Source organism: Chrysemys picta, chromosome 8, assembly GCF_011386835.1.
Source record: "Chrysemys picta bellii isolate R12L10 chromosome 8, ASM1138683v2, whole genome shotgun sequence".
In the NCBI taxonomy this organism is placed as follows: Eukaryota; Metazoa; Chordata; order Testudines; family Emydidae; genus Chrysemys; species Chrysemys picta.
The window spans coordinates 3,182,772-3,390,089 of NC_088798.1; the positions used below are offsets into that span (position 1 = coordinate 3,182,772).

At 51.8% G+C, this 207,318-nt stretch overlaps 3 protein-coding genes across 7 annotated transcripts; 1 reads left to right on the plus strand and 2 right to left on the minus strand.

Moving 5' to 3' along the window:
• Positions 1 to 15,399: 15,399 nt before the first annotated feature.
• HECTD3 (HECT domain E3 ubiquitin protein ligase 3) lies at positions 15,400 to 32,750 on the minus strand. 3 transcript variants are annotated; one of them, XM_065553712.1, is made up of 21 exons: positions 32,700 to 32,750; positions 26,548 to 26,708; positions 25,471 to 25,563; positions 25,076 to 25,211; positions 24,517 to 24,632; positions 23,926 to 24,039; positions 22,720 to 22,802; positions 22,008 to 22,176; positions 21,325 to 21,406; positions 20,833 to 21,015; positions 20,097 to 20,149; positions 19,731 to 19,795; positions 19,257 to 19,360; positions 18,615 to 18,734; positions 17,941 to 18,030; positions 17,246 to 17,452; positions 16,769 to 16,898; positions 16,457 to 16,531; positions 16,110 to 16,191; positions 15,926 to 15,997; positions 15,400 to 15,628 (listed from the first exon to the last, which is right to left on the minus strand). In XM_065553712.1, the coding sequence occupies exons 1-21, from the start codon at positions 32,733 to 32,735 to the stop codon at positions 15,544 to 15,546; spliced, it is 2,256 nt and encodes a 751-aa protein (XP_065409784.1). In that variant the 5' UTR covers positions 32,736 to 32,750; the 3' UTR covers positions 15,400 to 15,543. The 3 variants fall into 3 exon arrangements, with proteins under 3 accessions (XP_065409784.1, XP_065409782.1, XP_065409783.1); XM_065553710.1 differs by lacking the exon at positions 32,700 to 32,750 and adding an exon at positions 30,705 to 31,174; XM_065553711.1 differs by lacking the exon at positions 32,700 to 32,750 and adding an exon at positions 30,705 to 31,144 and having other exon boundaries at positions 22,008 to 22,173.
• On the plus strand, positions 31,956 to 43,459 carry UROD (uroporphyrinogen decarboxylase). 2 transcript variants are annotated; one of them, XM_065553713.1, is made up of 10 exons: positions 31,956 to 32,130; positions 36,493 to 36,605; positions 36,878 to 36,957; positions 38,850 to 38,912; positions 39,019 to 39,216; positions 39,644 to 39,805; positions 40,201 to 40,338; positions 41,916 to 42,016; positions 42,663 to 42,729; positions 43,148 to 43,459. In XM_065553713.1, exons 1-10 carry the CDS (start codon positions 32,108 to 32,110, stop codon positions 43,310 to 43,312), a joined length of 1,110 nt encoding a protein of 369 aa, XP_065409785.1. In that variant the 5' UTR covers positions 31,956 to 32,107; the 3' UTR covers positions 43,313 to 43,459. The 2 variants fall into 2 exon arrangements, with proteins under 2 accessions (XP_065409785.1, XP_065409786.1); XM_065553714.1 differs by having other exon boundaries at positions 32,082 to 32,518.
• Positions 43,460 to 50,552: 7,093 nt separating this feature from the next.
• Positions 50,553 to 205,626, minus strand: ZSWIM5 (zinc finger SWIM-type containing 5). Of its 2 annotated transcripts, XM_065553715.1 has the most exons (14): positions 205,037 to 205,625; positions 95,673 to 96,029; positions 83,662 to 83,810; positions 82,373 to 82,523; positions 72,332 to 72,511; positions 68,088 to 68,264; positions 65,128 to 65,274; positions 64,201 to 64,338; positions 62,821 to 63,081; positions 61,486 to 61,621; positions 59,865 to 60,022; positions 53,980 to 54,143; positions 52,903 to 52,984; positions 50,553 to 51,988 (listed from the first exon to the last, which is right to left on the minus strand). In XM_065553715.1, the coding sequence occupies exons 1-14, from the start codon at positions 205,605 to 205,607 to the stop codon at positions 51,126 to 51,128; spliced, it is 3,534 nt and encodes a 1,177-aa protein (XP_065409787.1). In that variant the 5' UTR covers positions 205,608 to 205,625; the 3' UTR covers positions 50,553 to 51,125. The 2 variants fall into 2 exon arrangements, with proteins under 2 accessions (XP_065409787.1, XP_065409788.1); XM_065553716.1 differs by lacking the exons at positions 59,865 to 60,022; positions 61,486 to 61,621 and having other exon boundaries at positions 205,037 to 205,626.
• Positions 205,627 to 207,318: the final 1,692 nt, after the last annotated feature.

Sequence of the window (207,318 nt, forward strand, 5' to 3'; positions counted from 1 at the left end):
AATAAAGGGGGGCTTTAAGGCAGCTGTGGCTCGTGGCGTGGGATCCCCCATGCAGAGAAACTCGGCTCGCTGACAGCGCCCGGATACTGCAGGGAGGGGCCCACACCTGGGTGAAGGGGACCCCATTTCCAGTCAAGGCGGGGGCTTCCTGGGCGGCTCCGTTTTCTAGGGTGTCAGAAGCAGCATGGGCAGCCCACACGTTCAAACCTCAGGCGTCAGGCCGCAAGTGATCCTGAGATCGGCCAAGCCCCCAGGAGATTTTGATATGCATTGATATGCATCCGAAGAAGTGGGCAGTAGCCCACGAAAGCGTATGCTCTAATAAATTTGTTAGTCTCTAAGGTGCCATAAGTACTCCTGTTCTTTTTACATTTTAAATGGGAGTTGAGATTCTCACACAATTCCAGACGCTGGGGCTTTAAGAAACCACCAAATACCATACTAGACAAAAGCATGTGGTCAAAACATGCTGGCGGCGTTGTTACCTCAACAGCACTATGCGTGTATTTCTCGGAGTGGAGAATATTCCTCCCCCCTCCCCCGTAAATGTTATGATTGAGTTTGTCAGGAAATACTGAATAAGTGTTGTTAACATCCTCATTCCCTGGACTTTAGTCTTTGCTCCAAGCACCATTCATCACACTCAGCACTTGTTCCACGGGGCACCTGTTGTCTGGTAAACACCTGATTTTATAGGGACAGTTCTGACATTTGGGGCTATTAGGACCCACCCGCCTCCCAATTATTCACATTTGCAATCTGGTCACCCTACTCCCCAACTGCTGTTATTTTTGTTATTTCCAAATTCCTATTTGACAAGTTGCATGTGGGATTGGAAATGTTTCGTGATCAGACAGGGCTCTGTTTCCAATTTGAGCTAAACCGCTGAATATGGACCCCAGATCTCTTTCCTGGCATTTGAACCCCCCTTTCCTTCCAAGGCACTCCATTTAAGACGCATCTGCACTGCTGGATCAATAGAAACTATTTGCACAGATGAATGATATTTTCAAATCCAATCCAGTAGGGTTCTGGGAAAGCGCCAGAGCTTCCCAACAACAGCTAAAATTATTATAACTGTCTTAATTTCTCCCAGAAGAGGCATTGTTGCAGCCAGTCAGAGACCTCGCTGATACTTGGAAGGATATCTCAGGACCACCAACCAAGCCCACGGGTTACCTTCTGAACTTAGCAAAGCAGACAACCACTGCTTGCTGTAGCAGCCAGAAACCCCTGCTGACTCCAAATTCAAATCCAAGGAACAGGTTTATTTCAGCATAGGTACAGAATGCCACTTAGGGGAAATCCGGGGCAAATTCAGTACTTGGTCCTGCTAGTGAAGGCAGGGGGCTGGACTCGATGACCTTTCAAGGTCCCTTCCAGTTCTATGAGATAGGTATATCTCCACTCCCCAGGGATCAATTGGGAGTAACAGGCCAATGAGTTGGGTGTACACAAACAAAGGCATAAAGGCAAAGGCTTCATCTCAGCACACTCTTTTTATACCCAAGAGGACACCCTACTTTTATCAACACCCCCTCCTCTGATTCGTTGCCTAATAGTTATGGCCATAAAATTCCACACTACACACTGATTATATAACATGTTATCTACTTGTGACACCCTGTACCTCGGGGGAACATCGTACACCCCCATGTTCATCCTTATAAAACGATTGTGTGGTATCCAATGCAAAGTTTGTCATGTTGGGTGTCTTCGGAAGGCTCATGATGCACTGAGCATTGTTGTTATAGTGATGTTATAGTAATTGTTGTTACAGTGTTATAGTCATGTTATAGGTTATAATTTAATGTATATAGTTATGAGGCTGAAAATGTGTCTTCATGGCTTAAAATAAGCCCAGGCAAAAACTCTCCAAGAGCAGAGAGGCAGTTCACACCTCATCGGAGCATGTATGGGACAAACCCAGCCCAGCCTCACAGGAACAAAGGACGCTGGCCTAGGCAGCAACAAAAGGATCAATTGGACTCTTGAGTGAGTCACCCCCCTTCCTTTGGTCAGTTTGGGACTGCGATGAGATAATGCTCACCTGACTCTGAGGTGGGCAAAGCTGAGAGGGAAAGAAAGGACATGATAAAAGGGAGAGACATTTGCCATGCTCTTCCCCTCTCTCTTCCAACTACATCTACAGACACCACACTAAGCAACTGAAGCGCTGATCAAAGGGGAGAGCCTGGCTGAAGAGCAACCAGCCAGCCTGTGGTGAGAAGCATCTAAGTTTGTAAGGGCATTGAAATTGTTAAGATCAGCTTAGAATGCGTTTTGCTTTTATTTCATTTTCCCCTTTCGATGACCCAAATGGCAGCACTTTGGCCTCCGGCACTGCTCAGAGAAGGGAGCTGCTTATACAACCAAACCCAAGTTAAATTCTAAAGAGCAAAATGCAAGCTGGTGCACGGGGGTCGGCATGAAAATACGGCAGCACGTCCCAGAGCAGAGCAGCCCCAGGGCTGCAGGCATGAGCAGCTGCTCCGCTCTGAGCAGGGTCTGGCCAGCAGCAGAACCCCCCAACTCTGAGTCATGGCATTTCCCACATGAGCGGAGAATGGGTCCGTCTCTCCCAGCCAGGGAGGCAAGACGCTAGAATTGGATCCCAGGTCTCCCATGCACTGCCTGGTGCCCGCGCATTGCCTCTGAGCAGACACGAGATCCCTGGATCCTCCATAGGGAGTGACAGCCCTCTGGACTCTGGGAAAGCAGGTCACCGGCAGGGCCAGGCCTGGAACCCAGGTCTCCTAAGTCCCGGACCTGTGCCTGAGCCTGGACTGCCCTGCTTCCCAAAGGGCAGCACGACTAGACCCAGTTCCAGGGGCAGGACTTGTACCGCTTGATGGGAGTGCACAGCCGCCTGGCCCAGAGCAAAGCAGAATGATCACACCGCTGCTGTGCAATACCAATGCATAAAGCGCCGTGGGCTGAGCCAGCAGCGGTAGGAGCGGGGAGCCGGTGGGGGAGCTACGCTCAGCCGCTTTGAGGGCGCTCTCCTGCCGGGCAGCTGGGAGCAGTTTCCCATTAAGACAAAGTCACCATGGGGTGCTGCATTCCCATCCCGAAGCAAGCGAGCACCCAGCAGGATCAGGCTGGATTCTTCACCCATGCAAGCTCACAAGAGCTCCTTGCCCTCTGCCGTCCTCCCTGCTCCCTGACTCAGTCACTCAGCGCCCTCTAGTGCTCAGGTAGGTATTGCATGCACAGGACTCACTCCATGCTAGTCAGACAGCAGTGGCTAGCACAGAGGGCTCTTGGCAAACAAAAGATAGGGGTAAAACGAACCCGGATGGGGAATCAGACAAGCCACAAAACTGGTTTTCAGTATCAAATTGGTTATTTGACAAAATGAAATGTTTCCTGCAAGCGCCTGATTTCTGCAGGAAATTTCAATTGATTAAAGCCCAAACGTTTGACAATAGTGTGGCCCAAAGCCTGCAATACTTCCGTTTGGCTAGGCTGCTATGGAGCCTCGTGGAATTAATCATAGTCCAGTTTCCCCTTGTCCCCTTTCTCCTCTCTGGGCCAGGCTCCCCAGCCAAACTACATCTCCCAGGATGCATACTGGCCGTGGACTCCCAGGATGCAACTGCCATTCTTTACCATGAGGGAAGTCCATGGTGCATCATGGGAGATTGAGTCCAACCAAGGAGACCAACCTATGGAGGAGAACAGGAGAATGAGGCACTCAAACTATAGCTCCCATGATGCACTGCAGCAGCATTTCCAAATACAGATATTTGCAGCCTTTTTAGTTTTCACTAGAAAGTCAAACTTAGGTAGAAATTTCCAACAAAACCTTTTTTAAATCAGAACTTTCCATGGGGGGGAAAAAGCCCAACACCATTTTCTAACCAGCTGTACTAGCCAAAGTATCTGTATCAGTGCTGCCCCCTAGGGGATGGGACGACAACTGCTCACCTGTGCGCCTTAGCCTCTATAGTGCTAACCCTGATTCCACCCTGTGGTGGGAAGGGGCTGGTCCCTGTAAGTGGGATGCTAAGGTTCAATCCCTGTGTCTCCACAGAGCTCTGAGTGGCAGCTGCCAGCAACCCTAGGGGAGCAATGATTTGTTAGAAGAGTCGTTTTTTCCATCCGTCTTTGGCGGCCCAGCCCCTATGGCGCCGTTCAGTGCAGGAGAAAGTAGATGCTGTGTTACCTCTGGGGGTCCATGGCATTAGCTGGGGTTTCCTGGCCTCCCACGTCAGTAAACAGCTCAGTGCCGGTTGAAAGCCCTGGCTGGAGGCTTGAAAAGCCAGTGCTTGTTAGCACTGGAGCCCGCCCCACATTTGTGTGCAATTTCAACGTCTTTTTTAGCAAGCAGGGGCCGGCTGTGCTGACTCCCCGATTCCATTTCATTGCCAGTCAGAGATCGCCTGTCAGTTTTGTTTCACTCAAGGAGCTGACCTAGGCATTTCTCCGCACACCCATCTCCAAAGCAGCATTGGGCCCCCGAGCCCATCCCTGCCCCCAGGGCAGCACCCCTCATCAGGAGGCCAGGGGCACCTCAGCCATGCCAGAGGAGAGGGCAGTCCCAGCCCGTGCTGCCGTTCTCCCAACCCGGAGAGTCCTTTGTGCCCATTAACTCACCAGCTGAGTGTATGGGAGAGCGAGAGGCCTCTCAACAATGGTCTAATCTCCCGGCCAGCCCCCTTCCAACTCATTAGGGGCTGCGGTGGGATCAATGGGGGTTTCTCCTCTCACCAACACGCCTTTTTTTTCTGAGGGGAAACAACTTCCAATGTAGCCAGGAAAACACCCCCTCCACCTCCGCTATTAGCTGCTGGTTTGTTTGGGTGCCATTAATTACCAGCCCTGCCGCTCAGACATCCCGTTTGTGTCGTTCGATGGAAAAGGGGGCTGCTAATGAGCAAAGGAGAATGAGCGGCTGGAGAAGGGAGCCCAGCCTTCTGAGTGGCTGGCAGGGGCCCCAGGCCTGCCCTCTGCCCTGGGCTCCAGCCCAGGGACCCTGTCACCAGCAGCCAAGTCTACACAGTCGCCACAATGCCTCTGGGATTGACCCTTCCTCTAGGGCTAGGACCCGGGAGCTCATTCCCCGTCCTGGGCTCTCCCCTCGGCTCTGCTCCCAGAGGTGGCCGCAGCCCCTCTGCCCGCAGCCTCAGGTAGGCATCGCTGCGTTGGTTACACTGAGGTCAAAGTTGGGAGGATAACTGCCCACCCAACAGGGCTAGACACGCAGTGTGGGTGTTTTTCAATGGAGGGGGACAGGGGGGTGGACGTACACTGCTGTGTGTGATTCATTCCCAAGGTTTTGTTAATCACCGTCTCGCTCCTCCCCAACCTCCCCCAGGATGGCTGTGGGGGAAAGGCAGCTCGGCGCGGATGAGTCACCTGGCTGGTTGGAGCCTGCCCTCAGACACGCGTGGTTCTCAGCTGCCATAAATCATCCCCTCAGCAGCGAGGGGAGGGGGGCTGTTGTTGTTTGTGTGAAATCCGAAGAATGGCAGCTCTCTCGCCGATTACCGGGGGGCCTGAAACCCATGCCTGGCGCGTGGAACCCGCTGCCCCATCTACCAGCCATCCCTGAACCGGGGCGAGGCTCTGACATGCCACGACGGGCACTGGGGCGCAGAACCATGGTCACGCCTTCCATCAATCTTGCTAGGGCCTGTCTCCGGCCACCAATTGCTTTATGAATCTCCCACTTGGGGAGTAGCGCAGGTTCTTGTTGGAGTCAGATGAACAACGTAATTAGCATCAAACCGGGCTTGGCAATCAGACGGGCCTTATGCAGCTTGCCCTGGGGCGGGGCACGGCCGCTCTGACGCAACACACGGCAACAAGGCTACAAAACCAGAATTGAAAGTGCGGGGACGGGAGTAGTTCGGGAGGTCACATCCAGAGTTGGGAGGAGAGAGGAATTCCCAGATCACCACGTCTGCGACCGTTGGCCATCACGTCTCGTGACCATTCCTGCTGTCTGAGGAAATCACACACCTTGTCACGGGGGCGGGGGGACACTACACGGTACCTGCAACTCAGCCAAAGAGGTGGCCTTGGCAGACAGTCGGTGGGTGTGTTTGAGATAAATAGCCCCAGGTGAAGCAAATCACCACACCAGCAAGATGAAGAGGACACACGGACGTTGCTTTTTCCTTTGAAGAAGATGAGGCTAAGAAAGGAAAGAAATGCCACACAGGGAAGCCCAGGCGTTTGTGCAGTACTGGGGCTAGGACCCCACTTCGGCAATGGGAATGGCAAAAAGTAAAGGATAGTTTCACCTTCACTGTGCCCCCTTGTGCATACGCCTTCAAACTGGGCAGCTCTGTAGAGAGTGAGATTGTGTTAAATCAAGCAATGCAAACTGGTAGGCAGGGCAGTAGACTTGGGTCACCTGGGGCAAGTCCCTTCCCCCTCTCTCCAGGCCTCAGTTTCCTTCCCACCCTCTCCCTGCCTTGTCAGAGCTTTTTGGGCAGGGACTCTCTCGCGCTCTGGGTTTGTCCAGCGCCTGGCACAGAGGGGGAGCTGATATTGGCTGGGGGTTCAGCTGTACTGCGATAGCTGATGTAGAGTGGGACCGTGGCAGGGGAAAGCCCCGTGTGCTGGGACCGTGTGTGTAGCAGCTAGATTGACTGAGCTGGAAGTGCCCGTAGTCTGAGGACACAAAGGCTGTGAGGTTCAAAGGAGATTGACCATACACATACATGCACACACGCTAACGAGAAGGCACATGCAATGCGCCTGTGTGTAGGAAACCCCAGCTGGGGAAGGATTTAGGACCAGCAAAGGACTGGGGCCCCCAGCCCATGTCCCTCAGGTCTCTGACATGCTGCTGAACAGTTCCAGCTCCTTCCAGTAGAGGGCACTGGTACCAGGTACACACTCGGCAGCTCATCGCTGTGCTGTGGAAGTGGATTCGGCCCTCGTCCTGAAGGGGGTGCCAGAGAGCACAGCAGCGTGGCTCTGGACTATGCTTCCAACAGCCCTGGTTAGTGACCGGTCCAGACCAGGCATAGAGCCCCTGGCTGTGCCTTCAAGGCAGCGTCTCCTCCAGCCCCCCACAAGCAGCTGCTGGCTCTGGATGGCCCAGGTCGCAACTCACTACTGAGCACATGGGGCTGCGTGTGAGCGGGGTGGGGGTCCAGGTCGGGTTGTTGGTGAGTGGGGGTGGGAGAATGGGTTGTTACTGTAGGGCTGCTGGTGAGTGCAGAGGCTGGGTGTCGTCAGGTTGTTGTCAAGTATCAGGGGGTAGCCGTGTTAGTCTGTATCTACAAAAACAACAAGGAGTCTGGTGGCACCTTATATATCTGTTAGTCCAGACTCCTTGTTGTCAGGATGTTGGTGAGCATGGGGGATGGGTTGTTACTGTCAGGTTGTTGGTGAGCATGGGGAGGGTGTTACGGCTGGTTTGTTGGTGAGCCCGCTGGGTCTGGTTGTTGTCAGGCTGTTGGTGAGCGTGCAGTGGGCTGCGTATTGGTGAGTGCTGGGGCAGGTGTTCAGTTGTTGGTGAACACGGGGGCGGGTGTTGTTGTCGGGCTGTTGGTGAGCCCGGGGGCGGGTGTTGTTGGTGAGCCCAGGGGCGGGTGGTGTAGTCAGGCTGTTGGTGAGTGCGGGGGCAGATGTTGTCAGGCTGTTGGTGAGTGCGGGGCGGGTGCTGTCGTCGGGCTGTTGGTGATCGTAGGGAGCGGGTGTTATTGGTGAGCACAGGGGCAGAGGTTGTTGGGTGTTGATAAGCTCAGGCGCGGGTGCTGTTGTCTGGCTGCTGGTGACTGTAGGGGCCAGGGGTTGTGGATGAACACAGGGGCAGAGGTGTTGTTGGGCTGCTGGTGAGCGCGGGGGTGGTTGTTGAGTTGTTGGTGAGCACAGGGCTGGCTCTAGTGTGTTTAAAAAGAAGAACAGGAGTACTTGTGGCACCTTAGAGACTAACAAATTTATTAGAGCATAAGCTTTCGTGGACTACAGCCCACTTCTTCGGATGCATATAGAATGGAACATATATTGAGGAGATATATATACACACATACAGAGAGCATAAACAGGTGGGAGTTGTCTTACCAACTCTGAGAGGCCAATTAATTAAGAGAAAACAAACTTTTGAAGTGATAATCAAGCTAGCCCAGTACAGACAAGATACAGACTAACACGGCTGTTACTCTGAAACCTGTCATCTAGTGTGTTTAGGATTCTGACCCATCCAGTGTTGCTGGGGGAAGCCGTGGCCTTTTGTAGATCAGAAAAACCCACAGGCCTGACCCCCCTCAGCACCAGGGCTGTCCCCCAGAACCCCCCAGCCGCGCTGCCTGCAGTGCTGGCGCTCTGGCCACACCACGTGGGGCTGGTTGGGACTGGCAGGGACCATCCCCCCTCCCGATCCCACGGCTGTGTTTCTGCCACTCGCAGGGGCTGGCTGCGGCGCCGGTTCCCCTCACGCTCTGCCTCCCTCCCCGCCTCCATCAGCTGCAGGCTAGGCCTGGCCTGGCCCGGCCGGACTTTGATCTCCCTGGGGGAGCGGAGCAGCCGGGACTGTGTGTGGTCCGAGCAGGGCCACTGCCCCTGGGAGCGAACAGTGCTGGGGAGCGGGGACAGGCACGCACCCACCCTCCCAGCATCCTCCCCCGTCCCCCAGAGGCTGGGGGATCGGCTAGGGCAGCCTGGCCTCCAGACCCTCCCTTTGACCCTCCTTGTGCTGCACCATAAGCCCGACCAACCTCTGCTGGCAGTTCTCCACTCCCACCCCCTCCAGCCCTCCACCCGACCCCCCAGCTACCCCACTGATGCCAAGCCAGCCTGGCCCAGCCATGCCCACAGAGCGGCGTCAAACCGGGAGACCCTGAAGCAAACATCCCCTCCCTGCCACCCCCCTGCCTACCCATCCTGCCTTCTCCTGCCCCAGCTGGGCTCACTGCCCCTAGGGGGAGGGCTAATAACTCAGTCACAGTCAGGGCTATAGTAGGGGGCTCCCCCCAGCTGAGGCGATTCCTGGCAGAAGCTATGGGGCAGGGCCCTGCAGCGTGGCGCTGGGGAGCTGTGCACATGCTGTGGGCAGTGCCAGTGACGGATTCACTGTCCAGGGCGCCCCCTCATGGCAAGAGCTGGCGCTGCGGCACGTCTGCCTCGTTCTGCACTCAGGGCCCCCATGGCCCAAAGCCTTGGCCCCCTGGACAGGTCACAGCATAATCCACCCCTTCCAGGGAATCAATGCCCGGCCCAGCTGCGACCCACCCACTGCTGGTCACCCCCAGTTTCCCTAGGGTGACCAGACAGCAAATGTGAAAAATCGGGATGGGGGTGGGGGTAATAGGAGCCTATATAGGATAAAGACCCAAAAAGCGGGACTGTCCCTATAAAATCGGGGCATCTGGTCACCCTACGTCTCCCGCCCCGGCGAGGCTCCTCAGCAACCCCACTCTCCCTTCAGTGGAGCGGGTTCCTGCTTCCTCCCCGGTGTCCCCCAAACACTTCACCTGCTCAGGGAGCTTTGCGTCTCTCTTGCTTCTCCTCGGCTTGCTGTTCCTCTGCCAGGATGCCAGCCCCCGAGGGCAGTGCCCCTTTGCCAAGGCCCATCACAGCAGCTGGCTCTGCTCCTGGGGCTTTGCAGGGTCTCCCCGGCCCCGGCCCTGTGCCAGAGCTGGGTTGTTAGGGTGGATCCCGCAGCCTCCTCGCGCTGCCCTGTAGGAACATGGCCCAGCTCCTCCCCAGCTGGGTCCGCTAACGAGCAGTACCCAGTCGGCTAATCGAGCCCTCTTCCACTGCTGGTGCAGGTGGACACGCCCCCATGCCCCTTTCCGTTTCTCAGGCAGGCTCCCCAGCCGGGGCGGAGGGCAGCCCGTTCACGCCGCATGGTGCCATGGAGACGCACACGCCCTGCTCTCTCGGGGAGACTTCACCTTTGTTCCTTCTTGGTGCCGTTTTCCCTTCATCAGACCCAAAAGTCGCCTGGCCTGAGAGCCCGCGGTTGCTGCGGAAATGTAACCAAAGCCCCTCAGCGCTGGCCACAGTCCGAAGGGTTAAGTACCAGGGTCCCTGGCGCATGGCCCCCAGACTCCCGTTTCAGGCCCAGGACCTGTCCCCAGGGGGAGCACAGGGTGGCAGGCTGCACCGGCTCCCGCAGGGCCCCTCCCAGGAAGCTCTTGGGCAGCGCCGCGTTTGCCGCCCGGCCCACACACGTCCCGTTCAGCTCGAGATGAATTACTGCCAGTGCTGCCAAAGCAGGAGACGGGCCCTGCGGTAGGGCCGATCCACCCGCGACCGGACTACTCACCCTTAGGCCTGCTGAGCCGCAGAGCCCATTCCTGGCCATGGCACGGTGCCACCCCTCCCTATGCCCCGGGCCGGGCGCAGCGTCACCCCATCGCGTTCTGAGAGGCCCGCTAGGCCGAGGGCATCCCTTGTTCTCCCTCAGCTATGGGCCATGGGAGCACACGCCGCTGGGGGAGGGGTGCCAGGATTGGGCCCTGCACCCGGCCCCTGTGGCACCCCATCCACTGACTGGCCCAGCAGATGCTGCCCCCTAACCTAGCTGCCCAGGCCTGCTCCTGTAGGGTGCTTTGGGTGCCAGCGTTTCCCCCCCCATAGACATGCTATGGAGCCAGGGTTCGTACCAGCTGGCCTAGGGCCCACCCAGAGCTCCACAGGCGACGGGCTCCCAGGGCAGCCCAATCTCAGGCACAGCTTGTCACCAGCGCACCCCCATCGCTGGCCTCGCCCCTGCTGCGGCCGAGCCAGGCAGCCCCAGAACCCCGTGGCTGGGAGCGCCCACAGGCGACCCCATGGAAAGCGGCTCACGGCATTAGCCGGGTTAGTGGACGTGCTTAGGGGCCGTCTACAGCACCCCCTGTAACAATGTTCTGACTGGGTGCCCACCGCCAGCTCTCCCTGTCCCCGGAGAGGAACCAGCTGCTCCCAGTCGCCTCCTCAGAAGAGCTGGAATGTTGTCACTGATCTGCTCCAGGCGGGTTCCCAGCACAGGGCACTGCAGCATTCCTGGGCCGTGATGCCCCCCAGCGCCACTCAGGTACTATGCCCAACGGTGCCTTAAAAGCAGAGAGCCAAGGCCCTGCCCCAGGGAGCTCCCTGGTGAATCAGACGACACAGCAAGGGAGCATAAGAGGGGGTGAGTACGAGGGTAATACCGGGGAAAGTCAGGCGCTGCGGGTATTGTTAGGACGTCTTGGATGATTGATGGTTTATTGCTACAACATGCAATAAGGAAGTGACATTAACTGGGGTGCCCAAATTGGTCCATTCTTCTAAGGATTCGTCATTGTTAAATACAGTCCTGGTGGTACTGTTATGCAGGACGGTGTTAGCGGCTGCTGTCAAGCATGGCTTTAAGCTGTAGATCAGTCACAGACCTGGTTCAAGTCAATGGGTGTATGAGCCACCTTTCAATGAGGCTAAATGCAAGGAGCAATTAAATGCCCCTTTGTGTAGTGATAGCTGAAATAGCAGTAAGTCACCGCCCATGGCAACAGGCCATCTGACTGGGCTGATCAGCTGCAAAGCCATATGGGCCAAGATGTTTCCTCAGGATTCATTGCAAATGCAGGGGCTTCGGGTCTGACTGGTTGCAGCTGTGCACGAGAGGCAACAATCCACCAGGATTGCATCAAAGAAATACAGGACCCAGCATCACTTTTTCCTGCTAATGGAAACAATGCAAGAGCACAAAGACTGGCTAACTGCTTGGGCCAAAAAAGGGCAACAGTACACAGCAGCATGGGACGTTGCACACCGGGGGGCGGGTGAGAGGGGAAATAGGAGGGCCCGATTGTGCTATTCTTATTCATGTGACTGCTGAAGTATGGGAGGGGCACATGCGGGATCAAGGGCTGCAGGCTCGTGCTTTAGCCCGGACAATACTACTTTGCCCTTCGCTACAGCCTTTCACCCAGCGATCTCTGTCAACTAAGCCTCACGGCAGCCCCCAAGCCCCACTGCAGCCACCTCTGGGGCGGAACGCAGCCGCTGGTTCCCAGCCAGCCTGTAAACACTGCAGGAGAGTTTAGCAGAGAACGTTAAAGCTCATGAAAAGCAGAGGTGATGCTCAGCCCTGCTCCCAGAAGGAGCCCTGTGTGGGCCAAAGCCCTGCACCCTTGCAGTGCGCTCTGGGCCCGTGTTGTGCCAATGCAGCCTGGGGCAGCGACCTGCGCCCAGCCAGGAATGGCACCGGGCTGACGGGGTACAGCCGCTCCTGCTTAGCCATGCTAGAGGCCCAGCAGGGGCAGTGCGCCGGTCCAAGCCACCTGGTTCTATTTTGGGACTAAGGACCTGACCCACCCTGCACCCCACACCCTGCTGGAGACAGTGCCAGGAACAGGGGAAGCTTTGCACTCCCGTGGGCATGAGGGGCCCAACGCTGATGGGGGGGGGCATCGGGGTACCAGCTTCACAGCGTGCTCCTCTTCCCTGTGCCATGCTCTGGCCCTCAGCCCCTTCCCCTCCCTACGCACGGTGCCCGGTCCAGCTCTGACTGGTCATGCTTCCCCTCGGCCCGAGCCAGGAACGGGGGAGCCAACAGGCCAGCACCCCCCACTGGGTGCATTGCCCCCTGCTGACGACAAGGGCTAGGTACAGCTCAGTAGCACAACATGCCACCCCAGGGCAGGGCGGGGGGATCTCAGGGCTAACAGACGGGTGCTGGGTCCAACCCCAACGCCCCAGGGAGGAAGGAATCACGGTCCTTCTGGGTGCGTGCTCAGGCCCTGGTTGCAGGGAGTGGGCGGGTGGAAGGGGAACCTCAGCGGTGGCTGCCAGGGAGCTGCAGCGGGCTGGGAACTCTCTGGGCGTGACAGGCCACAGCACAGGCAGCCCGGTTCTCACCACCAACCCCGCCCCTCCCCTCAGCTCCTGTGCCAGCAGTTACCTTCCTGGACTCCAGCAACGACTTGGGTGGGCCAGCGGGTTTGGCAAGAGGGCTGGTGTCCTGGGGAGAGCAGGCCAGGCCTCCCCGCTGCTGGCAGGGAGCGGGGCTCCTAGCTGGGGAGAGGCGCCCAGGCCGGACTCTGGCACAGGGGTGGTTTCTGCACCGGGATTCCAGCTAGAAGGGGTTGTTGGTGGGGGAGCCGGCTGGGCCTAACCTGACTGCAGCCGATGATTCGACGCCCGTTCCTGCTCACGGACGCTCTGGGGGATGTGCCATGCCCCCGGGTGGCGCTCGGGCAGGAGCAGAAAGGAGAGGCGGGGGCAGGGCACCAGCTTGGCCCCGATCTAACGGCAAGTGGGGCAGAGCCCTGGGCACTTCGCCCCCTCGATGATTCGACGAGGCCCAGTGGCAGGAACTCACAGAGCAGCTGCGACCCATCCTCGGTCACTGCCCCACCGGGGGCTCGAACCGTCCCCCCGCAGTAGGCAGAGGTGGGGGAAGCAGCCGAGAGCCCAACCTGCTGGGCACAGAACGACCCTGGCCAGGCCCTCACCTGCCCGGCTGACTCGAGTAGGCAGCTGCCAGGATGAAGCAGCGAATCTCCTGCCTTCTGGGGAGGGGTCTAGCCCTGGTCTGCCACAATTAGTGAACATTGAACTCAAGCACACACCACACAGGTAGGAGGAAAGATTTCCTTGTTAAAGATCCAGCAGCACGTGCCCCTTCCTCCCCCCCCAAACCAGGGAGAGGAGCCCCCCTATGCCCAGGTGATGCCCCACCCAAGCCCCTCTTTTTAACCCTTCCAGGCCTGTTGGCACCACCCCAGGGCACCAGAAAGGGCCCCCCTTTGCCTGTCATTGATAGCCCTGAGCCCAGGCACCCCTGAGCACCTGCAACTCCCGCTGGGCTCGGGGCACAGACATGGGTGAGCCGGGGGCAGGAGCTGGGGGTGGCACTGATCCGTCCAGAGAAGTCTGCTGCCTTCCTAGCTCTTACCTGCTGGCCTTGGCACGTGGCCCAGGGGAGAAGGGAGCAGGTTGGCCTGGGCAGAGTCTAATCACACAGCGCCAGTGGGTGGGGGGACAGCTCCCTTTCACTTCCCCATCTTCTGCAGCTGCTTCCGGGCCCCTTGAATTCACTTGGGGAGAGCTAGCACATTCCGGGGCGCAGGTTCGAAGCCAGCCCTGGCAGGTGGCGGAGAGTTGTTGGCTGCCAGGGGGTGAGGGCAGCTCCCCAGCCAGCGGCCCCACGGGCCCCTTCTGGGCACAGCGAGGGTCTGACGGGCCACGGGATGCCACTGGCAGGGCAGGACTGCGAGGGGGCTGTGCCCTGGGGCGTGCGAGGGGCACCTGGGATGTGCCATGCTCCTCCAGGCCAGAGCTGGCAGCACATGGGCAATGCCCACAGAGTGAGGGCCAGCCATGCCCAGTGCTGGGGGCATGGAGACAGCACCCCTGAGGTGGCCTGGCAGTGGGGGTACCCTGTGCCACCCCAGCTTTCAAGAGCTCTGAGTGCCCCACGCAGGCCTGGACACAGCTCCCTGGCACCAGCCCCATTAGAACAGGAAACCAGGGCAGAGAGCCAAGGAAAGACACACCAGAGCACGAGGGACGGGGGCCCCTGGGCAGTGCTGGCTCAAGGGGCTCCAGGACTTGCACCCCCCTGGAGGAGGGGGGAGCAGCCAATGGCACCGTGGCCCCCCAGGCAGAGGGGGGAGGACACCCTCCGAGACAGTGCCACAGGGGCCTCCCCTGCAGGTCAGCCTTGGTCGCTGCTGCCCCGTGAGATCATGGGGGACCCGGGGCAGGGAGTGGATCTGACACCCCCCTCCCGCCGCCCAGGGCTGCAGGGTCTTCGGCACGTGCCTAAAGTGACACCTGGTGGCCAGAGGGTGCACTGCAGGGGCTGGCAGGCTGTTAAACTGGGGAGGGGGTAGGACGGGGGGGTGTTAGGAGGCCTAGGGGCCCCATGGAGGAGGAGGGTGAGGAGAGAGCCGCCCTCCATGGGAACTGCACCCCATGACTCCGTGCTGTGGGGTACATAAGATAACATGCCCCAGCTGAGCTGGGGTGTGGGGCCAGTGACCCTCGGGGGCGATCTTCACCCCACCAGGAGCTGCAGCAGGACGCGGCCTGGGAAACAAACGGGCCGCGCAGACTCCAGGGCAGCCCATCCGCTGGGTCCGATCACCCGCTGTTCTCGCTGAGCCGGGGGGGGCTGGGTGGGGGGAAATGACTGGATCTTGGCACTTTGACCCTGCCTGGATCCTCCTGTCATTTCGGTTCCGCAGCAGACACTCCTTCACTTCCTGTCCTAAAGCGGGCAGCGGCGGTGCTGGGTAGCTGCGAGAGAGCAGCCGGGCTCCACCCCAGAGGTGGCTGCATTGCAGGGGTAGGTGGAGCGACTGGTCCTGCTTGCGAGCGAAAGGGCTAAGCTAGCAGCACATCTCCAGGGGCTCCCAGCTAGCCGCCGTTAGCCGGGCCAGGCTCCATTCTTGCATTCCCTCGGGCTCCTGCTCAGGTCTGTCTCTGCCGCTTTGAAAGCCAAGGACCCGGAGACCCACGCTGGTTCTGGCCCGCGCCCTGGGGAGCCAGGCCTAGACCTGGGTGTTTATTGAATACACGTTTCTCGGGGGCGAGGGAAGGGGGCCAGTCGTGACTGGGGCAGGGGGAGGGGTAAGGGGACAGCTCGGCCCCACGGCGGCGGTGTCACTCCTCCCATGGGCTCATGTCCGTGTCAATGGCCACGCAGTTGTAGGCCGCGTAGCGTAGCTTCTCCTCACACACCTTGGCGCTGGAAAAGAAGAGCCGCTGTCACTGCCCTGCGCGCCGGGGCCAGCCAGGCACTGCCCAAGCCATGGCTTAAGGCTCAGGATCTCCCCACAGGAGGGTAGCCTCCTCAGCCTCACGGGACTCATGGGGAAACTGAGGCACGGAGCAAGCGGCAGAGCCGGGAATGGAACCCGGCTTGCGTGACGCCCGGGCTCACGCGTCAGCCCCGAGACCAGCTGACACGACACCTCCCCCCCGGGATCAGGGCTCCGAAACACGGGGGCGGCTGGCCAAAGCGGCTGTTCACGGTGCGACTCACGTGGCGTAGTTGGGGAGGTAGAGGGAGCTGGAGCAGGTGGAGGATTCGGGCAGCGCGTCCGTCGTCTCAGAGCTGGAGGAGAGAGGACAATCAGGTCAGACCCGACCAGGGGAGAGAGCCCCTGGGACAGCGATGCCAGCACCCCGGCAGGTCCCTCCCTGGCATTCCAGTGCGGGACACTCACCCCAGCTTGTCCGGGTAGATGTAGATCCGAGCCGGGAGGCGGCTCCGGCCAGTGACAAACCTCAGGAAGCGGCTGCGATCCTCTGTGGGAAGAGAACAGATGTCAGCCACTCCCGGGCTGGGAGGGAGCCTGCTGGGCTAGCCACGGTGCCCGAGCCCTGTGCCCCGCTAGTCTGTCAGCAGTTCTGGGGGACTCAGCCTCGCGCCTCCGAAGGGGAGCTGGGAATTGCTGCCGACGGCTGAGGGAAAGGCCCCAGACTGAGGCCGAGTGAATCATACGGGCGGGTGAGAGACCCAGAGCCTCTGGGATCCGGTAGGAGTCAGGGCTGGGCCGCGCCGGCCGCTCACCGTTGGTGAAGTTGCCGAGTGCCTCCCAGAAGTACTGGACCCTGGTGTCCGACGGCTCAAAATCCTCAAACCGAGCTGAGGGGAGGCACAGACAGAACTGGTTAGAAACACAGCGGCCAGCTCAGGGCTGCTCCCCTCGGGGGCGAGACCCCCTCTCCGTGCCCCCACCACATGAGCGCGCAGATCCGGGGCGCACGGCGCTGTGCATTTACAAACCGCGCCGGGGCTCAGACACCAGGGCACGTGGCGGGTGCCAGGTCGCAGCCAGCACCTGGGTCCCGCAGACGGTTTCCCAGCAGCCCCTGCACTTACTGAGCTTCTTCAGGGCGTCCACCGTCACCTCGGGGTCCCCGCATACCTTCTTCTCCAGCTCCTGCCAGGTGAGCAGGTCGAGGACGGCCTGGGGCACCACCTTGAGCAGCCCGGCCTGCATGGCAGCGATCTGCAGGGGAGGCAGAGCGGACGGGTTTAGAGCCGGGGCGGGTAGCGCTAGGTCCCATCGACGAGACGGTGCAGCGAGCGCTCCGGCCGCGAGGTTAGAGGGGAATGGAGCCCTGGGAGACGAAGGGACTCACCTGTCACAGACACAGGAGGGCCAGGCGCTCAGCAGGACTCCACAAAGGGCTGGCTCTTAGCACAGCCAACGAGACCAGCCCGCGATGCTCGCTGGGATACACATTAACGGACAGAACCCCCATGCTTCAGGGCACAAGTCGCCCCTTGGTGGCGGGGGACAGGAAGGAATGTGCTCTTGGGGCTGGGTCCCCCTGCGACCCCAGCCAGCCTTACCTGCTCCTTGCTCTCCTCCAGCCTGGCCTTCTGCACCAGGCGGATGAATTCCTTGCGGTCCTCGTAGCGCACCACGGTGCTGCCGCCGTTGGGGATCAGCTCCACCATGCGCTGGTCGCTGAGCACCGTGGTGTAGGTCAGCTCCTGCCCGAACTTGAACTCGAAGGTCTCCTTGTCCATCACCTCCATCACCTCCAGGAGCTTCACCTGGGCAGCCGGGCAAGAGCACTTGCTGGAGAGCAACACCACGGACCTCCTGGGCCGCCCCCAGCCCCAGCCCCACCCTGCCCCGGAGAGCATCGGGGCTATACCAGGGGGGCCAAAGCAGGGCCCAACTGCCTGCAGCACGGGAGAGCTAAGCATGCTGGCACTGGTCATCTCCATGGGCTGCACCGTCCCCTTGGCCCAAGCTGGAGCATTGCATGCTGGGACCGGCAGCGTCCACAGGCTGTACCGGCCACTTGTGCCAAGCCGGAGCATTGCATGCTGGGAGCTGTAGTCTCCAAGGCTGCACCTGTGTATTGAGATGAGGGGGCTGGAGCTGCACTACAGAGCCTGGGGGGGATCTGAGCTCCTGTTTCTTTAGCTCCACCACAGGACGGTCAAACACAACCGGCCCCCAGTCACCGAGTGCCGCCTGCACCGTGCCTGAGTTGCCCGCCTCCCCCCCACCACCCTCACCCGCTTCTGCTCACCAGCACGGAGTCCACGGCGGGGAAGTCCTTGCTCCAGCTGACCTCCTCCCCGGTCAGCTGTTTCCACACGAAGCCAGGCAGAGCCAGGACCTGCAGCGGGGAGGAGACGCGTGGCTGGGATCCCGGGCACAGGGACGCCTCACCAGCTGCACCCTGGCGCCCCAGAAAGGCAGACGTGGCAGCAGCGCTGCCCAACCATCAGCAACGCCTCCCAGCTAGTCCCACCCCCCACGACACTTGCCCAAGGAGGGAGATTTAGGGCCCCCCTTGGACGGAGGAACACACGGACCTACCGAGGGTTCGGGGCTGCTGCTCCCAGGCTCTGACCTGTAGCCCCACGATCGCCAGGGCACAGCCGAGCAGGGGAGGAGCCGGCGGACGCTGCCCCAGTTTCTATTTACTGCCGAATTAGCACTGCAATGCCTCGGTTCGCCCAAGCTCCCGGCTGTCTCTAGCAGCGTCCCCCCGCCCCGGGTGTCCTGGGGACGCAGACCGCACGGGGGTGATCAGGGATTTACCAGGGCCCCTCTACGGTGCTGGGGACCCCCGGGCTCTGCTCGGCTAAGGCCAAGGGACAGGGGGTTGGGGGAGCAGGGCTGGGGCAGGTCCCGAGCACCATGCTGAGAGGGGGAAAGGCCGGGCCTGCAGCGAGGGCCCCGCCCCACAGGACTCACCAGGAACTCCTTGCCCCTCAGAGCCGCGCCCATGATCTGCCCGATCCACTCGTACTTGGCAAACTCCTTGCAGGACGGGTTCGGGACGTACATGTCCCTGGCCTCCCCGGTGCCGTTACCCTGCAATGGAGACATGTTCAGGCGCCAGGAACTGGGGACGGCCCAGCGCCCCGACCAGGGCACGACAGGGGCAGGCCACGCTCCCCAGCGCCCCCCGCTGGCTGCCGGAAGGACCAGGGCTGACAGGCTGCAGAGGAGGCCCCTCCCTGCTGTGTGACACGCCCCCCCCCAGTGGACTCCATGGACCCTGGTGACTCCGGTGTAGGCTGGGAAGCCAGGCAGTGGCACCCACATGGGAAGGGCAGTTTGGGGGCTCAGCCATGGCCAGCCCAGGAAGGAAGAGGGCACAGTGCCCAGGCCGGTGGGGGAGATATCTCGTAACACTGTTAAGGCCCCCAGCAAAATTGAGCGTCCCAGCCACACGCGCCAAAGGAAGGGCGCTTCTCCCAACCGCCAGAGCCTGCCTGCTCCTGCTCCCCCCAGCCAGGGAGCAAAGCTGCCCCTCCCCCCGGCGACAGGACTAGGGGGGACTCCCGCTGCCAGTCCGGGGCAGGACCAGCCCGGCCCCCAGCCCCTCGGTACCTGGTTGGACGTGCGGACGAAGAAAGGCAGCGGCACGGGGCTCTCTGCCGAGCTGGGACACAGCTCCTCAGACATGTCCGCCAGGCTGTCCCGGAACCCGCCTCCTGCAGCCCGGAGACACCGTCCCCCACTTAGCACCACGAGCCCTGAGCCCCAGCTGCAGGCTGTGCTCCCCCGCACCGAACGGCCCCAGCAGCTCTGCCCGCTGCCTTTAAAGCGCCCTACGAGAAGCGACCCCCAACCCCGGCCCCTTGCCCTGCCCCATCCTGATCCTGGGGGAGCACCGAGTGGGGGCAGCTTGTGACCCCGCCCCCCCACTGCACACAGGACAGGTGCCCTGGTCCTGACGAGAGCCCGGCTGAGCTGCAGCAAGGCTGCGGCCGGGGCCGAAGGCTGCAGGGTAACTGGACAGCGCCACCCTCCCCAGCTGCCCCGGAGCGCCTGGCGGGGAGGGGCCCGGGCCCGGGGACGTACCTTGATCGATGATGCCCTCGGCGATGAACTTACACTCCCACCACTGGTCGTAGCGCAGCGGCCACCTGCGGGGAGCCAAGGCGGCAGCTCAGACAGCAGGTCGCTCCTGGGAATTCGGAGCCCACAAGAGGGGCCAGCCGGGCCCCCCAGGGCCAGGGCAGCCCCCAGGACGGGTGCCCCATGCCCCGCCTCGGGGGGCAGGATCTCAGCCCCGGGGGGCCATTGGCTCCTCGCCTCTCCGCTGAGATGGGGCCCAGTGGCTTTGGGACACTGGCCCTTCCCCCAGGAATGGGGCTCACATCCCCTCCCCCCGGGAGCACGCAGCCATGGCCCCTCAGCCCCACCAGCCGGCAAGGCCCCCCATACCTGTAATCCAGGGGCTTCTCGTACTTGTCGGAAGGTTTAAGGCCCTCATGCACCTAGAGCAGGCAGACACGAACGAGACTCAGCCGCCGGTCAGCCGCAGGGCCCCGGCACTGGTACCCGGGAGGCAGAGCAGCGCTGCTATCCCCAGGGCAGACAGGGATGGAGACACGGGAAGGCTAAGTGACTTGCCCGTGGTCATGCAGGAAGTCAGTGGCAGAGCAGGGAACCGATCCCAGATCTCCCATGTTCCAGGCAAGCGCCTCACCGAGCGGATCCCTTCTTCCCTCCAGCATCCCCAGCAGCAGGGCGGGCCGAGGGGGAGGCAGGAAGCTCCGAGGGGCATGTTGTGCCATGGGCGTGAGAGGTGACAGTGCCGAGAAAGCCAAGCAGATGCAGCAAAGGGAACCGCAGCCAGCCAGACAGATCCCGCTCGCGCCAGAGGGACAGACAGACAGCAGCGTCTCTCTGCCTCCATGGGCTGCCTGCCCCTCAGCTCTCCAAGGCCAAGCCCCACCCCGTACCCCATGTGCCTTTAGCCCCTCCTACTCCCATGGTTCCTCCCACTCCCGTCCTTTCTGTGTCTCTCCGCCCCTCACCCCGGCTTCATGCCCTCCACCCGCCACGCTGCCCCTACGCCGGGTCCCTCTCCCCAGTAATCCCGACTTCGCCGGGCGCGGGCGCAGGGCCAGCGTCACGGACTCTCCCAGCCCTGGAAGGAGGCCGGCGGGCGCGGTACCTGGGTGAAGACGGCGTTCTTGCAGCCGGGGTCCAGGGCGGGGTTGTCGCGATGCTCCATGGCCAGGCGCCGGTTGATGTAGAGCCGGGGCATGAAGTTGGGCTTGCTGGTCTCCGAGTCCTTGAGACACTGGGCGATCAGCGCCGTGCGCCGCTTGGACAGCAGCAGGAACTGCTTGATGTGCTAGCGCGGGCAAGGCGGGGCCTGGGTTAGACAGACCGCCGCCCTGTGCCCTCCCAGTGCCCCCCCCATCCGTCTATATGCTCCCCCCCGAACGCATACCTGGCCCCTGGCCTGCCCGGCTCACCCTGCATGGGCCTTCTCCCCCCCCCGGGCCCCGGATCCCTGCAGCGCTTCCGACATTCCCACCTCTCCTCCCCCCTCCACCTTGCAGCTCCCTCTCTCGGGCCCAGGGGCAGTCTGGAGTCCTCGCAGAGGGGGTGTCAGCCCCCCAGAGGCCAGGGAGAGAGGGGAGCCCCGGCTGCCACTCACCTTGAGCCAGCTGAAGGTGCCGACCGTGTGGTCCCAGGCCGGCACGAGGTGGTGCAGGACGCTGTCCAGGAGCTTGATAAACCTAGGAGAGCAACGGGGGCTGCTCGAGACACAGGGCAAGACCTGGGCCACGCGAATCGGCCCCAGCCAGGGGCTGCTGCTGGCACAACGCCCCAGGACCCTGCACCAAGGGGGGTCGGCAGCGCTCCAGGGTCTGTTCCCCTGGTTGCTGGGCTGACCCCGACGCCCCAGTGTGGCACTAGGGGGCGCTGTGCTGTAGGCAGCAGGGAGAGGGCTCAGTAGGGGGCGCTCTCCCCTCGCAGGCAGTGCTGACCCCGACGCCCCAGTGTGGCACTAGGGGGCGCGGTGCTACTGGAAGCAGCACCCTTTGGATGAAGAGCATCAGGTTAGGGCCCTGACCACATGTGAGGAGAAAGGAAGCTGTGAGATCTCACAGGAGATGGGGAGTGAACCCTGGCGTCCGGGCCAGACCCCATTCTGCCTCCCCAAATGCCCCTGGATACGGGATCCCTGCCCGGGCCTGCTGCGAGCGTTGCTAGGGCAGATCAGTGCGTCACCCTGCGTTCTGCCCCCGGGCTCGGGCTGCGTTCTCAGTGGCGAAGGAAGCAAACCCTGCAGGTGCGTCCTGCTCAGCACCCCCTGCTGGTGTCCCCGGGCAGTACCTCTGAATGACCACGGCCCGCCGGTACAGCAGGTCGGGGTCAGTCCCTTCCAGGCGGGGGTAGCGCACCAGGCTGGCCTGCTGGAACATGTCCGCGCTCAGCCCCAGCTCCCGCTGCCGGGACGACTTGATCTTGATCCCTCGGAGGCGGACGTCGATTCCGTCATCTGCTGAGAAAGAGCGCGGCTAATCCGGTGGGTCCAGGAGCGCCCAGGCCGCAGCGTGGGGGCGATGGAGCCGCAGCCACCAGAGACAGACAGACCCCAGGGCGCCCACCCGCCATCTCCTGGGAAGCTATTTCCACATCAATGGGACTCAGGGGACTGCAGCTGGCATGGGGCAGGTTTAGAACCAGAGACGAGACCAAGCCACCAAACTCTAGAGCTGTCGAGACCCGGGCTCGTCTCTATGAACAGGCACCTCAGCAGCCCCAGGGCTGCGGCTTCCAGGGACATCATGCAGCAGGAGCGGGCTGGGGGCGTGGGGCCAACGCCCCCCTGAGGCGGTCCATGGCCTGGGGATCTCAGCCCACTTCCCAGCGGCCAGGTGGCCACCAGCACAGCAACAAGGCCAAGGAGAGTGAGCCCTGGAGACCAGCGTCCTCCAGAGACCACATCCGGAGCGCCTGACAGGAGAGGGCGGGGCCCTCAATGGGGAGCAGGGCGGGGCCCTCAATGGGGAGCAGGGCGATCTCGGAGGGGGAGGCAGCCCACCTCTGCACTCCACGATGCGGATCTCGATGATGGGCAGGTGCGTGGTCATGTCTTCGAGCACACACACATCCCCGATGTAGCTCCTGGAATGACAGTGCAGAGGGGGATTCAGAGCCGCCCACCCCCCCAGCCAGCGTCCATTCACCCAGGGCCAGGGAGGAGGGGCTGCCTAGTGAGAAGAGGTGAGGGGAGCTAGAACCTGGGTTGTCTCCCAGCCCCGCAACCGACTGACCATGCGACCCTGGTCACGTCACTCAGCCTCCCCGTGCCTTGGTTCCATGGGGCCGAGCCGTTAGCACCACTGGTCTGCAAAGTGCCTGGAGAGCACAGCGCTACTGTCCGAACTCTCAGGGATAGGTGGGGAGTCCACACGGGCCCTGACGGGCAGCGCGGTGGGCCCTGGAGGCAAGGCTGGGTGTGTCCGAGAGGCAGGCCGGGGGCAGCAGCCAGCCCAGCCTTAGAGAGCTCCTGGCAACGGCTGATTTCCCCAGGCCGGAGCCCTCGGCCGGTCCCTCGCCGGGGGAGTAGCCGGATTGCTGAGGTGATGCTCAGGCTGCGGCTCCGGGCTCAGCGTTATGGCCCTGTGGTTTGCCCCACTCCAGGCCGTCCCCCCGTCCTGCCGGAGAACACGCCCTCCACGCACCACAGCCGCTAACCGGGACCGCTCCGCTCCGGGCGAGGGAACCCGGGGCTCGCGTGCAGACCTTCTAGGAGGAATGGCAGCTCGACCACATGTGGGGTGGCAGGGGTGGGGGACTTGTTATTTGAAACATGATCAGCCCCCATCCCCCACTTCGAACCCCTTGGGCTGGAGTCACTGGTTGCTGGGCTGAGCGGCCAGGCTAAGCCGGAGGGCGCTGTGTCCCCCAGCGTTCAGTCCTGCAGCCGGCCAGGAGAGCCCCAAGGCAGGACACGGCTATCGGGCTGGGGATTTCATTAGCCACCCGCCAATGTCTAATCCACTCCCGGAACCAATGCGTGCGGAGACAGCAGAGCCCTCGCCAGGGTCTGTGCCACGCGTCTCAATGCCACTCGGGCATTAATGCTCACCACGGACACAGCCCAGAGGGGGAAACTGAGGCACAGAGCAACAAGCTCCTTTCCCCAGGCACCAGCTGGAGTCTCTGTCAGTAGAACTCCGGGGCCCCGGGCCTGTGCTCAGCCCACTAGCCCCCCCTGCCCATCCCATCTCCCCACCCCACTCACTCATCGATGCCCACGTCGCTCAGCTTCTTCAGACTGTCCCCCTCCCCGCCGTACACCGCGATCCTCTTGGGCATGAAGTTCTCGTCCGTCGTGTCCACCGTCAGCAGGAGCTTCCTGGAGGGGAGGGGACAGAGCGACAGCTGGGCCCCCCGGCACTGAGCCCCGAGCCCAGCGGCCCCCCAGCACCGAGCCCCCAAGCCCAGCGGCTCCCCGGCACCAAGCTCCCGAGCCCAGCGGCTCCCCGGCACCGAGCCCCCAAGCCCAGCGGCTGCCCCCGAGCCCCGCGGCCGCCCACGAGCCCCGCGGCCCGGCCAGAGCCGGGGAGCCCAGGACTCACACAGACCGGGGGTCCCCTCGAAGCCCAGTGGGATGCAGCCTGGGGTGGCCGTGGGACCTCCCTGCCCACCAGCTCCCGCCCTGGTGAGAGTGGAGGGGTGCGGGTACGGGCCCGTTGGCTCCCACCTGGGTGATGTTGATCATGGGGGTGAGCCGCCTGCCTGACCGTGGCCAGCCCATGAACCGGGCCCCCGGGGCTGACATGCCCCCCCCACGGGCTCCCCAAGGGCAGAGAGGGAAGCGGCTGGCTCTCACTTGACGATGGTGCCTTTCTTCATGGTGAGCCGCACCCAGTGCAGGCCCTGGGAGCCGTCGCTCTCCCAGTAGGTGTCCGCGTTGCCGTCCGTCAGACACGACACGTTGAAGTCTTCCTGGAAGGGGGCAGGGGGGTGAGGAAGGGGTCAGATGGAGGGAGCCCAGATCCTGCTCCTCACACGCACTCATTTGGCACCACAGGGGCGAGGGGGTCTGGTGCAGGGTGGGGGTCGACCAGGGCACTGGGCGGGAGCGGGCACGGTGCCCGAGGGCTAATGCTAAACTCTCAGACCGGGTCAGCAGCCGAGCCCAGAGCAGAGTCCTCCTTCGGTCTTGGGGTCCCATCTGGGCCCCCCGCAGCTGGAGGAGGCCCGAACGCTTCCCCACCCCCCACTCAGGGACTCAGCCGCCCCCCTCCCCGCTCCGGGAGCTCCCTTTGGAGCCAGATCCTCACCCCTCTAGAGGGGGCAGGTCTCCCGCCCGGCTGGCAGCCCTGGAGAGACAGGACCCCCGTGTCCCTGCGCAGCGCAGCGTGGCTGGGCCTTGCCCCACCCCGTACCGTGTAGGAGGAGACATCGATGCTCTCCACATACTGCTTGACACTGCCCAGGTTCTCGTCCTCCTTCCCCAGGTGATCGTACAAGAAATGCACCAGGTCCTCATCACACTCGTAACTCCACGTCGGGGGCACGAACCTGCCGGTACACGCGGGGTTAACAGCCCAGGGGCGGGTCGGACTGATCAGAGCCCCCGCGTCCCAGTGAGCTGGATGGGGCGCTCCACAGAGCCCACGCCGCTGTCCCTGCACCCCTCCCCCAGCTCTGCTGCGCACTCAGTCCGAGGGACCCAGCCCCGAGGCAGCACAGACCCCAATCCCAGGGGGGCCCCCCCAGCCAGGACAGACTGGGCGAGCCGGGAACGCAGCAGAACCCGCGCCCCGGGACATCTCGCTACCGGAGCTTCTGCACCGCCGCCTCGTCCTGCTCCATGGTTTTGGGTTTCACGCCGAGCCGCAGGGAGTACGTCAGATCCACCACTTGCTCCCACCTGAAACAAGGCAAAGGATGGCGGGGTAAAGGGAGAGGAAAGACGACCAGTTATTGGGGCACCAGCCCGGGACGGGGACGGGGCAAATTCCTGCTGTGCCACATGCCTTCTGTGCACAAATCTCTGTGCGTCTGTCCCCATCTGCAGAACAGGGGGCCGGGAAGGGCTCGGATACTGCTGGACGGGGGGGCCCGGAAGGAGCTCGGATACTGCCGGATGGGGCGCCGGGAGGGGAGCTCGGATACTGCCGGACGGGGCGCCGGGAGGGGGGCTCGGATAGTGCTGGATGAGGGGTCCGGGAGGAGCTCGGATACTGCCAGAGGGGTGCTGGGTAAGTCCCAGAGAAGCCAGCCAGCTCCCCTCCCCACCAAGAGCAAAGATCAGCCTCTGGTTAAACCCACTGCTGACCCCAGTGGGAACTGATTGATGTTTTAAAGCCAACATTATTTCTCCTGGGGCTGGGTCAGCAGGTCAGAGCTGGGCCCAGGCCTGGGCCCCAAGAGACCGGAGCTCTGGCAAGGGCTCGGAGGGCTCTGTTAGCGCCTCTGGGCAGGGCACAGCCCACACCAGGCCCGGGGCAGGCGGGCAGCAAACACCCTGCCGTGGGGCCTGTTCCAATGCCGGTGCCCCAGAGAGGAGCGATGCGGCTGGCCTGGCCTGGCCTGGCCTGGCCAGCAAAGGAGATTCCTGCCTCTGGCAGTGCTGCCCACACACAGGGCTCCGGGGCAGGGGGTGGTGGGGTGGCAGGCTCGGGCGGTCACTGCATCAGACACACGCGACCCCGGGGAGCCGGGATCAGAACCCCGGTCCCCGAGCCTCCTGCACACAGCTCTGGTCTCCCGGCAATAACAAGCCCCTTATTTCCCCGGAGAGTCGGGTGCTAGAGGATGGCACTGCCCAGCCCTCCGCAAGCAGCCCCACGGAGACCCCACAAGCTGGCGGCGCCCGGCCCAAGCCCACTCCCCCAGAGCCTCGTCCCCAGACCTGATCACGGGTTTATAATCGACGCCGAAGAGCTGCTGCTGCCTCTGGATTCTGTCGGTGGACTCGACCGGGACCAGCCGGTCCCCTCCCTCGGCATGTTTGCACACCAGGATCCAGCCTTCCTCCAGCTCACAGCTGCCCTTGTACTCCTCCAGCTGCTCCTGCAAAGCGAAGCGCGGCCTGTCAAGGAGCCCTTCGCCCCTGGGGAGCCGGCGCTTGGTTTTACCACGACGGGCTGGCCACCGAGTCAGAGATCTCCAGGCCAACCAGGACGTGCGATCACCTCGTCTGCCCGCCTGCATCACCCAGAGAACCCCCCCTGCTCCCTGCACCCAGCCCATCGCTTCTGGGGCAGCCAGAGCCAGTCTGTTCGCGAATCCACCGCGCCCCTTGGTCTGCCATCCCACTAGACCGTTCACCCGCCCGGTAACACGAGCCCTTTCCTGGTCTGAATTCACCTGGCTTCAGCTTCCAGCTACCGGATCTGGGTCTGAGCCAAGAGCCCTCGGCTAGCAGAGCCCTTCTCCCACGGAGGCACTTAGAGCAGCCATGTGGCTGGCAAACTGCGCCCCCACCCCACAGATCCCCCCCGTTCTGCCCCCGTGAAATAACCCCCCGGCCCCCTGCTGCTCACAGGCCTTAGACGGTTCGGGGACTCCCCTCCACCACAACCCCCAAGCCTGCGGATACCCACCAACCTCCCCACCCCACCTGCCAGCCACCGGATGAGCCCAACCAGGCTCAGAGGGTGGTTGGGGGGGCCCTCCTTAGTGGAGAGACAGTTGCCCTGTGATCGTCTCCTCTGCCCCTTGGCAGGGGGATACTGGATGCACACACTACTGAGAACCCCAGCAAGCCAGGTGCCCTTCGGGCTTTTTTGCTAGCCAGGAAATAAAAATAAAAAGCCGGAAGCCTGGTGGAGCCGTGTCTGACAGCTGTATGTCCTCACGCCCGAACCCCTGGTCTGGTTCCCGTCAACTCCCGCACAAACGCTCCACTTCAGCCCCAGAGCTACCTGCCAACGCCAAGGCTGGTGCATTGTTGCTAAAGAATGGGGCAAATTTGGGATATAATGGAAACTAACTGTGGAGCAACTCCGTGCCAGCAACCCCGAGACCATCTCCTGGACCTGGAATTCACCAAAGCCGTTAGGAGAAACACTCACAAATATCCTCCCTCCCAAGGGATGGTGAGCAGCGATCACCCCCCCGGGCCCAGACCCCACTCTCCCAGAGGTCTCATCTGCTCTAGCATGGCAAAGGCCGCGGGTACCATGGGGCGCGGTCTGCGGCAGAGATGGCCCCAGAGCGTTACACTGGGAGGTAGCCCACGGCCCCCGGGCGTTCCAGGGGGAGATTCGCAAGTGATGGCAGACGTTAGAGGGGTCTACAGAGACAGGCAGACAGCGAGGAGGGGAAACCCTTCCTTGCATCTGCTCCCTGACCATTTAGGGCCCAGCTGAGGCCCAAGAAAATCAACCCCAGCCAAACAGCATCATGACCTGGTGGCCGAAGGCTGCGTGATCGGGGTCTGCCCTGGATTCAAGCTGTTTGCACACAGGACACGGCGTGAACATGGCCTAGACAAAGGGTAGCTAGGAGCCAGTGAGCGCTGCCGCCCGATTGGCAGACGTTCTCGTGTCCCGTTGCTGGGTCAAGGGGGCCCGGATGGCAGGAAAGCACCATCTACGGGAAAACACAGGTGCAAGGAGGAGCCGTGTCCCTCGGGCGTAACGCTCGGGGTTATTCCGGAAGAGCCAGCTGGTGCCACTCAGGCTCAGGGCCAGCGTGCCCGTAGGCCAGGGCCAAGGAGAAAGGGCTGTTTGGAGCCGTAAAGCAGCGCACGGCCGGCGCTGTCCAGGGGTACCAAAAAGCACAGCTGTCCCCGAAAACCAGCCCGGCCAGCGCCGTGACTCGGGAGCACAGGCCTGTGGGAGAACAGCTCGGCCCAGTGAGCGAGGGAAAGCAAGGCCACGCCTATCTCCGACGCTTTAAACACACAGCCAACGCCGCAGGGCGCGGCGGGCAGGGCCGTTACCAAGGAGATGGGGCCAAACCCACCCGGCTGGCAGACAGGCCTGGGATAGGGGTTCCAAGCTTGGGGGTGTCCAGATCAGGGCTGGGGCTGTGCCCCCAAGGCACGGCCAGGAAATCCGGATCCAGGGGATCACCCCGTCAGCCCCGGGGTCTGGCTCTGGGCCCAGCTCTGAGGCAGTTGCTGCCCACGGGAAGGGAGCTCTCAGGGCAGCGTTCCCCGACCTTTAACCTTTTAATTAGCTCCAAAGCCAGGTGACTTTGCCCCACATATCAAACCAGGAAGTGGCTGTTGGACTGAAGTCCCACAGCTGGTGCCAGGGGAGGCCGGTAGCACAGCAGGGCGAGAACAATAACAAAGCCCAAATCCAAACACCCCCGATCTGAGGGGCACAGACCCCAGCTTTGTCATCTGCCCTCTGCCTGCCCCACAATGGAAACACTGCAGAGCCCCTCTCCCTCAACACTCCTTACAACCAATGGCCTGAAACCTCAGCCCTCTGCGCCCACCCTGCTGCCAAACCATCCACGCAGGAGCCAGGCACCAGCGTCCAGTCCCTACACATGGTAACCGTAGAGATTCAGAGCCCTGGACACAGCCTCGGCCTGCCCCGAAAGCGCCGTGCCTGGGGGGCTGGCGGTGGCTTAGACACCATGGGGTGGGCAGTGTAAACGCACAGAATGGATACCGCACGGACCAGTGGGAGTCCTTGTGTCTGTCCATCTCTCCCCGGGTTCATCTATATCCGCTCGTCTCTCCCATCTGCCTCCCTGTTTGTCCGCCTGTCTCTCACGGTGTCCATCCATCTCCCATCTATGTGTGTCTGTCCGCCTGTCGCTCCCATCTCTGTGTCTGTCCACCTGTCTCTCTCTATGTCCATCTGTGTCCGCCTGTCTCTCCCATCTACCTGTGTGTTTGTCCACCTGTCTCTTACTGTGTCCGTCCATCTCCCATCTGTGTGTCTGTCCACTCGTTGCTCTCATCTCTGTGCCCGCCTGTCTCTCCGCGTGTCTGTCCATCTGTGTCCGCCTGTCTCTCTCCGTGTCTGTCCATCTCTGTGTCCACCTGTCTCTCTCCATCTCTGTACCTGCCCGCCTCTGTGCCTGCCTGTCTCTCCCCGTGTCTGTCCGCCTGTTTCTCCCCGTGTCTGTCCATCTCTGTGCCCGCCTGTCTCTCCCCGTGTCTGTCCGCCTGTCTCTCCCCGTGTCTGTCCAGCTCTGTACCCGCCCGTCTCTCCCCGTGTCTGTCCATCTCTGTGCCCGCCTGTCTCTCCCGTGTCTGTCCGCCCGTCTCTCCCCGTGTCTGTCCATCTCTGTGCCCGCCCGTCTCTCCCCGTGTCTGTCCATCTCTGTGCCCGCTCGTCTCTCCCCGTGTCTGTCCATCTCTGTGTCCGCCCGTCTCTCCCCGTGTCTGTCCGCCTGTCTCTCCCCATGTCTGTCCAGCTCTGTACCCGCCCGTCTCTCCCCGTGTCTGTCCAGCTCTGTGTCCGCCCGTCTCTCCCCGTGTCTGTCCGCCTGTCTCTCCCCGTGTCTGTCCATCTCTGTGTCTGCCCGTCTCTCCCCGTGTCTGTCCATCTCTGTGTCCGCCCGTCTCTCCCCGTGTCTGTCCATCTCTGTGTCCGCCCGTCTCTCCCCGTGTCTGTCTGTCTCTGTGCCCGCCTGTCTCTCCCCGTGTCTGTCCGCCTGTCTCTCCCCGTGTCGGTCCATCTGTCGCTCCCTGTGTCGGTCCATCTGTGCCCGCCCGTCTCTCCCCGTGTCTGTCCGCCCGTCTCTCCCCGTGTCTGTCCGCCCGTCTCTCCCCGTGTCTGTCCGTCTCTGTACCCGCCTGTCTCTCCCCGTGTCTGTCCATCTCTGTACCCGCCCGTCTCTCCCCGTGTCTGTCCATCTCTGTACCCGCCCGTCTCTCCCCGTGTCTGTCCATCTCTGTACCCGCCTGTCTCTCACCGTGTCTGTCCGTGTCTGTGCCCGCCTGTCTCTCCCCGTGTCTGTGCCCGCCTGTCTCTCCCCGTGTCTGTGCCCGCCCGTCTCTCCCCGTGTCTGTGCCCGCCCGTCTCTCCCCGTGTCTGTCCATCTGTCTCTCCCGGTGCGGGCCCGTCGCTCCCCCTGTCCCCGCCCGGCCGGTACCTGGCACAGCTTCACCCACAGCCCCTGGCTGTTGCAATACTCCTCGCCGGTGGCCCGCACGCACGTGCCCTTGCGCAGCTCGATGGCGACCTTGGCGAGCTTCTTGCAGCCCCGGGCGCGGGCCGGGCTCTCGCTGACGCTGAGCAGGGAGCGGCCCGAGCCGGCGGCGGCGGGGTCCCGGCACAGCTTGTAGCGCACCCGGCGGGGCACGTAGCACAGCGCGGCGGGCAGGGGCCGGGCGCGGCCGAAGCAGCCCACGCACTCGGCCAGGCAGCGGATCCGGCCCAGCAGCTGGTGCGGGGTCTCGGCGGGGGAGCTCATCCTGCCCGGCCCGGCCCGGCTCGGCTCGGCTCGGCCCCTCCTGCCGCAGCCCGGCCCGGCCCCGCCCCGCGCGTCACCGCTGCGCTGGGGGCGGCCACATGCGCCCTGCGGGGAGCGCAGCCTGCGCCGGCCGGGTTGGGGGAGCGCAGCCTGCGCGGGGAGCATGTGTGTCTGGGGCCCCCAGCTCGGGGGTTCCCCCAAATCGTCTGTGCCAGTCACGGTCCATAGGGGCGGATTACGCGCAACGGGCCGGGGAGTTGGGGGGCGCTGGGGGCCGGGCTAGGGGGTTGGAGGGGCGCTGGGGGCGGAGTTGGAGGGGTGGGGGGCCGCTGGCGTTGCCGAGTTGGGATTGAACTCCCAGCTCAGGGGGTCTCAGGCTGGAATTGGGGCGAACCAGGGAGAGTTTCAGCGAACCAGCCCGAGCCTTCCCCCAAGTAGGGGGCGAGCCCCTCGGCTGCCTTCCCGGGGATCCCCTGGCGGGGGGGGGGCAGATTTGGTTTAGAAAAGGAAAAGCTCAGATGTTTGGCTAAACAGATCGAGTTTCTTCCCCCCACGAGGAGCTCCCTGGACTGGGTGATTTATCTATACGGGGGGGGGGGTCTTCCCTGGGGGGCGCGGAGAGGGATGGGAATGCCCCCTCCCCAACCTGGTGGAGGGAAATCCTAAAGCAGTCAGACCCACTATGGGCTCAGTGCCCCCTCCCTGGCTGAGACCCCACACACTCACTGCTCCCCCAGCCCTTCTCTCCGCCCCGCACTGGGAGGGGAAGTTATCACCCCTGCCAGGGCTGTTTCCCTTTTCTGAATGCGCCTCTACACCTGGCTTTACGGTAGATGGCCTTGCGCGCAGGCAGAGCCAGGGGCACCCCTCGTCCCATCAGCCCGCGGCGGGGTCATTCAGGCACCTAGTGGGGCAGCTACAGCGCAGCCCGGAAGTGGAGGGCAAGGAGCCCGCCCCCAATGTGGGCGTGGCCTGAGCAAGATGGCGGCGCCCGTGGGCCCCTCGGGGGGGCGTGACTCCGCGCTGGTGGGAGGGGGCAGCGGAGCCGCCCGCAGCAGAGCCCGGGCGGCGGGCGCAGGAGGATGGAGGGGAACAGCCCGCTGCGGTGAGTAGCGGGGCCGGGGTCAGAGGGCAGGGGTCAGAGGTCAGAGGGCAAGGAGCCCGCGGGCAGGCCCCGTTGACGGGCTCCCCCGGCCACTGGGTCCCCCAGGCTGGGGGGGGGCAGCGCATGGTTCCGTCACCCCCGGCTCGGCCCCTCCCCCGGGGGTAACGTCTCCTTCGCTGAGTGCGGGAGCGAGTCACAGCGGGCGGGTCCCCGCGGGGTCTCCCGCCGCACGGGACACGGGCTCTGCGCCCATCGCCGCCTCCCGCTGGGCTACGCGGCGGCAGCACCTCTGCGCCCCCCCCCCCGGAGCGTAACAACCCCGCAGGGGGCGAGAGACCTGGGCACGGACATGGAGGTTACGTCCGTTACTGGCTATTAGCCAGGCCGGGTAAGGAAGGGTGTCCCTAGCCTCTGTTTGTCAGAGGATGGAGATGGATGGCAGGAGAGAGATCACTTGATCATTACCCGTTAGGTTCACTCCCTCTGGGGCACCTGGCATTGGCTACTGTCGGCAGACAGGAGACTGGGCTGGATGGACCTTTGGTCTGACCCGCTACGGCCGTTCTTACGTTCTGCGTGGTCGGATGAAGCTCTCCCACTGCCATAGCATTGTGCACAAGCATTGGTGTCGCTCGGGGGGTGGTTTAGTCACAGCCCTGAGTGACATAAGTTATGTTCGCATGGGCTGCAGCGTAGACAGCCTTCCCCTTCCTCTCCGTTGTCACTTCTCCTTCATCAACAGGGCGTTAATTTAACTAACACACTCCACTACAGTGAGACGATCAACGTTGTGCTTTTTCTGTCTCGTCTACATTAATGTCCTATAACCGTATAACTAAAAATCCACCCCCGAGTGAGAGTTATACTGGTGTAATTCCCCGCTATATACACACGAGATCAGCGGGAGAACTTCTCCCACCAATATAGCTACTGCCTCTCCTGGAGGTGGATTAACTACACCAACAGGCGAGCTCTCTCCTGTCGGCTTAGAGCGTCTTCATTAAAGCACTACAGCAGTGCTGATGCAGTGGTTTAGGTGTAGACTTGCCCTCATTTAGGACAATATTGACACTTTAAAGGGCCACACATTTAAAGTTACATGGGTCTTTTTGTTAAGCATGTGGTTGCAACGAACATTTGATCAGTATTAATGAAAGACTGGAGAACAGAGCTGGCTGAAGAATGGAAGTTCGGTTTTGGGAAGAATTGGGAAATTTGGTCAGAATGAAAATAAATTCCAGAAAAAAAGAATTGTTTTGGTTGATAAACATTTAATGTAAATTTCAACTTTGTTACATGTTGTAATACATAATACACGATCAATGTTTCTATATGCCGTTGCCAACATTGGGGGAATTGCCTTCAGTTTTCGCCTGAAGTAAAATTCTGGTAAAATTGCCAGATTTTTGCAACGTGTTTTGATTTTGACAGAACTGTATCTTCCAATGGAATATGGTTCCAGTGAAGTTCCTTTGGCTCGACTAGAGAATCTCTCTTGGTTTTGCATTTGCCAGCACTTTATGTATAGCTAATTGCCCCGAGTTTCCCCTGCCTGTGTAGACCTTTCACACAGCAGTAGAGAGGAGAAAACTCACTTAGACTGAAGAAAGTTATTGGCAGTGGGAACTCGGGGACAGGTGCAATAGCTGAAGTTACAGGACTCTGTTAACCAGGTTGTAAATTGGCAGTTACGCTTGCAAAGTTACTCTGCGTACTACGGTCACACTTAGCGGCTGCAGTCAGGAACAGGACCCAGTTGTGTTAGCTGGTCCCAAACCCATGGGAGACTCTGCCCGGATGAGCTGGGGCTTCCACCGTCAGTTGTAGATTTAGGGAGTCAAGTTTCTCCGTCTAGATTTTGCCCAGCCTGCTCACTGTGCCCTATAAGTGTCTGATGTAGTTTTTCAAAAATATACTGTATAAAACTGAAGCCAACACAGAAACCCCATTCCCAAGCAGCACGGACTGTACTTTAAGTACAAGGTTGTGATGGCAGGTCTGTCCCCACATGCTGCTGCGTGGACCGGGTTTGCGAGATCCTATCTTCACTCCATGTGCAACCTAGTCAGGGGGGCCTAGTTTCCACATGGCCGGCCCCTGCCTTGCTTCCCGCCTAGTTCGTACGGAGTGTGGTTGGGTCCGGTAGCTGTAGCATATAGGGGCCTTCAGCCCATGTGATGAGACGCCGAGCTAAGGTCTGCCCCTTCTGCCAGTCTTTGGAAGCTGGCCAGGTGGCAATAGAAAATGCTTCCCTTCCCTTCCCTTCCGTTCCCCAGACTGTAGGGGATGACAGCCCTACTGTCCTAGGCCGAACCACCTCCCAGGCCTGCACAGCGGAGATACGGACTTACCGCCAGCTGAGTGGGAGTTAAGTCCACATCAGAGACGCCCCCGAGCCCACCATCCCCAGAATCTCCCCAGAGCAGCTGCTGCCTCTGCTGTCTGCCACTGATTAAACTTAATCAGCGCTGTCTCTTTGTGGTGCTCCCCGACCGCACATTGTCTGTGCAAGTGATGGATGGGCAGGCGGAGCCGGGAGAACAGGAAGGTGCCCTCAGCAGCCCCGCTCCCACCTCCTGCTGGCTTTGTCCTGCACAATGTACAGCTAAAACAGAACCGTGCTCTGTCAGTTCAAACGTTTCATCCGGGATTATCTGTAACCACCCCCTAAGAGCAGCTTAATGCCTCCAGAGACGGCAGTAGATTCCCACCGCAGCCACCAGCCCTTGGGGCTCTTTAATGGATCAGAGGGAAGCCACACACAGTTCTCCTTCTGGCCTGGGAGGAAAACCAGCGACAGCAGCCTGTGGGGAGGGAGCTGTGCTGTGGCCAACACCTTAAACCTGAGTCCTGCCAGGCTCTTATAGGCCATGTGTAGGGCAGTGACCCTGGTGTTTTGGGCAGTAAGATGTGGGGAGTATCAGGACCCGGGCGAGCTAGTGCAGAGCGTACTTGCCTGCTTCTGCAGTCACTGTGTGCCTGGGACTTCATGGCTTTGCAGCAGGTATCGCAGTGAGCCAGGGAATCGTGAGGGACTGGAACCCAGGAGATCCAGGCAGGTCTCCATCACTCTGCCCTCACTTCCTCCTCGTCCCGTAACACCATTCCTGGCATGCTCCTGGCTGGCTACTGTAGAGCAGGTGGGGAGCTGGGAATTGAGGGGATGAGATGCAGGGACTGCTAAATCCTCGCCCGCTGTCGTGCCTGAGTAGACACAAGCCAGATACTACGTCACTGACCTTCCCGGCCTGGGGAACGCCCAGTTCCCTTCCCTGCCACGCCCCGGCCAGGACTGCTCCCCTTAACATGTTAGCTGTCTCTCTGCTGCCATCCCAGCCATCAGCCAGCGGGGAGGGACCTGCCCGAACCCTGGAGCGCAGAGGGCTCCCCTCCCTCGAGGAAGCCGTTGTCCCAGCGAGGTGCTGCTGCCAAGCCCCTAGCAGCCCGGAGAAGCAGGGCCAGCAGCCAGGGCTCGGACTCTCCTGTGGGTCAGGGACTCAGTCTCTCCCCTGGAGCTTGGGCTGGTGTGAGCAGGGAGCAGATGGCAAACCTGCCCTGGGTGCAGAGTGGGCTGTGTCAGCCTGCTCCTGGCTGTGGGCTGACAGCCCCCTGGAAAGGGAGAGCCAGGCTGGGGGCTGCACACAACCCCCCCAGGGGAGTAATTCAGTGTGAGGAGGGGCCTGCAGGGGCTGGCAGCAGAATGAGGAGGTGCAGGGACCCTGCCCTGGGCTGCTGGCACGTTACACTTGGCGGCTGCGTGTTCCCAAAGCGCTGAGTAAATCTCTGCTGCCCCCGGCAGAAGGCACGTGCTGGCCTCAGCCTCTCTTTAATCTCCACCCAGAAAGAGGAACCGTGGGACAAGGACAAGGCACTAGGCCTGTTCCTCACCTAGACTGCAGAGCCGCTAGCAGTTCCTTTCTCTGCCGGGGGGGCACAGGCCTGGCTCATCCCCTCCCAACCGCCCGCTGCAGCTCCAGGGGCCGGATCCCTCCTTTATAAGCCCCAGCTGGGACTGGGCCCTCATCACAGCGGCTGGTCAGCTAGGGCTGCTGATTCCCAGCACCTGCCTGCTGGGCTGCTCCCTGGGCCTTGTTACAGCAAATAGTCCCATTTTACTGGTGGGGAAACCGAGGCACGGAGGCAGAGATGGGCAAACGCACCAGTTCACAGCCCCGATGCAGAGCATGGTCCCGTGCAGCTAATGCCTCAGACTCCAGCGTGTCGGAGGGCCAACTCCTGTGATCTCCCTTTGCCCCTGGGGTGGGAGTAGCTGGGCTCTGCAGCTCTCTGGGGGCAGTGATCTTTGCTCTCAGTGATGCTGGGTCTGCTCACTGCCTGCCCCCACTTCCCCCCTTGCTTTAGGCCCCAAGACTTCCCTGCCTTGAAGAATGACACGTTCCTTCGAGCGGCGAGAGGGGAAGAGACGGAGTACACCCCGGTCTGGTGCATGAGGCAGGCCGGCCGATACCTCCCAGGTGAGTGGCCAAGGCCCAGGGTCCAGGCAGGGCTCGTCTCCTAGTTGGAGTGGGGGTGCCTGCCCCCCACTCTCCTGGCTGGCTCTAGCGGGACATCGCTCCAGGAGCAGGGAGGCAGATGGAGGAAGAGACTCGGCTTAGAGCGATGGGCGGAGGCCAGGGTAGCTGAGGGTGCTGCTGGGACATCTTTGCCAGGTCCCCCTTTGCCCTCCTGGCATGGTGGGGCTCAGGGATGCCCTCCCCAGGGCCTCACCCAGCTGATCTGTTTGCAGAGTTCCGGGAGACCCGAGCTGCCCAGGACTTCTTCGCCACCTGCCGAAGCCCGAAGATGTGCTGCGAACTGACCCTGCAGGTGAGCGGCCGCCCAGCGCCTGGGCTGATGTTCTCCCTAGGAAGGGCTTTCCTTCACTGCCGCAGAAGCCCTGAGAGCTCCCCCTGGGGGCTGTCGCAGTACTGATTGGGTGCCCGCCCCCAGCCCACCAGAGAGAGGCGCTGTCGTCCTGCCCAGGCTCCTTCCACTCACCCCAGGCTGAGACCCATGGGTGACAGCTTGGGGGGCTAAGCACCAGACCCCCACCCTCCTGCCAGGCTGCAGACCCAGCCCTGATGGAGAGCCCACGTGTGCCCTTCCTTAGCCTGTGAGCTCATCTGGGCCAGGCCCAGGCCGACAGCAACCCGGGGCCTGCTGGACCGGGCAAGATCTGGACGACCTTGTAAACTGGAGTCATAGGAACAGGATGCAATTTAATAGTGCGAAGTGCAAGGTCCGGCACCTAGGGACTGACCAGAAGAATTTTTGCTATAAGCTGGGGATGTATCGGTTGGAAATGACAGGAGGAGAAAGACCTGGGTGCATTGGTCTATGAGCGGGGTCCTAGTGGGGGCCAGCTGTGGTCACTCATTAGGGTGAACAGAAGGTGATCAGGATGACTTTGGAGGAGGTGCATCACCAGTACTTAGAATTAACATAAGGCCATTTGCTTGTTCCTCCCCCATTCACGGTACATTTCAAAGAGAGATGAATACCGAGATACCCTGGGTTTACAACTCATTTACACGATATCAGAATACAGCAGAGACTGGGACTGCTGATTACATCCTGGACCCTACTCAGACATATGTAAACACACAAACATTATCTCCCCACAAGTCTTTTGAGGGTTATTTCTTTTGCAGGATGTTTAACCCTTTCTAGCCATGCATCACATGGTCATTCACACTTGAAAAGCCTAATGCAGTCCTGGGTGCGTGGGAGGAGGTGTTTTCAGTAGAGACAGGGCAGTGTTAGTACCATTATACAAGGCACAGGTGAGACCTCACCTGGAATGCTGGGTGCTGTTCTGGTCTCCCACATGGAAGAAGGATGAATTCAAACTGGAACAGGTGCAGAGCAGGGCTACTGGGATGATCCGAGGAATGGAAAAACCTACCTTGAGAGGAGACTCAGTGAGCTTGGCTTGTTTAACCTGACCAAACGCAGGCTGAGGGGAGACCTGATCGCTCTCTCTGAACACATCAGATAAATACCAGCGAGGGAGAGGAGTTATTTAAGTTAGTACCAATGTGGACACAAGAACCAATGGCTGTAAACTGGCAATCAACAAGTTTAGCCTTGAAATGAGACGAAGTTTTTTTAACTATCAAAGGAGTGAAGTTCTGGGACAGCCTTTCAAGGGGAGCAGTGGTGGTGTGGGGGGAGGGGGGAAACCTAACTGGCTTCAAGACTGAGCTTGATAAGTTTATGGAGGGGATGGTATGATGACACTTCCTACAATGGCATGTCACCGATCTGCGACTGCTAGCAGCAAATATCTCCAATGGCTGGTGATGGGACACTAGATGGGGAGGGCTCTGTGTTACTACAGAGAATTCTTTCCCAAGTGTCTGGCTGCTGGGTCTTGCCCATATGCTCAGGGTCTAACTGATCACCATATTTGGGGTCGGGAAGAAATTTTCCCCCAGGTCAGATTGGCAGAGACCCTGGCGGGTTTTCGCCTTCCTCTGCAGCATGGGGTCACTTGCAGGTTTAAACCAGTGTAACTGGTGGATTCTCTGTAACTTGAAGTCTTTAAATCATGATTTGAGGACGTCCATAGCTCAGGCAGAGATTGGGGTGGGCAGGTGAGGTTCTGTGGCCTGCAATGTGCAGCAGGTCAGACTAGACGATCACGATGGTCCCGTCTGGCCGAAAAGCCCGTGAGCTCCGTGTGCGTCCAGCGCTGACGCTGACTCTGTTCCCTGCAGCCGCTGAGGCGATTTCCCCTGGATGCTGCCATCATCTTCTCTGACATCTTGGTGGTGCCCCAGGTAAGGGAGGCGAAGATCTGCATTGCTGCCCCCGGGCTGGGGGGCCGGATCCCCTTGGGGGCTGGTGGGCGCCCGCTCCTTCACCCGTCCCGTGTTCTCCCCCAAGGCGCTGGGCATGGAGGTGGTGATGGTGCCCGGCAAAGGGCCCACTTTCCCAGAGCCCCTCAAGGAGGTGGAGGACCTGCTGAAGCTGCGGCAGAAGGTGGACGTGTCGGAGGAGCTGGGCTACGTCTTCCAGGCCATCACGCTGACCCGGCACAGCCTGGAGGGCAAAGTGCCCCTGATCGGCTTCTCCGGGGCGCCGGTAAGAACCACTCCAGCCCTCCCCTCTGGTGCATGAGAAGCCAGGCGCGCACCCCACTGGGCTCCAGCTGCCTCCCCCCCTCGGGGGTCGTGCTGGAGGAAACCCTGGGCAGGCGGGGAGCACAAGGGGCTGACTGGTCCCGTGCCGCAGCTCCTGAGGGACTGGAAATGACCCTGCCTTTAGCGCGGGGGGCGTTGGCTCAGAGGCAGATCCAGCCGGTGCCGTCCCCCGGGTGCGTTCCAGCCCAGACGGTGCTTCCTCCGTCTCGGGCCAGCCCTCGTGCGAGGGGCGACTGGCTGTGGCGGGGAGGGAGAGCCCCAGCTAGGCCCCCGGCGGGTCCGTGAGCCCCTCGGGTGTTGGGGGGGCCGGGCGGGACCCGCTCTCTTACTCACTCTTCATGCCCGGCCGACTCGCCTTCCTCGCCCAGTGGACCCTCATGTCCTACATGATTGAAGGCGGCGGCTCCAACACCATGGCCAAGGCCAAGCGCTGGCTGTACCGGCACCCCGAGGCCAGCCACCGCCTGCTGCAGCTGCTGCGGGACGTCATCGTGGAGTACCTGGTGGGCCAGGTGGCAGCCGGCGCTCAGGTGTGCCTTGTCCGGGGGGGGGAGGGAGAGCTGGGGGACCCTCGGGCAGCCTCGTGGAAAGAGACCTGCCAACGGGGCGTGGCAGTGGGTTACTGAGGTTCACGGTACCTTGTGGCACTCCTCACCTGGAAATGCACAGCCTGGGGGGGGGCAGGGCTTACTGCTATGTATCCACTAGGGGTTTAGACCGGTGGGACTGGGGGATGGGGCCCCATTCTGGACTGGGAGAAGGGGGGCCCATTCTGGGCTGGGGCGCTGGGGAGTGGGGGCCCCATTCTGGACTGGGAGAAGGGGGGCCCATTCTGGGCTGGGGGCGCTGGGGACTGGGGGTCCCATTCTGGACTGGGGCGCTGGGAGCCGGGGGCTCTAACCCGCTGTCCCGTTGGCTCCGGAAGGCTCTCCAGCTGTTTGAGTCCCACGCCGGGCACCTGGGCCCCGAGCAGTTCCGGGAGTTTGCCCTGCCCTACATCCGGGCCATTGCCAAGCACGTGAAGAACAAGCTGCAGGCAGAAGCGCTGCCCCTGGTGCCAATGGTAAGGAGGGTGCTGGGCCTGCCGGGGCACTGCCATCGAGGGGGTTTCAGGGCCTCGCCTCCAGCTGCCCCAGCCTGCAGCTCGCCACTGAATGCGACTGAGGCAAGTGGGAGGGGCTTCCCTTTGGCCCCACCCCTTAATGGGGCGAGCCAGCCAGAGCTCTGTCCCTTAGCGCCCTCTGCCAGGTGGGTCCCTGGAGCAGGTTCCCCAGCGTCGGGCAGCTGGTCTACGCTCAGCAAGCGCTCCCAACCCGGGAGGCTCCTCAGTGGTGGTGGGGGCTGGGCGTGGGGGCTGCTGCTTCCCCCCCCCGGAGAGGAGGGCCAGGACTGCCCGGCCCCGGAGCACTGCGTCTTGGCTGGTGCTGCAGGCTACACAGGAAGGGGTTAAACCCAGACCCCCCCCCCCGCCCCATGCACCTAGTGGGGCAGCAGCGTGTGGGTGAGGGGCCAGAGCCCACCTAGGTCTCCTCCCTGGCCCACTGCAGACGGGGCCCTCCCTCCGCAGGGCAGCCTCACGGCAAAGCACCGGGCCAAGGCAGCGACTGCCCAGCCCACTACTGCCGGAGGAGCTGCCCCAGGGCTCCAGGGCCCCCAGGCCACAGCCCGGCCCCTCGGCACAGCAAGCCCCTGGCCTCCTGAGCCCCCCAGGCACCCCACTGCGGCGCTGGGCACGGGCAGGAGCCGAGTCCGTCCCAGCCCATCTGGCTGAGATCCAGCAACCCGTGTGCCCGCCAGCACGTCCCTGGCCCCAAGGGGAAGGCTGACCGACTCCCAGCCCCACCAGGGCCAGCATGCTGGGGAGACACCTCACGACCCGACAGCTTCCCGCAGCCGCCCCCTGCTGCTGAGAGTGCCCAGGGGGGGCAGGGGGCGGCCCCACTGGCTGAGGGCAGGTGTCTACGAGGAGCCCGGGCCCCGGTAGGCTCAGGGAGCGGGAGGGGGAAAGGCCAAAGGGCTCCGCTCCTGCCCCTAAAGTCCGGCCAGGAGGCAGCAGGGCTGTGGCTGGGAGAAGCCGGCTGGGTTGGAGAGCAGGGACCTAGACCAGGGACAGCAGCCGTCTGCCCCGGCCTGCGGGAGCTTTTACATCCCAGCAGGGCGCCCCTCTGAGCAGGGCAGCAGGACACTGCGTGTGCCGTAACCCAGGGCTCCGGGACACGTACCCCATTCACTAGCCCCAGCGGCCCCACAGCCACCCTGCCCCTGGAAAGGTGCCCCAGGCCGTCAGCACCAGCCTGACGACACGTGCCGGAGGAAGCAGCCGCCGCGGCCAAAGGCAGAGTGCTGAGCTGGCATGGTCCGGGCCAGCCAGAGGGGAAGGACCTGGAGACAGCGCTGGCTGTTTCCCTGGTGTGCCTCAGTTTCCCCAGGGGAATGACAGCCCCCCCACGAGGGCTGTGGTGAATGTGCAGAGGGACTCCGGGTCACAGGCCCCAGGATGGCGTAGGGAGGGGGAGTTCTCGCTCTGCCACCGCCGCTCATGGGCAGAGGCTGGAGCCGCGTCCCATTCCACGCGGCTCAGGGCAGAGGCTGGCGCCGCCCGGTGGCTGAGCCCCTCGCCCGCATCTCTCCCCCTCGCAGATCGTCTTCGCCAAGGACGCGCACTACGCGCTGGAGGAGCTGGCCCAGGCTGGCTACGAGGTGATCGGCCTGGATTGGACCATCCAGCCCCAGGCGGCGCGGTAAGACAGCCAGGGGGTGCAGACTCAGCCCCGGAGCCGGCATTGGGCTGGGAGCTGGACGGCAGGGCCAGGCTGCCAGCTGGGGAGCATCTGGTGCCCTCAATCCTGCAGCCCCATTGTCCTGGGCGTGATGCCGAGGCCCTAGAGTCACCCCTCCTCCGCCCCACCCGGCCCGGGGGCTGGGACACCGTCCCGCCCGCCATCCACTCCGAGGGGACCCTGGCTCTGCCACCGCCTGGTGACTCCATGGGCCTGCCCGCCCCAGGAGCCTCGGCCCCTCCCTTTGCTGGCACACACAGGGCCCAGCGGTGCCCGTCGCCCCAGCTCAGGGGAGCTGGGCTGGAGCAGGGAGAGGAGAGGCATTCCCCCCCCAGGGGCTGCGTCCCAGCCGCCCCCGAGCTCCCTGAGAAGGGCCCGTGCCAGGCACGTCAGCTAGCTGGAGGGGCGTGTTGTGCCAGCCCTGGGCGCTAGGACCCGATCTATGAGCCCTGCCACCGGGGAAGGAGGTAGAGCTTTGGAAGGCCTGTGGCCCACCAGGGACCGGACTGGGGCACAGACAGGCCTGGGCTGGGGCGTGGGGTGGGCCGGGAAGTGGCGCTATCTCTGAGCCAGGCGCAGAGACTTACCTGCTTCCTTTCCGTTCCAGAGAGCGGACGGGCCACCGCGTTACCCTCCAAGGGAACCTGGATCCCTGCGCCCTGTATGCACCCAAGGTAAGGGGGCGGCCGGCCAGGAGCTGGCAACCCTGGGTGTGAATCCCAGGACCGTCACCATCTCCCTTTGTGGCAAAGCATGTCCGCTGCCTCAGTTTCCCCAGATGCACAATGGAGCCAGTGCCCAACTCCCAGGCGCTTGGGGAAGGGGAGTGAGAGTCACCCGGGCTTCTGGGGCTGAGTCCAAGAGAAGGGTGAGTCTCTGCCCACGTGTCTCTGCCCACATGTCTGGCGCCACCCGCCATGGCCGTAGCCATGGATTCTCTCTCCCCACCCCAGGGCCCCAGCTCCCAGGCTGCACCGTGAGCATGCCTGCAGGTGGCACACACAGAGCCTTGGCGAGGGGACCAGGGCCCTGGGCTGCCAGTGGGTGAGCACCCTGGGCACCGGGCTCACGGCGGGTGTCCTGGGTTGGCAGGAGAAGATCGGGGAGCTGGTGAAGAGGATGCTCGAGGGGTTCGGGACCCAGCGCCACATCGCCAACCTGGGCCACGGGCTGTACCCCGACATGAGCCCTGAGCACGTGGGCGCTTTCGTGGAAGCTGTGCACACGCACTCCCGCCACCTCCGCACGCCTGACTGAGCCCGCCCGGGACCCCGCCGGCGAGAGGACTGCGCGGTGCCAGCCCAGGGAGCGGCAGCAGGGGCACAGGCCGGCGGCTCTGCTGTCTGGGCGTGGGGGTCTCGGCCTGGCTGGCTGGGGACTGAATTAAAGCTCTTTGTTTCCTGACGCAGAGTCTGATGTGGGGCAGGGGGGCCTGGCTGGGGGCTGCCAGCCTCAGCCAGGAGCGGTGCCACCTCGTGATCAGGCAGAGGCGGAAGCTGGCGCACTGGGCTGGCATTACCATGCCCAATTCTCATGGCAGGGAATCCAGCGGGCCCTGGCAACACGCCTGCCCTGCTCCCTCGGGGAGGCTGCCCCAGCGGGTAGGGCACTGCCTGGGCTGGGGGAGACCCGTGGCCATGTTACCCCTGCCCGACACGGGAGCCCAGCCCCCTGGCAGAGATGATCCAAGTGGCAGCTCTGCAGAGCCTGGTACAGCAGCCGGTTCCATCACCCCCTGCCTCGGGCTGGATGTGGGAGCTGGGGGGCTGCTAGGTGGCCCTGCAAGGGGGCCACACAGCCCCTTCTGCCCCAGCTGCCCCACCCCTGGGCTGGCCAGGCCTCCCCCTGCTCAGCGCAAAGGGCTGAGGGGATTGCATGGCCCACAGCAGCCTGGGAAGCTGCCCCCCCCCGGGGTTTCCAGTCTGGGCCCCTGACCAATGGGGCTGCCCCCCCCTTCCAACATGCTCAGCCTGGCCTCCTGGGGCACCTTTCCTGAGGTCTGCCCGCCTGCCACAGCTCCCCCTTGTCCCAGGAGCCCTGCGCTCGTTCCCCGAGCCCCTTCGCCCACCCAGCATAACCCCCTCCTCGAGGTGCCCGTCTCCCGCCAGCGACGCCCAGCCAGTTCTACGCTCGCTCCCCGAGGTGCCTGGACTATCTCCCCTTCGGCCCCAAGGGGGGCACCACGCCCCCCCAGCTTTAGGGTCGTGCCCTGGGACTGCAATGGAGACTGAGAACGGGGGCATCGTACCCAAGGAGATGCCAGCCTAGCCCTCATTGCTCCAGCCAGGCAGGGGCGCCGGGCGCAGTCGTTCCAGCTGGAATAAGAAAGAGCCTTCACCGCACACAAACACTCGCTGGGATACCGCCCTGCCCCGCTATGTGCCTCAGTTTCCCCGGCCATAGGGGAATAACAGCGCTGACCTCTCTCCCCCCACCCGTGGAAGGATTAATTGGGTGCTGAGCTAACTGGGTGCCTGGAGGTGCCAGACAGCTGGCCAGATAATTCCTTTAGCGGTGGGGGATTCTTGAATGGAAGCTGCTAGAGGGGGACAAAGGTGAGTGAATTTATTTAGCCACCGTAGTCCCTTGGAGGCAGCATGACCTGTTTGACAGACGGGGAAACTGAGGCAGGAAGAGGGGCAGGGAGGTGTGGCCGTGGACAGGGCTTTCGGCTCGTTGGCAGACGCTCTCCAGACCGGGTGCTCTGCCCACGGCCTAGCCAGGCCCAGCGCTGCAGGCGGGGCAGAAGGGAGTTACTCCCTGGGTCCCTTTGCCCGGGCTGGTTCTGGGACTCACCAGGTGGCCAGCCTGGACTCTCACCAGGAGACAGCCCCAGGGCCGCTGCCCACAGGGAGACCCGCAGCCAGGGGGCGAATGGATTGACCTGGAAAGTCGCCTGGCCCCAGGGCCGGCCTGGGAGCGAATCCAGCCCCAGCAGTCGGAGCACGTGCCTGGCTGAACGGCCGAGCCCCACAGCTCCTCGCCACCGTCTCCACAAGCCAACAACTCCCCACCCACCCCCGTTTGGGGCCCTGGTCTGTTCGCAAGGATGGGGATCTCCTGCCCCCCCCCAGTGCCCCACGCCACAGAGCCCGCCCCGTCCAGAGGGACCCACGCTCTGGCTGGCGGCCGTTCAGAGCCAGGGCGGCCCGGCCCAGTGACCCACCCCCAGCAGAGATGCCGCATGGCTCCAGGGTGCTGGCAGGGCCCCAGTTAGCGCTCACCAGGGACCCCCCTGCAGGGACCATGCTCAACAGTGGAGCCACTTGTGGTTCTGGCTGCCGCTGGCCTCGGGAACCCCCAGCCCTGGCCCAGAGAGCGGGAATCCAGGGGGCTACGGAGCGGGGCCGACATGGCGTGCAGTCACGGTGCTCTCCTACCCCCAGTTCTCTGCCTCATCGCCCCCGGCTCGCCCAGCCCTCTGCCAACGTCCCTCGAGCCCAGCCCGCCCCCCCGGGCGCCGCCGGCACTCCTCGCTGCCCCCATCCCCAGCTCCGCTGGCACCCCTCACTCCCGACCCACAGCCCCTGCTAGCCCAGCCCTGGCCTCCCCCAGCAGCTCTCACTCCCGACCCACAGCCCTGGTTCCCCCAGCTCTGCTGGGACCCCTCATTCCCGATTTACAGCCCCTGCTAGCCCAGCCCCGGCCTCCCCCAGCTCTGCTGGTGCCCCTCAAGCCTGACCCGCAGCCCCCTGCTAGCCCAGTCCTGCCCCCCCTCAGTCCCAGCCTTCCTCACCCCATTCCAGGGCAGCAGCAGGAATATTCTCACTGGATTCCTTCCTGGCCGGCGAGGTTCCCCTTGTGCCGCAGGGCGCGGTGGCCGCTCAGAGCCCCTCCTGCAGGATCCCTGCTCTGGACGCAGGGAGGTGGCCCGAAGGCCGGCTTGGTTCGAGAGCCGCCCTCTCCCAGCGGACGGCTCCCGTCTCCCAGGCTCTCCTTGCCAGGGCCGACACGCCGGCCCCTCCAGCTCCAGAGCGGGGAGCGTCGCCACAGCTGGGCCTCTCAGCGGCTGAAACCCCGTGGAGATGCCAGGATGGGCGGGATCCTGGTGCCTCCCCCAGCAGCCCTGGGCTCCCCCCTGCTGCGCTGGTTGAGGTCCTGGCAGGCGGGCGGGGGCGGGGCCCAGCTTGCCCTGGTCTAGGATTAACAGCCTCGGCCCCCATGAGCAGGTGGGCGGTTGGTGTCAGGGTGGGGCTGCTGCTGGATGGGAGAACTCGCCAGGAGGAGAGAGGAGAGGGAGGGTGCCCCAGAGCTGCAGCGCAGACAGGGCATGTTCCTTCCGTGTCCCCCCCACCCCGGCCAGGAGTAGGACCTGCTCCTCCGGCTCCCTGGCAGCCCTTCCCCGCTCCTCATGCTGGGGCGCCCAGCAGAGCAGGGTCCGAGCTGCTGGCCAGGAGGGGAGGAGAGGCCAGGGCATCTCCCCGCAGTGGTCAGGGCGGCGATTACGGTGGTGCTGGCTCGGACCAGGCTCCCCCCAGCCTGCCCTGAGGGAGGCTGTTCCGCGCTGCTGAGCTCCAGGGGCCAACGGGCAGGAAATCGTTGGGAAGCTCGTGAAGAAAACTGCCCGAATGACCAACAGGGCTGGACCTAGCACAGCTTCCTGCGCAGGGACCTGCAGCCTGCACCGGCTCCCCTGGCTCCAGGGGGAACCGAGGATATCCGGACTTGAGCCTAGCCCGGCCCTGCACCCAGCTCCGCCGCAGACGGCGCCTGAGCGTGGGCACGTGGCTTTGGCCCCGATGCAGCAAAACCCGGAGCACGTCCCTCCGTCTCACTGACATTAACGGGCCCAAAGCAAGTGCTTTGCTGAATCAGGGCCGTGATCTCGGTGGGCCTCAGCGCCCCAGCTGTGAAGTGGGAATATTGGCACGTCACTGCACCCCAAAGGGTGGGGGGAGAAATTAACGGTTATTGGGGGGGGGCCGCAAACTTTTTATCCCGAGGGCCACATCAAGGTTCTGAAACAGCCTGGCCCCCACCCCCATCCAACCCCCCTGTTCCCAATCCCCTGACTGCCCCCCTGAACCCCTGCCCTCCCCAACCCTCCTGTTCTCCATCCCCTGACCACCCCCCAGAACCTCCAATCTATCCAACCCCCTTACCCCATCTCCTGATCGCCCCCCAGAACATCTGCCCCATCCAACCCCCCCACTCCCCATCCAGACTGCTCCCCCAAACCCTCCTGTCCGCCCCCCCAGAATGTCTGCCCCATCCAACCCCCCCGCTCCCCATCCCGACCGCCCCCCCTGAACCGCCGCCCCATCCAACCACCCCGTCCCCTGATTGCCCCCTAGGACTCCCTGTCCCTTATCCAACCCCCCCACTCCCTGCCCCCTTATCATGCCGCTCAGAGCAGTGTGTCTGCCAACTGCGCCGCCCGGCCGGAGCTCACAGAGCGCTGGCAGCACGGCGAGCTGAGGCTGCGGGGGAGGGGGGACAGCAGGAGAGGGGCCGGGTTTTAGCTTCCCGGGCCGGGCAGGACGGTCCCGCGGGCCGTAGTTTGCCCACCTCTGTGCTAGACACTCCAGTGCGGGGGCCAGACATGGACCTGGCGGGCTGGAGAGCAAGAGTCCAGAACGCTGCTCGGGGCCTCGACCCTGCAGCCCTGAGCCGCAGGTACTGACACGTTAGCGCTTGGGGGTTCAGGGGTGCTCTGAGCCCCAGGCCGGAAACATCTGCCCCCCCCAGAAGCAATAGGACTCCCGGTAACTCTGCTATGGGGTTAGTGACGGTTCAGAGATGGCTCCATAGTAACGTAGGCCAGAGCCTGAGTCAGGCACAGGCAGGAGAGACCCAGGCCGTGGGCCCCAGCCTCAGGCAACGACCACAGAATCGGCCTCTATTTGTTTAAAACCAAAAGCGAAGGCGCCAATTGTTCTGGGTCTGACCAAACCCTCCAAAATGTGATGCAGGGACGGGCCTGAGTCTGGGACCTGGCTCTGGGAGGGGGGACGGATACCTCGAGTGTAACTGACGCAGGGACGTGCCTGAGTTTGCAGGGAGCCTGAGACCTGGCTGGGGGGGGGGGGCACCTATGCACCTTACAGTGATGTTAACCTTGAAACTCACTGTCCTGGGAGCCATCGCCAACAACAGCCTCGCAGGGGTCTTGGAGCCGCCCATCATGGCTCGGCTGGGGCGGCGCCAGGAGGGCCCCCGGCACACAGGAGGAGGGGGGGAGACGGGCCCAGCACACGGCTTGTGAGCAGCTGGCCCCTGCCACCTCGCAAAGAGGCCTGGCCAGAGCGATGGGCCCTGGCCAGGGGGGATCCCCCACGTGGGGTGTGGCTGGGACGCTGGATCAGACCTTTCCAGAGCCTATTTCAGGGTTTCCATCTGGCCATTCTGCTCCCTGGCAAAGCCACGGGGCAAACAACAGCCAACGCCCCCCCACGCGTGGTACCAGTGCCGCCGAGGGCGTCCTCCAGGGAACCAGACCAGCTGTCACCCTGCGGTGCAGGACCCCCACTGCACCCACTCAGCGCATGCCGGCCTGGGCCCGTGTTACCCAGCGAGCACTTTCCTGAGACTCCCTTGGGAACCCCCAACAGCCGCATCGCGTCCCCCCAGGATCAACGAGCCATTGCAAAGCCCCAGGCAGCCGGGGATTTGGGGGAAGCAAACGGATGTTTCCGAGAGGCAGCGTGAAGGCAGTCCCCTCTCCGGGCGCGCGGGACGCAGCACTGCCTGGGCTGTGCCGTTCGGGGCTGGAGCAGCCAGCCAGGGCTCCCCAGAGCAGGTTCCGCTGGGCATGGCTCTGCGCTGAGGCGGGGGGGGGGGGAGTTCCCCCGGAGCTGCCCGGCGCTCTTCCCGCTCGTGAGCAAGGTGGTGGACGCTGGGCCCCGTCCTGCGAGGGGCTCTGCACAGCTCGGGGCTGGGCAGCCAGGCCTGCAAGAGATAGAGCCAAATGCCGGTTCTCAGCAAAGCCAGGAGACAATAGCTGAGCCCGTGGGCCTAGACACTCCAAGTGACGGACACGCCGGAGACCCTGGTAGCCCACCTTAGGGCCCCAGCGAGTCTGTGCCCGAGCAAGGACAGGCTCCCATCCTGCAGCTGGCTCTGTGCACGCAGAGCCCTGAGCATCTCCAAAGCCAGTTGCAGGATCAGGCCCTGGGGGGAGGGTCTCCAAAGCACCCCCATTGGCCTGACTCTGCTCCCACTGACCGCCATGTCCGTGGGCGCACGGCTAGGCCAACGCTGGGCCACCTGGAGACCCCGCCCTGGAGGGCTCGCTAGCCTCTGCCTCTCACTCCACGCCGCTCGGAGGTAGATCCTGTAGGCGCCACCCGCAGAGCGCAGCAACTCAGACCGCTTTCCCGGGCTGGGCATTCTCACGCAGCGCCATCTGGGGGCGCCGATGCCCCACCAATTCCTGCCTTTTTCGCCCAAATACCAACTGACCTCAATTTGGGGTCCCCCCGCTCCCAATTTATTCATGATGAAAATAAAGAACAGCACCGAAATTCCAACAGTTTATAGAAAAGGGTAGTAGTGATACATAAATAGTATTCGCTTTTTAAAAATTTTATTATTAAACATTAGGTCAAGAGGTTGCGCACACACAAAAAGAGAGAAACAGGTTGAAGAATGATACTTTTGTGGCAACAAATACTGAGTACAGCTGGTTTTCCGGTCCACAGCGCAGACACAAATCTCTTTCCAAAAGAAAATTAAACAGTTGATCATCAGTCCACATTGTCTAGCTACAAGTCACCTTCCCCACTGGCCCCAGCCCTCCCAACCCTTTGAAAACTAAGACACACTGGACCAGGGGAACACAAAGACACCTGGAATGAGGAAGACCATCCCTGCCCCACGACGGGTTTGAATCTAGCCCGGATCGCTAAGCAGCGGCAGGAGACGGAGTGACACAAATCGGGAAACGTGACGAGACGCCTTCGTCCATCGGGTGTCCGTGTTAGCCGGAGTGACAAAGGCTTGGAAATGGAGAGGAAATTAAAGGACAAAAGTAACCAAAGTCATCGTGTTCGTGTTCCTGCCCCCCCCGTGCAGAAAAGGCCATCAGCCCCCCGACCACACACACCTCCACGCACCCAGACATTCACTCCTCACACGCCCACACACAGAGAAGGCCAAAAATAGAGATATGTACACACTGGGCCCAACGGCTCCGTTCTTTGTGTTGCGTTCAATCCTCCACCAACCACTTGCGGAACTTACAAGGGGCAGGGCTCCCGGAACGTCCGTCCACGTCCGACCAAGTCCATCCTTTGAATCTCCAGATACCCTGCCGTTAATCCAGCCTGCCTAGGGCCGTCTCCCCCAGGGCCGCAACCTCGCTGTGGTTCTGCAGAGATTCTGGATTCATTTCGATTTGCCCATTGCCTCACTCCCACCCCTCTTTTCATGTACCAAGGATGCCGGGGAAACCTGAGAAATGGTCACGTGTCTCCTCCTCCTTTTTTTTAATTAAAAAAAAAAATCCCAGCCCATGACAATTTCAAGTATCCCCCAAATAAAAGACAGAATAATTATAAATAATTATAACTTTACAATTTAATAATTGACACATATACTATAGTATTTACAGTATCATAAATGCTTTTTTTGTTTTTGTTACTTTTAGTAAGCAATCCCTGAGAACAGTTACTCTAGTTTTTCTTTACGTATCTTCACGAATGGAGAAGAGGAGTTTCACGTCTCCGCAGGGTGCGTACGGCGCTGCAAAGCCATCGCTTTTGGTGACGCATGAGGTTTAGTGTTGCGTTTCTCGTTTGCTTTCGATTTTTATTCTTTCCTTTTTCCTTTTAGCTTGGCAACCTTGGGACCAGCCGGCGAACGCTTCCTTTAGGAAAGAGGTATTAGATTTCCAGGTTAGCTTTTGGTATTAAACGGTTATACACTCAGGAGAGTAGGATGCTGAGTAAATTGTTCTTCCCATGCTTGTCTTTTGGTTTGATGTGCCCGAAGAACGTTGGAATCCTCGCAGGATGTGAAACGGTTAAATCCAACAAAAGAACAAAAACCCTCTGTTTTGCCAATTGCAGTTAGATTTTCCTTTCTTCTGCGTGTAGTGCCCCTGCCGAACCCTGCCAGCGCCGGCGGGAGCTCACCCAAACCGCTCCCGCACCAGCATCATCAGTTTTTTCTTGCCTTTGTAGATCTGTTTGAGATTGTCTATGAACTGCGCGAACTGGAGGTGGCCGTCCTGGGCCAGGAGGAAGGTCTCCCTGGCTTTGCTGAGGAACTCGATGAACTCGCCGTAGTGCCGAGGGCTGATGTGGGTGAGCCGGGAGTGGGTGGTGTTGATGTAAGCGCTTATCGTGGCGTCCAGCAGCTGGCGCAAGGGAGCCTTGTCGGTGGACATCAGTTTGCCAGAGTTCCTGCGGCCGGGAATGCCGGCCAGGCCCGGGGCCGTCATGGTGCAGCGCCGCAGGATGTCCGACAGCACCGTGGCGCAGTGCACGCTCTTCACCACCAGGGGGATGATGGCCGCCAGCTCGTTCTTGCCCAAGGAGTGGCTCAGCGCGCAGGCCCACAGGACGTCGTTGATGGCCGGGTGGGTGTCCTGGTTGTAGGCGAGGTTGAGGTGCGTCATGGCCAGCGAGGCCAGTTTGAAGGCCCGCAGCGGGTAGCCCCGGTGCTCCATGTAGCGAGCGATGGTGAAGAGCTGCGCGTAGGTCATGCCCGTGGCGGCGGCGTCGATGACGATCTGGTAGGCCGTCTCGAAGGCGATGTGGTCTTTCTCGCACAGCGTGAGGGCGGAGAGGGCGCAGTTCTGGGGGTCCTTCATGGCGCACTGCAGGGCCAAGGTGCGGGCGCAGCCGGCCAGCTCCTCGCGCTGCGGGTAGTCCAGGCTCAGCCGCAGGATGGTGTTGTGGGACATCACCGTCGCCGCCACGATGCTGGTGGCTTCCGTGGGGGTGAAGAGCGTGTACCAGTTCTGCAGGATGCTGAGCAGCGCCCGCACACCTGCCGGACAGGAACACGCCGTCAGCGCGGGCTGGGGCCCGGCGCCTAAATCCTCCAGGGGCTCTGCTGGGCCCGGAACGCCAAGCGATCCCAGCTCCCTCCGCGCTCCTTGGGACCTGGGGTCGCTTGGCACGGCTGACAAGTGGGACACTTCTCATCCGGAGCCCGGGGGGAGGACCTGGGAGCCTGGGGGAGGACCTGGGAGCAGACCTGGGAGCCCAGGTTGAGAGCACTGGCTTGGATATACAGGGACAAGCAGAGGCCAGTGCACTGCAGACAGAGATATAGCTCCAGAGCTTCAGGCCAATGCTCTGAAGCGAAGCTACGAATCCCCCGCGGTGCAATAGCGCAACCGTGTCCCCACGAACGGGAGCCGGAGCCAGCAAACGCCAGCGCACTGCGGGTCACAAGCTCCCCTCCAGGAGTCCTACAGATCCTATCACGGCCCTCCACTCAAGGGCTGGGCGCTGACAGCTCAGGCGCCAACTGAGGGCTAGATCTGAGGTTGCATTCCTATGCTGCATGGGGCATGGGTCACCTGCCAGGGTCATCTGGGCACGTATCAGCTACTCAATGCCTGGGTACTGCAGGGGCAGCGGGCACTGGTGCCCCCCGGTCTCTGCCTGCGGCACAGTTTGGTCTCACCCGACCGGCTGGGCTCAGCACAGGGGCAACTGGGGGAGGTTCTCCAGCCTGGGCCATGATCCAATGGTCTCGTCTGGCCTGAAACGCCATGAAATCTACGGGATGTCTCATCCCGTCGCTCAGGGACTTGGCCGCGGGCTGGACCGAGCGAGCCCCTCCCCGGCCCTTTGCCAGCGGGGAAGGGCAGGCACCGGTTAAAGGGACGGGGAGTGGAGCAGAGACCCAGCCCCTCCTGGGGGGCCAGGACAGCAGTGACGAGCGGCACCCACCCACTTCCGTCGCACAGGTGACCAGCCACCGCACCATCTCCCTTCGCCTCCAGTTCAGGGTGGACAGAGTCATCCGCATGACCTAGAAGAGAGAAAACAGTGACCAGCCCTCCTCTTCCTCCCTGCTTTGCCCTCCCCCATGGGGCGCCGCTAAGGCCAGCCTCGCTCCCGGCCCCCCCGGCGCAGTTTGCTGAGGGCGCCCCGGCCCAGGCCTGCAGGCGGAACGGCTCCAATGCATCTCCAGACACGTCTGGGAGCGGAGCCAGGACAGCCCCATGCCCTGGGCCACGGAAAGGCGGCGTCAGAGGGGCTGCTAATCGCCCCAAACCAAACTGCCAATATTTGCCAAGCTTGTCCCGGTTTGACACTATAGAGTTACTGTCACACGGGGACTGGCCCCTTAGTGAGGGGAGCTGGGGCCAGCCCCACCTTGGTCAAGCTTAAATAGCTGCGTCCCTGTCTGAGGCAGGAGGGTCTGACTGGACAGCTGGGCCTGGGACGGGGAGTTACAGGGAGCCGGCAGACTCTGGTGGAAGGCCTTGAACCAGGGTGTGCAAGAAGCCCAGGGCGCCGTACCGGAGCAGGGAAGGCTGCAAGGGGCTGAGAGCAGCCCTCCAAGGGAACCCGCCTGGGGGCTGCAGGGGACAGACTCTCAAAGGCAGCCCAGGAAGGGGCCAGGAACAGGGCCCAGCAGGCAAGCTGAGGAGAAGCCCCCAAAGGGCTGAAGAACTTGGTTTGTTGGGACTTTTCAGTCGGACTGCTGCTGCCCTGGAAGGGGCTGCATTTGTGACTTGGCCAGAGGGCTAAGCCACGTCTCCAGCAGGAGGAGATCCACCTCAGGGAAGGAAACTGAGGCAAGGGGCCTGAAGTGCCACACTCGGCCAGCAGGGGACACTGCAGGGCAGGCACCCCTCCGACAGTTCCGTTCAACACACTCCAAACAAGGCCTTCCCCCAGCCCTCAGCACTGCTGCCCACTTGTCCGGGGAAGGACCCAGCCAGACTGCCTCGGAACTGGGCCGCCCAAAGCAGCGGCTGGGTTAGCCTCCGAAGACGACACTGCGGCCCCCTCCTCTACCTGCAGCCCCAGCTCCAGCGCCACGTTGAGCAGGGTGGTGTCGGGGTTGCTGTCCGCGGGCGTGGCGATCTTAAAGGCGTCCTGGGCCAGCTTGAAGATCAAGGACGAGGAGTGGATGTTCTTCTGGATTGCTTCCAGGACGGTGCGTAACCGCAGCATGTCACCTGCACGCACAGGAGGGACAGGTCGGAAAGTCAGTCCCCGCCCCGCCAGGGCCCTGCCCCTCCAGACTCCTTCCAGCCACCCCAGGTTTTCACTTGGGTTCGCATCTTCCCAAGTCTGGAGGCACCTAATTCCCAGTGATTTCCCAGGGGTGAGGATCTGGGCCTGGCTGGGCCACACACAGCGCAGACTGCCTCTGCGTTTGCAGCCGCGCTGGGGTCAGCGCTCTGTGCAGCTCCCGGGCTCTGCGGGGGGCTCAGCGAGTCCTGTCTGACCTGGTCTCTCGCTCAGCCTGCTCGAAGCGGGGCTCAGAGAGCGCACGCAAAACCCAGTGCATCATGGACTCTCCTGATGGGGCTTCTCCGAACAGAGCTGGCAAGTGGGATTTCTCCGTGAAAGGCGGCTGGTGAAAACGGTGTCTGCTCGCTCCGCAGGCTGGGGGCAGGGCTTCCTGACACGAGCGCCCAGCCAGCTGGGGTGTGACTCTGCCACGCACTAATTGTCTGCATGGACCCCGCCAACGCGCACTAACAGTTTTAATGCACTTGGCTCTACTCCTGCTTCAAAAAGGACGAGATCAAAGCACACTAGCGAACTAGGGATGAGCCTCAGAAGCCGCCCCCTGTCCCCGCCCAGCCTGCTGCCAGTTCAACGTTTGTGCAGACAGGCCCTCGGAGGCCTCACCGCTGACCGGAGCAAGGGCAAGTTGTTACTTTTGGCTCCTGTTAGCCCTGTGGGAGTCAGCCCAGCCTAGAGCAATGGACCCCAACCAGTGTGGCGTACCCCCTAGGCACGGCAGGGGCTGGGCTGGAGCGGCACCCAGCCCTGCTCCGACCCCAGCCCCAGCCCCGGCTCTGGTTCCGTTCCTGGTTGCAGCCCCAGCTGGCCCAGGGCTCAACCCCCCTGCTCCCAGGCCCGATTGTGGCCCCACTCCCAGCTGGAGCTCTGGCCCCCGCCCCCAGCTCTGGCTCTGCTCCCAGCCCCGGCTCCGGGGGACTGGAGGGGAGGTGCGGACAGATTCTATTACTGGTAAGTGTGTGTGTGTGTGTGTGGGGGGGAATTGAAAAAGTTTGGGGACCACTGGCCTAGAGACTGGAGTCTGTTCCGGCTCTTGCCTCCTCAGCAGAATTGTTCACTACACTCCAATTACTGTCATGGGGAAAGATTCGAATCTAAAAGATCCAGTCTGTGTATTGCAGCGTGTCCACCGATAACTACCGACCTGATACAAAAGAAACGTACTCTGCACCCCGAAAGGATCCCCGAGGGCCGGACCCTTCCAGCCAGTCCCAGGGCGTCACGGTGTGTCCGATTCCATCCCACGTATGATCAGTCATGTCATGTCACTTCCTAACGCCACGTCACTTACATTTCATCCCACATTTCTACTCAAAACCTTCCCCAGCCCTTGGCACACTACTGCTATTTGGTGGCCACTACCTAATTACAACCTAGCCGACGCGTTCACAGACAGGGCAAGTGCATTCGTATTCTGCTTGCCCCGGAAAGCACAGACAGCTCTGGAGTAACCTCCACACATTGATACCACAACTCCAGGTGCACGACACACACACACACACACACACACACACACTCTCTCTCTCTCTCTCTCCTGGTAGGAGACCATTCGGGTGAGTTCCCCGCTCACGTGCCATACAGCCCCCACTCCTCTGCGACACGGTACCCCCCACTCCAGGATGTTCAGTGAACTCCCTAAGAGCGGAAACGTGCTGAGTTTTATCTTCACTGTTCTTGTAGCACATGCTACGTTCCTAGCTATGGTTCCATCCACCCCCACTCAGCTCCAAACCCGGTTCTTCACTCCACGTTCTGGGAGCAGAGCTCTCCAACCTGGACATTTCGACATAAGGAATAAGGTCTCTTCAGCTGCCTTTCCTAACCACACTCGGCCGAATCTACCCAGCTCACTCCATGTGGTGGGATTTGCCTTCGGTGGTAAACGGATACATTCAGGTGACCAAATCTCATCATCGCTCCTGAACTGTTCCTAGGACCGGATGATACTGATGATACTGTTCCTAGGACCGGAGAGTAGTCAACCCCTCCCTCTGTGCTTTGATCTCAGGCGCGAGCTAGCCACGCTCGTCCATCCACGGCCTGACCATCAGCCATGAATTTTTTCCATCAAAGGGTCTGCCCAGATAAAAGCCCTGATACAATTAACCGATGTGGTTAATTCTGAATTCTAGATACACTGAAAAAGAAAGTGACTTGCCACAGGGATACCTCCGTCTTCTGTTAGGAGCTGTGGGGTTAAGCCTTGTCGTGGGTTGAGTGTGCCCGTTACTTAAGACGGCCGTGCGACAGTGAAGGGGCCACACCTAAACTAGAGTCTGTCCAGGGGGGAGAGGGCTTGGCACGCCCAGGTGTAAAAAGACCAGCTGGGGCAGACTCAGAGAGACGAGGCAAAAGGCAAGAAAGCCAAGCAGGAGCTGGGCGCACGATGGGCCTGTGGACAAAGCTGGCTCTGGTAAGCGAAGAAACTCTCCCTCTTGTTTCTGCTCCTCTTACGTTTGGAGAAGCAGGACTTGGCACGTTCCTTGTAAGTAAACCCAGTTGCATCAGACAGTGCCAGCCGCCATCGTCAATTTCTACCCTCAGCTGGAACACGCCCCCCCCCGCCCCGCTCGGGTCAAACCCCTTCTTTGGTCCCATAAGCCCTTTCCAAGTGCGAGCGCCCAGGAAGACCTCCGCACTCGGAAGTAAATGGAAAGCCACCTGTTGGCTTCAATGGGCTTTGGATCCGGCTCAGGCCGAGGATTGGACATTTGCAGCAAGGGAACGTTTTTTAACGTCTGGAACTTTCCACCCACACCTGCCCGGGGGGAGGAAAACTCAGTGTCAATTGCAGGGTCGGATTCTGCCTTTGGTAACAGCTGTGGGACCCCATCAGCCTTCCCCGGGGATGCACATGGACAACAGAGGGCAGAATGAGAAGACAATGGGATTGCAGAGGTCACCACGTAGGAATTTCACTGCAAAACCTGGCATGCTAGTGATGACGACAACCCAGAAGGGCCCGTTTGCATCCTAGGTCACTGGTCGAGTTTATGGCAGTTAAAGAAACAGCTCCTCTCTGCAAACAGCCCATTAGCCCTGGCGGCTCGGAGATGCAATCGACCAGGAACGATGAAAAGTGACTAAAGATGTGCAGAGCAGAGCTGGACTTGAAAACAAAAAGAAATTTCAAATGCCAAATGATTAAAACGATCTTCTGCCCCCTCGGCAGCAGTCACCACAGTGCCAGGGACTCATGAGCCAAGGCTCCTCGTACGACCAGATGTAAAAATGGAAGGCGTGTGTCGGAAAGATGGCAACGAGACTGGATCGAATACGGACACGCTCCAGCATTTGAACCTTTGGGGGGGAAATGTGAGAGCTGGAAGAAAACCAAAAACCAAACTCAAGCGGTCTTTTCATCCCCAGCTCCTGGCCCCTCCCCGCTCGGCCCCCCCACCGTGCCCTTCCTCATCCCTCAGCCTGCCACTGGCTTCCTGCGTTCCTCCTCAGTCCCCCACCCATCGCTCGCCCCCCTGCCCGCCATTCACCCCTACGGCGCCGACTTCCCCTCTGCTGGGTGGGGACTCGCCCACCTCTTCCCCGCCCTCGCCCTGCCCCCATTCCACCCCCTTCCCCCAAGTCCCCGCCCCTTCTCCACCTCCTCCCCTGAGCGCACTGCATCCCCGCTCCTCCCCCCTCCCTCCTGGAAAGCGCTAAGTTCCGCCAAACAGCTGTTAGGCGGCGGGAAGTGGGGGGGGGAGGAGGAGCAGCGATGCGGTGCACTGGGGGGAGGGGGAGAGAAGGAGGTGAGGAGGGAGGAGCTTGGCTACAATTTTTCTCCGTGGGTGCTCCAGCCCCAGAGCACCCACGGGGTCAGCGCCTCCCACCCGCTGGCCTCCTTACCCGAATATCGGGACAAATGGTGTGCTGATCGTACATTGATCGGAACAAAGGGTTAAATATCATAGAATATCAGGGTTGGAAGGGACCTCAGGAGATCATCTAGTCCCACCCCCTGCTCAAAACAGGACCAATCCCCAGACAGATTTTTACCCCAGATCCTAAATGGCCCCTTCAAGGATTGAACTCCCAACCCTGGGTTTAGCAGGCCAATGCTCAAACCACTGAGCTATCCCTCCCCCCCAAGATGAAGTGCCCAACATGGGGCATGAACCCACGACCCTGACATCTGGTCGCCCTAGCTCAGCTTCCTACGAGATCACAGGGAGGTGAGAGCAAACCAGAGCCCTGAGAATGGACAAACTGGAAAAAGCAAGAAGGGGCTGGGAAAAGTTCTCATGTTGGCTTGTGACGGAACGGGAGAACGTTCCGGTTCCGAACGGCTGCGAGGGGCTGGGATTTTACGGCTCTGAGTGACACGGGTATCGACACACAGCGGAAGCCTGTCACTGGCTCTGATTTCAAGCCCTCAAAGCACATCATGGCCTGTCACCCATCTGCCTGACGTCACCATTTATTTGCTTCCCTGTCCCGCCTGACCTCGGGGGTTGGTCTGGTTTCCTGTCAAACGGCACTTTCATAAATACAAAGTAAAAAACCCATTTGCCTTCCTGTCTCGTCCGCGCGCCCCAGCTCAATAGATCCCCGGCCAGCGGTTTTACAATTTCTGCAGCTGGGACCCCAGCGACGGGGCGGCAGCACACGCCAGCCCTCGGTGGCTTAGGTACCGGACTAACCTTGTTGAGACCCACACCCTGCTTCCACCTTCCAAAACCTCATGGTGAAAAATCACCCCGACGCTCGCTGTCTGCTTGCGGGAAGCAACGCAAAGAGAACGTACTGAATCCAGAGAGACGGACGCCCTCACCCCCGCCCCCTTCGCTCCCTTCGCGGGGGCCTCAGCATCCCTGAGGGTCTTGCTTTATATGTTCTGCCTTCCTGGGCTTCCCACTGCAGCCCCCAGCCGCCTTAGAATGGACAGGACACGCAAGCAGAGGCGGTCAGCTGGGAGAGCCACGCCCCAGCACGCTCAGCCCCGAGAACAGGAGACAAGAGGCTTGGGTCAAGTCCCGCTGAAGTCAACAAGGATCTTTTGATCCATTTCAGTGGGCACTGGGTCAGGCCCCAGGAGAAACTGGACCCGTCTGCCCCCTGGCACTGAGCAACGCCAACCCCGCCCGGCCGCCCCGGCTGTGCACGGCAAGCGCTGACGCTACCTTGGCCGCGACGGCCAGTGCAGGACGGACTGCCAAATCCAGACAACGCTACCGCTGGGATGCAAACAGCCAGGGCGTCCGGCTGATCGGGAAAAGGATTTGGGACCACAGCCCCAAGCAACGCAGGATTTCTAAGATTTTCAGCATCTGAACAGGAGTTCTCCCTCACCTGCCTGCGTTCCTGGGGTGAGCTGGGGGGGGCAGAGGGGGGTGTCTCTCACCTTCGAGAGGGTCACACGCCCCATTCCCCTCTCCCTGCCGCACTGGAGGCTACATGGGTGATTCTCTTCCCAGTACTGTGCCCACCGATCCCTACCAGCTCACGGTCCCTCCCACCTGCCTTCCACGGGGGAATTCGCCACATTCCTGGAGTCTGTTCATCTGACAGAGCCCCCCACTTCCCACATTCCCCTTCCAGCAGGTTCTGCAGTGGAAAACCGCGGGGAACCTGCTGGGGGCGCCGGCTCCGCTGCCCAATTTGACATGAAACTGTCCTCTCAGGTGCAAGATGGGCCCCGCACCCACCTTTAGCTGCCGTCAGCATGGTGGAGGCCAGTTCACACTGCTGCGATTCCAAGTGGCCCAGGGTAAACCACCGGGGGTACCTGCTGGGCACGACCGACACCAGGTGGTGAGGGTGCGTGACGTCTCCGGAGGGAGCGGTCGTCTCCAGCACGGGCAGCCTAGGAGAGACAGGAGAATGCCAGTCAGAGGGGCCCTGCCAACTCAAAGCCCCGCTAGCGACGAGGGGGGCTGATCGCAGGCGGCCTGGTGCACCAGCGGGTTCAGCGAGCTCTTTGAACGCACCAAGCTGAATTCCAGGCGCGTGACGAGTCCCGAGGCTGCACGCGGAACACATGGGCGCAAGGATCAATTTCAAACAGACTTGAAAGGGAGCCGAAAGCAGCCAAGTGATTTATAAACTTGGAAAAGCTCGCTCGGGCTCCTTTCATCTTCGGGTAAGTGGAGCTTTCAGGCAAATCATCTGGTTCCTCTTAGAGCGGAGGGCTGGGATCAGAAGTAGCAGCACATTGCCCCAAGGCCCCTGCTGCGGGTTTGGGTTACCTGCTCGCATGGGAATAGTCCAAAGCCGCAGAGATTCTGGGTGACAGGAAACCACAGGTTCCCCCTCCTGCCCCGGTGCTACTGGGAGCGACTGAGCAGGCAAAGGACGGGACCCCCCGGCGGCTCAGCTCGCGTCTGCAAGCTGCCATTCGGACCAGACAGTGCAGTGCCAGTAACTCCGTCTCCTGGAGGGCGAAGTTACACATCAGCAGTTCAGCGGGCTGGAGTCCCGGGGTGGATTCCAGACCAGCCGGGTTACGGAGGCAGGGAGACCAAGCAGAGCGAAAGGCAGAGGATGCGTAAGCAGCGCCCGCCCCTCTTCCGCCAGTGAAAGCTAGGACGGTCGCAGCCCAGATCGGAGACCCCAGCACGAGGGCGGGGTGTCGGCTGCCAGAAGACAGAGCCCCCCAAACTCAATCACAGGGGAGCCCATTGTCGTTCATCCCTCTCGTCCCCCGTCTGCTGCGAAATTCCAGGGGCGTGTCTAGCAATTCCAAGGGCCAAACCCACGACTCGAACGGATCCCAGCGCAGCCCTGGGCCAGGGGAGGCCGGGGGCTGACAGGCAGAGCAGGGGGCTGGCCCCTGGAGGATCCGTTCTGCCAGTTGTCCTGCCACCGTCAGTGCAGGGTCAGCTGGGTGCCCAGCCCAGCCGTGCTCTCCCCCCGCTGGGCTTTTCCTGTTCTTGTCTCTCCTCTCAATCGCGCTTCAAAGGAGGAGCTGGATGCAGAGAACAGGGTCTCTGCTCCCAGGCGAGGGGAGATCTCCTCTGCCTTTCGCTCTCCTTGCGCCGTGGGAGATGGGGGGAAGGACCCGGCGCCGATGGATGCAGCCAGTGCCTGGGTCATTTGCCCAGCTCAGCAGACGGGGCGGTTTATACGGGAGGAAATCGTCTGGTGCGGCGTAGGCATTTTCTCGGACGAGCAGAACCTAAGCTTGGCCGTCACAAGCTCCCCCAGCGGCTCCCAAGCAAACCGACACCGACTAGACTCTGGGATGGGGGGGGGGGAATATCGGGCGCGACGTCGCTGCTCTTGAGATCAGATCGAAACCAACCCCAGGCGGAAGAAACGCCCACAAACCTCATGGCCCGGAGTGCCAGCTTATAGGCCAGGTCTGCGTCGTGAGGCAGCAAGGCGGAGAACAGGTACTTGGCAAAGGTGTGCATGGGAACGCTCTCCCGATGGATCACTTCTCCCAGGCCACTGAAGGGACCACCTGCACGACAGCAAAGCCGCGTCAGCCACTGCGCCGCTCGGCCAGACAGCTCCCCACCAGCCACGCTGGGGCCAGGGACCAGAGCCGGCTACGGAGAGCCTCTCGGGTCTAAATTCCTCCAGGGCTCGGGGAACGTGCTCAGCACCGATCTCCACAGTCCCTTGGAGGTGAGCACTCCGGGGTTATCTGAGCAGCACGAACAAGCCAGCCCCTAGCCCGTTCTCCTAGACTGCGGGGCGCTGCGGTGGCCAGAGGCCCTTGTGCCTGGCAGGAGGAAGTTACCAGTCACGCATCCAGCTAATGGTGCAATCCTGTACAGCCTGGTCCCCAAACTTCTCGGAGTCGTGGCCCCCTTACCCGTCTGCCACCACGCCGGGAGCCAGGGCCGGGAGCGACACAGGCAGGGGTAAGGGGCCCAAGGCTGGGGCTGCAGCTGGGGATGGGGCCGGGAATGGAGTCACAGCCAGGGCCCGAGGCGGGGGTGGGGCTGGGAGTGGGGCCAGGAATGGAGGTGGAGCTGGGAGCGAAGCTGGGGCATGGGGGGGCTGGGAGGGAAGTCACGGCTGGGAATAGAGGCGGAGCCAGGGCTGGAAGCGGAGCTGGGGTTGGGGCTGGGAATGGAGGTGGAGCTGGGAACGAAGCGGGGGGGAGGGGGAGAGGGGAGGAGGGTGTCAGGGTCCATTCCTGAAGGTAGCACCAGGGCTGGGAGTGGAGCCGGGGGGTCGTGGCCGGGAATGGAGGCGGAGCCGGGGCTGGGAGTGGGGCTGGGAGCCAGGGCTGGGAGTGGAGCCAGGGGGCCGGGGCTGGAAGCCAGGAGCAGGGCTGGGTTGCACACACTCCCTCCCCTCCGTGGGGGCTGTCCCGGGCTCCACCCTGCCCCCCCAAACGTTCCTCTGTGTCCCTCGGGGGCGTGCCCCACACCACCGCTGCGTAGGGACTGGAGTGACGGACTGCTCAGGCACCGGGCTGGCAGCCTCAGGGTTATGACCCTGGTAACACGGGCATGGCAGCAAGTGACTGGTGCTTTGCCAGAGCCCTGGCCCAGCAAGCGCCTGCGGGGGGCCCTCCCTGTAACCAGCCTCCCCCAGCTCCTCGGTCCCCTGGGCTCCTGCACCGTGAGCGAGGGGTAATCTCCAAGGCCGGCCTCTCAATGCCACCAGCAGCTGTTCAGTGCAGCCCGGTTCCCCGCCCCCCCTCACCTTCCAGCAGCAAGATACACTGCTTCCGAAGGGCCTGCACCAGCACCGCGTCCAGCTCCAGCTCCTGCAGCCGGGCGCTGATCTGCTCTTCGTTGCGGCACACTTTATCCTGCGCGTACAGCCCCTCGGGCATCACCCGCTGCTGCCCCATCCCCATCAGAGCCACCTCTAAGGCCAGGGACAGGTAGGACTCGCCGCTGTCCTGGCAACCAGTCCCCACAGGCACATGCTGGTACACCGGGGGCTTGGCGTCGCCGGCATCTAGAGGAGAAGGCAGTCGCTAGGGTGAGAAAGGAGAATGACCTGGGAACGAACCCAGCATGAAACCCAAGCCCAGCGCCACCCTTCCCCGCCCCCAAACCACGGCCAATGGAAGCCAGGGCCACGGTGCTCATTGCTTACGCTGGTTCCGCGGAAATCGAGCAGAACCGAGCGAGCCCGCGTGGGAGGACACTGCCCTGCATTTCTGACCCGGCTGGAGGGAGTGGCTTGGCGGAAACCCAACCCGACCCTCCCAGTTCTGACTCCAAGTGCCAACGCAACGGGCCGGGCTATGAGCGTCCGCCTCACTTTTACCAGCCATGGGGAAACAAGCCAAGTTCAACGTGCCATGGGGCAAAGCCACTCAACAGGCAGAACATCCATGTGTCCTGGGACGACCTCGCACAACTCTGGGCGTGGCTGTTCGGCTGTCGTCCGACCGCCTCAGTCTGCAGCCACCCTGCACCTGGGAGGTGCCACGTCCCCCCTCGCTGCGTTATAGGTTCCCAGATTCCAAGGGCAGGATGGTTGTGCCCATCTCGTCTGACCTCCTGTACAGCACAGGCCCCCGAATAACTCCTAGGGCAGAGCTTCTAGAGAAACATCCCGTCGGGCTTTAAAAACAGCCAAGAATCCACCGCAACCCTTGGGGAACTGTTCCGGTGGTTAATGACGCTCACTGTTAAAAATCGAGGCCTTATTTCCAGGCTGAGTTTGTCTCGCTTCAGCTCCCAGCGACTGGATCCTATCAGACCTTCCTCTGCTAGACTGCAGAGCCCATCATTAGACATTTGTTCCCCATGTAGCTACTTACAGACTGTGATCAACCCACCCCTTAACCTTGTGTTAGGCTAAATAGAGCCTATCGCGATCCCTCCCGGCCCCTTCTCTTCCTCTGCAAGTGGAGAGAGCAGAGCTGGGCGCGAGCGAGACGGAGCGGTGGGGTGAGACGCGGCTGGAGAAGCAGGAGAAGTTTGAGGAGGAGACACAGAGAGAGACACTATACGAACGGAAGCGTAAGGGGCAGGGGAGCCGTTAGTTGTGTCTTGGGGTCAACAGCTCACAGGCTGGAGCTCTGGAAGTTAACTCACTGGTCTGGACAGGGAATGACTCAGATACCTGAAATTTCAAGGCAATTTTCCTCTTCTAATCTACAAGCCTCCGTCAAGGTGAGGAACAAGCAGCCAACGGGGTTCAGAGGGTGCCCGACCCAGCCCTCCAGGTTTGTGATGGTGGTGGCTCCCCTCTGCAGTAATTCTGGGGACGGGACAGAAGCAGAGCGTTAGATACACAAACGCTGAGTCGAAGGCCTGAAGCCGCGGCGGCAGGTCACTCAGGTCCCGCTCAGGTTGGGAAGAACGCCCGGCGGGAAGGCCCGGGAGAAACGGCGCGAGCGTGCTCCAGCCGCGGTTCTCAACGCCCGGGTCCCCAGATCTCCCTGACACGGCTCAGGAAGGCAGCCAGCTAGAGAAACACGGAAGGGTCACTGCTATAACCAGCTCGTTCAGTTATTTTCCAAGCCCTGGGGGCTGCTCTCCTGAGCAGTGACCCACCGTTACTAGTCACCGGCAGGACTCGGCTCAGCGTGAGGGGAAGCGGATCACTGTGCTGCTCCCATCGGTGCAGCACGTGACTCGGGAACGGCAGCAGGAATGTCTCTGGGAGGCACAGGCCTGTCTACAAACGCTTTCAGGTCGGTCTTTCACCCCCTCCCGGACATGCCGCTCAAGGCCAGGCCACGGCAATCCAAGCGATCCAATATCAAAGGCTATTTGGGCATTTTTCAGATCTGAAAACCTGGCGTCAAATGCTGCTGGGATCAGACAGACACACCGGGCGAGCGTTCTGCTGGGCAGTGGGCTGCATCCAACGCCCTGCAGCACTGGCAGTGCCCAGCGGAAAACAGATCGGCTCCGGGGCACCCATGCGCTCGGCATTCAGCAGCATTGGAGTGAGGCTGGGCCGCCGTCATTTGCCCCCAGGATACTGGCCAAGCAAAGTGGTTGATTCCAGGGTTGGGTCTACAAGTCTGGGAACAGCCCATACCTTTCTTCTGGTGTTTGTAAATTTCCAGTTGCCTTTGCTGCTGCAGTCTCAGTGTATTGATTATGGCAACCGTCAGTCGGAGCGCTTCTTTGGGGTACCCATGGGAACGCAGGGCATCAACCCGCGCACACGCTGTAGGGACGTGCTCTGCAAAACAAGGTTAAATGCAGCGTGCCCGTGAGCCTGAAGGGCACCGAGATTCACGGCTCTGCGGCGGGAAGGAAAAGCACCCGGCACGGTCAGCTTTCTCCCTGGAAGTCCAGCCCCTGTTCTCTGCCTTAGCGTCATCCGCCCCTCTACCGCTCCGTACGGGGATGCTTGCCAAGAATATTAATGGAGTTCCTGCCACATTCTAGGAACAGCAGCTATAAATAACCAGACCCTGCCCTGGATGGTACCCCAGGAAACGAACTCTGCTTTATCTAATCTAGGAGGCACCGTTGAATCTCAGTGCCAAGCCAACAGTGAGGGTTTGCATTACATTTATCCACAAAGGGATTCTGCTTTTCACCATTCCTAGGTGCAGTCCTCCCCGCTGAGATCGCTCTTCTCCTCCCCTCCCACAGTTCTTCAGCTTTCCTAACTTCTGCACACAGGCACATGCTTTGCATCGTGACTTTCGATCCGGGCGTCTAAACTGCCTCCCGGATGCCTCGCTGGAACCAGTGGTAACGATTGTGTATTTTCTTGTTCTCTTTCCTGGTGGTTTATTATTAGGAACAGTTGCATGAAAAACAGAATCATGGTTGCTTAGAAATTCATCTGCTCCCACTGCTTATTCCCCACCTGAAGTCAGGAGCTACTGCGGAGAGGATTATGACTCTGAGTGAGAAATTAGCAGCAGCAGATGATGTGCCATACTGTACGGTGCGGGACTAAGATCTTGTCTTCCTGCAAATGTCCCTAGCAAGAAAATAAATGGGAAATGAAGAAGATCTAAAATTGTGGACGCAGGATCGTCCGGTCCCATGAAACATCAGAGGATCTTTGCACAAAAATCTCTCTCTAAATCCCAATCTGGTTTCTATGTTACATCGAGCACACCCCTCCCCGCCCCCACTGTGGAAATAGGTGAAAAACAGCAGGGTTTGCAGAAGAATTTCTTACTGGCTTCCTCTACTGTTTATTTGCTAAATGGGTGAAATATTTGCCTTCTCTCTGAATTCATCATTAAAATGTTGCTGACAAATCAGATGCTTTCCATGGCATTGTGAAACCCTCCAGAAAGAGGCTGTGAGAATATAAAATGGACAATCAAGGCAACAGAGCTATTAAAAAAATAATCGGGACAAGAATGTGCTTCGTTAAGTCTTTTTACTAGACTAGGGTGAAGCAAGAGGGATCCATTATCAAATCTCTGATAGTCAAGGTCTCGAGGAACTGTGGTCCTCTTAGTCCAGCGCTCTGTCTCTAACAATAGTGGGGCTCCCCTGCTTCCGAGCAGGGTGCAAAGAGCCCTGCTGTGAGACAGTTATGGAAAAAACTCCCCACTCTGGCAGTTCATGGCTAGTTTATACTCCAAAGCATACAAGGCTGTAGAGCCTTTTTACCCTCTCTAACCGGGAATGTTCTGATGATCTTTATAAACACCGATGTACATATTTATTAATTATGGAGCTCTTGGCCTCGCTGGTAGCCTTGCGGCAGTGAGTTCCACAGGTTAACTATGTGGGTTGTCTTTAAACGTTTTCACTTATGTCTTGGGCCTGTTTCATTTCCTTGTTCTTGTGATATGGGATAGGACAAACAGGGAGCCCGATTTACCTTCTCTATCCCAGCCATGGTTTTATATAGCGCTGCCTTTTCCCCCTTACTCATCTCTCTACACTACACAGTCCTCAGTTTTTCAATCTCTCACTGCACACAAAAGTCTTTTCAGGGCTCTGATAATTTCTGTCACCCATCTCTGCCCCCCCCTCCCCCTTCCTGCACTGTTTTGAGATTGACTGACCCGAACCAGACACAATATTCAAGGTGATGAGCTGGTTTCAGATCTGCTGTAGGTCACAAGCACCCGCATTTAACAAAACCACCTGGTTGCTATGGTCACAGAGCCCCACATGCCTGCGAGGGAGAACAACAATTGACACCCAAAGTAGAGGTGATGAAAAACTGTCCTAAGCTCGGTGATGGGGTCGACTCTGCCCCGGGGGAGCCCTGCTGACGGAGGATCTCACCACCACAACTCTGCCCTGGACGTTCCCTGGAGACCAGGGCATGGACGGACACACAGAATTTGGGCTGCAGGAGCTGGGAGGAATGTCGGGAAGTTCAACGGGGGGGAGGGACCCAGGGCAGCCGGGCTCACAGTCTGGGGTCATCTGTCCAGTAACAAACTAAAACAAACGCACGCCACCGAAAGCGTATGCCGTTTGCTGCCACATGCCAGAGGCATGGCCCGTCCTGGCGGTATTCTCTACGCTATCCTCGCTGCTTAGCCAACGTCGAGACCCTTTCAATGCCCTGCGGTGGAATCCGGGCTCCAAGGAAGTCAATGGGAGTTTTGACATTAACATTAATGTGGCCGTGTCCAAGCTACAAGCATGCTAGCTAGCAGGACAGCTCCTCCCCACACCCGCCTGATGGCAGCTGTGCTGGCCAGAGATGCTGAGGCTAACGGAGCTCACCCAGGCCAGAACCGGTGAGGTTTGGGAAAAGGACGTTTCTAGCTAAGTGGCAGAGATCAGATCTGGTCAGTGTCTCACCGCGTTGGGGGCCAGCCAAGTCCGGTCTCTCTCCAGAAGCCTTGCTGTGCCCGAGGGAACGAACCAGCCTGGCTTCCCTGGCAGGGCCTTTCAGGGAGTGGTGGAAGTCCAGGTGCCCAGATGCCAGGGGATGGGCCCCGCACAGAGAGCACCTGCCCCCAGCCCTTGGAGCAGGGCCCTTGGGGTCCCCATGCTCGGGGCGAGTGCAGAGGCATTACACTCAGGGCACGGGAGCCTCGAAGGGGGGGGGGTTACCTAGCCACAGCGGCTGTCCTTGCGCATTGAAGAGGAGGCTCTCGCCGTCCCGCTGGTACGAAGGGGACACGTAGAAATCGCTGCTGATTATCCGCTGCAAGTGGCTGTCCTGCCAGTGCAGGTCGCAGCCCTCGATGGCGCGGGTGAACACCGTCCGTCTCGGCCGTGCCAGGGAGTCTGCAAAGAAAAGAGCTCTCAGTGTCTCTGCTCAGCGGCTGGGTCAACGCCCATCCCGGCTAACGAACCTTCGCCGCCCCGGCGCTCAGCTCCGCTCGGCGCAGAAACGGCCCCCGCCGGACGGGCCTAATCTCCTCTCAGCAAGAGCTTGGCCGCACTTTGGCCACAGAGCAGACGACAGGCTCCACAGGGAATGGGAGCAGACCCGCTTCCTGAGCCACATGCCACGTCACTTCAGCCAAGCTGAAGGCTGCTTGGATCAAACCAGCACCTCCTATTCATAGGATATCAGGGTTGGAAGGGACCTCAGCAGGTCATCTAGTCCAACCCCCTGCTCAAAGCAGGACCAATCCCCAGATGGATTTTTTACCCCAGATCCCTAAATGGCCCCCTCAAGGATTGAACTCACAACCCTGGGTTTAGCAGGCCAATGCTCAAACCACTGAACTATCCCTCCCCCCCGAATGTCTGAGTCTGAATCCCAGTCCTGACACCAAGAACATAAGAACGGCCAGACTGGGTCAGATCAAAGGTCCATCCAGCCCAGTGTCCTGTCTTCTGACAGTGGCCAAGGCCAGGTGCCCCAGAGGGAATGAACAGAACAGGGAATCATCAAGTGGTACATTCCCTGTCGCCCATTCCCAGCTTCTGGCAAACAGAGGCTAGAGACACCATCCCTGCCCAGCCTAGCTAATAGCCACTGATGGGCCGATCCTCCATCAATTGATCTAGTTCTTTTTTAAACCCTGTTATAGTCTTATATAGTCTCAGTTATAGACACTGACCTTCCATGGACTTGGGCAGGTCCCTCCCTGCCTCAACTTCCACCTCTGTGAAATGGGGAGTATGCGACTTACCCAGCTCACAGGCTGGCTGCCAGCAGTCGTGTTTTGAAACCGCACCAAAGATGAAAATCACCCGGTAAAAGCTGCTCTTGTGCAGATCCGGGGGAGCCCTCGGGCTCCAGAGAAGCTGCCAGCGCAGCCTGTATGCTGCACGTCTGGAGCGCGCCTGCGCTAGGTCATTCTGTCATTAAAGTTCCAGGCCAATACCCCTTACCACGTTAATCAAGTGCCATACCAGTGTCAGCTGACCCAGACCGAGGGGTCAGTGTTTATCGCCTGTAGAACAGAAAGGAACGGTCCATGTTCTAAGCTCATGTTCCAGTGTCAAGTCAAAAGACTGACAAGCCCTGTCTATTTCGGTGATCACCGTAACCCGGAACGGAGATCTGTTTCGCCACAGGACAGGAGTGACGCTGGGGACCAATCCAAGCACAGGTAGGCAGCTGTTCCCTGATGAAAGGGGTATTCTGGCAGGCCTGGCTGTTCCATGCTTAAATTTCTGTCATGCTACGTCCCTTCTTGGCCAGGGCTGCTAGGGGTCAGAGGAGGAATGCCTGGGAACTACCGGCCACGGGGAGAAACGGCAGGGTCGGCTCAGCACTGCGCGGCACTGCTCCAACGCTGGGCAGCTTACGGCAGGCTAGAGAAACAGACCGAACGTGCTTCAATCAGAAAACAAAGGCAACTTGCGCTCAGATTGACTTCTGACATGGAATGGGCAGAGCAGAAAGTAAACACATGCTCGTTCCCAGAGAGCCAGAGCGAGTCTAGGCTGCAGAATTGCTTTCAGGCATCAAACACAGTATCTTACGGAAATAAAAACACTAAAGCCTCATGGAATTTCCATCTTCCAGGTGTTTTACATGCATGCGCCTCCGAACCCTGCTGGGAGGTAGGTCAGTGCTAGGCAGCCTGCGATCGACAGGACCTCAGACAAAGAGATCCCAACGGTCCCTCCCTGCTGGCCCTGGAATCTATCAGCCCTATTTTAATGTTGGGGAAACCGCGGGCCACATTTTGGAAGGTATTTGGGTGCCTAAAGATGCAGACACTTCGCTGCTTTCGACACCCCACTGGGTACCCATCTGCAGCTTGTGATACCTTTCAAAATCTGTTCCAGCGAGCTCGCAGGACTCGCCCAGGTCACCCGGAGACACCAGCAGAGCTGGGAACCACCCGCAGGAGTCCCGACTCCCAGGCCTGTGCTCAACTCAGGAGGCCAGGCTGCTCCCCAGCGTAACGCCAAGTCTCACTAAGCCCGTTTTAGATTCAGATGGTCCTTGACAAAGCGCATTTAAGACGCGAAGGTCTAGCAAGTTGAGAGCGCATCTGGTTCTGAGCTTAGCTGCACCACAGCTGGTGTGTCTGCTGGGGGACTGCACGATTAGTGGGGGAGGCTTAAAACTCTAATTACACCCAGAAGAGTGAAGCTTACTTCGCAATATCGCTGCTTCCCTCCCCCCTTTCCATACTGGCTGCATCAAATACACGGAGACCAACTCTAGTGCGGCAGATGCAGACATCGCTAGAGCAGCATGTTTCAATTAAGGTCTATCTTGAGCAAAGAAAAAAAAAAGGTGCTTACAATTAAAGGGATCGAGAAAATCTTTTAGTGCTAATGAACATTCCACAAAGAAGTTGCTTGATTCGTGCTCTGCACTTGCGCTGCACTCAGTAGCCCCGGTTAACAACTTATCCACTGAAACACACAAGCTAAAATCTAAATGTAAGAGCATTAAGGGAGATTAAACAACCGGTTAAAAAAAATGGTGACTGGCAAGGTCTCTACGACATCAGCTAATTCCTCTCACTTGTGGAAATATTACATCAAGGATTTCACAGCTCAACTTCACTGCAATTCACACAGGACTGGATTTCTGTCTTGCTTTTTCAACTGCCCACTTGGATCGGAATTCACAGAGCGCTGGCGGCATTAAAGGGACGCTGTCAAGGAGTTTAGGTCCAATCGTTAGGCTGTTTCACAACCAGGTAGAACAGAACAGAACCCTTTCATGAACATTTCAAATTAATGCCAGTGAAGACAATGTTTTCTATTGAAAATTCCCACAGCAGCGTCCTACTTGGGCATGGGAACCGGCTGTGAAACTGACCAGAAACACGTGAACCTGAGCAGCCTAGTTTCGGGGTCTGAGCGCAGAGCAGGAAGCAAAATGACCCTCTTCCGAGTTGAATTCAAGGTTTATGTTGCAGTCTGCATCCAACTGAGTGCGTATCCGGGGCAGCCTCCAGACCAGGCACTGGCCTAACTCCACTCCTAATGCAGTCAATGGTAAAACGCCCACTGACTTCAATGGAAGTGGAGTTGAGCTAACGATGAGTTCTCAAAAATCCCACCACTCGTACTTTAAAGCAGGGGTCTCAAAGCAGGGGTCTCAGGGCAGGGAGTTGGGGTGTGGGGTGCAGGAGGGGTGAGGGGTGTGGCAGGGGTTCAGGGTGCAGCAGGGGGCTCAGGGCAGGGGGTTGGGGGTTCAGGGCAGGGGTTCAGGGTGCAGTAGGGGGCTCAGGGCAGGTGGTTGGGGTGCAGGGTGCAGCGGGGGGCTCAAGGGCAGGGGGTCGGGGTGCAGCAGGAGGGTCAGAGTGCAGGGGGTTGGGGTGCAGGAGGGGTGCAGCAGGGGGCTCAGGGCAGGGGGTCAGGGTGTGGGGTGCAGCAGGGGGCTCAGGGCAGGGGGTCGGGGTGCAGCAGGGGTGCGGGGTGCAGCAGGGGGGTGGGCTCCGGCCCGACGCACACTGGGGGCAGGGCAGGCTCCCTGCCTGCCTGCCCGCCCTGCCCCTGTGCCGCTCCGGGAAGCGGACGGAACGTGGGGGAAGAGGGGCGCAGGGATGCGTGTGGCTGTTGCTTCAGGCACCGCCCCCAGCAGCTCCCATTGGCTGGGAACAGGGAACCACAGAAAATCCCCCGCGGGCCGCGTGTTTGAGACCCCTGCTTTAAAGCACGTTTGACTTTTTCCATTCCCATTCTAGCGCAGCGATCACGCTGTACTCAGCCTGTCCGGCTGTTTTTGGTACAGTGCCTGGATACAGGCGAAAAACAATTTAACACAGGACATGGGATTTTCTGTAGTGAGATTTTTATCTTGCCTGTATCTGTTACATTGACACCCAGCTGCTGCCAACTACAGGTGAATCAAGGGAAACACATCTGGTGAGATCCTGCTGGAGACGGCTCCGTGAAGCCCTCCCAGCCAGGCAGTCCCGACTCACCTTGGCTGTGATTTGAGCTCTGCGTCAGTGCGTCGGTGATGTTGGGAAGCTCGTTGCCGTAACTGCCGTCCTCCAGCGGGCACACGTCCATGTCGCCCCACTTCCGGAGCTGCCGGAGCCAGCAGGATTTCTCTTCGAGCTTGCAGTGCGGATTTAACACGACACACACCCACAGGGCCCCTACGGGGGAAGAGAAAACGACACACAAACCCACACGCGCATGGAAAAACGATTCAGCGTGATCTGGCTTCAGCGAGCCGGCTTAGCTAACACCTCCTGCCTGCAGTGAAAACTGGGAACATTTCTAAACCATCAACAGCCCATTGCAGGGAAATCTACAGAGCCCAGGAGGCAGATTTAGAAGCTTAAAAAAAATACAAGTAAAATTCCTCCATAATGAAGCTAAATTATAACCTCAAGAGGTGGGGGAGCCTGTCTGTTCGTTCGACAGGACTTCCGTCGGCCAGGACAAATCTACTGTTTGAACTACACATCAAAGCAAGCTCCAAACCACCCTGGCAAGCTGGCGAGGCTGCCTCTCCACAGAGCCACTGGATTCTGATCCTGCCCACGTTCCCACTGGTTTAAAGCTAGAGCAGGATTTCAGCTGCCACCGTTCCTGGGGCCATTTGCACTCGACTCTTCAAAAAGAAGATTTGATTTATTTTTGTATTAATCCTCCAGCGTCCCCAGGCCTCGGCAGAGACACGTGGAGTTTGTGTCCTGGAGGCAAAGTGCTCCAGGGCTGCGACACCCGGAGAGCTCACAGGCCGGCCAGGAGCCCACTCGCCCCGGCCCGAGGGTGGGGATGGTAGCGATACAGGCCGGTGGCGCTCTTCCCGGGGTCACTATCGAACCGATGCCCCAGCCCGGCACTAGGAGGCGCTGCGCTGCTGCAGATGCTGTCTTTTAAAGGAGATGCAAAACCAAAGTTGCGAGCGTTTGTGACCGTTACGATCCAGTGACATTTTTCATTAGACCAGGGCTGTTAGCCCTGGCTCCTAGCAGAGCCAAGCGTTGCTCTCTGTACACACTTGCACCCCCCCACTGACTGGAATGGTATCACGGGTATAAATGAGGGCAACCCCCTGCTGTCTACCCCACCTGGGGTAATTACACTCCTACACACATCTCCCCTGCAGACTCAACCAGATACAGTATTTTTCATCCCTTCCCGGCCTACCCGGTGGTGCAGCGTTGTTGTGCACTGCAGAACAGCGGCTATGTTCTACCCCAGAGGAGACTGCATCACACAGATGCTTCTACTGACGCGCCAGGCCGAGGAGGCCAAAGTGCCGCACGTGGTCTGTATGGCAGTTCTGGGTGGAAAATGTTCGTATTAATGCAAGGAGTTAGCACTGATCTCAGCATAATTCAGCAGGCCCGGAGCTACCCCAGCCGTGGGCGCTCCCAGCTGCCTCAGATACTCCAAGGTGTGGAACGCATGCGTTAGTCACGTGGTTCCCGGCTGCAGCCTCACCACGGCCCCTCAGGTCACATCGTGATCTGATTTTAAGCACTGGATGTCGGCAGGGGACACAGGCTCTCTGGAGCATCTTCTCCTGGGTCCTATCTGACTTCGGTGTCGGTATCACATTGGCAGCCCACCAGCCAGCAGTCAGCATCCGAGAGCTGTGCCGCTCGCAGATCACAGCCCCTCTGCTGCATGCCGGACAGATCCCCTTTCTTCAGCCGCACTCCTCCCCCAAGTATTAATTAGAGACTCACAGCCCAGCTGCTGTCTCGAGGGGACTGAGCTTGGGCAAGACACGAACTGGAGTGGAGAGAGATGAATGCAGATGTTGACATTTTGCCCTCTCGGCCATGCTCGAGTGCAGAATCGTTTTAACATCTGTGGCCCGGGTTGAGGGGGCTGTGTCCTGCCTGGCCCTGGGGGAAGGACTCAGAGAGAGGTCTCTCCAGTCTCTTAACCAGCACGACGCTCCTACAAACAGTGCCCGGTTCGGACAGTACGGTAACATAAGGCAGCACCATCACTCTGGTTTGGCTAGGTGGCTTGCTGCGGGAGAACCAATCTGCCCTTCCTCCGTGCCCAGCACGCCTCCTGCTACCATGCGCACCTCCTGGTTTGTGAGTGCTCAGGCCATCAGAGGGCCCTTCTGAAGCAACAGCTGGGCCCTCTAGACAACCACTGACCAGGCTTCAGGACCGGCTCTCACTCAGCCTCTGCAACACGTGCAGAAACCACCTCAACAGGCACCGGACTCAACAGGGCCACTGGTGTCTCAGCTGAGACGGCGAACGCCGACGCTGAGCAATGCCGATTGCGAGGGGGTGGGGGGTGCTGCTGCTGCTGGTTACGCGGACGCTGGCCTGCCAGGTCCGGCCTGTGAGAACTGATTCAAGAACAGCTCGACACCATGGCTCGGGATGGACTCGACAGCTGTCCTAAGGGGAAGGAACCGTGTCTCCAAGCTACACATCTCATGAAGAATAAACTGGAACTAGGTCTCGGGCTGGAAACATTGGTAACTCAGCTGGCTGCAAACGGGCCAGGACACAACGTACCTTTCACTTCCCCCGCAAGTGGCTGTAGTATACAGACCCTGGAGCCTCAAGCAGTCCCCTTTCCAGCTCCAGGGAGACTCAGAACTAGGTCAAGGCTCAAGGGCCAATCCTCGTTTTTCTCTCAGTTCTGACTCTCACCAGCCGCCGATTCATTTCGGTAGCAGTTTAGCCGGATTATGGACTGCAGGATTGGGCCCATCGGCAAGGTCCCAGCTCTCCCTCCTGAGACGTTCACAGCCCATAAATACTGCACAAACCTTCCAGATCTACTGGACAGTCCCTTTTACTACCATTCCCTCATTCCCAGCCCATGGCCAGGGCTGGCTTCCGACTCGCAGAAGCGCGCAAACAGGGGCTGGACCCTGGGCAGCAAAGAGCGTGCTGCTTCCCTCCCTCCTAGCCAAGAACTGTTCTCAGCCTCACGCCCACAACTGGCCACCGGCTCACCCCCCAAAGCGACCGTCAGCGGCAGGGCACAAACCAAGAGTCCATAAAGAACGAGGAGAGTCAAAGGGAGGTTTCTGCAGGCCACAGCCCATTCGATTGAGCTCAGAATACCTGGACAAAGCCGATCATCACGATAATGCACAGCTGATGCAAAACGCATGCACAGAAACCTTAACGTGCTGGCTTCCTAAAACACCAGACAGGCGGGTGGCGCACGAGAAGTCAGTTCTCGGCTCACGAAAAGGTTTCATTGCATTTTCAATCACTGCCCTGTATTTCCATGTTTTCCATGGCTGGTTCCCGATCCTCCTTTCCTCTGCCAGCGGGTACGGCACACCTGCTCAGGCTCTCCACTCGCGTCGAGCAGCACAGCTCCAATGAAGCCCACGGGCTACGTCAGTTTATGCCAGCTGAGAATCCGGCCTGTTATTCACTAGAAGTGATGTTATGATTGAAAGGGAACCAACGTGCACGGCGGGGTCCCAGATTCAGAGTTAGCGCACGGCAAGCCAGGGGCTGAAACTACAGCGGACTAGCTTGCCAGGCAGCAACGTCCCTTGTGCGCTACAGCACACGCCAAATTCTGCAGCACGCGTCGATGTGCTCCCGGGTCAAAGCGCACACGACAGAGCCTTTCCCCACCATCAGCCAGGGCCTTTCACCGCCGCCTGCCCCCAGCCAGAGCCTTTCGCCGCCGCCTGCCCCCAGCCGGGGCCCTTCCCCGCCGCCTGCCCCCAGCAATCAGAGCACAGCGATTCGGCTGACAACGCTTAAGGCAGCACAGATGCCATCTTGCCCAACTACGGACACCCTGGTCCTGCAGGGCTAACGGGAGCAAACAACTGTGTTTCGTCAGTGAAGTCAACAGCTCCACGCTGCACCGCTCAGCGCTGTGCAAATGTACGGAGAGATGTCCCTCGCCCCAAGGAGCTCCAGCCTTGTATGCACCGACTGATTGGGCCGCTCCGGGCGTCTGGCTGAAAGGCGTGGTGGGCCACGTCACCGGGGGGACTTGGCACCGGGCTGCTTGGCCCACAAGGAGACAGTTCCAAGCCCAAGGGACCAGGAGAAAGGCCAGAGGTGGGGATCAGGCAGAAGGCTCGGGAACCGCACAGATGGCCAGACGGTTGAAGTGAGAGCGAGGCAGGCAGCGCAGTTACGCCGGGCGGTGCCAGGGGCACGAAGCTGACGTGGAAGGCGGGAGGAAACCAATGGCAGGATCGGAGTGGAGATTCTGCCGAGGAAGAAGGTGACATTTTTACAATCTTTCTTTGGGATTTCACACCATTTTCAAGGCAGCAGGGCAAGTGATCTGCAGTCGCTGTTCCCAGCGGAGATGCTGCTGTTACCGGGGCATTATTTACATAGTGCTGGAGGTGTGCAGGGGGCTTCACGCATGCAAAACCCGGCGGTGCCCCTGCTCCAAAGAGCTGGCCGTGGAAGACACAGTCAAACTGCCGCTGGGGAAGAGGTGCAGGAGAGACAGGAGGGGCGGCTGCTGCCGCTGGGTGCAAACGGAGATGGGGGTCCCCTTCCTGCACAGAACACACAGCCCACGTATTTGGTGCCTCACACTCTTCTTGTTCCCATTAGTGGTCATGGCGTCTCCGCTGCAGGAGTGCCTGCACGTTCAGAAAGGCACTGCCGCAGCCCAATTGGGAAAAGCCGTTCCTGGGGGGTTCCGATCTTTGTTTTGTTTTTTGGCTCCCTTCAAGAGGAAAAAGCGCAAGCTCCGTTCTTCCTTTGAAGTGTCCCTGCTGGGTCGCCGTCCCGTTCAGCTGCATGGCCCAGAGCAGGGCTGGGTTTCCAAAGCTGCCCGTTTAAGGAGTCTGGTCTTTTCGAGAGGGTGGGAAGAGCGGCGTGATGCAGAGCACAGCTGCAGACTTTGACCCCCTCCCCTGGCTTACAGAAAGCAGCTGAACTGCACCTTGATCACGGAGGATTCAGGCGAACGGGGATTCAAGAAGAGTCTTAAAGACCTACGTGGGGTGACCCAGCCCAGGAAGACGACACGGAGGACGATTTTAGTCCTGTACATTGAACAGAAAGGGCTGGGTTCAGAGGCGAAGTGCAAGGGCTCGTAAGTTACACACTGGTAACAAGGTACAGGGAATCTCTGCTGATGTAAGTGACACACCATGTGACCTGAAGGGGGGTGTAGCAGATGATATGCCAGGTAAGCCAGTTCCCACCTGCTTTCACATACCTTCTCCCAGGCCCTGGGCACGTCGCTGACCTAGATTCCCTTGTGCTCTCGACACCTTTGACTTTCACCCCATTAATACACCCGAGGAAAACTCCAAAGGGAAGCTCTCAGCATCTCCGGGTTTAATGCCGAATATGAACTGTTCTCCTGGCTGAGCCGGGGAACGGCCATTCTCACATACCAGCAATAGGGAAATGTTGAGTGCATCTCGCACCAATGTAAACCGAACGCTAAGGAAACAGGCCGCACGTATCGCTGCCCCCTCCTGAACAACCCAAGTGCAGCCTGAACGCTGAGCAGGCGTATCGGTTCTACGTGGACGGGTTTGGATGATGATGATACGGTTGCTATGGCTTTCGTACATTCCACTGTCCAGAATTCTCTCCCTCGTTTTGTATTGGCATGAGAATCAGTCATCCGATGGCAAATGGGGCTACAAAGTAACAGTCAGGGAAAGATGCAGGAAATCTCCATGAATGGATGATACTGGAGGTTGGAATTGTTCTAAATATAGAGGGCTGGGTTTTGGTCTACTTTCTCCTACAGACACGTTGATTTGCATTTAGTTGCACTGTCCGCTCTGTTGCTACATAACCCTCCATCTGAACTTTTCAGGAAACGGCACGGTAAGGAAATCTGCCCAGCACGATTCCACTGAGCCCCTAGACAATGATTTCAGCTGGGTGATGGGAGGAAGGGGGCTAGGAGAGCTTCCTCCAGCCCAAAATCTCTCTGGTCACCTCCCTGAAGAAGACACACACGGACGTTCTACACCTGAGTTTGCAAAGAATCGAAGAACTTCTCCGATTTCCTACAGTGCCCGTCCCCTCCCGGACTGTTGTAAACAAACAGGGGAGCTGAATAAACCCGTCTCCAGGCAGATTAAGGTCAGGCTGCAGTTCAGCTGTTTTCTATTTCTCATGATGGGGATTTAATCTTAAATCCTAATGCAATGTTGCAAACCCTCCAAAGCGACTCAGCTCTCAGACTAACCCCAGACCGGGTCTTTCCTTTGGCTTGGAGCCCACCACTTTAAATCAGGCTCAGTTTGCAGGCTAGATAGAAGCAAATTATGCCTTTGAGAGGTTTTTAAACGACGGAATCCAGCCAAGCCCTTCACTTTTCACCCAGTATAAATCCACAGTCTATTTTGAGGCCGGTCTTTTTCCAGTCGTAAATGAGGTTTGTACAAATAATTATTCGTTATTAAGTGTGTCCAAAAACATTATTTTTAAAGGGCCCACTTTCTCTTTCATACCACAAAGCAGGTTATGGGTAGTCCAGTTTATTTAATCAGACAGGTACAGGGCTGCTACCTTATTATATCTTATGGCTTTCTGTTGAAGGTGTGTCATTCTCTACCACAGGTAGAACTGCACTGGTGCGAACACTGGTGTAAACACAAGTGTAGGCAGGGCCCAAGTGTTTTCACCACTGTCATGTATGGCAAACCCTAATCTTAATCTCACTAAACTGGGTCTCAATAAGACCTTGCAGCAGTGGGTTCCACAGATTAACTGCACTGCATAAAAACACATTTCCTTTTATCAGCTTACAATTTCTTATCTTTCAAATTTCCCTGCATCTCCCCCGGCTCTTGTATGAGGAGAATGAGTAAAGAGCAGCGCCCGATTTACAAACCATCTGCTATTAAGTACACTTCCATCACGTCTCCTCTCATTCCTCCCTTCACTAAGCCAGACGGAAGTCTCTCCACATCATTAATAATTTTCATCACCAATCTCTGAACGTCCACTATTTCCATTGTCTCCTTTTGAAAGGTGACTTGGTCTGAAGACAGTATTCCAGGGGAGGCTATACCATGGATTTACAGACTACCATTATAATATTTGCTGTACACAGTTGGATTCCAATGTTTCTTCTTCCTGTCCGGTTGTTTGCCTTTTCGATCGCTGCTGCACGCTGATCCCAGATTTCCACCGAGCCGTCCCCAAAGATCCCTGGATTTTTCCAAGTGAGAATCCAGCAATGTGAAGGAGTCGTTCAAATGTTTCTTTGCAATGTGCATTCCCTTGCATTTGCTGGCTTTGTATTTCAGCTGCTATCGCACTGACCTAGCCTTGGTGGGTCTCTCTGATGTTCCTCAGATGCTTCTCTCGTTTTGGCTAGCCCCAACCATTGTGTCATCTGCAAACGTGCTCACGGCACTGCTCAGCTCCTTCCCAGATCACTAATAAATATCACAGTGCCAGGCCCCACGTGCCACGGCGGGGCATCCCCCCGCTAGCCCTCTGCCATGCTGAAAACGGACCGTTTAGTTCTACTCTGTTTTCTGACTCTTCACTAGTCTACAAAGCTGTAGTCCGGTGGCTCGGACACTCGACTAAGACTCAGGAGACCTGGCTGGGTGACTCTGGGCAAGACCCTTCCCCTCCCTGTGCGTATGTCTACATTGCAAAGAAAAACCTCGATTGACCCGCGCTGGGGCTGCGGGGCTAAAAATAGCAGTGTAGACATTCCCGCTCGGGCTGGAGCCTCTCCCTCCTTGCCAGGGTTCAGAGCCCGGGTGGGGATGTCTACCCTGCGAGTTTTAGCCCAGCAGCCCCAGCCCCTGAACCCTGGTCTTCGGGACCGCTGCAGAGTGCACCGCTCCGTGCAAACAGAGCACCCCTCAGTTCAGCACTCTCCTTAGCACCAGGCACTTAGACGGGTCCATACGAAAACCAAATCCCAGTTTGTTTCACAAGCTCGAGAAGTCAGGTGTGTAAACGTGCTGTGGGGAAGGGCGGGGGCTTGCGACAGCCCCCAGAGCGGAGCGCCTGCGTCACCCGCAGCTTGGGGAAAATCCCTCCCACCCCCACAAACATAGACGAGGCTCCCTCCTGCAGCGAGTCACCCTGGTTAACCCTGAACAGCGTCACTCCCTCCCCCACACACTGGTGACCTGCCCCCACTGCCTGTCATGGGGAAAGCGTCACTCCCTCTCCCACACACCGGTGACCTGCCCCCACTGCCTGTCATGGGGAAAGCGTCACTCCCTCCCCCACACACCGGTGACCTTCCCCCACTGCCTGTCACGGGGAAAAGCGTCACTCCCTCCCCCACACACCAGTGACCTGCCCCCACGGCCTGTCATGGGGAAAAGCGTCACTCCCTCTCCCACACACCGGTGACCTGCCCCCACTGCCTGTCATGGGGAAAGCGTCACTCCCTCTCTCACACACCGGTGACCTGCCCCCACTGCCTGTCATGGGGAAAGCGTCACTCCCTCCCCCACACACCGGTGACCTTCCCCCACTGCCTGTCACGGGGAAAAGCGTCACTCCCTCCCCCACACACCGGTGACCTGCCCCCACTGCCTGACATGGGGAAAAGCGTCACTCCCTCCCCCACACATTGGTGACCTGCCCCCACGGCCTGTCATGGGAAAAGCGTCACTCCCTCCCCCACACACCGGTGACCTGCCCCCACTGCCTGTCATGGGGAAAAGCGTCACTCCCTCCCCCACACACTGGTGATCTGCCCCCACGGCCTGTCACGGGGAAAAGCGTCACTCCCTCCCCCACACACCAGTGACCTGCCCCCACTGCCTGACATGGGGAAAAGCATCACTCCCTCCCCCACACACCGGTGACCTGCCCCCATGGCCTGTCACAGGGAAAAGCGTCACTCCCTCCCCCACACACCAGTGACCTGCCCCCACTGCCTGACATGGGGAAAAGCGTCACTTCCTCCCCCACACACAGGTGACCTGCCCCCACTGCCTGTCACAGGGAAAAGCATCACTCCCTCCCCCACACACCGGTGACCTGCCCCCACTGCCTGTCACGGGGAAAAGCGTCACTCCCTCCCCCACACACCGGTGACCTGCCCCCACTGCCTGTCACGGGGAAAAGCGTCACTCCCTCCCCCCACACACCGGTGACCTGCCCCCACTGCCTGTCACGGGGAAAAGCGTCACTCCCTCCCTCACACATTGGTGACCTGCCCCCACGGCCTGTCATGGGAAAAGCATCACTCCCTCCCCCACACACCGGTGACCTGCCCTCACGGCCTGTCATGGGAAAAGCGTCACTCCCTCCCCCACACACCGGTGACCTGCCCCCACGGCCTGTCATGGGAAAAGCGTCACTCCCTCCCCCACACACCGGTGACCTGCCCCCACTGCCTGTCATGGGGAAAAGTTTTGCTCCCCTGGACAAAGCTGAAGAAGCCGCCTCTCTCCTTGCAGATTAGGGCTCGCTAGTAACACTAATTCCGGCCCATGGCAACAAATGGTGTGGACCCCCGCAAAGCTCCTCTGACCTCGGCCACCGCCCAAACCTTTGAACGGGTTTCTCTGCCAAAGGCTGAGCAGGGAGCTCCAACTGGCAGACGGCTAAAGGGAGCGGGGCATGACGCCCCCTGCCAGAGCTGCCAGCCCCAAACCAAAGTCTACTCAGAGATTTCTAGCCAGCCAGACGAACTTCCTTCCCTACCCCCATGGCTAAGCCACAAGCCAAGTTGTTCCCACAGCAGCCTCTAGGACTTGCCGCTCACTGACTTCCCTGGGCAGACATTTAGCCGAGCAGCTGTCAACATAGTCACCTACACCCTAACACCGGTTCCTCTCCTGGGCAGAACAGGGGTGGGTTGGTTGGTTATTTCTAAAGCGGAGAAGCTAAATCAGGGGGGAAAAGAAATTAATTTCTGTCTGATCGATTGCTATGAAACTCACCCTTCCCCTTACTGCCTAGCACCTGTCTAGCCTTCTGCAGCCCGGCTGTGCGGAGTCAGACAGTGCTGGGTACTTACGGTCTTTCAGGTCGCTCTGCTGAGACGAACTTTCCCGCCCTTCCCAGCCCAACTGATCTGACAAACCGACAGCCCTGCTGTTCTTTGCAAGATGGGAAACTTACCCAGCTCATCCCAGAGCTGCCTGCATTTGTCCGTCATGCCCGTTCCCTGCTGTCTCCAGAGGGAGAGCCGGGGATCCGCCATGAACTGCTCCGTTATTAACGTCAGCATCCTGGCGCCGTTGGAATCTCTCATGCGCAGCATCTCCCGGACCTGAAGCAGGGAGGGAGGAAGAGGTCAGGAGAAGTCCTTAGGTTAGAGACGGGAGGGGTCAGCTGGAGAAGAGACGGTTTTTAAAGACACGCTCAGGCTCTCCGTAGACACGCTCCGTCTCACCAGGATCACATTAGCCGGCAGGACAGTAGGATTCCGTGCTACCTCTAGGCCGGTGGCTCAACTTTTCCAGACTCCGTCCCCCTTTCAGGAGCCTGGTGTGTCTTGTGGACCCCAAGTTTCACCTCGCTTAAAACCGAGATGCTACAAAATCAGACATAAAAATACAGAAGTGTCCCAGCCAAACTGTTACTGAAAAACTGCTGCCTTCCTCATTTACCATCGAATTATACTATAAATCCATTGGAATAGAAATAGTGTGCTTACGTTTCCATGTATCGTATATAGAGCAGTATAAACAAGTCAGTGTCTGTATGAAATTTTAGTTTGTACTGACTTTGCTAGTGTTTTTATGTGGCCCTTGTAAAATTAGGCAAGTATCTAGATGAGTTGATGTATCCCCTGGAAGACCTCTGGGTACCCCCACGGGTCCACGTACCCCTGGTTGAGAACCACTGCTCTAGCCAACCCGTGGTCTCCCATCCAGGCTACTAGAGGGACAGTAACTTACCCAAAATTCTTTCAACAGGGCTCTGATGAGCCCAGCCCAGCCCTCAGAACCGTTTGAGGCGGCATGTCCATCCCAGGCTACAGAACTGCTGTTTTATTGGGCTCAGACTCGTGAAAGATCTGGAGCTGACACTTAACGACGGGAGCAGAACTAACGGTGCGACCCGCCTTTGCAAGCACACGCAACCAGCCACAAGCGTTCACTTGGATTGCTCCTGGATGCACAGTTTGGCCGCCCTCCCCCATCCCGCGCTGGCAGGGGACCCGGGGGTGAGGAGGAAGCCACTTCCTGGAGCACTCTGGGCAGCCTAGTGGGGAGAGCATGGCGTGGAACGGACAGTGTATGGACGACAACATGCTATGTCAATAGAGGGCCAAGCTGTGCCTTTGAAAGCCCAACCCCCACACAACGATTCCCAGCCGAGTGCAGGGTGATGGTGGTGGAGAAGCCTCACATGGGGACGAGCACCAGAGAACTCCACGAGGAAAAGAGTAACCAACGGCTCACCTTGGCAAACATGGAGTTGAGCTGCTTCCCGGAGCCGTAGTACCCTCCCTGAGACAGGAACAGCTTCACTTGTTCTCTCACTTGCTCCTCGTCCAAATGCCAGCAGTTTTCATCGTCGATGCTGGCCCCAGCGGTGGGGTCTGGCGCACCTGTGGAAAGGGAGGCGATCACGTTTATAGCTGCAGACGCCAGACCCGGGCGCTCTCCCCTCGCACGCTTCCCCAGTGGAAGAAGCCCAACGACTTGCAGGAGATGCTGCCTGCCGGTGTGAGGCCTGAAATGTGGTGCTTGTTAACAAAGAGAGAGAAATGAGCATCAAGTCCTCTACAGGTTCTACCACCACCAAAAACTTTTCATGATTCATTTTGTAATGGTCAGTGAATGCTTGTGTTTCTCCTTGTCTGTCACCAACCTAGGCCAGGGGACGCGAACAGGTCACTGACTAGGAGTGGAAGGGAACTCCCCCGCGAAGTGAGTGAAAGGGGAGAACAGACCCCAGGGGAGAAGTCAAAGGCTTTGGGAATGTTCAGGGTTAGCCATCTAAGGGCTCAGGTCACACTCCAACGCCCTGATCCTGCAATTATATCCAGGTGAGTCCTGTGCCAGGAAGCGTTCTGTGTCCGTGTGGATCCACTGGCAGGATCAGGGCCCAAGATGACAAACCAAACTGGTGGTGGAGAGGGATAAAATGAACCCAACTCCCCCCCACGCTCCTCTGCCAAGCAAAGTTAAAGAAAAGATAAGGAGTGAATCTGGTTTCTTTTAAATACGAAGAGGATAGGGACAATGTCACTACAGCAGACGGCTGAGGTTTTCCTCTGGCTCTTCCTAGTGGTTGGAGATTTCTGTTTGCCCCAATTGTTGCAAACCTTCCTCAGACAAGCAGGCCTCACTCTCACGAATGGCCCCATCGACTTCAGCAGATCTGCTTGTGTGAGCGAGGTTTGCAGGGGACGAGCCATATTTTCTAACAGCTGAATCAGGATATTTCAAAGGGAAAAATAGTAGTGTCTTGGAGAAAGAAAGAGGAGGATCTGATTTTCCCTTCCCTCTCTCGTTCTCCTTTTCGTATTTCAAATTCTTCTATCTGTTTTGCTACGTTCATACCCACCGTCAATGACCGTCCCTTGCGTTGCAGGCTCACACTAACTAGGTTACAGTTACGGAGCTGGTGGAGCACAGCTGATATGCCCAGCCCAGTTTACCATTTGCATGGAAGATACCCGAATACGGCAGCTTCCAAGACATTCCTTGCAAAGTCAAAAGGAGCTAAGCTTAGAGATGAAAGACCCAGTTGACAGGATTTTTCTTCTCAGAAGCCACTAGATAAAATGCAGTGTGTCTCTCGCGCACAAAGCAATATTTATTCTGCAGTACTCAGCCGTGCAGCCCTCCTGTTAAATTAAAAAACATTTTGCATCTCGGCGCCGCTGTCGATTTGCGCTAACCACAAATATACGGTATTTTAAAACCTTTCACATTCTTCAAAGGCAGCTTTGTGAGCAGCCGAACAATGCTGCTACTTTGTAAAAATTATCAGCATCTCTGCATCTGGATGCTTGACATTAGATAACAAAACCCTCCGACTCCCCGTGCGCGACTGTTTCAGTTCCATAGAGCAAAAGGGCTCAACAGAAATTCCTCAGTGAAAAATGGTGACAATGAAAAATCCGGGAGCCTGGAGCATGCGCCGCTGAACTTTAACCTACTTCTCTCATGCTTATTTTCACTCCTGAGTGAGTAAGGGGGTCAGCGCTGGAACAGCAGGACACCGCACGGACAGCAATCGCTAACACGTTTCCAAGTAAAGCTGGATGACGTATTCTCTGCTCTGCAGGAATGCGACCAGGAAAGCACATCTCTACTGTCACGACCGGCTGGCTAGGAAAGGCAGCTCTGATCTTCCTGATCATGGCTGGGCCACGGAGAGTTTCCTGCAGGTTCTCCACCTCTAGGAACTAGCCCGGCGCGCCATCCAGTCAGCTCCTGCACTGGGCAAAGGGCCAGATCCCGAGAGCACTCAACTCCCAGAAAGGGCCTCTTTGAAAAAGACGCGAGACAGTCGCTGTTGCTACATCAACGGATCGAAAACAACCCCTCTAAAGTCCAATTCTGATATTTCTGGTGGAGCCAGATAACTGCTTCTGAGGAGAGGGCAACAAAACGAAGCCACTTGGCGACCTGTCGGGTGCGATACTGAACACATTTGACCCGATAAGATGTAATTACTTGTCTTTTATACGCCCCCTTTAAAAACCTCCTTTAATTCTTGCTAGCAATCAATGCGTGCGGGACTTCCCAGCCAAGCCCTAGACATACACTGTACCCTACCCAAGGAAAATACTGATTGCTATTTCCTCAGCAGCATAATTTATAATCAACGGGACACTATCATTGGGGCAGAATTTAAAACAGTAGCAAGACATGAACAGACACTGGCTAAGTCCAAAGGCATCCGTGTGGCGCTCCTGACGTTCAACTGGAGACAACGGGCTGATCCTGATTCCACTGACACCAATGGCCAAACCCTACGACTTCGGCTGAAGGAACAGGCCCAAGGGACTGAGACCCTTTTGGCTCAACCCCGGGCTGGAGTTTAAACATCTTTCGTCTGTATTCCTGGTTAGCTCCTCTCCCCGCCCACTAATGAATGAGAGAGAGAGAGAGAGATTGGTCTGATTACCCAGAGCCAGGGACCTCTGACCTATCTCAGGCACTTATCTGGACACCATCACCAATGTCCCTGAGCCCCTCCCGCCTGCAATGTATTTAGCCAAACACCACCCCTGGACAGAGGTAGAGAAGTGCTGCTATCCCACTGCACAGAGACACCGAGAGACCAAGTGGATGGCTCAAGGTCATACAGGGAGTCTGAGGCAGAGCACGGACCCGAACCTGGGTCTCCCATGTCTAACCACTGGGCCAGACCTTCCTCTCATGCCCTGGTTTGTAACGTTCTGAGCACCCATTGCTCTCAACGGGTATGTCTACACGGGGATAAAAACCCCACAGCTGGCCTCAGTCAGCTGGCTTGGTCTCACAGGGCTCAGGACCAGGGCTGAATAATTGCTGTTTAGATGTTTGGGCTCAGGCTGAAGCCCAGGCTCTAGGACCCTGCAAGGGTGGAGGGTCCCGCCCTGAGCCTGAATGTCTACTTACTTGGCCATTTTTAGCCCCGTGAGCCCAAGTCAGCTGACCCAGGCCAGCCATGGGGCTTTTATCCCCGTGTAGACAGACCCAATGTCTCCTAACACAAAAACAAAGGGGCGGTCAATGACATTGAAAGGCGACAGATTTAAAACTGATAAAAGGAAATACTTTTTCATACGATGTGCAATTAAACTGTGGAACTCATTGCCACAGGAAGTCAACGAGGCCAAGTATTTAGCAAGCTCAAAGAAAGACTGGATGTTCACATGGATAACAAGAATACCCAGAGTTGTACTAGATATTGCTAACCAAAAAAAGTGCTGAAGGATATAAAAACTCGTACTTCAGGACCCAAACCAAGGGATTAGGAAGAGAGCTACATAGGGGGCAGAGTACCCACATCGGCCTACTGTGGGGTTCCCAGACCTTCCTCTGAAGCATTTGGCACTGGCCACTGTTGGAGACAGTATCCTGGGTAGATGGACTTCAGGTCCGATCTAGTCTGACAATTCCCATGTTCCTAGGGAAACAGTGCAGACTAACAGACCGGACATTGGATTGGGACTCAGGAGACCTGGGTTCCGTTCCCGGCTCTGCCACTGGCTTGCTGGCTGACCTTGGGCAAGTCACTTCCCCTTCCATGCCTCAGTTTCCCCACCTGCAAAATGGGGGTGATACTGATCTCCTTTGTAAATGTAAATAATAATAGTACATAGCTCTGCTATGGCTCTTTACATCAAAGGGCTGTATAGACGAGCTAGGTATGGTGATGAGTGGTAAGTGACATCGCTGGGAACGGTGCACACTCAGCGCCTCTGAAAAATGCGGCCACTGGGTTTAAAGTTTAAACCCAAGAGTAATGAACAAGAGGATCGTTTAAAAATATGCAAAACTGGACTGATCCAGGGGTCGTGATTTCCATCCGGCAATCGGTTATAATGGTCACTGCTCTAAACAAAAACATAATGGCAAGAAAGAAGAAGCGTGTGAGTGGATTTTGTATGTAACATTGTCCCCCTCCACCATAACAAGTCACCCAGGTTTCACATCCAATTTTTAGATTTCAGTTGAATAGTAACATACTTCTTGCACTTCAAAATAAATATCTAGTTATTACTTGTGAATTTATTTTGCATTAATATAAAAGATTCATAGAGGGTGTTTGTAATATCAGACTCCTACACAGTCGACCGGGAAGAGCAGATAATGTATTACCAGTTACACTGGGGAAATAGACAAACATTTAAGAGTAAATAATGGGATTTGTGAAATGTTTAAATATTAATGATAGGAACACTCAATTGTATATTGCCAATTTTAACATTGCGGTAACCTAGCCAGTAGAATGTGGTGACGTAAGTAAAACCGAAGGGTGGTTCTTTGTCCGGCCTCCAAGTTAGCAGGGAACAGCATGGAAAGCAGGTCTCGAGTCTGCTTAAAATGCTGCTTAGATTACTATAGCAACATTCCTGTTCTAAAAACCCTGTTTTCAGATACGCTTGACAGATTTCCTACAAGATCAAGATTTAAGGAAGCACCACCACACATCTCCCCTGAAAAGGGTGCAAACCCATCACACAGACTTCGGAAGTACAGTTACACATGAAATTGGTCCAACTAGCGCCAGCCAAACAGTCCCATCCATTACTCCAGCCTCAACGCTTAAGAATTTCCAATCCACGTAAGAAAGATAATATATGGAGATATATCTAACTCCTAGAACTGGAAGGGACCTTGAAAGGTCATTGAGTCCAGCCCCCTGCCTTCACTAGCAGGACCAAGTAATGATTTTGTCCCAGATCCCTAAATGGCCCCCTCCAAGATTGAACTCACAACCCTGGGTTTAGCAGACCAATGCTCAAACCACTGAGCTATCCCTCCCCCAGAGGTCACCTTCTGGGAAACAAAGCTAGACTAGAGAATCAAAGCTATCAACCTGGTTAAAGAGAAGATGAAACAAATGGCTAAGAAATCAGTTGCTAGATCTGGAGAAAACCCAATTCCGTCTCGGAACGTAAGTGGCCAAATTTCCACAGCATTTGGCTGTGGAGTGCAGTTGGAACCTAGCTCTGTTCACATGATTACAAGGAAGAGAGTCATTCACACGGCAGGTGGACGGGAGAAAAGCAGACCACCAATGAATATTCAGATATTTCCTGGCTAGCCTCCAAAGGCCACAGGACCCTCGTGTCGATACCCCAAGTGCTTGAGCACAGCCAAGTTCTCCGACAAGTGCTTCCTAATGTGATTCTTCTGGCGTTCCTCTGAGGTTGTGCCTGCCACCTGCAATGCCCTCTGACTGGCTGCAGGTGGCAGGGAGTCCTTCACCCAAAGAGGGTCAGAGGTGTGAAAGAAAGGCCGACAACCCCTGCCTAGCTCCACAGCCATGTGCCTGCCCAGGAAGCGCGTAACCAAATTCAGAAGCGGTCACAAAAAGAGACCGAGAGAGGGGTTGCTTGGGCCAGGAGAGGGACGGGTAGGGGAGGAATAAAGGGGAGAAAGCAGAAGGCCTGGCCTCATGGCGGTTCAGACGATAGGTCTATGTATGGATCAGAGATTGTGCTGTCCTGGGGCTCACTGGTGTTGCTCTGGGACATCTGATGATCCACTGTGTTTCCACGCTGGTTTCCTCTCCCAGCCCCCTGCTTTCAAATGTATTTGTCTAGGGATTTAAACATCCCTCATCACTGTAGTAGCTCAAAGCCACATGCTGCAGCCTCTGTTGCTCCAGCTGCCTGGACAGAGCGTTCTGCAGAATGTAAAGGACTGCAGCAGCCCTCAGCCCCTCCCCTCCTTCCTTCTCTTTGCAAAAAGTCACAAGCTTGCAACTACACAGTCACGGCACACGAGGAGGAGACTGAATGAGACTGGCGTCTGGCTGTGCCTGTGTGAGAGAGACGCCCTCGGCCACATCGGTACTTGGGATGGGAGAGATTTAATAGGCAAGTGCTAAAAAAAAAAAAAAAAAGGGAGGGGGGGCAAATAAAAAAATCTGGGTAAAAAGAGAAGAAAAAGATTTTTTTTTAAATCCGGAAATGGAGCAAAACCGCTCTGAATACAGGCTAGGAAGGCAGCGCCTTCTCCAGCCATGAGGCGCCAAACAGAACCACAAGGCTGCTGCTGGTAGATCTGCACTGAAGGACGGTCTGAGTCTCAGCTCCTACCTAGGGTGCTCAGGACTTCTGCTAAGGGGCTTCCCAGCCAACCTCGCGTGGACCGATTGGAAGCTTTGAGGGAGGTCAAAAGTGTCTTGAGGCACTTGCCCTAGGACCTGACAGCTCAGGAAGAAAACCTGAAGCCGATCTCAAAGCCGGCTAAGGCATGGCCTGCCCCAAAGCCCAGGAGGAATGTCTTATGATTGCACACGGGGCCTCACGGAGAGCCCGCTGGGCTGCTTCTCTGACGTTTGGAGAGAAAACAGAAGTGAATGAAAGCCCCCCAGACAAACACTCAAGGGGAAAAACAGGCACCAGGAAAGCAAATGACCTATAACAAGAGATAAAAATAGCAGAGAAGTGGAGGCGTGGAGAGTCATGTCTTTTGATGGGTCTCTCAAACCGCCTCTCTTTTTTTAAACTAAACGAGCTCAGATGAGGGTTTCTAAGGAAGCCTGAGGATTTAGACAAGTGACCCAAGTTACAAAGCGAAGACAGTAACTGAAACTGAGTCAGGTCAGAGCAGTAGTCCTGGAAGCTCCCCTCCTACCAGCAATGGCAGAAGACTTGATGGTGCAGCTGCTCTAGCTGCTCTAGCTGGAACCATGTTTAAACAGGATGGGAAACCACACATCTCACGCACGCAGTTACATGCCACCGTGTGCATCATCTCTGGCACCCTGCATCCGACTCCACTCCCATGACTCCCAGTTCTGAGCAATATCGCTCCTCCTCCTATCAGCCGAGAGACAAGTTACTGGAGAACATATGCGCCAGCCCAAGCCTGCTGCTGCACAATGACCTTTTTAAACCACCAGCCGCACGTCTGCCGTCACATCGCCCATTATGGGCTCATCCGCCACGCTGGGATGTTAGGGTGGAAACACTCTGACGAGAGGAATGGATCCGTTATAATCCCCAGCCAGTCCCTCGTCGCCGGCCTCACGATCTGCCCGCCTGGTTCTGACCTGTCCCGTCGCCAGTGGTCCCTGTTGAACAGGTTCCGGACCGGGCAAGGTCTCTGTGCAGCCGACCAGTAGAGCTGGAGCCTCCGGGACAGCCCTTTGTGCAGCCACGGCGCCACACGGACGATGCCACACGTTGTCGAGGAATGCCTGCTGACTAGGTTCACTGGTGGCCTAGAAGAACTGCATCACGCCACTGCAGACACCATCACTTGGCTAGACAACTAGACACATGCTAAATAAATCAAGGGAAGGAAGAGGGAGGGTTTCACCGCCGCACGGGCTGACCAAGAGCCGAACTGACAGACACCTCGATGGACAGATACGTGTAAATGCAATGCTCCAAGGAGAGGCGTGCCCCGTATCACCCACCTCCTAGCGCATGCCTCTGCAGGGGTGATGTTGCCAGCGAGACTAACACCATGTGAGGCTTGAAATGTTGACACTTCACTGCTTCATAGCCTTCTCCTGCAATACCCTTTCACTTGGAACACACTTCCCCAGTCCAGTGTAAAGATTCTCCTAATCTTTCCCCCTCCGTCACCTCCTCAAAGACACACTTCTCTCGTGTGGCATCAGCTAATCCCCCCATTTGAGGAACCACTGCTAGAGAACCCCCGCTCCCCCCCCCAAACAAAACGGCTCTCCCTCCTGCATCTGCACCATGTGCTTTCTTGTTACCTAACTCTGTCGCCGTAGACTGCCTTGGGGCAGAACCATGATCTCGTGTTCTGTATAGCGCCAACCAAAATCATCGTCCCCTCTGTGAAAAGCACAACTTCGAGTTCCGTGAGCCCTCAGGGGCTGGGAATGGGTCCATCAGCTCACCCAGAGGGAGAGGAAGAGGCCAGGCCGCTAGCCGGAGTGATAAGAAACCCTCCCAACAGGGAGAGCAGTGGGCGCGGGGGCTGAAGGAGAGAGAAAGACTTCCAGTAGCTTTAGTTTCTACCACAGTAGAAACGGCCACAACCAGTTCGGTCTGCCCCTTTAGCAGCTCTCCCTTGCTGCCGCCGGCTGCGTGAGGGCTGTTACCACCCGAGGCAGACAGCCGAGGAAAAAGGACAAGAAACGGAGTTTGAGCTGCAGCGTTAATGACAGCAAGCCCACCATTTTGTGCCACCTCTGGGGGTCACGTTGACTTTTACTGTAAGCCCATGAGACTCCCCCTGGGGGACAATGCTCATAATGAAAGTCTCTGTGGTCACCTTATTAAAACTGCCAGAGAAGCCTCAGAACACGGACGGGTTTAAGAGAGTGAGACACTTTCATTATGAGTCTTTGCAAGGTTCCATTCGAGCCCACGCCTGACGCAGCGAAACAGACCGACGGTCACTGACAGGGACGATGAGGGGCACCTTCAGCAGCCCCGGTTCGATCGAACCCTCCCGATGCCATGGTTCGTCACTGTTAAGCTACATCCCTGGAATGCTGGAGATCCCCTATGTCCCGCTAGGGAGGGGATTTGAGCAGATCTAAGCCCAATATGGAAATTAACCGCCCCGGCTCCCTGACAGTAACAGGAACAAGCCCTAATACTAAACACACCCACATGGGCTGCCGGACACAGCTGGCTGTACACGACGTTCCATGCTGACTGCTCCGAATGCACTGAGGAACTCTGGCAGGAATGTGAACATTATCATCCCTATTTTATAAATGGGGCAACAGAGTCACACTTCACCGAGGTCACGTGACGGGCCTACGCTCACCCAGCAACTCAGAACACACCCAATTCCCAGCTGCTTGCACTAATCACTAGACGATGCTGCCCCCGCATGACTCAGAGCGCTGAAGGTTGACAGCTCAGAACGAGGCTGGTTAGTGAGGGTGAATCACAGGGGCTGGACACCCAGGGCGAGCTGATCGGTACATACACCTCTAGAAAAAGCAGCTTCTTCTGGGAGCAGAGCCAGGCAGGGAAGATTTAACACTGATCTGATATGTGAACGCTCTCTCTTCACAGAAAGGTGGGATTTCAGGGCAGACAGCTCCTTCTCCAAGACGAAGTAACCTCAGGCTGTAGAGGCTGACATGCTGAAAGCCTCCCCTGACTTTAACACCATGAAAGGGACTAAATCTTGGCACCCGGAGGGTTTCAGTCAGACAAGACCAGGAACGACGGGGGAGGGAGGGGAATTGGGGAATATGTCTTAAAAGTACCATTTCAAGTATAGCCACATGATAGAACTTTCAGGGGAATGGAATCAACTTCTCAAAGAGGTGGGTGAATAAAAAAAAAAAAAAAAGCTACAAATTTTTTAATCACCCAGCTTCAAGAATACAGAGAGATTGCCCTAGGCTGGCACGTGTTTGGGCAAGGAAGGGCAGGGCAAGGGAAAAATAGACTAGGCCTACTTCAGATTGCTGTCAGCTTCAGCCATTGGAGAACTCTGGTGTACTCGCAATCTGGTACACACAACCCCTTCAGATGGAGGCTGCAGAACTTCCTGGGTTCCTTGCCTTAGGCCTTGTTGCTCAAGATGCCCGTTCCGTATAACTGCATTACTGCTGTGCGTTATTGGTGGCATCCAGAGTGCATTGCGTACTAATAAAAGTCTGCAATACTGATCCGGTTCCCAAGCTAAAACCTGGGCAACAGGCACCTTAGACCACTAAAATTTTCTACTGGGCCCTTTAGACTCCAAGTCATCTGAGGGAACTGATGATTTATCTTAAGTTCTTTGAGCCTTGTTTTGAATCCTGGTGCAGTGGGAGAGATCGACTGATTTAGGGTTTGTCAAAGCATTATGGATCTCTCTCTCTATTCCAGGAACCGTGTCTGTGTCATCTCCAAGGATGAAGACATGTGATATTTAAGTTTTGGCATCAGAGCTTTCTCATTCATGAATCTTTGGATAGCTAATCACACACCTACATTAAGGGTAGGTCTATACTTACCTCCGGGTCCGGCGGTAAGCAATCGATCTTCTGGGATCGATTTATCGCGTCTTGTCTAGACACGATAAATCAATCCCGGATCAATCCCGGAAGTGCTTGCCGTCGACACCAGTACTTCTGCTCGGCGAGAGGAGTACGCGGCATCGACGGGGGAGCCTGCCTGCCACGTCTGGACCCGCGGTAAGTTCGAACTAAGGTACTTCGACTTCAGCTACGTTATTCACGTAGCTGAAGTTGCGTATCTTAGTTCGAAGTGGGGGGTTAGTGTGGACCAGGCCCTAGTAAGCATGTGTTGCTTTGTCAGAACAAGGTAATTTGTTAGTGTGAATGTATATTTTATATATATTTATATATTTTATATATATTTTATATATATATATATATATACACACACACACACACATACTGAGAGAGAGAGAGAGAGAGAGAGAGAGAGAGAATGGATTTTTTAAAAGAATATTTCACCACTCCAAACTTTAAAATATAGACACTAACTAAAAAACAGCATCTGATTTTTACAAGACTTGGAATCAACATGATTTGGCTGCTATCTGCTGACTACAGCAACAAACGAATTCCCTTCGTACAGGGTCTTCAGGCTCTTCCTACTCTGGAGAAAGAAGTGCTATGAAATGGCTCTCTCACCAGCTACACCCCAACGGTGAGGTTCAGAGCGAGAAGAGAGTTGCCACCATTTTTTGCTTAAACGTGAGCAACTTTGCTCTACACAGGGATTCAGACCAGTTTTGATCCTACTTACCCTTATATTGGACTTTCCATCTTCACAGCATTTTACACACGTTCATCCCCACAATACCCTTACGCAGCAGAGAAGTATTATCAACTCCTCTTTACAGCTGGAGGAATAGACACAGTAACTCCCGGTCTGATAGTCAGAGGTGCGGAGCATCCCGAGACCCCACTAAAGTCAAAGGGAGCTGAAGATGCTCTGCATCTCTGAAAAACCTGGTCGTGTCTGGCTCAAGGCCACGTCAGAAGCTGGATTAGAACGAATGAGATCCTGGCACTAAACCTTGCGCTCAGATCGCTGGACCAAAAACGTCATTACTAATACTCACCTATACAGTACCTTCCAGAGGAGGATCTCGAAGCACATTATAAATGTGAACTGAGCCTCACAAACTCCCCCCACCCCTGCTGAAGTAGGGTGGGATTGCTATTCTCATTTTACACTTGGCAAATAGATGCATGGAGAGATTAATGCCTCATCAACACTTGGCTACCACAGGGTTAGCCCCAGAGGAGATGGCAATGTTTGAAACATCTTCTAACACAGCTCTGGGCTGGCACAGCTCCCATGGTGCTGCACCGGGGCTCCGCGCACTGCTGACGCTGCTGGAGCACAGCCGGGGATGGGAAGAGTGAGCATTTGCCAAGATTTCCCAGGGTTAGGTGAGCTGGCCAGAGCGATGTCGGGAATCAAATTGTTCTCCTGACTCCCTGTCCTGTGCTTTAATCCACCAAGGACTCCTTAGAGGAGACAAACACATGCAGCCCTCCCCCTGCCTTTGACTCTCCCCTCCCCCTCTAGTCTGTGCTATTTATCGCACATCATCTGTGACCCTTGGTTGTATCTGTCTGTGTGATCCACTGGCCAATGAATAAACATGCAGCCAACAACAGAGACCAAAGCAGATACAAAAGGCGAATGCCGATGTGATACTAACGCAGGCGCTTGGCTGTCAATTTAATTTGTTCCTTTTCATCTCTCTCTGGGCAGAAGCAGACAGGCAAGGCCGCGTCCACTACTGTGCAATCTCTATCGCCAGCCCCTGAGCCCAAAGATATTACTGCAAGTCATCAAACAAGCCATAAGAATTACCATGCGTTTGGTTGATCTCGGAGTTGGAGGACAGGATGTCATCCGCCAGTTTCTGGGCAGTTGGCAGTACCTCGGTGTGGTGTTCTGTGATTAAATACTGAACAAACTTTTGTAGCTGGTCCCTGTTCATCTGGAAAAGGGTCTCTGAGATGGGAAGACGGAGTTTGACCTGCTCTGGCTTGCGGATCCTGTACAGCGAGAGCGCCACCACGTGTGCGCAGTAAAAAATGTCCTTGTTCCCGCAGCCGCACGTCACGGAAGTGATCTTGCAGCGATCGAAGCTGATGGCGACTTTATAGGTCATCTCTGGTTCTGTCGCCGTTGCCGGCTCCGTTACTGTCCCGCTCAGGTGGAATCCTGGGAGAGAGGGGGAAAAAAAAATCAAGAAAGGCAATTTTAGCTTTGCAAATGGCCACCAACACATATTCACAATGGTGTGAATTTCTGCAAGCATCTGTGCATTCCAAAAACCATCACCCAAAATGTAACGATTTGGAGAGGACTGAGTCCATGGACTGCGTAATTATTTGTATTATTGTAGCTCTGAGGAGCCGTAGTCAAGGACCAGTGCCCCACCCTGCCAGGTGCTGTACAAACAGAACAGACAGACAGTTCCTGCCCCAAGGCGCGTATAATCTAAACATAGGGCAAGGGAGGACAGATGGATACGCGCAGATGGACGGGGCAGCACAGGAGACAAATGAGACGATATTGGTCAGCACGATGGGCAGTTGTCTCTGCACACCAGCAGCTTAACTGTGGCCAGGTTTTGGTAGGAGCCAAGGTAAAGGAGATTTGAAGGTGGATACTGAGATGGCTTTGTGGGTGTCTGGGAAGCGCCTGCCAAACACGTGGCCCAGCCTAGGAGAAACCACAAAGGTGTCTGAGAACTGAACGAGTTGGCAGCGGGCCGATCGGAGGGGAGCAGGGATAGCTTGATAGGTAGGATGCTGCCTCATTCCAGGACAACGACACGCTAATCAGTTACACCTTGGGTCCAAGAAACTGCCAGCTCTGTAGAACTGATGCCCCTCTCCGCCCCGGCACACCGCTCTATAATCACCAGGCCCTGTCTCCGCAGTGTTCAGCTTAAATCATCCAAAACGAAATACACAGACGCTGCTCCAGAATGCATCTTCCTCGGTATGTGCCTGTTGCTATTGTCCCCGCCGGCTGGGGAAGACCTGTAACATACACGTCCCATTGGAAAGCTACAAACAGAGCTCTGCTCGAACAGACGCCAATGAGGTGGCTCTACTTTGAAATGACTATCTGCGCAGACACACTTTAAACCATCCACACACAAACAGCCCTTCAGCCGCTTTATTTAACAGCCGAGTCTAGGATTACCATACATCCGGTTTTTCCCGGACATGTCCGGCTTTTCGGCAATCAAACCCCCGTCCGGGGGGAATTCCCAAAAAGCCGAACATGTCCGGGAAAATGCCGGCCAGGCACTTCCCCTCCCGCGGCAGCTCTGCTCCTCCCCTGACTCTTCGGCTCCGTTTAAGAGCCAAGCGCTACGGGCTTTGGGCAGCCCCCATGCCTCCGGACCCTGCGCCGCCGGAGCCTGGGAGGGGAAGTGCCCGGCTGGGGGCGCAGGGTCCGGAGGCATAGGGGCTCCCCGAAGCCCGAGCGCTACCGGCTTCATGGTTTGCCGGGCAGCCTCCAGACCCTGCGCCCCCGGCTGGGCACTTCCCCTCCCGGGCTCCAGCTGTGCTGGGGAACCGCCGGCCGGGGGCGCAGGGTCTGGGGGCTGCCCGGCAAACCCTGAAGCCGGTAGCGCTCAGGCAGCCCTTTTCGCGTGGCTGGGAGTGGGAGGGAGGAGGGGGCGGAGTTGGGGCGGGGCTGGGGTGGGGCTGGGGTGGGGAAATGGGCGGGGCCAGGGCGCGTGGAGGGTCCTCTTTTTTTATTTGTTAGATATGGTAACCCTAGCCGAGTCTAAAGAAAAAAGTAGAGCTATTCTGTGCAGTATCTGTTCTTCCAACCATCATCTCTGAATTCCCCCAAGGGCCCAATCTTGCCAACACTTACTCACCCAAGCAAGCCCTGCATGCCTGCTGTTATTTAGGTGATCGGTACACACACACACGTGTTGGGATTAAGAGGAACCAGCCGATACGTTCCGTTTCCCTGACAAGGATATATTTTAACACCATGCAGGTTCCTGTTCAGTCTCTCAACCAGCCAGGTTGCTTTCAGATATCACAGGAAAAACACGCTTTTCTAAAGGGCTGGAACAAACAATGCAGGGGACTGACCCTCCGTCAAGAAAAGGTGGCTTATGCTTCCAGCTCTCCAGCATTGTCTGCTTCTCCGTGAACTTTAAACCCACGTTTGTTTGTTCAATGAATTACATCCCTCTCAGAGCTGGGGAACCGAGCTTCAATGGAATTTCTGTTCCACGGCTACACAATGTTCTGCCTGTCAAACACACTGCGGTGAACCCTTCAGATCCACAGACACAGGCAGGCTTGAATTTTACTGAGCTGCACTGCCTAACCAAACCGCTCATTTGTTAACAAGAGAACACACACACACACACACATCTCCCGGGTCAACTGGGAAAAGGCCTGGTGGCTCTTAAAACCAAGAGCATCACCAATTCTAAGGAGCCAGACGCAGAGGAATAAATATTCCCTGTTATTTGTGATCAAGGTACGGCAGGTCTACATGGCATGTTGCAAATGCCTCTCACAACAGGGCCTCTCATGCCAAGAATAGCCACCCCGATTTAGAAAGAACCAGGACAAATAATTGAGCCTCAGACATGAAAATGAAAGACAAGATCAGCCAGAGAAAATGGAGGGTGAGAAATGGGGGTTTCGGGGAAGGAAGGTCTTTCGGTGCATGGCACGGAGGGTGCATCGAACAAAGGGGTGTGCGGTTGTGGAGAGACGATTGTACATTCATCCATCTGCTTTTGAAATTAAGACGGTAGCTAAGAAACCCCAGCGTCTGTCAGGGAGCTCTTTGCACAAGGAAGCTACCAAAGGAAATGAACCACCATCCTTGGCAGTGCTAGAGCCTCCCAGCAGAGTAACTCACAAACAAGGCATTTGGCCTTTCGCCTCACAGTGCCCCACACACCCGGGGAGGCACGTAAGGATTTCGGGCCCACATTCGCAGAAGAGACTTGTGATTCTGCGGGCCCAACTGGAACAAAGTGCTGAGCACCCATCGTCCAAAAACCAGACACCGTTTCAGTCTCAGAGGGGTAGCCATGCTAGTCTGGATCTGTAAAGAGCAACAGAGAGTCCTGTGGTACCTGATAGACTAACACATGTATTGGAGCATGAGCTTTCGTGGGTGAATCCCCACTTCGTCTGACGTCTCTGTTAGTCTTAAAGGTGCCACAGGACTCTCTGTGGCTCTTTACACCGTTTAAGGTGTCTCATGCCGGGCACCCAAAATCACTAGTCACCTTCGGAAGTCCTGGCCAACAAGCCTGACCTACCTCGGCGGGGGAGCAGCAGGGAGGGGAGCTGGGAGGCAAAATGAATGATCTGCGAAGTGTAGTTAGTTCCTCTCCTCCCCCCCCAAAAACAAAGGCACAGGAAGGCTAATGGACTTGCCCGGGGTGACCCCGTATGCCTATGCTGGAGCCCGGTGTGGTACTCCAGAACCCAACCCGCGGTCCTGTGCGCCTCGACCATGGTCCTGGCTCCTTCCCCAGGGACGATGCTCACTTCGCCTGTGTCGCCGGAGCCCCGTTAAGAACCTGTTTCAATGGAAGCCTCCCGGGGCCTCCCATCCCCCTGCAGCAGGCGGCAGACGGCTGAAAGGGTTACAATTAACGACGAGAGAGAGAGAGATTAAAATACATTAACTGCATAAAACCCTTGTGCGCTTGCCAACCCTCACAAAGGCTTTCCGAGACAAATTCTACCAGAGGTTTTTAATAAATGGCATCAAAACCGGCTATTCACTGCCAGTCTCTTTAAAGCAAGGCCAAAACCCACATTCGAATCTGATTAAGTGTCAAGGAGGCCTGCTTTCACTTTAGAACCAGGGGGAGAGAAAAAATAGACCTGTTGAGCAGACCTCTGCCATTCGGATCGACTAAAACCCAGTTCATGCGGTCGATAAAAGCAGCTAATTTGGTAACATTCAACTTCAGAAATAGGGAGGAGAGAGCAGGCTCCCTCTGTCTCTCATTTGCACTCCGGACTGAGTGTGGTGTTGAGATCTATGCAGAGAGCCAGAGGGGGCAGTGTATTAACTAGCCCCTAACTCCTCACGAATCCATCTGGCACAGCCGGGCCACATAAATCCCCAGGATAAACTCCAAAGTGTTTATGTTTTACCACATCTTCGGTCTGCGGTACTTGGCCAGCTCCTCAGTTTCACTGCCAGCTCCTTCCAGTTTATTTTTTGAATGAGTTAAAAGGATGTGAAACGAAGTTCTTTCTAATTAAAAAAAACCCCAAACTTTGAGACCAATTATTAGCTATAAATGCTGCCTTAAAACGCTTGCTTTACAGGGACTTTGGGGCAGGGCATCATCAGTTAACTGGTGTAAACCCAGAGGAACTCCAGTAACTTAAGAGAGCTACTTACTTTACACCGGTATAACCGTGGTTTGAATCTGGGTAATTTGAGTGTGAGTTTAACACGTGTGAAAGCAAGGGTGTGACCGCACTGGCTGCAAGCTTCTCGCACGCACCACTCTCAAAGCTGCCTCCATCTTGAGCGGTGGCATTTCTGGCCCTGGCCAGCCACTACTGACCAGCGTTGGTGGTTTTGTGATGAGCGAGAATGGGGTGACTCACATTCACTTGGGAACCAAGTCATAACTTGACCCCCACGGTTGTGTCTGCACCGCGACATGGCACTACGATTGCTGCCGGACTGCTCTCAGCGAGGCTTGGTCATGGTCTGGCCAGTAGTGGACAGAAAGCCAGTACGTTCCACACCCTTGGTGGAAAGCCAGGCTGAGGGCTTGGTCTCCAGCCTCTGCATAGAGACACTGGACCGGGCAATCTATGCTGAGAATCTCTGTAGCTGTTCCATGCGTACGAGGTGCCAATCCAAACCAGAGACCCTGAGGAGCATTGGACCCTGCCATCTCCTGTCTGCTACTGAAGTGATGCTAAGGAAAAGAGTGAGCTCAATTCAGGTCCTATATTTTTATAGCAAATAAGACCATTTAATATGCCAGCATCTGCCAAGTTAATCTGGCGTTAGAGCCTGAAGTGTCAGTTTAGAGTCTAGCTGTCAAGGCAGCAGGTCTATATAAAATAAACGAGAAACGCTATACAAAATATTTATCATAAGCTTAGCTGGAAATTAAACACGGCTAGAGAGAAGAATTGGCCACGGCGGCAGAGTTATTTGGGAATATTTACATTAGCGCTAGGAAAACCTGCAGCTACCCACAGTTCCTGCGTGTTCTGTAAGCCAGTGGGAGAACCATCCGAGCCTAATGCCAGGGGCAGCCCCTCCTGATCCAGACAGCGCAGCAGCAGGGCTGGGGACCCACCCGGCTGTCATGGCTCCGGCTCCCACTGCCCCCACTCCTAGGGGCGGGAATTTGAAGAGAGGGTGGTTGCTATAGGGATGAGGAGCTCTGGAATTCGGGAGCACTGGTTAAAGGATACAGCTTTTGTTTGGGCTATTTATTTAATTCTCTAGTTAAGCACCTATCCCTGGCTCCCAACACATAATGTTGCTGCCTGCCCAATAATGCAACACATACCTGCTACAGGTACAAACCCCTAGTAACCCCACAGTCAACACCCTACGGCCCATATCCCACTCCTCTCCGCAAACGCCGCCTATTCAAAGTAGGCCATCATCTCATCTTCTACTATTTGGCGAATGTCTTTTTAAGGGCTGCTGGGTAGTCGGCTAACTTACGTGGCCGAGTTCTATGCATTCCACTTTGACCACAACATAGCAGCATTCTCTTGCTGCAAATGGAGGGTCTCGATCATGCTGACAAATGGACACACTACAAAAGAGGTCATTTTCTGTTTCCCTTTGTTGCTCGAATCTGGAGCAGGTAACGCCGAAGAGACCTATATTTGGCTCTGTGTTCTTCCCCCGCAGTTCAGTTTAAGACGTTCCTACAGTTGAATGCTTATCTAGGACTTTATCTTCTGTTCCAAGCATGCATTTAACACAAACTAACTTAGTGTTTGATTTGCTGCCAGCACAGCGCCTGTGCCAGGATTGGAAAATCACGAAAAAATTAAGTCTCTCAGTCGTAATTAAGGTCTTGTCAAATTTCATCTGAGCTTGACTTGCCTAAGAAACAGCTACAGTTTCTCATAACCTGCTTCCTCCCTGCCCCCATCACAACACCCCAAATATTTATACTAAGGCTCAAAATACTATGGATACTTCCCAATTTATAACACACAAAATTCATGCTCCGTACATACACAATTCATCAAACCTGCTTCAGCAGGTCACGGCTAGGTCACAGCATGGTTAAGGGTGTTTAAACAAGGCTTGTATAAAGTTTGTACTCAGCAGAGCTACAAATGTTTAAATCACACAGTGCAGGCTTAGTAGGTCTCCTTCCTAAATAAACTCTAGTTACCTACCAAATGGATTGGGGATAGTGGGCCACATAAAGCCGAACTACTTAAACTTCCTGCACCGGGGCGCTAACCTGTATACAGCATCCAGGAGAGATGCTATGACATCCGCAGAATAAAACAAATTCAGTATAGGGTAGAGTGGAGTTCCATCTCTGTATGTTTCTAGTAAGCTCTCACTACATGTGTGTATAGTCCCTACCACAATGGGATCTAGCAGAAGATGCATATTCACTTGGGGTTTGATTTCCTGGCCTGGAGGACCCAGGAATATCATGATCTGGACATCAGGCTAGGATGAGGTTCTCTTTCTGTTCCAAACAGCAGCCCTTCCATCCTGTTAAGGTGCAGCTCTGTCATGGCTGCTCTATACAACGAAACTTGACTGTGTTCTGACACAGTCGTGACGAATCGAGCTAGCTGACTTTCACCGTGCATTCAAACATAGGAAAGCTTGAAAGTGAGACAAGACCACTGAGGTGTCAACACAAGTGCCCTTAAAGGCCAGGCTAAATCCCTTGATCTGTAGATCTATCCAACCAAAGGTGCTTACAAACTCCTCTAGTTTCACCACCATCAGTGGAGTCCTTCACCAGAGTTCTGCAAACCCAGCCGTCTGCAACCGAACTCATTCGTGCTACAAACTCAAAGACCGCTGCAGTCAGAAACTGCCAAATTCTCTTATTTTGTAGATCTCAAAAATGAAGAAAATCTGGAAGTTCTGAAAGTTAAATTTGGCAAGATCTTTACAAAAGAATCTCTAATGGTGGGATCCTTAACAAATTCATTTAAAAACACAAAGTATAAAGCTACAGAGGGTCCTGTGGCACCTTTGAGACTAACAGAAGTATTGGGAGCATAAGCTTTCGTGGGTAAGAACCTCACTTCTTCAGATGCAAGTAATGGAAATCTCCAGAGGCAGGTATAAATCAGTGTGGAGATAACGAGGTTAGTTCAATCAGGGAGGGTGATGTGCTCTGCTAGCAGTTGAGGTGTGAACACCAAGGGAGGAGAAACTGCTTCTGTAGTTGGATAGCCATTCACAATCTTTGTTTAATCCTGATCTGATGGTGTCAAATTTGCAAATGAACTGGAGCTCAGCAGTTTCTCTTTGGGAATATTTACATTAGCGCTGAAGTTTTTTTGCTGTAAGATGGCTACCTTTACATCTGCTATTGTGTGGCCAGGGAGGCTGAAGTGTTCTCCTACAGGTTTTTGTATATTGCCGTTCCTGATATCTGACTTGTGTCCATTTATCCTCTTGCGCAGTGACTGTTCAGTTTGGCCAATGTACATAGCAGAGGGGCATTGCTGGCATATGATGGCATATATAACATTGGTGGACGTGTATAAAGCTGACGCACATAGATCACGTTTATCAAACTTAGACCGTGTGTTACTTTAAAACCACTGAGCCGATTGTCTTCAAGTTTGGATTATATTTCAACCCCCAGAAGAGCTACAAAAGTAAGCGAATATATAAAAATCTGAAGTTTCTACCTTAAGAGGATTGGGAATTACCCAAGTGCAAAATGTCTGAGCAGATCATACGGAGAACGTATGTTTTGATGCCTGTACAACTCCAATACAGCTCAACTGATTTTGCTCAAACTTTCCAAACCGAATTCACCTGAGACAAAGCATAGGACGCTGCAGTCCAAGAACAAGTGTAACCCATGCTTACTCTCCACGCCCTCTAGTGTCTGTGCCGCATACAGAGCTTGGAAAAACGTGAGGAGAAGCTGTTAAAGCACCAGACTTGGACTCTGGAGACCTGGGTTCAGCTCCAAGCTCTACCATAGACTCTGCGTCACTCCCTGATTAAACAGATTTAAACTGTTATCCCACTTTGGAACATTTGTTCTTTGATTTGCTAGATCTTGCAGGACGGCGTGTTCGGTTGTCTCCCACAAAGCAGTAGCACAATCCCTTTAGTCAGGATTTATCAAGGCCCAACCATTCCCAGAATTTGGCATAGGACCCACATGCACTGCCTGACAGAAACCAAGCTCCAGAAAATGGGCTGTCTTGTTACAGCTCCGTTCTAGCCACTCTGGGATTCAGATTCATGACACCTGGGTAGCAAAGGGTCAAGTCGCTTTGCTGCTTCACTGCCATGGCTGGGACGGAACGAGAGCCAACTGACGGGGAAATGCTGACCCAGATCCCTCTCAGCGGCACTTCAGCGTCTGTAGAAAGTCCCTCCATCACAGAGCTTAAAGTGCTCTTCTCGGAAGCGTCGCTCCTGCGTAAAAGCAGGGAAATTAGCATCTCTCCGGTGTCAAGCACGTAACCCCCTTTGTTCCATTCAATGAGACGGTCATGTTGGACACTAGCTTGAAATGACAAGATGAGATTGATTTACTCACACTCACACACACACACACACAGTGTGTGTGTGTGTGTATATATATTATATTTATTTATTTATTTATTTATTTTGCTATTAGGCTGGTACGTTAAAATGTCAAGTAACTGCATAGCTACCAGGCCAATATTCTGGGAAAGCACCTTTAAGATCAATATTCGTAACTGAAGAGAAAGCCAATATATGCTGCTTCCAGAAACCCTCAGTAATTTCTGTTTGCGCGCTGGCCAACAAAGAGCGGCTGTTGGGGCGGGCAGCTTCACGGCCTCTCTCCTTCGCTCTTACAAAGCATATCATCTTACTCCATGCGCCCAGCTCCCAAGGACCCACATCTAATCAGACTAACCCAATTTCAGATCTGCGTTTGCAGCACAACAGGCCGCTGTCCAATTACCAAGCTGACTGGAAAGCAGGCATGTAATAGTGATAAATGGACAAGAAGGCATGCATCATATGGCTTTTCCTGGATGAGGTTGATTTGGCATCTGCTGGACTTTACCCTATCCTTTGTCATCAACCTTACAGAAGAGGGATGCTTAAACTACCTTTACTGTCCTGCCCCTCCTTCCTCCAGAGATGCTGCTCTTCTAAGTCGGAGTTAAGGTCAATTATGGGGCAGTGTGCCGCTATCTACAGAAGGACTTGCCTCTGAATAAGCAGATGTTTTGCAGTATGCAAGACTGTCAAGACTCCCAACCTTCAGACAGACAAATACTTGGAAAAACAAATGGGAAAGAAGACATGGATATTTATGGGACTCAGCAGATGTGTCCAGGCTTAGTGGCAACCCTCAACACGAGTCATATAAACAAGGTTAACGTGACCCAAAATATTTCAGAATTTCCAGGCTGTCGCGGGAAGGTATTTTAAACTAAACTGAATCCAGGCTCCTTAGTGATTTTAATAAACACACACTGACTGCAGCTCAAGCTCATAGTGGAAAAACCATTTGTTTTTCCATGGGGTGAAACCAATAACTAGCAATGAATAATAATTGCAGCATTGAGTGTTATTTATAACCCACTCTTGGTCACATTTCCAAGACAGAAAACACAACAGCAACGGTCCCAGGGTTAACCTAAACCAGTCAATATTTGTAATGGATACACATGCTTTGTAGAAAGATCTCTGTGTGCGCGCGTGCAGTGAGAAAGGGAGGTTAGCAAACTCTCAGAAAGCTTTCTAGCTAATAGATCAATTGCTCCAGCCAGCTGAAATTGACAATTGCTCTGTCCCTGACCTTGCAGTTGGGAAGAAGATGGGCTCCTGAACTCATTTGCACATGACAATGCTCCAGCAAAGTGGATCGTCTGCCTCCGACAGTAATGGAGAGTACTTCTCTGTACAGCCCTCCCAGGCTCTATTCAAACAGCACAGGGATGGCCTTTTGTTCGTCGAGTGCGAGAAAGACTCCGCTGAAGATGTCTGCAATTAAACCCACTTTTCTTGTTGCTCTTTTGATTCCCCAGGATTCACAGAGGCGCCCTAGGCAGGTGTTGCCACACAGAGAGAAAATGTGTCTTTTCAGCAAAAAACGGAAAGAGAAAAAGCTGAATCAATTGTAATTTCTCTCTGGCAAAACACAGACTCAGTGGTTAGAGATCCAATTAGAGAAGAGATGGCTCATATGAATTTCAGCCTTTTCCCTTGGAAAGCAATTTCCTCCTGTGACAAATGGATGGCGTAGGCAAAGGGGCTGCGATCTGGTGAGACCTTATCGTGCAGGTCCCTTGCATGGTGTGGGAGGCCGGCCCTTTCCTCGGCTGCAAGAACCCACTTTATTTATTTTACATTTCTTTCTTTCACCCTCCCTTAACACCCAACAAAGCAAGCTCAAGATTCTCAGAGCAAATAAGCCATTAAGATAATACCTTGAGGAATTGTGTTTGTCAGCAAAACCTCAGGAGAGTAACAAAGGGATGAGGCTGAATTAGAAGGGTTCTGTTAGAATGTTATCCAACGGGCAGCGGAACAGGCAGCACCTACCAACTTTACACGGGTGTACACACACACGCACACGGGCCCAATAAACAGGAAGCACAAACGATTGCAGACCTAAGAGAGAGACTGCAATCCGGGGGGAGGGCCGCATAGGTAAGAAATTTACACTGCAGCTTTAAACGGAGAAGATGTAAGTAGACTTGTTTGTGCTAGAGGTCATGGTAAGCTTCTCTGAGCAGCTGAGTAAGCTGGAGGGACGCTTTCCTGGCCATCTGCTCCTATCCCAGAACACCTCCTGCAAATCAAGAGTCAATCCGCTGGTTTCTCTTCCTGTTAACCTCTAATCAGCCACAAGGGCCCTTCTCTGCTTTGCTCTTTATCTGCGCCAGCTAATGCGTGAAGTGGCCTTCGCTTCCCATCTGTTCCAGCATTAGTAGAGTTAAAGAACAATGAAGCTTTCCTGTCCCGAGCATTCACATACACAGATGCCCTTGTATTAACTCAATTTTCCAGTGTTTCCCACTATTATCCATACAAGATTTTTGGTGTTTGTTTATTTAGAAGCCTGAAACCGAGCTTTTCTTTTCTCTCCAGGCCTTAGAAGCTTTTCAATGAAGTCTGTACGCCAGGACAATGTTACACGTCAATGACATTTTCCCAGAAAATTCAAAGTGAAGATCGAATTCAGATTGTTCCCTTATCTTGCCCAACCCCCAGGTTCTTGGTTGTCTGTTAAAAATCTGGGATGTCTCTCCTTCCCCCACCCCCCCAAAATCTCCTGCATCACCCAGAACATCCATCAGTCGTCCTGTAGACAAATGGATTTTTAATCTGCCCAGACGTGCAAATCAGATGGTCTCCTGCTAAGATGACATAGATTTGTAAGAGTGTTTGGAAGGAAAAAAATTCAACAAAAACCTAACAAAACCTTGGCTGCACAATGGATTTCCTTTCCTAATTTCAAGCCTGATGAACTGCATCAGAATATCTGCTTTGCAGTAGTACAGACAATACAGAGAATTTGGACAAAGGAAAAATATAGCAAGTCTTCACTAAGGTGTATTATACGCCTGTGTAATACCTAAAAGGTGACATGCAGTCAAGCCTGCGTTCCATATTGCAGGACTAACATTTCTAACTCATGGTGATGTCTAATCTAAAGAACAGCAAGCCTTAATACCTAGAGAAAATAAAAACTAACGCTGGTTTGTGTAGTAAGTTTCTACAAAGAGCAGGGGAACATGGCTGCTTTGTATCAAGGCAATATAGAGGAGTGTTTGTGCTTGCAGATCACCACAGCTCAGCCTTCTCTTGGCTTTCATTAATGGATGTATCGGAAGGCTGAATGCCTAATCCAGTCTCGTAAATTCACACAAATACCTTATTCTGACATTTTTCTCAAAAGATGCAGTTGGTGCTACCCTGGTTCGCTATAAGCATTGAGAAGTCATCAATGACATTTTTTTTACCTCAGGTACGAGTTCAAGTAACCAGGTTCTGTTTTACACTGATCAAGATTGCAAAAGGGAGCAGGCCAAGTTCCAAATTTTTACTGTATGCAAGAACCCAACCCAAGAGTCACACAAAATGCCAACACACATATAGAGGGCCAACTCCTGAGGTGGTGTAAAATAGCATAGCTCTACTGACTTCAATGGAGCTCCCCAGATTTACACCAGTTGAGGAATCTGGCTCACAATACAGAAAAGGTTTTTAATTAGAAACGGCTCGTTATCAATCCATAAAATCGTTACCACTACAGCATACCTGATCTTCAGTGGGTTTGAAACCTAATGCCATTCTCCATGTGGCCTTTTTAATGTGGTGATTCATGCATATGCCACAGAACGCTTCAGTACTACAAAAAATCATCCCAAACGCTAAAGCAAAGCGCCTACCCATGTCTGATTCCTTTTCAAAAACAATGAAGTTGTTTTTACTGACGAGTCACATCAAGCAAAAACTAGACCCTTTTGTTAACCCAGCAAACCTGAACTGTCTGGGGTGGCAGGAATTTCAAACCCCGATCCAATTAGCACAGGGCTTTCAATTTTATTATAAAACAATTGAATCAAAGCCAGCCGCCCTGGCTGTCACTGTAACTGAGTCACACCTGCAGTATGCAAATACGGCTCAGTAGTCCATGTTCAGATTTGCTTAGGGAATCATAGAGGGCTAAAAGCATTCAGATCTCATACAGCAGCTCAGAGGAGCTGGGGGAAAACCCCTACTGTCAGCAACTCTGTCTGAATAAAAATTGAGTTACGTCTGCATAATCCTGTTAATCGGTCATAGTCTCCTTGTACCCATTGTCCCAGTCTCCCGGTTTAAGCTCTTGTCACTATGTACCCTCTGGTAGGGAAAGAAGTTACTTCAGAGCATGGTAATGTCCTTTTCATTCCATACACTCATTCTCATTGGTGACCTGCTTTTCGGAGACACAGCCTCCCTGCTGTGTGTGCAACTTTACCAGGCCTTTTGTTCTCTTTACAGGCTTAGATTTTGCCTCTAACCAGAGCAGTGCCTTGGTGACAGCTTGTAAGCATGGCTGAAAATGAGAGGGTTGGTCCAGAGCTGCATATGGGGATGTACAAATGGAAAACAATTTAGAATTAAAAACACTATTAAATAAGATGTTGTCATCTTCAAATTGCAGCTGCCATTGCCAAGCTCACAAGAGTTCGGGATACGATCGTCTCTGCTGCTAGGAAAGGGAAATAACATCAACCACTGTTGCAATTCCAAATGCACTGGAAAATGCCAGCTCCACGGAACAGGATGCTGGAAAGCACTGAAGGGTCTGATATTGCTAGACAAGAGTACAGTGTTAAATGCGCACACACAAACACACTCAAAGGAACTAGTATATGACGCAAGAGTGTGAAAGCGATGAGAAGCAGAATTATGGGATAAATGGCACTTCTTACACACTTTGCAGGTCAACTGCACTCTGCCCACTAACGCACCTTAAGACTAATTCTGCTATTCGGAGCAACTTCCAAAGAGCTGCCTTTTAAAAAAACTAATACATACTAACCAAGCCTCCACGAAAGCCTCCTCTTCTCTCCACACACAACAAAATAAAGGGCTCAGAGGTGTACGCCCAGTAGCAGGGGAAGGGTCCAACGTATTGTGACCCGTTGGGATCAGGAAGGGGTATTGTATACCAATGAAGAGGAATGGATACCACCCTGCAGTTCCCATATCAGACCTTAAAACAGCAGCACTTCAATGTATGGGAAAGCTCTCTGGTATAGTTTTCCTGGCCTTCCAGAAGCCTACACAGTTAGACAAGAGGCAGTTAGGCAGTCTAGATTTACAGGAAGAGCTGGTCAAAATTTCTCAAAAGGAGACACTTTTTCATTTTAAAAACGCCCTTTTACAAATATGAAGAATTTTGAAAGAAAGGACTTCTTAAATATTTTGGCAACATTTTATCAAAAAATAGCAGTTACCAAAAATCCAGGTTTTGGCAAAGGAAAAATGTCACTAAGCACATGGATAACTGTTTTCATAACATTTTGAGTAAAAATTTCAGTTCCTATTTTTCACAAATTAAGAAAAAACAAACCCCAAAATGGACATGGATCTGTTTTGAGGCCCACAAGATGGAAACGACTGCAAAAATTTCAACATTTCTATAGATTTTTTCCCAGCCAGCTCTGTCACAGACAGAGCATAGTATCAAACACCTTTTTATTATTTAAGACTCTGTGAAGTCTTTTTTCTACAATATCCATGTCACATAAAGAACAGCATGAGGTGGCCTGATTGGCCTATGTTTCAAATACACTACACTTCACACTCATGCTCAAGCAACCTTTATACCACTTGCCTCACCTCAGGGTGGATTAAAAATCGATGACTTTAAAAATAAATCAAAATATTAATTTTTAAAATTTAAATTAAATATTTTTAAAAAAACATTTAAAATCAAATTTGAAATGACGACAACCTATGGCAAGGCCTAAATTTATTTTATTTAATTAAAATTATGTTAATAGATTATAAACAATAACAACACTGGCTAAGCCCCTGGAACCAGAGTTAGGGCTGGTCTTCACTACGGAGGTAAGTCGACCTAAGTTACGCTACTCCAGCTATGTGAATAATGTAGCTGGAGTCGACGTAGCTTAGGTCGACTGACCCCGGTGTCTTCACAGCGCTGAGTCGGCAGGAGATGCTCTCCAGTCAACTTCCCTTACTCTTCTCGGAGAGCTGGAGTACCAGGGTCGACAGGAGAGCACTCTGCCATCGATTTAACGGGGCTTCACTAGACCCGCTAAATCGATCCCTGCTGCATCGATTGCAGCAGCATCCATCTCCCCGGTAGTGGAGACAAGCCCTTAGTTGAAGTGCTAAACCAGCTTTTGACAGCAGAATCCTCTTCCTCAGGTGAAGAGAGAATATTTCTTCATTTCAATTTATTCTACTAGTTCAGGTCAATGACCAATTCGTTCAATGGGAGCTAAGAAAGCAGAAAAGCTTGTTTTCCTCTTCCAGTCTATGAATAAAAACTACATATGAGAGGATGAGATCTACTAGCTCTAAAATCTTGAAGGACATGGTGACCAGAAACAACCAGTTCAATTCACTAACTACAGGTGGCACTTCCTTAGTTTAATACATCAGTTAGTTTTAAATGCAAGGCATGTTTTGAAAAACTTTTTGATAATCTTTCTTATGTATCCAACACATTTAATTAATTATGGGGCATTTTTAATTGAATTTGAATTTCCATCAAAATAGAGCTTGAAACCAATCACAAGTAAAAAATTAATCAAGTAAATTAGACATGTATCATTCACCATTTTCTAACATAGTAAATATGCAAAAATTAAGAATCTGAATAAATGTAAATTAAACTATATAACTGCTTAAACAAATATGCATAGATATGGTGTATCACCCTGGTCCTCCAAAAGAGACAACAAATATAGCGTAAAGGCTGTATTTAGTTGCAAATCAACATGTGTTAATGGTTACCAACCAACGAGAATTCATCTTTCTTTAGGAAAATACCTAAAAAGTATAAATGCAAAACACAATTAAAATCAATTATTTAAATCAAGTTACATGCTTGATTATTTAAATAAATCATTGATTTAAATTAATCCACCCTACCTCACCTACACTATTTTTCAATTTATATTTAGAAGATTTTGCTTTTCCTAGCTGTTAGTTTGATTTCTGCACCTTCAGTTCTCCAAAATCAGAATGAGAAAAGTGGCTCTGATGTGGTTAAAGGAATTATATAGGGGTCCTGTGCATGATTGTACCAGTCTGGATCTGGGGAAGAGGAAAGTGTGGGAGAGTGGAGAGAGAGTCATCCAAAATCTACCTTAGTCATGTGGCTAGTGAAGTCTCTGTACAACAGAGGCCTAAAAGGGAAACTATATGTCTGCTGCATGCGCACTGACCAAGGTATCCTGGTATCCCACTATACTCAAGATGAAGAAATACACCAACAGAGACCATGCGCACAACAGTTCTGAGCTGCTCAACTGAAAGGGGTACAACCAATGTTTTCTATATCCACCAGTTAATTATCAGAGCTCTTCTAGAAGGAAATAATTTGCAATTCCACCTTCCTCACAAGCATGTGGCGCTGGCCCCTACTGGAGTCAGGATATCAGACTAGATGGAACCTAATGTGACTCAGAACAGCTAATGCAACGTTCCTCCATTCCAATGAAAGAGGGGAGTTATCAGATTTGTATACGGTGGAGATAGATTTGAACGGTCCCTTGCAATGAGAGCGAGTTGGGAAGCAGGACCATTAAAGGGAAGGCTTCATTAACATTTCTTTTATAAAGCCCATTGATAATCAAACTATAAATATTCTCTTTGCAAGAGAACTTGGCCTAGCAGATCTCAACCAAACACTTATTTATACTTGTAAAACCAGAAGAACTTTGAAAAAATTAGTTTGACTCACTCTGATTATGGGAGTCCCCTCCCGCCCCCCCCCCCCAAAATAAATAAAAACAAAAATGAGTGGATTGCAAAAAAAATGAAATTCATTTCTTTATTTGAATCTGAAGGTCTGCAGCCTATTAGGGCTGGTCTACATGGGACACAAAGTGACTTTTATCCCAGGGCACAGTGTCAACTCGGAGAGCTATTCTGGAATAATTTATCCTGCAATTTCCCTGTGTAGACAATCGCTTAGTCCGTAACATGAGTGCAACTGGCTGGCAGAGTTTGTCTGGCAAATCTCCCTCTGTTAGCAGGCACTGATACTGCTGGGTGACCGCAGGCTCTGACAACTCATCAAGGCGGGTGGTGTGTTACCCCATCAGGATAAGGAAGGTGGGAGTAGCTCTGGAGAGAAAATCTAGCTTGAGTACTTTAGAGGAAGGGCCCTAGAAGCAGCAGAGCTTGGAGAGAAGGTTTAAGCTGAACTTTATCTTATTGTTAATTTTGGTGTTCGGAAACCCCAAACCAAAGAAGGTGGGTGAGTTTGGACTCTACATTGTGTGTGGTTCGTGTGGAGGAGGTGCTTTTCCCAACCTTCTTTCAACCAGTGAGGCAGTGCTGGAGGAGTTCTCCACGGGAAAGAGTACAGGACTGTGTCAAGAGTTTTAGATGCTCCATTCTCTAGGCTTTGAATGCCACTTCAAGGTCTGCATCCTGGTATTCCAAAACTTCCATGGAACTAGTCCAAACCACCCAAGAGACCCCGTCCTACTGTGACTTCCCATGACAATTGCATTCTACTGGTACTATCTGCCTCAAGAGGCGGTCTTCTCAGTGCAGGAGACCACACTTTCAAACAGCTGGACCAAGTCTGTGGAATCCACCGGAGATAAGGCCCCCAAATTTTGCCACGGTTAGAACTAACTGCAGATACACTTCTTCAGATGTGCCTTCCCGCAACAACTACTTTAAGAAAATTGCAACGAAAATCAACAATTGCAGCTAGAGAAAGGATTTAGGCACTAGACAGGGAAAGACAATGCACCATGCGTGGTGCTAGGAGGGGCACTTGCAGTCAGCGGTGGCCGCTTTAAAGGGAGGTCTCCCAGGCTAGGATCCGAGTGCGCTCAGGGCCTCATTGCCTCCTCCATGAGGTATTTGCAGAGGCGGAGCTCCCAGGCCTCTCTGGTTGTGGATGGGAAAGACTTACAGAAAGCACAATTCACCCAGATGTGTACCTTGCCCAGACAGTCGGAGAAGGAACGAGGACAGGAGAGACAGTTCTCGAAACCCGGGATTCTGGGCTAGTGAAGGGCTGAGTCTCCCAGACCAGAGAAGTTACACACCATACTAATCGATACTACACAAACTTATTTAACTAACTCTATAAAGTACCATAAGCTATCTACAAAGCACGGAATAGCTCTCTTGGCATGCTAAGCACGAAGAAGGAACGGGGGTTCCGACTCAGGCCATGTAGCGTTAAGAGGGAACTGGAGTGGCGTCAGCCCACTCTGCCCCTTATATCCTCAGCAGGGAGATGAGGAGACGCACTACACAAATGCAGTCAACGGAGACTGCTCGGAAACACGTCCGGACACAGGGGCATGGCGCACATGTGCACCCACGTGTGGCATACACATAGGGGATCCCTCGAAGAACAACGCCTACATCACAGAAGTATGTGCAGGGAGAACGGGGCTGACTGTGGCTGGGAAAACTGTTGCAGCACCAGCAAAATGAGACCATGAATCAGACTGGGGAGGAGTCAGCCATTTACCAAGCAAAGGACTGATTTTCACAGCAGGAAAACACACACACACAATTCGAGTGTGATGCTCTGACACAGCAGTTATGAATGAGAAATAATTCCCAAGAAGAAAGCTTCCTTCACACACATCAGGCCCCAGCCTGCAGCCGGGTGCCCTCAATTCCCATTGAAGTTAAAAGGAGTTGAGGATGCTTAGCAACGCGCAGGATCAAGCGCAAAATTAATAAGACAAACAGGCAATGGGCAGGATTCTGCAAACTACGCCGTGGCAGTCTGATCCCGCGCAATATCAAGGAGACACAAAATTCCAATGTCAGCCAACCCCATTAGAATAAAGAGCTTGGGAATCTTACCCTGCAAGATCAATGAAATTCATCACAGCAGTCACACCTAACATTCCTCCACAGAGTAAAAACCCAAACTTCAGGAGTGCACGACTAACACGGGTACTACAGAAACATCAAAAAGAAATTAGAGAGTCCCAAGCAAGGCAGTGGTTGAAGAGTTCAGCCAGTAGAGTTTGGATCACGTTTGGTTAGCAGGAAATCATCTATTTCTGCCCCCAATACACAATAACAGTGCAGGCAAACTTGACTCTCATTGCTCCAGTGTGACCCTTCTGGCTAGCCAGGTGTGGTACTGAGGGGCTTTAAAAGTTGGAATCTTTGCCAGCCATCCCTGGTGGAAAAGAAGGCTATTGTGACAAAGCCTCAAGGAAGAAACCAGCTTCTTCTAGAGAGGAAACTTGAATTGGAGAAGTATGCGGGGGGGCTGAAACCTACTGGAATGCATCGGCTCTATTTTCTATTGAAAGGTCAATCTTACTCCATTGTGTAGCAGTCTTCAGAATAATAAAAGGCTATAAACAGATAACCAGTGAAATCTGATCCATCACTTCTTTGTGTTGGAGGCAGTTTACCGGCTGCCTCCCTAAAACTCATGTTTCTGATTAAAAACATCTGATTAACAGATTTTTGCTGGAAAACATTGTTATTCAATACACAGACTATAGTGCAGTCGCCTTCCTTTGCTTTTGGTGCAGTGCAAACATCTAAAATGACACCGCATAATGACCAGATCGATCGCTGGGCGAATATGGCTACAACACAAAAAATAAAACAAAACATTTTTAAAAAAGTGTCGCAGACAACTAAGGAAAGAGGTTTGTCCTCGCTAGAGCCGATAAAAAAATACGCAGAAAAAGAAGAAGTGAGTTACACAGCTAAAGCAGAAACCATAAAACTGAAGGGAAGGGGGGGAAATTGTGAAGAGAGGCATTTTGCAATGTTCCCCCCCCCCCATCATTAAAATATCCACAGTATGGCATGAAATACTTTTGGCAAGAGAAGTAGATTCTCCAACTTCCAAGCCCACAGATGTCTCTTAGTCATTAAGTCTTTTTATATATTAAAATATATATATAAATAAAAACCAAAAGTAAAAGAGAAAACCTTGCAAAAAACTCAGCCAAATATCCGCTGCTTGACTGAAATATAATTTCAAAGTCCCACAAATTCATTTAATCTTCCTACGCTATCCCCAAACCCTTCAGAGCTCTAATCTCTTGCCGATTTGGCCCTTTCTTTAATAACTCAAATTAGTCACAGCTCCACAGCAGAAGACACTACACACACGCACAAACACACGCACACGAGACGTTTATTTTGACTTGGCATTTGAGCAACCAAACTCAGTGACACTCTGCATAATAAAACAGAAACAAAGCAAAGAGCAAAAACAGATGGGCAACCATTTCTCCATTTGCCTGGGGTAGACAATGCTGTATAGGGGCTTCATCCAAGATCACAGAGAAGGGTTTTTGGAGACGGGGCTAATCATCAGCATATTATCTCAATATCAATTGGAAGCTTCCATTTGGAGAGAGATTATTTTAAATTAACAAGAGACATTTTCCAGGAAGGGTATAGGAAAAAAACAGGAGAAGGTAAGGAGGGTTTGGTGGGATACACAATCTCTTTGGGCTTTGAGAAGAGAATCTTACTGTTGAATTTAAAGTATTCTACAAAAATTCAAGCTATGTCTACACTAGGAGAACTCTACCGGTTTAGGACTAGCAGTCTATCATACTGGCAAAGCACCCCTAGTGTGGTCCCAGCTATGTTATTCAGGGATCACACCTCTGACCCACATGGCGGTGACTGGCAGAATTCTAGAGTGCAGACATTGCCCAAGGCTTCGAACATCCTCTCTCAAACAGTGGCGCACGCAATATACATTCCCGAATGGCCATGTCAAGTGCCTAGGGTGATATGTGTTGTGTTTGCCATGCGGTAGCAAGGCAATAGAACCGTAGACGTATCTAAAACGGGTAGATATTTGTTCAGAACCATTTGCTCGCTGCACAGTGCTTTATCCTAAATAATCGTCAGGCGTTTACACATTTTCCCATTAAAGTGTTGTAAGGAGAAAAACAACTTTTTTGCACCCTGGCCCATCAAGTGCTCAATCACTTTGTTTCTAAAATATAACACCCCTCCCCACCCCCCCACAACTCTGCTCCTTAGAGAAGTGCTATGTTCCAGGCCTAAAACAGAGAATCCCCTTTTGCCATTTCATGGCTGAGTCTGCGCACCTCAGCAAAAACAATTCAAGCCGAAAGGAGCGAGTCTGGTTCACAAGTCCAAAAATAAATGTCCAGACAACTCAGTTTGTTGGGGGAGGGACGGGAAGAACTGAAAACTGCTTTCTAAATAAAGTCTGGAGCCCTGAGCGAACCTCCGAGCCCTGCACAAAGACTGAACAATGCTGCAATTCAGAGCTCAGCTCAACCCAGAATGCGCCAGAGGAACCCAGTATACAGCGACAATGAGCCAAATGCTAAATATGGAGTAACCCCAATGAACTCAGTGTGATTATTCCGGATTACACCCGTGTAACTGAGAGCAAAATCTGGCCCAGCGTCTTGCAAGATCCAGAACTCATCCTCCTTGCAAACTAATCACATTTTTAAGGCTAAAAGGCACATAGCTACAATGAAAACAATACACTGTTACTTCGCCAACGGGATCAGCATGTATAGAACATTTAAGATGCTGCCAAGGCTTTCTGAATAAGCACCACTTTTCCACTGGCCCTTTTCTGCCTGCAAACACCAGAACAAAACAGACAAGCGCTGTGTCTTTGTAGTAACCTCTCCAATGGAACAAGCTGTGTGTGGCAGTGGACATTCAAAGAGGAATTGGGGGGCAGAGGGCCATCGTGTGAGGTATGTTTGCATTCGCGAATGTGAGGAGTGTCGGAGAACCTAGTAGATTAAAAAGTAAGGGCACGAGGGCCTGGCAAGATGCAGAGAAACGCTCAGCCTGAAGAGAAAGATTGTCTCAAGGGACAGCAAATGACCCCAGAGGATGACAAAGGAGTCAGCCCACTAGAAAAGTGACCTGATGCCAACAACAGTTTTAGATGGAGTGAAACCAATCCTCAATCACACCTTTCTGTAAGGCTGCCGGAAGCAGGATCCCCTATCTGCCCTAGGAGTTCGACCATCTCAATACCACTTCGGTGGAAACATGTTAACAACTGTTGTCAGCGACAGGCTGATTCCTCTGATAGATGGGGCATCAGGCGGCTGATTTCCAGAACACCTCTGAGCTGGTCAGTTTCTGCTGCACAGAGAAATGGATCTTGCAACACCAGGTGGCCCTCGCTGATTTCACTGTTCACAATTTTCCTCTCCAAAGATTTGCTGGTGAAGTTCACCCCAGAGTAGACTAGGACCCCACACCCTACTTACACCATTAGCAATGGGCTTTAAGTGGTGTTTACAGGGGGCCTTGCACTAGGATGCATTTCACCCTAATGCAGCAACAAAGCTTATTGGATAAAGAATTCCTATTAGAGCCGTGCGTGCCACCAACTCAGAGCCATGCAGAAAAGCAAAAACTGGCAGAAGACGCCAGGTTTGTGTTGCTTTAGATACAAGTCCCATATGATCCTAAACAAACTTTATGGGTGAGGGGATTAGTGCCATCTGTGTATGAAATCTGTCAAATCTATTCCATAATTTGAGTATATTTACCGTGGATGTCTACTAGACCCTACAACAACATGCCAAACCTGCAGAGAATTTATATTCTTGTTCTAGGAATGGTTTAAAGAGTTTTCCATAGTATTAACAATTAGGGTGACCAGATGTCCCGATTTTATAGGGACAGTCCTGATTTTTGGATCTTTTTCTTATATAGGCTCCTATTACCCCCCCCCCCACCCCACCCCCTGTCCTGATTTTTCACACTTGCTGTCTGGTCACCCTAATTAACAATGCTTAGTACTACTTTAGCAGTTTGCATAATCACAGTGCTTTACAAACCAGCATACTGAGCAAGTATTAGCCCAATTTACAGATGGGAAAACTGAGGCAGAGTGATTAAGTGACTATGGAGTCAGTAGCCGAGATGAGGATTAGAACTCACCAATTGACCACACCTCAGCAATTTTACATGGTTGTTTGCAGTGTTGTTGTAGCTGCAATATGAGAGAGACCAGGTAGGTGAGGTAATATCTTTTATTGCACCAACTTCTGTGGGTGGAAGGGAAAAGCTTTTGAGCTACACAGAGCTCTAAGACGTGACAACAAGATCGGTGAAACTCAAACGCTTGTCCCATTCACCAACAGATGTTGGTCCAATAGAAGATATTTCCTCACCTACCTTGTCTCTCTCAAATTTGCATGGTGTCAGACAAGAACAAAAGGGAGAAAGAACCTTATTGCCACATCTCTGGAAAGAAAATTCCCTTCTAGAGGAGCAAAGCCTCCCACACAAGCTACATTCTTGGTTTCAACCTTGAATATCTGCAAGGTTTCAGTAAACTCAGAGGTCAGTTTCTCCAGGAAGTACCTCATTTCAATGGAAACCCAATCGGCTACGGTGCATAATTTACAGACTAAATTGCTCTAATCAAGGGGGTCAAGGCAAATGCTGGGAAAGTCACCCTAGCTGAGAACACACCTGAAAATTGATCTATCGGTTGATTCAATCTTGCCCCAATGTTATTAACTAGGTTTCCTGCTGTTGCCAAGCAACCATAACAGTTTGCTGCACTGATGCACATTAGGCATTAAATACCCTCACACTTTGTTTTTGCACACGAGGAACAGCCAGGAGAGAAAAGAAAGAGGCCACGTCCCCCTCTGAGATGTACTGTCTGAGCATTTGTTTGACTACAAAGTGCACCTGTCAGGAGAAAAACGACACACAACATATGTTGGAGAAGAATGCCTTGTCAAGCCAGTTTTTGGTTCAGATGTTCCCCCAAGAAAGGGTCAGATCCCCACGCGAGCCGAGTGGACTGAGATGCTATAAATCCACTGCATTCTGGGTATCCAGAGGTGAAGCTCTTGGTAGGTTCAACTGTTCCAGACCAGTTCACCAGACCAGCTCTTCCAGACTCTGACTGCACAATGCAAACAGGGGAAACTTAAAAGCACAAGGAAAAGGTGCAGGGTTGGGAAAAGGCATGTCCGGACCAGACTATACGCCTCTCGGAAAGCTTGGCCTTGGGATTCACAGGCAAGTAAGATACAGTTAAGGGTGTAGCTATTTACACGCCAAGGGCCCAATCCTGGCATCCGGCTTTATGTCTGAATGGGACCCTAATTGGTCAGGGTCAGATTAATCTTTCGTGGGCCCCACCCCCTGCTGTACCCCCACTTGGCCTCTTCCCCCGGACCCTGCCTGCTGCTTGCCTGGGGGGAAAGGGGGCAGAGAGGGGAGAGCGGCAGGTGGGGCCTCAGGGGAAGAGGCCGAGCAGGGGCATGGCCTCAGGGAAGAGTGTGGGCGGAGCATGGGGAGGGGCCACAATCTGAGTGTGGGCCCAGCGCCAAGGCGCCACTGTAAACCCAATACTGGTACTGGCATACTGCAGTGAGCAGACGCACACACATTTTAAATGAGAAAATTCAGTTGATGTTGCTACACCACCTTCATTCTGCCCCTTAATTCCCAGCCCTTTTTCCCTTATGCACATAGGAATTACATTGCTTTATTGTCATACCCACCCTTGCTTTGTATGTCAGCTGCCAGATCTCAGGCCGTATGCACGGGTCTGGAGAGCATCCGGCCCGACCAGTGCTTAGGTAGCTGTCAGGAGAACAAAGTTATATGTCGGGCCTGGCAGAATTCAGTATTTCTTATTTCATAACTTTGACGGGTAACATGGATGTTGATTTTTAAGCACTTCACCTCCCCCAACTTTTTAATCAATTTAAATTTTCATTGTTGCACATAATTATGGGTTTAGGCCTCTCCTTCCCCCTCCCCATTTTTATCATTTTAAATGGTCAGATGTGGGAAACTCTGGGGAGAGGTCTCAGGCAATAATAATTTGACAGCAAATGTTGAGATTCAGAAAGTTAAAGCAGGGCTAGACAACCTATGGCACGTGTGCCGAACGCGGCACGTGAGCTGATTTTCAGTGGCACTCACACTGCCCGGGTCCTGGCCACTGGTCCGGGGGGCTCTGCATTTTAATTTAATTTTAAATGAAGCTTCTTAAACATTTTAAAAACCTTATTTACTTTAAGTAACAATAGTTTAGTTCTATATTACAGACTTATAGAAAGAGACCTTCTAAAAACATTAAAATGTATTACTGGCATGCGAAACCTTAAACTAGAGTGAATATATGAAGACTCGGCACAGCACTTCTGAAAGGTAGCCGACCCCCGAGTTAAAGCTTTATAACTGTTAAAACCCAAATTGTCAACATCCCATGCAAAATATACAGAGTCAATATTCTTCAGCCAAACTCTAAGAAGTTATCAAGCAGCATTTGCCTTACTTTGCCTAGCTGTACCATCTGATTATTGATGGAACTATTTGTGCATCGGTGTGTATGTGTGCGGTGAAATCGATATTTACTGACATTTACCGACAAAAATCTAATCCCGCCAAGCCTTGTTACCCGTTATCTACCCTGTAACTAGAGGGCAGGAATCCAACCAATAGTACCTGGGCCATCTCCCAGGTAATAGACTTGGATGCTTTCCCTCCCTTCCATGGAGCCGACAGGCGAACGTGAGCAATGGGGTACAAGAGGGATTGTGGCGCTCTAATACAGCCTTTCATCGTTCCAGGGCATTAAAAATGGAAGCACATAGATGGAAATTTGCTAATGTCTAACTCAGCCACTGCCTAATCATTTGCTTTCCAGGATAACAAATCTGGAGAGGTTTCTCTCGCTCTTCTGGCTCAGGTAACAGTAACCAGGAAAACCAAGAGGAAGGACGGTCCAGTGCTTATCACATTAGCCCCAGGTTCAGTTCCCTAATTTGCACAGACTCTCTGTGTGACCTGGGGCAAGTCATTTAGTCTCTCTGTGCGTCAATTCCCCCTCGGTACAAGGGAGGCAACAGCCCTGCTCCAGGCACCAGCTTCTCAAGCAGGTGCTTGGGGCGGCCGCTCCGGAGAGGGGCGGCACGTCCAGGTATTCGGCGGCAATTCAGTGGAGGGTCCCTCACTCCGCCTGGGAGCGAAGGACCTCCTGCCGAATTGCCGCCACAAATCGCGATCGCGGCTTTGTTTTGTTTTGTTTTGGCTGCTTGGGGCGGCCAAAACCCTGGACCCGGCCCTGCCTGGGGGTGCTGTGCAGATGAAGGCACTAGAGATTGTAAGGCCAGTAATGGGGGGGCCACGTAAATGCCTGAGATAGAGGATGGAGCTGAGAGAGGGAGAGAGAGAGAGATCTTAATGAGCAAACATCAGTGAGGATTGCTACAAAGGCTAATTTCATCAGTCCACAGACAACGACTCACAAAGTAGACTCTCCTGCTCTGGACATGCCAACGTCTCGTACTTGTCAACCTAACAACATTTTGGCATCACAGGAACGGATGATCTAGTTCACAGTTCCTCAAATGCGGCCACTGGGCCACAGCAGTTTCCTGAGCCGGGGAGGGCGAAGGGGGGGCATCAGCCCCTCCAAGTTCCCTGTAAGCTGCATGGCCGCACAGCAGCCTATTTAGCGCCACGCAGGCACTCAGGGAACCTGCCCGGGGACCAGCCGGGGGGAGGGGTGCCCCTCCCCCGACCCCAACTTAGCCCAGCCCCCAACCTGCTGCGGATGAGATGCCCCTCCCCCAACCCAGCCCAGCCCCCAACCTGCTGCAGCCGGGATGCCCCTCCACTGGCCCCAACTCTGCTGCAGCCCAGCCCTGCGGCAGCTGGAACAGTGCGGCCTGGGCCGGCCCCAGGTGCAACCTGGGTGCCCCTCCCCAGGGCCAAACCCAGCCCAGACCTGCTGGGGCAAAGGAGCACCTCTCCTGCAGCCCCAGCCCCTGAGTTGCCACAACAGGGAGAGGCACCTTTCCCCCCAGTCCAGGTGCTGCTGCAGGGAAAGAGAGCTTGGGGGGGGGGGTCCTCTCTCCCTGCCATTGCCCTGGAGCACCCTCCTGCACCCCAAGCCCCTCATTCCCGGCCCCACCCCAGAGCCTGCACCCCCAGCTGGAGCCCTCATCCCCTGCACCCCAATCCTCTGCCCCGGCCCAGAGTCCCCACCCCCAGCCAGAGGAGCTCGAGACAGGCCAAGGCCCCGAGGAGCCCCTGGCCAGCTGCAGGCACAGCCATGTCTCCCCTCCTCTCCCCTCCCCAGACCCAAGCCGCTCAGAGATGTTTTTCATTATTATTTGGACTTCTACTACGTCAAAGCATTTTTAAATGTACTTCAGAATTGTTGTACAAACACTTTTACCAAAAAAGCAAAAGAAACAATAATAAAAGAAGACAAGACCACGCAAAGCCCTTTATTTGTGTTTCTATTCGGTTACGTCCAGTGCAGAATAGAGACATGTGCATTCTTTTTACTATTGAGTCTGCAAAAACCCCAAAGCCTTACCTAAATAAAGGACAATGATTTGGATGTATAGATGTGCATATTACTTTATTAATTTAGGAAAAATAAATAATATTCAGAAAAAGCGTCAGTGCGGCCACCAGCAAGAGTTGGTGGCCACACTCTGAGGCCACCAAAAAATGTGTTGCGAGAACCCCTGACTAGCTACTAAGGGGTGGGCAGAGAGCTGAAGCCAAATCCAAGAGGAGATCTGTCAGCAGAGACACCCAGAGGCTTAAGCCTCAGCCTCTGAATAATCCAGTGTAATTCTTTCATCTCACACAGTCCTGGACATCCTTGCTCCAAGACCTACTTTCAAGATTTTAAAATGATTTTTATTTTGTGCAAGGAACCGCTACTTCTTAAAAGCTTTTATCAGAACGGCCCTATTGGGTCAGACCAAAGGTCCATCCAGCCCAGTCTCCTGTCTTCTGACAGTGGCCAATGCCAGGTGCCCAGAGGGAATGAACAGAACAGGGAATCATCAAGTGATCCATTCCCTGTCACCCATTCCCAGTTTCTGGCAAACAGAGGCTAGGGACACCATCCCTGCCCATCCTGGCTAATAGCCATTGATGGACCTATCCTCCATCAATTTATCTAGTTCTTTTTTGAACCCTGTCTTGTCTTTCACAACATCCTCTGGTAAAGAGTTCCACAGGTTGACTGTGCGATGTGTGAAAAAATACTTCCTTTTGTTTGTTTTAAACCTGATGCCCATTAATTTCATTTGGTGACCCCTAGTTCTTGTGTTATGTGAAGGCGTAAATAACACTTCCTGGTTTACTTTCTCCACACCCGTCATGATTTTATAGACCTCTGTCATATACCCACCAACCTCTCTCATGTGGCAAAAGAGACCATGTACAAACACTTCTGCACCACCGATTTTCCTGCCTTTAAAGAGCAGATCGCTCCCTTGCCGTTAAGTGACCTGCCTCAACACCAGAAGAATAAACAAATAAAGCAGAGACCGGATGGGCCACCCTAGTATAACCGTTCATCCCTACTGATCAACTGTAATGCAGACAGCCCTGCACTCCCCAGAGCTTCAGAGGGGATGCAGGGGTTCCCCCCAGCAAGGAATGTTGATTCACAGATGAGAGAAAACCTCATTGTTGTGGGAGGATTGGTATGGTTTAATATTGTTCCACACTCCCCCTCACATCACCATTCCCCTCTGAAAGCCAGATGAACAAAATATCCAAACAGCCATGGGAACCGCCACAAGCCTCTTTGGCCCCACCCTCCACTGCCAGGGCTGTGTTTTGAGCCCTGTGTATGAAAGAAACCAGGATGCAGATTTTCGTTAGCAAATGTCACGACCCAAGACCTGATTTCTGGTCTCCTCCCACACAACTCTCAACCTTCAGTCACTCATCCGCTGTCCAGTCCCGAACGGGGAGGTGAGTACGAACTGTGTGAAGCGGAGGCGAGAGATGCTGAGGTCAGGAACAGCACAAAAAATAAATTTGGCCCCATTTTCCACGAGTTTTAGGCAACTCTGCTAATTTTCCTAGCGGGGTTTTAGCAGTAAATTGAGATTCTAATGCAGACAGATCTTTCATACACTCCATGAAAGCCATGTGGAGCGTTATGGAAGGAGGAACCTGACTGGTCAGCGAAGGACCTGGCTACCTACCAAAGCCATACAGGTCAGGACTCATTAGAGCTTATTTACTTTTCCGCCTGGCATTATGCCCCAGAACAGATATAAAAATTCAAGGCTGTTAGAACGCTGTAAAGTGTCCACTGTAAAATAGATCCAGGTCACTATGCACGCACAGACGAATAGTTAAAATTATCCTGGTCTTATGATCTATCTATACCAGCCTCTCTCAAAAGAAAAAAAATTATTACTATCATTATTTATTTTGCAATACTACCATATAAATAAGACGCCACATAAAAACAAAACCCCAATAAAAATCTTAAATTCTTAATACACTGAGTAGGGAGGGAATACCTACAAATAAATTGAAAGAAAAAAAATGTATAAACAAAACAGCACAAAACAACACTTTTGTTGACTTGCCAGGACCCACCACATTCTGCACGTGTTGAAAACATCAATACCTGAAGCGGTTGGGCAAATAGTTTAGTTATTTGGGAAGTCAGCCACTCTTTCAGGGGGGAAAAAAAGAAAACTTCAAACTCAGGCCCTCACTGGTAAAAAATTAGAGCTTTTAAAATGTGCTTATCTGCAATTCTGGTTACGGATCTGTCCTATATTAATGACTTCAAGATCTAAAGAGAGAAGCTTTTTTTGTTTTTTTAAAGCAATTCAGTTCACCGTTGAAGAGAACAGAACAGCTGATTCGTACTGTCTGGAATGGAATTTTTCCATCGGCTGCGTATCGAAGCTGGAGCAGGCCAATAGAGTAGAACCTGAGAGTTACGAACACCTTGGGGACGGAGGTAACTGAACAAAATGTTCTGGTTCTTTCAAAAGTTTACAACGGAACATTGACTTAATACAGCTTTGAAACTTTATTATGCAGAAGAAAAATGCTGCTTTCCCTTAATATTTTTAGTACTTTCCCTTTAACACAGCACTGTTCTGTATTTGCTTTTTTTGTCTCTTCTGCTGCGTGATTGTGTACTTCCGGTTCCAAACGAGGTGTGTGATCGACTGGTCAGTTCATAACTCTGGTGTGCTGAACTCTGAGGCTCTACTACAACTGTAAACATGCAATGTAGAAAATAAAACCTCTACCCCTGAAAAGAACAAGCCATTGCTCATCACTCACTCCAGACAATCAGACGTCGAACTCTTCAAACAGTTTTCCACATTTTGTTGTGCCGTTAACAGCAAAGAGAAATTGTTCATTAGCAGATTTAACGCTGCCCCACTCACTCATTCGCTCCCGTGACAGCAGGCGCAAGGTGCAAGAGGGGAAGCTGCGGGCGCTGAAGGGGCTGAGCATAGACCCCGGCCCAGGACTCTGTTCTGCCAGGGCAGGACCGGAGCCGTCCCTGCACCTGGCGCCTGCAGCGATCAGGTGTCACCGGGCCTGTGGCCGCACAGGGAGCCCCCTGCAGTCCCGCTGTTATGCAAGGGAGTGAGCAGGGCAGAGCAGAGACCCCCAGCCAGGATGGGGAGGAAACGAACCATGATGAGCCCCCACAGCTGCTGAATGGCTCCTGCCCTCTTGATTATCCAAACTCCCAATTACCTGAATAAAATCCCCCCGCACTATTCAGCTTAGCAGGAGTATAAGACAAGAGACAACAGACGGATACAGACAGATGGGGAGTGCAAGGAGACGATAGCGGTCAGCACAATAGGCTATGGTCTCAACACACCTGTAACCAGCCATTATGCCCACTCAGTGCCAGCTCCATAGGCGTGCTACAGAACTGACACGGGTCCCTAAACTGTGGGGTGCACCCCCCACGGGGAGGCGCAGAGAAATGTTTGTGGGGGGGGCAGGGAGGGAGCATCACCCAGCCTCACTCCACTCCCAGCCCTGCCCCCAGACTCGGCCCCCGACCGCAGCCTGGCCACGGCTCCACACCCAGCCTTGGCCCCTGTCCTGCTCTCGGCCCGGCTCAGGGGCGGGGGGCACACAGGAGGCACGGACGGGGGCAGGCAACCCTGACAAGTCTGGGGACCACTGGTATATGGGCTCAGTCACAGATTGTAAGAAACTTGATTTGATTGGTCATAACTAATGTAACATACGAATGACTGTTTAACATTTTTACAGGGGCGCCCGAAGGGAAGCAAATTAATTTAACAGCACAGGGGGACTTCTTAAAACCATGAGTGGTTGGCAGAAGCCTGTCATTCTTTTATATGTAAGTACGTGTGTGAGACAGGGAGAGAGCACAGGTGCAAACAAAATAACCAGCCCACCTAAACACACGACCAAGGTTAATAATGCAAGGAGCATTCAATTCTTTCAGTGCATTACAAGCCAGGTTGCTTTTTACAAATAAAAGCAGAGATGCTTCCATACAACCCAACACAATACTGATGCTTCAACCGGCCCAGCACTATTTAATGATGAGCTCCAGCCCCCCACCTTTACCCACATTCAGCCGTTACTTGCAACACAAACACTGTCCAAGCTAGCAAACGGGGAAGGGAACGCTGAGATCCAGTTAATTCAACTGCTCATTTCAAGCAACGCTGTAGGAGCCTGCCCAAGAAGTTGCACGTTTTGCCGTTTTTCCATATTTTATCACAGACGTTCTCTAGCCATTTAGATTTTCGTAAGCCTCTGTTTCTAACCGGCTAAGAGCTGGACCTGGTCAGCATGGTCCCTTTAGCCAGTGCTTAACACAGATGTCAAGTTCAAATTCATGAGGTTTTTTTTTGTTTGAATGTGAGCTAACCAGTGTGGCACCTCTCCCCGCCCCCTACCCCCTCAAATCTCTGCCACGTGCCAAACACAATGACCCTGCGGACTTGCATTCCAGAGGCACTCTCCAGCCATCCCCATGGCTGCAGCAGGGAAAAGCAAAGCGCCAGGCGACCAGCCAAATCCTGGAATTACAATGCAATATTTGGGAGGGCCAGGGTAGCTGGCTTCGCAGCCTATGATCAGGAGTCAGAAAAATGCAAGTTATGGTACAAGGGCAGCTGTGGATATTTCTCTTTCAAGAGGACACGATCTCCTAGCTGTTCTTAGCCAGACTTTCTGGCTTTGTTCTACATATAAAGTCAGAATGGCCCAACAGTCAAAACAGTGCTCATTAGCCAGGCGCACTGAACTCTAAGCAACCCAAATTCCTGCACGCTATCCACCTTAAACACGGGAATGCAAACAGACCCATTTTCCTGTTCTGTTTTGCGTTTACAACAGGTCACAAACCTTTGATGTTCTTCGGAAGGGTTTTCAATTCAACGGACCTTTTGGGGGCTGGTTCGGTTTCAGATGACAATTAAACCATCTACATTAATCTCCAATGCTACGCAGCCCTGCAGATCAGTTATTTAACCCAGCCGCCAACCTACACGCATTCCCTTAATCTGACACTGACTGATCAATCTGCCTCAAACATGGGGGAGTCAAAAGCTAATGAAAAAAATCCCCCTGGGGCAAAGACACCACCAGATCGGAATCGTTTTATTAGACCTAAACCATGCGAAATTGGAAGCTCTTTAGCTGTTTAATTCTAATACTTTTGACTCTGTGAAACATTAACTGTATAAATAATCAAATCCCTCACGTGACTGAGCCGTATGAACAATCTGGGGCCAATAACTCCGAGGTTAATGAAGGGAGTCGTCTTTGGGCTCAAGGATTTTCACAGCTCTGAAGCCCCGCAAACATCAGAACAAAGGCATTCGTTTCCCCTCCAAGGGCTTCAAAGGAAAAGCTTTGACTCTCTCCGGGTAGACCACATCAAGACATCTCACAGACATTCTAATGCTACATTTCTCACAGTGCAATCTGCTTTAGAGCCGCATGAAGACACCAGCTAGAGTACGGTAGGATCTCTGGCAAACCAGCTGGGTTTCAGTGCAGACTACAGGAAAGAACCCAACAATCAGCCACCACCATTGTCCCCGAGTTGGCTGGCTTTGGTGATTGATCCACGGAGATTGAGCTTCCCTCCCATCCACATCCATCTATGTCACGGGGAAGCACATTAGATGGAGTGACGCAGCAGAAGCTTACCCAGCCCCGTTTCTTGTGCGGTACCAGTCTCGTGGAGAAGGGCTTCCACCATGACGGCTCCCAGCCTGTACCTTCCACCAACTTACACAGTTACACAACCAGGACATGGTGCGTGCGCACACACACCCTGTCCTGAAACTGCGACTATTCTGGTGCATCACGCTGAAAACACAGCACACGCCCTGTTCTGTTAACACCTACAGCGTGTCGCACAAACGCCAGCCAGCCACGACGGATTTCACTGCTTCCAAAAGGCAGCCTGGTCTAGGGAACCGAGCTCGGGTGACAAAACCAAGAATGCCTGTGTTCTAATCTCGGCTCTGTCACTCACTGACTCGTTCTGCAGCCATACGTTGAGAGCCCTGATTTCCAGGGGTGCTGAGCATGGCAGCATCCCATGACTTCAGATGGAATTGTGAGGACTCGGCACCTCTGAAATTAGGCCTGTTCCCTCTGTGCCTCAGTCTCCCAGGCTGCAAAATGGGGATAACACCACTGACCTAGCTCACAAGGCTGCTTAAAGATCAGGTCTGTGACGTGCCTTGAAGATTCATAGATTCCCAGGCCAGAAGGGACCACTGTGATTATCTAGTCTGACCTCCCATATAACACAGGCCAGGGAACTGCCCCACAATAATTCCTAGAGCAGAGCTTTCAGAAAAACATCCCATCTTGATGTAAAAATCATCAGTGATGGAGAATCCACCTTGAGCCTGAGTAAACTGTTCCCATGGTTAATTACACTTACTGTCAAAAATGTACGCCTTATTTCCAGTCTGAGTTTGTCTAACTTCAGCTCCCAGCCACTGAATCCTGTTAGACCTTCCTCTGCTAGACTGAAGAGCCCATGATTAGATATTTGTTCCCCCTGGAGACACTTATAGACTGGGATCAAGTCACCCCTCAACCTTCTCTTTGTTAAGCCAAATAGACTGAGCTCTTTGAGTCTATCACTAGAAGGGATGCTTTCTAATTCTTTGATCATTCTCAAGGCCCTTCTCTGAACCCTCTCCAATTGATCAACATCCTTCTTGAACTGTGGGCACCAGAACTGTGTACACAATTCCAGCAGCCGTCACACCAGGGCCAAATACAATAACCTCTCTCCTCCTACTCAAGATTCCCCTGTTTATGCATCCCAGGATGGCATTAGCGCTTTTGCTCACAGCATCACACTGGCAGCTCACATTCAGATAATTACCCACAACCCTCAAATCTTTTTCCGAGTCGCTACTTCCCAGGACAGAGTCCCGAACCTGGCAGCATGGCTTCCATTCTTTGTTCCCGGACATTCACAATTACATTTAGCTGTATTAAAACACATGCTGTTTGCTTGTACCTACTTTACCTAGCGATGATACTGAGCTCCTTTGCCAACGCCTTGAGAGCCACTGATGAGAAGAGCTAGGATTCATTATTAGAGCCGGTCAAAACATTTTCATCGACAAGAATTTTGACCAAAATGGCTTTTTGTTGCAAACAAAATATTTCACTTTTCTTTTTTTTTTTTCTTCTTTTTTTTTTTTAATTTTTGATGATTTTTTCCTGGTTTTGGACAACAAACCAGAAACTGAAAGTTGGGGGGGAAAAAATTGGTTCTAAAATATATCCAGTTTTGGTTTAAAAAAAACCAAAATCAGGTTTTTGGAAATTGCAAATTTTTCCTGAAAACAGTTTTAGAAACCAAAACTGTTTCGTCGTTTGGTTTCATTTTTTGGTTGAAAAACCAAAACGTTTTCAACGGAAAATTTCTGCAAAAATGCAAAAAACCCAAATGGTTTGACATTTCCCTTGAAAAAACAATTGGTATTTTTCAACTGGCTCTGGTATCAACTTACTTCCTAATGGACGTCTACTATTGTCATCACAAAATGGCCAGAAAACCTGACACAATGAGATCAGGCCTGAGGTGCATTAGCACAGCTGTCCACTCTGGGGTCTGTGAGTGCAGGCGGGTGGCGGAGGCTGACTATGTTTTGTCCAACACCCGTCTACATTACGTTGGGCTCAAGAACAAGCCTTGGCCCTATCCTGGCAATTTAGTGGTCCATGAATGTGGCAGTGTCACTTGCGATCACTGCATGGATCTAGGAGAACGTGCAGAGAAGGAAGTAGGCCAGAGAGACATGGCGACTCAAAAAGGAGACACTGCCTCTGGTTTTATCCATTACGTTGTTGATTTAATAGTTAAACCAAAGCATTTCTAAAGCCCAAGACTCGCTGCATCATCAAGAATACAACACTCCGTCCCAATCATGCTCTCACTAGGAAAGGGGAGCAGGATACAAACCAGGACTTGCAGGAGAGGGGGGGAGAAAACACAATTTCTCCATGGCTGTGTCTGAAACGTCTCTAGATTGCAGCATAGTCAGTCTCAGATCTTTGCTGCTCTGCTCTAATTAATAAAGTACAGGTGGCGCGCTGGAGCAGTACAAAATATTGCTCGAAAACAGTAGCGAAAGTGGCTTTTTCTCACAGGCCCAGGTGACTTGGGAGGACCTGGCTGGTTTTTATGTGACTGAAGGCGTTTGTACTGCCCTTCTTAGGAGACACGCTTGGATTGCACAACAGAAGAAAGCTGGCTTTGTGATACTGAAGCACATCTGCCTTCGTGCCTACAGTCTGACCTGGAACATCCCATCAATTCATTCCCTATACTAAGAGTACGAGAGACTGTGAAAAACAGCTGCAGCTGTCTTCATATTTTTCATATTGACGTCTTCCAGGAACATCTAATTCAACAGTGGGACTTGTGAGGTAATGACCACACTAGTCCTTGAATGCTTTAAATCCCTCAGCCCTCAAATGGCAGCAAATGCTGGGGCGGTGATTTTGCAGTCAGCTCCACATGGGTGGACCCTTATATGCACATGTGGAGAGAGCCCAACTGACCTCCAGCAGATCTGACTGCAGGTCTGGAGCCGGTGCGCGGCATGGCTGGATGCGGTTTCCTTTATATTCCAACTGCCTCTCTTTCTATTTCGTAACGTATCAAGAACACGGAATCCGATCTCTGAGCGAGCACTTAACCCGGCAGGCAAGGAAAGACAGATGAGTTGCCACAACTGGACTCTCTGATCATTTGCTACAGGTGGCTGCTGCAGCACGCTAGATGGGAGAGGGGACGGGGGAGAGACGCCTGCATTAGCTGCTACCTAAACTGGGCCCGTTCTGTGGCTGTGGAGCAGCCATCAGCCTCCAGGGCTGTTTGCTCAGCACCGTTCACCAGCTTCAAATTCCCTGAAAGAGCCCGCAGAAAGGAAAAAGGCACCTCCCGGCCTGCCGGGCCCAGGATCTCATCCTGACCAATTGTGGGGCTGTCTCGATGTTGCCTTTTGCGTGTGTCTGACTGTAGAGACGCAATGTGCATTATTCAGCAGTGGGGAAAGTCTGCCACCATTCCTCCGCGCCTGAGCAGATCATTAATGCAGGTCACTCTGCCGTGTCCCAGCAAAGCCAATACTGTGCTAGATTTCCAAAGTTGGCTCAGAACGATCGAGAACACAATTTTCAGCAGAGCTGTGGGTCGAACGCTTTTCCATTTGGCTCCAGCAACTTGAATTCTCAAAAATCCCTTTCAGCTTTTAGGTCAGCATTATAGTGACAGGCATCAATTTAAAAATGTGGAAGGCCAGAGTATTAGATGGTTACATGTACCAAAACCAGACCTCAGCTTGACCTTGGAAGGGGGATGCAGGCAACAGAGTTTTCAAATACTTTTAATTTTTAACTCCTTATTTATAACACCTTCATAGAAGGTAGTGAAGAGATATTTTTTTTTGGCCCACGTTATGCAGGGGTTTTGCTGTATTACTGATATTCGATCGTCTTGCTCATTGTGGTGGATGAATAATTTGGGACTGGTGTGACTGTTGCTGGAATTGTGTCTGGCTCTAGTGCCCACCCTTCAAGAAGGAGAGGGTTCAGAAAAGAGCCCCGAGAATGATTAAGAATTAGAAGCCTGCCTGCTAGTGACAGACCCTAATGGTACGTCTACACTGCAATATAAGCCCAGGCTTGAGCCCAACCCTCCCTTCCATTCACACACAAATCTCAGGCTCAGACCCAGGGTCCTAGAGCCCCGCGGGGGTGGAGGGTTCGAGACCGAGTCAAGCCAAGAACCAGGGTTCAAGCCCTACTGCTTTTCAGTGTGGACGCAGCCCCGCCACCTCCCCACTGACTCGGATCCTGGGAATCAGCCGAAAAGTATCCCACAAGCCCATGGGCCAACTTCCTTTGTTCTCTCCATGCCAGGAATTTCCAATCGACTCCAGGGAAATGGAAGTAGCCCCCAAGGTGTAGCGCAGCAGCTTGGTGAGTCAGTGTTGACCCCTTCCCATAGCCGCCTGACCGCCGAGCTGCAGACGTGCCAGCGGTGAGCCTTCTGTGTTTGCAACGAAGACTGACCAGAAGCAACGTTTTGCAAAGCGCGCTGTGTCGTGGCCACGGCAGCCCAGCCAGACTTTGGTAAATCTCTGGTGCGAGGCCAGCCACACAGTGGGAGTACAAGGAACGACCATGCACACCAGCATACAGTGAAGAAGCTGGCAGCATTGAACGTTTACCGGACCAGTGCAGGACGCAGATGAAGTGGCTCAAGACTGAGTAGAGCGGCTGTGGAGTTCTCTGTGCTTCCATGTGACCAAACGGGTCTGCAGACATCTCCCATGGGATTTCAAGCTGCCGAAAGCACATTCAACCACCATTCTACACCTGCCGAGAGCATAATTCAACTGTCCTTTGGCAGGGCCTCCGAAATCAGGGTATGATTCCATAAGCCACGGATTCTCTAACCGGGGTCAGCTGACTCGAGTCCCACTAACCCTGGGCTTTCCTTGCCATGCAGACGTACCCAAAGAGCTCAATTGATTTAGCTTAACAAAGAGAAAGTAAATGGGTGACTTGATCATAGTCTAAATAAGGATCTACATGGCAAACAAATATCGAATAATGGGCTCTTTGGTTTAGCAGAGAAAGGTCTAACACCGATCCAATGCCTGGAAGCCGAAGCTAAACAAACTTAGACTGGAAATAAGGTGAAAATTTTTGCCAGGGTAATTAACCGTCGGGACAATTTACTCCTGATCCGGGTGGGTTTTTCATCACTGGCAACTTTTACATCAAGACTGGATGTTTTTCTGAAAGATCGGCCCTAGGAATTATTGTGGGGCAGTTCCCTGGCCTGTGTTCTACAGGAGGTCAGACCACAATGTTCCCTTCTGGCCTGGGAATCTATGAATCTTCAAGGCACGTCACAGACCTGATCTTTAAGCAGCCTTGTGAGCTAGGTCAGTGGTGTTATCCCCACTTTGCAGTCTGGGAAACTGAGGCAAAGCAAGGAGAAGGGCCAAATTTCAGAGGTGCTGAGTAGTCAAGTCCAATTGAAATCACTGGAAGTTGAGGTGCCCCAAGAATAATTTTAACCAAGTGCTTTGGCCTTTGTCCAGTGCCTTCTCTCCTCCTTGCATTCATGGCCACTGCCTAAATCCTGCCCCAGGGTCCGAGAGAGAGCAGAGCATGGAGAGACGAGAAATGCACAATCACCTCCGAGATGCCTTGGCCAGGTATCATTGGATTGTGCAGCACCTGGAAAGGGACTGATCCCAATTTTACAGGACAGGCAGAAACCAGTAAGGGCACAAAACACCCGAAAATAAGAATAGATGCAGAAAAAGACATGCCATTTTTGGTTTGTTTGTTTGTTTGTTTGGGGTGCCAGAGCTATGTAATTAAAGAATAGGTTTTTCCCTTGCTAAGACTCTCCTATTTGGGTTATTTCTTCACAAACGCAATGGGGCCCCTAAACCCCGATCCCATTCAAGTCAGTCACAAAACTCAATAGGGCAGGATTAGACCTGATATTACTAATGTGTGTGGGTGTTTGTCCGTTACCGCATTCTAGCTGATTCTCTAATCTCTCCCAAATGCTGATCCACGTCAGTGAAAAAACACCATTGCCACCAAAAGCAAACAAAGCCCTGGGTTAGGCTTCCAGTGCACTTGTTGACACGTCTCTATAAAAAACACAAAGGGAGCATGTCTACTTTTTAATGTTGTACAGCACCAAGCGCCCTGTGCATAATAAATGTAAGAAAGTCCATTTCCTCCTGAAATGGCTTTTAAAACAAAGCCGGGGGACACAGACTCAGTCTGCCAAGAAAATGTTAAGAAATCTTAGAAGATGAATAAATCATGGGCCTGGATTTTGTTTTTCTTACTGGATCGACAAGAGTCCTGCAGTTCCACTGACAACCTCCTTTTCTCCTGCCTCCTTAAGAGACGTGGAGAGAGCTTCAAAGCCCTATTCCAGCTTTGCAGCAGAGGGCCACCATATGCAAAAGCACAGACCCACCAGGAACATTTCGAAGGAGAGGAGTGGTCAGTCCTTAGTAAAACCAAGTGTTAGGCAAATATCTTACAAGGAAGACAAAATCTAAGTTTAAAAATAGTTAAGAATTGCTCCTCTTCACAAGGGACACGACTCTCTTCCATTGGGTCAAGCTTTCAGGGAGACAGTTCTTATATGCTAAAAATGAAATAAGTAATTATCTGATCTCTACATATGGAGGTTTTAACCCTCACTGGCGCTGCCGGGAGAACAGAATTGCAGTAAAAGCTGTGTTATCCGGCACTTTACCAACCGGAAAGCTCTATAAACCAGCATTTCTGATCTTCATTGAAAATCCGGTATATAGTCTGGTTGGCGTGGGGCCGGCAGGCTCCCTACCTGGCTCCCCAGAAGCAGCAACACGTCCCTGGTGCAGCTAGGCGGCTCTGCGCGCTGCCCCAGCCCTTCCCTTCCCTGAGTGCTGGCTCCGCAGCTCCCACTGGCCAATGGAACCACGGCCAATGGAAGCTGCAGGGGCAGCGCCTGCTGCAGGGGCAGCGCGCAGAGGCGCTTGGCCGAGCCTCCGCCTAGGAGCAGCACGGACATGTCGCAGCTTGTGGGGAACCACCTGGATCCAGCACCCCAAAACCCTTCCCGTGCCCCAACCCCCTCCCAGAGCCCACTTCCCACACCCCCTCCTGCACCCCAACCCTCAGCCCTGAGCCCCCTCCCACACCCAAACTCCCTCCCTCTTAACCGGAATTTTTTTTACTTACCGGCACTCTCCATTCCCCCAACATGCAGGATAACAAAGCTTTTACTGTAACAACAAACCATTTCGTTTGATTTCTCTGTGGCTTGCGAACACTCATTCCCAGCTGTACAAAACATACAGAGCCCATCACGAGGAGGCGTGCGCGCCGGTACTTCTCCAAACAAAGTGCATGCAGTGCGAAGCCAGAAGGGCCCAGAAGTCGGGCTCTCACAAGAGAATGAACTTTAGAAATAATAAGAAAGTTCAGCTCAGGCACTCTCCCCCAAGCTAGGCGGCTCCTAGGGTTCCTACCTCAGGACAGCACAGCCGCCCCCAGATGCTGTGTCTCTTGCCCCATATAATGCCAGATATAATTCCAATTTCCTAGCAGCAGCAAAAGAGTGCCCATCACCTGGGGTTTGGGGAGTACAGCTAAAAGTTCCTGCACTGGGAGGGCAGATATTTAGACAAAAAGGACTAGTGCTGTTTCCATTTCCACTGCATAACAAGTCAACAAAATCAAAAGGAAGTATGCACTTATTCCCTTTTCTCCAATCTGATCCCCACACTCAAATTCTCTCACTCTCTAACAGAAAACTCAACGCTGATTTTATTCCTGGCTTGTGCATCCTGACAAGAAGAAGCCCAGACCATCTGCTGTAGATCCTTCACAATGGAGGCGAAAGATTGTACACTGAGACTTCCAGGCAGAATCTAAAGAGGGTAACACGTGAGACTCATCTTGGCTTGGCTGTTCAGTTCTTTAATACAGCTTTGGACCCAGCTGTTTTAAATACAGTAACCCAGCTTGTATTTGTTGAAAAACTTACTCTGATTTAAATATCCCTTAGAGCACATCTCTCCCACTAAACACACTCTGCGAGCTATTGCTCTGTGCTGTAAAAGTCATTCTTGTCGAGTAGAAAACTTGCCTGTATAAAATAAACATTGCTTGTAACCAGGGAGAATGCAGAGATTACTCGGAGGCTGACTCAATTCTCAGTGGCAACATTTTGTACGACGGTAGAAAGGGTTCAGCAATTCCCAAAATCCTTACAACGACCCCTCTCTCAAAATTCTTACAGGACGCAAGTGGTCGGGGATTGAGAGAGGAGGGTGCCCAGAATGGATCCCTCTCTTACAAAGGACTCTGGGGAAGGAAAGAACAAAAGAACTACCGTCCATCACGTCTCATACAGGCATTATACTACTGGGCTCCCTTCCATACGGACCTCTCTGTAGATCTCACCCTTGTCGCTTTAAGAGATGGATTGTGCCCAGAGCCTACAAGCTCATCTCTCCTAAGCACACCAGAAGGAGGCTCTGTACCCCGGCGCAAAAACCAACTGGAAGATGGACTGACGCGTGCTGGATGCAGTGTTTTATAACGATTGCCCTCAGCTGCTGTACCAAAGGGAAAATCAATACATAACATTTCAAATAAACCTTACCGCATTCTTACGCCTAAATCCGTATTTCCAGGGGCACTCTTTGCTCCTATGTACAATGGGAGCATCATTTGAAAAACAAAAAGCAACTTTCTACTTGATTTCCATAGGCGCAGTGTGACAGTGCCGTCTATATGGTTTTATAAAAATATGCTAATGAGTAAATATAATGTAACTGGAATATGCTTCATGCAAAAGGTCTCTTGTAAGGTATCATTACAAAGCTTATAATCTACTGAGTGTGATCATCCTATTTGTATAAATGTATCACTCTTGTATCTGAAACTAGAAATATAAAATATAACTCTTGTAATTATATTGTAATTATGCAAAGTGTGGGCCCATTAATGGTGGTTTGGAATCTTGATGACACCCATTAACCAGGACAATTGACTGTAGATGGCTCTGTTTTACCTGTAAGTCTTCCTGTATATGTGTGTGCTGGCAAGTGGGTAATGAAGGCCTTGGCTACACTGGCAATTCACAGCGCTGCACTTGCTGCGCTCAGGGGTGTGAAAAAACACCCCCCCGAGCGCAGTGAGTGCAGCGCTGTAAAGCGCCAGTGTAATCCACGCCTACAGCGCTGCATGTTCGCTCGCAGCACTGCAAACTATTCCCCGCGGAGAGGTGGAGTACTTGCAGCGCTGCGAGAGAGCTCTCACAGTGCTGGCGGCGCAACTACACTCGCGCTTCACAGCGCTGCAGCGGCATCCATCTTTAACCTGGTGCTTTTCCAGTGAGAAGGAGGGGGTGGGAACCCAAAGAGGGACAAAGGATTCCCGCCTTATGCAAAAGATATATAAATTGGTGGAACAGAACAAAAGGAGAGAGGAGCCATCATGAAGAATCCCCTAGCTACCACCTGAGCTGGAACAAGAGCTGTACCAGGGGAAAGAATTGTGCCCAGGCCTGGAAGGTGTCCAGTCTGAGAAAAAACATACTGAAGCATCTCTGAGGGTGAGATTATCTGTACTCAGTTTGATTAGACATAGATTCGCACATTTTATTTTATTTTGCTTGGTGACTTACTTTGTTCTGTCTGTTACTACTTGGAACCACTTAAATCCTACTTTCTGTATTTAATAAAAATCACTTTTTACTTATTCATTAACTCAGAGTATGTGTTAATACCTGGGGGAGCAAACAGCTGTGCTTATCTCTCTATCAGTGTTATAGAGGGCGAACAATTTATGAGTTTTACCCTGTATAAGCTTTATACAGGGTAAAACGGATTTATTTGGGTTTAGACCCCATTGGGAGTTGGGCATCTGAGTGTTAAAGACAGGAACACTTCTGTTAGCTGCTTTCAGGTAAACCTGCAGCTTTGGGGCAAGTGATTCAGACCCTGGGTCTGTGTTGGCGCAGACGGGAGTGTCTGGCTCAGCAAGACAGAGCGCTGGGGTCCTGAGCTGACAGGAAAAGCAGGGGTAGAAGTAGTCTGGGCACATCCGGAGGCAGCTCCCAGGAGGTTTCTGTGATCTAACCCGTCACAGGCGCAGCAATTAAGCTTGGCCTCCATCATGCTCCTGGAGTGTCTTTTCTCATCTCTGGGGGGCTGGGAACCAAAGTCTGAGCTGCAGTTTTCCCAAGTCCCAAGCAACAGGAATGTTTCCCAATGCATCAAGACACAAGGTGGGGGAGGTGATATCTTTTATTGGACCAACTTCTGTTGGGGAGAGAGACAAGACAGTCCTAATGCACCTGTCAGAGTGAGATACCACACAAAGACTTGCTCCCAAGAATAGTCTAGCTTCAATGGGACGATTCATGTTAATAAGCACTACACCCATAGTAAATGTTGCTAGAATTGGGCTAAGGAAGCAAATTTCCTTACCCATGTTACCAACCTCTTATATTATTAAAACTGGGAAAAATTTCAAACCTGAATTAACATTTCATCTCTGTGCCTGCATGTTTTCTGTTTGCGTTTCTTTCAGCTTGGACAAAGAAATTCAATGGCGTCAGTTTTTGCTTTTTTACAGTCAGTTTCACTTTCAAATTCTCAGGGTGCCACAGAATCCTAGAAAGGTAGGGCTGGAAGGGACCTCGCAAAGTCATCAATAATAAATAATAAACTTAGACCATCCCTGACTGCTGTTTGTCCAACCTGTTCTTAAAAACATCCCGTGACGGGGATTCCACAACCTCCCTGGGAAGCCTGTTCCAGAGCGTAACTACCCGGAGAGTTCGAAAGTTTTCCTAACATCTAATCTACATCTCCCTTGCTGCAGATTAAGCCCACTGCCTCTTGTCCCGCCTTCTGTGAGCATGGAGAACAACTGATCACAGTCCTCTTTATAACAGCCCTCAACATATTTGAAGACTTCTCAGTCAGGTCCCCCCTAGTCTTCTTTTCTCAAGACTAAACATGCCCAGTTGCTGTTGTTTTTTAACCTTTCCTCAGAGGTTAGGTTTTCTAAACCTTTGATCATTTTGGTTGCTTTCCTCTGGACCCTTGCCAATTTTTGTGCATCTTTCCCAAAGGGTGGTGCCCAGACCAGGACAGAGTTCTCCAGCTGAGACCTCACCAGTGCTGAGCCGCGCAGGACAGTTACCTCCGGTGTCTTACACACCACACTCCTGTTAATAAACCCCAGAATGATATTAGCCTTTTTTTTTCAGCTCCATCTCATTGTCGCCTCATATTCAATCTCCATTTTGTCGTTCTGTATTTGATTTTTATTTCCTAAGTGAAGTACTTGCCTTCGTTGAATTTTATCTTGTTGAATTCAAACCAATTTTCCAATTTATCAAGGTCCTTTTGAATTCTACTCCTGTCCTCCAAAGTGCTTGCAACCCCACCCAGATTGGTGTCATCTACAGATTTTATAAGCATACTATCCACTCCAGTCTACAAGTCAATATTTTCATGAATGACTAGAACCAAACCCAGGGCTGACCCCTGTGGGGCCCCACCAGATACGCCCTCCCAGTCTGACAGCGAGCAATTGATGATGACTATTTGAATGTGGTCTTTCAACCAGTAGCACATCCAGCTTATACTAAATTCATCTACACATCATTTCCCTAGTTTGTTTACGAGAATGTCATGGGGGGCAGTGTCAAAAGCCTTACTAAAATCAAGAGATAGGATATATCATGTCTACTGCTTCCCTCCTATCCACTAGGCCAGTAACCCTGTCAAAGAAGGAAATTAGGTTGGTTTGGCATTGGATACCTTGTAACCTGGTATCCTCAAGATGCTTACAAACTGATTGTTTAATAATTCGTTCCAGTATTAGAATTTAGACTGACTGGTCTATAATTCTCTAGGTCCTTTTCGTTCCCATGTTTAAAGACAGGTGCTGTGTTTGCCCTTCTCCAGGCCTCTGGGACCTGTCCTTCAGAAGTTCTCAGGGATAATGGCTAATGGTTCCGCGGTTGCTTCAACTAGTTCCTTAAGTATCATAAGATGAATTTCATCAGACCCTGCCAACTTGAATACATGTAACTTGTGTAAATGCTCTTTAACCTGTTCTTTCCCCATTTTGGGTTGCGGTCCTTTCCCCTTGTTCATATTAATTCTGTGTTGCTGGCTATGAAACTGATGTACCCTAACTGCATCAGCCTGATGAGCTCTTGGCTCAGGGAAACTTTAACTTTGACCTTTTTGGTGAAGACAAACAAAATTGTCATTAAACACCTCAGTCTTCTTCATGTTACCAGGTATTAGCTCTCCTTCCCTACTAAGTAGAGGACCTCCACTTTCCTTTGTCTTTCCCTGGCTCCTAATGTATTTAAAGAACCTTTTATTCCTATTTTACCTCCCTTGCTAGGTGTAAGTCATTTTGTGCCTTGGCCCTTCTGATCTGGTCCCTACAAGCTTGCCCTATTCTTTTGTACTCCTCCTCAGCAATTAATCCGTGTTTCCAGTTTTAGTAGGATTCCTTTTTTATTTTCAGGTCATTAAAGAGTGCCTGATGGAGCCATATTGGCTTCTGACTGTTTTTCCTATATTTCCTTCGCATCGGGACAGTGTGCTGTTGTGCCTTCAATACTCTCTCCTTAAGAAATCGCCGGCTCTCCTCTCTCCTTTATCCCTTAGATTTTCTTCCCATGGGAACCTTAGCTACCAGCTCATGAGTTTGGTAAAGTTGGCTTTTTTAAGTCCATTGTCCATATTCTGCTGCTCTTGCTCCTTCCTTTCCTTAGGCTCATGAAAACTCTCATTTTATGGTCCCTTTCACCCATATTCCCTTCCACCTTCAGACTCGCTACCAATTCTTCCGTCGGTCAGAGTCAAGTCTAAAATGACTGTGCGTAGGGTTCGTTCCTCCACCTTCTGAAACACAAAGTTGTCCCCAACACATTCCAAGAACTTATAGGAATTGATCCCACCAAGTCTCTGTGATGCCAACTATGTCATACTTGAGCTTATGGCTAATACTTGCAGTCCTTCCTGTTTATTCCACATACTCCTTGCATTTGTGTACAGACATCTAAGATACTGAGCAATTTCCTCCACTGATTTCCCTCTCGTTGCTCCTAGGATCCTATTGTAATTTTCCATGGCCTCACCTTACTCTCTTAAGGTCACCTCTTTTTATGCTTACCCGTGGGCTTTGTCAACTGCCCCCACTGAACCTAGTTTAAAGCCCTCCTCCCTAGGTTAGCGACTTAGTGCAGGAAGATGCTCTTCCCCTTCTCGGGCAGGTGGACCTCATCTCTTGTCAGCAGACACTCTTTGCAGAACATCCTCTCATGGTCGAGGAAGCCAAAGCCCTCCCATTGACACCATGTGCACAGCCACGTATTCATCTCCAGGATGCATGTGTCCCTACCTGGGCTCTTACCCTCAGCTGGGAGGACAGACAAGAAACAACCTGCGCTCCAGACCCCTTCACCCTTGCTCCCAGAGCTCCTCTGCTCTGGGTCACACCTGACAGTATCATTAGTGCCCATGTGGATGAGCCTCGGCAATCTTTCCATGACTCGGACACGGGCTACAGGCAGGCAGCACATCTCCTGGGACACCACAGCACGTCAGCAAACAGATGCCTCCATCCCCCCTCAGAAGGAAGTCCCTGACCACTAGCACCCTATGCCTCCTCCTCTTGGTAGCGGTGGCTGTGAGCCAGTAGAACATACCAGTTCTTCACCTCGATGGATGGTGGACCTGGATGGGGGACCCAAAGTGGCCAACAGCCAATCTCCTGCCCACAGAGCAGCCAGTTCTCCTGCCTTCTCTGGTGCCACTGTAGTCATCTGCCCCCATGTTCAGGTTGCAAGCAAGGCTGGGGAATGTTTATTTAAAAAACCAACTGTTTGCATTGAAACATTAAAAAAATATTCCAACAATTTTTCAAAAGTGGTTGTGGTCGTTAGAAATGCCCGGTTTAACAACATACAAATATAGCCGCAAACGTGTATGTCCCATTAACTTACTGCTAATCTATAAAATGCTGCGCACTCCGACAGTGTTACAGAAATAATTATACCCAAAACCACTATGTTCAGAGAGCATTAAAGGTTGTAAAGTCAAGTACACCAAAGTTAGGAAATGCCGTAATTAAGGTGGCCTGTGCAGCCCTAACTCAGCCCCCTCGGACATATGCCTCCGATAGTGTCTTTAATGACATGATCACATACTATTTTTCCACAGGACACCTGCCTCCCCAACCCTCTCGGCTCCCAATCCCAGTCTCCTGGGACAACGCCCCACCCCTCCTGATTCCCAGTCCCAGTCTCCTTGCCTAGCCAGTCCCAGATTCTCTCCTATTTCCCTCCTTATCTCAATCTACTCCTTTCCCTTCCCTCCTTTGTCCCCTCACCATTCATATCAGATGGCACCCTCCTCCTGGGTGCACAGGTGAGACAGATTTCCCTGGTCTTCATGTCAGTACCAGGCCCCACCCTGGCCTGGAGCAGCGGGAACGGCCTTTGCAAGGAAAGTCGAACTTTGGCCTGCTGCTCTGGGCTGCAGCATGCACAGTGGCTCTGTGGGGATGGCACATGCACAGGCCGGTCACCAGCAGGAGCCGAGGGAGGCTCGAGCATGCTCAGTGAGGATGGAATCTTTGGCGACTTAGCGGCTGAAATCAAAGAAGTCTCTACTGAGCATGTGTGAACTGCGATTTTTCAAAGGCTTATCCCTTGGCCAAATTTGAGCAAAATTTTACTGGGACGGCAAAAGGCGCATCCCAGACACAAAGGCCAACTGTCTGCCAAATGTCAGATTTCTGCTCCAAAGCCTGAGGACACTCGGGCTGTTCAAAATAAAAGGAGACCAGGTTTTTTTATTCTTTTTATTTTTATTATTACTGGAAATGGCTGAACCATTTTGTGTGAAATTTTCAAAAATCAGCAGGAAGTAGACACCCAGCCTGGTCAATTTCAGCCCAAATGGTTAAAGTTTGGCCAAGTTATAAACAATTAAAAACTAGGTCTTACACTGGGAGTGTCATGCAACCTTAATAATAGGTGGTGCTACAGTCCCGCATGTAATACACCTCTACCCCGATATAACGTGACCTGATAGAACACAAATTCAGCTATAATGCGGTGAAGCAGTGCTCGGGGGCGGGGGGGGGGGGGCTGTGCACTCCGGCAGATCAAAGCAAGTTCGATATAACACAGTTTCACCTGTAACGCGGTAAGATTTTTTGGCTCCCGAGGATAGCGTTCTATCGGGGTAGAGGTGTATTTTAAATCCCTTGAGCAAACTGCTTCCAGACGTCAGTCTACCTCAAACAGACAGTAACAGATCACTCATTTCAAATCAACCTTCCCCAGTACAGACACCAAAATTGGAAGAGAATGACAAGATGATAATTTAGGAGGAAATTACATTTTCCAGATAACTTACATCCACAACTATATTTAGCAATGAGTAACAAAATATCAGCACATATTCTGTAAATATGTATGTTCCTCCAGAATCTCAAGACAGACATTTTAAAGATACTCTTCACATATGGACTGTTAAAAATCTACCTTACTCAGCTGGTATTTGATCGTGTTATTAATTGCTGTCTTAAATAAGGAAACCGAATACAACCTCCCAATACTGAAACTTCTAAACTACAGCATGCCTAGAGATAAACTTGCTGTCCTCTGATCTCCATACCGCGGGTCGTTTCATGGGAAAACTGCTTTCTTATGTGAGCTACAGCACTTCAGCATCATTTCGCCTGCAAACTTAATTTAGTGCACCAGTGAAACTCTATCATGTAAGTAAGCATCCATTTTTTGTGGCCTACATATAATCTATTGGATCAATGTCTGAAACTAATTCCTCTCCTTCAAAACTGCCAGCTTTGCAAGAAGACTGAAGCCAGCGTCTTTCCACCTTTCACATCCAAGAGGTATTAATCACAACTGCATCACTCAACCTATTGGAATTTCTGATCTAAACGGATGAATTTTCTCTATTTCAGGTATTTAGAGAGGTCGGTATCTAAAGGCTGAACCTGGGGAAGGGATACCGTACTACTTCCCCTGCCTCCATTATGGGTCAAAGCCAGGAAACAGTGCAACTTTTTCGTTCTCATTTCCTCAGATTTCTACCCAAGAGAGTTCAGGAGGTTTAAATCAGCACCTGGCACTCGATCTATCAGATATGTTAATAAGGTATCTTACCTTAACAAACACCCTCAAGAGCAGACTCATCTATCTTAATTGGTAAACGCTTCATTAATAATGCAGCTAAGGAGTCTCAAGTTCGAAGTATAAATAGCAAGTTCTGATGCAAGGGCTTTTTGTGTTCTGTCAGCTTGGATTCAGAAGAAAGGTCTCCACATCTTTGACTCACTGTTCAGCATTGCAGAATGAAGAGAGAAGATCCCTTTTCAGCAACCAGAGGATCTAGAAAAAGCCCCATTCTGTTTCAGCCAAGATGAACCTTCAGATCATCCAAGGCATCAACTCAAGGGGGGAGGGGAGGAAAAGAGGCACATTGGATAATATTCCTGAATTGGAAAGAACTGAGGCTCAGGGAATGCAGTCAAGTGACATAGCTGGGGTCAATAAAACATCACCACTGAGGCAGTGTCTTGTACGCTGCTGATCGATTACAGGAAAAGCATTAAAATGTCTATTCAGTTAAGTCAGAAATTCCAGCCTCGTGATTAACACTGCTTTTAGCCAAAGGACAAAGCAGGATCGGACAGAACTCCACCAGAAGGGACGCCATTCAGAACAACATCTAGCATATGTAAGATTCTATGCTCTGCGATGAAATGACCTGACAGCTACCGTATTAGTCTCTAATTTTCCACTTTAAAAAGTTAGCCAAAACAAGAGGAAAGTTTCTGAAATCCTGCACTGTTCACACATTCCATGGGTGTTGAAATAACAGACTTGGAGTCTCTTTCTCCTATAAATTCATCCTGTATATAAAGTCGGGCAATTAGATATTTAAACATATGGTATCATGAGTCAGTCCAGCTGGAGACTACATTCTGCTAATCTAATCAAGTTTTATCGGCATCGTTCCCATTATTTGTACGCAGATCCTTTTTACCTACACGAACAACCCTTGCTGCTGTAAAATATATGCAGTGGTCATCATTACGGTCTATATGTGCCAACAGTGACAACAGCTTTTCCCTAGACTCAGAAGAAGAAATAACTGTGGCTTCTCAGTACTATGATGTGGCGACTGTTGGCAGATGCTGACTTTTTTAACGGTGATCACTAGAAGCCCAAACCAACTCCCAGTGAAGTACATGGAAGACTCCCATTCATTTCAGTGGTGGGTCTTCATGATCCTTTGAAATATTGCAAATAATGGGTTTTCAACCACTTTCCTTTAGACAATTTTCCAGCCACCACTTTTCCCTGATATTCAGTCATCATGTTCCCCATCTGAATTTTAATCAAGTGTCCCTACTTATCCCCCTACAAAATTCCTCTCTAACCCTGATGTTTATATCCACACCTTTTCTTGGGTTTCTTTTCTAACTAGCTATTTAAAATTGCTTGATGTCTTTCTTCAGCAAGTAATTTTAAAGTAGTTAAAACTTGTGCCTAAAAACCTAGAATCTTTTCAAAAGCGTCCAAGTTACTCTGCAGCATTTCAGTGAGACGTAGGCTACTACCTACCTATCTTTTAAAAACTGGATTTAGGCCCTTTTGAAAACCATCTGCCTAGTCACTGTCACTAACACTTAACACTCACTCAAAACCTGGCTGCCTGCCGAGGGGTTATTTTCATGGGCTAAAAACAATCCATCCTGGTAACTCTGTATTTTCCAAAACCTTCCCCAGCATGGACATATGGATAAACTTTTTACAGGATGATTTTAAGAGTTAGATACATATGAAATGGAGTATACAATTTTGTACATGCTGCAAACAGCTGACCAATTAATGGTATTAACATGTGTTTTTGCAAAGCAGCTGGGTTACTATCTAAGGCCTTTCAATGGCACTGATCACCTCAATAGCTAACATTGATTAGCAGCTTAAGAGAGCCCAGTTTCAAACACTGACCTCATGCCTCAGAACAGAATCAATCCATAACAAATCCCTACAAGCGAAATGCATCACAACCCAGGAAGCTACAGAGACAGCCAGCCCTGCAGAATGTCAAGGCAATTGGAAGCGAGCGTCTTTGGCTGCTCTGAATTCCCAAGATGCATTGATTAAAGTTTTACCAAAACAGGTGGTTAATGGGATCTCCTCCGAAATGCAAAACGCCGGCGTTCGAGACCCCTCCAGACCTGTCTGCTGTCCGTACAAATTCCCCATTTACAATTCACTGCACTGTGTACAGCATCTTTCATACAAAAACTGTCCCCAATTTCAAGGGCTTTCCCCCCCCCCCCCCACCTCTGTGCTGCTATTCTGCCAATTGCTAAAGCCTGCTGCTCTAATACTGTCACACTAATACCTCCAAGCACCAGGGTGCAGACAACACAACAGAAAACAAATCTGTTATCTTCCTCCCTGCCCTACCCCATCTGCACTTTCCCCTCCTGCAGACAATCTGGATTAGGCTAAACTGGAAGGGTTCAGACTCCAGGAGCAGTGGGAGCAGCTCTGACTCTACACAGTCCCTGCAGGAAACCAGACTAATGCACTTAACTTCACTAACTCAGGGGCCGAGGAGCTCGTATCAAACATTTTTACGTGAGTGGGAAACGGCAACGTGGATTGTCCCACAGCTGGCTTCCAACTGCCATCAAAGAGTTAAAACGCTACACGCCTGTCCATTGCTCAGAAAGGCCCTTTTGTAAGAGGCTAACATCAGGACAACCGGCTCTGCCGACAAAAATTTCCCGCTTCCAATTTTTTTTTTTTTAAATCCATAACTACCGGCTTTTAAAGCTTTAAATCAATATCTCCCCACCCCTTGTGATCTGCATTCAGAGAGGAACTATTCACACTGGTTTCAGAGTAGCAGCCGTGTAAGGTGCCACAAGTCCTCCTGTTCTTCTATTCACACTGGGAAAATCAAAATTAAGCTAACCCCGCAGATCCATGAGAAACTTAAATCACAGCCACCTTTAAAACTGGATCACCAGCACAGCCTGCATCTTAGATTTGAATGCAGACTGAGTGGGGAAAAATACAGCTGACGACATTACTATGCTAAAAAATAGGGACCCCAGAGTCTGGATTTTCCCAGAGGCACATGCTAATGAGCCTTGCTTCGTAAGCAGAATTCAGCTGATTGGTCTGTGCTAATTTCACCCCCTCAAATGGAACAGCCTAACCATCATTATGTGGGGGCGGGGGGTATTCACCTGGCCAGGCCCACCCCGGAGGAAGTTCTAGCAGAGGCAAGTCTGTTGTGTGGCAAGGAGGTGGCAGAAAGCTCCAGGGTTGGGCAGTGCTGTCTTTTCAGAGGGGCCCATTGCCCCCAGCGCTCACTAGAGAACCAGGCCCTCAAATGCACCCCCCTGACCCCGCACCAGGCAGAAACCCCAAGGGAAAGGGAAGAGAGCAACCAATCAGCAATGCTCCTGGAGCTGCCAAGGCCCAACTGAAAAAGGGAAAACCCTCAGGCAACTGCTGTTTGTGGGGAAGGAGGAACCTCGGGGGAATCTGATTCTGAGGTTGTCCAGGGGAAGCACACAGCTAACGCTCTCACAACCATGTAGATCACCTAGGTCTCCTGGCACACCTATTCTCCACCCACACCCTGCCCTCATACACGTGAGGAGCTGAGAGTTATTACTCCTCAGTGCAGAGGATACACCAGCATTTAACCTTACCCATGGCCCACACGGAGCCTTCTTTCACGCCCTTTTATCGGCGCACAAGAACCCGACGCACCCTGCTGTGCACCACACAAGCACTTGAGAGATCAAGGCCTTACTGTTTGCAAAGTCCTTAACAGATCCATGGTGGGGGGCAAGAGAGAAGGTTGACGTATTATTATTTAATAATAGCATTTTATTCCATTCCATCTGCAGGATCAGTTTCTTTGTCTGGACCTTCACTGCACAAGCCAAGGGTTCAAACTTACCTCCTGTGGGATCTAAGATGGACATCCTGGGCAAAAAGACGTGTTTGGACTCAAATAAGCAGCTTTAGATCTAACAATAGGGTGTTGAAAACAAAAATACTCCAAATGCTAGAGAAAATCAAAACTGTTTAAGCATCCGAACCTGACATTTCTACCACCACCTGAAATGGGTATTTTCCTTTCCGTTTCAAAGCCTTATTTTCCAATCAGATTACATGCAGGATAAATACCATTATACACTGACAGCAGGCATTGCACAAGAAAATTGAGGATAAAGGTAAATGCAAAGATTTACAGATACTTATCTCTGCATCTGTGCAAAGTGTTAGCTTTGAATTTGGTGTTCAAACACAGTGTCAATCACTCAAACCCAGAGAAACTGCAAATTTGCTTAGCTGGGTTGAGCCCGAGAGGGGCAAAATGGAGCCAGGTTTTTAGGGAATGGAAAAGAGCAACTGGCTATGAAGAGAGGGCAACAGCTTGCGTGAAATGCTGACCTGATCCAAGCTAGCAAAACACAAACACAGTCGAGCGATCATCAACCAGGACCGTATGGCTCCCAGAGAACATACTGCACCCCAGAAGATCGGATTCTAGCCACAGCTGCAGTGAGCCACTACCTTCTGCAAAGAAAGCGTTCTAATGGGGAGGTAAGACAATTGCAGGTGCTAGGAACAAGGAGGACACATTTACAGCTTTCTAAAGATTCACAAGTAATTCCTAGAGGGCCTGATCCTACCCCTAGTCACACAAGTAATCCTTCCATTCAGGACTTGGTGTAATTTCCCACGTGCACTCACTCGTATTGTCCCTGAGCATGGGGCGCAGGATCGAGTCCACGGTGAATAAACGACCTTTGAAAGAAAAGGCTCTGCTATAAATATAAGGAATTTGGGGCCCAACCTTGCTCTCATTAAAATCAGTGAGTGGTGAGTTAAGCAAGCGCAAGGCCAAGCTCTTTGTGAATATCAGTTTGGAGCAATTTTGACCTCAAGCTCCTCATCACAAAAATAGACCAGCATGCTTGCTTGTTTGTTTTCAAATCGTGATGCCTGGGCTAAACCTCTATTTGACTGACTCAGTCTTCCTACCTCTTAGCCACCGGACCCACTGTGTCCAACACTGCACGTCGCTCACAACAACCAACTGCTGTAACAGTTCATCAGACTGAAGCAGCTCCGTAAAAGATTCAAAACGTGGATCTTGGTGAAACTGCTCCAGATGCTCCTTCGCATCAGGATTTTCCTGCGCTGCATACACTCCCCACCAGCTCCCTACACGGACATCTTCAGTCAATGCTGGTACCAAGGTTTGGGACCCAAAACTGATCCTAATGACAAGCCATGCGGTACAATCTCTAACTGCAAGCCTCAGACGGCAACCAGAGATCAACCAAAGAAAAAGGCAACGAACGCCATGACCTGCAATCTTATCTGTTCACTGCAGAAACCCAGTGAAGAAGATCAAGTTTCCCTCATTCCATCAAATAAAGAAACACTCAGAAATATCACTGGCATGTTAAAACTACTTCAGGTTTCTGCTCTGCAGCCAAATATCACTCCCCGGCTGTTAAACAGATTTTTTAGCCATTAGTGGAACATTAGAAGTTCAGTGAATCTGAAGTTTATTATTTCCATGATTCAGTGGATATTCTTTTCCGAATTTATACTGCTTGGCTGAGCTACGTCAGCTATAAATCAAACCATTTACTAAGTTGGTTAATACGCCGCGGCACAGGACTGGCACATTTGTGCAAGTTGGCTGCAGAACGAGAGGGTTTAAGGAATTGCCAGAAACACTAAACCCAGTTATTTAAAATCCATTAAAAAAAAAATGGAATAAGCCTGTGGTGATCATTGGATGTACAGAACAGGCTAAACTCAAGTAGTTGTGCTGCTGTTCAATATTACATACATTTGTGGGAGTGGTTTTTAGATAGAGAGAGATAATGCTTTGAGCAGGGGGTTGGACTAGATGACCTCCTGAGGTCCCTTCCAACCCTCAGATTCCATGATTCTATGATAATGTGAGGTCTAGCAGGTTGGGGCATATTCTCCTGAAGGAAGTAGCATTACTTGGCACATCTAATACCAGAAGGGACAAAGCAATAGAGAGTAAGTTCTAGGCAGGCATCCTGTCCTGGCAGTGGAACAGGGTAGATATGATCCAGGACTTTTCCGCCTCTAACTTCTACTTGTGGGCTTCATAATGGTGAGTTTATGCCATTGTCTTGTCTGATATCTTGCCATTTCTCACCAGGCTGTTACCCTTTCTTCCATTTAAGAAGTGACCCAGAGAGCAGGCTGTGGGGATTGCCATGTGGGAGCCGAGGTTGAAAGCAGTTTGATATAGAACGGCACAGAAGAGAGGTTCGTTCTCCTACCTGAAAACTGGATTTCTGCTAAGATCTCCTCCCAGCGTGGGGCGAAAAGGTTCCTGCTTCTCCCCTGAGCTAGTGACATAATGAAGGTGTCCAGTTTTTGACACCATTTGAACAGCCCATTCCTCACAGCCATGGGCTGGCATTTCCCTGATCACAGAACTATTAATTTTGTGCTACTTTGTACCACAATTCAGGTGCAATTATCCAGCTCCGTACTTCTGTTCCCCCCCACTCCCTCTTCAGGGCCCTGTAAGTACTACACATGGGCTTTCAGGTGGGCTGGTTTAATAACCGAAACAGTTCAAACAATCCTGAGGGTCCCAAAACAAAGGTTCATCACCACACAACAGTCCATACTTAGCGCTGGTGTCTTCTCCCACAGCTGGAGCTCTTCTTCTGCCCCAGTCTGTTCTCACAGCCCATCCTCCCAGCTGGAGCTCAGCCTTCTGGCTCTGGCCTCTAGCTCCCAAACTCCATCCAGGTTTTTCCACAGAAGCCTCCTGGGCTCATTTCTCACAGCTCCCTTGAGACAAGAACTTCCCTGCAGGACCCTTCACGCTCCCTGCTGACTCTCTACAGTTTTCTATGCTTCCCCTCTCATTGCGGTCTCCAGCTGCTCTTTGTAGGGCGATCACCCTGATCTCCCAGGCGTGACTCATTTGGTAATTAGGGGTGGCTAGCCTCAGCCCTCACAGGGTGGGCCACCCTGTTCTAGGTGCTGTATGTACCCAAAATGAAAGACAATCCCCTACCCCCAAGGAGTTTCCAATCTACGTCGACCACCACCAGCATGCTTTGCACTGTACAAAAATGTCACTGGCCCGAGCCCCAAAGATCCTACAGTCTGACCAGCAGCTAGGATTTCCAGGCTGGGAGAGTCCTTCACAAAAATAAAACACTTCTAGACTGGGAGAACTTGTGAAGAAATGCAATTAACGAGCTCTGCTTAGCAGTAATCCTAGGCACCCCTAAGGACAGCAAGATCAGCTGAGACAAGCCGCCCCACTGAGGAATGCCATATTTACAGGGTGGCACATGGTAAAAGATTGCTGCCTGGTGGGTCTCTAGCACCAAAGGACAAGGTGACTCTTCGCGAACGTGCCCAGACCCCCAAGGAGGAGAGGGACTCTTCCCGGCCTTTTAAGATTCTTTAATACAAGACTGTACCCACTTAGTCAGACCAGATCAAGCCGGTTATGGACCTTTCTTGGAACAGAGGATAAAACGGGAATGGGGAATCGCATTTGTTCAACTCCTGAGTTGCAGGGAGACTGGAGTTTAGAACCTCAACTCCATCCGGGCAATATCAGGATTTCTCATTTTAGAAACACAGACACCTTGAGCCCTATGAAATTTACCTGGGGAGAGAGATGGGAACCATTCTCTTGGGCCAAAAAATAATACAGAGGAATTTACAAGGCAGGGCCTGCTTCCCTTCCCACTTGAACGATCCCCCGGCAGAGATGGGATCGGACTCTGCACACCTGACCCCTGGTCTCTCCTCTAAACACTAGGCCAATCTTGCCTCCGGTGGACGTGAACAGGCCCAAAGATACTTCAAAGAGCCTCGACAAGCAGCTTGGTCTAACTACCGGAGACGGGGAGAAGGAGCAGCCCTCTATTAGACACTGGGGGAAATCGAGCAGAAACAGGCAACAAAGGCAAATTATACTCCCACTTATTGGCTAATTTGCGTTCTGCAGCTTGGTCTGCGACAGCACAAACACAGCTTCCTCCTCCTTCGCCCTGACAGGCCGGGTGACAACTGATAGCCACGCAGGATTTCCCCCACACTCCGCATCTTCAGTCCGATTCCTTCTGTTCAGGACAAAATCTGTTAGCCCACTCCAGCTCCCTGCTAAAGGCAGAGATTCTTTCACTGAACTCGCAGCTCGGAAAGCTCCGCAGAGCAGGCGTCTGTTCTGTCTCAACTGACCCACAGAAAGCACACGAGCTAGTGTCCAGGAGTATAAATCTGCCCTTCTTGCTTGTTTCATGGTCAAGGGCACCCTGCAGGATATCCTGCGGTCTAAGCAGAAGCCACAACAATTCGGATTCTATTGGCGCATGTAAAACTATGATGTGGGTGCCTGGCTTTATTTGCTGCGTGTTATCTGGAAGTGGAAAGAACTTACTTTAGGAGACGAGAATACTGGTCATCAGGCATTTTACCGCACACAAAATGTAAACTAGATTTTGTTGCTAAATAACGTGCATAAAAATAAGAGCTTTATTTCCCCCAATGGATTTCCTTGTATCTAATTTTTTTTCTTCTTCCCAGAAGTCAAAGTTTTGTGATATGAGAAACAGAAGGGGAAGCTCCTTCCACGGTTCCGTCACATGATTTATGCAGCCTTATATAGCCCTTCGGGGCTCTGCATATATAAGTGAGTGATGGTGCCCTCTAGTGGCTGGGCACACAGGGCACGTGGAACCTGCACACCTAGCACCTAAAGGAGACCCCCTTAAGCTCAAATAAGAGAGGGCAGTGGTTTTGAAGCCAAAGAACCCGAGTTCAAGTCCCGGGTCTCCAAGCAAAGATATCCTTTACAGAGTAACTGAGTCTCATCTGCAGTGTGCTGACTGCTTACGGCTGAGTGCACGGTTTATAACAGAACGTGACACAAAGTCATACTGATTTCAGACATGCACTTAGATCATGCAGGGGCATTCTGGGGCGGGCAGCTCAATTCGTTTGTTACGGTTACAATGCAATCAAATATTTAGAACCAACGTTTTGTCTCCGGTCTCGCCCTGCCATTCCAGCAGAAAAGCGATCGCAACCGAGCAGGGAGAATGTGTAGTGTAAACAGAGAGACGCTGCTGAAGGGCAGAGTTTCGGCACTTGACATGCTACAATAGGATACACTGTCTGCTTTTCTTGGAAATGAGAGGCTGATATTGTGAAGCAGTTAAATGCTAGACAACCAGGAGAGGCTATCGCGGTCCGGTGTCTGAAAAGCCAGCCTTTGTCTGCCGCTCTCACAGAAACTTGGTAATGTGCGAGGGAAAGCAGTGGGTAAAGCCTTGGATCTCTTTACTTATAATCATCCATGGTCTCATCACAAAGGGCTTGAATACATCTTTGATTGGTTATGTATTAGAGGAACTATCCCACAGCATGGGGCCAGCCATGTGCAGGAAAAGGAATTCTATTCACCAGCCAGGGCTGAAATGTAAAATGTGGTAATTATTTCATCCAAACTGGTTTAAAGCTATTTCTGGTTCAATACGACTTCTCTTCAAAGGAGAGATTGGAGGTTTTGGGGGGGAGTTAGAGAGCCAGTGCCCATTCTGATGATCCTTAGCCCAGCTGTCTCCCACCCCACAGCCATCTGAGATCTCAGAGCTGAGACCGACGGGGCGCAACCCTTGTTGTCCAACCTCGCTTGAGCATCTAAGCTCCTCGGTCCGCCTTGTTTGTTTGTGAGTCAGCCGCTCCCGCCTGTAGCCAGCCGCGGCAGGGTGGGCATCCGAGCCGCTGCCCTTGTTCGCACGCAAGCGGCTTCCTTGTTGTTCTAATGAAACAAAGGACCGATGGCACATGGGCCTTGACAGGACTCCCTTTAATGAAGGTGATTGAAATTCAAGTGAATATTCATAAATTACCCCTGCTCTAATTTGTACAAAGCGACAGCCTGAAAACCAGTGATGACTGAAGAGGCCCCAAATAATTTTGTTTGATTACAATCTCCCTCACCTTCATTATCTTTTATGTCTATTTCAGCTCGGGACACTACATATTCATCTCCATTCTCCCTCGGTCTCCCCTTCTGTTTGTGTTTCCCTCCCCCACCTTTTATTGTAATTTCCCTCTTGCTTCTGTTGTGCATTCACGGATTGTTTTTTTGGAGTTCATTTTTTTTTTTAAAGGAGTGTGTTGTCTGGATAGAAAATTACATTTGCATGCTTGAGAGGGGCCTGAGGGGGTTCGCTATGGGTTTTGGCAAAGATCCTAGCTTTTGGGGAGGGGGGAGGGACGTTGATTTGATTTCCTCCTCTTCCCACCCCCTTCTCCCTTTTCTTTCCATATTATAAATGTCTGGCTGATTTTTCTTTTCTTTTTCTGCATGTGCAAACCACTTGAAGAACAATGGCACAGATTAGAGGCCTTCCTTAGGGCTGTTTATGAATGCAGTTGTAGAGTTCAGCAAAGCAGAAACATTACATACACTAATTGGACATTTAATTACTAATGAAGCTGGCAACTGAGTAATTTTTTTCTGAGGTCTGAAGTAATTTGACAGTCCCTCCAAAAAGCTCTCTTAACTGCCCATTTAATTACAGCTGGGCACAGGTTTTCCTGCTCACACTGTAGCCTGCTGTCCTCTTACAAATGCTTTCACCTTTTATTCATTAAAAAAAAAAAATCGGATCAGTTTTAACCTCTAAAAAATTGCCATTTTGGCCAACTGGGCAAGAGGGAGCTGCGTGGCCTTTTTGCTCTAAGTAACTGACGCCGAAGCAGTGTCAGAAAGCAACGGCTCAGGATACTGTAGGTTTCAGGGAAAATGAAGGCTTGTAGAGGTTTGAGAAGGAAAACACCTGGTAGGTTAGCCAGACCACTGGCCACAGCCCGGACTGTTCCTCACCAGAGCATTTCCCACTCATTGTCTAATCTAGTTGTTAAATGACCCAGGTGTCAGGGTTTAGGTCCTTTCCCATAGGAGCCTGTTTCACAGACCAACGCATCTCACTGTCAGGGAGATCTCCCCGCCCTTCAGTGGTCAGCCTACGTTTTCCCTGCCTTCCTGTCGCCATCTTCCCTGTCGAGCTAAGTTTGAGTGAACTCCACCCCTGCGCAGCCTATCCAAGCAAGGCACTATGCACCACATAAGCAAAACTTTTCCATCCCCAGTGTTTAAAGCGATGCTCCTGAATCTACAATCATGGACTACAGAAACATGGCCTGACTTCCAGAGGTGCTGAGTGCCTGCAGCTGCCATGGACTCCAATGGGTTTGTGGGCGCTCAGCACCTCTACAGAGCAGGCCATGTTTATTTAGCTGCCTGAGCTCCCAATCCTGGGACTGACAGCAGGCGAGGAGCGCCACGTGACGGCAGCGAGGCTCCCTGCAGGCAAGCCGACCCACCGGGCACGGTCAATTGCCGAATCGGGGCCTACCCATGGATTTTGGAAGCTAACTTCAAGCCACCTTGCTCAGACCCCCAGCACTGGGATGAATTTCATCCACTGTGACTTGGACTGCTCTCTTTGGGTTAAGCAAGCCCCAATGTCTCTATGCCTAGCATTAGGCTCCAGGGAGAAGATCCTAGAGCTTCTGTTGATCGGAAATCTTTTAACTGTCAATGAATGTAGCGTAGCAAAATGACAGGGTTTAAGAGTATAAAGACAGCAATTTACAAAAGTGCTCTGTCATGTAGAGTTAGGGGGGTGGGGGGGATTTCTAGCTTTAATTATGGAAGTGCTGGCTGTAGCAGGTCCATAGCAATCATTCTAAGTAAGTTAACAAATAATCTTTGGTTATCCTCTCCTCCGGATTCGCCATCACATCGTACTGTCTGTCTATCAGACTGTAGGCTCACCAGGGCAGGAGCGGTCTGCTTTTGTGTATTACCCAGCCCACAGTCAGCACTTACATATAAGAGAAGAAATGCGTTTTTACTGCCCACATCTGAGACATTGGGTTTGTTAACTTGCTTCAAAAACTATCACACCCAGGTACATTTCTCCACAGATCACAGTGCCCGGAGCTTTTAGTAAGGCCTCGTTTTCATGCGAAAGTGGTGCCCATTTTAACTAAATCAGTTTAGAAACTGATCTAGTTAATCCGGTGCAGGGCCCTCGTGTAGACACTCATTTCGGTTTTGAGTGGCTGGGTAAATAGATTCCTTATTGTTAAACTAAACTGATCCATGGTGATCTTAGGGCTGGTCTACACGGGGGCGGGAAATCGATCTAAGATACGCAACTTCAGCTACGAGAATAGTGTAGCTGAAGTCGACATATCTTAGATCGATTTACCTCGGGTCCTCACGGCGCGGGATGGACGGCTGCGGCTCCCCCGTCGACTCCGCTTCCGCCTCTCGCTCTGGTGGAGTTCCGGAGTCGACGGGGAGCACGTTCAGGGATCAATTTATTGTGTCTAGACGAGATGCGATGAATCGATCCCCGACAGATTGATTACTACCCACCAATCCAGCGGGTAGTGAAGACATACCCTTAGACTGAAATAAAAGAGTGTCTGCACAAAGGCATTGAGTTAAAGACATTGGTCTCTAAACCAATTGTTAAAGTCTCATGAAGGCAAGGGCTGAAAGCAGAATTGTGATTTAGCCAGAGGATGCGGTATTCGTAAGTGACATGAAGCCACAGTGGAGATGGTGGTGCTGTCACCAAAACCATTCCAAAGACTGGACTGGTTAACTCACCCTGTGGACAGCAGAACCCCATGGCACAAGCTGTCTGGATGATGTCTGGGGAAGGGCTGAGGAGCAGCTGAACTGCATTTCAGCTTCCTAGCATTTCTTGCAATGGTGAGGCTGCAAGTGTGCTGAGATCACCGCCGCTCGTGCTGGCTGATATTGTCTCACTGTTTCCTTGCACCAGTCTCCATCTGTTGTTTCTTGTCTTATATTTTGACTGACAGTTCTTAGGGGCAGGGACTGTCTTTTTGTTCTGTGTCTGTACAGCATCTAGCACAACGGGGCCCTGGCAAATACAAATACCAAGAGATCAGGCACTTCCAGCAACACCCTGTCACTTTCTCTTTTGTGCAGAGGGTTCAAAGAAGAACTATTTAACGCTGAGCAAGATTTTTTTCCAGGCCTTCATTCACACAGCACAGCTGTGATTGCAGTTGATTTACTAAGTTATACTTTTAATGAGGTAAGTCTTTTAGATTTTTTTTTTAAACACACACACACACACCAACAACAGAACATATCAGTGTCGCAGTGCAAGGAGACTAGGGGGAAGAACCATTTTTTAAAATGACAAACACCACCGCATATTGGGAGAGCAAATTCTTTTTTATTTCGAAGAGCACCAAGTGTTTTATGAGATAAGGCTGGTGGGGACAAATCAAACTGTGTTAACTGGCCAGAGGTTCTTCTACAGAAGTGGTGGCCCATACTTGTCCATTGGTAGTTCAATGCAATGGGAACGGCGCCTTATAAACCAGAGACTCGGTTGCTCTTCTGCATACCGAGAAAGTCTATTGGCTCACCTCAGTGGTTCCAGTTTCCTGGAGAGTTCTGGACATTAGGAACAACCCCTAATGGATCCTGACGCCCACAAGAGCACAGATCATATCCTTCAAATTCTATTAATGTTGGATACATTTCAAACGATCCTAAAGCAATCTTGGCGAGCATGGAAACCAGGCTCAATGAAGATAGCTCCTTAAATCTTTCTTTACCCATCTCAGTCCCCTCGAACACCACAACATTGTGTATAACTCACACATGGGCTAAATACAAGGGCCAAGATTTTCAAAGGTGACTTGTGATTTCACGCGCCCAACGGGAAACACTTCAACAGGGGACTGTGCACCCCCAAATCTTAAAATCAGGCTCCTGTCCAGGGTCTCAAGATGGGCAACCAAAATCTGCAGAACAAATTGGCCTCTCTTGCTCTCTTCGTTATCTACCCTTGTGGCTCTCTTCTCTAGATGACAGCAGCTGAGGTTGCAGGAGAACCTCAAAGGAAAGATCAAACAAACGGGACAAGCCCACTGAAATGAACCAAACGGACATCAGCATGTGTCTTCCTGAAAGGTTTATGCTCATGTCACATTTGCCCTCTTACTCACATGCTCAGCTTAGGTACTCACTAATGAAACTTCTTTTTCCAAGAAGAAATTGACAGGTAAGGAAAATTCTCCTCTTATCTAACACACGTCCATCAATCCTTTGGAAAGTAGCCAAAACATATGTGCCAAAAGAAGAAAAATCCTATAGACCGATTTTTCCTTTTTCTTGGCACAGATGCTGGACCCGATGCCCATCCCATACGTATTTGCTGAAGTTTTTGGACTGTTCTTATCCATGAAGGAGGGACTGCTGTGGTTCAATGAGCTTCTCTCTTTGAGGGCTAAAAACTCCTTTTAGGGTAGGTCTAGACAGCAAGTGAAGTAGGAGTGTAGCCCAATGCTAGCTTTAATCTAGCTAGTCCGTAACAACAATAGCACAGATGCAGTGGCCCACAGAGGGGCCTGGGTATGTACTCTCCCTGCTATGTACTCTCCCATACTGAAGCCTGCACGGCCACATCTACACTATTACCGTTCCCCGGGCTAGCTAGATTAAAGCTGGCATGACTATGCCTACCTGTGCTACAATCATACTTCCGCTTGCCATGTGGACATGACATACCCTTGGAGGACAGAACTCTCTGATGCCATGTCTGAGCCAGAGTACACTTTGGTGTCCCTACACATAAAAATCAGAATCAGAGAGAAAAAAGAAGTGAAACTTTCCTGAAAGGGTCTGGTTGTTTGTACATTTCCAGACACCCTACAGACATCAAACAGGCCTGTCTTCTTCACAATAAGGATCTGAGCAGTAAAGAAGGTAATACTTTCTTTAGTGAGTGGTGAACCGTCACTAACTTTAGGAGTGGACGCACCCAGCCCGATTACCACCACTTTGTCCTGGTGAAGCGTGCGGACATAAGGAGTCCCCTGATCCAACACCTGTCCCACTGAAGTCAGCCAGAAGGAGAAATGCTACCTCCTCCCACACTAAACTGCCAGGGTAAAGTGGCCTCTATTGGTTCAAGAAATTAGCTCAGCAGAGCTTGCAACTCAAAAGTTTAAATCCCAGACAGATAACTAAAATAGCTGCCCCTCTTAAAAATTCCACGTGTAGACGTTGAAAGACAGCAAGAGGCTTTCAGTCCCAGAACTGCAACTCACACCAGCATGGCTTTTAAAATCTTAATCTCAGCGTTGGGTCTGACAGGAGGAATTCTGTAATGTCTACTCATTTTGCTCTTTCTGAATTAAATTATTTTATCCACATACCAGCATCCAAATCTCCTCCATATCCTGGCACATACTCTGGGGGGTCATTTCTCCCCTTGACCCTAATAATCAGTGGCCACCTTACAACAGCTTCTATTAATAGAAAGGCAGAGCTTTTCCAGATGCAAGTCATAAATGAGTCCCTGAAACCACAAACCCCATTTGAAAGGTAAATGTAGATACAGAAAATGGAGGACCATATGCTTTCTCTCGCTCTCTGTAGCTCGGTCTTATTTAAGTGCTGCTAGTGGGTTTTGGTTTGTTTTTTCCCCGAAGCAGACAATTCTATTCATTGCCTTGACCCAGCTGTCTCAGACCCTGTCATGCAGCAAGGAGATGCAGCTGCTGGGGGATCACCTTCTGATTTGGAGAGTTCCTTTGAGATTTGGGAACGACCACAAACAAGGCCCCTCAACAAACATCAGAGAGAAAGAGAGAGTTCCATTTGGTGCTGCAGCAGAAGTTAGCTCAATACAGAGATGTTACATAGCATTTTCCATCCATCGTGCTCTATAAAAGGAGAAAAGCATCACTATCCACGTTTTACGGATGGGAAACTAAGTCCTGGGGAGGTGAAGCCACCCAGCAACTAGTGGCGGGGCGGGGAATAGAACCCACACCTTCTGTGTCCCACTCCAATACTCTATCCACCAGACATGCTCCTTTTCTTCCTTTTGCCGTGCTCTGAGCCCAGCAGAGGACATCATGGCCTCACAATACTAAAATTACTGACCCGCAATAGAAGGAAAAGCAGAGGTAAGAAACATGCGTTGAGAAACATTTCCCAGAAGTATTAAAGCTCTCTGGAGGAGGCACGAGGACAAACGGAAGTGCCCCACTGTCTCTCAGGCGGAGAACGTCCTGATTGGTTCAGCAATCAACTTCCTGTTGTCCAGAAGACACTGAGAGGGGACTTGCCAATCAGAGTACTGGTCTCTTCAAACTCATTTTGTTACGTCCAGCTTCATGATTAACGACCACCCCCAGCCCACGTGGAAAGCATCCATGGGAAAGGCAGCCACACACATTGGAAATTGCAGCTAAAACCTGGCTGGAAACATCTACTACTCACACCGATACTGTTGGCATGGTAGAAGAACACGAGCTCCAAGAAGAACTGTTTCAGCATCTGTAACTTACTATAGGCTGCTCCTTTCAACGGTCAAGGGTCAGAGAAGGTTGATTTCCAAAAAGCCGTGTATTTAAATAGCAACATGAACCCTAATGTGCACCATGGTCCTTCAACACAAATAGTCTGATCCTGGCTTATAATTTCAACAAGCTGACGTTTTGTTGGCCAGCATCAATTCATAGGAACTGACGATAGAAATGGCTTGAGTCCAACCCCACAGCCCGGTACTGCCTGAAAGGGTCCCAAATGAGGATGGCTACCATAGCCACGTGACTAATAACACAGCAAACATGCCACCTTCCCGCCAGCACACACCCACACAATTAACGAGTCACACAGGCAGCTAACCCTGAGCAGACCCGTGCGCTCACCAGTACAGCCTCAGTATGGAAGCTCATGCACACGCTACGCACCGCAAGCTATTTATTGTAAAACTGCCAGTTTGCAAAAGAGAAACAGCTTTAAGCTCGGATTGTAAAATTCTCCTCCTGTAGGTTCTGAGCTGTAAGTATTATGGGCCCTATCCTGCTCCTGCCGGAGTCAATAAGAGCAGGATCAGGCCCTAAATGTCCAGTCAATTGTTTTTACCAGTCCATATTGTCACAGCAGCAGGACCACTTGCTTCCCGTTTACATTTAGTTGCAACTAGGTATTTGAATTCTAAACCAGAATAATTTAACTCACCAAATAGCCACGTCAATCAAAAATCGAGAGACATTTTTGTCACCTGTTAGGACATTGCTGATCTCGCTATTATGGGATTTAATGAGTTACCCACTCATAGTAGGAATCTGATGGGTTTACACACTATCCATGGAGCTTGGAGGGCATGACATGAAAGCTCAGCTGGCATTGAGAATGGCAGCGTTACTATTTTATGTATTGCCTGTACACCACTACTGTTTAAATCAACATATGGTGGGTATGTTGCACACTGCACAGCTAAAATGCTTCTTTCCTTTGTCCCTTGTGCCAAAAGTACTTTGCGAGCTGGCTAGGTTTTCAAAGCTGTACTCCCTTAATGCAGATAGAAATAAAAGCATTAGGATGCAGAAAATTTCCTAACTTAAAAGAAGAGATTTTCACAGTTTAATAGAAAACATTCCTCCTACGTTTATCTGGGAAAAGTTGGGATGAGTGTTAAGTCCCCATAAAACCTGCATTTCTATACCCATCATTTCTGTGCCAGGACTGGTGATGCACACGGGTTATAGCTCAGTGGTTTGAGCATTGGCCTGCTAAACCCAGACTTGTGAGTTCACTCCTTGCAACGGCCATTTAGGGATCTGGGGCAAAAATCTGTCTGGGTATTGGTCCTCCTTTGAGCAGAGGCTTGGACTAGATGACCTCCTGAGGTCCCTTCCAACCCTGATATTCTATGATTTGACTCACTTCCTGGAGTCCTGGGATCAAATCCTGACTTCTATTAAAAATGATGAATTTGGTCTTTTTTCTTAGCAAAAATACATAAGAACGGCCATTATTGGTCAGACCAGTGGTCCATCTAGCCAAGTATCCTGTCTTTCAACAGTGGCCTATTAACAGAATAGAGCAATCATCAAGTGATCCATCCCCTATCATTCAATCCTAACATCTGGCAGTCAGAGGCTTAGGGACACACAGAGCATGGGGTTGTGTTCCTGACCATCTGGCTAAGAGCCATTGATGGACCTATCCACGAGGAACTTATCTAGCTCTTTTTTGAACCCTGTTATTCTTCTGGCCTTCACAGCATCCCTTGGCAACAAGTTCCACAAGTTGACTGTGCGTTGTGTGACGAAGTCCTAACTTTTGTTTGTTTTAAACCTGCTGCCTATTAATTTCATCGGGTGACTCCTGGTTCTTGTGTTACATGAAGGGGTAAATAACACTTCCCTATTCACCTTCTCCACACCATTCAGGGTTTTATGGATCTCCATCATATCCGCCCTTAGTCATCTCTTTTCCAAGCTGAATAATCCCAGTCTTTTTAATCTCTCCTCATATGGAAGCCGTTAATCATTTTCATTGCCCTTCTCTGTATCTTTTCCAATTCTAATAGATCTTTGTTGTGACAGGGCGACTGGACCTGCATGCAGTATTCATGCATTACACAGTTCGGCACAACCTGCAGTTTCTGCTCTGAGACCCAAGACTGGGTTCAGCAGGCTTCAGGCGCGTTGGCAGAAGCGTGTCAGGAGATCTTCCTCATTGTTTACATCCACCCTCCTTTACAAAAAAAACTGTGCCCGTGTCTGTGGCCGGTGTTTTAGGAGTTTAAAAATACAGGAGGTGGGAGGGAAATGTGAATCTATTTCACAGAGAAGGCGTCACAAACAGCAACAATCACAAAGGAACGTATCTTCCTTTGAAAGTCAATCCGAAACTCCCATCAATAAGGGACAAACAACAGCCAGATTTTTAAAAGAAAAATCTATAGCTTGATCTGCCTAGTGATCAGTAGGGGAGAGAAATGGAGCGCTCATTTCCCCCTGTTAAACTGTCCTCTGCGGTATGCCGGTATGTGACCAGTTCCTTACACTCCTAACTGGAGCATTTATTTTCAGAGTTAATAAAAAGAGACCAATAGGAAACAGCTAATTATGAAAATAAAGACAAATGAGTGCAATATAGGTATCCTAAATGACTGATCTGGTTGTGTTTCTCCCTACGCTTTTTCTGGTTTTCACTCAACATCCCCGATAGTTTTAAAACAAGACTCGCTCAGAAGAAAATCTCTCCTAATTAAATGTTCTAATTAAAAAGTGGCACGCTCCATAAAATTACCATGCCTTTGAAAGCTGATTTTCAATCTGGAGGGCAAATATCTCCAATCGCAAGTTGAAAGATGACAGTTCTGCCTATTCAACATTGTAAAATCAAACTTACCACTTGGATTTGGGTGTAAAACCTCTGAACAGTGACTGAAGGAATTTGGGAAGACAAAACAAAAAGAAAGATTCACATTCTTTTGGGGGGGTAAGGAAATAATCTGAAAGATAAAAAGGAAAAAAAAGTTTCCTCTGTTTGTACGGCACCAGCACGCTGGTTTGCAGCCTTCGAGAAGTACCATAATAGAGCTATTTACTGCCACTTCTAATATAACAACCTGAAAAGCACATTGATGTTTCCATACATTTTAAAAGACGGGTTTAAACAATGTCATTTCCTTGCCTGACACCGTTCGCGAATCCCAGCTTTGGGACTGGTGCTCATGAATGCAGGCCAAGGAGTTCCTTGCAGGATCAAGTGCATGAGGAAATCCATCTAGTTTCCCTTCAACAAATTTGCCACCAACCTGTTTTTACAATGAGCTCTTTGCCCTTAGATGAAATACACGGGTTCCGGGAACGGAGGACAGGTCTCTGTAGCACGTAGGCACCACTGGGCGTGTTATGGGATTACGGTCAGTCTATTTACCAAGAGACAGAAAAGATGGGCGTACTTATGTGTGGGTAACCCAATAAATTATTAAGCACAACGGCTGAATGAATACCAGAGCTGGGAAGTGTCACGATCCATCTAGGACCAATTATTTTATCAATTTTAAACACCCCAATAGCCAGGAATGTAAATGGTAACCATAACTCCCATATCTGAGGCAACGTTGTCTCGATTACATCTGTGCAACTCCCATTAAAGTCAATTACAGTTCTGAGTGCGCATCAGAGGGGAAAACTGGGACGATCACAATTTTAGGTCAGCTGTAACAGCGTAACGAATAACCCCAGATTCTCCATAGCTGGATGAAGGACGGGGTAAGATTCTCACCCCTGCTCCAGCCTTCTTATGCCAGGCAAAAGGGCCAGAGCAGAGTGGAGGGGCCCTAAAACCCACAGAGAGGATCCCCAGGTGCAGATGCTGTGGAAGACAGCTGATAATCCCCTTGCCAACTCCCAAGCTGAGTATATGTGTGCGCAAGCGGAGGAATCACACCCCTAGCTCGTAGGGGAGATGTACCGTGGGCCCCCAGGACTGTTTAAGTTACGCCATGGCCCATGGAGCACCCCAGAATCAGGCACGAAAGGGGACTTAAAGCCAACATAACACCCGCTCCCTCCGGGCTGCAGACCAGAATCTCACCCACGGTTACTATGACAACTTGAACCTTTGCCTTTCCAGCTTTCCGCATGTTTGAACTGTATCCTTAACACCGAGGTGCACAAATGTTCTAATTCCGTTTCCCTATTTAAAAAAGAAAGGAGGGTGACACCCTAATGTCTGGGCTGATTTTATTGGGAACATAGTTGTACGTGATTTTGACTATACACCTAAACTGTGAAATACCAATGCAAAACTATCCCTGCACAGCCAAGTGCAATTTTATTGTATTATTCCGTACCCCTCTAAACAGCACTGACCTCTAAAAATGGAGTGGAAAATTCATACTACACGAGTGCAAAGCTTCTTAAACTGCTTTTAACTCAATTTTTAATTGGTCCAAAGAATAGCCATCACAGAGGTCTAATCATTTGGAAAGCTGATTTTTTTTAAGCTAACTACATACCAAAAGGTCTACAGCTTTTTAATGGGGAAAATGTATATTTTTTAATACCACAGCAGAGCTCAAAAAGGGATTTTGATTTGAATGGACTGAACAAAAATTAATCATTGATCTGAGACCAAGCATAGAACATTTCAGCAATTTATTATCATGTTCATGTACAACTCCAGAGGTTCGTAACAGAAATCTCACAGAATCCTCAACTCTGCCACTTGCTACCAAGCAAACGTTAGTAATTTCTCCTTCCTAATAAATTAGCTGCTATGGCTATCACACAGATTCAACACTTCACTGCAGTCTCAAGCATGAGGAGATGGGGTTTTATGGTAAAAGAATCCTGGTTTACAGCTCACAGCTCTCTGACAGATGACAGCAGTGCTACAGAAATGAAAAATATTCATGAAACCCCAGAGAAAAGATCAATGGATTCAGGTTTAAATGTGATTATACTGTAGATTTTTTAAAAGGCTCTCCAAGACTTCAATGCAAACACGGTTTAGTAAAAAAAAAAAAGTGTAACTTATAGCCCTTGTTCTTTCAGGGTTTGAGAGTCACCTCTTATTTTGGAGGTACTTCTCCAGAACAATTCCCAAACCACCAGAAATGGGAACTTCACCGCAGATTTAGCCACTACAAACAGAAAGCCAAGAAGCTGACATTTTTCTACTTCCAAGGAGAGCTAAGAACATGCGCAGTGATTGTTCAGTGTCTCATTACAGCATTGGAGGCCAGGCCGAAGGACTATGGCATCGATCGGGCTGGAGAACCCCAAACTGCCAAAGGGAGCTCTCATGGTGCTCAACTTTTTGCAGGATGTAGCCTTTGGTTTCTCCTCCAGCTTTGGGTAAGACCGTGTCGAGAGGTATGAGTTCTTCTTGCTCACGGCCCCACTGAAGTCAAAGGCAAAACTCCAGTTGACTACAATGGGCGTTCAGGATTTCATCCCAGTTCTGAGACCTTATATCTGAATGTTTCTTGGCTAGTCCCTAAAGATGGGCGATCAGCAATCTAGTTCCTGTCCAAGTTGGCCTATCAAATCATTACATACTTAGAACTTTTTTTTTTAAACAAAAACAAGATTATGGAAGAAGAGACATTAAAGCACTTGGAGCATCAATGTCCTTTGACCAGTGCCCCCCAACCCCCACACCTCTCCGGTAAAACATCTACAAATCTGCCAACATGCAGCCCTCCTTCAAACTCACTTCAAATGCCATCATACTGCGAACCTCAGCTCTTAAAACTGAAAACACAAAATAGAACCACCCTCTGGGTCTTTCAGTTTGCTCTCACACCACTGAGAGCACTAGAGAGCCAGAGGAAGAGAGACAAAGAGGGTAAGATGGTCAGGAAGACCAGAGGGAAAAGCAAGGAAAGATGAGACATGGAACGGGAGAGGAAAAACAAGGGAAGGAGAAAGGAAAAAGAGAATAGAGATGTCCCTCTGATCTGGAAAAAGAATTAGTAGGTTCTTTCCAATCTGCTCAACTGCAGGAGGAAGACAAGCAGGGGGGGAAAAAAGACCAAAAAAGGTGGAAAAATCCAAATGATTTGGAAACAGGAGAAGTAGAAACGTGAAGAAGGAAAGGCAAAGACAGACAAAACCTTGCTGATTTTTGTCAGCGAATCACATGTGTTTCTTTAATTTTACAGTATTGTAGCTCCCTGATGCATCTCCTACAGCTCTGAGTTTGGGCCGGGGGAGAGGCGCTGCAGAAGGTTGTTGCTACAGGGAACTGAGTCTTATAGCTTTGTAATACTCCTGCTAGGCACAGTTTTTGTTTAAGTTAACACGCCACAGCAGGTCTATGCAATTATAGGAGAGTTCCCAAAATAGCAGGAGACTAGTATTTCATTTAGCAATTGTGTATGCTGTCTTTCCACGTCCGACTGCACAGAATTTAATCCTATCGTTAAAAAAAATCAATTAAAGATCCTGGGGAATGTTTTTCCCACTGTCTACAGAGCTGATGCACAGAAAAGCCATTCAGAACTCCAGCTGTCAGGCAGTTGTGTCACTAATTCTATCAAAACAAGCACCCCAATTTCAGAGGGCAAAAATCCAACCTTCCTCCGGCATTTGGTAGCTGCAATAAATAACATTCATCTGAATGTTAAACCAGTATTAAAAGCAGGGAGGAATCAACTTTACAAAGAAATTCCTAACTCCTGGTATCATCGGTGATTTCACATTTCAGCAAGATGGCCGCCCTCAGCCAGAGATGGAAAGAGGCACATTGTATTTTCAAGTACATTGTACAACTGAGACATCATCACACCAGTTTCAGAAAACCAGGATGACCAAGAGGCGGGAGGCTTAATTTTTACATACAATTAGGCCTTTCTTTTTCCCTTTTAAGGGTTACTAATTGGGATGTTTCTAGCAAGACTCATTTCTTTAGAAGTCAACCAATTACTGTATGTCAGGGGATTATGACCTGCTTTGGGCCTGCAGCTCTAATGTCACCAGCAAGATCACAGGTTCTGGTGAAAATAACAAAACAGAAGCAAACTCTGATTCTCCCCTCCCCTGCGCCTCATGCAGACATTTTCACCAGCACAGTGATGCAAAACGGGAGCATTTTGCAGTGGAAGTGACTACACAAGGAGAGTCAGACAATGGAGTCTCCAGCCCAAAGATCATGTATCATTAGCGATTTGCAAGGGGAGGGAGAGAAAAATGTTTGCAAACTGTTTCTAAATGGTGGTTAATTGGAGGACTTCCAGGAGGACTCAGCCCTTTTTAGAAAGAGAAGCACAAGGAAACATCATTCTTTGTACAGGAAAGATCCAAACATGGGAAGTGGGTTTTAGCCAACGAAAACTTATGCCCAAATAAATTTGTTAGTCTCTAAGATGCCACAAGTACTCCTCGTTCTTTTTGCTGATACAGACTAACACGGCTGCCACTCCGAAACCTGTAAACATGGAAAGGTTTCTTGGAGATGGAATTTTTTATATATTGAAATGCAACAGAGAACCTTTCCCTCCTCCTGAGCTCATTGACGAGAAGTAAAGAGAAGAGACTCCTGAGAGGTCTGCCTGCAGCCACTGTCCGCAGAACTCAGACAGCTGTATTGTGGAAACAGGCCCCACTCACTGTGCCTCCTAGCAAATAAAATGGAGATTTGATTTTTTTTTAATTACTGTGAAACGTAGGCTTAAGAGCAGCAGGCCTGTTTAAAGAGGGAGCCAACTGAGCTCGCCGGGCCGTTGTTCAGTTCCAGAGGGGTAAAACGTCAGAAGCAGTTGCTGCAGCTTAGGTTAGCTGCCCCAGCATCAAATTGTCACTTCCATTTGCAAGCGGCAGGTTCGTGTTAAGATCTGTCAGATGTGGTTTCTCCAGCATGGCAGGAGGCCCAGACCTAATGGAAACTAACCCAAATCTTGCTCCTAGTATTTGAAGCTGTGGTTACCAACTGCTTGTGGGCTCCATGTCTCCTACCTAAGCCAAACAGGAGGGAGTTGGGTTTTCTTTGAAAACAATAAAAGTTAAGACCCTTGACCTCTTAAAGGGCCACATGAGGTGAACAGGTCCAAAATGTACCTCCTTTCAAAACAGCGGGAAGGCCTATTTCTACATGCTCTGTTGGCCCCAGAATGCCCATCCGTTCCCATAGTGACACAGGCCACACCAGGGTGTGCTCTCCCGTGTCTGGAGCTGGCAGGGAGGGTGGGAGGGATAGCTCAGTGGTTTGAGCATTGGCCTGCTAAATCCAGGGTTGGAAGTTCAATCCTTGAGGGGGCCACTTAGGGATCTGGGGCAAAATCAGTACTTGGTCCTGCTAGTGAAGGCAGGGGGCTGAACTCGATGACCTTTCGGGGTCCCTTCCAGCTCTATGAGATAGGTGTATCTCCATATATTACCTCATTCCTTCTCTGTCTCTAAATCGCCTCTGGCCTGCTAAACATGCCGGCTGCTGCTACCGGGAACTATACCCAGCCCTCCTTGCCGGTGAAAGGTTACAAACCAGGGCCTGGAAGGGGACTCTGGAGGGAATCCACCACCCAACACCATTCTGCTCAGTGACCCAACCCCAGGTACTGGGTTTCTTCATAAGAGCAGCAAGGGGGGCGGGGGGTTGTCTCTCTGTTCCGGGCCTGTGAACTGACCACCGGAAGACAAGACAGGCGCTGAGGCTCTAGTACATTTCAGCCTCTTATTGGCTCAGAACCAGCAGGATGGCGGGACAGCACAACTTTTTCACCTTCTTCTAAGAAATGTACTGAACAGCTGCCCAGCGCAAGATTGTGCCCAAGATCACAGCTGCGTTAATTTCATTTGCCAACGATGAATCCATCAGAATTCAATTTTAAAACTAAAGCAAATTAGCCAATTGAATCTGTGTCTTTTTTTGGGTCTAATTTAGTTTTTAAAATTCATTATTTTCCAGGGCAATGTGTAACAATCTCACCTTACCAGCTTTTTAAGTTTAGAAATCTCAAAGGCAGCCAATTAGCCAAGACGATCAGAGAGCTCAAGTTAAAAAAAGAAAGCTGCTTATATTTTGTTACGGAAGCAGATGGCAACCATGTATTTTATACCCTGAAGGCTGCATCAGCAATTTCTCCACCCGACTGTGTCTGAACACAAGATGACTGCAGATCCTGAGAACAAGAACTGGGGTAGTCTGGCAGACTGTGCACCAACACACGGTGAACAGGTGACTCACCCTGGTAAAGAATTCCTCCTTCGCTCAGCTGACACAGCTTTGAAAGATTTTGTTAAGTCTTAGAGCAGTTAGACTTCTTCTTGCACAATGGAGTCCTGGTGCAAGGCTGCGTTTCCTAGGTGTTACCGCAAAACAAATTCATCATCATCATCTCCCTGTTCTTGCTGGAACGTGTGGTGGGGAAGAGACACTTTCCCAGTGACAACAGTGCCACAATTTGGGGGGGGGGGGGGCTTTGGTTTTCTTGTTTAAATTCGTTCAGTGATGATGATGTTAGGAGGGGATTAGCTACAAGACAAAGGAAGGGGGGGGGGACTGAAGGGATTGGAGAAAACGACCAGTCTCACAAGAGAGTGACAATGCCTGAACGAGGTCGATCCTGGACACAAACCTTCCATTTAAATTACTGGGTCTAAAACTGACCCTTTGGTGGCTCTTTTAGGCCCTTACAGAAAAAGGGGCCTTAGCCACTGCAGAATATTCCCCATCTCATTCAGCTGGACATGGGAAATGAAGGGACCCCGAGGTACCACAGGTGGGTTGGAAGAAAGTAGAATACATTTATCATGGGAAAGCCCATGTTTAACAACGGAGATAGACAGAGCAGCGTTTATCTGGGTGAGCTTCTCTTCTAAAATAAGGACAGAGTAATCCCAAACACAGCCAGGGAACCAGACACCCCTCTTTTTAAAAAAGAATAATTTATGTCAACAAATAACAGCGCCACCAGAAGTCCTGAGGTTCGGACTCAGAGTGGCGTGAGGTAGACTAGCTGCAACCCAGTACCTGTTTGCACTGGACTGTCATGCTTGCCACACCTGTTGGTTTTAATGGCTCCCATGTGTTCCTTTCTGAATGGCATGGCCCCGGTTAATATCGTAATCCATTGTGCTGTACAAGGAGCAGCTTGTCCTGGCTGCTAGCGCTGCAGGATCTCCCAAGCCCCACATTCCCCCACTCCTTCAGAACTGTAGGGGACAACTGAAAACTGGCTCTGTAGGGCAACAGATAGCACAGTGGACTCCTGCCGCTAGGAAGGCAGTCGGAGGTTGGGAAGTTGAGTCCCACCAGAGGTGTGCTTTTGAGTCACTTCCAACCAAAGGAAGGTATTTCCTTCAGAAACGCTCAATGGATTGTGTTATGCAGGAGGTCACACTAGATGTCCATTCTGGCCTTGGAATCAATGAAAATTTAAGCTGCAGAAACTAAACAGGAGAAGGCAGCACTAGAGACCAACAGCTGAAATTAATGGTGGCAGTTGCCTTTCCCTGCAACCGATCCCACCGTCCAGCTCTTACTCACACGGGTAATGTCAGTGAAGTCAGCGCGACTAGTCCCGTGAGTAAAGGCAACTTGGGTGAGCAAGGGCTATCAGGCCATAACCAAGTGCAATAATGGAAAGAAAAAGAAATGTGCCTAAAACTAATTGACCTTTGCCCCATACCCTGGCCTTCCAACAGCCAGAACCAACAAGGAAGTCTTCGGTTTTACAGTAAGTGGTTTGATTGTTCCAACCTCTCCCACCGTCAGCAGAACTGGTTCCTAACCCACGTATGGTCCAGGGCCATCCCGAGTGCTGCAGGGAAGGAGGGACACTGGCAGTCTGGGAAGGGACATCCATCACAAGAGCACACGCAAGGTGGAAAGATGGTCAACCAGCACCATTCAGTCTCACCTCAGTAACGATACAAACTATGTTGTTAATGTAATGGCAGGATCTTCTCCATCCCAAGTGCTGTCTGTAGCAGTCACCCATCCACGGGCACGTTATTTTTTACTGGGTATCAATGCATCCATAGCCCATACCAGCAAATCCATAATTATTTCTATAGAAACAAAAACAATCACATTCTCTGGAGCTCAGGTTTAACGTGCATGAACTGTTTCCACACGTAAATACGTTATTGGGGCTGCTGGTGAGTCATCTTGAATTCTGATGACAGGAGAGATGATGAACGCTAACTGCCTGCTAACACCCCTTAAACCCCACTCAACATGTGCTTGGCCACTAAAAGCACCAGAAAGCGACACGTTCTTCGGAATAGCCCCAAATACTCCAGAACTGTTGGCCTTCAGAGCACACTGCAAGGCCCAGCTGTTCGCCCAGGTCTCTGTGGAGGGGGTGCAGTGAGTGGAGGTCTTTCTGGGTAGGTTTATTTATTTAGATGGGAGCCCAGGGTTGGGCTAGTGACATGCAGCGGTGTGCATTCTTGGTCGAACTCGGGAGAGGCTGTATTTTTAAATGTCTGTCAAAGGCAGCTACAGCCTGATCAGCATTTGTAATGAAGTGTATAAATGTGAGGAAGGCCCTAAAAGCCATGTGGCCTTTCGGAAAGATGAGCAGCCAGGCAGGGACAGAAGTCCGCACCGGAAGCAGCTCCAGCTGGGACTGATGGACACTGGTAGTGTCATCTGGCTGCTGTATGTAGCTTTCCTGCTGATGATTTTCTCTCTTGTGCTGACTGGCCATTTACTCCAAGCCCTTCTGTCCCCATCCATCCTTCCTTTGTCTTGCCATTGACCGAATCCTCTGCTAACATCATCACACCGAAAGCATTTAAACAAGAAAACCAGAGCCCCCCTGAAACGGTGGCACTAACATGATGTTTGTTCATTCTACTCGTGTGATCATCCTGTCTTGTCTAGTTAGACTCTAAGCTCTATGGGGCAGGGGCTGTCTCCTATTCTGTTTGGACAGTGCCAGGATCCCGTATTCCGCTGGCCCCTTGGCACCGCTGTGTCTAGAAAACTCGATATTTGGAAGGGCGCGAAGGGTAATGCAAGACTTGCAAGTGGGGAGCCGCCTGGTCTCTAATAAGTAATATGGCCTTTTCAGCACTTAGAGACTGATCAGTGGGGACTGATCCCTGAACATCAACGGGAACTGCAAGCGCCGAGCACAGCTCGTTCATGTCTAATGAACAGCCTCTGTTATTAAAGCTCGAAAGCCGGTCTCTTTCACCAGCAGAAGTTGGGCCAATGAAAGATATTCCCGCCCCCATCTTGTCTCAGGCCAGGTCTGCACTACAGACCTAGATGGGCATAACTACGTCATGCAGGGGTGTGAAAAACCCACCCCCCCCGAGGGATGGAATTATATCAACCTAACCCCCAGTGTAGACAGCGCTATGTTGATGGGTGAGCTTTTCCATCGACACAGCTACTGCCTCTTGGGGGTGGATTAACTCCGCCGACCGAAGAACACTCCCATCAGCGTAGGAGTGTCTCCACTAAAGCACTGCTGCACGTGGAAGCAAGGCCTCTGCCTTTATTAAAGAGTTTGAACTGTGGTTAGTGGAGGGGTGCTAAACGAAGATTTCATTATGAATAATCACTGCGGGGGTGGAGCACAATGCAGAAATCTTCATGATCACTCAAATGAGTGAAGGGGAGAGAGAGGCTATGAAACACAATGCTTAAAGGAATAACCTGTGACGAGGCTGCGAATAACCAAGGAAAGGTGTGACAGGGGACATCAGACTGGGAAGGAAGGAAAGCAGGCTGGGGATTTGCTGTATAAAAATAATCAATAATATGGTAATTACCGGCCCAAACTCACCCAGAGGTGCTGGGACAATTTTTATAGCGGGGGTGCTGAGAGCCATTAAGCAAAACTGCAAACCCTGTAAATGACGAAAACGGTGTAGCTGCACCCCCAGTTCCAGCGCCACTCGCCTAACGGTAATGCCTGGAACTAAATAATCAAATTAACCGAACATATTTGGCAAATCCGGGGGAGGGAGGAAAAATCTGCTTCCCTTTTATTAAAAAAAAGATTGAAGTAACAGCTATCCCATGCAGCTCCCATCCTGTGCAGTAGCTCCATACGGCTGGTCAGGCAGGGAGTTACAAGGGAACCTTTTCTATGTCTGTACCAGACTGCACAATCCTCAAACCTGTCCACGGTAGAGGGAAAATGCAAAAATAAAGACTTGCTTTAAGACCAGATTTGCTTGTTATATAAAGAGTTAATACTGCAGCTGTTTTAGACTCTTCTCTAAAGGGTTAATAAACCCAGTACCACAGCAAGGGTGTTAAACTCCTACACCTTTCGGTTCAAAGGCAGCTTTGCAGTACCGAGCAGTCTTCTGAAGCGTGACCTTTTCACGAGGTTTCCAATTCAGTAAAGAAAAACGGTTTTTAAAGGCACCCTAACTAATTGCAGCCAGAAGGCAGCACCTTAAACTCTGACATATGCTTGGGTAGGTCTCCACACTGCAGTGCAGAAATGTCAATGCATTTGGTTATTGTGAGGGGGTTTCTGCAAAGGTTCAAGGGGACAAAGTCACTGTGCAGGTCTCAGGAATTACATACCCTGACGCATGCTCAGAAGCCAATTCTTATTTCCATTCAACTCTTTTCTTCTTTTAGCAAGAGGTTAGCTCATAAACTTAATAGCTTTTAAGGACAAAAGGGCCATTATGATCATTTAGTTTGACCACCCACATAACAGCCACAGAATCTCAACCAGCAATTCCGGCACCTAGCCCAATAATCTCTGGATGAACAAGAGCATCTGGTTAGATTTAAAGACTCCAGAGGTGGAGAATTTACCACCTTCGTTGGTAATCTGTTCTAATGGTTAATGACCCTCGCTGTTAAAAACACCTGTCTCTTGTTGCCAATTTGAATGTGCTGATTTCATCTCCCAGGCATCAGGTCTTGTTATGCCTTTGTCTGCTAGATTAAAAGGCCCTTATCGCTTTGTTTTGAGGCTAAAGGGTATGTCTACACTAGAAACGCTAGAGCAGCACAGCTGCAGTGCTGCAACTGTGTCGCTGTAGTGTAAACCCGCTACAGTGACAGAAGGGATTCTTCCATCAGTGCAATGAATCCACCCCTATGAGTCACAGGCTAAGTCAATGGAAGAATTCTTCCCTCGACCGAATGGTGTCTACACCAGAGTTTAGGTCAGCTTAGAAAGTTTTCACCACACTGAGCGATATAGTTAAGCCAACCTAACTTTGATGTGTAGACCAGCCGTAGAACAAATCTGCATCTGTCTTTGTGCTGTGCTACTGAAACACGAATGCCAAGCTCACCTGAGTTAGTTTGTGTTTACACGGCTGATTCATTAAACTTTCCTTGATCTTGGTTGTCCAACATTTTCTCCAAGTAACGAAGAGGAACAAGATCATTTTAATCCAAAGCGCATTAAAAAAATTCCCTACAGCGTAGCAGTAAGCGGATAGTCAGCACGCAACAACCTAGATACCGTTAGATGTCACCACACCTGGAAACTACAAGAGCATTTAGTGTTATCCAAATAACTCCACCTTTTACATGAGTCCGGAGCTCAGATTTTCCAGGCTGCTATCCAATGAGAAAAGCTACCTTTTGCGTCAAGCCCAAAGCACCGAGGGCGGACCAACAGGAAGAGTCTTACATCGGCACAGAACTGACTAGATGACCCAGTGGGACTTTTGCATCTTTAACGGCTATGATTCTGCAAGCACAGGGAGTTACTTGTTTCCTGCTTCCTCTCTGGCATGAGGAAAATGACTTCCTTCTTGGAAAGGATCTGGCTGACACAAATTTCAGAGGATGCAACAGAAAGGAGAGGAAAGCATGAGAGGGCCACAGAGAGTTACTGGGGATTCTGCATCCCTCCCTCCTCCCAGCTAGAGCCGTTAAGCTCGTGAGGTCTGTACATTCATCTTTCTGCTAACTGCTCACTGCAGCTGGCAACCTACAATCTTTCCTGCTTAGACTGTAAACTCATCCGGGCAGGGGCCTGCCTCTATATGTCCATACTACACTCTCAGGTGCTACGTGAATAATAATACACGGAATAACTGAACTGTGGCACCCCACTATTAAGTTTGATAGAAACTTCCCTCATGTACTTCACACATTCCCTTGTTTTAAATCAGCATTTAGTTTTTCCGATTTGTAGTCTGATTCAGGACACAAAATGCACAATAAACAATTTCAGAAACGCTCCCTGCGAGTCTAAGGTGGAATCTCCATCCTTAGAGATTTTTAAGGCCTGGCTTGATAAAGCCCTGGCTGGGATGATTTAGTTGGGATTGGTCCTGCTTTGAGCAGGGGGTTGGACTAGATGACCTCCTGAGGTCCCTTCCAACCCTGATATTCTATGATTCTATAGTACGGTTGGGTAGTTTTTAGATGCTACAGAACTGCACAATGAAAGCCACCCCATGAACACTGCGACAAGATCAGAATAAATTTAGTGAACGTTATGGCTCCAGGACAGTGCGTTCTGCATTAGTGCCCAATGCGTGCAAAATCTCAGTGCCCATTGTTAATAACATTCCCCTGGCTTTTCTCTTTCTTGCTTATTCAGAAGCAGCCCTGTCAAACCAGACCTTTAGCAGAGTCACTGGGTCCATGTACATAGCTTGACAAAGACATTGAGACCAATGCTGCGGATGTATGGTTGGGGAAGTTGCTTTATTTTGTAAGCGTATGTTTAAGCATTTATCTAGTCGAGTAAGGTAAAATTAATTTTCACCCAGGCTGTCTTCTCACGTAGGACATACCCAGCACAAACAAAAGAAAACTACACACATAGGGTATAGTCCGTATAAAGATATACTGGATAGTGATACATTTATTATTTTAAATGTATATTGCAGAAGTCCTGCAGGTGTCCACCAAGTTGGGGCCCCAAGGCACTAAGCAATCTACAAACACAGTAAAATGACAGTTCCCACAGCAAAGCTTATACAAAAAATAAAAAAATACAAGACATGACAGGTGAAGGAAACAAGTAGCTAGCTGTGTGCACAACTCTTAGCCAATGATGACTAGTAAGCATAGCCAAGCCATGGTCAGATGGCCATATTAATATTACTGTCTGACAGTGTTCACCTATTCCTTTCAGAAGTTCAGAGCTGGAGTTGCAAGTTGGGAAGTTGAGGGTGTCTGCAACCCCAACATTGTAAATCTGTGACTCTCAAAGAGAAGCTGACTTCCTGGACATTTCATTGTCCAAGGGGAGAAAAACACAGAGCAAACAGATAGCACAAGACATACTGGATTTCTAAAATTTCCAGTTTTAGTAATCTACTTCAGCAGTTCTCAAACTGTGGTACATGCATCAGAGCAGCAATCAGGTGGTCTGGGAACTGGTTTAAAGTATTGTATTGGACCAAAAAAACTATTATACTGACTAAAGTTATAAAGGTGGTAAGCTAAGCGCATTTGAATTTTAGATGCCATATATTAAGCTCTTACAGTCCATGAATAAAATTAAATAAATAAATAAATAAATGGAGATATCCTATCTCCTAGAAGGGACCTTGAAAGGTCATTGAGTCCAGCCCCCTGCCTTCACCAGCAGGACCAAGTACTGATTTTGCCCCAGATCCCTAAATTGCCCTCTCAAGAATTGAACTCACAACCCTGGGTTTAGCAGGCCAATGCTCAAACCACTGAGCTATCCCTCCCCCCCAATCACCAATCTAAGGTACTGTTGATTACACAGAAGAAGAAATTTGTTTGAAATACATAACTTAAGTTGACAGTGTGTTTCTTAAAACAACACAGAAAAAAAGTTTGGTGTCAGGGTTATAAAAACGCAAGGAAACATTTTGTGCCCAAAGAAGAGAAAAAAAATCCCACTTCTGCTCCTGACCTCACAATCTTACCCTCACCATACAAGCCTAATAGTTTAATTTGATTTTATTCAGACATTTTCACCACTCATTCTGGCCTTGTCGTACATATTTTTTGATAAACTGCAAATGATTCTCTCTTTGGAGAAAATCCAAAATCTGTCTCCCTTTACATTTCCCTGCAATATAATTATTCGCACTGATTGATTGCAGACATCTGAAGTTTGATTTCTTACACACACTAATTCTAATTCTAGGTCACCAAACTACTTTCATAGTCGTGTCAGCACTGTCTAGACAAACCATTAAAAACAGGATGCAATGATCATCAAAAACGAAACGTCAAGTTCACGGCTCAGAGATACCAAGGGAGCCATGAAAAATGTCTGTCACTATACAGTCTCTTCAGTTTCCGTTCTGGCCAGTGACATTGTTTAACAGTCACTTCATTAGTTAAAAAAAGTTATTTGATGCTCGTTGGGCAAAGCAAAATTTATATTTAGCTCCAATACAATTATTGTACGAAGCCCAGCACACCTGTACCATGGAATCTCTTCTAAGAGCTTGTCTACACTACAGTTTGCAGTCACGTATTCAATGACAAGTTAGTATGTTTTGCTCAAAAATTGCACCTTTTTGTTATTACATCGCCTTGCCTCACGCCAACCTGCTTCTCCCCTAGCACTGCACACATCCTGCGGCTATCCTTACGGGCAGAAAAACAAGGACTAAAAGAAGGGATTCACCTATGGCTCATGGTGCACAACTCCTAGAATACTGGATTGATAAATTACTTTTTTAATCTCTATAGCATTAAACACAAGGGGCAAAATTTCACCATAGCATATGCAGGTACAACTCCCGTTGATTTCAATAGAAGTTGCCCTTGCATCAGTCAGAACAGAATTTCATCCAAGAGGTGGGAAATTTAAGGCCTCAAAGCCCACTGAAGTCTATAGAAAGACTCGTTAACTTCAATGGCCTTTGGATCGGGCCCTTAGCAATAAATGGAAACTGAATGTCTTGATCGAAACACCGACCCTTGATCTTTGGTGTTGCTGCATACAAATACACACTGAAATGTGATGTGGCTCCCCTGAGCATACCTGTCTTCTCTATCTTTAATGGATTTCTCATCACTACCCCCCAAAACATAAATTCCATACAAAATGAGATTAGTTTGCTAGTGTTTTACATCAGAGCTTGCTTTCCTTTTTTGCTACCTCTGAATGTGGAACTATTCCAAACTCTGAAAACACAAGTTGTAGTCTTGGCAAAATACAAATCAGCACTCTGTCAAAACAGAAAAATAAGGCAGGAGCTGATCTGTGAACATTAATCCACTGCAGTCAAGGAGGAGACAATTTTCCCTTGAGAAAGTCATACATTAAAAGAAAAAACAAGATTAATGTGACTTTGAAATATCACAAGCACTGTTTATCTTCCTACTGTCACAGCAGATTTTTTTTTATACAAAGAGCCTTAAAATTCAGTCTATGTAGCTCTTCTGCTTTAGATGTACAAACGGGTATATTAAAATCTTAGAGTATAGCAAAAATAGATATAATGTAACCTGATTTTTCTCAATATACAGCTTTAGAGTTACTGAATAATTACTTCATTTAAAATGTATGCTTCCTAATTGCTTCCATTGATATAATCTCTGCTAATTAAACTCAACATAGATGCATATTACTGTGCATTCCCAGGTATTTAGTAATTTGAACGCACACACAAAGTTCATTCTTTAACGGTTCCGTGTCAGTGTTAAAACGGTGCAATGTATTTAAAATGTTCTCACAGTAGACACACACTTTAGCAGCAGATACAATGCAAATGCCCTTGATGGATACAGTCAGAAATAAAAGCATCTATCCCCATATGAGGCAGAATGAAAATATTATACAAGTTTAATAAAAAGCAGAATCTACTGCATGAAGATAATATCCAACATTTAACAACAGAGTTGCATCTTTTTCATGTAACCCAGAATAACACTGAGACATCAGGCTGATACAGAAAGCTCGCCATCTCATTTATATCCTCCTCATTTTTCTTCTACACATATCCCATAGATCATAAATATATATTAATAACTAACACTCAACGTTTACATTCATCCATAACATTTACAATTAATACTCTTCAAATGACCTTTAATAATAATGAACTTGATCATAATAATTATCATAATACTGTCTCACACATTAATTTTTATTACAAATACTATATTACAAAATGTTCAAACTAATCTCTTTACAAAAAATATACATCCTCATTATATTTTTCCTCGAACAAAAGCAATGTCTCATTTGGCCTCTAAGAACTGCGGAAAAAAACCCATCCCCATCCCTTTTTTTTCCCTTAATTAAAACATTTGACTCAAAGGTTGGAGGAGGGAGGGGACCACTCTCCGGGGATGAACAGGAAATTTTCCCAAGGAGATGGGATTGGATGGGGCTACATTCTCAATTAATGTAAGCCTGTACTGGAGTGAGGGAGGCGGGAAGACAAAAAGTACTGATCCCCTACAGTCATAAAGGTAACCGCCCAAATGAGATCCTAGGCAGAGCTGTCTTTCCTGGGTCTGCAGACACACCACTGGAGAGCATCCCAGAGACGCAGTGGAGTGAAATTTGGTCAGTTCCACTCATGCTCACAGGGTTCTACACTGATCACGGTCCTGTCAATTTCAGGATGGGGCTGTTTGGGAATACTGTGACAGAAGCAGCCATTGAAATTAATCAGTGGAGGAAGACCAAAAGGGAAAAAAAAGAGGCTGCGGGAGGAGTAAAAAAGTCAAACCATTCGCCCAGTTATGAAACACAGTTAAACAAACACCCTCCATCTGAAATCCAGTCTTTTTTTTTGTTAATGCAAGTTAAAAGCAATTCCAAATCCTGCCCAAGTCCACCTGCCGGTTTTGGGGATTTCATAGTCACGTTTTCCTATTTTAAAAAAATGTCTCTCTCCCCCAGGGCTGGGAGACCATTACACAAACAACAGGTGAAACTGACCCACTACTTACGGCAAACAGTGAAAGTGAATGGACAGGAGGGGTTGTCAAATACACTAAAGAAAGAGACTTGAAAACAGAGAAAAATATTTGTCTTTAACCTTTCCGGTATATTGCTTGTGTTACTTGTTACTGTAGCAGGTTAAAAATGATAATAATTTAAAAACTGACACCCTTTTAATGTCCTGTCTGCGCTATGTATTATAACCATGCTATTAGTTCCCCAACTTGATTGTAGTTAGCGCATGGACAGGTTTTAACACTTCATTCTGAATGTCTTGGAACCCTGGAACCTAGTAACGCTCCTCTTCTGTTTCACACTGTTCTACACAGTCATATGGAAAACAAATCTCTCCATTAACATTTTTAACCACACAGACATTCCTCTCCAATAACCCATTTCATGATTAAGTCATTTTTAAAGAGGGGAAGTCAACATTGGAAAGATATACATTTTTTAAAAATACCAAGATAGTTTTAAAAGCTGATTATCCAACATATCCCTCCCCAAAATACTTCCTATGGCTCTGTAGTATTTCTACATCAGCTTTTAAATACAGATACCTGAACAATAGAATTTTGTTTTGCTTTTTTGAAGTAGGCCTCAGCTTGATGTTAAAAATGCCCAAAATTTCAGGAACAGAGAAAAAAAAAATCTTCCTATTTGTGCAAATGGAAACTAACCCACACAAAAACCCACACCCAGCAATAGCTGTTGAGGAAAAAACAACTGATTTTGCAGACAGCTTTCCAAACAATGTGAAATTTATAAAGGGATGCACATTTCAACCTCCTTACGACAGATAATAATTTTCTATCGCTGGGCTTGTTCCACAAGCATCTGATTCAGTTACTCGAAGGCAGGCATGAGGCTATCCAGCCTTCCATCAGTCAAGTTTATTCTCCCTTTTTCCAGCAGAATGAAAACCACATGCTCCCTGGCTTCCAAGTCCTTTATCTGGGTCAGTGTTACCACAATCTCTCCACACAGCAGACTGCTTCCCTATTGGTTGTTGTCAAGATTCATTAAGGCCTGGCTGAGAGACAAAGGATCAAGTGCACCATCTTTTCAGGCTGTGGACAGCTGATCTGCTCTGGATAATTTCCATTGTTTAATGACCTGAAACAGGCCAAGTCATAAGAAAAATCTAGCAAAACAGGAGAGGGGGGCCTCTCCCTTGTTATTAGTCTCCACATACAGATAAAAAATTATTACACTTTTAAGTCAGAACAATTCCCTGCAGTTGTATTGTAGCCATTTCAAATCTAGATTGTCTAATTTACATGCATATTCATAATCCCTGTGTAATTAAATTCTTCAATCCCTGGAGTGTCTTTCCTAAACAATAGTCATTTATCTTACCCAGATAAGGGTGCCCTCCATTTATTCCTCTTTGTAGCTAACAGCATTCCCTTTTGATCAAGAGTCCGCAGCAGACTCGAATACAATCTTCAAGATATTGAAATAGCAAGATTACACTCCTTTTCTTCTAAAGTTACCCATTTAATGATAACACACTCTCTCCTGAATTTAGAGTAAAACCTTTCACCTAAAGTCACCATAACCAGCACACGCAACAACGCTCCCTTCAAATGGATGTACTTGCAATATGCCCCTCAACGTTACCCAATTTTCACCCGTTCCAGACATCTTAGCAACTAAAGGTCAACACTTTGTATCCAAGCAGCCGAAAAATCACTTTTAAGAGACGCTACCAGGCTGCAGAGTACTCATCTATTCAAACATTATGCTGGATAAATTAATTTGACCTGTAATTATAAAAGTGTTTAATATTTAACAAACTCAAATTAGAAGATTCTGAAGAAAAAAGCCTGACACTACAGGCCAAACCTAGTTTGGGGTCACGGAATTATAAGTGTTGGGCTTGACCTGTTCATGCCATTCTACCCAAACCTTCCTCTGTAGTTTTATGCAGCGTCACAATGGCACGCAGTGAAGCCATGTCCTTAGTTATTGCTAACAGCCATTTATTAGAACACCCCTCTGGCTGTGATCCTGTCAGGGCTGGCAATCTAAGCAGAGTTGGGCCAGGTCAGCGCTGGGACAGGAAACCCCAGAGTGCCGCAGGACGTGATGGAGCTGACAATTCTTCTTTCGGAATCAACGCCTTGGCACGGCGCTTGGGGTTGCTCTGCTGCTGAAGGTGCTGTCCTCCTGATGGCGAGTAAAACCCCCAGCCAAGCCACTTGTAGTCATTAAAGATCCTATGTCCGTATTCATGAGAGTAAGGGGGGAGGGGACCACATTCTACTTAAAAGTATTTAAACTCCCCTTCAGGGTTCATTTGAACACCGTATGCTTCTCTTCCTATTCCTGAGAGACACCGGCCTCCTTATACCCCAGGAGTAGATGCCGACTGCCTGTCAGCAGGAATTCAAGTGATGCCTGTGTCCTTTGCACAGCATCCACCCAAGGATGGTGCGGTATCAGGTAGACAGTCAAAGGTCATCATGACAAGGACCACAGCAACAGGGGATTTTTCAATTATTTGTGTTTTCCTTCGAACTGATTCCCTTTTTACAGGAAGACAAATGGTTTGTGAGTGAGTCATACCCAGAGCACCCGAATCAATCCACAAATGCCAACCTCTCTCACCCCAGGACTCTTGGTTGGATGCAGCTGTCCCCGCTTTGTTATTTACTTTAATATTTTGTTCTCTCTCTGGGGCAGAGGAACATCTTCCTTAGTGACCTTCCGACTCACATCCACACAGGATGTCTGCTAAGAAGGTGATGAGGACTTTTCTTTCCAGCTGCAGGTAGCCCTCTGCTGTGGGAATACCTAAACAGCCCCCGCAATTGCTTCTCAGGCTGACCCCACAGATGTCCCTCAGGATCCAAGCCACTAATACGCAGCGGCAGGCGAGTGCAAACCCATCAGGCTTAAAAATGTCACAAGCACCTACTTGTCCAAAAACATGGCTAAGCTCCACTTTGGAAGCCCGACAAGCCACTTGTATCCTCGGAAAGGTTCCTTCTACCCCCAACACTTTCAGGTTAGTGGGTCACAATACAGTAGAGCAAGCAGGGCAACCATCTATACCAGTGGTCCCCAAACTGTGGGGCATGCCCCCCTAGGGCAGAGGGGAGAGGAGGGCAAGCAAGGGCCTGAGCCAGCCCTCAGGGGGGCAGGGAGGGAGCACCACCCAACTCCAGCCCCAGCCCTGCCCTCACCCAAGGCCCCAGCTTCGGCTCCTGGCCCCAACCACAACTCAGCCCCAGCTCCTGGCTATGGCTTATGGCTCCACTCCCGGCCCCTAGCTCCTGGGGGTTTAGCCATATGTCATATTCCTGAGCTCCAAACCTCCGAACACTTAGGCAACACAAAAACCCTAAGGCAAGCAGCATCTGCAGAGAGCACCCGAACAGTCCTCTGTGACTCTTTCCGACATGGCATATTTCTAACATGCAGCCACAATGATCACACAAAAGAAGGGAACTAGATCTTATTTTAAGAACATTCTCCACAGCAGTGAATTTCCCTGTGCAAAAGAGCCGGGCCTGGTACGCCCATCCTCTAGTTATGTGACTCTTCACAGATGTTGAGCAGCACCAACGGCTTTGGGAGAGAACAATGCTGTTTGCAGAAGAAAGATGCGGCATTTGAATGTGCTGTTTGCCTTCGAACAGGCCTGTCACCATAATCGAATTTGAATTCTCCACACTACCCATTCATTCTCACCTCCAGCTGAATTCTTATTTGATTTGCCTTCTTTCAGCTGTTCCTTATTTTGCATCTGTTACTCAAATGCAAAAGAATAAACGGAACATCAGTCATTCTGCGGGGATCACCACTTCCAACACAGTCATCATTTGCCTTGCTGTGAAGTGCCTAGTTTTGAATAAATTTTCCAAATTTTAGGAGTGCCACTAAACCACCTCAAGTGCCGTTCACGATCTGCTTTACAGGGATAGTGAAGGATCTGGAACCATGCATAAGAACACTTGCCAATTCCTCTTGACCCTTCCACAGTTTTAAAAAGGAGGGACCGGAAAGGGAATTTTTCTTGCAATCCGGAAGAGTCTGGACTAGATCCCGCAGTCACTTATACAGTCATGTGAGTCGTTCCATCGGGTTCAAGGGGACTGGCTGCTCACATGAGTAAAAGGAAGCAGGTGTGGAAGCCTTGGCAGGATTGGGGCCAAAGTGAAGATCTCAATGACCCTTTGTACCTATGAGTGTACAGCAATACACAGCCCGAGCTTCCACTGGACTTTCCATAATTATCCCTATTGGGCTCTCCCAGCTAGTGCGACAGCTTTTATAATAGGCTTTCAAAGGGATGCCCATTTCAATACTGGCGGTAACATAGCCACTATAAGTCATTCCTGTGCGAGTCCCAGGTTCAGCAAAGCACTTGTGCACGGGAATAGCCTCACTGAAGCCATCAGGACTACCCACATGGTGAATGTGAAGGATGTGCACCAGTGCTTTGCTGAATCATGGCCTAAATGCAATAGAGATATCCTACCTCCTAGAACTGGAAGGGACCTTGAAAGGTCATTGAGTCCATCTCCCTTCCTTCACTAGCAGGACCAAGTACTGATTTTGCCCCAGACCCCTAAGTGGCCCCCTCAAGGATTGAACTCCCAACCCTGGGTTTAGCAGGCCAATGCTCAAACCACTGAGCTATCCCTTCCCAGATGCATCCTATCCACCTGTTATGCACTACATGAAACAGGTGTTCAGCATTATTCCAGCAATGTGAAGGGGGGGGAGGAAGGGGAGCGACAAGACACGACGTTCTGTAACATTCCAAGTGACGGATCACCGCTAACACCAATTCCCAATAAAGCTCGTCTAGAAATTCAGAGGCTACTCCCACATGCCCTCTGCTCAGGAAAATTCCATTGACTTCAGAGCCCAGAGCTGCAGGAAGCAGAAATGTGTCCTGACATTTTCTACTCATGTTTTCTTCCAGTCGCTTTCAGCTTTGCCTACACAACAAAAAATAAGTACTGCTAGCAGTGGGTGCCGCTGAACTGGCGCCGAATGGGGTTTAGCTACAAACACAGCCGCCTCAGAAGATAGGGCTAAAGACCGTTTTCTGAAAATCTGCTGCATGCAGTCAGTTTGTCCTTGGCTATGTTTGCAACTAAATCCTGTTAGCTGCATCCACTGGTGAGCTCCTGGTCGCGAACAGGTGTTTTTCCTAGTGTAAAACAGGTGAGCAGGAGCAAACAACAAAGGGGGCAGCTAACAGTGTGTTAGACAGCCATGTTCTCAACCACACGCGATTATGTGGCACAACCAACTGTTTCTCAATTTCTTCAAAAACTACAAGGGCCTTTGGAATGTCAAAACACAGCCAAGCTGTCTGTTCTATTCCAGCTCACTACAGAATAGAGGAGAAGGCACCTGGCTTTTCCTCACATTTCACCTACCCCATCCAGTTCCTTTGCCTTTTTGTTTCAGAAAATGGAGGAAGTAACCAGGGGGACAGCGATTTTACACCTGATTCTGACCAACCGGGAGAACTAGTAGCAAATCCGAAGGTGGAAGGCAATTTGTGGGAATGTGATAATGAAATGATAAATTTCAAGAGTCTAAGGAAAGGAAGGAGATAGAGCAGCAAAATAAGGACAATGGACTTCAGAAAAGCAGACTTTACCAAACTCAGAGAAACAGTGGGTAATATCTCTGGGAAGAGCAACAGAGGGTCCTGTGGCACCTTTAAGACTAACGGAAGTATTGGAGCAAAAGCTTTCGTGGGTGAATGCCCACTTCATCAGACGCAAGACTGGGCATTCACCAATACTTCTGTTAGTCTTAAAGGTGCCACAGGACCCTCTGTTGCTTTTTACAGATTCAGACTAACACAGCTACCCCTCTGTTACTTGATCTCTGGGAAGAAAATCTAAGGAGATCTGGAAGTCTCTCAAGGAGACAATATTAAAGACACAACTGCAAAGTATCCCCAACGCAAAGCAAATATAGGAAGAATAGTAAGAGGCTAAAATGGCTCCATCAGGAGCTCTTTAATTACCCGAAAATCAAAAAGGAATCCTACCAAAACTGGAAACATGGACAAATGGCTAAGGGGGAGTACAAAAGAATAGCACAAGTATGTAGTGACAAAATCAGAAAGGCCAAGCCACAAAACGAGCTACACCTAAAAGGGATATAAAAGGCAATAAGAAGAGTTCTTTAAATACATTAGGAGCAAGAGAAAGATGAAGGAAAGTGTAAGTCCTCTACTTACCAGGGAAGGAGAGCTAATAACTGGTGACATCAAGAAGGGTGAGTGTTTAATCCCAATTTTGCTTCAATAAAAAGGTTAATGATTGCCAGATACTCAAGGCAATTAATATTAACAACAAGGGGGAAGAAACATAAGCCAAAATAGGGAAAGAACAGATAAAAGAACATTTAGATAAGTTAAATGTATTCAGGTCAGCAAGGCCTGATGAAATTTCTCCCAAGGTATCTAAGGAACTAATGAAGCAATCTCTGAACCGTTAGCTATCGTCTTCAAGAACTCATGGAGGTTGGGTGAGGTGCCAGAGGACTGGAGAAGGGCAAACATAATACCTATCTATAAAAATGGGAACAAAGAGACATGAGGAATTATAGACCAGTCAGGCTAGCTTCGATACCTGGAAAGATACTGAAATGATTAATCCATTTGTAAGCACCTAGATGATAAGAGGGTTATAAGGAATACCCAGCATGGTTTTGTCAAGAACAAATCTTACCAAACCAACCTAATTTCTTTTTTTTACAGGGTTACTGGTCTAGTGGAGAGAGGGAAGCAGTGGATTTGATACATCTTGATTTTAGTAAGGCTTTGGGGACAGTCTCACATGACATTCTTATAAGCAAACTAGAGAAATATGGTCAACATGAAGTTGTTATAATGTGGGCATAAAATTGGTTGAAAGACCATACTCAAAGAGTAGAACCTGAAAGGGGGGTTCCAAAGAGGATGGATCTAGACTGTCCTCAGTGGTAGCAGATGACAGAACAAGGAGTAATGGTCTCAAGTTGCAGTGTGGGAGGTTTAGGTTGGATATTAGGACAAATTTTTTCATTAGGAGGGTGGTGAAGCACTGGAATGGTTTACCTAGGAAGGTGGTGGAATCTCCTTCCTTAGAGGTTTTTAAGGCCCGGCTCGACAAAGCCCTGGCTGGGATGATTTAGTTGGGGATTGGTCCTGCTTTGAGCAGGGGTTTGGACTAGATACCTCCTGAGGTCCCTTCCAACCCTGATAGTCTATGATTCTATTATTCTAGTTATCAATACTGTAGTTTGCGGTCAGACTGGGAGGGCATATCTAATGGATTCATGCAAGGATCAGTCCTGGGTCCGTTACTATTCAATATTTTCATTAATGACGTGACTAAAAGAGTAGAGAACATGTTTATAAAATCTGCAGATGACACGGGGGGCAGGGGGGGATTTGCAAGCACTTTGGAAGTCAAGAATAGAATTCAAAAGGACCTTAATAAATTAGGGAATTGGTCTGAATTCAACAAGAAGAAATTCAATGAAGATAAGTGCAAAGTACTACATTTAGGAAGGAAAATTCAAATGCACAACTACAAACTGGGGAATAACCGGCTAGATGGTTGTACTGTTGAAAAGGATCTGGGGGTTATAGTGGATCACACATCAAATATAAGTCAACAATGCGATGCAGTTGTGAAAAAGGCCAATGTGTATTAAGGGTGTATTAAGAGGAGTCTCGTATGTAAAACACGGAAGGTAACTGTCCTGCTCTACTCAGCACTGGTGAGCTCTAAGCTGAAATACCGTGTCGAGTTCTGGGGCCACCGCACGTCAGGAAAGATGTGGACAAGTTGGGAGAGAGTCCAGAGGAGGGCAACAAAAATGATCAAAGGTTTAGAAAACCTGACCTATGACGAAAGGTTAAAAAAAAAACCACTGGGCATGTTTAGTCCCGATAACAGTCTTCAAAGATGGGATCAATTGCTCTCCATGCCCACTGAAGGCAGGACAAGAAGTAACGGGCTTAATTGCAGCAAGGAAGATTTAGGTCGGATATTAGGAAAAACTTTCTTACTATAAAGATAGCCTCTGGAACAGGCTTCCAAGGGAGGTTGTGGAATCCCCATCATCAACAGGTTGCACAAACACCTGTCAGGGACGGTCTAGGTTTACTTGGCCCCACCACCGTGCAGAGTTGGCCTAGATGACCACTCGAGGTCCCTTGCAGCCCTACATTTCCATGATTCTATGATCCACACACAAACCAACACAACTCTTTGCCCACCCTCACTCCTAGTGGCCATAAGGACTAGACAGAGGTTGGAGTCCAAAGGTCCTATGGTGGGTGATAGGAATGTGACAGTGACCAGAGAAGGTAGGAGTGACAGCTCCGTGGGTTTATGTACCTCCAGCCAGGGGGACAGCTCTGTGCACCACCTTAGGGGAACAGGTAGTTTTAAAAAAGAAGAACAGGAGGACTTGTGGCACCTTAGAGACTAACAAATTTATTAGAGCATAAGCTTTCGTGGACTACAGCCCACTTCTTCTTTTAAGTTTTCCACTATTTTGACTTTACAAATTCCACAACACAAAATCCCCAAGCACAACCCTCCCACACACAAATCAATACTACCACTCCCCCTTCACAACCCACACAAATGTTCACAAAATCTCCGAACATGGCAGCCCCTGCCACAACTCAACACAAATCTCCCTACACAGCACACACGATAATCCCAATCATACGTAACCCCCAACTGCAGCAAACACCCCTCATTCGCCGCCTGAACAAATCAATACAAAACCTACCAACACAACACACACACACACACACACACACACCCTCACTCATCCTTACCATAAACTTGAGCAGCAAAGTTCAGGTCATCTCTAGCACTGAGTAACGTCAGACACAATTAACCTGTTCCTATGCACTGTCTCTACAATCTCTGTTGATTCAAGTCTTCAGCGATCACAGCTGACCTCAATGACCTTCCAACTCAATGTAATGAAATTTCAGAGAAGAATTTAAGACACAATTTTCTAATTTCCAGGCCAGACTACCTATTTCGGCAAGAACTTCAAATATATAATATTGTTGGCCAGTGATTTATGGATCAACCTAAACAGGATGACTTCTCAGACTCAATGAAGGGAAGGTACTTCTCAGACAAAAAAATAAAAGCTAAAACACTACTCTGAGCTCAGAATTTAATAACCTCAGGGAACAAAATAAGAGGAAAACATAAAATGCTTACCTAACCTTTTTATTTTTAATTCTTACATCTGTTATTTTACAGTAACTTTCAGCCACGATGTATAATTAGATGCAAATATATATATTTTATTTATATTTTTTGCTGGTTTTAAATCCCAAATTAAATTCTTAATTGTACTCATCTCTAGAACAGCTGAGATTTCACATCAAACATCTGCAATTAAGAGATTCATTGGAACATAGGCAGGAATATTTTTTTCCAGATTCACAGGAAATGCTGAAATTTAACACAAGATACACTGACCTAAAGCCCCCTGCTGAGAACTGGTAGCACCAATATAAAAATCACATTTAGCTATTAGTAAGACTGGCCTGAAGGCCATCCCGGGACAGACACAATTCCCCCTCTGAAAATCCCAAACCATTGATCCAAATCTGAAAACAGGAGGAGTCTGGAAAATGAATCCGTGATCAACTCCCTCATTCAAGCTGCCTCTCCCTGCTGTGCATCGGAGATGGAGAACCTGCTGTGGAGAGGAGCTGAGCGCCACCCCCAAGAATTTCAGGGAGATGGACTGCTTACTGTTTCCCCGGATAAGCCCATCTTTTACACATTGAAAACCAAGCCCTCTTTCTAAAGGATAATTAATAGGTTGTTCTAGCACTGCACTACAACACCATGTTCCTAACGAAGCCAAATGGCCATTAGTACTAGGGGTTCTTGCTACAGCACAACACCCCAAAACAAGTCATGGAAGCTCCCTAGCCGAAACACAATAGCCCGCACCCTCCAGCCTGGAGGGGATTATTTGTTTTCATCGGTCAACAAAGTTCCTTGCCAAGTTCTCGCTGTCCAAGGCAAGTATGTTGTTCTAGCACTACATTTCCTACTGAAAAATAAGACCACTGATTCTGATCCTAAAAGTCAGCCTGTCCAGACATCTATAGACAGTTCGTACAAGAGCATTCAGTCCATAGGCGCCAATTTTCTCCACGACCCCGTCCTGACTCCACCCTTTCCCCGCCCCTGGCCCCGCCCCCATTCCAACCCCATCCCCAAAGTCCCCGCCCTAACTCCGCACCCTCCCTGCCCCTATTGGATCCCTTCCTAAAATCCCCACTCCGGCCCCGCCTCTTCATCCAGCGTGCCGCGTTTCCCCTCCTCCCCCCTCCCTCCCTACAGATCTAACAGTGGGAGAAACGGAATTCATGCCAGGGGAGACCACTCTTTTGCAACCATTCTTCTCTGTTATATTAGACGATGAGTAATCAAAGCCATTTAGGTCACAGTATGTCTCCTGCCAACCCCAGAATGTACCCACCAAAGGCCACCCATGTCCCTCAAAATTAAACACTTAAGATGGAAAAAAAAGAAAGAAAGCTGTCCCCATTTATACTTGAAGGACCAAGTACACCTCTACCCCAATATAACGCTGTCCTCGGGAGCCAAAAAATCTTACTGTGTTATAGGTGAAACCGTGTCATATCGAATTTGCTTTGACCTGCCGAAGCGCGCAGCCCCGCCCCCCCGGAGCGCTGCTTTACTGCATTATATCCTAATTCTTGTTATATCGGATCGTGTTATATCGGGGTAGAGGTGTAATACAATGAAACCTGCCAAGAGCAACCACTCATGGGAGTTAGCAAAAGTGGTGGCTTGTAAGAGGTGGTCTCTCTTCAAAGGTTTGCTGCCTTCAGAGCTGGGCGGCCGGAGAGCAGCGGCTGCTGGCCGAGTGCCCAGCTATGAAGGCAGTGTTGCCCCGGCCAACAGCAGAAGAGAAGTAAGGGTGGCAATGCCATACTGTGCCACACTTACTTCTCTACTGCTGCTGGCAGCCGCACTGCCTTCTGAGTTGGGCGCCCGGCCAGCCGTTGTCACTCTCCAGCCCCTCAGCTCTGAAGGCAGAGCAGAGAGCAGCATCTGCTGGCTGGGTGCCCAGCTCTGAAGGGAGTAAGAAAATATGGTCGCTGGTCACAGGTAGTCTCTCTTCAGAGGTGGACCCTAAGGCAGGTTTTACTGTACCTGCTTTGTCATGATACAGGAGGGATTAAAGCAATTTAATGAAACTGTTATGCCAAATCAAGTTCAAGATATTTCCCTTCCACCTATCTGAGTTATACATCTGGAAAAAGTCAAGCCAGTCACATATGTGAGTTAGGAAAGTTGAGGAGATATTCAGGAGCTCCTTGGTTATCTTGCACTCAACAGAATACTTCTCTAGAAGCAATAATCGCCTCAATCCTTTATAATTAACTGGGGCTTCAGTTATTAGGGGGAGAAAAATCTATCTAGGGTATTTATACTACGCTCATCACCCAACTGTCTGTACCCCTGAATCAGCATTGCTCAAAATGGCTGCTTAGATGGTTGCCAACAACAACCACCAAATCTGTCCATCTGTTTGCATTCTTTTTAATCCATCTTCAGCACTTTTAAAAAAAAAATGCCCAGAGAAAAAATCTGCCTTGCTAATAGAAACTGAATCCTCCTATAGCCGAGCCTTTTCAACAAGATTTAATGCCACCCCAGTTACCAGGACACACACACAAAGGTTAATTTTATGATAAAAGAACCAGTGTAAGGTGCTTTTTTGTTATGAGCTCAGCAAAGGGAATGGAATTTGAATGGTCTGCGGTGGCATGTATCTGACAAAGATTAATTTAAACGGATATTGTCTCTGAAACCAAAGTCCTTTGAACAGTTTCACAGCCTATCAACCACGTGAAACAGCTCCTTCGACTGCAACACTGCCTTTAAAAATGGTTTAACCTATTATTTGTATGAAAAAGGTCCGATATCGTTTTATGTTATTGAACCCACAATAGCCAAAGCAATAGCACGCAAATTTAATGGTACGACAACGGTAAGATATGGGGATTTTTTCCCCCCGTTGCTTCGCATCTGGATGTTACCCAGTTACACTGAAAAAAATACCCAGGAAATGTTGAACAAGCCATTTCAATGTGCACTGATGGGAGAGCTATACATATTTCAACAAGGCTAAATAAAATAAAAGGGTTGGACCTCTGCAGTGTCCCACGTGCATGAAGCCTGGAGCAGCCACTCTGGAAAACGTACAACTGAGAATCCCATTGGCAGAACAGCTTTCCACCCAATGACAAAGGACATCTCTTGTAAAACATTTAGAGAGAAATTAAGATTTGAACAGAAGTATACAAGCTGCCAGTTAGTTCATACATGGTGACTCCTGGTTCTATTGCTTACTTATTTAATCAAGCAAGAATCTAGGCGTAATAAAGCAAATGAGTACATTATTCCTCTCCCCAGCCACCCCACACTCACTCGCAGCGCCTATCCCCGGTTCCCCCCATTCAACACACTGGGGCATTATTTCTCCCTTTAATCGCAGAAACTGATCCGTGGATGTCATCGGCTGCTTGTGGATTAAGACAGCTGCTCAGACTTCAATGAGGAAAAACAGCTATAGCAGAGGTACAAATCCATGCAATTTATTTAGCTTTGATTTCTAGTTTACTTTGAGAATGCAAGGAAAATGCTAGCAAACAGATTTTAGCATATTAGAAACAATAACACCCGCTCTTTTGAAAACAGGATGAAAAAGACAACAACAAAAAAGCATTTGTAGGATAGTTCCAGTCTTTCCTCAGAGAGATTTCAGATCCTAGGATCAATTAATTGTTAGTGAAATAAATAAAATTGGCTTTGCCAAAGGGGGGAAAAAAACAGTAGATGAAGAAGTCTTATGTGGTTTTTCTTAACCTACAAATACTTTTTGTACCTCCTGTATTTAAACAGCTGTAATTTGTTAAAGCGAGTTTTATTTAAAGACTCTATTGTTTTGTATGATGCAATTCCATTTGATGCAACGTTCATCTTTATCAGGGGACTTGTATTGTTAAAATCACACAATGGCACGGGGCTACTAGAGTGATTGTCACCTTAGAAATGCAAATAAGGATGGATACTCTCACTAATCATCAACATTTCAGCTTTAAATAAAGTGTACCGGCAGTTCATTGTGCACATATTGCACAATAGGGACTGTACAAGTTCTAATAAAAAGCTGTATAAATCCCACACCATTATGAGCATTTAAGAGCGGCCCACTTTCGTTTTTGGGCTTTCTGGTGACACACACTGGAGGCACAGATCAAATGAATAACTGAGCATGAGTAAATGAGTAAGGACTTAAACAGTGAATAACTAATTGCACTGAGTAACTGAGCTGCTGATTACACAGCATGTGTGTTAAAGGAGCAATGCAACTGGAGATATGGCATGTCAACAAGAGACTGAAGTTGTGTTGTTCTGAACAGTGATTAGCTGGGTAATCACATACTAGTGAAGGTTGACTCTTGACTGCATAAGGGAATATTTCCCATTCAAATCAAGGAGAGGAGGTATCGTCTAAAGGTGGACTGGTATCCCAGCATTAAGAACTTACTCTGTTAACAAATCCAGCATTTAGCATTTTCAAGTGCTCTTTTTTAAATCCTGGCTTTTCATAACGATTCAAGAAAAGCAAAAAAATGTAATATGCACATGCGCTGTAGAAGTTACAAGAAAGTCTTTGAAATCTACAAGTAATAGCTCAAGATTCTGTGAAAGCAGCAAACTAATTCAACCACTTTAATAAGAGCCAACCAAATCCTGTTTTAACTCCTAAGCTTACAAGTGAAGACAAAAATGAATAACCGTAAAATGAAGCATTAATAAACGGTAGGGGGGGCCAAATCTGACCTCCCTCAGGTAAACCCTCAATAGTTAACAAATCACGTGCACGGTAGAAGTCAGCCAAATGTCATCTATATGGGATTTATATTTAAACTTTCGAATTTAAAAAAAAAATGATGAAAAATAAAAAGCTTGCTCTTGAAGCATTATCGGGGCTTGAGAAAAAAAAAATCCTCTTTACTTTTCGCCTCTGGTGAATGTAATGCGGGGGGAGCGCTAAGCCATCAATTCCTGCAGAATCTACACGGTTGTTTTGTTTTTTTTAAAAAGGAGATTATGGCCCCCCATTCCTTAAATGTATTATGTGTATGCAACAAGTCACGGGATCTGGGCCTATATTTCTAACCCTTAGGGCTGTGAAGACAAGATTGTGCACGTGAATGGATTCAGTGCTGTTTTTCTGAATCTGCAGACAGGTCGTTTGAATGCCCCTGTGCCTGCCCATAGTTTTCCCAAATATCAGCACAGTGCAACTGACAAGACTGGTCACTTTCATACCTTCTATTCAAAACCCTATAGGAGGCAGCTGTAAACCTGAGAGGAAACAGATCACTTTCTACTGAGGTTGATGTTGAGAAAGCTAGGAAACAGCAGAGGCAGATGTTAGTTACCCTGAAGAAAAAAAAAAAGAAACGGAGGAGGGCAGGACATATACAGGTTTCCTGTCTCCATTGCAACAACTAGGTAGCTGGGAGGAGAACAGAGCAGTGGCATATCCTTAGGGCATCAAGGAAAACTACTATACGCTTCCACCACACAGTCCGGGGGGGACTCAAAATAGGGGCAAGAGAGGATGTGTTCATTCCAGTAGTTTGGGGGTAGGGTACGGAAGCGGAAGCACACCCAGCTTCAAATTTATGATCTAGTACTTAGAGAATTACACAAGGTAAGCCCCCAAAGCATGGTCCACAGACCGCATCCTGGTAGGAATCCCAGCACCTTCCCAACAGAGCTCTCTGGTTCTCCCTACACCTAACAAGAGAATCTTCCTTATCAGACTCAGTATTGTGGCTAGTAGGCATCAGGTACATGTTTCAAGCCCTGTCACTACTGAGGAAACAGTGAGGCTTCACTTTGAATACCAGGGGAACACATGCTTGACCCTGCTCCAATTCAAGTCAATGGAAAAAATTCCATTACATTCAGTGGTGAAGGATCAAGCATCATATGAAGCCAACGAGAGAAAAATATATTCTACAGAAACTCTTAGGTAAGTTCAGAATACCATGACTTCTTTCCATTACTCAGAGAGGAGTCAGATGCACAGAAATCTGAGCTCCACCCCCATAGGAAAAAGATCAGCAACTTCATATAGGTTTCCAGATGAAAACCACCCTTTCAGTCCAGTGCTTCAGTATTTAGTAACATGTTCATTGCTGCCCTACAGCAAAATCTCTGACTCTTGATTATAATTTCTAATCATGGCTACCTTGTGACAAGGCTAGTCACACACACAAAACCATCAAGTTCTGTTCCTTCTTAAATCACTCTCCATCTCCTTCACAATAGCAGATATTCTAATCTAACATGAAGTGGGCAGATGAGGGGGAAATTGCATTCCAGCTGAACATAGAGCTGTAAATGACACCTAGAAGCAAAATCCCTAAAATTAAGCATAACACAACATATTAACTATGCAATTCATTTTCTTTCTTGCTGCTAACTAAAGTGAGAATATAATTAAGGCCCCAGTGTGACAGGCTTTCTACTAGTGGGATGGGGAAAGAATTTAATCTGTAAAACACAACAAGAAATACATTAATTAAACAAGCCCAACAAACCTGCTGTCTTTCTCCTATCCTCACACTTCTCTTCAAAATTACAGATTTAGGCTTATAGGGTTTATTTTAAATACATATGAAACCAATATACCTTTTACTCCAATACATAAAAAATCTCCACTAGAGTCTCCAGAGAAAATGAGAATTGCATACATATGAAGGGCTAATTCAGAGCACAAAGTTGCCTAATTAAAAGTACAATGTTCAAATATTACAGTAGATTTAACTTTATTTTTTAAAGTTTCCGTAAAATTCTAACTTGGGTTAAAGGTGATGACTGTAAGATTTCTCTCATCAAAATCTTAAATAATAGCGAAATACATTGCCCCATACAAAGCTCTAGAATTCACAGCAAACAGGGCTCTATGCCTTCTTTTACTGGAATTTTAGATTAGTTAAATATTTCCTAAATGATCTCTTATGTGACCAAAATAAAAGCCTGTTGTAAACAAACTGAACTTTGCAAATGGAAAATGCTCATGTCTCACCTGTTCTAAGCATTAAAAATATACATTATCCAAGTTAAAATTCAAAACCTTATTGGCTACTCAAACCAGAAATCACATTCTTTAGATTACAGAACTAGAACCTGTTCTATGTAATTCAGTTCTCTCTAAAGAGGCACCACTCAGATTCTAAAGCTAAGGCCAAATATTTAAGTTATTGTGCATTATTTTCCAAGTCTTCCTAATGCCTTCCTACTAGTACCACCCTTCCAGCAGTAATTGACTCTAAGCCAAAAAGCTCACCCTACTTCTGAAAATCTGTTCATATATCTGAAAAGGACTCAAAAGCCAATAAAGCTGCTCAAGAAAATAAGTAAAATTCCAGTTTTCAAAGTTGAACTTGCCTTCTCTCTCCTATCAACAATCATGCTCCCTCTGTTTTTATCATCACAGATACAAAGTTATATAAATACTCAAAAACATGCTGGAGAAATATCTAATCTGTTCTCTTTATTACAGGGCGGTGCAAAGTTTAACGTACCCTGATTATTTCATTTTAAATGTTCAGAACTAATTATTAGACATGGAAAGAGGAGGGTATGTATTAAAAATGTGTAACTGATTCCATCATGGCAGTCCTCACTTGCCTCATACCACATAAATGTGAACCAGAAAGGTTACTTTAATATAACCTGGTTAGGATAAACTAATCCAACTGTAAAAATAAAAAATTCTGTTTAATATTAATAAGTAAGGAGCACTTTGTGAAACAACTATTACATCTAAAAATAAAGATTCCCCAGAAGAAAAAAAACTAATCTCTTTTAATCAGTGTCATTCTAATATACTACATAAGATTTTGAGCTGTGAACATTCCTTAAGAAACTCTGTTTGCAGTGGTGTTGTGACCATGTTAGCCCCAGGATATTAGGGAGAGGAGGTGAGCGAGGTAATATCTTTTAAGAAATGCTTTTCATTCTGCTTTCTATCAGAACCAGACAATTGCCAATCCCAAACCTGCTTTCAGGAGGAGAATGACTGATGCTTAAAACAAATACTTGATCATATTTAAGCATAAAGTGAATACAGTAAAAATTACTCCAAATAGAATATTTAGACCTTTGAACAGCAGTACATCTGTGAAGTTTACATTTTAAAAAGAAAAGTTATTGTACATAAACGTTAGGCTTAACTCAGACGTTAAGTACGGCAGAATCCAAATGCTCATCTTCATTCTGAATCTAGACGAAATTTTAAAAGCTGGTTTCAGTAAAGTTAAAAATGAGGTATTTTACTATTGTTTACATCTCCAAAAAGGCTTTTCAATTGTTATCAAAATCCTCACGCTTAAATTAAAACAGACATCTGATGCCAAAAAAAAAGTTTTAATTAAAAATGATTGAAGTGGTTTCTTCCAGAGCGATGTAGTTAGACCAACATAAGCTCCTACTGTAGAACAAACCAGGCCACAGGCTGACCATACGAGTTTGTTCAAGTACAATAGAACCTCAGAGTTACAGACACCTCGGGAATGAAGGTTGTTCGTATCTCTGAAATGTTCATAACTCTGAACAAAATGTTCTGGTGGTTCTTTCAAAAGTTCACAACTGAATATTGACTTCATACAGCTTTGAAACTTTACTATGCAGAAGAAAAATATTTTAACCATCTTAATTTAACGAAATAAGCCCAGAAACAGTTTCCTTACCTTGTCAAATCTTTTTTTTTTAAACTCCCCCCTCCCTTTTTTTTTAAGCAATTTACATTTAACACAGCACTGTTCTATATTTGCCTTTGGGGGGGGGGGGCGGTCTCTGCTTGCTTGCATACTCCCGGTTCCAAATGAGGTGTGTGGTTGACTGGTCAATTCATAACTCTGGAGTTCGTAACTGCAGAGTTAGAAAATTCCCAAAGTCTTTCTATGACCAGTCTATGCATAGAACGGTACATCACCTGCTGAAAGTTACAAGTTCCTGAACTGTGTAACACCAGATGGACATTCAAAATTATAAATAGATCTAAAAACTTGCTCACTCTTTATGTTTACAAATTCAAGGCATTTTTAAGCCATGCTTCATTGTCACTAACAGCAAAAGTAAATTCTGCTTATGTACCAATGGTTGGACTGCATACCACTACCCGACTATACACAGGCTTATCTCTAAGAGTTCCTCGTCTGGAGAAGAAATATGCAGTACACAGAATGCACTGCCATCCAGGTTTTCAGGTGTTATGTTATCGTGCAGAGAACAACACAAAGCTTGGTGTTTATGGTTACAATATAAAATGGACCTTTCCTTGCTGTAATCATAAAAGCAATAAAAAAAATAGACTCTCACCTAAAATTGCCACAGATACTTGCATACTCATAACTAAACATGACAACTCAAGGACAAACTATATTATACTAAATTAGGAAATGCAGACTAGGAACATGAATTTGTTATGATGGATAAATAGTCTGCTATCAAAATCTACTGAAGGTCTTTTCTCTCCACGAACCTAAAAGAGCAGGGTGTAAAACTTTTATTCATAAATATTTATGTGAATGCACTTGTTAAAAATTAACTTCCACCGTTAAAGGTTTTGTATCTTTTAGCTGTCCCAGCATGCAGTGCTTTATATTAAGCCCTGCATTTCTGCATTCCTTTCCTGCATGCTTTTGTCATTTGTCTAAAAAAACAACAACACACACACACACACACAAAGACGGGATCTGTGCACATAATAATTCAGCAGTTTTTAGAAAGACAAAGATGCTTGTGTTCAACTTCCAAGATCTTTCTTTACAAAAGAAAATCAATTTAATGACTCCAGTGAGATCATGGTTTAAGCCTCGTTTAAGTTTCACTAAGCATGAAGGAATTATTAATTCATAATGTGGCACACACATCACTCAAACCTGACAGATTTCCAGGCACAAAAGGGTCGCAGACCAAAACCATTTGTCCAAATTATTACAGTCTTCTCCACATTACATCGTCTGCAATTTTCAAATGGGAAAGTTTATTTAGTTTGTATTTTTAGAATTTCAAAAACGTGTTTCAATCACAAAAAGATGGAACTGCATATTCATACTATTTTCGCAGGTCTGAGTAGGCAGGTCTAAAATTCAACCATGGAAACATGTGTTTTTTATTAACAATATGATTTATAGCTGTCCATGAAAGAGATCATCTGAGGCAAACAATAATTCTGTTTTAATACTGGTAAGAATCAAGAAAACAAAGTTCTTTTAAATATAATGGTTCCCATACAAGCCGGCACCATAATTCCTATCTTAACGTAAAACCTACTGGGACTCACAAGCCATTACATCTTTGTTGGTCGGGTTACCACAACTTTAAGTAGCATTATCAGAGTCGACGTGGAAAGTTAGCAGAAAACATTTTGTTTTGTTTTGTTTTTTTGCTATGCCTACCATCTGTATGACAAACACACAGCCTTTCAAAGCATTTTGTTTTATTTAAATCTTCTTTTGGCTCAGCTCTGTGAAGGCTTGTTATTGTGGAACTATTCCAGCCCCTCCAAACTAGCAGTCTTTCATCCCATCACAGTGCAAGCCTGTTATAATTTTATCTAGAATTGGCAAACTTTTAGACAAAACAAAAAACCAGTGAAATTGTTAAATTCCGCACCATCTCCTCATTTCCATTTGAAGAGAAGTTACCCTCTATGTACATGGTACGTGCTCCTACAAAAACAAAAAACCTTTCTTGTTCCCATCCTACAGTAATATTCTTTTTTTTTTAAAACATGCCCAATTATGCAGCAAATATTTCCAAAACAAAGAATCTGACCTAAAAGTTTAGGATTCAGAAGCTAGTGGTTGGGATCTCTAATCTCAACTCATCAAGGGATATGAAATGGTAGAGACAGAAGCATCCTTATCTTCTTATAGGCTTCAATCACTGGTACAACAGATTAGGGGAAACTTAATGAGGACTGGGAACTTTGACTTGCAAAATTCAAATCGCTTTTTCAGTGCCATCACTTCGGAATCATGCTGTTTTGTCTCCCACATACCCACCCCAAAGTTCACAGTAATAATTTACATAATTTACATTAACCTACTTCCAAACTGGTATTCATGAAAACTCATGCTAAAAAAAAAAATCATACAAAATCAGTCCTGTTTTTCAAACCCTTATATACCATATACCTAAGTAATCTATTCCCACATCTGCTGTTGATTTGATCCATACTTTAATAGGCAGTTTAATAAAACATTTCCCATACTAAATAATTTTTCTAATTTTAAGATCCTTCTGAACCACTTCCTTCCCTATAAAAAATGTTTGCCTTGCAGTTTCAAATTATTTTAAGCAAGCTAGCCATCTCAAAGCAGCCTGCAGAAAACATGTATTGACAAAAAAAGTATCATCTTAAAAAACATTTTTTTTTAACTAAATAGCTTAGAAGGTAAAGTAACAATTTTCTATGTAAGAACAGGAAAATGTTTTGATAAAGCTCTTTTGAATGTATACTGTTCCACAATGTAATTATTTATACAGCCCGCTTTCCATTCAGAAAACACAATACTCAAAAATAAACTCTGCAGGACTAATCATTCCTAAAAACCCAAACTTTCTCTCCATTCCAGACGAATTTACATTAGCACAATATTGTTTTAATGGGAACGCTCATTCCAATCACTTTCAATAATAACCAGAAGCAAATTATTTAATGTAAAACACTACAATTTGCTTCTCTTTAAGTACATACACGTGTACAAGCAGATTTCTGATGGGGCAAATACATTTTCAATTCACTACAAGTCTCCTCCCAAACCCCTTAATTAAAAAAACCTTCTACTAACAGAATAAAAAACAATGCACTATTTCCATGTTCCATTTGTCATTGATCGTAAAAAATTCTCCTCTATACACCCTCCAAATCTCATACACACCCCACACACAATACTCTGTACACTCCTAAATTGTCCACCCAACTTGTCAGCACCAAACAATTTGTTTTATTTTCTGCCTCCCAACCCACGGAATGAATCCGATTCGCTGCATTTATGGATTTAATGAGATTAACGAGACTTGGAAAAGGGGGAAGAGGGGGAGAAAATCTTCTCTCGTTTTTCAAGAAAAAGTGAAAAATGCACACACACAAAACAACGGGCAAAATGATGGAGAGTATTTAGTGAAACGCGGGGTATATATAAACCCATGACCAGGTTTTGGTACAAACAGAAGTGACCCCACCTTCACAAGGGCTGTGTGTAGGTTTCACATTTTTCATCTGCAGTTATTATTGTCAGTCCAACCCTTGGATGCACAGCTAGCACTGAGGTGGGGGGAGAGGGGGTACATTTCAAAGGAGGCGCTGTCTGGAAAAGGCATTTGGTTTTGGAGTCCCTCTGTTTTCTGATTTTCAAAGGAATCGATTGAATCCAGATTCAGGCAGCTACAATCTGGGCTGCCCAGTCTTTGACAAGCACACACACCCCATTCCCAAGTCATATGCAAGGGGAAACGGGAAAGCAATTAGCCCTCCCCATTTCAAAATCAGGCTGGGAAGAATCCAATGTGATTATTGCCTACAGGGAAGATGGGGGCGGGGGGATATTTTACTGTCAAACAAGAAATCTGCCAGACAAAAGGCTGAAATATTTGCAAAAAACAAACAAACAAAAAACACCTTTGGGAGAGCCAGATCCCCTCTAACAATAATGGGGTCACCGATCACAGGGAGGGAAGAGGAAACAAGGAAGGGGGCAGGGAGAGGAAAGGGGAATGAAAAGAGGAATATGGGTAGAGTGGAGGGGAAGAGAAGGAAGGAAGAGGGGAGTGAAGAGAGGCGAGAGGAAAGGGAGAAGGAAGAAGAGAATAAACAGAAATAAGGGGAGAGGGAAGGGGGAAGAAGAGGGGAATGAAAAGAGGAATGAGGGAAAGGGAAAGGAAGAGGGAGGATGGGAGAAGAGGGGAATGAAGAGATGCCAGAGGGAAGGCTCAGGGAAGAGGGGATGGGGAGGGAAGAGAGGAATGCAGGGAGAAGGAAAGGAGGGGGAAGAGGGGAAGGAAAGGAGGGCTGGGGGGGGAGAGGCGGGGAAGAGGCAAAGGAGGGGTGGGGACATGGGGGAGGCAGGGAGAGGAGGAAGGTGCACCGGGGAGCTAGGAGGGATGGGGGGGGAAGGAAAGGAGAGGGGGCTGGAAAAGATAACAGAGAAGGGAAAGGAAGGGAGAAGGAGATGGGGGAGAAGGAAAGGCAAGGGATGGGGGAGCCAGGGGGAAAGGAATGATGGGGAGGAAAAGAGAAGGAGGAATGCGGGAAAGGGGAGGCCGGGGAGGACAGGGGGAAGGGGGGGGAAGGAAAGTTGGGGGTGGAAAAGGGAAGGGGAGGACGACAGGGGAAAAGAAAGGGTGGAAAGGGGAAGGGAAAGAAATGGGGGAGGGGAGGAGGATGGGGAGAAGGGGGGAAAGAAAGCTGGGAGTGGAAAGGGGAAGCAAGGAGAGGAGAGAAGGAGAGGGGAAGGGAATGAGGAAGATGGAGAGAAGAGGGGGAAGGAAAGCTGGGGGTGGAAAGGGGAAGCGAGGAGGGGAAGAGAAGGGAATCGGGGGGAAGAGGGAGAAGGGGAGGAGGACGGGAGGGAGAAGGAAAGCTGGTGGTGGGGAGGGGAAGCAGGGAGAGGGGGGAAGAGAAGGGAATGGGGGGAAGAGGGAGAAGGGGAGGAGGACGCGAGGGGAAGGAAAGCTGGGGGGGGAAAGGAAGCGAGGAGGGGAGGGGAAGGGAATGGGGGAAAGGGGAAGCGAATGAGGAGGATGGGGAGAAGAGGGAAGTAGGGAGAGAGGAGGAGAAGGGAATGGGGGAAGAGGGAGAAGAGGAGAACAGGAGGGGAAGGGAATGGGGGAAAGGGGAAGTGGAGAGGGGGGAGGGAATGAGGAGGATGGGGAGAAGAGGGGGGAAGGAAAGCTGGCGGTGGGAAGGGGAAGCAGGGAGAGGGGAGCAGAAGGGAATGGGGGAGGAGGACGGGGGGAAGGAAAGCTGGCGGTGCAAAGGGGAAGCAGGGGGGGAGGAGAAAGGAATGGGGGGGAGGAGAAGGGAGGGGAAGGAAAGCTGAAGCAGGGAGAGGGGGAAAGAGGACGGGAGGGGAAGGAAAGCTGGCGGTGGGAAGGGAATGGGGGGAGGAGGACAGGGGGGAAGGAAAGCTGGCAGTGCAAAGGGGAAGCAGGGGGGGAGGAGAAAGGAATGGGGGGGAGGAGAAGGGAGGGGAAGGAAAGCTGAAGCAGGGAGAGGGGGAAGAGGACGGGAGGGGAAGGAAAGCTGGCGGTGGGGAAGGGAAGCAGGGGGGGGGAGCAGAAGGGAATGGGGGGAGGAGGACGGGAGGGGAAGGAAAGGTGGCGGTGGGAAGGGGAAGCAGGGAGAGGGGGGAGGAGAAGGGAATGGGGGAGGAGGACGGAAAGGGAAGGAAAGCTGGCGGTCCAAAGGGGAAGCAGGGGGGGAGGAGAAAGGAATGGGGGGGAGAAGAAGGGAGGGGAAGGAAAGCTGAAGCAGGGAGAGGGGGAAGAGGACGGGGGGAAGGAAAGGTGGCGGTGGGGAGGGGAAACAGGGGGGGAGCAGAAGGGAATGGGGGGAGGAGGACGGGGGGAAGGAAAGCTGGCGGTGGGAAGGGGAAGCAGGGAGAGGGGGGAGGAGAAGGGAATGGGGGAGGAGGACGGGAGGGGAAGGAAAGCTGAAGCAGGGAGAGGGGGGAAGAGGACGGGAGGGGAAGGAAAGCTGGCGGTGGGAAGGGGAAGCAGGGAGAGGGGAGCAGAAGGGAATGGGGGGGAAGGACGGGAGGGGAAGGAAAGCTGGCGGTGGGAAGGGGAAGCAGGGAGAGGGGAGCAGAAGGGAATGGGGGGGAAGGACGGGAGGGGAAGGAAAGCTGGCGGTGGGGAGGGGAAGCAGGGGGGGAGCAGAAGGGAATGGGGGGAAGGAAAGCTGGCGGGGCGAAGGGAGGGGACGGCAGGGGAAGGACAGGGCCGGGGACAGCCGAGCCGAGCCGGGCCGGGCCGGTCACTCACCCACTTGCAGCACGTTGTCCACGGCGCCGGTGTCGAGCAGGCGGGCGCCGCGGCGGAAGGGCAGCCCGTCGGCGGGCGGGGCGGTGGCGCTGGCGGTGGCGCTGGCGGCGGCGGGCGCGGGGCTCTCGTCGGGGCCGGGCGCGGCGCCCGGCGGCCCGGGCTGGAAGCTGGAGTACATGCAGATCTGGCGCTCGCTGCGGGGGAAGCTCCAGTAGACGATGCGGCGCTGCACGGGCTCCGGGATGCGCTGGAACCGGCCCTCCACCCGCTCGAAGGCCCAGCTGCCCGCCACCCGCTTGGCCGCCGCGTCCAGCAGCGACTCGGGCTGCAGCAGCGCCGCCGCCCCCGGGCCCCCGCCGCCCCGCGGCCCCGCCAGGGCCGGGCCCCCGCCGGCCAGCGCCCCGCCGCCCCCCGGCCCGCCGCCGCCGCCCCCAGGGCCCCCCAGGCGGGGCGGCGCCGCCCCGACCCCCGCCGCCGCCGGCCCGGCCCGCGAGCACAGGCGCTTGGGCCCCGGGGCCCCGGCGGGGAGCGGCGGCCGGAGCAGCCCGTCGCCCTCTCCTCCCTCCGCCATGGCTGCGACCGACTGAGCCGGCAGAGGGAGGAGAGGCGGGCGGGCGGGCGCGGGCCGGGGGAGGAGACTGGGGGCGGGCCGGGCCGGGCGGCGGGGGACCCCCGGGGGCGGGCGCGGCGGTGGGGGGCAGGGGCGATCCTGAGGGGAGTGGGGGGACCCGATTCCTGGGGGGGGCGAGGGGCGGTGGGGAAAGGGGACCGCAAGGGGGAGAGAGGCAGGGGGAGACCCGGGGGGGGGGGGCGGGTGAGACCTAGGGGATCAGAGGGGGGAAGGGGGCCTGAAAGGGGAGAGGATGCAGGGAGAGACCCATGGGGGGGCAGAAGGGGGGCAGGGGAGTGGGAAGAAAGGGGGTGGGGAAGGGGGACCGAAAACAGGAGAGGAGGCAGGGGGAGACCCGGGGGGGGGGGGGCAGGCGATACCCGGGGGAGTGGGGAGACAGAGGCAGGGGGGAGCAGGGTGGGGGAGAGCTGATTCCTGGGGGGCCAGAGGGGTGGTGAGGAAAGGGGACTCCAAGGGGGAGAGAGGCAGGAAAAGACCCTGGTGGGGGGCAGGCGAGGTGAGGTGAGGTGGGCAGGCGAGACCCAGGGGAACAGAGGGGGAAAGGGGGCCTGAAAGGGGAGAGGATGCAGGAAGAGACCCATAGGGGGAGACCGGGGGGGGGTCAGGGGAGTGGGGAGACCGGGGCGAGGCAGGGGGGAGCAGGATGGGGGAGATCCAATTCCTTGGGGGCCAGAGGGGCAGTGGGGAAAGGGGACCCCAAGGGGGAGAGAGGTAGGGGAAGACCCTGGTGAGAGGCAGGCGAGGTGAGGTGAGGGGGGCGGGGCAGGTGAAACCCAGGGGATCAGAGGGGGGCAGGGGAGTGGGGAGGCTGGGAAAAGGGGCCTGAAAGGGGAGAGGATGCAGGGAGAGACCCATAGTGGGAGACCCTGGGGGGGGCAGAAGGGGGGCAGGGGAGTGGAAAGAAAGGGGGTGGGGAAGGGGGACCGAAAACAGGAGAGGAGGGTAAGGGGGACCGGGGGTGAGGCGGGGGAGACCCATGAGTGGGGCATAAGACCCCCCACTAGCAGCTCATGGGGACTAATGTAGTATAGGGTGGTACTGTGGGAAATGAAATCCCTGGGATGTATTAATCTGTTCTAGGTGCAGGAGACAGCGCCACAGGATAATACGGCGAAATAGCTTCAAAAGGAAAGGGGTGTCTCTCCACTCCCTCCACAGCCAAATCCTCATCAGCCCCCACAATAAATCCGTCCCACACCCCACCCACGGGCTGATTTGCTTCATAGTTTGCGGGTGTCCCCTGCTCACCCAACTTTATCAATAGTCTGTTATTTCATTACCATTTGGTTGTTACAGCATGTTGCGGAGGGGGGTGGGGGGGTTGAGAAGATACTGGGCTCCCCAGCCCAGTCCAGGGACCCAGCTTCTCTCGGGCAGATGTTGAGGAAGGTGCAGAATTTGGGTCAGAATCAGGTTGATTCCCCATGAAACCTCCATGGGGCATTAAAGAGGCTCGGCCCCTATGGAGCTAGACCCAGTACTGCTCCCATCCACACAGAGAGAAACTCCACTGAAATCTGGAGAGCAGAATTTGGCCGTAGACAGAAATCAGTTTTAAAAAGCCCTCCTAAAAGCCAATAGTAAAACTGCTCACCCCTGACCAGAGCAGAGCGCCCCCGGGGCAAGAGGAAATTCAGCCTCTGTGGCCCGC

Coding starts and splice junctions, on each gene's coding strand:
- HECTD3 (XM_065553710.1), bottom strand. CDS start 31,025: ATGAGCTCCCCCGCCGAGACCCCGCACCAGCTGCTGGGCCGGATCCGC. Junction 26,709..30,704: donor TGTGGGTGAAGCTGTGCCAG/GTACCGGCCGGG, acceptor TTCGCTTTGCAG/GAGCAGCTGGAGGAGTACAA. Junction 18,031..18,614: donor TGAGGGGCAAGGAGTTCCTG/GTGAGTCCTGTG, acceptor TCCCCGCTGCAG/GTCCTGGCTCTGCCTGGCTT.
- UROD (XM_065553713.1), top strand. CDS start 32,108: ATGGAGGGGAACAGCCCGCTGCG. Junction 32,131..36,492: donor GAGGGGAACAGCCCGCTGCG/GTGAGTAGCGGG, acceptor CCCTTGCTTTAG/GCCCCAAGACTTCCCTGCCT. Junction 36,606..36,877: donor GGCCGGCCGATACCTCCCAG/GTGAGTGGCCAA, acceptor ATCTGTTTGCAG/AGTTCCGGGAGACCCGAGCT.
- ZSWIM5 (XM_065553715.1), bottom strand. CDS start 205,607: ATGGCGGAGGGAGGAGAGGGCGACGGGCTGCTCCGGCCGCCGCTCCCC. Junction 82,524..83,661: donor TCAACTCCATGTTTGCCAAG/GTGAGCCGTTGG, acceptor TCCCTGCTTCAG/GTCCGGGAGATGCTGCGCAT. Junction 52,985..53,979: donor CGCTGGAGCTGGGGCTGCAG/GTAGAGGAGGGG, acceptor TCTCTCTTCTAG/GTCATGCGGATGACTCTGTC.